The sequence below is a fragment of the Eulemur rufifrons genome, chromosome 21 (assembly GCF_041146395.1).
Source record: "Eulemur rufifrons isolate Redbay chromosome 21, OSU_ERuf_1, whole genome shotgun sequence".
Taxonomy (NCBI): Eukaryota; Metazoa; Chordata; class Mammalia; order Primates; family Lemuridae; genus Eulemur; species Eulemur rufifrons.
Genome location: NC_091003.1, coordinates 12,306,888 through 12,595,245, shown reverse-complemented (window position 1 = coordinate 12,595,245; position 288,358 = coordinate 12,306,888). Strand labels below are relative to the sequence as shown.

The 288,358-nt window shown below is 45.7% G+C and overlaps 2 protein-coding genes across 2 annotated transcripts; both read right to left on the bottom strand.

Moving 5' to 3' along the window:
• Positions 1-21,845: 21,845 nt before the first annotated feature.
• Positions 21,846-34,765, bottom strand: HSPB8 (heat shock protein family B (small) member 8). The gene is made up of 3 exons (XM_069496947.1): positions 33,906-34,765; positions 27,149-27,212; positions 21,846-22,874 (listed from the first exon to the last, which is right to left on the bottom strand). Exons 1-3 carry the CDS (start codon positions 34,270-34,272, stop codon positions 22,715-22,717), a joined length of 591 nt encoding a protein of 196 aa, XP_069353048.1. The 5' UTR covers positions 34,273-34,765; the 3' UTR covers positions 21,846-22,714.
• An 18,415-nt stretch (positions 34,766-53,180) lies between these two features.
• SRRM4 (serine/arginine repetitive matrix 4) lies at positions 53,181-197,921 on the bottom strand. The gene is made up of 13 exons (XM_069497417.1): positions 197,791-197,921; positions 93,774-93,920; positions 90,137-90,223; positions 88,014-88,085; positions 84,927-84,953; positions 83,018-83,068; positions 79,721-79,819; positions 76,543-76,699; positions 63,106-63,410; positions 58,648-58,851; positions 55,908-56,018; positions 55,186-55,326; positions 53,181-53,466 (listed from the first exon to the last, which is right to left on the bottom strand). Exons 1-13 carry the CDS (start codon positions 197,919-197,921, stop codon positions 53,181-53,183), a joined length of 1,818 nt encoding a protein of 605 aa, XP_069353518.1.
• Positions 197,922-288,358: the final 90,437 nt, after the last annotated feature.

Below are 288,358 nucleotides of genomic sequence, written 5' to 3'. Positions count from 1 at the left end.
GTGTGGAGCTCTGCAGGATGGACTTGGTATGATGTCGAGAGGACTAGAGTTTGGGGCAGGCTTGCAGGGAGAGGACTTGATCCTGACATGACTGCAACAGCTTTATTGACAAACCTCATCCTGGCAAAAAGCCAGATCTCATCCTGCCTCCAGGTCCTCTCAGCCTTTACTCCTTGGAATCCCTGCAGCTGAAGTCTGCACAGACAGCCAGTCCAGGGCTCAGACACTGCGGCCAGGGCAGACTCTTCCTCCTTTCCCAGCGAGGTACAGCCGGCAGCCTGAGGGGCCTCCCTGGGCACCTTCTCACTTGTGTGGGAAATAAAACAAACATAAGGCGCTGCATGATTGCCCGTGAGCCTAGCTGGGGTTCCAGTGTTGGTCGGGGTGCAGAAAGGAGGGCATGCATGCTTTCTGCGGGTGGCAGAAAATCAACCACCATTTTGGAGAAAAATTTGGACATTTTTATGGAATCCCTTAAGAAGATGCATGTCCTTGTTGAGGATACTCTCATTAAATTAAATATACACACATTTGCATGGAAATAAGACTAGAATTTTAACCACTGAACAGTGGTTGTTTCTGTGTGGCGGGTTTTTAACGATATATATTCATATATATGTTTAATTAATAGACAATTTTGAGCAGTTTTAGATGTGCATAAAAACTGAGGAGAAAATGCAGAGCTCCCACATCCCACTATCTCACACACATACAGTTTTTCCCTTGCATTAACGTGGTACATTTATTACGATTGATGAATTAATATTGGTACCTAGTTTACATTTGGATTCACTCTGTGTATTGTACATTACATGAGTTTTGACAAATGTATCATGATATGTATTCACCAGTACAGTATCACACAGAGTAGTTTCACTGCCCTGAAAATCCTCCGGGCTCTGCCCATTCTATAACTCCCTCCCCCTGCAGCCCCTGGCAACCTCTGATCTTTTTGCTGTCTCCATAGTTTTGCCTTTTCCAGAATGTTATATAGTTGGAACCATGTCGCCTTTTCATATTGGCTCCTTTCTGTTAGTAATCTGAATTTAAGTTTCCTTTATATCTTGTCATTTACAATGAAATAATAACTCATTTCTTTTTAGTGCTGAATAGTATTCCATTGTCTGGATGTATCACAGCTTATTTAGCCATTCATCTATTCAAGAACATCTCGATTGCTTCTAAGTTTTGGCAATGATACATTGTGTCTCACTAAGTCTTCCTCTGAAGTTAAAATAGATGGCTGTTTCCTGGGTTTGTGTTTAGGGATCATGTTGAGTTATACCTATTTCTCCTTCTCATCTCTCTATCTAAATAATTCTATGTAGCTGTATCTTTAAGCTCTGGAGCCACCCTCAGTGTGGCAAAGAAGCTCTCTCTTTGAGAGGCAGGTGGGAAGTGACACCAGCTTGGAGTTGAGCAGACCTGTGTGTCCTGTCTCATGCCGATTCAGGAGCACACACTTAGTGGAATGAGGGAGCACGATTACCAGCATCCTTGTGTTGATATTCCTCTCTTTTTTGTCTTAATTTTTAAAGTTCCTCCTGATCATATTCCAGTGATTTTAAGATGCACAGTTTTTCTAATTTTAACATCCCTGAAATTGAGATGTATTTTACAGTTTGCCATCAGCCAGCCAGCAGACATGATAGAGTTTTATTCCCTGTGCCCAAGCAAACTTGGTCATAGCTGCTCATAGTGTCATCCCCTTGACTGAGTTATGCACATTGCCAGTACTTCGCATGTTGATTTTAATTGCCACTCAAAATGTCTTCACAAAGATTACACTATGATATGATTTGGCATTGAAATGGAAAATCTCTGTGTGTACAGAAAGGCCCCCAAACAGAGCTGTGGTGTGGAAATTTGATATTAGTGAAGCAAATTCTTGTCCTTGGGGAAATGGCTCTAGTTTCATATTTTCCTGCAAAGCAAAAATCGAATCTTTGCTGAACCCCTAAAAGTGAAGAATCCACAAGTAGATGAAGCTATGTTGCATTTTGTCACTGAGATACGTGCAAAAGGATTTCTTGTTATACACCAAGCCAGGCAACAAGAGGCAAGGGAAATGACCACATCCCTTGGAATAAATGAAAGGAATTTCAGATTAGGAATGGTGTGACCAGTCGAGGTGTTATACAGGACTATTAGCATCATTGGAGCTTTTATTTTTTTCTTTCTTAATTTTACTTAAAATAATGGTGCATCATAAAGTCAATGATGTTTTACATTTAATGAAAGACAGTTGAGTTCAAATTAGTTAAATACATGCAATGCAACTCTAATGATCAAATAACTCTCACAGTATAATGTGGATGTGTTATTATGTTCTTAAAAACAGCTGACTTTTCCCTGTCTTTCCAGGGATGTTTCCCAACAAGGGAAAAGAAAAGAAAGCTCTCCATTCTGATAGTGAATTATATACGTATGTAATCATAACAGTACCAGGAAAACTATGTATATATTTTTTTTTTTTTTTGGAAATACTACTTATAGGAATCTATCCTCACAAAGAAAGTGCATGAATGAGTGCGAATATTTAGCTACCAGAATGCTCATCTCAGCTTGGTTTAAAGCATGAAAAATTAGAAACAACCTAAAGCTGCATCAATAGGAGTGTGCTTAAATAAATTATAAGACATCCGTTTAACAGAATCGCATAGTAGGCAGACAGTAAAAATGAGCTCAATCTATATTTATCTGCATGAAAAGATACTCCTGATATGCAACAATAAAGAGAATAATAAAGAGTTTGATGTCATTTTTGTAAAATAATATTAATAATAACAATAATAATGTCTATATGTTTGTGTACATGAAAGTTGGTGGGAAAGAAACAAACAAAAATATAATAGTTAGCTCCGTCTCTGAATGGGGGAAATGTGAGTGATTTTTGTTTTCTTCTGAATTTTCTGATTTTCCTGCAATAAAATGTTTTCTGTAGTTAAAAAAATAACAAGATTATGGGAGAAAAAAAGGAATCGATGTAAGTCCCGTTGGAGAAATGAGGGGAAAGATGGCAGCTTGGGCCTCCTCTGTGGTATCTCTTTAGATGTCCACAGGCTCCTACTCCAGTAATGACTTTGTCTGCTGAGGAAAAAAAAATAATCCTAATCATACCACTAATAAAAGCATTGCAGTGGCAAATATTTTTGGTTCAATAAACCCTGACGGCAGTAGTGGAAACCTCTGGTGTCTGTTTGCATTTGTGTGGGAAGTCAGGGAGGGCTTTGCCAAATTTGTAAATATTTGCTGCTTGGGTGAACACTTTTTTCTTTTACTCTCTCTCCCCTTTAGGAGTAAGGAAGCTTTTATTTTTGCCACTAGCTGTTTCTTTCTCAGTGGGGGGTGGATAGTAGATTGCAGAGCAGGGAGACGAGGGTCACTGGAAAGGCATCATACCTTGATCTTGGACTTCCAGCTCCAAAACCGTGAGAAAATACATTTCTGTTGTTTCAGACACACGGTTTGTGGTGTTTTGTTACGGCAGCCCAAGCTGACTAATACAGGCTTTGTGGTAAGCGGCTGAGTTTCCCACCTGCTACGTGACAACATAAACCGCCCTTATGCATCTGACCTGAGGAAGGGAGTCCAGCGAACCTGAGTTCACTTGATCTTAGCCAAAAGGCTGAGAAGCAGCTGGACTTGGGTTCAAGTCCACTGCTTGACTGTGTGACCTTGGAAAGCCCCTTCCCATCTCTGAACTTCAGTTTTCTCATCTTTCCAACAGTGGTAACAGCTGCCTGTTTGCCCGCTGAGGATGCAGTGAGAATTACATGAGGTGATGCATCTGCACCCAACCTGACCCCATCATTCTCCTGCTTAAAAATCTCTTTGGATGAGGCCGCATTACGTAGATGAAATAATAATGCCTGTAAAGTGCCTGGCACTCAGTAGGGACTCGTAATAGATCAGTTCCCTCCTTTCTAAGGATTCTTCATTCATTCATTTATTCGATATTCAACAAAGAATTTTCTTTCAGTGCCTCACTTTTCTCATCTGTCAAATGAAAGCATCAAAAGTAGAAATTTGGTTGAAACATATGAAATTGCTGATATTTGACCTACAAAAAAGTGGCAGTTTGGTATGGTGTGACCTAATGCTTTTTGGGACTATGGTAAGGATTAATAGAGTTAAGATATGTAAAATGTTTAGCACGTGGTGACAGTTAAAAAATATGAACCCAAATGATGGCCATGATAGTGGTGATGGCCATGATGATGATGATGATGATGCTTATTATATAAGGTTCTGAGCTATGCCCTGGAGTTACCATGGGGACAAAACACCATTGCATTCCTCAAGAAGCTTACATATTTTACAGATGAGGAAACTAAGGGCTAGAGACGTGAAGGGACCTGCCCCAAAGTAGATGCGAATTTCTCAGATAGCAGTAATAATAATAATAAAAGCTATCATGGATTGAACTCTTACTATGTGCCAGGCACTGTGTTTAGCACTTTATGCGGTTATCTCATGGACTCTTTGACACAACTCCTCTAGAGTTGGAACTATTTTGACCTTTGTTTACAGAAGAAACTAAAGCTCAGAGAGGTTATATCTGTTGCCCAAGATCACACAGCAGGTCAGTGGCAGAAATGGCCTTCAAACCCAGAGTGATGTGTTTGAGTTTTGGTGCTTAGTCTGTTATTCACAGTCCTGGAGCATAAATATATGCCTGTGTGTTGAAAAGAAGTAAGAGAACAATCTCCTTTTTAAAATGTGGATGGCCGGTCAGGGTCCAGAGAAAGTGGAGGGATGAGCCAGAGGGTTGGGGACAGAACTGAATGGTTAGGGTACTGGCCAGAGGTGGAGGTGAAGGAGGTTGGAGGTGGATCTTGGTGTACATTCCCCCAGATCTCCTAGAGGGTGCTCTGAATGTCTGCCCCTGCAACCTCCCAGCGAATTTGGCCAATCTACCAAAAATCAGTTCCATGATAAGCAGTCCTCTAAAAAAAAAAAAAAAAAAAAAAAATCAAGACGGTAATGACTAACTGATCAAATTGGTCAAATTTGCCAGCTTTCCAAAACCTCATTTTAAGGAAAATTCTTCCAAATATAGTTACTGAATATGAATATATTCGTCTTGAATATAGTAGATGACTACATTCTTATAATATGCTATTTTAATATGTTCAATGATAATACTCAATGAATTTATGCTTCTTGAATACTCTTTGCCAAAAATTTATCCAAATTATTTTAATTATATTCAAGACTCTGTTTAAGATATTCAAGAATATATTCTCCATTAGAAGACAGTCTTAAGAAAGCTAAACAGCCCCCATGGTATTTAGCTTTAGACAAATTGAGCTTAAATTGCTGCAGTGAAGGATATATTCACTGAATATGTTCAAGACTAACTTATTAAGAAGATCACATTAGCATTCATTGAATATATTCAAGAAGGCTAGTCTTCAAGAACATTTTTTGGCACATTCAGAGAATTGGCGTATTGGTGGTCTGGCTTTCAGCCAGGTATCGGTCTGAAGGCTCTTGCATCAGTCTGGGGCCAGGCACCCTGCAATTAGCATGGAAGTCACGGCATTGTCAATCCTCTTAGAAGACTGGGAGTTGCATTTGGAGCCTCAGAGGATAAGAAAACATTGTTGTGTCCCTGAATACTTTTTGACCTTTTGGTCACATTCAGGAGAGGGAAAAAGCAGAAGAGAAAAGGGAGAGGAGGGCTCATGTTGCCTGCGACACACTGCCACGGCATGAGGACATCGTGAGTGTGTCCCCCTTGGTCAACCTGAGGAGCCGGTCGGGAGCTCAGACAGGTGAAGTGACTTGCTTAAGATCATCTAGTTTGTCAAGGGCAGAGTGGGGATTCTCAGTCAGGCAGAGTGGGGATTTGGACTCAGAGGGGGGATTTGGACTCAGGCAGAGTGGGGATTTGGTCTAAAGCACAATGGAGATTTGAACTCAAGCAATCAGAGCCCACCATCTTGGTTTTGGACTCTACTTTCTCCCACAAAGCTTCTATGAACTTCACTGAATCAATGGAAAAAGAAATGAAAGGTGAGGTGGGGCCCCTTAGTGGGGCTTGAATAGATGGGGACTTGGAATGAGGAAAGGAACTGTCAGAGGATTCGATGGGATTTCCATTTGGTTACTAGAGGAACCAGGCAAAGCAGGAGAAGGCAACCGTGAGTCAAAAGGACAGGCACCTTTCCTTCCTCTGTGCCATGTAGAAGCAAAAATAATAGAAAGTCTGATTATCTACCTGCCCATTTACTTGTTCCAAGGACATCTGATTGCTTAGAGCTCAGACCCAGTTATATTATCTTCCCTGAGACAAAAAAAAGTAAGCACAGAGATTCATGGAAGAACAATTCTGATGTAGATGCTCGCAGTGTTTCCCAGCAGCAACTTTATAGAAATGTCCCTGAGTATTCACTTCATTCTTTCTATCGAGGAAAAAACCTTTTTTATTCTGTTCTTTATTATTCTTTAAGACGCACACCACATGTACATTGCTGGTAACTTAGAAAATAACACATAAGCTAAAATAATAAAATAAAAATCACCAATAAATCTGCCCTCTCCTACTCCAAAAAAAATTAATGTTACTAATAGGTGTATTTCTTTCCAGGGCTTTTGTTATTATGCAATTTATGCCTATTGTACATGCTATTTTATAATCTGATCCTTTAAATTTATTATGATCATATTAATAAAGACAATTTCATTTCACAACATGATTTTTACAACTGCAGATTTCTGATTGTTGGTTATTTTATTTCCCGTTTCCAAAGAGGTGGGGAAGTGATTTGTGGCTCCCTGGGGCGTTGGCTGTAGGGCCGTGGGTCTTTCGACAGGACATAGAAGGGCTTGGAATAACTTGGACACTCTGATGGAAAACATTTTGGGAGACCTTACAGCAGTACTGATACTAAAACCACAAGGGGATTCTGACCTAAGTCTGCTTGCTCACCACACAGAAAGCCAATTGCTGAGACAAAGAGGATCACCAAGGAAGAAAGGAATTTTTAATGCAGATGAGGTCAGCTAGAAGAACTTGGGTAGGGGCTTTTATAAGGGGTTAAGGAATGTAATCAACTCAAAAGTCCAAAGTCTCATCTGAGACTCAAGGCAAATTCCTGCTACCTATGAGCCTGTATGATCAAAAACAAGGCATAAGCATTGGGCAACATTCCCATTCCAAAGGGGAGAAAGCAGCCAAAAGGAAGGGATACCACGTCCCATATCTTGGGTACACTGGTGCAAGGGGTGGACCCCAAAGCCTGGAAGCACTACCCCAAGGCTTTGCTAGGCACAGCCCACATGGCTGCTCTCACGAACTGGAGTCTGGTATAGTTTTCCAGGCTAGGAGTGCACGCTGCCTGTGGCTCCACCATCCTGGGGTCTGGAGGGCAGCAGCCCCCTTCCCACAGCTCCACTAGGCAGTGCCCTGGTGGGGACGCTGTATGAGGGCTCCAACACCGCATTTCCCCTTGGTACTGCCCTAGTAGAGTCTCTCTGCAGTCACTCCACATGTGTGGCAGGCTTCTGCCTGAGCACCCAGGCTTTTGCACTTGCAGACTTGTCGACGCCACCAAGGCTTATAGTTTGTGTCCTGCTGAGCAGTGTCCAGAGCCATACCTGGGGCCCTTTGAGCCACGGCTGGAGCTGGATCATCAGGGATACAGGAGCAGCCTCCCAAGGTGGTACAAGGTAGTGGCTCCCAGGGCTTGGCCCCCAAACCATTCAGTCCTCCTGGGCCTCTGGGCCTGCAATAGGAGGGACAGAATCATGCTAATCTCTCTAGCAAGGGGTTGCTCTGCAGCCCACTTGGATTCCTCCCCTGATAATGCTCTTTCCTTCTCTACCACATGGCCAAGCTGCAAATTTTCCACATTTTTACACTCTTCTTCCCTTTTTATTGTAAGCTCCGACTTTAAGTCATTCTTTTGTGCCCATATCTGGTTTTAGGCTGTTAGAAGCAGCCGTGCCACTTCTTGAATGCTTTGCTGTTTAGAAATTTTTATTTTATTTTATTATTTTTTTAAATTTCAGAATATCACGGGGGTACAGATGTTTAGGTTGTTTTGAGAATTGAATGAAATAAGGAAGCTAAACACCTTGATAGCATCTCCCCCTTCTCCTCCACCCCATTGATCTGACACAGACATCTCCACCAGGAGCATCTGCAGCCCCTCCCAAAGGTGATCGCTTTTAGTAGCGTTAGTTCTACCAAGACAATCACTTTTTGGCAGGGCACAGCAGAACTTGGCAGGGCAGCGTGACCGGGTTCCTCCGAATGGCAGGAACTTTGTTCCGAGGTCTCTGGGTTTCAGCATTATTTACCTCCCCAAGGGCTGGGCTTTTCCAGGTTTGTTCTCTTCTGCCTCCTACTTGATCTCCTTTCACGACCCTTCGTTGTCCTGTTTCTGGAGTCCAACCACGGAGAGGGGAGGCTTAGAGTGCTGGTTGTTACCGCTGCTTTTGATGGTGAGAAGTTGGGGAAGTTCTTGGGAAGTGACCTGTGACCTGGGACTGGACCACCTCTCTTAGACATTATTTAACGTTTGGGAATAACTGTAAAAAATGAACAATCTCAAAGAAGTCATTTTCCTGTGCAATAGAGACTCTTCAACAATAATTTATTTTTAGCCAGTTAGTGAGAAAATATATATTTTTATTTTTTTATTTCTATAATGTGCATTTTTAAAAACCACAATGCCTAGCACATAGTAAGCACCTGCTACTTATTATGATTATGATAATTTTAGACAGAATAGAAAGCTTCAGGCCCCTGCATCAGGGCAATCATGGGAAGTTTAAGACGAACACAGTTCTTGGAATGAGACCCCGTCCCTGTTCCTGCCTCCTCTGCCCTGGAATTAGCCCCAGGCAGAGTTCACACTGGGGAATATTTTCATACCCCCTCACAGCCTGAATACATCTGGCGTGTCGCCAGGCAGATAAATGTACTCATCTCCACCCCCTGAAATCCGCACGTCCAGCACGGAGCTTCGATGATTTATTTACCAGTGACAGTTCTGCTCTGGGGTGGAAGTGCCCTGGTTTGCTGAGTGGTTCATTCATTTATCTTGGCTGACAACACAGGCCCGTGGGATCCCCATCCCGGCTCCCACCAATGCCTGCTCCTTCTGCATCTGCCGCTCACGCTGAGGGCACTGGCACAAGGCTTGGTGCGGTGTTTACCTTCCCTCCTACAGAAGCACCGTCTTGGGTCTGCTTCGGGCCGGGAGGTCCCTGGGGATGGCCGTGGAGGTGGGGGACAGAGGTAGCATTAGAGAGGTCACTTCCCTATGATCCTCCCCTGTCAGGATGCCATGGGAATCAGACTGCTCTGGGCTCAAACGTGCCTCTGCCATTTATCAGCTGTGTGGCCTCAAGCCAATGGCTTCACCTCTCAGACCGTCGGGTTCCTCGTCTGTTTTGAGGGAATAATAGTACCTGCTCCCTGCTCTCTTGTGAAGGGAACATATGGAAAGCACCTGGCACACGGTAACGTGAGCCTGACATATGTAGGAAGCTCTTAATAAAAGACAGCTATTGCTCATATCTTCATCCTTATTGTTACTCCCCTGGGCTCAGAGCTGGTGCCTAGAGAAGGAGTTTTCGCTTAGGTTTATAAAATACCAGAGCTGGAAGCAACTTACAGAAAAAGCCAGACAGCTGGGTTGAAGCTCTGACTCCCTAACGGTTACATACCGTGTGATCTTGTGACAAGTTACTTCACATCTTTGGGCCTCGGTTTCTTCATCTGTAAAATGTGAATAATAAAATGAGACATCATGGAAAATTTTGGCCTCAGGGGCACTCAGTGAAGATGGGTTTTCTTCCATCCTCTCTTACTTGCATAATTAAAGCCTTATGATTTACAAAGGGTGGTGACAGTCATTATCTAACTGCGTGACACCCCCTGCTCGAGGGGCAGATCATAATCCTCAATTCACTGATAGGGAAACAGAGTCCCAGGGAGTGCAGCAACTCATGTCAACTCACAGCCATTCATCCAACAAGTATTTACTACTAACTGCCTTCTCCGTATTAGCTGCTGTTTTAGGTGTTTCAGATACATTGATGAATTAAACAGGGGAAAAAATCCCTGCCCTTGTAGAACTTACATTCTAGAGGTGCAGGCAGATAATAAACAATGGAAATAAAGAATAGACAAATTATATAATATGTTAGACAGTGACACGTGCTGTGGGAAAAATGAGATCTGACCAAGGGGCTCAGGAATGATGGATGAAATAGGGAGGCCATGGTTTTAACCTGAGCCTCAGAGAGAAGATGATATTCGAGCAAACACTCGAGGGAGATGACGGTGGTGCAGATGTCTGGGGGTAGAGCATTTGAGGCAGGAGAAACAGGGTGTGCAAAGGCCCTGGGGTGGCAATGTGCCCGGGGCAATCACAGCACAGCAGGAGTGGAGTGAAGAAAGGGGGAGGGGTGAGGTTGGAGGGGCACAAAGGTACGTGTGTGTGTGTGTGTGTGTGTGTGTGTGCAGGCAGAATCCTTTAGGGGTTTGTAGCCATTGTAAGGACTATGGCTTTTGCTCTGAATGAATTGAGGAGCCTTAAGGATTTTTTTAAAAATTTGTTTCGAGACAGAGTCTTGCTCTGTCACCCAGGCTGGAGTACAGTGGTGCAATCATAGCTCACTGCAGCCTCAAACTCCTGGGCTCAAGCAATCCTTCTGCCTTGGCCTCCTGAGTAGCTGTGACTACAGGTGTGCACTACAATACTCAGCTAATTTTTAAAATTTTTTGTAGACATGGGGTCTCGCTATGTTGCCCAGGCTAGTCTCAAACTCCTGGCCTCTCCCGTGATCCTTCTGCCTTGGCTTCCCAAAGTGCTGGGATGACAGGCATGAGCCATGTGCCCAGCCCTTAAGAGGATTTTAGGAAAGACACATCTTGAGCTAAGTAATATTTTACCAGGGTCACTCTGACTGTTACATTTAATAAACAAAATGTGGCGAATCTATGCAATGTGGAATATTATTCAGCATAAAAAGGAATGAAGCTTCACTAAAACCTGGAGGAAACCTGAAACCGTTAAGCTAGGCAAAAAAGGACAAATATTGCACAATTCCACATGTATGTAACATAGAGAGTAGGCACGTTTAGAGACAGAGATAGATTAGATGTTCCCAGGGGCTGGGTGGAAGGAGGAATGAGGAGTTGTTGCTTAATGTTTACAGAGCTTTTGTTTGGGGCGATGAAAAGTTTTGAACATAGTTCTTTGTGCCTATGGTTGCACAACATTGTGAGTTCAATGCTACTGAGCTATACACTTGTAAAAGTGGTTAAAATGGCAAATTATATTATATATTTTATCACAATTAACATTTTAAAAAATTGACTGTAGGGTCAGGATGGAAACAGCTTATGCTGCCACGTAGGCTGGGATCAAGGTGGAGGCAGGGGAGGCGATGAAAGGTGATGGGAGACTGGATACACTTGGTGGTTAAAGATTTCCTGATGAATAGTTTGTAGAGTTACTAATTCTCAGGGCTGGACAGGGAAGCTGGGTCTCTGGAACCATCCCCAGTACCCCAGGACACTCAGCCGGTGTTTTGGGATCACTGCAGTCACCAGCCTCTCAGTGCTTCCAGCTCCTGGTGGCCCTGCCAGGACTGGGTGTTGGATTCCTCTGGCCCATCGGGGGCACATGGTGCTAACTCCGCAGAGAGGAGGCTCTGGGCTGGAGCCCTTGTGGACGTCAGCCACCGTCCCGGGCTTGCACCACCAGTCCTGCCTGGGCAGCTCAGCTCCAAGTTGGCGGCTTCGCCTCTGTTTATTGCATCATTCTAGTTTCCTGGGAGATGAGTTCCCAGGTCACAAGCCCAGATTAGGAACTGAGTGGCGCAAGGTGGAGCAGATGAGCTCATGAACAACACTGTTGCTGTTTGCACTGTGGACCTTAGTAACCGGCCAGGGAGAGACAGGCTCAAATCTTGCTCCTCTTGCATTCAGGCACCATGGACAGAGGAGGTCCTGGAGGACCCAGCATGGACTTTGGGCTCAGACAATTCTAGGTCCAAACCCCAGCTCTGCTTTCTACTTCCTGTGTGACCTTGGGCAGATGGCTCTCCTTCTCTGATCCCCCATTTCCTCCAATTGAGATAATCCCACCGACCTCCTAGGTTTATTGTAAAGGTGAAGTGACAAGTGGATGAATGGATGTTGTAAAGGGACAATTGCCAGACAATAGGAGGACTGATGACAGAGGATGATATCAATAGGTACAGATCACAGAGTCTGGACAGCACCTGGTGACAGGCTGACAAGGAGAGAAGCCTAGTGGAGTTCTGGGGTTTCTGTGGGAAGGTGTTGATGCCAAGTACAAACCTGGGGGAAGGAGTGGAAGGGTGGCGTCTGCAGAGAGACGTTGGATTCTATTTTGGACACATGGAGTTTGAGAAGCCTGTGGGTGGAGATGTCTAGGAAGTATCTGAAGCTCCAGAGAGCTGATCTGGGCTGGAAATAGGGATTTGGGTGTGTTAGCTTAGGAGTGGTTATGGAATGTGTGTGATGCTCCCAGGGAGAAGCACAGGGGCCATAGGAGAGGACCCCAGCACCACTGCGTTTGTGGGATGGGTCCAGGAAGAGGACCCTGCAAAGGAGAATGGGGGGGAAAGGGGAGAGAAGTGGGAGGACTTGGCCAAAGTCACAGAAGGAGTTAATGGTTGAGCTGGATTAGAACTCAGGCGTCACCTTGTAGGTAGCATGGGGCTGGTGCCCAGCCCACATCTCTCTCTCTCTCTCTGCTAGTGTACTATAGCAGCTGGTATTCTTTATTTTTAAGCTAAAGAAACAGGCTGTACCTAATTTAGGTGGAAAGGGACGTGGGATAGCTCATATAATTGAAAGAGAAGCTGAGCACTGGATCTCAGAAAGGGTAGGACGGGCCACTCCGGGGATCTGGAGCAAGAACAGTGGGCATCTTGGGCACCACCTCTGGGACCCATCAGCTTCAACTATTTCCCATGCTCAAGCCTCTCTACATAAGGCTCAGGTTCCCAGGAGAGAGGCCCTGCTTGGCTTAGCTCGGGCTGTATGCCCACTCCTGGTGAGGGAAGGATGGGGCCCTTGGATGGGAATTCCCAGTGAAACTGCACAAAGTGGAGAGAGGACAGTCCCAGAGAGGTGCTGAGGGTCTGTGGCCAGAGGAAAGGGATGCAGATGCTACCAGGCAGAAGCCACAGGTGTCCACTCCCCCAGGCCTGCGCAAGGCTCTTTGGAGCTTCCGAAACTGGGTTAGAGGCCATTCCCTGGAGGAGGTAAGCCTTGAGGCCAACCTGATTAATTCATCACTACCCACTTATACCTGGTGAGATCCCCAAGGAATGCAACAGAAGGTGGAACAGGGTAGCTTTAATGAGAGGGAAGAGAGAAGAAAAAAAAGACCTTCGCCATTTAGACTAATTAGAGATGAGGGGGAGGGGGGAGGAAGGTCTATGCTGCTGAAGTGCTTTTTATTTGCCAGGAATTTTTGTAAGCATTTTACATAACTTAACTCATTTATTCCTGCCCGCAACTCTACAAGGTACTTTTTCATCACCTCGATGTTATTGCCAAGGAGGCTGAGGCACAAAGAAGTTAAGAAATTCGCCCAGGGTCACCCAGCTAATAAATGATAGAACAGAATTCAAACCAGGGCTGCCCTGCTCTAGCGTGCGTGTGTGTAAACATCTACGGCTACGCCAACGCCGGGCTCTAAGGGGGGAAATAAAATTTGCATCTGGTAATATATTAAATCAAGGATTTTCCTTATGAGAATCTCTTAGACCGAAAAGCAAGGTTTACTTTTCTTGTTTTAAATGCAGTGCATTCTCTATGAAGAACATTTGAAAAGCACAGAAAAGCACTGTCTTAGTCGGGGCTGCTATAACAAAATAGTCTGGACTGGTGGTTTATAAATAACAGAAATTTATTTCTCACAGTTCCGGAGGCTGGAAGTCTGAGCTCAGGGTGCCAGCGCGGGTGGGCGCTGGTGAGAGCCCTCCTCTGGTTGCAGCCTGCTGACTTCTCACTGTATCTTCACGTGGTAGCAAGGGGGTGAAGGAGCTCTCTGGGGTCCCTTTTTTAAGGGCACTGATCCACTCAGAAGGGCTCCATTCTCATGACCCAATCACCTCCCAAAGACCCCACCTCCTAACGCCATCCCCCTGGGAGTCAGGACTTCAACACGTGAATGTTGAGGGGACACAAACATTCAATCCATAACAAGCACAAAGGAAAAAAAAAATAACGTGAATACCCATCTTCTTTAAAGAGATAGCGGTATTTTAAAGCAAATAAAATATAAATGCAAATTCGTATTTATTTCTTTCAAATGGGGTATCTTATATGGTGATTATTTGAGGCTGGCTTGTCCCCTGGGTCATTTCTGTGACAATAAATTATCTTCAGGAGCATGATTCAGTGGCAGCCTCCGGCTTCAGACGCTTGTCCAGCTCATCCCGTGCAGTCGGACCATTTCCTGGTTTCCAGTCGTTGGTGAATATAAATGCAGCAGACGCTGCTGGTTGTTTGCTCAGATGCCCGCAGATCTTTTGCTCTGTTTCTGCATGTGCCTCCCCCGGCTTCTGGGTGCTTTTGTTCTGTGGGTTTGCGCCGTGAGTCTTCTGTGAAACACCGCTCTGGGGCTGCCAGAGTCCCTTTATGCACAAGGTCAAAAAGCTTGATGTTTATGTGCTCACGGGGGAGTTAACAGGCCCCACTCCCATCTCTAGGGAAGACATTAGCCAATGGGTGTTGGGTGCAGGAGTTTGAAAGCCCAGCTCCCTTGCCTGAGGTCAGAGCAAATTCAGATCCACTCTAGGGTTCCTCATGGTGCACTGCCCAATAGCATACAGCAGAAGGGATGCCATTTTCAAGGGTAGATCACAAGAGACACATTGGGCCTCTGCCTCATGCTGTCTCTTGGGTCACTGGCTGCCATGTCATGAGGACACTCAAGCAGGCCAAGGCAGGCCCATGTGAGGAACTGAGGCCTCCAGCCAGTAGCCATAGAGTGATCTTAGAAGCCGACCCCCCAGGCCCAGTCAAGCCTTCAGATGACTGCAGTCACCGCTGACATCTAGACTGCAATCTCCCATGAGACCCAGAGCCAGGCCCACCCAAATGACCCTCAGAACTGTAAAAATAACTGTTTATTGTTTTAAACCACTATAAGTCTTAGGGTAATTTCTTACACAATAACACCGACCAGCTGTATCTTCCCCTTGGAAGTTCACAACACACATTACCAGGCTAAAGGAGTCTTTAACCTTAACCCTGCCCTTTCCAAACTTATATGACCGTAGATCCCATCCTACCCACCCCCACACTTTTTTTAAATGGCATTCTGGGAACTGCTGATCTCGCATGAAATCTTGGACACACTCAGAAAGTTTCCATTTCTGTCACTTCTGCAAAGACATTTCTTTGTCCTCCAGCAACCGTGTCTGTGCTGGCTTAGATCTGAGGTGTGCACGGGTGCGTGTATGTGCGTGTGTGTGCGTGTATGTGCGTGTGTGTGCGTGTGTGTGTGTGTGTGTGTGTATGTGCACATGCCTGTCGGCAGTAAGCTCTGTCATCGTGTCTGCTGTGGATTTTGTAAGCTGTCACTGTCAGATCCAGAACAAGCCAGTGTGTCAGGCAGCTCTGATGGAGCAAAAACAGGCGCAGGAAAATGGAATTGTCCTGTGATATCAGGTCACTAGGCAACATTTCCAAGACAGCTGGTCCTTGTCATTCCTCTGCTCTCTCTGCTTTCCTGAGCTGCTGGGAGGGTGATAATAACTAAGCAATAGTCCTGTTTAGTTTACAAACTCTTTTGCCGATCTCAGCAATTCTCTGGGGGTTGGAGGTGGTAATAAGGGTGGTTATAATTTATACCCATTTCACAGATGAAAAAACTGAGGCTCTGAGTGAGAATTAAAAGTCGTGTTTGTTTAAAACATACACACGCACACACCCATGCTAAATTCACGTATTATTCCATCTGCCAGAAACCCTTAAGCCTTCTTTCCACCCTTCCTGCTCCCTGGTGTAGCTAACACAGTGATCTGGAACCAGCCTGTCTGAGTTTGAAACTGACTCACCGCTTCAGGCTGTGGGACCCTGGACACATTTCTGCATCACGGCGCCACCTTGCAGGGTTAACTAGATTAAATGGAAAAATGGATGAGAAGAGCATAGACAGTGCCTTGCGGCTAATAAACATCCAATAATGTCATTATTATTAATACTCTCCCTTCAGGTTTCAACTTGACATCATTTCTTTCATTTCTTCCTAGAAGCCTCCAGTAACTACCCCACCCAGGCTCCTCTCAGGCAGCCACCATCCCAGCGCCCAATTGTCTAGCGATTTTTGGACTCTGGCTACAAGTTAGAATCTTTCAGGGAGGCTTTGAAAAATGTCCATGCCCAGGATGCATCCCAGACCCACCGTATCAGGATCTCTGGAAGTGTTTTTCCAGAGCATGAGCTTCCTGAAGGCAGAGATTTTATCTGACTTGTTTTGTAGGGGGCCAGAGAGGGAAGCTGGTGGCTGGATGTCTGGGCTCCTCCATTCATGGTGTGGTCACTGCCGGACAGTGACAGGGATGAACCCAACCAAACAGCACTGTCCAGCTGTGCCTCCTCGTCTTCCAGGGAGGAAGATGCAGCGTTTTGCTGCCAGCCTGTTCTCTGGTCCTTTCCTTTCCACTGTGACCTCCTTTAATAAAGCCAGCTGAATTTTTGTGCCTCCCACCCTCCATCCCTGAATTCATATGTTGAAACTTAATCCCCAAGGTAAGGGTATTAGAAGGTGGGGCTTTGGGGAAATGACTAGTTGTGAGGGTGGATGGAGCACTCACGAATGGGATTTGTGCCCTTATGATAGACACCCCAGAGAGCTTCCTTGTCCCCTTCTGCCATGCGAGGACACAGCAAGAATTTGGACGTCTGTCAACCAGGAAGTGGGCCCGCACCAGACACCAAATCTACCAGCACCTTGATCTGGAACTTCCCAGCCTCCAGAACTGTGAGAATTACATTCCTTTTGTTTATACACCACCCAGTCCACGGCATTTTGTTATACTAGCTTGCACGGATCAACACCAGCCTCTTCAAGGATAGCCATTGCAGGGTAGCCGAAAATAACAACAGCAATAGTGATAGCTGATATTCTGAGCACTTGCTGTATTCTAAGAGCTATGGGGACTGCTGAGGGGCTGAAGTCATCTTCCTCTTTCATGAAAAATACGTAATTCAGATCTCAAGTAGAATTTGCAGGTTTCTCCTAATTTACCACAACGGGTCCATTCTTGGGCACCAGGTTAGGGATTGGCAACTAAGATTATCAGATATGGTGTTAGGGTTAATTCTAGACCTCTGACAATGGAAACTGAGAAATTCCCTAAATGTTCCTAATTTCCATTCTTCTTCCAAACAAGACAGCAGGAATCGGGAGGCAGGTGCTGGGAGGGCATCAGCTCCAGGTACAGACTCCGGGGGGCGCTGGCTCAGTAGCGGATCATAAGTTCCCAGAAGATCCTGGGCTCAGCTTTTCACGGGGGCAGGGCTGGGTCCAGCGGACGCTGAGACTGAGGAGATGCCCTCCGTCATTGCTCCCTGCTTTAGCAGCTGTAGGCCAAGCACTTTTCATGCACACACAATTGCAGTCCTCACTGTTGCCCTGCGGCACAGCCACCCACTTTTGTGGCTGAGGAAATGCATGTTTGCAGAGGTAAAGTGACAAAGTCACACATAGCAGCAAGCAGCCATGCTGGGGTCAGAACTCAGATCCCTAATGGCCCTGTTGCCTCTGTGATCTCAGAGCCCACACTTAGTCCTGCCCTGGGCCCCTCTATTTTCTTGGCTTACTTGCTTCTTGCCCGAGACCCTCCTTACACCCAGGAAGGCAGAAACCCACAAGGGCAGAGACCCATGTCTGTGTTTCCCTGGGCCCAGTGCTGTGCCTGGTACATAATTAGGCCAGTGAGTGCGTGTGTGTGTGTGTGTGTGTGTGTGTGATTCAAAATCTTTAACAACAGGTAGGACCATGGCACTAACCATTCAGAACCTGCCACAGGTCCAAAGGCCTCATGCCGAGGAGACATTAACCCTTTAGCTGCTGGTTCCTAGAGGGAGTTGGGGAAGGGGGCTGGTGGCTATGTTTAAAGTTGTAGGTTTTATTATTATTTGGGCATGGCAAGGCCAACAGAAAAGGAGTAGATTGCCATTGAAAAGCTAGCTTGTTATATTCACAGCTCTCAAGAAGAAGGGGCACACCACACCCCGGGGTGAGGGGGACAAGCACCAATGTCACCAGAAGGTAGAGGGGGCGAAGGGAAAACATGGGCAAGAGTTTTAATTGTGGTTTCCATAGGAAAGAAAGAGTGAGGCAGGGTAAGCAGGTTTAGGATTGGCTCCCTTGAATAATTCTGGCAGGCTCTGGGGTGTAGGAGCCATCCTGATTTCTCTGGTCCTTGGCCCTGGGGTGATCAGGGGAGGTGGTTAGTGGTCTCAGAGCTTAAAAGCACAGTAAAGGAGGTGGTTGGGAGTCTGGGCTCTGGGTTGCCTGGTTTACATGTGAAAGGTGTGCTCCCCTCCCAGAGAGTCCTTTACTACCTGTAGGAATTGGCTGGCCCTGGAACAGGTCTCTCCAGGGGCAGGGAGGCCTTAAATGGTCAAAGCATCAAAATAAAAAGACATGCTTAATGTGGGCTGGGACATTGGTGGGGAGCCTCAGAGGCTCAGGCAGTGCTGTTTACCAAGTGGCACTGGGGTATTCCAATATTAGGACGTGTGGCATATGGTACCTGGGAATGCCAGGTGAATTTAGTGCTGAGCACAAACGCTCAGTAAATACACACTGAATTGCTGAACAAGGGGGCTGGGCTTGGAGTCTCCTCCTCTTTCCCCGTATCTAAGTCATCCTTGGAGAATGGCAATGGCAATGCCGTTCCACGTGGCTGTCCTTCCTCTTTTCCACGAGAACCACCAGGTAACCCACATCTGTTTGCACTTGGGAGGTCTTTGAGCTAGGGGACAGGTGGGTTGACTTAGCCAGCCCTCTGCCGCCAGAGAGCTGAGCCCACAGCAGGCCTTGAGACTCTCACACCCTCTGACAACTCCTGGGACCAGGACATGGGAGGGGAGGGGACCTCCAGGCAGCCCCGCATCCTGCCAGCTCCAGGTGTTGGCTCATTTAAGAGACACAGTATTGATTTTCACATTATGATGCACTACCCGTGAGGCACCAAAGGGAGGGGGTGGAGGAGAAGCCAGCTACTGATTCCCGGAATTTATTTCAAGACACATTAATTTGTTTCTTCCCTTCAAGGTCAAATCAAGTCATCTCCATATATCACCACTGGCAGCTGGCTGGCTGGAAGGCAGTTGGGAGGGGGTGGAGGTGCGCTGTGGATAAAACTCTTTGGGAGCTGGGTGAAGCGGGGGTGTGAGTAGGTTCTGGGCACCCCCTGCCCCAGTATCATCAAAGCGAGGACTCGGGAACAATATTCCTTTGTCATTCGGTTGAATATCTCTGGAGAAGGGTCAAGTCATTTATTTTGATACCCAGTCTTATGTCTTTGAGCTGGAAGCTCTCAGAACTGAAATGAGCCAGGTTTCCGGGGTTTGACTTCATGCCTTCAGCCTAATTGCCCAGGGTGACTCACACTCTCCTTTCATTCATTCATCCATTCACTCAATAAATATTTATTTGCTCTGATGTGCCAAAAAGGCACTTAGCAAAATAGACAGTAGTGGATAAGGCAGTCAAAGAAAATCCCTACTCTTTTGGAGTTGACATTCTAAGATGTGTCTATGTAAGTGATGTGTGTTGAGGGTAGCTTACATTTTAACATGCATGTGTGTTTGCAGTTTGCAGAAGTGCTCTGAAGTAAACAAAGCAGTGTGATGTATTTAACAGTCAGTGACCAAATGTGGCTATTGTGGGGCCTCTCAAAATATTGTAGGATTTGAGCAAGCAGGGGTAGGGGTTGGGAGGTGGGATTTGAGGGGAGATCTGAGGAAACAGTGATAGGAAGGAGGCAACCGGCAAAGAGCTGGGAGCAGAATTTTTGCAACCAAAGGAATGGAACGTGCAAAGGCCCTGGGGTGAGAATGAGCATATTGTGTTTGAGGGACAGAAAGGAGGCCTGTGCATAGGGAACAAGAGACAGAGTTGTAGGAGATGAAATGAAGGTGAAGGGCTTGAGGTCAGGCTGCCTGGGCCAGTCGTATGATCTGGGGCAGGGCACTTAACCCTTCCATGCCTCAATGTCCTTATCTGTAAAATGGAGATAAAAGTTGGACATACCTCATAGAATTGCAGTGCAATTAAATGTATTGATATACACAAGACACTCAGCACAATGTCTGGCACACACTAAGGATCCTTTCATTTTCCTACCTCTGTGACTGGACTGTGAGCTCCTGGGGGCAGGGATCGTGTCATTGTTTGCTACACCCTTGGCTCCCAGCACCAGCCAGAGCAGAGTGGGTGTTGAGGAAATAGTCACTGATTCTGCTGTCTTTGGGGGGCTTGGAGGTGCCTTTGAGAAGCAGGCCAGCAGCTCCACATGAACTATTCCAAAGCACATACATGGGTTCGAGTTCTGCCATCACCATGTGACTTACCCAAGCCACTTCTCTCTTAGCCTCAGCTTCATCATTGTAAAATTAATATTTACTTCCTAGGGTATTGTGGGAACTAAATGGGATTGGCTCCAGGGATGGAGCATGTGGCCCAGGCCTGGCCAATCAAAGCACCAATGTCTTGACCTGTGCTTAGCTCAGGGACGGTCATGTGATCCAAGCTGGTCCAATAAGAATGACTTTCTGGAATATGGCAGAAGTTATGGGTAAAGACTGGCTTTTTTTCCCCCGCCTCAGGACTGGAATGTGGGAGGAGCTGGAGCTGTAGTGACTGCAGCCACCTTGTGACCACAGTGGGAGGACATGGGGCACGGAGGGCAGGGAGCAGGGAAGGCGGGGGACAAACGAGAGACTGGGAAGGAAGCCGACACTGCAGGGCCCCGTCAGATGGAGGGAAACTGAGTTCTGTTGATACCATTAGAGCCCTGAATCCAGATGTACCTAAAAGTAGCTCTTGTCCTGGACTTCTCAGCTACGTGCACTAATAAATATCCCTTTTTGCTTAAATCAGTTTGAGCTGGGTTTCTGCACACTTACTATGGAAAGAGTGCCACCCGATGCACTGTGCCAGCAGCCCTGATGCCTACCACCCTGCGGTCAGGGTTCTATGCACCTGGCAGCATCCGAATCTACGGCAGCCAGAGCACCATTGATTGCTCTCACAGCTGTGCCCTTTCTTCTTCCTAACAGAACCTCGCTTTGCTCAGGCAGCAACGTACCTGGCCTCAGGGGACATTGATCTAAGCCTGTCATGACCATCCCTTTCTCTTGTACCTGGAATCAGTCTCAGGTTAGACATGATCCAGTTTTGTCCAGTGAGATAAAAGCTGGAAGGTTCTGGAAAATACTTCGCTCCCTGATAAAAGAAGCCAGATGGGAAGACCTTTTTATTCCTGCCTTCTGTTTCCATACATGTCATAGGAGGATGAGATGCTTGGAGCTGCTGCAGCCATCTTGCAACTATGAGGATAGACGGTGATGATGTAGACTTGTCAGAAACGGCAGAGGAAAAAGATGGAAATACTCTGGGTTATTGGTGGCATAATAATTGAAAAAAACAACTCTGAATTCACTTACCTCTAAACTGTTGGTGAAATTAGACAATAGCTATTTATATTATTTAAGACACTATTCATTAGGCACTATGACGTTAGGCATTCCTAACTGATGCTGCATATCTAGGTGGTACTGCAGTCAGTTTCTCATCAAAAGAAGAACACAAGGCTAAGAACATCAGCTCCTTTATTATTATTGTTATTAATTATTTACTGTTATTTTCCTCTAACCAACAACACAACTCAAATAACAATGACACACATGTCCCACTCATATACAGAATTCCACTAGCCTGTCTGCCAGGCTACCTGGCCTTTGCTTGGTTCCTGATGGAACTGTCTGGCGACAGCCCCCTCGGTAAAATCCCAACTTGGACATAAGGGACACAAGAAAGGGAGGACCTTGGCCAGAGAATAAACTGAAAGAATCCAAGAGTCCTTAGGGAGTGCCAGCTTGGGAACCTTGGGAACGTGCTGGGAACATCTGGGCAGAGAGCAGAAGGCACTGTTTGTTTTCATGTGGTTAATGGATAAATCCCATAAGGGAATATAAGACCTGTCTACCACCCTTTTCAGGCCAGGGATGTAGAAGCACAAGGGGGTGAGCTAATGGGTTTTATCAACCAAACCATGTGGCAGGCATGGAAACTGGGAGCCCAGAGCAGGAACCCGGGTGATAGGGAGGTCCCCAGAGAAAAGTAACCCTTGCATTAGCTGCAAGGTAAGATACAATGTGAAATGTTAAGTCCCCTTTTATTTGTTTTGCAACTATAGAATGTGCAACATTTTCATCGAGATAGAAAAGGTAAAGAAAGAAAAACTAGTATTTTGGCCTAACGCAACCAAGCATGATTTGCCAATTGCGCCATCTTGTTGAGAAATCTACTACTACACTATCCAGGGAATCTGTGGTCAGTCCCCTGCTCCCCCAACCCCCAACATTTTAGTGGCATTCAATCTGAGTTCTAAAGTAGTATACCCTGGAATCAGAGGAGCACTAGGGTTGGGGACAGAACAAGAATGGGCCAAGACTGGGGTCTCAAGTGCAGGTGACTTCTTGGCTGTCTTGGGGAAGCTCGTTGTTGAAACTGCTCTCTCCAAATGGTGAGTAAGGGGGGACCTGGGGAGCTTCGATGATCAGCAGACCCTCTGGGGAAAGTGAGGCAAATACTGTCACAGGATCCACCTCCGCAGGAAGCCTAGGAGAAGCACAAGATTTTATTCATTTATTACTTTCAATAGAGCTCAAACATTCTTTATTCATTTGAAAGGAAATGTTTTTTGGTTAACAGGTTAAGCTTTGGGGATGTACCATGCTAGGTTTGAATCCTGGCTCTACCCCTTTCTAGTTATGTGCTCTTGGGAAGATCACTCAACTGCTCTGAGCTTGTTTCCTCATCTGCAAAAATGGGGATAATAATATTGAACTTGTAGAGTATTTGAAGTTCTAGATTGAGACAGCATTTGAACATGCTTTGCAAATAGTAAAATGCTTAAAAGAGAGCTGTCACCCAAGTATTTGGCCCCAGGTTGAGGTCTTCGCCTTAGCACCCACCGCTGACCACAACTGCTTACAGAAATGGAACCACTGGCATGTGCCTGCTGGAGAGTGCTTTACTACAAAATGCATCAGTGGTGGGACTGGCACCTTAGCAGGTAGAAGAGGTCAGGCTGGCCCCGTGTAGACTGCAGATGGCAACACACTCTATCATGTGGAGAATAAGCCTTGAAGTCATAGTTGTTTCGTTCTTAAAACTCAATTATGGGCATCACCTGGTTGGAGCTTTATAAGCATCTAGGATGAGTAACAGGTAAGTATTAATACGCTCATTTCGCAGATCGTGAAACAGAGACTTGGGGGAAATCAAATGACAAGCTCAATAAGTTAGAAAGCATCAAAGATGGGATTTCTTAACCCAAATCGGGTTCCAGTTCTGATGAGGTATTTTTATGATTTTGGTTTGTTTTGGGTGAATGATGCTATCTGGGATATAGTTTCTTCAAAATACTATTGAAATTGTGAAGACATGTTAGTGGTCTCATTGGGGTGCCATTATTATTAAAAATAATGAAAACTATGACCTTCTGAGCACTTTCTATGTGCCAGGTACTTTACATGAATCATCTCATTTAGGTGTTAACAATAATCCCACCAGGCAGATTCTTTTATTATCCTCAACTTACAGATGAGAAAATTGAGGCTCAGAGAGGTGAACTGATTTGCCCAAGATCGCCCAGCTGGTAAGTGGCAGATGGGAACTGGAATTAGAATCCTGGACTCCAAACTCAGAGTAGCTGATCATGATATCTACTGCCTTCCCTGGCACCAGACTTTTGGAAAAAGGACCATCGGGGGAAGGCCAGGAGGTTCAATCCCCCTAGATCTTTCACTGGTCCAGGCTGGCTCTGTCTGTTGTAAATGCCAGGGTCTTGATGAAAGAACCAAGACAGGAGGGAAGCCCATTCCTGGTCATGGGCAGGCCTCTTCCAGGAGGGGCTGGGGAGTTTTGATTTGTTTTGTTTTCGACTTTGTACCGCAACCTGTGGCTATATACACCCAGGAGACTCCTTGCCAAATTGGAACCACGGAGATTAACAAGGGTGCTGCTGAATGGATGAAAGAGAAACAAGGAAGCCTGGACTCCCCTCCCACTGCTGGCGATGGGCTGACTGTCTAACCATTCACACGCCAACCCAATGCACACCTGGGACACTGTGACCAGGAGCTCTGGTCCAAAGCATGTGCTCTGCAGGCAAGCGGACCTGCATTCAAATTCTGCCTCTTCCCGACTGTACAACCTTGGGCTAGTGATCTGGCCTCTCTGAACCTATTTCTCTGTAGGAAAAAGAGGGTAACAACAGTGTCTGTCTCTTTGATGGCGTGAGAATTACACTGTGGTCTTTGGTCTTGTACATAGGCATCTTGACAGCTGTGAATATTTTAACACAAATTGCAATATCATTGAACCACAGAGTATCAGAGTCCCCAAAGAGATCTTCCTGCTTGTCCAGGACAATGTTCTCATGTTACACATGGGGAAACTGAGGCCCAGAGAGAGAGGAATAGACTTGCCCAAACTCTCTTGAACCCACATACTGGGAAAGTTATTCCTCTTTAATTTTCTTTTAATCCTTCCATTTGTGTCTAAAAGAATGTCTCAGGTAAATGTGAACTGCCTTAACACCTTTAGCCTCTAACACATGCTACTTTCTCTTTTTAACAAAGTAAGAGCTGATTTAAAGCTTAGGCCCTTAGGCAAAGCAACATTATCTAGTTAGAATTTAACCACATTTTGCTTTCATTGGATTTATTTCCTGATTGCCTTCTTCAGTGAACATTGCAGTGATGAGAATTTAAATTTATCAAAAGCGAGTTGATCTAAAAGTGTCTTAAGCAAATAATGGTATAGAAAGGCAACCATATAAGGCCAAAAATAGTGAAGGTGATAATGTGAGTGAATGTACTGCAAATGTCTGTAATCTGGTCTCCTCTAACCAACTAAGATAGTCACGGGCTTTGAAAGTTGGGAGACATGTATTCAAATCCCAGATCTGCTCCCTTTAAAAAAAAAAACAGTTTTATTGAGATATCATTGACATATACAATTGTGTGTGTAGATATGCATATGGTGTACAACTTGATGTTTTGATATGTGTATGTATTGTGAAATAATCACCCTGATCAAGCGAAGTAACATATCTAAGTCACTGCTATACAGTCACCATTGTGTGTGTGTACGCGAAGATTAAAATTTAAGATCTACCCTTTTAGCAAATTTCAAATATGCAATATTTGTTAGCTGTTATCACCATGAACATTATTAACTCTCCAGAGCTTATACATCCCGCCTAACTGAAAATTTGTACCCTTTGGCCAACATCTCCCCATTTCCCCCTCCCCCAGCCCCTGACAACTGCTGTCCTCTCTGCTTCCATGAGTTCGACTACTGTAGATTCAGTGAGATCAGGCTGTATTTTTCTTTCTGTATCTTGCTTATTTCCTTAGCATAACGTCCTCCAGCTCCACCCATGCTGTTGCAAATGGCAGGATTTCCTTCTTTGTTAAGGCTGAATAATATTCCAGGTCTGCTCTCTCCTGGCCGTGTGGCCTTTTGAGTTTTGTCACCCACCCCTCTGAGCTTCAGTTTCTTCATCCACACAATGGGCTTAATAATACCTACTCAATAGGATTCCTTTAAAGATTAAATAAAATTAAACCCATAAGCCTCTTAATATGGCCCTTGGTGCATCATTAGGTGTCATAAGTGGCAGAACAGAATACCTGGGAAGATGTGGAACAAGGGGAAAGTTTGCTCTGGCTCTGGGCATCCTCTGCTTCCTGTTCTCCCTCCAAGCTGGGTGCAGGAAAGAGCTCAGCTGCTCTGCCTGCAACCTGATAGGCAAATTGCAAGACCTCTCCCTCCCCCTCATCCAGTCAAGACCGGGCCTTTCCCCAGAGACAGATGTGTTGGGATTGATTTCCTAGCCGTGGCTAAGGAAAATAGCCGCAGCATCCTCCCTGGGTGGAAACCCCCAAGGATCCCAGCCTGCTTGTGACTCTATCCCGTGACCTTGTCGGAGCCTCTGAAAAGAAACATCAGCTTCCTGCCTCTCCCTTCTCCCATTCTCTCCCCTCTGCAATGTTTGATCTGGTTGCTGTACCAGGGAGAGGTGGGGGTCATGGAGCCAGCGGGCGTGAAGCACAAACAGTTTGGCGTTTGCCTTATCAGGAAGTGTCCATGGGCTTCCAAGAACCGCGGAGGCTCTGGGAGGCTCAGGAATGGACACAGGAGGGGAGAGACAGGAATGCAGAATCCCGAATACAAAAGCAGCCTTGGAACTCAGCTAGTGCAATCCGTGCAGATGCAGGACATCTTTGCCAGGGCTAGGAGCGGAGTTCAGATTCAACAACAGCAATAACAGGAGTAGTAATAACAAAATGCCACTTATGAGGACCTACTACGTGCCATGCTCTCATTTCATTTTCAGCTGGTAACTCCGTGAAGCCGGAATCAGCACCCCGTTTTATAGATGAGGAAACAGTAGTCCTTGCTCAAGGACTGAACATGGAACTCAGAGGTCAGGGATCTGCTTTGGGCTGTCCTAAAAGGACTTCGGCTCTGTCCTTTCACCTTTGGGAGACTTAATTTCTCCATAATACAAGGAGAATCTTGTCTCTTCTAATTGTGAATAGGTCAAGTTGCCTCCCTACTCTCAGACTCTTCATCTGTAAAATGGGCTTGTTCATACACACCTCACAGGGCACAGTCCATGTGCTCCCCCCTTCTGGGACCCCATTGCAGGTTTGCTGGGACACTTTCTCCCCGGTTATCTGTGAGGGTTCAATGCCCTGCCCTGGGGGTGGGACGTCTCAAAAGAGAGATGTCCAAGAGGGAGAGACCCCAGATCTTGGGTCCCAGGTGTGCCCCCTCCTCCACTCCCACCCTGAGCGCCACTCTGTGAGGTTACTTACTGGATTTTCTTGGTGAAATTCTTAGAAACGATGCCGCCTTCTTGCTGTTTTTCTTCGTGTTTGCCTGGAAGGAAGAGAAATGTCGTGTGTCAGCATATACATCCCTTGCGCATCATTTCGGTTAGGGCTTGGGTTCCAACGCCAGCTCTACCCCTGTCTTGCTGTGTGGCTTGAGGTTGGTCTAGAGATTCCAGTTGTCTGAGCCTGGGGCCCTCGTCTGCTACAAGGACCCCCCCAAGCCCACCTCCCAGGCTGGCTATGAGGATGAAACAAGATAATGGACAAGAAAGGAGGCTTGGACTGTGGTTTGTAGATAATTAAATGTTAGCCTTAGGAAATCACAGAAAGTGGGCCACAGGTTATACCAAATCTCCCCGTCTTCTACCTAACCCACCAGTAGAACCCTGGGGCTAACATCCCAGACAGGGCCGTAGGTGCAAAGTGGGGTCACGTGCTAATGGCTACTTTGCCACCTGCTTGCTGTGTCACTCACAGAGCCCTTTCCTCACTCTAAGGATGGGCTTCTTTCTCCTTTGTGTCTGACGTGGAAACTGAGGCCCAGTGACAGGTCCCAGGTCACCCAGCAGGTGCGTGGTGGCTCTGGGCTTTGGATCAGCTCTTTCTAGATCTAGGCCAAGTTCTGGGGCCTGACACCCTCTGCCCTTGGATTTCTGTCCGTTCCAGCTCCCGATTAGCTATCTGAGCCACATTTCTCTGTACCCAGTAGTGAAAAAACAGCCCAGAAATAGTGCTTCAATCTGCCAAAAACTCTGCCAGCTTCTCCCACGGGAGCTCTCCTTAGGAAAGGACAGGCGAGGTGCCACGGATGTGAAATTCCACCAGCCCCACCCCCTACCAGGTAGCAGGGGACGGCTTTCCTTTTGTTTTTCCCCCCTTAGGGAGGAAAAAGGTGAAATTACAAAAAGGCTTTAGCCTAAACAGGCTTTTTTTTTTTTTTTTTTTTTACAAGTTCTGAAAGATAAATGATTAACAAATAGTAAACCCAATTTTATCTTTCAGATTCTTCTTTTTTTATAATTTCAGCTTATCTTGCAATTTATACAGCAAATTCCAATCCTTTGGGCCCCTCCTCCTTCTTTTCCCTCCCTTCATTTCTCCCTTCCTTCCTTCCTCCCTTCCTTCCTTACTCTCTCTCTTTCTCTCCTTTCTCTCTCTCTTTCTGATGAAGAAATTGTCTCCAATTTCTCCCTAAACAAGCCGTATTAGTGCACGGGGAGCTATTCGACTGTCACTTTTCACTCCCACATTCCAGAGCCAAGAGCCCTCATTTAACCAGGGAGGCCCTTCTGAGGGGCTTTGGAATCTGCACTCTAAATAACCCTGTGGGATATAGCATCTTTTTGCAGTCCAGATTTCTTTTTAAACTGACAATTTATAGGTGATTATTAACCATTCCTTTTTTTTTTTTTTTTTTTTTTTTGAGACAGAGTCTCACTCTGTCACCCCAGAGGGAGTGCAGTGGCATGATCATAGCTCACTGCAGCCTCCAACTCCTGGGCTCAAGCCATCCTCCTGCCTCAGCCTCCCGAATAGCTGGGACTGCAGGCACATGCCATGATGCCTGGCTAATTTTTCTAGTTTTTGTAGAGATGGGGTCTCGCTCTTGCTCATGCTGGTCTCGAACTCCTGACTTCAAGTGATCCTCCTGCCTCGGCCTCCCAGAGTGCTAGGATTACAGGCGTGAGCCACCACACCCGCCTAACTATTCCTTTGTTAATAACTTTTTTCTGGTTACAAGATAATACATGTATATGTTAGAAAAAAGGGAAAAAAAAAAACCACCAAAACTACCCAGAATCCCATTATCCTGAGGAAGCCACTAATCACATTTTTTATATGTTCCAGACTTTTCTATGTTTCTTAGAGATTATAAATGTTATATGGTATAGATGTATGTCAATATTTTATCACATAGGATCATTGTATACACTATGCTTGAACGCTGCTATTTTCTCCTGCCAACACATTATAATTACTTTTCCATATGACCAAATCTTCTTTAACAACATGCTTTTCAATGGCTGCGCAGTGTTCCACTGAGGAACATACAATAGCAATAGTTCACTTGGCCAGTCCCCTACTTTCGGGCATTGAGGACGTTTCCAGCATTGGAAGGAAGCTCATGGCACTAAACATTCTTGCAGCTAGATCTTTGCATGACGCCTAATGAGTTCTGTAGGATTAAATTCCAAGTTCTAGAATTTCTAAGGCTTAAATCTATATTGCTAAATTGCCCTCAGGAAAGCCCGTACCAATTTATTCTCCCAGTAGCAGGGCAGAGAGAGGTATGTTCGGAGGAACTCATTCCTAAACTCGAGTGTCTGGCTAACCAGAACATGCTGCGAATGTGCGGCTGCCCAGAGAGTTTATTCTGTGCTGCCAACTCCGTGACCACCGACTGCCTGGCTCTCGCACAGGCCTGCGGCCAGAAGGGCACTGTCTGTTCTTTGGTATCCTCCCCAAAGCCTGGGCTCCGGAGGCCTGCTTCCCCTGGGGACAGGCCAGTGCCTCTGACTCAGCCCTTTTGCATCCCGGAATCCTTCTGCACGCTTGATGTCTTGGGAACAATAACCGATGACGATGTTGGGAATAATAATGGCAAACTTGGATAGTACTTACTTGGTGTCAGCCACTGTTCTAAGCACCTTACCTACTTACCTCCTTTATTTTTTGCAACAACCCTAACTAATAATAATAAAATAATCATAAAAGAAGGGACTTCTATTGTTGCCATTTTATGAATGGGAAAACTGAAGTTCAGAGAGGTTAAGGGCTGTGCCCAAGGTCACATAGCCTGGAAGTGATTGGAGCAAAGATTCAAAAGCAGGCAGACGGGTTTCAGAATGCTGGGTTTGGGATTTAAGTCCCTGCTCTGACATTTCCTAACACATCTCTGCCCTTCTCCGAGCCTTGGTTTATTCTTCTCTAAAATGGGGATGACACCACTTACTGGGTTACCATGGGGAGCAAATGAAAGCGAGTCACAGAATTGCTTGGTAAATTGTGAAAATACTCTGTGAAGGTGAATGCTTGTAGCTTATTTGGATGTTTGCAGAAACTAGGTGTCTGTGTCGATGCTCTGAAAATAGGGTACCGGTGTTAGGGAAGGGAGAATCTCTGAACAGGGGTAGCTCCAAGATTTCCATGAGTAGGGCCTGGGCAGGGGTTAATCTGGTTGAAAGAGGGTATTGTCAGCACTTTGGGAGGCCGAGGCAGGAGGATCACTTGAGCTCAGGAGTTCGAGACCAGCCTGAGCAAGAGCGAGACCCCGTCTCTACTAAAAAAATAGAAAGAAATTAGACAAACAACTAAAAATAGAAAAAAAAAAAAAATTAGCCGGGCATGGTGGCACATGCCTGTAGTCCCAGCTACCCAGGAGGCTGAGGCAGGAGGATCGCTTGACCCAGGAATTTGAGGTTGCTGTGAGCTAGGCTGATACCATGGCACTCTAGCCCAGGCAAGAAAGTGAGACTCTGTCTCAAAAAAAAAAAAAAAAAAAAAGAGGGTATTGTCAGAAGGATCCTCTTTAGGCTTAATTTGCATACTTAGATTGATTATTGGGGCAGTTTAAGGATCTTGGGTGATTCTTAACTTTTTATTTTGCTTTCTTACTTGCATTTTCTACCATGAAAATATTATTTCTGTAAACAGAAAGAAGTAATTATCATGATTTAAAACAAAAAACTCATCTGGAGGCCAGGGGAAGCCAGACACTCGTTGCAGCCACCATGGTTTTCAACATGCGTCAGACAAACGCAGGTGCCAAGAAGCAGACACCAGCACTCCAGGGAAGGCTATTGGCCCGGCTAAAGAAAGAAGGTGCTGTTTCCAGGGAAGGCAGGGGCCCCGGGATTAAGGAGAAAGGGTGGGAATAAAGCCTTGGGGCTTTCCAGTCCCTTCCTTAGCCAGAGCCTGGCCCAGTGGCCCATGAAGGGAACATCTCTTGGCTGGTGGCTGCACAATGGGGGTAGGGAAATGGGAGGCTTGATGGAAATTGTCTAGTCTAACATTTTCCAAACATTTCCCTGGAACAAGACACTCATACATGGTCAGATAAGACAGGCCTGCCTCTCAGAGATTCATAAACGACATTAGTGAATTAAAGGTTCTGATAAGTCCTGCGGTGAGGAGACCTGGTTATAATTTTGTTTCATCTGGCCCTTATAAAACTTTGAATTCCCCTCTCCCCATTTCTCAGATGCCTAGTAATACCTTGAAGTGCACCATTTGGCAAATACTAATCTAGTATATCTCTTCATAAAACCAACAGTAAAGCTGAGACCCCAGAGGTCGTGGGATTTGCCCAGGGCCATGTAGTCAGAAGCAGATCCAGCCATCCTGACTCAGAACCAGCCAGGGAGGCCTGGCATTGAATCTCAGACCCTGCCACAGAGAAACAGGTGATCCCAGGTGAGTTACTTTCTCCAGGCCTCAGTTTCCTTATCTGTAAAACAAGGGTAACAAACCTACCCACACTTCCTAGGAGGTCCTTGTGGGGAACCAGTGAGCCAACATAGGCAGGCATTTAGCACAGGGCCTAGCACAAAGTGCTTGTGGAAGAAGAAATCTGTCATTATGTGGTATAGGATGGGAACCTGGATCTGACTTCTGACTTCCCTTTAAATTTGCTTTTTAAATAGAGCTGATCTCAATTTTATTTTTTAAACACCTTTTATGAAAGCCCTTGTATGTACTGTCAGGGGATTTGGATTTTTGTCTAGCTGAGATCACTACCTGCACATCTAAAAGGCTTCGTGTTTGTTTTATTTAAGCTGCCAATGAACCCATTTTACAGACATGGAAATTGAGGCTCTGTGACTCACCCAAAGCCTCTGGATCAGTAAGGGCAGTAAGGCCGGGGGCTGCCAGACCCCACCTGTTAAGAAGCATCTACAAACGGGGCTGGAGAAAAAGGTGGACAGAGGGTCTCCTACCGGGGCCACAAAGCATGGTAGTCCCCTGGGCTGGAAATCTCCAGATCTCTCATTAAAAGAAGGACCGGAAGGGTGTTAATAATCATCCTGTTTACAGAGTGCCAGGCAGGCACTACCATTAGCTCCATTTTACAGGCACTCCGCATAGATTATCATATGTTGTCTGCACATATTCAATCTTCCCTGCAGTCTGGCAGGATAGATATTATCATGATGCCCATTCTGCAGATGGGAGAACTGAGGCTCAGAGCGGTGAGATGACTTTCTTGTCCATATCCACACAGCGAGTGAACAGCAGTGCTGGGATCCGCACCCAGGTCTCAAAGAGCACCAATCATTTATTATTTACTGGGGCCTTCCTACATGCCCAGCACTGTAACAACAACAAAAACAACAATAATACCGACTCCACGTGTTCCAGATACTGTGTCTGTACACAGTTCACAGCCTCACCCCATGGAATACAACAATCCTTATGGTGCAGCCATTTCAGCCCCAATTTCCAGATAAGGGAACAGAAGCACAAAGAAGTTAAATATTAATAACATGAACATCCCGACGGTTAGTGGTGGAGCCAGTTTTGGAACGGGTGCCTGGCTCGCCAGCCAATGCAGAGGGCCGGGCTGACCCCCACCCGCAGCAGCACGTGGCTCCAGTGTGTCTCCCGGCCCACCACACCCCACCGCACCGGCTGCCACCGGAGCCTCTGATGTCTATAATTCTGCCATGAGTGGCCTTGAAACACTCCCTGAGTGTTGTTGGGGCTTGTCCCTGCCCAGCCTGCGTCTACAAGGGCTTTTATTCATTCTGCAGAGGGCAGGCCTCTGCTGGGAACCCACTCTTTCTAATGGAGTGTTAATTGGGAAGAAAGGAAATGAAAGCTTTTTCTGCCACCCAGCTTAACAGAAGCTGAGCTTCCTGTCTTCCCTCTGTTCCTTCTCCCGGGCTAGGATGTGGCAGCAAGAGCCCCAGGCCTAAAATCAGGGACAGGCCCAGCCTCTCCTGGGTCCTGCTGCTGACTCATGGCATGACTGTGAACCAGTCCTGCCTGGGCCTCAGCCTCCTCAGCTGCAAAATGGGACTAGCCAGCCCTGCTACTCAGGCTGGGTCTGAGGATTATTTTGGAGAAAAAAAAATTAGCATTTTAGTCCAGCCCTTGACACCTAGTAAGTGCTCAATAAATCACCCATTCTCTCTGGCCTCCCAGTTCCCAGACAGCCTGCATGCGTCTGAATCCTTGGTGGCCTTGGGCAAGTTAGTTTAGCAAGGTGCCCAGCAGACAGCAAACAATCAAGGTTACCAGTTAGTTTCACGATCATTACTAGCAAGCCTCAGTTTCCTTATCTGGGATAAGGGGAAGTGTTTCACTGGAAACCTGCTGTGTTTTTTAACACCATCTGCTCAGCCTTAAACATGCTCTTCCAGCCCCTGGGTGGTGACACCGGAAGGCAATAAATACCATTTCTCCTTTGTTTTTGTATTCCCTCTGTATCTGTATAAGCTAGTCTGTATGTTAAATTCTTTCTGCAAAAATACCCAATGTGGTTTCTCTTTCCCTGCCTGTCACTGACTGATAACAGCACCCAAAGGCCCCAACAGCCGGGTCAGGTTAAGGTTTCTCTTGGAAGTGGGAGAGGAGAGCTGTTCCATACAGATAACTTTGTGGGCCGCATTCCTGAGCCCTGAGTCACCTGTGTCATGTTGTCACAGATTCCCCTCTGAGGAAACTTTCTCCTGGCCTTTCCCAGGTCTCAGGCCTACCCTCCTCCCCGGGGTCTCTCTCCCTCCTGCCCCTGACTCACCAGACACCTCCACGTAGCCATCCTTGGTCTTCACCATCAGCTCCTCTGGCTTGAAGCTGTGCACGTTGACACACACTTTCCAGGGCTCGCCAGGGAAGGGTGGGGGACTCCTGCCCTCTGCAGGTACCCCAAACCTGGCCGTGGCAGTGGGGCCCCGGGGCACCATGCCCGACCTCAGGGTCCCCGGCCAGGCGGAGGAGAGCCGCGGCAGAGCCCAGTCAGGCCAAGGGGCCGACAAGTCGTCAGGGAAGGGGTCCATGCCAAAGCCATCATCCAGCAGACGGGAGGACAGGGGAGAGTCCCTGAAGGGGTCTCGGCGCAGGCGGCTTGGGTAGTGGCAGGAGAAGGGCATCTGACCATCCGCCATGGTGGCAGCCTAGCTCAGAGGGGAAACAGAGGCACGGAGAGAAGGAGCCACCTGCCCAAGGTCACACAACAAGGTGATGAGGGTGGGCTGGCCTTCAAAGCTTATTCTTCAGCCTCAGAAAATGCTGATCTTCTGCGGGGGACAACCATCCACTGCCAAGGATGGTGGCGCACGCTAGGCTGGGGTTCCAGCCCCCAAAGGTGACCCCCGGTTGGCCCAGCAGAATCCCAGAGGGCCCCTCTCCGCACTGCCTCACCAGAGATCAGCAAGCCACTGTCCTCCCAGGCCGTGCCCAGGCTCGCAGCCAGAGCCGCTGCGGTCCACAGTGCAGCCGGCAGCTTAATAAAGCCCAGGCAAGCGCGCCTAGAAACTTCTTCTGGCTTCTTCTGGGCTGGGAGCCTTCTATTTATTTGTTGCTGGGGGCTGGAGGCGGGTTCTGCAATCTGCAAGCGCCTCCTGTCACTGGAGTATTCGGAGGTGATGAACCAGCCCCTGAGAATCCGCGAGGGGCAGCTGGGCCGTGGCGGGGGAGGGGCTGGGAGGGGCCGCGGCGCCCAAGTTCAGCCGCCTCTGCGGAGGGACTGACGGAGGGACAGAGGGACGCCGGGACGCGCTCCGCTCCCCGCCCGGCCCCGCCCGTGCGCCGGAGCCTGCCCTCCCTGAGCGGGCACTGGGGCCCGGCTATTAATAACCCTGCGCCTGGCTGAGGGCTCAGGTCACCCTCTGGAAATACCTTCTCCGGAGCGTGTTGTATCCTGCCTTCCCCCGGGAACCCCCAGAAGGGGAAGAGAGAGACAGGAGCCCAGGGGATTGGAAGGTGGTTGGGTATGGGTTGGAATCCCACTGACAATGGACCAAGCTCCCAGAGCCTCCCTGTACTCCTAGGAGAATGGCTAAAACTATATATAAAGACACACACACACACACACACACACACGCACACTCTAAAATGACATTTGTTAATGCACAGGAAGGAATACTTTATTAGGTAGGGGGGCTATCTCCATGGTGTAGGGGCCACTGCAATGGCATTTTGCAGTGGAGGAGAAAGATTAGACTCAACTCCCAATCCAGCGTGTGCGTGGGAATTTATAGCCAAGGGACAGAGAGGGGGTGTCAGTCAATGGAAAATTACTAAGAGGAAACATCAGGGATGAGGGGCATTCTGGCTAAACCCACTTAACGGCATTCTTGCTGAAGACAGGCCAGGGTGGTCAGTTCAGACATTACCCAGGGGCGGGTGGAGGATGAGGAACCCGACCAGATATGGGGAGTGATCAGATATTGAGGGTGATCAGATATTGAAGGTGGGTGGTGGTTGCTAAACTGACTCAGCAGGGCTCTTGCTAGAAGTGAATTTTACAAGGGACTGCGCAGGTGGGCCTGGGAGAAGATTCGGGGGCCTGATTACAGTTTGGTCAAGCAAAGAATCTTTGTCAGCAGTAACATTATTCCCAGGCACCTCTGAGTTTTCAGTTTCCCTGCCTGTAAAATGGACATAATTGTAGCCTACTCTTGGAGGTGTGATGAGGAATACATGAGATGTTTCTTGTTAGGCACTTAGCAGACTGATTAGCTTTTATATTTTCCATTTTGAGTTATCAATTACATAGTGCTTGCTGTATGCCAGGCCCTGTTCTAAGTGCTTTATAAATATTATTTCTCACCAACAGTCCTGTGAGAAAACGGTACTAGTATTATTCTATTATCCTCATTTGACTGATGAGAAAACTGCCATCGTGTTAACAAATGATAACTTCTATTATTATTACTATGACTGTTCATAATGATAATTATTAAAAAATGCTATACTCAGGTGAGATGTCTGTTCTGAAATTCAAACCTCAAAATCTAAACTTTCCTGTTCCTCCCACGCAGCTCAAAGAATGAATTTACAAATCTTCCTTTGGCCTAAAGGTCCCTTGGGCTTGAGTTCCAATCTTTGATCTGTTCGCAACAGGTGGACAACTTTGAGTGTGCCATTTTCCCCTCTGTGAGCTTTAGGGTCTCAGCCCTGCCTTCTTCATGGGGTCAGGGTAGGTTGGGGGTGCTGAGGAATTCAGTGAGTCATAGGTTGAGAAATTGTTTTGATATTAAACAGTGCTTGCATGAGGCAGTTTGCTAAAAATAATAATATGGAAAACAACAACAATTGCCACAGTTTATTGCCTCCTCTATGTCTGTGTGTGTGTGTGTATCTGCTCCTGAAGTTAGCACGCTGCAGACAGTATTATGTTAAACCCTCACAACAATGTCAGTGTTATCATCGTCCCCATTTTATGGATGAGAAAACAGAGGCACAGAGCCTTGGCCCTTGCATACATATATGGGATGGCAAGGCCTAGGTGGGAACCTGGGTTGTTCTGAATCCCAGATCGGTGCAGAGCTGACAGATCAAGACCCCTGCCCTCCTCCCCAGCTGAGAGAGGGAGGCTGAGGCCCCACGGCATGGCACCTCCTGAGTGACTGGGCCCTCACTTGATGTAGGATGAGCTCACCGGGCTGGAAGCTTCGGGCTGATGTCATGGCTGGGCACAGAAGCCTCGGCTCTCTCTGTAATTACAGCTGGGCGGAGCCGGCTTGAGTTTGAAGCTGATTAAGGGCAGAATCACTGCATGACACACGGGAGAAATCTGGCCCTACCTGGGACCTGGCCGGGGCTTGGGGTGAGGTTTCTGAGTGGGTGAGACGGAGCAGGGGTGGCTTGTGTGTGGATTCGAGTGGGTGCAGGGGTGCGCTGTGTTTATATGCAGATGGGCCTGTGTTTATTTATGGGCGAGTCTGCTGGTGGGTGTGTTCTGCAAGAACCTCCTTTCCTCCTTCCCTGCTGGCCTTCCACAACCCCACCCTGAAACCTCCAGGAGAGCCCTCTGCCTGGAACAAGGCTAACTTGGGGCCAGGGGACCAGGAAGGAGGGGAAGCCTGGCGAGGGAGCAGGGAACTGAACTCGATCACCTAACCTACCTTCTCGTTTCAAGAATGAGGGGGAAGAAAGGGAGGCTGTGCAGCTAGAAAACAGGAATAGCAATATTAGCATTTACGGGGCACTTGACATGTGCCAGCTTCTGTTCTAAGCACTTTAAATTTATGTGTCCTAACTCATGTAATCCTCCCTACAGTCTGAGGAAGGGAGTGTTAGTATCCCCATTTTGCAGATGAGGAAACTAAGATACAGGTAAATTACATAATTTACTTGTATCTATTATAGATACTCAGTTAAATGGCAGAGCTGGGATTGGAAACTGGGCAGGTTGGCTCTTAACCCACCTGCTACACTGCCTCTGAAATGAAAGTCATGGCTCACATTTATTGAGCACTGACTGTGTACCAGGCCCTGTGGTCAACAGTTTTATTCATGACCTCATGGAATCCTCGTGGTTCAGAGAGGTGAAGCCACCTGCCTGGAGCCACACAGCTGAAGGAGGACTCAAGCCCAAGCCAATATGACGTGGGAACACAAAGTAATAACAGAATGGGGAATCCTTCCATACTGCCTGGTGTCCTGTCCCTTCTGGACTCTTGCTGCGTTTCTGGGTCAGGCCAGCATTCTGTTTTGGGAAGCTGAGGAGGGAGGCAGCTGTTCATGCTGCTGACCCAGGCACCTGGTGAGGAGTCAGCTAACACATGAGGAAAGTGGTCAGTGCACCCCACGGGCTGTCACCAGCCAGGCGAAAGAAGAGGCCAGAAGGGGGAAGGAGCCTCCAGGCTGGTTCTACCAGGAAAAGACAGACCCTGGAGGGTATATGTGTGTAGGGAGTGGGAAAGATGCTAGATCCCAGGAACCAGAATAAGGATTCCCTTGGCTGCTATCCTCTTGGAGCTTTCACATGGGGTGTATCACGACTAATCCTGAAAACAGCCCAGAAGGAGGGTTACATCACCCTGAATTTGCGAAACTGGGGCCCAGGCTGGAGAAACAGCAGCCTGAAGTCACACAGGTAGCGTCACGACAAAGTAGGAGAGAGACACAGCTGCTGAATTCTGTGCTTTTTTCTTTCCACTTTGGTAAGAAACAGAAGTTCCCACACTCCCCCCCCCCCCCAGAGGATTTCCAGCCTCCACCGCCTCCCCAGGATCTATAGACCCATCTTGGAGTTACTTTGCTTAGATACCCCTAGAGCCTGACACCTCTTTCCTCCAGCAACCCCTTTCCTTTCTCAGACCCCCTGCAATGACACTAATAGAATTTCCAGCACACTTGGCTCCATGACAGCAGAACCCTTGGGTGTCTTGTTTACAGCAGTGTCTCCAGCACCTACAGGGTGCCAGGTGCATGGCAGGAATGCCGCAGATCTTGGCTGAGTAGAGGATGTTGTATCAGCAACTCTGTCTGAATTGCCGGGTTCCCGTGGATTACACACAGTTATAGCACTGGGATATTAACTAAAATCTCTGGAGTACATAGAAGGTGCCAGCCACCAAGCTGGAGGCTTTCCAAGCATGCTCTTATTTAATCTTCACCACAACCTCCTAGAGGTTTTATACTATCATGATCCCCATTTTACAGATGAGGAAACTGAGGCACAAGACATGAAGTGACTTGCCCAAGGCCACCAGCTTGTGGGTTCTGAACCCAGGTCTGTCTTGAACTTCAAGTCCAGGTTTCTTTCCTCTGCCCACACTCCTACTGAAACGAATGGATAAATAAACACAGCAAGATAAACAACCCACACAGTCCCGCCCTAAACAAGTCTGTGCCCTCCCAATCCTATGACGCCAATGCTTATTTAATGAGTCCTAGCTTCCTCCTATTATTGTCTGCAAAATTCTGTCCTGAGATCTCTTCCCCTGACCACCTCTACAAATAAAAATAATGACAGTAGTAATACTAATAATAACAAACAATTATCTAACATTTTGTACCAGTTGTAAGTGCTCTGCATATATTAATATTAACTTATTTAATCTTCACCCGCATTGCTCCAAGGTAGGCATTATTAGCCCCATTCACAGATGACAACATCGAGGCACAGAACAGTTAAATAACTTGCCCAAGATCACACAGCTACGAAGTGGCAGAGCTGGGATTCAAGTCCAGGGAGTCCGGCTCCAGAGTCTGTATTCTTTTTTTTTTTTCAGTTATTAGAAAACTTGTAGTTATGTTTTGAACAGCTTAGATATGCAAATTGATGTTTTGAACTGCAAATTTTATGAAGTCCTAATGTATTTCAAATATTTCTTTCTTTTAATTTCAGAATATTACAGGGGTGCAAATGTTTTGGTTATATAAATTGCTTTTGTACCATTTGATTTGGTGTTCTTAACCAGTGTGTGATTCTATGAATTACAACAACAAAATGAGAGTAATGATACCCACCATTATTTGGGAACTATTATGTGCCAAGCTCTGCTAAATGCCCTACGTGTGTTACTTCCTTTAATCCTCATAACAACCCTTTGAGGCAGTAGTATTAATACCATTGCTAACTACATTTTAGAGTTGAATGATCTAAGGCACAGAGTCAGATCTGGGCTGACTGGCTCCAAAGCCTATACCCTCAGCTGCCCACGGAGGCTGTGCCACCTGGCCCCGAGTGCATGCCCGGCCAGAGCACTGGCCCTCCAAACCCAGACCAGCCCAGCAGACCACAGCTCACTCTCAGGGCTCTAGCTCACCTCTTTCCCCAACTTTTCACTGGGCCTCCTTCTCTGGAACCTTTTCCCAGACCTTCTCAGGTTCTCCCAGCAGAACCAATGACACTAGGAATGCATTGACATTTGGGGGCTTGGAGGCTGCCTGGGAGGAGCCATTACTGTGTCAACTGGAGGGATCCTACATGTTACTAACGTGAAAGCCGTGCAGAGCTGGGGCGGGGGCTGGGGGCTCAGCAGGCTGGATGGGAGCTTCTCTCTGCAGCAGGTGCCCCCAGCAGAAATAAGTCAGGGGTCAGCTGTGGAGGGGGAAGATCATCTTGCCTTCTCTCCACCCATCCTCAAGGATGGACACCCCCAGCCAGGGCCGCTCAGGGGCTCTACTCCTTATTCCTGAGCCTTGTCAGGGCCTTTGAGATTCCCTTTCATGGCCCAAATAGTTATTCTGCATCCAGGGAATTAATATCTGGACCAACCGGAGTTTTCAGAAAGTGAGAGGGTTGCCATTTCCTGCTTAAGAGAGACAGTAAAACATGGTGGGTGAGAACTCGAACAGATCTGGATTTGAATCCTCTTCACTCTGGGCAAGAGACTTAGCCTCTCCGAACCTCTGTCTTGCCATCTGTAAAATGGGGATGGTTTTCACACCTTTCACGGTGGGCATGGCAGTGCAGTTGGTGAACGAGTGAGGAGAAGCAGATGCAGGGAGTGGGGAGACAGTCTGTTCATTTCCTCATTTATTCATTCATTCCGTATTTGTTAAGTTCTTGTATGCAAAGCACCAGCCTAGGGGCTAGAGGTGAAGTAGTGAATGAACCATAAGCCCCTGCGTTCATGTGTATCGTAACCAAATAAGTAAATAAACAATGGAAATGTTAATAATTTCAGATACTGTAAAAGTTGTATGAAGAAAATAAAGGCTCCAGGCTGCCTTTGTCGTCCGATTCCCTGCTACTGTTCCCCTCTTGCTCAGGGTGCTCCAGCCCCAGGGGCCGACTTTCTGTCTGTCAAACAGAAGAGGCAAGCAGGTTCCTGCCTGGGGGCCTTCCCACCTGCCATTCCCACTGCCTGGAACACTCCTGCCCCAGGTCTCTGTAGCGTCAGTCACTTCATTCATTTGTGTCTCATCTATAAATTTCACCCACTCACAGAAATCTCCTCTAACCTCACGCTCTCTCACATCAGCTGGTTTCTTTTTCTTCATAGCCCTTGCCACTAACTTATAGTTCTATTTTATGTCTCTAATTATGTGTTTATCTGCCTCCTCTGTTAGAATGCAAGCTCCATGAGGGCAGAGGGGAGGGACTTCTGTCTGATTGCTTAGGTGGTGTCATTGGCACCTGGAGCCATACCTGGTTCGTAGTTGGGGTTCAATACAATCTGTGCTTTGAGGTTGTCGTTGGTGTTGTTGGCCAAGCATTCCAGTTTTTCCTCTTCCTTCCCCTGCTTCCTGGGAACATGGGAGGTGGGAGTGCACTCCCTAATGCCTTCTGTGGTTGGGAGGAACCATGTCACTAGTTGTGGCTAATGAGTGTGAGCAGCAGTGATGTCTGCCACTTAATGGCCCCCGGGAGACCCTTGGCTCCATGCCGGCAGGACCCTTGGCCAATTTCTCTTTCTCCTTGCCTTATGATAACCAACATCACAGCCACCAACATCACCCATGTGTGGACTGTCCCTGCTGGCCCATAGTGGACATGGACGAGAAATAAATCTTTGTTCTTTCAAGGCACTGAAACTTTGGACTTATTTGTTATTGTGGCATAACCTAGCCTATTCCGATGGGTACGTTAATTCTGTCCTATTATGGTTGTTGGTATTGTTTTAAAAGAACTTTTCTAATACTAATAACATACTGAAGGATGATAAGGAAATCATTCAGTTCCCTTCTCTGCCAAGAGCCTGGCTGGGACAGTGGTACGTCGTGTTCCTCTGAGTTTGGGACTGAAGAGTGCTGTCATGAGCTCCTCATGCAGAGCGTGGCTCTGAGATCTTTGGGAGAGGGAGAGCTGGAAGGTCTGTGATTTTGAGGGCCCCTCTCCCAGATGCCTCTGAGGTTAGAGCAGCAGCTGGTTTGACTGGTTGGCGACCTTGATGCCAGGCAACTGCTTTGGAAACAGTTTTTTCTAGGTCTGGGAGTGACGGCTCTTAGGAGCGTTCAGCCTGAGAGCATTCTCAAGGTTTGTTCTGGAGGAGGAGAGGGAGGCAGAAGGAGCTGTGGAGTATGTATAGAGATGGAGAGAGATGTTGACAAGACATCTCCCTTTGGGGACTGTCTTAGCTCCACCCTGAATATGAGTTAGGATTAGTGTTAGCTGTGGAAAACAGGCAGTCAAAATAACAGTGGCTGAAGTAAGAGTCAGATTTATTTCTTCCCAATGCTGAAGTCCAGAGGTATCCTGTTCACTGCTGGGATGGAGCCCCTGTTCCCTGGGGTCCTCGGGACTAAGATCCTGGCTGTCTTATTGTTCCATTTATACGGGGTCCATTCCCAACGCCACCTCATGAATCAGGGGGTCACTTGAATTCTAGCCATTGTGCCCGCATTCCAGCTAGCAAGAAGAAGGAAAGGATGCAGAAGAAGGAAAAATCACATGACAAATCTCTTTTATAGAAATTTCTGGAAGCTGCCACGCAAAAATTCTGTCTACATCTCATTGGCCAAAATCAGTCACATGGCCACCCCTGGCCACAAAGAAGGCTGGGAAATGCAGTCTTTATTCTGGGTGGCAGTGAACCCAACTAAACATCAGGGGGTTTTATTACTATGGATGGAGGGGGGATGGCTATTGTGTGGCAACTGCAGTCTCTGCCACATCCTGAGAGAGTGAAGACAGATTTTGCGGAAGCATCCTAAAGGGTTAAGTTGAATCCCTTTGGAAAACTGGTGGGAAATAGGTACTTCTCTGAACCAAAATGCTGATAGTTTAATACATCAAACTTTGCTTGGGATTTCAGATGATTCATGGACTCTAGGAAGCCCAAGCACAGGAAGCCATGGATTCCTTTAGGTTAAGATAACTTCATGTAGAAGTCTCGTTGGAGGTGTGGAAGAATGAGGGGAAAAAACTGTGTGTGTGTGTGTGTGTGTGTGTGTGTACCTATTCCAACCTCCTTCCATTTGGCAATATGGCTCTATTTGATGTGGTTGGCGGTGCTTATTTTGTTTTTCAATTTGAGAGGAGATCATCAAAGGGATCCAATGTTATACTTTCAGAAAACATTTGACAAGTTTCCAAGGCAAAGGAAAAAAAAAGACAAAAAGAAAAACTTCAATGTGTCACCTGGCTATAGTCTGGCCATAGCCACGCCATGACTGAGCACCAGCATTCTGAGGGCGTGGTGAACCCACATTGTAAACCCAAAGTCTTTCCACTGACGGATTGATGCTGGAACTACTCAGGGAAAAAATGTTAATGCAACATTAATATCAGGGTGGAGATATACGTGGGGAGATTGCCAAGTTCTCAGGAGACTCTCGATTCTTCTGAGTGGAGGAGATGCTTTTGGAAGGTGGCAGGTGGGAATGACTCTCTTGAGAATTTGGTGTTCGAGGTGATGAAAGGTGAGATGAGAGACTGTTCGACCTTTTTGCCAGTGTGACTTAGAATCCTCCCAGAAACTTGTCATGAGCTTATGTAAACAGCTGAACCTCTCCCACTTCTCTCTTTTTTTTTTTTGTTTGTTTTTTTAGTGTCAGGAACAATGGTACCAACTCAATCAGGCACTTTGCTAAGTGCTTTCCATGTATCACCTCAACTAACCTTCACAGTGACCTTATGAGATGGATACTTTTATTATCCCCGTTGGAAAGATGAGGAACCTGAAGCTCAGAGAGGTTAAGTCAGTGACACAAAGACACACAGCTGAAAAGTAGCAGAGTCAGACTCAAACCCAGGTCTGTCTGACTTCCACATCCTTGCTTCCAGCCATGTCTTTTAAAAAATTATGCCATTTTCTAATCCTAGACCGTATACCCCAGTGCCTTGAACAATGTTGTACAGATAGTTGGTGCTCATTCTCTTACTCCTAGGGTGGGAAGAGTGTGTGCATGAGAGATCCTTAGAGTCCCCGTGTGGGACATGTTACTGCCTTGCCACAGTCCTCCTAGTCACACTCCCCACCCCCTACATAAGCTAAAAATTAACCAGCTGAGGAATGAATGGGCATTGGGAAGGAGCTGGGCTGGCAACCCCAGGCAGATTCAGTCATTTGACAGCTGGCCACGTGCTGCTGGGTGTACAGGGATGAATGAAGCAGACCAGAAAGGCTCCTGTCCCATGGAGATGGGCAGTAAACAAGTAAACAAGTAAGCACTCGGATTAGTACTATTGCATATGGTAACAGGGCTATGGAAGGAGTACTCTGGGGAGGCGGGTGATGGAGGGCTTGCTTTAGGTAGGTGGGTGTCACCTTGGCCCTGTGCACACACGATTGATTGCCCCTCTCTGAAATTGTCTCCCCTCCCTCCTTTATCCTAGGCCCCCTTTCTTTGTTTGGCCCACTCCTATTCACTTCCTGGCATCAGCCTGGAGTCGATGTTTTCTGTGATGCTCTCCCTGACCCTCTGAGGCTGTTGTAGGGGCCTCTGTGGACTCACCCTCCTCCTAGCATCCAGCTGTGCCACTTACTAGCTGTGTGTGCAACCGGTCCGTGCCTCAGTTTCTGCATCTGTAAAATTGGCATTTAAAAGAGTATCTCCCTTATAAGGATGTTGCAAGGGTGATTATGTAATTTACATTAATCTATGGAAGCATTTAGAGGCCTTCCGGGTACATTGTGGGCTTTGTATAAGGGTTGGGTGCTCTTGCTGCTGGTTTTATCATCACCATTACTGTGGCGAATAGCACACTATGCGACATCAAATCTGGCCAGCATTTTAGGTACGATCTAATTCAGTGGTTCTCAGTCCTGGCTTCATAGTATTATAGAATGACCTGGGAAGCATTTAAGAAACACTGATATCTGTCACACACCCTCCGACAGTCTTATTATTTGGGTGGGACTCGAGCATGGGTGGCTTTGTAAAGTTCACAGGTGATTTAAATGTATAGCTATGGTTGAGGACCCCTAGCCTAATCTAGCCCCTTTTAATAGGTAGCATAACTAGGCCCTGGGGGTGGGGAGGCTAATTTGCTTAGGGCCATGAAGCAAGTCTTGGCCTCTGCCCCTTAGGAGGGTTTATTTTCCTATGTTTTTCCCATCTCTCTGCTTATCCCTTGGCTTTCACTCCAGAGAGGGGCTGTATGTATCCCTAGGACTGCCAAGGTGGGGGTGTGGCACGAATGCCACCTCTGCTCCATCGTTGGGCAGCTGCCAGTCTCCGGAAGCAGGTCTCTGTCTTCTGTAGCAGGGACAGCAGGGGCTGGAAGGGGCCCGGCGCCTGTTCAGATGCTGGACTAACAAACATGTGGATTCTGGTAACTGGGGGCCAGAGCAGGAGATAGAAAGGTGAAGGCCTCCTCCAGTGCGTCATGGGGACAGCTTCCTGGCAACCACATTTCCTGGAAAAAAGTCATCAGCGGCCCTAAAAGAGGGCTAGCTCTGCGTCAAGGGGGCTCAAACCCTTGTGGGTAAAGAGGTATAGCAGAAATGGCCCAGGAGCCCACAGACCTGCTTTCAAATACCCACCAGCTATGTGGTCTTCCCTCCATGAGCCTAAACTATGTCCTCTGCCAAATGGGACTAAATGGTGTTGTTATAGAAATAACATAAGCTACTGCATGCAAAGGGCCCAGCACATGACAATATCTCCATAAAAGGTTATTATTATTATTTATTTTGAAGCCTCAGAACAGGACACTGGTTGTTGCTTTACCCAAACCTATTTGGAAAGAAAGAAATCAGTGTGTGAGGTGCTAGGGGTGGGGTGGTGGATAGCCCCGGATTTACCCAAGGAAGGTTACCCCAGACGAGTGATTCCCAAGTGAGACCCATGTTGGGCAGAATGCAAGAGGAGCAATGGTGGTGACCTACTTTGTTTGCTTTTTCTCCCCTAGTTGACAACCAACTCAGTTGTGGACTGTGTGTATATAACTTTTTGACCCACATAGTGTTAGTGTTTGAAGAAATAAGGAGGTATGAACATTTTAAAAGTCAGGAGATTTTTATCTAAAAATTCAGGTTCTCTTAAAAAAATGGGAGATTTGGCAACACTGAACTGAGATTTCTACCTGGCATCTGTAGGGTGGGCTCTCCCGTTCCCCAGGGTCCTAACTTCATCCGTGTCTCTCACTTTCTTGTCCCTGTGAGTGTGTTTGGCACCCACTCTGGAGGGTAAGAAACATTTTATTTCTACACCGAGGACATTTCCAGAGGGCTCCAGAGGGCCTTGCAGGCCCCTGTCCATTCCAAGCTGGCTGCTTTGGACTGTCCACATGAACCTCACTACCATAGCTCCGTCTCGGTTTAAGAAATAGTCATACTAGCCACTAACATTGAGTGCTTTTGTGCACCATTGTTTTAAAGCCACCATTTCACTTAGTTCCCACAGCAGCCCACGAGGTAGCTGTTGCTCTCCCATTTTACAGATGAGCAAACCAAGCACCAGTAGGGCGTGGTCCTTGCCCAATGCCACCCAGCTGGTAAAGGCAGGGTCTAGATTTGAATCTAAGTCTGGACTACAAAACCTGTGCCCTACACTGAACATCCTCTGAGTCATCAAGGTCTCAGAGGAAAACAATTCTACGAAAGAACACTGGTTACTTACTGCACAAACTGAAGTGTTACAGAGCAGAGCCTGGGGCTTGTCATCAGCCTGAGTGGATTTTGTCATTGATTTTGGATTCTGTGGCCCTTGGGCTAGTGACTTTGCATTTTCTAGGTCTTAGTTTCCTCCTTTGTAAGAAGGAGATTCTAATACCCCATAGGGTTGTGTGTGATGAAGACTAAGATAATGCATATAAAATGCTTCAGAAAATATCTCCTAAGGCACTCCATAGATGCTACTATAACGTATATATATATGTATGAACATATAAAACCAAAATACTTATAGGTTTGTTTGCAGCATTAGAGAAATTAGCTGGGCGATGTGAACATGTATGGTATGCAGCAGGTACTGCTTAAGTGTTCTCTACCTCCCTGTCTCCTTCCCTCCTCTCCGCTTCTGGGCACCCCGTGTAGACAGAGGACACTGGGCCATATATGAGAACACCATACCATGGGACCTTTAATTAGAACAGAGACATGTTTCGTACAGGCTGAAAAACCAGAAACCCCAGGAAGATTATGCTTAGCTGTGGAGACCAGACATCAAGCGAGCCATGGCCGCTGTGTCACTGGGCAGAGGACAGGGTCCCAGGATGCTGGAGGACACAGCAGCTTCTCTCTCTCTCTGATGTGGACACTCCAGGCAGAGGCCGGCTGGTCAGGCTGAGCTGGGCTGGTGGTGGATCCTCAGGTTTGGAATTTTCCAGATAGGAGTCCCAGACCCCAAAGTAGAGAAAGGGCCTTGGGGTGCACCAAGTCCCCTGAGCCAATGTGGTGGATTCTGCTAGGTCCTTGGCCAATTATCACTTGAGGAAATAGCTGAGAATTGGGAGAGAAAAGTCGCAGGGCAGAGAGAAGTCCTCACGGCATAGACCCCCGGAGAGAGCTGCCGAGGGAACATGGGACCTGGAGTCAAGCTGGTCTGATATGACCCATATCACTGGCTTAATTGAATGATTGTACAAAATAGGGCCTGACAATGAACAGGGGTTAATCCAGGGCAGGGTAAAGCCATCTTGGTCTCTCCTGTGATGACTCTGGATCATTGGGCTTGGAGAGAAGTTCGAGCTAAATACAGAGGGCTTTAACCCAGTCTAAAAGAGTCATCAAGGTGACAGGAGGTCTCCCATATCTGACTGCAGGACTCAGATTCTGTGACCTCACCCTGCGAATGAAGTCCAGACCATACCTTTTTGTTTCCTTATTTGATTGACACCCTTTGGCCCATAGTCAGCAGAAAAGACAAGGGACAATATATCCAACGGGATGGAGTCCACAGTATCAGAGCTAGAAAACCCCTTCTCCATCCTGCCAAGAATACATAGGTCAAGCCCCATTTTACACATGACAAGACTGAGGCCTGAGACCTATTTGATTTCATTCAGGCAGATACACAGGCAGGAGAACCACACAGGAACACCATTCTAGTCTCTGGCTCGGCTCATTAGAAGATGAAGCATATGTATTCTTGGTCAGAGAAAAGGGTTTACAATTTCTTTCTCTCTCTTTTTTTTTCTTTTTTTTTTTTTAAGGAGTTGTGACTTTTTAATAGAAGTTGGTTCGTGCACAGACATTTTATTCCTCAATTAATTTCCATCTAAATGAGGTTTTCCTGGAGATAACCAGTGTTTTACTTCCATTTGAGCTTAATTTGTATGACTGAAGCCTCCGTTTCTGCCAATTCCAATTTGCTCGGTGAATCTAGCACTCATTACCTGGGCAGTAGTGCCCCTGCTGCAGACAGCAGCACCTGGGGCTGGGAGACGGACCAATTTCCAGTAGCAATTCAGGGGAAGAGGCGGTCCCTCTCCTTTCCCAATACCACTCAATAAATAGCAAATAAATTATTAAATAAGCCATGTTCTGATGAGGGACGCCCCCATCAGGGTATTTACAATGCAAAACAACAATCACTAAAAATCCACCCCCCCTGCAAAAAAAAAAAAAAAAAAAAAACCAAAAAACCAAACAAAACAAAAACAAAAGCCGACAGCCACAGACAGAGGAGAGACGACAACTGTGTCCGTATCATTGGCTCATTGCTGCAGAATTGAGAAGGAAGAGGTTTCGATAAAGCATTGCTCAACGACTTGGTATCTGGCCTAAGAGTCTCAGCTGGCCAATGGAGGAAGAGGCGTGTTTCGACGAAGCCTGGTTTCGATTTTGTTTAGTTATAAGACAACCTTTTCTACCCAGCTAAAGGGGAAAGCAAGGCAAGGCACATGCACATGAGCCTACTTTGAATATTTGTGGAAAAGAAGAGGTGAAAAGCAGACAGCAGAAGAAAAGATGGAAGTCAGACTTGAGAAGGAAAGGAATTGGCTTTGCTCATCTCCCGGAGTGCCCTGAATTTTGGCCTCTTCAAGCAAACCTCTTTGAGGAAAGAGGCTGGGTCTGAACAGATACAGTGATAAGGTTCTCTGAGATGGAGCTCTGTCTGTCTTTCTAACATCTTAATTTTATTCTGCTTCTGAAAGACTGACTTTCCTTCAAAGGAGGGAAGAAATAGAGATAGGAATGTGGCCAAACCTCAATGAACCAGAACATTCCCAGATGGAAGCTTTGAATGAGTTACTTTTTTCACTAAAAGGGCTTCAAATCTTGCTTTTGGTTTTCACTTTTTACTCTCAGGATTGAGAACCTCCTAAAAATGTTTGAGGCTCTTTTCCTATTCCTTCTAAGTCTCAGTGAAGCTGAAGCTCTCTCTCTTTGGTGACTCTCCCAGGCCTCAGCTCAACATTTTGGATTGTATCTCAAAGACTCCTCCACTTCACAGAGGTGGGCACTTTGGCCCAGAGAAAGTGGGCAATTGGCCCAGTGTCACTCATCCAGGGCACATCCATGGCGGGAAGGTCAAAGGGCTTGGGAGGCATGTTGCTTGACCGCAAGCCACATCTCCATCCCCTTTTGGATGCTGGTTTATGAGCAAAGTCCTCACCATGAGCAGATTTCAGGTGCTCTGTCTTACCCCCTGTAAGCAGAGGTGATGAGAGTGAAGTGGACATAGGAACAGCCCTACAAGGAATTGAGGGTTCTGGTTAATCAAGGTTACCCGTGCCCCAGCAAGAGTTTTATTTTTGGATGGGAAAAGGAAGTATAAAGGAAATGAGAGAAACATACCAAGTGAGAGAGAGATGGAGACAGAAACAGATTTCCCCCTCAGGAGGCATTTAAGCAGGCTTCTTATAAACTTTCCCTGGGATAGGACCACTCCCTTGCTTGGGTTAGGACAAGGTGGTCACATTGCCAGGGAAACAACCAGGGATTTTGCAAAAGTCTCACCAAACCCAAAGTTGGATCAGGTAAGCTGGCAATTGCAAGCAGTGGATAGTGACTTTGGAAAAGGTAAGGGCCCTCTCTGGCCAGCAGCCAGAAGACACTTGCAGTTGGTCAAACAGGCAGGACTGATAAAGGCCTCTGGATCCTGGACACTCCCAGGATGGGTTTGGAAATGTTCCTCCCTTTTTCGGGGGAACATCAGGCTGTTCCTTTCATCTTGGGTTTTTTTTTTTTTTCCCCTAATTTCAAAAATAGTTTTTTGTTCTTCCCTGATGGAACAGCAAGAGATCACATAAAAAGACTTTTGCTTTGGGTTTGTGAGTCTCTCCCAGGATGGCTAATACCTCTTCACAAGGTGGCATGTGTCCACTGCAAAAGGAACAGGGCAAATCCCAACCAAATCTCCAGAGATGGAGCGAAATTAGGTAAGGTGGAGTGGGAGCATGTGTAACTTACGTGAAACCAACAAGCTGTGCTCAGGGAGTGATCCTGCCCAATAACATGTGCCTTGGAGTGAGCGCAAGATCCTCAAGTGCCTATTTCCCCAATCGATTCAATTCCTGCTTTACTCTCACCGTGTGAGCTCCTTGTCAACTCCAAGTGCAATCCCAATACTAAACCAGACGTCATCCCCACCCACAATGGCCCTCAAAACACAAGGCAACTACTTCGGTAAGTACTGAACTGAAGCTGCTGGGAGATGGCAGCACATCTGTCTCCAGTCGGCGACTCCCTAAGTTACCTTCACAAGGGATTTCAACTTTGTGCGGCTCAGCCTCACATGCCAGCTCAACTCTTCTGTGTCCATCCAGCACCTTCGCTCATCAGCCTCTGGGCTGTTTTCATCTTTTTGATACCTCAGTGAGGAAGGTGGGGGGCAGGGGGCTGGAGGCACAGGTCTGAACCTCCTTGACATTGGACTGAATAATAAACCTTGGGCCAAGGATGTTCCTGGCTTAGAGCCTGCAGGGAAAAGGCCAATAGCCGACCCACCTCCAGCCTCTCAAATCCCATCCATAGAGGCAGGAAAAAAAAAAAAAAAAGAGAGATGCACAAAAAATAATTTAGAAGTTTCCCCCACCCCCAGACACATACATACACACACACACACACACACACACACATACAAAACCTCTTTGTATAAATAAATAAATAATTAAATACTGCTAAGGGAGAGAGAGAGAATGAGAGAAAGTCATCACATAAATAAATAAATAAATAAACAGAGCAATAAATAAAATAAATAAAAGACTTGCTAGGAGCCCCAGGCAACATGGTCCCCTAGAGTTGTCTGAATGAAGGCAGTCTCGAACGGGAGGCTCGAAGGCCTCTCACAGCTGTCCTGTTGAGGAGGTCTGGTGGCTCCGGAAGCCTCTGTCTCCAGGAAGGGAGACTGGAGTCCAGTCTGGGTTCCTGGGCGGGGAAGAGGGTTATTTACAGTTGTGATACATGCCCTCTCGGGGCACTGGCCCCTGTCCCAGGCACCTGCCATCTGGCCTTCTGCGGTGACAGCATTGGCATCCATGAGTCTTGGTGGGTGGGGCTTAGGCTGGGGCCAGAGGGCCCCGTGGGGAGGCCAGGTCATCCACTGCTGCCCGGGGCTGCCTCGCTGCTCTCTCCCGAGGGAGAAAGGGCTTTCTAGAGGGCTGCATGGCAGTCTCTGGCCCCACGCGCTGATAGGATGGGAAAGACTCGGTGGGGTAGAGGTCACTGCTTCCAACACAAGTATTTTTTCCAAATGTTTTCCCCGGGGTGGGAGGGATATAGAACGTTTGGTCCCGCTTCCCCATAATCCATAGTATCTGGGAACTGTCCTCTCTCCCTGTCTCCCTCCGTGTCCTGTCCTGCTGCTGTTGCCACCACAAACTCGAAACTCACCCCCAGGGCTCCGGAAAGCCAGTCAGCTGGTGAGGGGGATGCCCGAGAGTTTATTTTAAGGATCTTATTCCTCACCTCCCTGTTCTCAGCGCCTTCTGTGGATGAAGCAGCTGGTGGTATTTGTGTATCTCAGAGATCAGCTTACCCTCTCTGCCCAGCCCTGGGCAGGGGGAAGGTGGGGCGAGGGCAGAAATGAAGGTGGGTCTTTCCCAAGCTGACGAGAAACCTCAGGAGCCAGCAGGAGCCCGAGATGTGGGACATCCAAGCCCCTCTCCCCTGGGCTCTGGATTTGGGTCTTTCCCCCCAAACCTGAGCTGCTGTGCCCCATCTTGGCAAAATTCCTGAGAGGCAAGGGGAGTAGTTTAGGCTGCAGGGTGGGTGGGTAGATGCCAGGCTGCCTGGGTAGGATCCAGGGTGTGGCAGTCTGGGGAGTGGGGAGGGGGCCGGCAGGCGCCAACCAGAGGGTAAGGCCAGACTGGCTGGCGCTGGCACCTGGCAGCTGGCCATGGCACTGGGGAATGTTCAGCAGATGGTCCCGTGGAATGAAGTTGGTGCCAGCAAGTGGGGCCGAGGCAAATTTGGGAAGTGGGGGCTGTAGACCAAGCTGTCCTGACTGGTCCACTGTCTCCTTTCTCGTGGGGTTGCAGGGCCCCTGTGAACAGCCAAAAGGCATTTTGTGTGAGCCATGCAGTGGCCTCTCCATAACGGGGACCTGCTGGGCTCCTCTCCCTGACCATGCAGAGCTACTGGGAGCAGCAGACTGACCCCTTCCTTTTTGCTCCTATACCTATCACCAGAGAACCCATGTCCTATCTCCTGACACCCACCTCCAACTCAAATGTCCATATCCCCTACTCAGGTATGTCCCCTCTTCTGGGACCCAAGAGTCTTTTAGCCTTTGCTCGGGCCTGTTTGAGGATGTTAAAGGCCTGAACCCTTATCTTGGACCAGAACTGCCCTTGGTCTCCTCTCTCATCTCTCCCCCATTGGGGGTCCATCCATGTGCAGCCATGAGATTGGACAAGGGGAGGATGAGGGAGGTGAGGGGGTTACCACTGGCCTCCTGTGATGTGTGCACCCTGCAAGCAGTGGGTGAGAACTGTCTCCCCATTTTCCTGGCCAGGCCCCAACTTTTCAGTCATGGACCCAATGCTTCTTACAAAACCTTGAGGGTTTGTCTTGTGTGCCACAAGAGGATGGTTCTCTCTGCTCGCCCAGTCCTGAGTTGAGCCCCAGAATGGTGCTGGTACAGAGGCTCCTAGCAGCTTGACAAAGGTGGTGAAGCCCCCAGCACCCTCTTTTCCTCCTCCCCAGGAAGGCAGGAAGGACGGGGTCCAGGAGCCCTCAATATCTGTCACTAAAGAGAAGGCAGGGAGGGCAGGTGATGAGAGAGGCTGGCAGAGCGAGAGGGACCCCCACGGGCAGCTGGTTCAAGGGAAGGCCCTTGCTTAGCGCCTCGTGCTGGAGTAGCTGTCTGCCGAGCTGTAGCTCCGGCTCCGGCTCCTACTCCGGCTCCGGGAACCCAGGCTGGGGCTGCGGGAACTAGAGCTGCTGCTACTGCGGGTCCTGCTCCGGCTCCGGCTCCGGCTCCGGCTGCGGCTCGGGCTCCGGCTCCGGGAGTAGCTGCGGCTGGCCGAGCGGCTGCTGCTGCTGCTGTACCACGAGGAGGCGCTGCTGAGGCTGTCGGACGAAGAGGGGCTGGGCCGGTAGTAGGGGATGGGGCGTTTCCGGGCACTGCAGAGAGCAGAGGGAGGATGCATCAGCCCGGGGAGCCCCAGTCTTGTCCCAGGGGAAGGCACTATCCTTCCATTTCCCAGTCCCTTAGGAAGAAATACTCCCTTTCCACTTCCCTTGCAGTCCTGAGAACATCAAAGAGAAAATCTCAGCTTAGTCCTAACATGCCTTGAAAAGTGATCATCTTACTTTTTTTTTTTTTTAATTTTTTAAACGAATCAAGCCTGGGGCTTAGAGCCTCCAGCTAGCAACAGAATCTACATCTAAACTTTAACCGTAGTTTTGTTTTGCTATTTTTACTTTTACTAGAACTATCTATTTATGGCAAAAGAGGCTGATTTTCCATTTATTGTACTGGATCAAGTTTCCTTTTGAAATAAACGTATGGCCTCTAAAAAGGGCAGATCTGTTTAAGGAAAATTAAGTGAAAAATAGTACAGTTAATAAGCAGACAAGGCCAAAGTGGTAAAGGTGTTGGTGGATGATGAAGTTTGGGAAACACGGAATGGGTCAATCAAGATGGATTATTTGAGGCTGACCAAGGAAACCAGATAGCCTTTTGGAAATGCCACTCTGTATTTTGGCCTTTCTCCAAGTTGGCCCCAAGGACACCTCTGCTCAAGGCAGTGGGTTTAGGAATTCCCTACAAGCTGAGGCAGGCGCTCTGTGGGATATTTGAGAAATGGACTTCTCCGGGGCACAATCTTGGGGTACAGGTTCTTTTTCCTCGTCTAGGTCATCTCTAGGGAGGATGCACTGGGCAGTCAGCATCCCTGCTCCCAGGTGAGTGTCTGGATTGAGCAGCTGATGCTTGGAGGTCCAGGAGGAGAACCCAACTCAATCTTAGGGCATCGTTCAGCCATTCTTCCAGTATTCAAGGCCCGAGAAATTGGTTTCCACTTGGGCCTCTCCGCTAGAGCTTCGTTCTGTTGAGACCTTACCTATTACAGGAAACTTTCTCCACCTGCTCTACTCAATCAATTACAATGGCACACAGTGAGGGTCTGCATTTCAGTTCACAAAGCACGCTCGCATCTTTTTGCCCCCTTTCATTTCATCCTCATGTTACCACTGGGAGTTATCCGCTCCGTAATTTCATGGGCGAGAAAACTGAGGATCGGGGACATAAGAGCCTTTCCGAGGTCACTTGGAAAGCGGCACAGCCACGTTTCCACTCCACATCTAGGGCTCTCCCCCTTCTCCCCCACGGCTCCCTCTAGGGCCTTTTGGCACCTAAGTAATCCCGTTCGCCCTCTTCACGCTTGGTTAAGGTGTAATTATACACAGGTCTATTTAAGCCTAGCATGGGAGAGTCTGGACCGGTCTGGGGGCGAAGGTCTGTCCACACCACCAGGCCAAGGCCTCCACCCTGCGCTGTGGCCTCCTTTCCCAGAGCGGACCCCTCTCTCCCCCCAGCCCCGCCCCCGGCTCAGCTCCACCCCCGCACTCCGGCCACACCCACGGCCCCTCCCGACTCCCCAGGCTGGCCCCGCCCACTTCTCGCAGGCCCCCGCAGGTTGGGCCGGGAAGTCGACTCAGGCCTGAGGCTTTGGACTGAAGCTTAATTTCAGTGCTTGGAGGTGGGAAGGTTGTCCCCGAGCTCCCACAGTCCTGAAATCCCAGCCCCAAGGAGGCCTAGGGCGACCCTGAGGCCCGGACGGGTAGGAACGGGAGTGCGGACGAGGGTGAAGGCGGGTCCCCACACCCCTCTGGCCGCACCTTGTTATCCTCCGCGCCTCCAGGTGGCTTGGGGAGTCTCTCCGACGCTTCCTCATGGGCGAGTAGGACCGACGTCTCCGACGCGCTCGCTCGCGCTCCCGCTGCTGCGAGTCCTTCTCGGTGTACTTGGGGTCCCGCTCCCTGAGGGGCGTGCGGGGTTACTGGGGAGCTGGGGCGGGGCCGGGTTTTCTGTGCGAACCTGTGAGGTGGGGGCACTCGCTTCCTCTAATTACCGCGCCGCTAAGGCATGGGATGTGCAGGCGGCCCGCAGGGAGGACGAGAGGGAGGACAGCCGGGCTGTGGGACCAGTCGCGGGGTGAGTGCGGTGGGGTGGGCGCGGGCGCGTGCAGGGGTGTCAGCCTTTGCGGGTGGGCATCACAGCGCTGCAGGTGCTGCAGGGGCGAGGATGCGAATGTTACGCGGGCCCTGGTGCGTGGGTAAGAATTGCGGGCTCTGCGTATGGGGATGCGGGGTAGAGGCTGAGAGCGGAGGATGTGACTTCTGGGGTGTGGCTGTCGGGGTGCTTGGGCTGGGGACGTGAGGACACAGGGGTATGTTTGGTGCTTCGCTGTCACTCCTCATTGGACTAGGGGATTTGCAAGAATGCTGAGGCAGAGCGCGACTTAAGGGGAAGGCTAGCCAAAGGGCGGGACAGGGAGGCGGGGACAGAAAGGAGGATCAGAACAAAGGGGCGGGGCCTAGACTGGGGGCGGGGCCGGTACCTGCTGGGGCTGTAGCGGGAGTAGCTGGGGCTGCGGCGTGATCGAGAGCTTCTGCTGGGGGGGCTCCTCTTGCCAGACTTGGAGGAGTAGCTGGGAGAGCGGGAGTAGGACCTGAGGGAGAGGTAACAGCCTCTGAGGAGCCCGCAGAGTGTCCTCCTGGGTTGTCAGGGACTTCTACAGCTATATTCAGCTAGTCCCCAGGCGGCGTCCTTTTTCTTTTCTGGAGGCCAGTCGTATGAACCGGGCCCTTACTAGAGAATGAAATCTCCTCCCTTCTGGGTGGTTAATATTAGCAGTAATACTGACAGCTTCCTCTTACTGAGTGCTTATTATCCCGGCCACTTACTAGCTGTGCGACCTTGGGCAGTTGATTTCACTTCTCTGGGCCTCTGTTTTCTTATTTGTAAGGAGCGTGTAATAATAGTACTCACCCTATACAGCTGCAAAGTAAATGAGTAAATTAGGGTAAGTCACTTAGCATGTTGGCACGTATGCTAAGTGCCAATTAGCCCGCACATGGGAATTGTTAGCTGTCACTATTATGTGTTTTATTATGTGCCAGACATTGAATTAATAGTCTGTGTGCATTATCTCATTTAATCCTCAACCTATCCTAGGGTTAGGTACTATTATCAATCCCATTTTACAGTTAGGGAAATAGAGGTACAGAGATGGTAGAGGATATGAACTCACATCTGTTTGCCTCTACAGCAACTTAAACTCAGTTATGTTTGGCTCCAAAGCGCTCTTGACTTCTATAGATTATATTGTTATGAATCCAAATGACTAATCCCTGTGCGACTTCCAGTCTCCTTCCCTCTCTGCTAATGCCGTTCACTTTTAGAGAGTATTGTGGGGAAGGAATAGCTTTTCCAACCTCAGTGCCCCAGGCCAGTGTCCAGCTATAGCCCCTGGAAAATTTGCTTTTGCCAACTTCTCTTTGGCTGTTCATTGAGAGATATTATAAGAAACAGTGCAGATGAAACATACTTTTGGACACGTTGAAAGGAGCTGTCAGGCATTTCCATCAACTATACCATATAGCATCCCTTTTCTGTGGATCCCTCTAAATTATTTTTCATAGACTTAAAAAAATCAGAAATAGTTGCTTTTCAATCAACTGGTTCAATTCCTTTTTGTTAATAATGTAACAATTAATGGAGCAATATTCCTCTTTGCTTGCTAGGGAGCTCAGAGTCACATTTGCCACCCAGCTTGGTAGCAACTATATAGAATGATAGGATATACCTTGTGGGACTTAACCTTTTTCCTGACTTAATTTTCTATTTCTCTCCTTAATTTTACTATTAGCCTAATTTGCTCTTCTATTTATGTCACTCTGTCATGTTGAATATTTTTGTCGGTGGCCTTGCCTCCTTTTTTGGAATGGACTGGTCTTGAAATAACCAACTAAGTAAGCAACTGTTTTTTTATTATATAGTTACAGAAGAGGAATGGTCAGTCTGCCACTGGGAATTTCTCTTTGTGGAGGGAAGCTGGACTCCATGAAAGCATGGGTTGATTAGTTTGGATGGAATCTTCCAATTCCTGAGATCTCATTTGTACACTCTATTGTATCATTATTCCACATGAGAAATAAATCAAGCAATTACCAGTGGTTATTGAAATTGGATGGAAGAATGCAAAATGGTCATAATTCTTCTTCTCCCTGTGTCCTCATCTCCTGCAATGTGACTTTGCAGTTCCACCCACTAAGAGGAGCATCCTGGCCAGGTGCGGTGGCTCATGCCTATAATGCTAGCACTCTGGGAGACTGAGGCGGGAGAACTGCTTGAGCTCGGGATTTCAAGACCAGCCTGAGCCAAAAGCAAGACCGTGTCTCCACTTAAAATAGAAAAATTAGCTGGGCTGCACCCTGTAGTCCCTTACTGGGAAGCTGAGGTAGGAGGATCACTTGAGCCCAGGAGTTTGAGGTTGTAGTGAGCTATGATGATGCCACTGCACTCTGCCTCCAGTGACAGAATGAAGCTCTGTCAAAAAAAAAAAAAAAAAAAAAAAAGCATCCTTGCATCTAGACTAGCCTTGTGACTTGCTATGGCTAATTACAATAGCAGAAGGGATGTCATGTCACTTCCAAGCCTAGGACTCAGGAAGCCCTGCACATTACTACTCTCTCTTTCTCAGAACCCTGCCATCACCATGTAAACAAGCCCAGACAGGCCTATTGGAGGATGAGAGACCACATGGAGCAGAGATCAGTCATCTGGGGTCATTCACAACAGTCAGCCCCTGGCCAACAACACACCACCTGACCAAGGGCATTTGAAGGAACTCAGAGAGATCAGAAGAACCACCCAGCTGAGCCCAGCCCAATTACTGATGCACAGAATCAGAAACTAAGTAAGTACTTATTGTTTTAAGGATGCTAAGTTTGGGGATACATTTTTTTTATGCATCATAAGTTAACTGATACACATTAGCTCATTCTTGTAACAATAGTAGCAAAAATAACTAATATTCATTGTGTTCCTAGTACTTCTCTGTGTGCTGTTTATTCTCCAGAACAATCCTTTTGGGTAAGTATTGTTTTAATTTTTCAGAAGAAGAAACTGAGGCTCAGAGAGGTTAATTGACTTTCCCAAGGCCACTGGCTAGTAAAGGGTATTCAGACTTAAGTCTGTCTGACTCCTCTCCCTATGAATCAAAGGATGTCTCCAGTTACCTTAGCTAACTCCTTAAGGGGGAAGGTGCAGCAGAGCAAAGTCAAAATCACACTCACCTTTTTTCAGAGGAGGTGGATCGGCTCCGGGTGTACCTGGGAGAGGTCCTGGGGTTTGGAGATCCAGAGGAATGACTGGAGGATCGGGTGCTGGCATAGGAGGAGCTACGGGAGCACTCTTTCATGGGGGAGCTCTGGGCTGTGGGTGGGACCAAACTGGACTTCTTCACTTCAGCACATTCCAGACACAGCGACTGGGCTCCTCTGCAGGAGACAGAATGTCTGTTAGCATCGGACTGCCTGCTACTCTGGCATCTTGAGCTAATACTCACCTCCCTATCTTTGCCTAGGCTGTGGTGTTCTCACAGAACCCTCCTTCCACCGTTTCACATCCTACTACCTCTGGAAAGACATCCCGGGCCACATATGTTAGAGGAGTAGAGATAGAAGAGACCTTAAAAGTAAATGATGCAGTTCAGCATTTCCCCAAGTATGGGACACATATCATAGGGGCCCCTTCAGAGTATTTTAGGAGGTCACTGGGCATGGGCATGATGCTAAATAACATCAAATCACATGGTGGGAGATGTATTGCCTTTCTAATCTTTTCCCATCCTTCTGATTACATTAATGAGAAAGCCTCTGTTGGGTGCTAGTGTGTTTTTAACACTTCTCTAACACTTCATGATCTCCCCAACAGAGAGAAGACCTCAGACTCAGAGCCTTGGGCATGAAACTGTAACTAACTAGAATTAAATACTTTGTTGCATTTTTATAGGTACCTTCTATTTAGGACAAGTAATACTCATTTGCCATTTCAGAGAGCACCTTTAAGTTTACATTTATCTCTCTATCATAAGTTTATTAAAGTAAATGAGAGTACCAGTAGTACGTAGATATGGTAAAAGTCAAGAAGATAACCTGTCGTTGGTTTAAGCTTGGGGAACTTTGGTGTAGCCCATTTTGCAGATGGAGGAATTGAGACCCACACAAGGGTGGAGGCTTATTCAGAATCACTCAAAGGACTAGGTCCTGTCTTCTGTATTTTCACCCTGCCTAGGGCCATGCTGGACTTCTGTTAGGTTCTCAGTAAAGACATGTTCATTTGGATTGGGCCAAGAGTCAAGTTCAAATCACATTAATATGGCTTTCAAGGGTCATCAAGACCGACCCCTGCTCACCCCTTCAATCTCAGCTCCTGACATTTTCCTCTCTTGATTCCAGGCATAATAGACTACTTGTTCCTCCTGGCACATCCCTATTCTCTCCCTTGTCTTCAGGCCTTAGAATGTTCTGGCTCTCTGCAACCCTCTCCTCTCCTTTCTTCATCTGGCAACTCCTACTCATGGAAGTGGCTTTAGTTTGACCTGACCTTTTCTGGAAAGCCTTCCTTTACACCTGCCCTTCAAACTCTGGAGTCTGGGTTGGGTGATCTCCAATGTGTACCATAGACCCTGGCCCCTATATGGATCAGTCTTATAATTGTAGATTGTCTCTTCCTGACCCAGACATTGAGCTCCTTGGGGACAGAATGCATGTCTCTGTGGACACTGTATTCTAGCACCTAGCACAGGGCTTGTACATATATCTTAGGTAATCAATAAGTAGCTGTGGTTTGAACATTTCAAACCTCTTCAGTGTCCTGGGCACTTCACAAGCATCATTTCATTTAGTCTCCGCAAGAACCTTATGAGGCAGGCACTGTCATTATCCCCAATTTACAGAGAAGACTCAGAAGGTTACTAACTTGCTGAAGGCCACCCAGAGTCCCAAAACCTGATCTGTCCAGCTCCAAAGCCCACACTCCTGCCACCTCGCCAGCTCTCTACCTTTAGTGTCTGTGGTTCCCCTGATTTAGAGATGATGTCTCTTCTGCTCAGCCCATATTTATTGAGCTCTGTCCTCATAACTGGCATGACACAAATAGCTATGGATTTAACCATCATTTATATTTCAAAGTGAAAGGCTGAGTCTAAATTATTTAATTTGGCTGTCCATGTAGATCAAATTAAGCAGGTAACTGTTAGATGTCTCTCAGGTTTTACCTCCAGTTCTGGAGACAAATCTGTATTTGAATCCCGGTGCTGTCACTTATTAACTGAGTTTGTCAATTACTCTGAGCCTTAGTTTCCCCATCAGTTACTGAAGGGTTGTAAGAGTACCCATCCCATATAGACTTTATGAGGAACCAAGGAAGATTATTTATGGAAAGCATTTGCCATAGTACCTAGTCTGTGGTTAGGGCTCAATGAATATTAGCTGCTGTTATTATTGTAGTTGTTATTATAACTATTCTCGATTTTCCCTGCATGATAGCATTGCAGTGTATCAGTAGACATGTGACCTCCTTCTCCCTTCTGGGAACTTCACTGTCTGTTCTTGGAGACATTGACATTTGTTCTGGCCCAGCTCTGGCTCCCAGCCAAGCTTGGGTGTGAGCTGAGGCCAGGGATGTCCTGGGGAAGGACAGAGGCCAGATCTGTGCATGGATGCCAAGCTGTTTGTCCAGGACTGAAGTGGGTACTGTGTTAGGGACAGAGAGTGCTCTGTCCTTGAAGAAGCTGTTAACTGCTTCAGTGCTGAAGCTTTGGTCATTTTTTGAAAATTTCGGCCACTCTGAACAAAGGCAGACTCCCACCTCCAGAAAGAGGAAAACCCCAGTGTTAGCATGGTGGAATGCACCAGCAAAGCTTTCCAGTCCCCCCGCATCTGTGCCTCTGTGCCATCAATTATAACCTCCTGGGGGAAAAGACCATTCCGTTTTTATATCCCCAGCACCAAGCTGAGTGCCTGGCATATAGGAAGCACCTGATAACAAGCTGAGGGATAAATAACTAAATGAATGGTACAGATGAAGTGATCAGTAAATTTTAGTAGCTATTATGGTGACAGTACCCTTAGTGATTAGCATTTTGTTGTGATTTCTTGAGCGAGAAAGTAAAGGGGTGATGAAGTAGGAGAATTACAACTGGCTCATAAGCTACTGTATGGAAGTGTTTTCTGCAGGAAAACTACATCTAGCAAATGTGTTAAGATGGGGAAAAAAATTGAGAAGTCTCCATGTTCTACGATAGGTTGATCTCCCTTTCCCTGAAATTGTACAATGGGGTGTGTGTGTGTGTTTCTGTGTGTGTACACACACAGAGATATAAAACAAAGTTCATTTTTGGAGCCATGTATATATGTTTCACGGCACAACTAAATGGAAAGTACGGGCAGTGTCCATACACATCCTGCCCCCAAGCACAACCTCCTCCCCTACCAACAACATCCCCCAGCAGAGTGGTACATATGTCACAGTCGATGAACCTACACTGACGCATCATTCTCACCAAAAGTCCATAAAGTTTACATTAGAATTCACTCTTACTGTTGTACATTCTATGAGTTTGGACAAATGCATAATGACAATTATCCACCCTGTTGTATCATACAAAGTAGTTTCGCTGCCCTAAAAATCCTCTGTGTTCTTCCTGTTCAACCCTCCCTCCCACCAACCCCTGGCAACCACTAATCTTTGTACTTGCTCCATAGTTTTGCCTTTTCTAGGATGTCCAACAATTGGAATCATATAGCGTTTTCAAATGGGCTTCTTGCGCTTAGAAATATGCATTTAAGTTTCCTTTACATCTTTACATGGCTTGATAGCTCCTTTCTTTTTAGCCCTGAATAATCTTCCATTGTCTGAACACACCACAGTTGATTTATCCACTCACCTGCTAAAGAGCATCCTGGCTGCTTCCAAGTTTTGGCAATTATGAAGAAGGCTGCTATAAACATCCATATGCAGGGTTTTGTGTGGATATCAGTTTTCAATTTATTTGGATAAATACTGTAGTATGTTTTTAAATGACAGTGACTTAAAATGAATTTAATGTTAGACTTTCTCCTATGATTATTGGTAAAACTGACATTTGTTTTTGCCTGCCCAACCTCCGTCCCTCCCGATATCAATAACCAGGCTTTTCCTGCAGAGGAAGGTGAGAAGGTTCTCATTCCTTCCCAATGGTGGCATGTGACACATGCTGGCCAAGAGCACAGCATTCCCTGGGTCGGAGTAATCAGTCCATGGCTGGGGAAATGACCTAAGCTGAGCCAAGCGGAACCAATGAGCGCCTGCCCTGGGATTTTGCTGAAATATTGGAGAAAGAAGCATTATTCTTCCGTTGTCTGGCTCAGCTGATAGATTGTTAGCTGCTTGTCATATTTGTCAATGCTCTGGGAGATTCTGTTTAAGAATAAGGCCAGTAGAGCAGGGAAACTGACTAAGCCATATAATGGGAAAGACATATTCCCACTGACATATTTTTGAGCCCCTGGATCCAGCTATACCTGAAGCTAGTATCCCTGGATTAAAAACAAACAAACAAACAAACAAACAAAAGCATTAAGCTGGTTTGAGTTGAGTTTCCTCTCTTTTGCAAATAAAAGACTCCTGGGAGGTGGGGTGTTGAGATAAGAGAGTGAGAAGGTGGAACTAAGGTGGGAATCCCCCTGACCCCCCCCAGGTGCACTGACCTTGGCTCTCTGCCCCTGCTGGTGGGGGAGAGATTCTCCAAAATGGCCCCCTTGTTCTGGGGTGAGGAGGTGGTGAAGGAGTTCCCTGAATCGGAGGTGTTGCCACTGTTGAGCTCCTGGCTCTTGCTTAGGCCTCCACTGGGGCTCCCCTTCTCCTGGCCCTGAGACCTGGCTGAGCTGGTTTGCATGGAGGGTGGCGAGGACGTGTCATTGCCTGAGTCGTACTCCTGGGAGCGTCCTCGGGAGGTGGTGAGCGGGCTGGCTGTTTTGGTAAAGAGGTCAGCAGCAGACCCCGACCCAGTGATCTGAAAGCAAAAAGACCCGTTGGACACTGCTGAGAGCTGGGCCCGTGGGCTGTGTCTAAATAACCAAGAAATGTTTACCGTCATGATGCACTGTAACGAAAGGAAAGAGAGAGAGAGGAGAAGAAAGAAGAGACGCCAAAAAACAAAAGCACAAATTCCTGAAAGAATACCACAGAAAGGAGATATTTTTTTTTTTTACCCCCTGCTAGGATAACTGGAAGATTTAGGTATCATGCAGAGAAAAAGCATGCGATCCAGATTAAACAAAAGAAAAGGGAAATTATACAAAATTTAATTTCTAATGAATTAAACAAAAGAGTCAACTCAATAGGAAGGGGGGTGTGTAAACACCCTTAACTCAACCTAAAAACAATAATAAAAATAAAGGAAGGGGAAGGGGGAAAAGAAATGGGTCTATGGACCTGGAAAAAATATATCTTGGAAATTAAAAAAAAAAAAAAAAGGAGATAAAGCCAAAATTGTAAATGTCAACCAAATCCTCAATTATTTGAACAATTTTTTTTTTTAAAAAAAGAAAAAGTTGCCTGAATAGAACCCTAAACAAATATCACATGGGGAAAAGAAATGAAATAAAGATGAGAGTTTTGGTTTTTCTGTTTTTTTCTTTTAAATATAAAGTCAAGGTCGCAAACTGACATTTTAGCAGTTTTCAACTAAAGGGGAAAAGAAAGAGGGGAGGACAAAAAAAAAAAAAAAAAAAAAAAGGAAGTCAAAGTCTGACCGAAAACAAACGAAAAAAAAGGTCTCTACAGATATTTGTGTGTGTCCTTTTCCCCTTGTAGAAGGTAGCTAAGGCTCTTGAGTGGCTTCTAATAAATTCTCTCATGTCTTTGCGGATTATATCCACTTACCAAGCAAGAACTCCTCCTTTAGTAGGTAGGTAAGGTGTAAGAGAAAGGGAAGAGCGGGCAACGTGAGTCCATCGTTAGAGTCGCAAATGACAAGAAAAAACACACACCTTTCTGCACATCCTCAAACTTGGCCCTGAACTTTGAGTTTTGTTTTTGTTTTTTTTTGTTTTTTTTTTTTTTTTGGTGCTCTCGACAGGTGGGGCATCAATTTGGTTTGGTTTTCTCATTAAGGGGACCTACCCTGATCAACCTAGTCAATCCCTTCATGCCCAAGTCGGAGCAGGAAACCCTCGCTGAATATGCAGTGGGACCTCTAGTATTGCATCTACCGAGGGGACACGCGGGAGAGAGGATGTGCTTGCAACATAGGGTTTTGGAAAGGGGTTGGAGGTTTGGCTTTGGGGTGATTGGGCATATAAAGGGGCTCCCAGAACCCTGTGTGGGGCTGATCTAGGACAGATGAAGGAGTGAGGGAGGTGATAGATGGCCAGTACTCAGGAAGGTAATTGCGTCGTAGTTAAAAGCATGATGGGTGGTTTTCTTTAAACGTTCAGACCAGTATCATGGCTGGGATGACACAGTGGGCGTGGTTCTGGCCCCAGCCAACAATACCGTGGGCAAGAGGGATCCCTGCCCTGGGTCTCCTCCAGCTATAACCAGCTCTGCAGGGGGAGAAATCTGTGGGGCCAAGAGAGCACCCCCTGCAAACTACTCCCATGCCCAGACTACTCTCTGGGTACCTGAGATCCCAGAATCCTCTGTTTAAATGGTCCCTGAGCCCCCTTTTAAGGTCTCTGTAGGCCTCATCCATGGATCGGTTCTCCTATAGGTAGACCATGCTTCAAGTATGCACACTGCTAGGTCCAAGGGTGGCTGTTTGGACAGAACTTGGATGTTCAGGCTGAGGTGTTCACGTGCATGTATGTGTGATGCCCATCAAAGTACTGGTTGGTGACAGAGGCAGGAAGAAAAAGGGATGGTCCCTGGGCCAGACTGTCCCCATACTGCCGTGTCATGGCCTGGCACTCTGAAGGATCCAAGATTCTAAATTTAAAATTGACATTCAGATCATTTCGAAGGTATGTTTGCCAAGATAGGAGAACATATTTTATTTAAGTTTGCTGACATATTTATAAACACCTAGACATCTAGTATGTGGACCTTCTTGCATGCTCTTGCCCCAGATCCTGCAAATATTAGGGTAGACTTCACCACCAAGAGCCTGCTTTTCTCCCCACTTTATCCTGTGCACTTTGGGCCTAACGGAAGGGGATTTCTGTGCTTTCCTAAGGAGCCATTTCTACCTTCTCAGCAATTGGTCATGAGGGTGAGACACAGAGACACGGGAACTGTAAGAATAGCAGAGATCACTCCAGCAGCTCAGGATGTCAGCTCCTGGGACTGGGAGGCAGGACTTCCTCTGCGGATACTCCCAGGAGACTGTGCACACAGGCAAGGTGATGGTCCAGACCAAGTGCCAACCAGTGCAGCTGGCACTTCACCTGCTTGGCAATCTGCCTAGCTTTGCTTGCGGAGAAGGGACCTCAAAATAAGGTTGCCCAAGTGGAGTTTTCTAGAGTGAGACTTCTTTTAAAATAATGTAAAGCCCTGTTCTCATTCAGGTCCTCCCATTGTCTTCCCCTTTGCAGTCTGGATGCCACGGCTTTCTCGCCTCTGGACTTCAGTGGTCACACGTGTATTTCCACCATCTGTGTCAGGAATGAGAAAGCATCGTGCCAGGCAGCCAGACCCTGGGACCAGGCTGGGGCTTGGTGTGTGGAATCTTTGCCCCAGAGGTGGTAAATGGTTGCCGGCCAGTGCATTACAGGTGAATCAGGCAAGCTCATCTTGGAGGGGACTAGGCTGGAAGATAACTCAAGGGCAGGGGCCTGTGGGTGCAATGGTTTCCATTATTGTGTGGCTTGCTACCTGGGGGCATCCAGGCTGGGCCTGTCTCTCCCAGGTACTTGTTCCCAGTCTTGACTACCAGTTTCTAAAGCATTTCTCCTAGTATGTCATGGCTCCCCATGGGCAAGGATTTCTCCAGTGTGAGGCCCCTCAGGGCTAGGGGATAAAGAAGGGGACCTTGTTTTGTTCACCTTCTCAACCTGACACCCTGAGCTCATGGGAATAATTTCAGAGTGTCTCCACATGGCTGTGACTTATCCATATGTAACTTGTGTGGTTAGAACTGAAGAAATCTACAAGGCATCATGCTTTTCCATCAACAACATAAAACCAAAATAAAGGCACTGTTGAAATGTTCTCATTGGGTTGACCTTGATACTTGAAAATACCAATCTCTCTTGTGTGTTTAAAAGTCCCCCCCCCCACCTTTTTTTTGGATGAATCTGAATGCTTTGACGTGGATTACAATGCCCTTTACAACCCAGCTCTTTATACTTTACAAGTAGCGTCTCTTCCATTCTCTTCCACACCATCCCACCCTGGCCCCAACACCCTGAGCTGATCAATTTGAGTTTTCTTGGTTCTGGCATCCCATCTTGTTCTTCTAACCCCAGGCCATTTGCACATGCCATTTCCTCTGCCCAGAACACTCCACCTCTTCCCCACTTGGCATGGCTAAATTTATTCATCCTCCAGGTTTCCTACCACCTCCTCTAGAAAACCCTCTCTGATCTTCCAGATCAGGGTAGCACAATACTCTGCACTTCATTCATTCAATCTTTTACTCATTCACTCATTCAAAAATGAGCACCATCTGTGCACCATAGCATTGTTACTCAGCAGGGTAGTTGCTTATCTTATTGATTCTCTCTCCGGTCTGTGTGGGGACCTTGCTGAGGAAAGGGCCATGACTGGTTCAATGTTGCAGCCCAGGACCCACCAGCACCTGCCACAGAGTAGGTACCCAGTAAATCTTGTCCAGTGAACAGAGCTGCTCCATGGTCCCTTGGGAGCCTCTGTGTGCCCACCCTAACTTCATTTGTTGGTGGAGATGGCTGGGTGACCAGGCCCTGGTGGAGTCCAGCTGAGTGATTGACAGCTTTGGGAATTCAGTGTCTTTTTGGGAAGGAACTTGCCTCCGTCCTACTCAGAAAAGTTCTAGAAAACTAGGTGGACCCTTGGCTAAAGGTTGGGGTCTCGAGACCAGCTCAGGGCTGGGTATGTGAGCTTGAGAGAACCTCTAGAATCAAGTTTTTATTTTTATTCATATATAACAGATGTACATATTTTTGGAGCACATGTGATATTTGGGTACATTTATATAATGTGTAATGATCGAATCAGGGTAATTGAGATAATCCATCATTATATCCACCACCTTAAACATTTATCTTTCCTTTATGCTGGGAACATTCAAATTATTCTCTTCTGGCTATTTTGAAATATACAATAGATTATGGTTGACCATAGTCACCCTGCTCTGCTGTTGAATACTAGGTCTTAGAATCAAGTTTAAGGTCCAGACTCATGGCAGAGAGAAGGAGTGGCCTCTGCTCTTTTTCTCCTTCCTCCCTTCCTCCTGATGCTCCTCAGACCCAGGGCCCGGAGAGAAAGCACATTGTCTGCAGATTCTCAACAGCGTAAGCTCCAGGCCTCAGGTGAGACGTTCCAGATCTGCAAAGCCTTTCAGATGGCACAAGCTGGGCTGGGATTCCTTACTTTCTTTTCCACTCTCTGCTTCTCTGGGTGGTCAAGTTAAAAGACGGACTGAGTGTGCCCATTTGCATGCAGCAAGGCTGCGAGACCACACAGTGACCTTGTTCAGGTTAGGAAAAGCTGCTCCTTAAGGGTCAGGAATTAAACAATGGCACCCCTTCTGGCCCGGACAAATTAGAAAAGAGACAGCATCAGTATCCAGGGCATGGTGCATGGAGGATAGGTGGGGTTTGATCTCTCACTCTCTCTCCAGGCTGCTCACCCTTGGACAGGGCACAGCCAGCATCACGTAATGTCCCTGGAAGGTACGGATCACAAAAAATCTTCTCTATTTGGCCTGCTTAGAGGATTACTCTGATGGGGAGGAGGTGGTAACCTGAAAACATTCGTTCCTGCTTCTTTGCAGCTAAACTCTGTTTGCTTTCATCTTTACAAGTCTTGATGGGCTCTGTTTATCCTTCCAGGTGGTAGGAGCCTTTTCATAAACCCATCATTAGAGATGTCTGGACAGCTTAACCGCCTCCTAAACCCCAGACACCACTTTCTCCAGAGCTCTCCACTCACTCCACACACACAAGAGGGGAGTCGCCATTGAGGGGAACAAAGGCAGAATGGCTGTGTATCGGGAGGTGATGGCTGTGATCGTGCAAAGGAGACTTCCGAGTCAGGAAGGTAGTGATGGGTCCACAGTGGAGGCCTCTGCCCTCCCATCCCTGGACACCTCCTTCCCAGCCAGACACCCTCTCTGGCAGAAGATGCAAACAGCTGCCCACTCGACATTGACGTGACAGGACGGCTCTCCATTGCTCCTGTCTGTCTCCTTATTTAGATAATAGGGCTCTTGAAATTCATCTTTGAAGAGCTCTTCTTCACGCCCTGGGAATTTCCCTCTAGCACACAACTGCTCTCTGCCCTTGTACTATTTATTGGCTGAGAAATCGTCCCCAAGACATTCACCAACAAGAGCCACCCCAGACCCTCCATCATCTGGTAATAATGCCCTCCCGGTACCCAGGACCCAGTTTTAATACCTGGGACCCCCACACCAGGGTTCTGTTTTTCAGTCCAATCTTACTCCTTCCTCCATCTCCCTCTCACCCTCCCTGCCATGTCTTCACAAAGGCCAAACTTTGGGGCCCGGCATGAAAATTCAACCTCTGTAAGATCTATTTAGTTGCCAGGTGAAATAACACCCGTCTAATCTGGATTCCCAGAAATTGAGACAGGAATTTGAGTGCTAATAGTTTCTTTGAGAGGAGAAGGTACCCCTGTAGGACTGTGGGGAAATGAGATGGGGGAGAGAGGAAGATGAGGCAGGATGCATGATCAAACCAGCTACCACAGTGGGCAGCTGGTGCTTCATTCCACTGGGGACACCCTGGGAACCAGAGGAGAACCTGTACCCCTGAGTTAATCCCAACCAAGGGGTGAGGGAGCTGGGGTATTTATACACCAGTTTCCCTTCACTCGTGGGTTGAAGACAAAGTGAGCTTTGGCAGCCAGGGAATCCCATCTGGGAGCTAGAAGTCAGCTGTGTAGCCCTGGAGTGGGGAGGGTGAGGAAATACACATGGACAGTATCTGCTTCAACGTCTCAAATCAACATTGGAAAACCGGCAAACCAAGCCACGCTTTGTTTCAGACATGCTTTCTTTAGCCCACGTCATATGTTTGAAACTGAATTTGAATTAACAGCCAACACTGGTAGAATGGAGAGGTTTCACGTAACGACCTCATTTCCAGCTTCTGTTGAAAAATAAGATCTGGCAACATCAGGCCCACATTCCTGCCGGCAGTCAGCAGCCTGAGGGCTACTGCAGCTGCCCCTTTCAAATGGGGCATGAGCACTCGGCCCCAAACCCCGTGGGGTCACTGTTACCCATACCTTTTAGCTGCCTGGCTCCTGAGACATTGAGGTTTGGGACTCTCTATTCTAAAAGTTTGTTGCTGCTCTGAGCCCTCTGTAAGAAACAGAAATACAGTACGCCTTGTATGTTTCATCTCTTCCTTCCAGAACTAGGGAGTAGACTGCTCCCTCTTCCCCATCTACGCCCTTTAAATCCCTGTTGGACTTTTGTCAGTAAAAGGAACCAGAAGACCAGATCCATTAAATCCTGTCCAGACCCCAGAGCTATTACAAGCTCTTCCCTTCTGAGTCGGGACTGCCAATCTCAGATTTTTTTTTTTTTAAAGACAAACTGCTTTTCACACACTCGTGGCTATTGAGGGAAAGTGAACAAATATTTCTCCTTTATTCCCTCATCCCCCTCCAACGCCAAGCTCCAGCGTGTGTGTGTTTTCTTTGAACCTCCAAAGCTTGCCTTATTTCCTTGTTCCTTAATATACTCAGCGTTACCACTTGGGTTTTTCTAATAAGTAATTAAATCCCCCCACCACGAACTCCAGTTCCCTGGCATTTCACTGGGAGTGTCTCTCAACCCTCCGGGGAAGCCGGCACTGTTATTTATTGTTTTTGTTTCAAATCATTATTTAATCAAGAACGGGGGAAAAAAGGCAACCTCTCACACTTCAAAATTTAATTTCAGCTGAATTCCGAGATCAAGAGGCAGCACGGCCTAATAGGTTACAAAAATACAATCAAGAAGAGAATTCCAATTAAACTGAACAAGTCCATTTACTGAGCTTCAAATGGCCCCATGGAGAGCGATGGCTATAAATTTTTTTTTTTTCCTTCCCTGCCATATGGGGGCCTGAAAATTCTCATGTGAGTGTAGAGCTGTATGGCAGAGTTTTTAGCCAGAGGGTTCTGGTTATTCCTTCTAAAAAAAAATCCTTTTGTTTCACAAAGACACTGAATTTATTTTCCTTGCTGTTGTTCAGGAAGGCAGCAAAAGAATGGATTCATTGACCTGTTGGGAGTTCATTTGGGAGGGAGGGAGGTAGAGAAAGAGAGGGGGGTCTCCTGGGGATTGTGGGAGGGTGACAAAGTCCTCTGGGGCTGGGGTGATCCCACAGGGCTGGGTGCTGTGTCAAACCTAAGGCAGGGAGAGGGGCTCCATCTTCCCTGTTCCTTCCCCCCAGCAGGAGCCAAAAAGGGGATGACGGCTTCCAGCTCACCCTGTCTTTGAAGCCTATCTTGAGGGTCCTCTGCCCGCTGCTCCCGGAAATCTCCACACAGACCCAGGAAGACCAATTTTTTCACCAGCCCACATTGAAATGAGAACAATAAGTTCAATGTAATGAGTTTTTCATCCTGCTAAATGCATTCGATTTAAAGACTCATCCTTTCTTCCAAGGTCACGTCCTTCCTACCTCTTCTGGCTGGTAAAATGTCCCTTTAGTGGTAGAAAATAGTGGTTTTCTTTTTTCTGTCCTTCCTCGGCAGAAGTAAAAGTTGACTATGCTATGTCACCTCCCATTAAAAACAAAACTGGCCCTGAAAATTCCCAGGTCTCATCCCACACTCCTGCACTTTGGTTCCATTTTTCTCTCAACTGCAATAAATGGCGTTGGACGTTGGATGTTGGATGTTGAGTTTCCCAGCTGGGCAAGAGCTCGAAGGCTTTGCAGAATGTGCAAGAGCCTGAATTGGGGTCTGAAGGCCTGAGCCGTCTACGGACTGTCTCTCAGCTTCATTTTCCCCATCTACAAAATGGGAAGCCTATTCCCATCCTGCCTTTCTCCTGGGGTTGTTGTGAAATCCACCTGAGATCTTGGATATGGTGAAGACTTTTGAGGCCAGAGATACTCTGAAAACAACATATCTGGGTTTATTTGGAGTAAGTTTAGTAAACCCGCTACGATGACAATTAATAGCAACTTTGTGTATATTGAATGTTGTGTCCCAAGCATTGGGATACATTTTTCACACAGAACAGAAGCTGTGCGAAGGCAGGGGCCCTGTCTGTCTTGTTCACTGCTGCGTTCTGGTGCCTGGAACTGTGCCTGGCAGATAGTGGGTGCTTAGGGCATATTTTTGAAATGAATGGATACCTTATCTCACAGAAGTAGGTATGATTATTAGCCCAAGGTACAGATGAGGATACTGAGGCCCTGAGAAATGAAATGACACAGGGAAGGTCATGGGATTAAACATGAGGACTCTGAGGTCAGACTTTCTGGGTTCAAATTCTAGCTTCTCCATTGAATAGCTGATCTTTACTTAATTTGTCTAGGCTGGAGTTTCCTCATCATAAGATGGAGATATTAGTGGAAGCTCCCTTGAAAGGCTATTATAAAAGCATGTAAAGAATTTAGCCTAGCACCTGGCGCATAGTAGGTGCTCAGTAAACATTAGCTATTGCTGTTACCCAAGGTCTCATGGGGAGACAAGAGAAAAAACTCCAGAGTACTCAGATCTATGCCAAAACTCATGTCTTAATCACTTCTATTGCTTCCTCCAGTTTACAAGTTTTAGGAGGTCCTCTTTTATGGACTACAAATTTTTCTTTTATTATTATCATTTGGGGGGGTATGTCTTGGATCTGTGCAGGTTTTTGTTGACGAGGGGTATGTGGTGACTATTGAGCCAGGCTAGAGGCCAGAGGAGGAAAAAAGAAGCCTGCCCTTCTCCTCTGCCCAGCTTCATTCTTGATCGGCCCCCTCCTACATTCCCTCTTTGGTTGTGGCAAACTTGATAGAGAACCCCATACCACAGGGAAATGGCTTGGCCAAAACTTGGAGCTACCAGCCTCTCCATTGTCCAATCCACCCTTCCCATCACCCAGTTCACCCTCTGTGCTGGCTATCAGAGTGAGCTTCCAAGGCACAAGCCACAGTTCATACCAGCTCCCATTTCTCCCAACTGGGTTACTTTCCTAGGTCACTTTGCTTCTCAAAGCCTCAGTTTTCCCATCTGAAAAATGGTGATAATAATTGCACCTACTTCAAAGAACTGCTTTGTATATCAAATGAGGAAACAATTGTGTAAAACATGTGACAGTGCCTGCCACGTAGTGGTATTTCGCTCTCCCTCTATGGATCAACCATCTCTACCTGACAAACTCCTACCAATCCTTCAAAGCCCAACTCAAATGATCCCTTATTTGTGAAGCCCTCTCAGACATTAAGACAACATTGTTTGGCCCTTCCTCTGTGTTCCCACTATGCATTGTACTTGCTTCCATCACTGCTGGGGTGACATTTAAAATATTCAACAACTAGTTGGGTATGGGTACTGCTCATCAAAAGGGAAGTTGGCTTGACACTGAAGGGGATTAGGTGTCACTTTTCAGTTGCTGGATTGTGAGAAGATCCAGAAGGTTCCAGGGGAGGGAGGGGAGGGATGGCTGGGTTGACTGAGGTGGGGTGAGGTGGGGACAGGGCCTATTTATCAACTGGTGTGCAAGTATTTGAATATTTTAACAACCAGAGAAGGTACTCTTGCTCACAGACTCAATCTTTACAGCATTCTGTTGACTACTAGACTGTGAGCTCCTGGAGTTTAGCAAGAGAGTTTTTTCATCTCTCTTCCCCGCCCCCCCCCCCCCCCCCCCCCGTTGCCTTGAACAGAGATGGTACAATGAAAATAAGGTTCATGTGTGGAGGCTGTGAGGTGCCCCTAAACCATCTCCTTGGGAACCTCCAGTTGGATTTAGGCTCTGACTGAGCAAAAAAGCCTCAGGCTACCTTTAGCTCACCAACTAGGATTGCAGTTAAGAGTCCAAATTTGCATATTCATAAATGCAAATAAGTCCCTTGATATAATGCACCTGTCCTTGATTTTTTTAAAGAGCTGTGCATATGAAATGCCTGCAACTGAGTGTGGCAGGAGCCATGGCATAGAAGATCCTCATGTTTGGGCTCCTGTTTACCTGCAGAGCCCCATATCTTGCCTTTTAATTTTATCTCATTTCCTGACTCCAATATTCATTTCCTCTTTTCATTGGCTAACTCTTAGTTTTTCAGGTAATTGTTACCTTCTCTGCCTAACCCTAGCTCTAATCCCCTTCCTTGCCTGCTAACTTTCCACCCCATCTAAGTATCCAGCATCAACTGTTGTGCATTGTCTTTTACTGTTTTTCACTTATCTGTTTCTCTCCACTAGAAAGCACAACCTGTTTCTTTCTTATTCATTGGCTCCAGAGAGCCAACTCTGAGCTGGACCCTGTATACATGCTTAATAGATGTTGGTAGACTTGAATGAATGATTAGATGGGTGTTTCAATGAAAGTGACTCTGATGTGAGCTCTAACAGAGAGAAAAACTTGGGTCCAGGACTCTTGGAAACCTTTGGTCCAACATGGAACCTTCTTCTATCTCTGCCTTTGTAAGAGAGAAGATGAAAAAAGGCCAGGTATGGGAGGGGTACTAAAAGGACCAGATTTGGGGAATTGGATACTCCCAAAAGTCAGGCAACCTTGAGATTTTGAAGAAATCCTTATCTTGCAGATTTTGAAGAAACTGGGACACAGAGAGTTTACGTAACTCTCTAAGGATCCACAGCTGGTGAGCACAGAGTCAGGATCTGGAATGTTGTCATCCTGACACTACTAGTATCTGCTGAGTTTTGCCCTTGTGCCAAGTAGGCTCAACAGTTCCTTTTGAAGAAGAGACTGTTATTATCTACATTTTTTAATAGATGAGGAAACTACAGCTCAGAAAAGTTTAAGTAACTATCTCAGAGCCCGAATTTGACCACAAAATAATAATTCCATGTTTTTAACAACTCTGCCTTGCTACAGTCCATGTAAGTCATTTCTCTTCTGTGGATCTCAATTTCCCTTTTGATAATCAGGGCATTGGGCTAGATGAGCTCTTAAGGCCTCTTTCTTCTAGGTACAGATGAGCCCCGGCTTTCAGCTCTTCTTATAGTGGTTGGGCCCATGGGAAGTATCAAATCATAATACCTCAAATCCATTAAGAATCCATGTGTTTTAGGAAAGCAAACTACCAATAGCCTATCTGGTAACCTCCCCAGCTGGTGTGGGAGGACAGACCCAGGTTTTTGGCATATTTTGACAGATATGACCTTGTTAGAAAACCATCCCAGGCAGGTAAGAAAATATAAGCCAGTTGTTACCAATGGCACATTTTAGCTGGGGCCCCAGTTGGAGCCTCCAGATGAGCTGCCACAAATATTATGACCAGGGAGATTAGGCAGCCTTTACTAACTTAAAAATATTCCTCTACCTCTTATTGATCATATTTCAAATTTATCTTTACCTTTGCCACAATCTCTTTGGGAGACAAATGGGATAATCCTGCCCATTTCTCAGTTGAGAAAGCTGAGGCTGAGAGGTATAAAATGATTAGTCCAGTGAAGCCAAGACTTGAACCCAGGCCTATGGACTTTCTGCCATACTCAGAAGATCCCTTCTTAGGACATTTGGGGAGGAGAGAATGCAGTTGGGCATTTGCCATCTGCAAGTACTCAGTAACCACAGGCATCTCTGCAAAGCAAGGGCCTGGGGTGAGTTGTGGATGTTCTTAGGTAGGCATAGGATTTGGGCAAAATTAGACCTTGGTGATGCTGGGTGACTTGGCTGGTGAAGAAGGGTTTTACAGAATGCACTTCAATAACTACTGTGCCAACCAGGCCTGACTGTTGTTTGTCATGCCTTTCCATTCTTGACCTCCCTGCAAGCACCCCTAAGCTTTTCCTTGCATCCACCTCATCCTTTCTTTCTTAAGAATCAGCTACCTGAAATTTTCAAGTTCACATGTAGCTAGAGAAGACAGATCCGTTCACCACTGTCTGCTGCAATTGTTGGCTACGTTAACATTGACTCTCTTACGGTTTTTCTGTACATCCCTTTAGAACCCACAAAAGGCCTTCCCATACTTTATCTTATTGCATATTCCAAACAATCCCACAGGGAAGTGGTATTACTTCAAGTTTTCCAATGAGAAGACTGAGGTTAACTAACTTGCCTAAAGCCACATAGCTACCAAGTGGCCAAGGTAAGACTTGAATTCAGATCCATCTCTAAATCTCTTGCTCATGGTGTCAAACTGTCCAAAGTCAAATTCTAGCTCCTCCTTGACTTGGGGGAGGATTGCCTACTTTATTCAACCGTAGGTTGATAAATTGGATTTTGCTCTTGTCTTGCTCTGTGGCTTTACCCCAGACCTTAACCTTTCTGAGCCTTGATTTTTCTGCCCCATCTGTAGAAGGAAGTGAGAGCACCTGTGCCCTCAACTCCCAAGACCTGTGTGGACACTTGAGAGGATACAGGTCAAGCACTATGAGCTCTATGGAAGAAAATTCTCATATAAATTCAAGGTCATGTTTATAGGTGGAACCAAATCCCAGCTGCCAACCAATGCTGCCAGCCAGCTGGGATAAAAGATGCAGACTTCATGTAAAACCTGGAGTGCCTCTGTTATGTCAAAGACCCCCTCTTTGCCTTTCTGCCCAAAGAAACCTCCTGTGGTGTCTCACGCATGTATTCCTGCAGGTGTCACTCTAGAGACCAGTACTTATTTTTCAACACTCCCCTGATAAAAAGCCTGGGTATTTGAGTTTTCCTCCCTCTGTCCCCCAAATCCCCAAGCCAAGTGCTGCCAAAGGCTGGTGAATGACCATTTGTTTCATTGATAATGAGGTCTGGAGCCAGTGGGATATTTTGCCCGAAACTGAATTAAAATGTGTCATATGCTGCCCTGAACTTGTGCCTCCACCTCCCGCAAGTGTCGTGGCCAAGGCTGGCAGAGGAGGCTGTGTGGAATACTTACTACACCCCTGGTCGACAGGAAGCTGGGCATCTGGAGGGGCTGGCTGGGCGGGTGGCTGGGCCGGGCCTCGGGGCTGTCCTTGCAGAGGGTCTTGGAGCAGCGGCGGGAGTGCCTCCGGCGGGACTTCCGCCCTTCCTCGGGGGACCGGCCGCGGTGCCTGAGGGCAGAGGACAGAAGCCTGAGGGTCTTTTGAAGGGAAGCATGGCAGGGAGAGGCTTCAGGGACCAACAGGATCTGAGGACCATAGAGTGTGCTAGGCGGTCTTTGTATATGTTCACATGTGATTCTGTTCCTGGGTATGTTTGCATGTGTGTACGTAAAAGTTGCACCGTGTGCATAGCCATCCAACCATCATCCATCTCCTCATTCATTTATTCGTTCATTCTCTCATTTGTTGATTGACAAATGCTTCTTCATGGACCTGGTGCTGTTTGGGGGGCCGGGGAGGCAGCTGTAAAAACAGAAAATTCTGCTTCGATTTAACGTTTTTAGCGTGCCCGTATGATTGTCACGTGACTATGTGCATGTCTGGGCGTGTCCATCTGTGTTTCCATGTGTTTGCCTATAAATGTAACTGCGTGTATCTGCGTGCCTTTGTGTATGTGACTTCGCCATCTGTGAAATAGATCATATTGACTGTCACCCAAAACTTTGGTGGAAAAATGGCTGACAAGAATGAAAGAGATACTTTCTGCAAGTGTGTCGGGTCTAGATCTGACTGCCTGTCTGCAACGGAAACCAAAGGCACGTCTGACTTCTTAGAAAGGGTATGTTTGGACTCCGCATATCCCATTGGCCCTCTGCGCTATAGGAGTAATAAAAATAACATTTATGGATTTGCACAGCACTTATAAATTCCTCCTAAGGTGCTTTCACAGTCCTCTCTACAACTTGAAAACACAGACAGGGCAGGTATTGCTTTTCCATTTTACAGATGAGGGAGCTGAGGCCAAGAGACTTTTAGGGAACTGCCCGAGGTCACATAGCTTGAACGTGGCGGAGCCAGGGCCAGGGCAGTTTTTTGCCACAGCGGTCCCCAACCTTTTTGTTACCAGGGACCATTTTCATGGTAGATAATTTTTCCATGGTCTGGGGAAGGAGTAGGGGATGGTTTTGGGATGATTCAAGGGCATTACATTTATTATGCACTTTATTCTATTATGATTACATTGTGATATGTAATGAAATAGGTTGGCGACTCCTGCTTTAGAGGAAATGGTGTCTCTTGTTCCTACTCTGGGGTGTCCCTCTCTGCTCTGGGGCTTCCAGATCATTTTTCTACTGGGTGTGCGGCCTCGGTGCCAGTTCTGTTTGCTCCCCCATCTGCTGGAGAGGGCCTCAGCCCAGCAGACACTGGGGAACTCAGAGGGCAACACCAAGAAACAGCACCGCGGGAGACCTGGGGCTGGAGTCTGTGATGTGAGCCATTTTTCCAACAGGCAGCTTGCTGGAGCCCCAGACAAGTAGGGCTTAGCGCTGAGAGCCGATTCAGCCTGGAGCGGTGGTGCAGGGCTCGGGCTGAGTCACACAGACCTGTCGCTGTTCCAGCCACTTCCTAGCTATGTGACCTCGCTCAGAGCCCTTTGCACACCAACGGGTCAGTGATGTGGTTTAACTCGGTGGGCCAGTGTTCTTCAGAGAAAGGCCACCAGGGGTCCACCGGCGGTTGGACAAGTGTGCTGGGGCTCCTTGCAGCCCTAGGGCGCGTCACATGTCTGTGCGAGACAGTCTTACAAAGAGCCTATTACAGGATTTGTGCTTGTGGTAGGTGGTTTGGGGGAGCGTTCACAGAACTGGGGCTTTGTTCTGGATTGTGCGCTGTCTGAAAGCAAGGGCAATTCTGATTGGATGTCTTCATCAATCTTACCTAGAAACAGGGAGGACTAGACTGAGGTTAAGGCTATAATTGCTGAAGCAGCAGCAGTCACTCGTATCAGCCAGGACAGAGAGCTGGAACACCAAGGCCCACGAGTGACAGTGGATGTCAGGGGCCTCTTTCTCAAACGCTTCCTACACTCGGCCTCGCTCTCACATCACCTGGAGAGATTTAAAAACCTCACTGCCCTGGACCCACCACATCTAAATTAGATTAGACTGTCTAGAGGGTGAGATCCAGGCATTGGTATCTTTTTAAACTTCCCAGGTCATTGAAAAGTGTAGCCAAAGTGGAGAAGCCCTGGTCTAGCACATGGTGCCACTGGGATGATGGAGGGAGAGGATGTCTTTGAAATCTTAGCACAGGGTCTGGCACAGGATTTGGGTCAATATTCCTCCTCTTCCTTTTCTCCACCACTCGCCCTTCCTAGAGATACTCTGCTTTATTTCTGGGATGAAGTGGGGCCAAGACAATGAGATTTTTACATCTCTCCAGGCGGTGTGAACATAGAGTCAAGTGTGAGAAGCACTTGGGGGAAGAGGAGAGTAGCCCCTGACATCTGAGAGCTGGCCTGGTCCTATCAGGTAGGCCTCAGCATTCCCAATGGACATCAACAATGCCAAATGTCAACATCAACAGAGCTCCAGTTCTTGTTCTTGTTCTTTTCCTTCTCCTCCTTCTTCTCATCAATGAGACCCCTTGTCCCCCTTCTCAGGCTGGAACAACCAGTGTATTAGCATAGAGAGGATCCATGTGAGTAGAAAACTGACTTGGAAGGGCCTTAGAACGAACTTGGCACTTTGTGCTGTGTGGCCTTTCATAGGTTGCTTAGCTTCTCTGTGCTTAGAGTGGTCCCTTAGTGAGAGTGCAAAGTCCAGAGCCAAACTCCCTGGTTTCAACTTAGTTGCTAAGGAGCTAGCAGGTTTCTTAACTGCCATATGCCTCAGTTGCCTCATCTTTAAAATGGGAATAACAATAGTACCTATTTCGCAGGGTTGTAGAGGGGAATCTGTGAGTGGATATACAAAGCGCAGTGCCATGAGCACTTAGAAAGAACATGCGTCAGCTAGGAGTGTTGTCGTTCCTAAAAGTGGTGGCAGCAAGTCTCTTTTGTCTCCAGCCCTTACTCTCCAGGGAAGTGGTAGCAGCTGCTAAGTGTAATGCAGGGGGCCAGCCTGTGCTGGGAGAGTGGCCCCGACAGTGACAGTGACGACGGCAAAGCTGATGACACCTGTGTAAGCATCTCAGCCTGGGCTCGGGGTGCAGACTCGGGCAAAGGGGCTTCGTGGGGGGACAGGTTACCTGCTCTCACAGCTCGAGGAGCGGGACTCTGAGCTCTGGGACCGGGAGGGGCAGCGGTGGTGGCGATGGCGGTGAGACTTTCGGGGCCGGCTTCGAGATCTTGGGGGGGGGATGAGAAGGAACGAGTCAGAGGGGACGGGGAAAGAGAAAGAGAGAAAGAGAGAGAGTTGATCTTGTGACACCCATTTTTCTCCTGAACCCGAGTCACCATCCCTCCCAAAGTTATACGTCTCTCCCGACCCCCTGCCTGGGGGTCCAGGGGTCTCTAGGCAGCTGTACCGAACACAGGTCAGCAGGAAGAGGTGCTCCAGTGACTCAGGGCCCTCCCCGGCCATCCCATGGCAGAAGCAGGCCCAATGCAGACCACGCCTTGGGCAGAAAGTCACCTCCCGTGTCCCCTCTCCCTTTCCTAAGGCAGGAGCCTCAATTCCCCAGAGCTTCAGGGGTCGGAGACCACAAACGTGCGAATCATCCAGGCACCAAAACAACATCACCTGAAGGCCTGGGCTTAAGCAGACGGAGCTGCTTTGCCTGCAGAATGTTAACTTGGTGCTGGGTCTCTAATTTTACAAGTGAAGGTGGAAATACAGATTTTTATGTAAAATGCCTCTATTTTAAATGGAAACTCATTTTTTTTTTTTCTAAAAAGTCACCTTTTGGGGCAAACAAAACCCATTTGCACAGTAAATTAGACCTTTGGGCTGCCAATCTGTAACCTCAGACCTGGAAAATGAAGTCCAGATTCTTAGCATGGAGTCAAAAGCTTTTCAGAATGAGGTACAAACCTCATCAACAGCAAAAAATTAGGACAACAACAATTACTGCTGCTACCATTAATAACAGTGTTACTACAGGTTACTTCAGCTACTTCTAAGTGATGATAACAACCCAGAAGTGGTAGTAGCAGGGGCAGTGGTGATTACGGATGTATAAAGAATGTTAATGGTTTGGGCCAAGCAAGGAAGCCAGTGGGAGTTAGAGATGATTCTATCAGGAGGTCACTTGGTTATCCTAACAAAGGACTCAGGGATTCTTCTAATGTAATCATCAGACCACATCCCTTCCCTGCTTAAAATGTTCCCTTTGCCCTCGTGTCAAGACTAAACTCTGATCTCGAACCCCAGGCACCGTCAGGAGCTAGCCCCTGCCTCACTCTCTGCTTCGCTGCTTGACATCTTCTGCCCTGACACTCTGGCCTGGCAGGCTCCAGCAACTCTGAGCTGCTTATATTCTGGCTCCCCCATTTCCCAGCTCATGATGTCCTCGTGATGAGGACAATGGTGTGATGACGATGACAGGTAACCCGCATCTAACACAGACTTCGTGCCAGGCTCTGTACCCTAAGCATTTTCCTCAAAGGGATTCAGCTATTCTTCACAACAACCTATGAAGTAGGTTCTTTTATTATTCCCATCTTACAGATGAAGAAACTGAGGCACAGAGAGTTTAAACCACTTGTCTAACCTGCAGCCTAGATGGTCTGAGGATGGTCACCTCCCATCCTCACGCCCAGCCTAGACACTGCCTCCTGCAGGAAGCCGGCCTTGCCACCAAGCCCCCTTCCCAGCACCTGCACCCCCACAGTGCCCAGGCTTCCGTCTGCTGAGCTGGGACTGCCCCATGTCTGCCTGGCTGCTCTGTGAGCTCCTTGACGCCAGGACAATGTCTGGCTCATCTCTGTCCTCTGTCCAGCACAGGGCCAGCCACATATTAGAGCCTCACTAATGCCAGTGGTCACTTGCTTGGAAGCAGCTTTGACCTTTGGACTTGGCAAGCATAAGCCATCGCTTATCTTCAGGATGCCTTGTTCTTCGTGCTTTTCTCTCTCCTGCCTCTTGCCTTTTGGCTTGCATGAGCCTTCTGATGCCCTGTCAACGATTTCTGGGACTCATTCAGCTCTCGGCACCAGGGAGGGTGGCCGCCCTGCTGCCCGTTGGCAGGCAGTCCTTGGCTCAGTGATGATCTTCCCATAGCTCTTGAGGTCTGGGCCCAGCTCCTGATCACGTGGCTGCCTGTCCCGCAGCTCCTGGACACGTGATGCTGGGCTGTCTAAGAGCATGCGCACTATCTGTGCTTAGCATGAACGCACATTCGATACACAGGGCGGATAATTATCTTTTGGCTTGAACTGAACAAGTTTGATGATAAGGAAGTTCTTCCCTGAATGAATTCAGGACCCTACTGCTCTATTCTGGAGTGTTCCACAGGCCCCCTGTGGTGGTGCTGAAATACCCTCCTTCACGCTGACCTTGGTTGAAGAGACCCTTTGGGGCAGCAAAGCCGGGCACCCTCCCTCCGCGCCCCTGCCTCCTGTTTCCCCTCCCCTGCAGTCAGCTACCTTTCATCTTACTGTCTTTGATCCTTTCTCTAGAAGCTTCTTGGCGGGAGATAAAATATTAGTTGGTTGGAAAACACAAGCACTAACATTCCCAGGATATAAAGTAGGTGGGTTGTAACCGAATTTACTTTTAATTTGGCTGGAAACTGAAGTCCGCAGGCAGCGGTAGCTGATTTGAATTTCTACTACCAGCTATAAACTGCGAAACAGCTGGGGCCCCGAGTCTGAGGGTGGGAACCTCACTGACGTCTCCACACTGGAAATCCAGCAGCCAGGACACAGCCTCACACATATGCTCACACGTGATCATGCCCCCATGACCACCCGTGCACACACAGCACACACATGTGCATAGGTAAACACCACTACACAACCCGTGTACACAGAATGCACACAGGTATGTACACAGTGCACAGACACAGTGCTTAGAATGCACACACGTTGCCACACAATGTGCGTCGATGCACACGGTTCACGTTCATGCTCACACAAGCACAGACACACACATGCATTCAGGTCAACACAAATACACTGCATACACATGGTATACATTTGTGTACAGCGTACACAAATGTTTGGGTGATGTGAAAATGTACAGACTTTTCCAAACAATGTGCACACCACACGTATACACACTACATATGAACATATACACTGTGTACACACGAGGTACACTCACAGTGGGCACACCAGGCACACACATGCACACTGTACACTTTCATGCATACGTAGACACACATGCACACACATACACATCATATAGACATGACCTGGTGCACTCGTGCATACCTAAACCCACAACGACAAGTACATATGCAGTTTTCTCTCTCTATCTTTTCCTCCCTCTCTTCTTCCCTCCCCCCTTCCCTGTTTATTTGGCAACTCTAACACGCTGGCCGCTAAGAGGCCAGATCCCCCAACTCCCCAAGACAGAGAGTATGCTGTTGGTGTCTACTTACTGTTTTTTGTGCCTCTTCTCGTCCCTTCTTTTGCTTTTTGGGCTAGAGGAGCTAAACAAGAAATGGCCAATTAATTGAAAGAGGCAGCAACATTCCAGTGAAAGATAAAAGTAAACAAGTAGTTAAAATGCTTAACACAAAGCGTTCGATCCAGGCAGTTTTGGAATGGACACCGATCACGGCCCCAGCTTGGAAAAGTTGCTGCCAACATTTCCCTGCAGCGGGCTCAGCTAGAAATACCAACCCATTCACATCTGCCGAGAAGGGGATGCAGGTGATGCCAAGTTCAAGTTCAGCGTGGGTAGGTTAATAATAACAGCAGTAATGTAGATAATAATAACAATGCCTGCCACTTTTGAGGCTTTATTATAGGCTAGGACTTCTGCTAAATACTTTATGTCAATAATCTCATTTTATTCTAACCACAACCTAGGGGTGGAGGCACAATGTAATAAGTGCTCATTTTACAGATGTGGAAACTGGACCACAGGTGGGCTAAGAAACTTGCCTACGAACACACAGGTGAGCTGGGACGCAACCCCAGACCACAGGCTCCCAGGGTCCATGCTCCTGACTGTTGTTCAATCAGTTTATGAGAAGAGAATGGAATAACCAGAAAGATATTTGAACCCTCATGAAGCTGGGTAGATGCTGAAATGTTTTGCCCATGCATATTTAAGTATCTGGGTTTTAATTGTTTTTTTTTTTTTTTTTTTTTTTTTTTGAGTCAGAGTAGCATAGACAAGGATGACGCAGGGTCCCAGTGTAATTGAATAGAGGTCAGGGAGAGTGAACTCTGTCTGATAGTTCAAGCCAGACTGGATTCAGAGGGCCACCAAGAACCCATTACTGGCCTAGGTCTTGGGAAGGGGAAAATTTCTTTCATCCAACTGAATCACACCTTGAAGTTAACCACAGGAGCTATCTCCGTGTTGAAACTCCGCCCAGGCAGTGGAAGAGCCCAGGACCTCACTGAAAGATTCAAGTTCAGCTGGATCCAAGATCCAGCTTTGCTTCTTGGTTGCTGTGTGACATTAGGCAAGTTAGCTGTCCTGTCTAAAACTCGGTCTCCTCAACCATCAAATGGGGCCACTACTGGGGCTGTGGAGCTGAATGGACAGTGACATTGGGAACCAAAGTCTACTCACTGAAAGAATAAATGAAAGGGTTTTGCATTTTGCAAACTGCTCTAGATGTGGCTATTGTTATTTAAGGAGCCACTGTCACCTGTCCTGATCCTCTGTCTGACAGATTTGGGTTAGAATCTTGCCTCTGATACGTTCTGGCTCTGTCTGTGGACATGCCTGTTACATCTCCTATCTTAGACTCAGTTTCTTCATCTATAAAATGGGAACAAGAAACATATCCACTACACACATTTGTGATATGGATTAATGAGAGTCAAATACATCCACACATGGAACGGGCTTAGCTCAAGGGGCTGAGCTCAGTTTCGAGTGAGTACCCGCTTGGTGATAGCTTTATTTGTGGTCACCCAATGTTTCCAGTACACCAGGACTTGGCTTCTGTTCCTTGGCCAGTTCTGGGAAGGTTTTGGTGGGGTGATGGGGCCGATGTTTCCCTTCATGCTCCAATTCAAGGTTTCAACCAGTGGGAAAACAAACAGAATCTGGAAGGGGCAATGACACATTCCGGGGGTGGGAGGGCATCGGTAGGGGCTGGCCCAGGGGCAGCCCTCCGGCCTGATGGAAGTTGAAAACTGGCTGGCTTGGAATGTTCAGGGGAATCAGCCCGGGCCCTCATTTTGGAGGAAACTGAGGCCCAGGCAGCTGGACGGGGCATGACCAAGCACACAGAGATGCCGCTTGGGAGCTGACCCAGAAGCTGCCCAAAGCCGGCTGGGAGAGCAGAAAGCTGAACAAGTGGCCGGAGGCAGCAAGAGTCTTACCTGTGCCTTCTCTTCTTGGAGAATGACCTGATTAAAGGGGGAAAAAAAAAAGCAAAGAGAGAGGGAAAAAGGAAAGAGAGGGAGGGAGGGAAAGAGAGAAAGGAGGAAGGAAGAAAAGGAGGGAGGGAGGGAAGGGAGAAAATAAATACTTGTGAGTTTGAAGTTTCTTTTCCCAGGATGAACGTATCAGTGTGCTTGTGATCATGCTACATGGGGGTCAGGACCTAGCTAATCCTCCTCCTCGCTTAGATTTCAAAGAATATGAAAATCGTACGGGAGACGTTGGTTTGCATTCTGAATTTCCAGATCAAAGCCTACCGGGGTAGGCTTCCATCTTCCCCCTAAATTGTCAGTAATCCTATCCTGGATGAGGGGGACATGAGAGTCCTCTGCCTTTTCCCCTCCCCCCAGTCTCCCTCTCATCTTCTCTCTCCCTAGTTATGGATTTCTCCTCTTCCTCCTCCTCCTCCTCCTCATCATCATCATGATCACGAGAACCAGCTTCCAAATGTTGAACTCTTACTGCATGACAGGTTCTGTGCTAAGCCCCAGTCACACACAATCTCATTCAGTCTTCCCCCAAACCCTGTGGAGTACTACCAACCACTACTCTACAGATGAAGACCCTGAAGATCAGAGAAGTTAGTTAAGTTGCCCAGGGTCACACAGCTTGAGCTCCACTCAGACGTCATCTTCTCTTTGTTGCATTTTCTGAGCCCCTGCAGGCTGGTCAGGTGCCTCCTCTCTGCTCCCCCAAGCTCTGGTTGAGCTTCTGAGCTTGTTGCTATTAGAGTACAGACCTCTCTATATTGCAATTACCCATTTTTCCCACTAGAATGTAAGTGATTCGAGGGCAGGGGCTGGGTTTCGGTCACCGTTCTGTTTCTGGGACTCGGAATCCTTATTCGTGATACTTAATGGGTGTTCAGTAAACAGATGTGAAAAATGAGAATGTCTTAAGAAACCTCTGAAGCCTTGTTAATTGAGAGGAGACAAAAAGAATCTCAGTGCTTCCCCTACCCCTGGGTCCCAGCTTCCAAGACAATGACCATCATTAACCAAACATTCCGGCAACTTGGAGAAGCTGGACCAGGAGGATGCTCAGGAGGTCAGGGCTTGGGAAGACCAGTAACAGAATCTCCTTCTTCACATCTCCCTGGTAGGATCTCCACCACCCTGCTAAAGCGCCAAGTCCTGAGCTGGCTATAGATGGCAGGGAAAAAAAAAAAAAAACCAAAAAACGAAAACCTGTTTCTAATATTCTGGCACAGTCTCTTTCTCATGAGAAGAAACCCTTGAATAAGAAGCCAGCTGGTTTCCAGGATTCAGATCTGGGAAAGTTCCTCCCTCTTCCCCCACACTAGGAGTTGCTCAGCAGCAGAAGGTGACAAGGTGGCAGTCTAGAGTCACGGGCAGGCCATCGCCTCTACAAAGAACTCCAGGCTGGGAAGGATTTCTAACACCACATTAACGACATTTCACAAATTGGTTTGCCCACGTCTTGAACCAAACACAAACTCAGCATCAGCTGGGAAGTCTGGGCAGGTGGTAGATGTCACCAGCGAGAGGAAACTGAGTCTGAGACCATTCTAACAACAAGGGCTGAGATGTGGACAAACCCTTGGATTGGGAAAAGCCACACCAGAGCAACTTTGTTTGTTTATTTATTTTATGTTTTTATTTATATATTTTTAGAGATAAGGTTTCGCTCTATTGCCCGGGCTGGAGTGCAGTGGTGTCATCATAGCTCACTGCAACCTTGAACTCCTGAGCTTAAGCAATCCTCCTGCCTCAGCCTCCCGAGTAGCTGGGATTACAGGCATGTAATGCCATGTCCAGCTAATTCTTAAAATTTTTTGTAGAGAAGGGGTCTCACTATGTCACCCAGGTCAGTCTCAAACTCTTGGTGATCTTAAGTGATCCTCCCGCCTTGGCCTCCCAAAGTTCTGGGATTACAGGCACGAGCCACTGCGTTGGGCCTCAACATTGGAGCAACTTTGAACCGGGCTTAAGATGCAAAGGAAAACCCAAATGACCACTTACCTTTGGTTCTGTTGTTAATTGCATAAGTAATCCACAATGGATGTAGGAAAGTTGAAAAATACAGATAAGCAAAAATAAAATATAAACCACTCTCTCCCTATTACCCACAGCCAACGGCAGCAAATAACTTATACAGGGAGCTTCAAACTCTCTGCCTCCAGGGGCCAAGCAGGCTTTGTAAATGGGTGTAGACGGGTGTAACTGGAGCACCCACTCTGTCTAAATGCACAGCAGCACCTCAGTGCTAGCTGACGGCTGCCTGTGGGAAAACTGACCCAACAGGGACAGGCCTTCTGACCTTACCGAGGAACTGGACTATTGCAAAATCTTCTGATTATAAATGCCTGCTTGGCCCATGAATCACAAATCTGGGCCCTCTGCTTTATATCCTTCCGCGCTTTTTTTTCCCTGCCATGAACTGACATGTGCATGTGAATATTCATGTGTGTGCCTGTGTGTGTGTGTGTATGGCGGACACTTCTGGAACACGTGTCCAGTTCATAATGCCTTTTAACTCCTGTCCCAGCCTCCCCACCCAGGGGGGTGGGCAATCCCAGCACAGCCATGTTTTTCAACACGATCCCACCCTCTAGGGCACAACTGGACCAACAAGAGAGGCCTTTCCTTGGTAATTTGGAATAAGGAACAAGACAGGGAGATTCGGTGTCTCCTTATAGCTTGGCCTACAACATGGAGGGATGGGGCAGGGTGCAGCCACGTCCCCACCCCGGGGACCAGGAAACAGAGGGATCCGAGGGTCCTGCTTGGGTTCTATCAGCTCTCCACTGCTTATTCAGCCCCTCCGGCTCAGGCCTGGCTGGGTCCTTAGACACTCCTGCTTTCTTCCAATCTGACTTAGCGTTAGCGGACCTCTGGCCCTCACAGCCAGAGTCCCAACTTAGACAAGTCACACCACCTAACAAGTCATACATACATGTTTTATATAGACGGCATGACGTGCTTCCAAATGACCTTTTGGTGCCATCCACTCTTTCCCTCCCCCCACCTGGGGTGTCCCTATTTGCAGAGGAGGAAGGACAATACCTGCGTCGCTTATGTTTCTTGGAACTTTTCTTCTTCTTTTTCTTGACAGGCGATGGGCTATAGGACGGGGACCTGCCAGGGGAGGGGAGGCAGACTTCAGAGGGAGGCTCTTAAAGATCAGGGTTGGTTTCAAAGGGGCCCTTCCCTAGCCCCTAGACAGGGTCGTGACTCTTATAGGAACACACAAGACTGATATTAGTTTGCATTTGTTTTAACCATTTCTTTGTGTTTACAAGTGTTATCTCATTTAATCCTTCTACACACTTCTTAGGTAGGTACAATTACTACCCTCCCTTTTCAGAGAAAGAAAATGAGGTTCAGAGAGATGAAGTGACCTGCCCAAAGATGCACAGCTAGGATGTGGATGAGCTGGGATTCAAATGGAGACCTCTCTGGTCCCAGGGGTTTTGCTCTCAATCAGCACATCGCCCCACAGCTGTCTTCTTGGTCAGGCTGCAGAGGCTTCTTTCTGTCTGCTGTTCTCCCTGTGAGCTACACCCCACTTCTCATAGCCTTTGGGTCTCTCCTTTGTCCCTGGTAAGACTAAGCCCCTGGCGGAGATCTCACCAGGCTGTAGCAGCATGGGTAGTGCCATCAAAGAGTCACCTGAGAAACGGAGCTACCCTGAGTCCACCATGATGCTTCGAGTCTGAGGCTTGGGTGACCTGATTCCAATCTTGACTCTACAGCCTACATTCAGAGTCACCTTGGGCATGTCAAAGCTCAACTCTGGGTCTCTTATCGCCCCATTAACAAAAGACTAGGGTTGAAACAGAGCAGAGGTTGCAAACTCAATGCCAACAGGCCCCTCTCAGATAACATGAATGAATGAAGCAGGCTGGGTGGAAGACAGTAGGGACTGGTGCGGACTGTGGTGAGCCAGAGAGCACCTGACCGGAGACAGGGTGGCTGCTTCTCAGATGAGCCCAGGGTCCTGTGTGGAAATGTAGGCCTGGGCTTCCAAGCTCCTGTCTTTTCAACAGAAGCTTCCAGAAATCCGTATTTACATAGGAAATCTCCTGACCACCAATTAAAAACAAAAACAAGAACACTTTGCAGGTCAAAAAAAAAAAAAAAAAAAAAAAAAACAAGTCTGCAGAGGGAAGTGACTGAGGAACCATTAGGGAATCATAATATTTGTTCCCACACGTGTGCAGTGGACATTTATTGGATGATCTAATGAATTGGTTAGCGAATCCTAATGCCAGCAGTTTTCTTCTTTGAAGTGTTCTCTGGCCCACCCCTCAAATAAGGAAACTCAAGCCACTGGCCCCAATTCCATCTCCTACTCTACAATGGCTGGAACTCAGTCTTCATCCACATTTCTCTCTGGGTCCTCTTTGGGCCTGTCCTTTTAGAATGAGGCTAAAGGGGTGTCTGCGAAACAAGCTTCCAGAAAGCCCAAGTCATCAGATGCTGCTCTCTATTGCCCCCTGCAGGCTTCTATGAATACTGCCTCGGAGGTTTGGGGGGTGGGTTCAGCTTGCAGCCCACCCCTCAGGCATGCTTTTAATCTAGTTAGTGACAGCCTACAAGCAAATCTGGAAATCTTTTTAAATACAAAAAGAATTTAAAAGGAATTGGACATAGAAAAAATACATAGGTACAAAAGAGTCAATTGTAGGCAAAAAATATAAAGTCTATTATCCTGGGCATTTATTCTGGATGGGGAGGGGGTGGCCTCTCTAAGCCTTTCTTTTCTCATTTTTGAAATGGGGCTAATAATGTTTGCCTTGTGGTCAGGGGTAAAAGAAATAATGGAGATCACAGTGTGTCTCATAGCCCTTTGCATTGTGTTAGCTCTCCAAACTAATTCAATATTCATGCTAAAGGCTATGCTTCCTGTTAATTGATCATTTACTCTGTGCCAGCTACTGTGACAGCTGCTTCCACACCTGTTTCTCATCTAAGTTTCACAAAACTTTAAGAGGCAGATATCATCCCCATTTTGTAGAAGTGAAAACAGGCACAGAGAGGTGAAGTGACTCGCCCAAGGTCACACAGCTAGTTAAGTGGCAGAGAGGGGATTTAAACCCAAGAGGGAGTCGCTGTTTGACTTCAAAACCCATTATCTTGTCCCTTCCTCCATCTTCAAGGTTTTATCTCCCCCTTGGTGCCCTCACCTCCTTCTCTTCTTCCTAGCAGATTTCTTCTTTTTCTTCTTCCCCCTGGAGGAAGGCGGTGGTGTCAACTCTTTGTCACAGGAGGCACTGCGAGAAACAAAGGGCGGGGTGTTAGAGAACCCAGGGTTCCCCAAACCCACAGCCAGGGCTGGTGCAGCCGGGGAAGGACCCAGTTCCTTGGAGGATGAAGGACTCATAGCCAACGTCTAATTACCGCCTTGTGGCTGATTTGGTCACACTTCAGATTAAGTGCCTCCCATAGGGACTTAATGCCGACCTAATGAGACAGGCGCTGCGTGTTACCCCAACACCAATTGATTATTTAGAACGGAGTTATAGAGGTTAACTACTCCTTAATAGATTTATTATTGAATTTGCAAATGGCTCACCTTGGTAAATAAATCACTTTTTAAATAATTAATAGACAGTTCTACCCTCTCCCTCCCCAGTACAGCATGTCTGTAGCTCATGCTGGAAATTTAATAGGAGGTGGAAGATATGTTAGGTAGCAGCTGATTATTAAAAGTATATTTGCCAAGGTCTAATGTAACGAGATACATATCTTATATTGCCTCCCAGAACCTCAAAAACCTCTGCTCTTCAAGAATAATTATTTCCCTTTCAATTAAATTCAAATGCTCAGGCTGCAGTTAAATGAAGTCAAGTTATCTCCTTTTATAATTGGGGCAGGCTCCAGGGATTTTTTAAACACTATCCCATGGCAAAGGGAGATGGTTTTAGATGAAAAACTGCTTGGGAATTGGAGCATGTCAACTCAGTTGAACCTCACTGGGAAAATATAATATTAATAATAATATTATTATGATCATTTTAGTAGTAACAGAATTAGCATTGATGTACTTATTATGTGCCAAATGTTTTATATATTTTGATACTCACAAAACACTTTGAGAGTGGTGTAGTTTTTATTGTCTTATTTTACAGGGGAAGAAACTGAGGCTCTGAAAGTTTCATTAACTTACCTATAGCCACACAATTAGAAAGCGTCCAAGCCAGGATTTGAATCAAGGCCGGTGTGAGCTTTCCCACAAAGCCAGCTGCCTTCTCGAACTTGTCCGTGTGGCCAATCATCTGGAAATGACCCAGCTCTTTATAGAACATCACAAAATCCTGCCATGTTTAATTCCATTTTAAGTATCTGGGTCATTATGATTAGTAGCAAGAATGAAAAAGTGATTAGAACATATGTTAAGGTCCCTTCGTCTCCAATAAATAAAAAGCCTGTATCTATAATGTTTTCAAGAGAGTCACTTTTAGCAGGCTAAAAATAAATGTAATAGGAATTAAGTACCTCCCTACTTAACTATACTTACATGTTATAAAGCACAAAGCACAGTATATGTGTCCAGGAAGTCAATAGGGTACTTATATAAACACAGTGGGCCACTTCCAAATTTTTTCTCCAAAGAGTGCTTGACACAGAGCAAAAGCCTATGAAATACTTGTTGAGTGACCAAATGATGGGTGAATGAATGAGATAACTTAGCTACTTGTTAAATCATCTTGTTTCATATAAACACTTCCAAGCACAACAGCTGCCAGGAATTTGAAGGTACAAATACTCAAGAAAATAACCTTTTAAAAGTGTGTCTTATAAAATGACAAAATGCAGTGGTTACATGTGTAGCAATCAAGTTCGTAGTGGTTAAATATGCCATGGTTAAGTACACATTGGTGAAGTATGCAGAGGTTAAGTGCTCAGTGGTTACGTATACAGTGGCTAAACATGCAGTGATTAAGTGTGCAGAGGTTACGTATATGGCAGTAAGGATTGCTGGTGCGGAACAGGCAAACCTGGACTTAAAGTCTGGCTCTCTTACTTCCTAGCTCAGAGATCTCTCCAGGTCTCCTTTTCATCATCTATTAATACGAGCTGGGAATAAACATGAGGCCTGTGTGCCAAGTTTGTTGCCATGAATAAAGGACCTACTTCAGCAATGTGCCCTAGTCTAGTACAGAATACATGTGCAGTAAAAGGGGCTTCTGTTATAATTATTATGACTTTTATTATCACTATTATTATCATCATCACTGTTGTGATTTTGTCATGTCAGAGGGCCAGTCACAGAAGGCAGCAAGAGACCCAGACGCTATATGATCAAGTTGGCAATAGAGCATCCTTTTTCAGATTTTCTCACCCAGAACTTTCTCTTCTGGCTCTTCTGAGACTCTAACAGTTTTTGAGGACCTCCTATGTTCTAGGCCTCCTATGTTCTCCCATGTTCAGGATCTGTACATGCCTGGTCTAATTTAGTCCTCACCCCGACCTTGAGCATTAGATCTCAATATTCCCATTTTATAGTTGTGAACACTGAGGCCCCGGGAGGAAAAGGAACTTGCCCAAGATCGCTCAGTTAGTAAGTGGCAGGATCCAGACTTGAACACACAGACTTCCCTTTGGTCGTCTAGGAGATAATGTTTTAAAAGTAGGGGAATTCTGTTTCTCTTCCCTTCTCTTTCCATCTTCCTGCACCTCTCATGGAAACAACTGTCTTCCTGCTTCCTGGAGAGAACTCTCTAGATCTGAAGTCGAACTTCACTTCCCTAAGCTGGTAGAAGTTAATTGTTTCTCTGTCTTTGAAATCACGGCCCAGCTAAAGTCTGCAGCCCAGATGGCAGCGTGGGTGGCGGGGCAGACTTCATCCATGAAAGCTACCCTGGCTTCCCAAGCCACTTCTCCAACTTTAAGTAACCGCATTGCCTAAAACCAGATTCTTCAGAGGCCAAAGAAGGGACAAGCTTTATATGTGTATGGTACAAAATTGAATAATAGAAGGCAGTGGATAAATAGACTTTTTCATTAGCACCAGTAGGATAATACAGTAGGCTTTAGTCTAGGATTTTTAAGATCAGAGAGACTGGAGTTCAAAACTTCACTCCGCCACTTACTGGCTGCCATATTTTGGGCAAGTCATTTTATCTCTCCAAGCTCAGTAAAACGCTGAGTATAGAGTATTTTATACAGGAAACACATATGCAGTGCTAGCTGTATACATTATGCTAGCATGGTGCCTATCACACAGTGGGTACTCAAAAGGTACTGGTTGAATAACTGAATTAAGGAATAAATACAAAGATCTTGGGAGACAGGTCTGTGCTGAAATCATGATTTGGGAGTAAGTGGCTCACAGAGTTACTAAAATGGAGTGAAACTTGCTGAGTGCGGTGGCTCCCACCGGTAGTCCCAGCTGAGGCAGAAGGATTGCTCCAGCACAGGAGTTTGAGGCTGCAGTGAGTTATGATCGCACCACTGCACTCCAGCCTGGGTGACAGAGTGAGCTCCTGTCTCTTAAGAAATTCTATCACTTAAGGTAGGGGTCAACAAACTTTGCCAGTAGGCCAAATCTAGCCTGACTCTTGTTTATATAAAGTTTTATTGGAACACAGACGTGCTTTCTTGTTTGCATAATGTCTATGGCTATTTTGGTGCTACAATGACGGAATCAAGTAGTTGTGACAGAAACCCACTGGGTCCACAAACCTGAAATATTTTACTATTTTGTCCTCTACAGAAAACATTTACCGACCCCTGTTTGAACGTTCTGAAAGAGGAAGAGGCCAGAGAGGCAAACCTCATTTCTGTATCCTCAGCTTGGACTTCCCTGTCGGATCTCACCTGCGTGCTCTGGTGGGACACAGCTCCCGAAAGGCCTTGTCTCTCTCCCAGCTGTTGGTGCCCAAGGCCTCTGTGGCCAGACGCTGGCCCAGCTTTTCTGAGGGCCCATCCTGAGCTGAGACCACGGGGCTGCTCTGGGGCTCTGCCCTACAGGGGAAGAAATAAGGAGGCAAAAGTGTTAGGATATACAGAGACACTCAATGTTCATGAACTATGCATAGACCTCCTGAGATTTCCCAGCTTCCCTTGCAGTTAGGTGGAGTCCATGAGATTATCTTTGACCAATAGTCTGACTGGGAGTGAACAGATGTTATTTCCAGGTCAGTGTAATCGAGATCCGTGCCTTCTCCAGCTCTGTCTTCCTCTGTCACAGTGACTTTGGAGGTCACGTATTCTGAAAGGTAATCCAACTTCGACGGAAGAAAGGTGCCTGAACCACATCAGACTTTGCAAGAGAGAAATAAACCTTAATTAGGTTACATCACTCAGATTTAGGTTTGCTTGTTACTGCAGCATAGCCTATCTCATTCTGACTAAATCATGGGGAGATGCTGGAAATCAGCATTTCACTTCCTTTCTCAAGATAAAATGGGAGGCCAAAGCATGGCAGGATTAGTGTAAACTCTTTTTTGCTATTTAAATTCCATTTTTCTGCCTTATCTGTGTATGGACCACGTATACCTGGATTCAAACACTGTCTTTACCATTTAGTAGCTATAGAACCCGGGACCAGTCATTTAACGTCTCTGAGTCACAGTTTCCTCAGTTATAAAAAAGGGAATAATATTAGTCTGTGTATTGTTAAGTTGTTGTGAAGATAAAATGAGATAATGTAGGTAAACAGAAAGGCCCAAAAAGTGTCAGTTTTCTTTGCTTTTACTTCCTTGTGAACCAAACCTCCAGTGTGGTGTGGTTAACAGGTAGGAGGCCACCTACTTGGGACAGTGGTTCCCACGAAGGCCTGAAGTTCCCTTCTCTGCCATTGACATAGACTCCAAATAATACCGTAGAGTCACTTATGAGTCCCACGTCTTTAGTGGAGTCCCCAATAGGGAAAAGAACTTGCCTAGTTACTCAGCCTTTGAAGAGACTGTGTCACTCAGATTCCTGGCTGCTAACCAGGAAGAGTCAAGAGTGTGAGAGTCACAGGTGTATTTGGTGCCATCCTGTGAGCACCTGCTCCCCCCACTCCCCCACCCCCCGCCTTCAGACCCCAGGTCAAGCATTGATCAAAGGCATTAGCATTTCTCACACACCAGGCTCCTGCATCAGCACATCAAGATTGGCTTTAGGACTCAGGATTAATGCGTCTGATAAGCCCCCTGCTCCTCAGGGCTTCTAGGAGAGCAAGCCAAGCCCAGTCAATGCTGAAGGAAGGGCAGCAAAACACATCCATCTCTGCCAGCCACTTGTTAGTGCATCCTTAGAAGCAGAGCTGGGAGATACTGCGAGCCCAGGAGGGATAGAGATTCTAATTAGGACTTCCTAGCCCTCCTTGCTGCCAACTCCATGCTTCCAGAACTCCCATCCTGCTCAGCCTCAGTTTTTTCCATAAACCTCCCTGCCCCAGATCTCCTACTATGAGGGTTCCATTACCAAGCCTTTGCTCCTGTCCATCTAGCCACGTGGAATGCAGTCCTGGCTCTTGTAAGACAACTCAAAGCTTGCAATTTCTGCCCACCCTCCAGCAAGGCTTGCCTCTTCCCATACTTATCCTAGGCTAACCTCATTCCCTAACTCTAATTCCCTGAGAGCCTACACTCAGTCTTAAGTGTGGGGATACAGTGAAGAAGACAGAGATCCTGTGATCATGGATTTTACATTCTAGGTGGAGGCGCAGATCATAAACACATAGCAAGTAAAGATGTGGCTTGCTGAATGGTAGTAAGTTATGGTGAGACTAAAGGAACATACAGGGCTAGGAAATGGAAGGGATGGCTGCTGTTTTGTATACAGTAATCAGGGAAGGCTTTCTTGAGGAGTAACAAGGGAGTGGAGACTTGAAAAATTTGAGACTAACCTTAAAGTTTGGGTGGTTTAGAAATGTGCTCATAGATTCTTTGACACTTTGCCATCAAAAGATCAAAAGATGGAACTTCATTCTCACCCCTTGAATATTGGATGGACATAGTGACTCACTTTTAATGAATAGAATGTGGTAGAAGTGATAATACATGACTCTTGACTTTTGGATTGATCTTTCTGAGGGAAGTCAGCTGCCATGTTGTGAGGACACTCAAGTAGCCCCACAGAGAGGCCCATGTGGAGAAGAACTGAGGCCTCCTGCCAACAGCCAACACTACTTTACCCACCATGTAAGTAAGATGCCTTGGAAGTGGATTCCCCAGCTCCAGCCAAGCCTTCAGATGAGATGCATCCCTGGCTGATCAGTCATCCATCTGACTACAACCTCATGAGAGGTGGTGAGCAAGAACCACCCAGCCACATTCCTACCTTACAGAAACTATGAAATAGAATAACTGTTGTTATTGTTTTCAGCCACAAAGATTGGGGATAATTTGTTGCATAGTAATATGTAACTCTGCACAGGTATCTGTGGGAAAAAGTGTTCTCTGGGCAGAAGGAATAGCAAGTTCAAAGACCCTTAGCATCTACAAGGAAGAGCAAGCAGGGTTGGAGTGGTGAGAGGTGAGATCAGAGAGCAGGTCTTTTAAGGTCATGGGAAGACCTTTGAGTTCTCTGTAGCCGAGCTGTGAAGCCTTTGGAACAGGAGTGATAGGGTTTGGCTTACATTTTTGAAGGATCACTATAGTGTTTGAGGGACACTAGACTGAAGAGAGGAAAGGGCAGAGACAGGGAGATTGCTGCAAACACTCCATGCTCAGATCAGTGTAGCAGCAATGGAGGTGGTGAGGTGTGCTTGGATTCTAACAGATTTTGAAAGTAGTGCTAACCTCATTTGCTGCTGGTGACATGCAGGAAGCAAGAGAGTAAGAGAAGAGGAAGAGGCCAGGATGACTCCAAGGTTTTGAGCTCAAGCAACTGGAAGGATGGAGTCACCACCGAGAAGTTGGAGGAAGTGGTGTAGGGAGCAAACTTTTGGGGAGATTTAATCCGTTTTCTGGGACATGATAGTCCCTTTGCTGCCCTAACAGCAGGTCTTAATAATATATGTTGTCATTTAATTGTCTTCTTTCACCCTGAGAGTAGAACTATCTCTTACTGCCCCAGAGCCTGCTGCTTGGTAAACACTCAGCAATGAATCAATAAAGGAGCTAATGGATTGGCTAGAGAAAATATTTGTTTCAAAAACTTAGAAAGGGCTTTTGAGGTGCTTTGGACTAATCCCTTCATGTTACACTTGGTGGGAATGGAAGCCCACAGAGAGTAAATAACCCAGCCAATGCCTCAGTCTACTCAGACTGCTCAATCAATGTCTTCTCTATTCTACCTTGTATTTCTTTTAGAAAAGTGATCAGTGAGCTTATTAATTTATGTGTTGTCTAGCAAAGCCTTGACACATAAGACATTCCCCTCCACTCCAACGTGGCTCACTCATATGACCGGCACGATGGTCCTGGCTGTTGGCAGGAGGTCTCGATTGTTCTTCACATAGGCTTCTCCATAGGGCTACTTGAGTGTCCTCATAACATGGTGGCTGGCTTCCCCAGAATGAGCAATCTAAGAGAGCAAGGCAGAAGCTGCCTCTTGTGACCACACTGAAAGTCACACATTATCGTTGTGTCAAGATGGAGACACACAACAATGGAATTTTGAACTCTCTGGGGTATTATAGGAAACCAAGAAAGAAATCTATACCAGAAGCAATCCCATGATAGGCAAAAACTGCAAGCTGATGCAAGGCATTTGGCAGGTGATAAATACATGGTGAGTAGCGTTGGCCTTGGGTGGAAGGTCTAGGGAGCAGAGGTGTCAGTTATCTAAAGTGTGGTGGTGGAAGTTGGTGGATGTTACTGCTGGAGCACTGGGACCCAAGAAGTAGGGTTGAGACAATGCCTCATTTATCATTGCCAGCCGTGGGGGTCAGAATCAAAGATGGGGAAATCCTGACGATGATATGGTGAGGGAGGGAACAATGGAGTTGCAGAAATTTATGCACTCTGATGTGGAAGATTGTTCCTTTTCTCCAGTAGTACTGGTTTCACTTTCCTGGGGTTTTTGGTACTTGGGATTTTGCAATAAAACAAAGAGAAATACAATTAATTTTACCAGCCAGACAGGAAATGCTGATGGGAGGAAGAAGGGACTTCTCTGTAATATAACATTTAAAATCATTTTTCAGGATGTTCCAACATTTTGCTTCTCAACTTTCTTCAGAGACACAGAACATGTGGTCAAGGGTTTTCTAAGCCTGGCGCTGATCACAGGCCTCCAAGGAGCTTTGAAAAATACAGATTCCTAGGTCCCATCCTTAATGTAACAAATGAGAGTCTCAAAGAGACAACATTCAGGAATCTGCAACTTAAAGAAAGATCCCTGGTAATTCATCCTCCTATTGGATCAAGAATAAAATCCAAATTAGTCCTGATTGCCAGGGCTAAAAGATTCTGCGTGATGTAGCAGCTAGATTCCAGCTTCTACTCTTTCAACGCTGTCTCCTACTCCTCTTTCTGTCCCTTACGCTGCTCTAGCCACATGGCCTCTTTGCTGTTCCTCAAATAGGTCAAACGTTTTCCTGCCTCAGGGCCTTTGCTCTTGCTGTTCCCTCCACCTGGCATGCTTGTATCATTGCATGGTCATTTTGCATGGTCAGCTCCTTTTCCTTCTCCAAATGTCACCTTCTCAGAGAGTCCCTCCCTGACCCCGTTAACTCATCTTGTTCGCCTCTTCCCCTGTGATGGGAGTCACAGTAGCCTGCTGTCTTTCTCATAGCATTTGTCACTATTTGAAATGACTGTTTTGTATGTTCATTGCCAACCTATTGTCTTCTGGACCAGAACGTAAACTTCATGAGAAGGGAAAATAGTATCTTTTCTCACCCCTGAGTCCCCAGAGATATAGTGTCAGACATAGTGTAACTTTTTGCTCAGTGAACATTTGTTGAATGAATGAATGGGCAAATGAACACATGAATTCTGATTACCAATCTCATGTGGGAACCGCAGATGAGATTCAAGCTCTCCTTGCAAATAAAGAAGGAGAGGTCCAGGGAGGAGGACCAGCCCGAGGTCACTCGGCACTTCTGTGGAATCAGACCTCAGCCAGGGTCCCCACCTCTCCACAGCCCCACCCAACTTCCTTCCCTGCCTCCAGCTTTGCATCCTTGCAGGGCCTTAGGAAAAATTCCGTGTTCCACCTTTGCTGAGGGGTACTCACAGCGGCCTCATGTTTCTTCGATGTTGCATAAAAAAAATTACTTAAAAGAAGGCAAGCTCTTCAGGAGACAGCTAAAACAGTGGAGTCAAGGGCCGGCACACTCCACTTCACAGAGGAAGGGAGGGAGCCAGAGTGCCGAATTCCCCAAGGCCTTGCAGCACCGTTCCTGCTAATCAGCGACCTGGAGCTCAGATGCTGCTCCTCGTAGTCATGGCAACCAGCAGATTCCGAGCCTCTGATAAGAGTCAGGGCTGAACTTTCTGCAAAACTCTTCTAAGACGTTTGGTTCCCCAGCCGCTTCCCTGAATCCACATCAAAGCATCCTCTCACAGAACTGATCTGCCAGCTGCTCCCAACAAAGTGCTCATTTGGCCTGGGCTTGGGTGCGGATTCTCATGCCCCAAGCACTGGATTGAATTAAACACTGTTTTGGGAATCAGAGACCATGTTGGGGTGGGAAGGGCCCCAGATCCAGCCCACCTTTGTGCAGAGTGAGGAAACTGAGGCCCCCAAGAGGCAAGGGGACCTACTGTAGCCAAGCAGTAAGTGACTCACATCATAGCTCTGGCTAGAGTTGTGGCCTTTTGACTCTCACTCCAGTGCTCTTTCTCACTTGATCATAACAGCAGCTGGCATTTATCAACACCTGCATGCCAGACACTGGGCCCAGCACTTCTCACTCATCTGCTTACTGAAGCTTCCAAAGAAGCACGAGAGCAGGTGTTTTCGTCCCCACCGTGATGGAGAAACTGAGACCCTGAGATACGAAGTGGCAGCGACAGCAGCTGCCCTGCCTGTTTATGAGAATCCACTGAGAGAAAAGGAGAGGAATCTGGAAAACACTTCGAAAATAAAAGGAAGGGCCAAGTGGGGACAGAGGGTGCATCTTGGTCATCTGGCATTCCCCTCATTATGTCATTCATCATTCAAGACCGGGACTGGCCTTGGGTGTTTGCAGAGGATCTGTAGCTCAAAGTTTGACCTGAATCTTATATTCCACAAACCGAAATGGCATTTGGCCATTAGACTGGGAACATCCCTGACACTTACTGCCTCCATCCTACTGGTAGCTCCTCCTGTGTGTAGAGAACTTTCTAGTCCAGCACCTCAATCGATGCTAGAACCCTCTCTAGGGTATGCAGCGTGGTGAGCCTGACTCCCTTGCACGGCTGAAGGCACCGACACCTGGAGACGCAAAGGGACTTGCTTTCCTCCAGGGCTCATGCCCCAGCTACTTGTTCTACACTTGCATCCGGGCCGTGAATGATCCATCCTGTCCCCACACTTGTCAGACACCCACAGTCTGCCCATGTCAATAGAGATTGAAGGCCTAGACTCTCACAAGCCCACCAGAAAGCCCAAGACTCATCACGGGGCTGACCTTGCCCAGGAACGAGATGGATTTGGCCAATTTGTGCCTTGGCTCCTGGGACTTCAGTCTGGGCTGTGTCAATATCCCGGCCTGAGGTCTTGGCACGCCAGGTCCTTTTCAAGGTTAATCTAGTTAATTAAGCCTGGTTGGGGGTAATCTACAGGAGCTGTGACTCTTTGAGATTCACTGTTGCAGCTGGAAAAAGTGTCGGAGCTTTGGGAAAAGCTCGGGATTCCACAGAACCACTGTGGGAGACGTCATTTGGATGCAGGGGCAGTAATGCTTGTATTAGTAGAAACTGAATGAAAAATCAGAAGTTTTGTGAGGCAGGCATTTCCCTCATTATGTCATTCATTACTCAACGGTTGTTTACTGAACACCTACTTAGTATCGGAATTCAAGGACCCCAAAGTAACCAAGTTGTGCTCTCTTCCCTCAAGGGCTTCTCACTCTGGAAGGCGAGACAGATTCCTAAACTGGGAATTACAATGTGGAACATAGTAAGTCCTCTGAGAGAAGCTTAGGGGGCCAGGGGACCCCAGGAAGAGAACCTCCCCCAGCCTGGGGGATGTGGGCAGATGGCCGTGCATGGAAGGTTTCCTAAAAGATGAATGGAAATTGATCAGGAAAGTGGAGCAAAGAGAAACAACAAAAGCCCAGCACCAAGACAGAGCAGTGAACCGTCACGTAGCTGCAGAGGATGTAGCAAGTTAGAACCCACAGTTGGGGAGGAGGGTGGAGAGCGAGAGTTGATGCTAGGAAGAAAGGCAGGGGCTGGAGCTTTCAAGGCCACGTGGACAGGTGTTTTCCAAGCCTTAACCTGCATGGGAGTCACCTGGGGGTCTTGTTAGACTGTAGATGCTGATTCAGCAGGTCTGGGTGAGGGCCCGAGTGTCCACATTTCTAAGTACGCTCCATGAACCACATGTTGAGTGGCCAGACTGTAGATTCTGTAAAGGGTCAGGACTTGGTCCTGAAGGCTGAGCTACCGACAGACACAGCCCTCTGTCACGCTCTGTCCTCAGGCAACTGATGAGAAAGAATGGTGTATTTCAGTTCTCAGGGCTGAGCACAAGTGACTATGTCTGTGGGCGTGTGTATGAGTGTGCAGTAAACACGCTCGTATATCAATAATTGTCTAGTTTTTAAGTTCAGGTCAAAGGAGGAAAGAACCATATGGAGAAAAATCAACTCAGCATTTTTGGCCCAGCTCAGCCAAGCAGGTCAGGCTCCCAACCTGCCTGGGTTTCGAACTCTCATCACAGAACACATCCATCCGCTGCCCTCCGATCAACCCCACATCTACCCAGGCATCTCTCCCTCCGCAGGCTGGCCTGTCACGTGCCGGAGTGCTGAGAAGAGGATTTGATCTGATTGTTGGGAATGCCTGACGTGCGGGCTGCCCCCAACTTGGGAGTGGGCTGAATTCCAAAATGTCACGGTTTTCCACTTGAACAGGTTGCATGGAAGATAATTAGGTGGTGCCAGGAAAGTGCGCAGGGCCCGGAGTCCCACTGACGTGGGTTCAAGCCCTGATTCTGCCAAGCTGCGTCACTACGGGCAAGAATAACATCTCTTGCTCCAGCCCAGGAGGTTTTAAAGGATCCCTCTGGCATCTTGCTGAGCATACATGGGCAAGGAGCTGGAGCAGATGCAGGAAGGCCGGTGACAAGGGACTACATAACCCACGTGAGAGAAGATGGTGGCTGGGGTCGGTGTTTCGCTGCAGTAGTGGTGAGAAACGATCCGACTCTGGACATGTGCTGAAGGTAGAATCAGCAGAATTTTTGCATGACTTGGCTATGGAGGGCAAAAGAGAGGGGATGAGGCTGATTCCAAGGTTTTTAGTCTGAGCAAGTGGGAGGATATTACTGCCAATTACTGAGCCGGGGAAACTGCAGGTAGAGAAGGGTGTTCTGGAAGGGTCTTCTGGAGCTCAGTTTTGGACACGCTAGTTTTGAGATGCCAATTAGACATTCACATGGACGTGGCAGGTGGGCACTCCAGGTACACAAGCCTGGAGTTCAGAGAAGAGATCAGAGCTGGGGAAAGATATTCGAGAGCTGTTAGCGTTTAGGCAGTATGTAAAGCCAGGAGACTGGATCTTCTGGGAGCCAAGAGGGAGCACCTGGCTAGGTAAGGGGAAAGCTGGGGAAGCAGGCGAGCTCTGATGGCAAAGTACCAGTGGGGTTTTGGAATAACAAGATGGCTCAATAGAGGCGTCCCAGCCCGGGGGACTGGCTCTTAAAATATACTCACAAAGTGGCTCACAGCTGCAAGTCATTTATTTAGATGTGGCGATTCATTTATTGTCTGTGCTTCCATTCATTCCTCAGCGATTCCTTCACTCATTCACCTGCCAAGCATCATTGTACTTCTGGTGGAGGGGTCGCTTCAAGAGGACCCAGACATGAGTCCCTCCCTCGAGTTCACAGTCCAGAGGAAGAGATGCAGCAGGTGGGTACATTAGAAGCTCTTGTACAGGAGTGACAGTGGCCTGAGTAAGGAGATGTCCTGAGTGGCGAGAAGGCACATCCATTAGCAGGAAACAGGCAGGCTGCACAGAGGCGGCTGAGTTACGGGTCTGGGAGAGTTGCTAGAGCGTAATGATTAGACCCATGCAGTAGACTCTGCCCAGCTACTCGCTAGCTGGGTGACCTTGGGCAAGTCCCTTCACCTCTCTGGTTAAACCACAAGTCGTATTGCCCTCCTAGGGCTGTCGTGAGGATGAAATGAGAGCATGCATGTGCAGGGCTTAGACAGTATCCGGCACATGGTGGCACTTTAAATATCAGCCAGACTTCCCAGGGACAGACCATGCTGGGCTCCAGCCTCACTTGCAAAACTTGCCTCTGGGGACCCACTCGCTGCTGATTCTGATGGCCTTTCCCCAAACAGCCCACGGCAGGGGATTCTGGGAAGGGGCGGGGCGGGGAGGTTGGAGTGCCCTTGAGGGTCCCAGGAGATCCTCCTATACTGGGGCCCTGGCTTCCCTCCACCAAGCTGAGCGGCTGCATCAGAACCCAGCAATTGCCCTTCCCCATTCCCTGCTGCATCCGGCTTCTCCTTTCTCAATAGCCCCAGGATGAATTTGTCTCTCCCTCCCCTGCAGAGTCACCCAGGACCCGTTCATCAGCTAGACCTGCAGACAGTGGCTTCTGAGAGGATGGCTCAGGTAGGACTCTGTGCTCCTGCAGACACACACGTGTAGCAGAGGCTGAGGTCTGGGAGAAAATTCCTAACAAGCAGAGAGTAAGCTGCCGCTGAAATCTGCAGAGAGAACAGACCAGACAAGCCACAAATCTCCATGGCAGGCGCTGAGCTCCTGAGGTCTGGGCTCGTTAGTTTTAAAATAACACAGCCAGAAGCGAGATAAAGGGCTTCAGTGGGAGAAGCTGTCAGACACCTCGGCTCACACTGTTGGAGCCACCAGAGGGGCCCCTTTGTCTCTCCTCCCTGTTACGGAAACTGAGATCGCCAGCTTGGCTTGGTCGGTGGCTGTGTTGCCAGATCAGAGTCAGAACTTGTCAGAGCGAGGCCAGCCCTTGGAGGACACTGAGTCCAAGCCTGGGGCAACTGAGGTCCAGAGGGGACAAGGGCTACTACACTCAATGGCACTTGGTGAGTTAGGGACCGAGCATGGGCCGTCACTCTGTGCTTCGGCAGCTGTTGTGGGTGCTGGGGGGGAGGACAGCCCACGGCCAGTGACTGGCTGACACAGGAGTACAAGAGACCTGCCCCGTTGCCTCTAGGTAGGACCAGTTCTACGCTGGAATTCACAATCCAGGGCTCCCCCAAGAGCAGGCTGAGGCTTGACTCCAGTTGAAACTACATCTTTCCTTAGCTTTCTCTCCCTACCCTATCCTACGCCTCACTCCCTTTCTCCTTCCTCGATAAGTCATGTGCACCCAAATCCCCATCTCAGGCTCTTTCTCGTTAATTCCATCTAAGACGTAGTCCCAGACCATGTTTTTCTCTATCAAACTACTAAATGCAAAACAATGGTTAAGCATGGTATTATCTGGTGTCAGATGTGGGTTTGAATCTCTGCTTTGCTCCTTCCTGGCTGAATATTAAAGGAAGTTCTTTAATATCATCAAGGCATCCCATCTGAGGATGGAAAATGTTCATGGAGATGTTAATATTACCTGCCTTATAAGGTGGTTGTGAAATGCTTAGTGCATTTTCCAGATGCATACATAATAAATGCTTAATATATGTTATTTGATGATGATGAGGAGGAGGAGGAAGATGGCAGGATGAACGGAGAAGGCATGCCATACCAACTCCACCAATCAGCAGAAAGCTCTCAGAAGACTCTGCAGCCCGAGCACCAATCATCAGTGAGCTCTCAAACCCACCCTTTCCGTTCACCCTCCTGTAGGCTTATCCCAGAGGCTCCATCCCTGGCCATTGTCATTCTTCTCTGACAAAGGATTCCCCAGTGGGAGAGAGGGGGCTCTGGAGAGAAGAGACTTCTGTCTGGCTTTACACAGAAGTGGCCATTTCTCAGTGCCAGCCCGGGCCCCCCAGCTGTCCCACCTGTAGGAAATGCCTCCTCCACAGTGATTCTGCACGAGCAGTGGATGGGAAAGGTCTGTCCCTCCGTTGGGACTTTTATCTGCCTTTTAAAAGTCAAACCCATTACCTCAGGATTGTGGGTTTATTAGGGAGCTTTATCTTTATTAGGCAGTCGGCTTCGCGATTATCTCCCACCGATTTTGATGGGTTCCTCTCGCCTCCAGGAGGACTTGGGTTGGGCAGGGTGGGCTGTGGCGGGAACGGACCAGGATGTCTCAGGGCAGCTCCCTCCCCGCCACGTGGGCAGAGGTCTCTTTAAACTGCATGGTTTCTTTGTGGACAAGGGGTGGGAACTGAACATCCGGGAGCCACCAGGAGCTTTGGAATCAGGCAGATTCAAGAAAGCCAGTTCTGCCGTGTTCAAGCTGTGATCTTGGATGAGTCACTTCATCTCTCTTCTGCAAAACGGGCATGATAGTGTCCAGCTCGTAGAGATGATACGCGGCAAAGCGCTTAACACCATCCCTGGCGCAGAGTAAGCACTTGATCAATGTTAGCTGTCATTGCAATTGTAATTATTCATTGTAAGGAGCCTTTGGGACAGAGTCTCCCAACCTCTCTGTCTTTGCTGGAGCTGGTCCCTCTGCCTGGGGTGCTTCCTCTCCCCTTCTCCGCTGGGGGAAGCCTTACTCATCCTTCAAGGCTCAGCTCAACTATCGCACCTTCCTTTGCTGGCCCCCTGTTGCCCTTCCCCCCACAGGAATAGATTCCTCACTGCAAAGTGCTCCAGCACCGCTTTGTAAATCCCTCCACGATTCGCTGCATGACCTTGGGCAAGGTCCCTCATCTATGTAAGCCTTGGTTTTCTCATTTTAAAAATGGGGATATGGCCGGGCACGGTGGCTCACGCCTGTAATCCTAGCACTCTGGAAGGCCGAGGCGGGTGGATTGTTTGAGCTCAGGAGTTCGAGATCAGCCTGAGCAAGAGCGAGACCCTGTCTCTACTAAAAATAGAAAGAAATTATATGGACAGCTAAAAATATATATATATAGAAAAATGAGCCAGGCATGGTGGCACATGCCTGTAGTCCCAGCTACTCAGGAGGCTGAGGCAGAAGGATTGCTTGAGCCCAGGAGTTTGAGGTTGCTGTGAGCTTGACGCCATGGCACTCTAGCCCGGGCAACTGAGCGAGACTCTGTCTCAGAAAAAAAAAAATGTAGATAATGATTTTATCTTTATACATTGGGGGTGATTGTGGGAAATAGATATGATGCTAAGTACGATGTCTTATTCCTGTACTTATAATTGCAATTATTATTGAAAGAGGCTTAATAGCTCCACTATAAGAAAGAATTTCTGCTTGGTGAGGAGCCCTGGGGCTTACCCTTTCCCAATCATCTTTGGGCAGTGCATAACATCCAATTTGCCTGTAATAGTTTGGGGAATCCTGAAATTGGGGGACAAGTTCCAGTGACCTCTGATGAACAGGTCCAATTCTAAGGACTATGTGAGTCAGATTGTTCTCTGGGTCTAAGTCATTCCCATCCTTTTACCTGTTTCTGAATACATTAGGAGGTGGCACAGTAGGGCTTGGAACCTGCCAATATGACCCACTGTCCCCCAATTTAAGGATGAGAGTTGTTGCCTCCAAACACCATGACTAAGTTTGTAGGCTGAAGCATGGGCATGCCAACTTCTCCAACTTACTGCATTAGCGTAAAGGGACCTCACATTTATTGAGCACCTACTGTGTATCAAGCACCTCATCAGACATTTAAAACCCATTATTTCATTTATGTCCCATAGTAAGCTCTTGTAATGGTTGCTTTTAGATGAAAAAGAAAAAAAAAAACAGGCTCAGAGAGGTGCGTTGACTTTCCTAAAGACACACAGTAAGCAAGTGAAGGGGCCCGGCATTCTCAAGGAGCTGTGGCTGGCTGTACCTGGCCTCCAGACTGAGCATGGCTCCGCAGTCCACACAGACTGTGTCTACACACCCTTTGGTGTAATTATGTCCCTTTCCACTCCTGACAATGGCTCTGCCTCCCTCGTGCTGACTGTTGTTCCATCTCCTCCCTCTTCCCTCGCCTGCACCCAGTTCCCTGGCTGCTATCTGCAGTCTGTTGCAAGACACTCAATCAATCAGCCAGCTCGCTCCGACAGCTAAAAAACACCCCGTCGACCAATTTTCCCTCCAGCGCCTTTCCCAGGACCATGAAACCTCACTAATTTGGAATTTGCAATGATTTCTGACACAGAACCTGCATTTCTCATTCTGGTAAAAAAAAAAAAAAAAAAAAAAAAAAATGTCTGAATGAAATGTCATTACATAGACCCCTGGGAGCTTCTGAACCAGGCTGTAGCAAGCCAAAAGGCCTTGTTTCTATTCTTTTCCTCCTTGTTCCTTCTCCTCCCTTCTTTTACCTGCATCCATCTCTATGTCGGATTATAACTGACAGCCCTGTTATCAACGCTAATACTGCTAATGATATCAGTGAGTATTTATGCAGCACCAGCTATGTGCGGGGCACTGTTCTAAGCACTTTGCTTGTGTTTGGTCTTGTAATCCTCACCGTAGTTATTAGAGGCTGGTACAGTGATCAACCCCATCTTACCAAGGAAGAAGCTGAGGTCAGAGGGCATCCCGCTAATAGGTGGTCCACATGGAATTCGAATGCAGGCAGTCTGGCCCCAGACTCCACGGCTTTAACCCTTACACCATGGTCCTCTTGGGCTGGGTACCATGGGGACCGCTTGTGGATCCTCCAAGCCCCAGTGTTGCCTCCCATGTTGGGCCTCTGAGAGCATCATGCAATGGGGCAAGAAAGCTTGTGTCCTTCTGTAGCTGCGAGATTGGCGTATAGAGTCGGGGATTGGAACTCAGTAGAAAAGCTACCTCCGGACTGCAGTCATGATATGGATGGTGCTCAGAGAGAGGCACAGAGCCTCCGAAAGAATCCAGTGGCAAGGAGGTTGAGAAGGCCTTTTCCTAGGTTCAAAATCTTGTTTTAGGAAGCCTTCAGGAACCAACCATCTAGCCAAAGCCCTGGTTTCTGCCTACAGCTATTTTGCTCCATGCTGGTGGTAGAGATGAGAAACACATAACCCGAAGCTACGCCCTGTCCCAGCCTCCCTTTTCTGCAAAGAGGCCCTGTGGCCTCCTATTCATAAGCCTAGAGTGGACTTGCTTTTGTGGGTGTGTAGTAGGGCATCCTCCTTTTCAGGGAGGGAAATATTGGCCACTTGGGTTGCTTTGGGGTGTGATTTGAGTAGAAAGGAAAGGCCGTACCATTCAGAAAAATTCATGGATATGGCCTGATTCCCTCAATTACCTCTCTGGCTGGTGGGGTATAGACAGGGTCTTGATTTCCTGTACAAATATTTCTCAGCCCCTGGTGGTGGGACTTGAGGCCTTAGACAGGGGTTGGGAGCAGGGTGGAAGCAAAGGCCTTTAGACCGACCAGACATCCTTCGACCGTAGCGAAACTGCCTCCCTGGGAGCTGCTACTCATGGCCATATTTTTACTTGTGTTCAGCTCAGAATGTCCAAATGAGTATAAAGGATGTATCCAGATGTGTGTGTATAAGGGAGGTGGAGCTTGGACCCAGATGTTTTCAATATCCAGATGTGTCACAGAGGCAGGTTAGGGTGACTGTATAATCCATTGTCCAAACCGGGACACTCTGGGGAACAAAAGGGGCACCGACAGTAAGTAGCCATCTTGGTCATCTCCCTCTCCTGACACTGAGACTCGCGTGTCCAGCTGGCCCCTCTGCCACTCCTCATGGAAGTCTCACGGGCACCCCAAACTTAACATGTCCAAACCTCAATGTGTCACCTCCCCGTCCACCTGTTCTCTAGCTCTACCTGCTACCTACTCATCCAAGCAGGAACCTGGCCGCCAGCCTTGTTCCTATTTCTCTGACTGTCACATCCCCCTGCTCAGCACATCTCGACCTTTCCGACCCCAAAGTGTCTCAGCCTCCGTCTCTTTCTCTCCATCTCTACTGCTGCCTCCTGATCCAAGCCGCCAGCCTCTGTCACCAAGACAACTGCAGCAGCCTCCGGAGCAGTGTCTTGCTTTCACCTTGACCCTGCCCAGCCCGCTCTCCACACACAACAATGCAGGGTTGTCTCTCCAAGCTGAGGATCGGACCATCTCATTCCCCCCTGCAGAGCCCTGAGAAGCAAGTCTGAACTTCTCGACATGGATATTCAAGTTATGGCCCCAGCTGACCTCTCGAGGTTTGTCATTCTTGGCTGCTTCTCGCTCACCGTGCTCAAACCATCCGAAGGCCTCACAGTGCCCTGCGCAGACCCTGGGTCTTGGCTCACTTTGTTCTCCCTGCTAGACGCAGCACAGCGTGGGACACAAGGGCATGGCTGGGGGCCAGACTGCCAGGTTCAAAACCCTGGTGCTGCCACTCTGTGACCACAGCTCTCTGAGCTTCCGTTCTTCATCTGTAAGATGAGGATAACAATAGTACCTACCTCATAGGGTTACTTCGAGGATTAATAGTGAATATACTTGAAGCTGTTAGAACAGTGCCTAGCACGTAGTAAGTGCTCTGTGTTTGCTAATTAAGAAATAGCATCACTCACCTTGCCTCCTTCAACTGGATCACTTCCTGTCCATTTTTCAGATTTCAGTTTAGATGTCACTTCCTCCAGGAAGGCTTCCGTGACTACTAGGCCTGTTATCTCTCTTCTCTATGCTCACAATACCCCTCTGGTGCAATTAATTGCCTGTTTAATTCTCTGTGTTCTCCCAACCAGGCTGTGAGTGCTTTGAGGCAGAGCCTGAGACTTTGGCTCCACTGTATCCTCAGCACCTAAGAAAGTGCCAGGTCCACAATGTGTCTTTAGTAAATATCGGTTGAATGAGAGAACTGACCAGAGAAATAGCCCAATCAGGCCAGCAAGGGAGAGGTTAACTGAGGGGGCAGGCAGACAGCAGTATGCCTCATTGTCAACAGGGCTACACACAGCCCCCTCGGGACAGTTCGCAAATCCCAGGACGCTGGCATCTGTGGTAGATGTTTCTCCAGGATGGTTGGGTACCGAAGGGCACACGGGTTTCCCCTGAGGATGCTGCACACAGAAACGGCGTGTGCCTTTCCTCCTGGTTCCCTGCTGCAATGACCAGCCATTGGCCGGCCTCTCCTCCCATCTTCCAGAAGCCATAGCTTCTCAGTTGTAGGGTGCAGAGGACAAACAGAATCCCTCTGTCTGGTGTTCAGGTGCATCCCCCATCCCCCACTGACACCCCTCTCCTCTCCTCCAAATATTCCCTCCCCCACCAGTCAGACTCTGAACTCAGAGGGCTGGGTTCAAATCCCAGCCTTGCCATATTCTCCTTATGTGGCCTCGTGCGAACGAGTTCACTTCTCTGTCCTGTTTCTGTACTTGTAAAACAGAAAGCATTGTGGTGGGGATTCAGTGAGGCATTTTGTGCTGTGCATGGTACATGGCAAGAGCTCAGGGATACTTATCAAGACTTTCTAAAAATAATGATTCCAAATTCCCCGTCTTGTTCGTGCTGTTCTGCCCACTCCCGCGGCCTTCCCCCACGTCTCTGCATGGCCAGGTCCTGCTGGTTGGATTTCCTCTGTGTAGCCAGTTGCTCCAGCTGCTGTTATGTCCTCTAGCACAGACCCAAGCTCGCTGTAGGCACCCTGGAATGTTCTGGGCAGCTGCAGTGTCAGCTCAGCCCTGAGCACACTAAGTCTGAGTCCCTTTTCTGAAGCGTCAGCTGACCAGCAAATGTCCCTGGCAATCTTGGGAATGGGGCCATTTCCCTGTATCCAGCCTTGGAGATGAGGGTTCAGGGGCAAGTCATTTATCTGTGACATGATCCTAGGATGGCCTGGTAGGGAAGTGGAGGAAGGAAACAGGGAAGGAAGACAGTTACCACTGTGGGCAGCTGGGGCTCAATATTGCTGGGGAACCCTGGCAACCTGTGTAGACCACACGCTTCAGGGTTATTCTACCTGAGCATGAGGGAGCTGGGATATTTATCCAACAACTCCCATAAGTCATTGGTTGAACACTGCTCAAAAAGGGACATTAATTCCTGCTGTGTATGTGACAGGAATCAGGGAAGGCTTCCTGGAAGAGGTGACATCTAAGTTGAAATCTAAAAAAATGGACAAGAGGTGATCAATCAAGGTGGAAAAGGCAAAGAGAAAACATCTGATGACCAGAGAAGACCCTCAGGTGAAGAGTTACAGGTCCTATCCGTTGGAAGTCAAGCTGGCATGCTCAGAAATGGTGAGTGCTGGGGACATACAGGCAGGTCGGTGACAACATTGACTGTGTGGCTTGTGCCTACACACTGAGCAGGATCTGGGGGCTGCAGTACATGGCTGTGCCCCAGAAAAAGGCCAACTGCCCAACTTCCCTGGATCTTTCACAAGGGTGTCCTGAATTCCGGGAAACACCAGACTTCATTCCCCTTGTCATTCTTTTCCTTCCTCACTTTCCTTCCTTCCTTCCTTCTTTTCTTCCTTCCTTCCTTCCTTCCTTCCTTCCTTCCTTCCTTCCTTCCTTCTCTCCTTCCTCAGATCTTTCTTGAACTTCTGCTCTGCTAAGCACTTTTGGGGTATACAGATCGGCAGCGTGCTAAGGTCCTGGAGCCCAAACCCTTCTTCCTGTGATGCTCAGAGAAGGGACCTGCCCTGCCCCGGATCACGCAGCCACTGGGTGGCGGAGCAGTAAGCAGAACCCCTGGAACCCCGACATCTTGTGCTTCAGGCTACTCCGGGGAGAGCCCTTCTGGAAACTCCAGCTCTGCCCACTCGGCTACTACAGCCGCTTCCTCTGGCCGGAGGCCCAGGCGGGGGGCTGGCTCCAGGATGAGGAGTTCAAACGAGGCTGCTGGGTGCAGGGCTGGCAGCGAGCGAAACCTTCATCCCACCACAGCCCCTGGGGCTGAATCACCAACTAGGCTGGCTCGGCTCAACATTGCAAACGCATCCTCCTGTGCACCCACAGTCTCCGGGAGAAAATGGGATTTTGCCTTTGGTTGCGATTTAAAAGGGACTGGGGGTGAGAATCACAAACACATTCTCCTTCTCGCCAGAGAGCGGCCCGTTTGAGAAGATCAATCAAATGTTTTCAGCCAAAGCTCCTACAGGTCCACATTTTCCCAAATTACATCAGCTGTAGGAAGATGGGATAGACTGAGAAAGAAGCCACGAGGCCAGTGTGGTGGTGGGGGGTGGGGGACTCTACTGTCTGGCTTCGTGCCTAACAGGAGGAGAAGGAGGAGGAAGAGGAGAGGGAGGAGAACGAGGAGGAGGGGGAGAAGGGAACAGAGGCTGGACTCTTGGTGGAGGGTCTGGGCTCGTGTCCAAAGGAGCCAAGAGAGCCCTTTCGAGACCCCTCTTGGGAGTTCAGCCCACTCTCAAAAATCTCCTGCAGAATAATGAGTCTGATCCCGAAACCCACAAGCCGGAGCCAGGGATGCTACAAACTCTGGGCACAATCTCTCCCTGCAGAACGACTCAGTGGTTGTCAGCCACCGCATGACACGCTGATCTGTCACCATCAATTGTAAGCTCTGTCATGGGTTTGTTACTAATGATTATTAAAGACTAAGATTTGGGAATGGTTTGCAATTAAAATAAACCCATAAATACATGAATCTTCATCATCGCAGTTAATGGCAGCTCCTTTCAGCTATTCTGGTGGTAACCTTGGAGTTGTCCTTGACTTCTCTCTCCCTCTCAAACTCCGGGTCTGACCTATCAGCAAATCTAGATGCTACCTTCCAGATAGATCCAGAATCTGATCACTTCTGTCCTGCTAGGTGACCACCGCTTGGGTCCAAGCCCTCGTCATCTCTCACCGGCATTATTGCAAGAGCCTCCGAACCGTTCTTCCTGCTTCCACTCTTGCCCTCCTGCAGCCTGTTCCCCAGGAGTCAGCCGGAGGGATCCCACTAAAATTAAGCTCCATCATGGGGTTCCTGTCTTCAAAGCCCTCCAATAGCTTCCTTAAAGCCAAACTAATTACAAGGCCCACACAGTCTGGCTCTCATTACCACTCTGATCTCACTTCCTACTCCTTTTTCTTTGTTCTGTCCACTCTGGCCCCACTGGCCTCCTCACTATTCCTCTGACATGCCAATCATACTCCTGCCTCAGGACCTTTGCACATGCTGTTCCCGCTACCTGAAACACTCTTTCTTCAGCTACCCCTAAGGAACCTTTTCTCTTATTTTCTGCAAGTCTTTGCTCCAATGTCACCTTCTCAGTGACATTTCTTCCCTGACAACCCTATATAAACTGTATATAAAATTGCAAACCCTTCCCATTTTACACTTTTCTCCTCCTGCTTTATTTCTCCTTCTGGAGAAATAAACACAGTCATTTACATATTTATGTTGTTTATTGCATAAGCCCCTCTGTTCCCACTGGAATCTAAGTTTCTTGAGGGCAAGGGATTTTGGTCTGTTTGTTCAAAATTGTCTTCCCCAGACCTTTGAATAATGCCTGGGATACAGTAAGGGCTCAATTAGTATTTGTTAAATGAGTACGTGAATGGATTCGAGATTCCTTCTATGTTACAGCTCCTCACCCTCAGCTGCATTCTGTTATGCCTTCTTGAACAGGAAAGAGAGGTGTGAAATTAAGCTCGTGTGCTGAGAATGTCAACACCATGTGATCTGGGTCTACACTGTGCATACGAATATCATCCGTTATACATCTGGACTCTTGGGGAAAAAAAGATTGAGACTCACAGGATGAGTGAGCAGACGTAGGGTCTTGCATAGCTCTTCACTGCTGTGTGGCTTTGAAGTAGTTGCCTGCCCTCTCTGAGTGACAGCTGAAGACCAATGCAAAGACCAAATGTCTTTGCACTCAGAGTGACTTTGGCTAAGGTCCTGGTTCTGCCACCACTAGCTGAGTGACCTTGACTAAGGAACTTCATTTCTGAAGGTTTAGTTTTCTCATGTGTCACATAGGAAGAAGGAGCCGTGGGTTAGGAGAGACCACGCACATGAGCACGAGCTTTGGAGTTAAGATCAGGACTTGAATCCCGGCTCAGCCACTCACGAACTGTGACCTTCCGTTTCGTCACCTTAAGTGGGAAGAACCTAATCCCACACGGATGTAGTGAGGATTGGTTGGGTTACTGGATTGACAATGGTATGAAAGTAACAGCAGGTAATGCTTTTAGGACTTATATTCTAGTCATCATTCTAAGTGTCATATACATGCGTATAAGTAAGTGTGTGCGTATATGCATTTAGTCCTCACCACAATGCTATGAGGACATTGTTTTTCCTGTTTCAAAGCTGAGGAAACTGAGGCACAGAGTGGTTAAATAATTCACACAAGGTCACACAGAAGAGCCAGGCCTTCCTTGTTCCTGCCTCTCTAGCCCTAAAGAGAAGCCCCAGGCTCCCGGATATCCTGACACCTCTCATGCCAGCTAACGAAGGGTGGGGCTTAGGATGGGCCGACCCCCCGCATGTCCTAGGCGCGGCCCTACATCCTTAATAGTGAGTTCTCCCGAGTATCCAAGTGGAGAAGGGAACCAGGTAGCTGAATTCGGGTTGATTGAATCAAGGAGAAAATCAATTAAATTTAATAAAGAGAAAAGATTGGAAATCAAGCACAATGCCTTCTTAATTATAGCACGTAATCACTGGCTGGGAAAAAAAAAATAACTCCAGAACATTTCATTTCAAATATGGCCTTGTATATCTGAAATGAGAGGCTCCTAATGAAATGCACATTACCCCACTTGACTAGTAATTGACTAGGCGATCCCGACAGCTTCATGGGTGGAAATGATCGGGCATAATAGCCAGAGCCTTTTAAGGATGTGACAACACGGGCTGCTTTGGGGGTTTATTGAGAGGCAGCTGACCCCCAAGGTCCCCTTTCCTTTGCAGTACGACTCACAATTCTCCCGACAAAGAATGCGACCGTTGGGCAGGGCTGTGTGCACTGCAGCAGGCGAGCCTGATTAAATGGCTTTTCTCCGCACAGTTCGGAGTCATCACAAACACACGAGGCCGGGGAAGATCGCCGGCAATCAGCGACCAAATGCCTCAAAGAAATGACTCTGACAAGTATCCCTGCTATTCAGATCTTGAATTATAGGCTTCTAATTGGTCTCGCTGTCTCCCATCTCTGCCGTTCCAATCTTTCTCATCCACTGCAGCTAGGACCATCTCTATGAAGCACACCTCATCAAGCCACTTCCTTGATTAAAACCTTTTGGGTTCCTCGTGAGATTAGAGTGGTCCAGACTCCTGACCGTGGCTCAGGAGACCAGAGGCAATGTGGTCTCAGCACATCATCTCTCCAGTTCCTGCTTCTCCCTTCTGCACTTCTGCGTCCTTTGTTCCAGCCATGCCAACCTAAGGGAGCTGCCCCAGCCAGGGGTGGGGAGCCTGCAGCCTTAAGGCCACATGTGGCCTTCTAGGTCCCTAAGTGCAGGCTTTTGAATGAATCCAAATTTTGCAGAACAAATCCTTTTATTAAAAGGGTTGCGGCAGAGGAAGATGAAGCTTTTCTTGCCTCTGTTGGTGCTTAAGAAAGAACAATCTTGAAATTAGAAGAGACTCCAGGGTCCCCACCACTGCTCAGGTGGCGTTTCTTGCTCTCATTAGTTCCTGTCTTTGCATATGCAGTTCCCTCTACCTGGAACACCCTTCCCCACCTCACTAACTCCTGCACCATCCTCCTGCACCCCTCCCTCACCTGGCCAGGTTTGCACCCCCTCTTCTGCATTTATGAAGTATCTGTGTTTTCTCCTATCATGGCAAGTCTTACCTGGAACCATAATTGTCTGTGAGCTCAATGAAGGCAGGGACTTAGGTCTGTTGATTCATTTTGTTCACAGAACCTAGCACAGTGTCCAGCCCAGAGCACATGCTTCTAGACTTTGTTGAATGAGTGCGGGTAGAATGGCCAATGGTGCTTGCGATAATCCGGGTGACAGGCAGCCTCTTCTTGCAAGATGATGCATCAGCAACGCCATCTCTCTTGGGATGCTTTCTGGCCTTTTCGACTCTGATTAAGTGTGATTCGGCTTGTTGTCTTCTTATTCGTCTGGCCCTTTAAGGATATGTGCGGCAGTGACCAGAGCTCTTGGAAGTGAACATCACTGATTCAACTGTTGATCATTCAGCCACCCAGTCCCCCGTATTGTACACCTGCAACTGCCCAGCATTGAACTGGGCACCTGAACGTCAGAAAGCTGACTAAGGTGAGATCTCTGCCCCACAATGACCTATGGCTCAGTGCCCAACTCAGGTGAGCAAATGGATACTCACAGTACCAGGGCATCACGGATGAGTAGCTTCCCGCAATGCTTCCTTTTACAGAGGAGGGGACCGAGGAACAGAGATGTGCTATGGCTTTTCCAAAGTCACAAAGACGATACCCAGTAGACATGTAAATAACTTACATCCCATCTGCCACCCCTTCAGATGCGTATGTCACCTTTGGGTAGGGGAGGATCTTCAGAGCCACCAAATACGCCAGACACAGTGTAGTCATTCCTCATGTGGATAAGCTTGGGTGCTTTTGGGTGAAGTTTAGAGTAACGTTAGAATTACAGTTAGTGAGAGGGAAAATGACTCCACAAAGTGAAAATCCCTAGACCTAGAACCCTATCCACTGGGCCTCTGGTAAAGTTCCCCTTATAGTGTCGGACAGAGAGAAAGTTCTCCTAAAATCACTCTATGTTCTGCAGCTGGTAGAAGGCACGTGTTGAACCACTCATCAAATTCATTCATTCCCTGAATAAATATTGGTGCGATATCTACCATGTGCCAGGCACTATACTAATACTTTATAGATATTTTCTGTACTATATACTTTATAGATATTTTCTCATTTAATATACAACCCTTGAATTAAAGCTGATTTTAAGGTATTATTATAATTATTCCCTTGTGGCAGATACAAAACCGGGAGTCAGAAAAGAAAATAACTTGCCCGGCTAGCTGTAATGAACCATAATGATAATAGTTGCCATTTGTGGGTCATTTATTATATGGCTGGCACGGTGCTAAGCCACTATGTCAAATTTAATCCTCACAGTGAAGTTATGGGGGAGGCACTATTAATATCTCTTTTTGCAGATGAGATGATTGATGTTCAAAAAGGTGAAGTAACGTGCCCAGGGTCAATAGCTGGTGTGCAACGGAGCCAGAATCTCATCCTGGGTCTGCATAATTCCCAGCTCCAGTATTTTTCAATATGGTCCGTGGATTACCTATGTCAGAGTCACCTGGGGCATTTGTGTGCAAGGCAAATTGCTGGGCCCACAGTGGACCCCAAGGACTGAGGGAAACACCCAGGAATCTGCATTTTACACCAAGTTCCCAGGTGAGTCTTACATTAACTAAAGTTTGAGAATTTTATTGCCTTTCTTCAGGGAGGGACCCAGCAGCTTCCAACATAAAAGAAACGTCCCGCTTGACTTTCTCAGCTGATTTGGGAAAACATAAGGAAAGCAAGAAAATCAGTGAAACTCTCCCTTGGTCCCAGGAGGGCTTCAAGAGATATAAAACGAAGACAGCGAAGACATTTTGATGCCAGTACTCCAGCAGATGTGTTTACGCAACTCGGTTTGATTATAAGGTGCTAAAAATACCCGCTTTTAAATTTAGGAGCCCAGAACATTTCCCAGTGCTTTACCAAAAAGCAGCTTTAAAATTTTTTTAATTCATTCCTCACCCCCACCTCCTACAAGTTATTAGTATTGATGTTGAAACCTCAGAGTTTGTTATCGAGAATTATAATGGCAAATCACGGAGACATTTTCTCTGATTACGCAGATTCTCAGCATGTTTGGCTCCCATCTCCCAGCTAGCCGTTGCTCTGAATCAGCAGAGCACCAGCTGTACTCTCCAACTTCCTTGGGGTGGTTGAATACCAGACCTCGACAACTTCCCCAGAGAAATCTTCCATCTGGTGTAACCTGCCCCTACTTCTTTCCCCTCAACCACTTTTATTATGTTTTTTTTTTTTTTTACTTTACATCTTTGATATAATTTTAAGATCTGAGAACGTCAAAGATTTAATTCACAGATGAGGAAACTGAGGCATGGAGAGAAGTGACCAAGCACGTGAGTGGCACAGGCATTCTGCCTCCGAATGCAGGGTTCTTTCAGTCATACTAGGGTGCCTGTCCTGGAATTCTGATTCACACCACCTGTTAGCTTGTAACCTTAGGCAAATTACCAAACCTTTCAAAGCCAGTTTTTTCACCTGTAAAATGGGGATAATAATACTGCCCACTTCAAAGGGCTACTGTGGGGATTAAATGAGATGATACGTGCAAAATGCTAAGTGCAGTGACTGGTACATAGTAAATCTTCAATAAATGGCAGCTGTCATTGTCATCATCATCATCACCATCATCAACATCATCACCATTACCATCGTTACCATTACTATGACCATCATCATCTTCCTCCTCCTCACCATCATCCCCACCATCACCATCATCACTGTCATCACCATCACCACCATCACCATCACCATCATCACCATCATCACTATTACCATCGTTACCATTACCATGACCATCATCATCTTCCTCGTCATCATCATCATCACCATCACCATCACCATCCTCACCACCATCACCATCATCACCACCATCACCACCATCACCATCATCACCATCATCACCACCATCACCATCACCATCATCGTCAGGTAGTTCAGATCCCATGATAATGCATTAAGTAGGTATTAACATCAGAAAATTTTGATCATTTTTTTAACCCTGCTTATTTTTTCTTAATCAGAAGAAACAATGTCTGGCACATTGTAAGTGCTCAATAAATATCTGTTAGATGTTTTGTGAATGAAGAAGAAAGATCCAAAATGACTAACCTCATTCAGGGTTTTGACCCACTTGACATTTATTTCAGTTGGAGCTAAGGGTTGGTGACCACTGGTCTTTTTAAACTTCGTATGACCCATCCACCCCTACAGAAGGGGCGCTGGCTTCTATCACTGCTCCCCTGTCAGAGCTCATTCAAATGCCCCCTCTCCTGAAGTCCTCAGTCCCACCTTCTCTGAGCTTCTCCCACATTTCTTGGCATTAGAGAAAATGTTCTCTTCCATTTCATATAGGAGTTCATTATTTTCACTCTCCTTGCGTCTAATACACCACGAGGGCAAGAATCACAACTTGCCTTGTGGTTGGTGTGCTCCATGTATTTGATGGGGTGAATTATTTGGCTTGTTTGCAGAATTATTTAAATTATCTGCTAAGGCTCTAGACCAGTGTCATCATATAAAAATCACCAGGGTTTTTTTAAAAAAATTTCATTGTCTAGGCCTATCTCAGATCAACGAAACAGACTCTCAAAGGCAAGGGCTCAGCTATTGGTACTTTTTAAAAGCACCTCCCAGCAATATGTTCTAATATAGAGCCAGAGATGGTAACTACTGCTTGAGAACATTTTAAATAAGTTATATAGAGGATTTTCTAGCCTACCTGACTGGAAGCCCGTTGGGCGCACCCTATCCATCTTTGCATCTGCAGCTTAACACATGGCTTATAGGCACTTAATAAATGTTTACTGAATTGGGCAGTCCTCTTTTACACTAAACATCATGACCCTTGTTGGCTCATGAAGATGGTGTTTCTGATCCATTTAACCTCTCAGAGTCTTAGTTATTCTATCTCTACATTGGGAGTGAAAATAGCATCTATTATTTGGAGCTATTTATGGTAAGCATGAAATGAGACAATGTGTGTAAAGGGGCCTAGATGAAGTCGGGAACATCAGAAATGCCCAGTAAATGTGATTTTTTCCTCCTCCCTTTTCCCCCTCTCCTAAGTCCGTTGGCAAGCAGTCAGAGGAAGATCAGAAGCAGTTTTTAACCCAAGCGGGAGGTTTTCACAATACCTAAAACTGCCACGCCCTCACCATCATCACCACCAACCCTTGGCAGCGGCGTTGAAAATAATGAACCCAAACGCTGTGCCAGGCTCTTTGTAAAACATTTCACGTATATTATCTTCTTTAAGCCAATGGCAATCCTATCATGTAGGTATCATGAATGCAGATTTCACATGAGAAAATGGAGGCTCTGAGAGGTTATGTAGCTTGTCCAAGGTCGCAGGCCAGGGTCAAACTCACTATGTTTAACCACCTCCTTCATAGACATCACTACACTTCCCTGTTTTTCCGAGACAGGCAATTCATTTTGCAAACTAGCTCCTGGGCTCAATTCTTTCCCTGGAGTGTCATAGTCTCTCCTTTTTCACGTGTCCAGCTGAGATGACACACGTGCTTCTTGTCTTGCCTGTTCACTCAGGTCACCAGAAAACAGACAACTTGGCTGTCAGCTGTTGGCCCCATCTCCTCTCTTTGTTCTCTTTCGGAGGCAGTGATGACAGTGAGCACTTTTGTATCCACCTGAGCTAGGTTCACATCTGAGCTCTGAAAGACTCTGTGACCTTGGGGCAAACATCTTGAAAGAGCCGAGCCCCAGTGATTCCGTCTGTACAATGGGAGTAGGAACCATGGCCAACTCACAGGGCAATGGTGAGGGTGAATGTATGTAAAGTGCCTTGAACTTAAAGGGCGCTCAAAACAAGCAAAACAAGCTAGTTAGTGGTTGTAACAATAGTTGTTTTTATTTGGAGAAGACAGCCGATCTGCCCAGAGGCCGGCCACCTGCCTGTAACCGGAGCAGACTGGCTGTCTGGCTGGGACCTGGTGCTGTCCGACGTCTCTGTTCAATTACCTCCGTCTGTGGGTAAAACAGCCCCTGCGTAATGGACTGATTAATCTCCTTATCGCACAGAGCACACAGTGTAATTACATCAGAGAATTCAGATCCCCAAGCGCAGCATCAATCAACTCGGAGAGAGCGGCTTCACCCGCCCTCCCCTAACAGCCTGGGGGGAAAATATATCTTCCCTCCCTGCCCCGCTGCTCATCCTTCCTTCAAACGAGAGATCAGATCGGGACTCATCATGGCCGGGCAAACGGCTGCCTGGGGAGCAGGTAGGGAAGGAAGGTGAGAGAAGGGGTCTATTTTTAGGTCAGCTACCTCTCAGGTGCTGTGACAGCTGCTACTCCCCCGGCTTATATGTCTGGTGGCTGCTTGAGTTTGGATTAAATAAGTAGGAGAAAAGGCATCCCGCTTTTTTTAAAGGATGGCCAAACAGAACAGTAGTAACAAATACTGTGTCTGCAAAGGCACTATCTCCTTTTGTCCTCACAACCACCCTACGAGGAAGGTAGTGTTATTAGTACCCATTACGCAGGTGGAGAAACTGAGGCTTGGAGAAGTTGATGACTTCATATCGGTAAGTGGCAGAGGCAGGGATCCAATGCTGCCAAGTTTCACTCGAAACACTGAGCTTTCAGACTCTGCGCCTCTTTCCAGCCAGAAGTGAGGAGTTTGTACGGGAGGATGTCTAGCTCCTCGCTGCTCTCACTTGAGAGCCTGCCCCAGGCACCCTTATTCTCTTCTCACCTAAGACTCAGCCATCCACTCATCGAATAATTCATGAGCATCTACGCTGTGCCAGGTACTGGCAAGGTGCCAGGAAGGCTAAGCCCCAAACACATGGGGCCCACCCTCACGAAGCTCTAAGTCTGTTGGAGGGGATGCGTGCCAAGGCCTTCGCTGACAAGGAACAATGGTGCAACAGCCTGGATGGATCTCACAGCTGCCACGCCGTGCACAAGAAGCCAGACATAAAAGATGGGATTCTGTTTTTATGAAGTTCTGGAACAGGCAAATCTAACCTATCATGGGAAATCCTCAGGCCAGTCATTATCTCTGGAGATTAGGGGCTGATTAAGGAGAGACCCGAGGGAATTTTCTGAGGTGATGGACATGTTTTACATCTTGACGGAGTGTGGCTACCAGGGGCTTGTGCAATTTGTGAGCACACATTGAATTGCACACTTTGATTTGTCCATTTCATTATATGTAAATACCGCAAACAAATATTGGGAAATTAATGGAAATCACGATGGTGGCAGCTTAGTGTGTGCTGAGTCTTTATAAGCATTGGTAAATTTAATTCTCATGACAGCGTTATTGAGGCTCAGAGAGGGTAAGCAACTTGCCCAGGATCACAAGGCTAGGAAAGGCCAGAGCCAGGATTCCCAACCAGACCTGCGTCTGACGCAAAAACCTATGCTCCCAACCACTGCTCTTTCCTGCCTCCCTTTGTCATTGTTCATGCCACCCTGGGAGAGGTGACACCCAAGCTTCCCGCTTCATCAGTTCACAGCCCATTCTGGTACCGCTCCCCTCTGTTTAATCTCAGGTTCTGAGGGACAGATGGAGTAGAGAGAGGGAGACTCTGGCAACACTGAAATCACACCCCAAGACCCTCACCAGCAATTCATTTGTCAGCTGGATCTCACTCCATAGCGTCGGGAGACACGGCACAGCCGACTCCAGGGGGGATAGTGGGAGGATGGGTTTTGTGCCGTAAGATGGGACAGGCTGCATAGAATGAAAGCAGCAATTTCTCCATCTGTTCTATCTCTCATGAAGCCAGACAAAGTGGTTTCTTATGCTGGTTTAGTGACCAACAACAGGAGGGTGATCTAGAACATACCACGTCACCTTCTTGGTCCTTAGTTTTCCCATTTTTAGACTTGGTCACTGCCTCAAACCTCCTCACATCAAACAGCTGAATACAGAGCTCTTCTGTTCGAAGCAGGGGGCGGTAATTTGGAGCTCTGGGCACTCAACCGTCTCCTCGCTCCTCAGAGCAAGGGCTGACATAGCTCCACAGAATATAGTTTGCAAACTGCAGACACAGGTGGACCCTAAGACTCCTCAACTCTAAAATCTGAGGAATCTCTGACACTGGAGGGCTGTGGTCTGTCTTGTTCACAACTGAATCTCTCACGCTTAGCACAGTGCTTGGCCCTACATATACAGTAAGTATATGTTGAGTGAACATGTGCTTAGATAAGCCTTTTCAGGGTTCCAAGGTAGAAACCAACCAGAACTTTTTTTTTTTTTTTTTCTCTTCTGTTGAGGAAACTCTTGGAAGCATGGTGTCCACAGACACATTATGCTTATGCTGTAGAGTACTTTTCAAAAATTCAAATTCATTGCCAACATTTCAAAATCAGGCGCTTCCTGTACACGTTTTAGTTTTAAGAAGGATCAAGATTGGAAACGGGGGACCTGCGTTCCTCTCCCGAGGCAGACGTCAGCTGGGTCCGGGTGGGAGTGGTCACCCTCACTCACCTGAGTCCCCACCTGCCTCACTCCGTCCGTTTGTGATACCCTACACAATCCTGGTATGTATTTAATTTTGTGATTCCCCGGTTCAGGGGGCTAGTTTCTCCTGTTATCCTCAAAAGCGTTGGGAATGCCACGCCTGGACGCAGCCTGGCGGTGAGCCATGACCTTAGGGACAGTGGGAAGCCTGGTGGTGGTTCTCTGATTCCAGGCACCATTTAAGAAATCAACCCGCCTCTGTGAGGCTGCCCATAAAACTGAGATCCTTTTCTCATACTTGCAGCTAGGAAGCAAGAGGGCGGATTTACATCTCACTGGGGAGGGGTGTTCCAGGGATGGCCCCCAGGGGTCAGCACCCACGTCCTCTTGTCCCTAGTACGGGGAAGGCACCCAGCCACCCACCTCCTCCTTTCCTACACAGGGCTCTTTGTTCCCAGGTCCTAAGATGTTGGCTGAGCCCCAATCACGTTTAGAGAGTCAGCTGGGATTATGTTTTAATCATCCAAATCCGAGGCTTCCCGAGGTGTGTCCACACCCCGTGCTGATCGAGCTGCTTCGGAATCACCGAAGACGCTTCCTGTAAATACGGATTCCTCGGTCCCACCCGTAGGGACTCTGCTCTAATCGGTCACGGTCACGGTGGAGGAGGGGCGGCCCCGCACCTGTAGGAAGCTGTCCCCAGGCAGTTCCAGCGCCCAGCCAGGGGTGGGAACCGGAGATAACGCGCCAAACCGCTCATTTTGTTCCACTGCTTGCCTTCCACTCCCTCAATGTTGCCTTTACAACTCGGGGCTCTCCTGTTTGTGTTTTTTTCTCACCTTGAACTTCCCTCAAAGGATATCTCCCTTAGCCTGGTGGCTTTTTTCCTAGTGTTCTAACTCAGCCACCTTGAATTATATCCTTGGGCTTGCCACAGACCCCAAATTCCCAGTTCCCCAGTGCTACGCAAGCAGCACGGTATCTTTGGGGAAAGGGTTTAAAATGAGAACCAGAGAAACCCCAAATCATCTCACTCGTGGTCCTCCCCCCGCCTGGCACCGGGATTTCTCCCAGACTCCAGGCTTTCCTGTCTCTTTCTCCTTGCCATTCCCCCCCTCTCCGTTTCTAAGCCTTGCCCTCCTTTTAGGATCAATTAAGAGGAAGAAGTGCCGTTTTATCTCTTAGCTTTGGAAACCCATCAGCTGTTCCCGACACTTCCGGAACGGGCGCGGGTGCGTGGGGAGGGGTGGTCCTGAGTTGCAGCGATTGAAGCTCATGGCAGGCCGGCGTGGATTACCGCGCCCGGGGTCCGCTGCTGGGGAGATAAATATCGAAAACTCCCAAAGCCATGGAAACGGCGACTCTTCAAGGTGATTTTGCACGTGCACAAAAGGAAAAGCAAGTGGAATTCGGAGGAGGCCGGTGCTCGCTGCGGCTGCCCAGCCCTTCTCTGTGCTTGCTGGAGGAGCCAGGTTAGAAAGGGGGAGAGGGGAGAGAGATTTGGCTGTGGGAGAAGCAGGCTGCACAAGGCCGGCATTGGCTCCCTTTTTGTCCTCCAGCTTCCAGTCTGGGTCACAATAGTGATGATGATGGTTATGAGGACGATGACGGCTAACAGGTGTTCAACGCTCGCGGCGTTCTGGCTCAAGCCAGACACGGTTCTACATGCTCTACCAGCATTTGGTCCTCCCAACAGCTATGACGCAGGTCCTGTGCTACCATTGATGGATGACAGATGAGAAAACCGGGGCATGGGGAAAGTCAGAAACTTGCCCAAACTCATGTCACCAAGAGGTGAAGGAGCCAGACATTTCCCCACCTGAATCTGGAGCCTGGTACTTAAACACCAGGTTATGCTGCCGTGGTCCTGGGCTCTGTCCCACTTGGACGTCCCTGATGGATTTCCATTCTGTGAACATCTGCTAGGTCAGGTGTGTGCAGTGTCAAAAAAATTGCAGTACAGCTGGGGAGGCCGGTTTTAATATAATGGAGTCATTGGCCCTCATATGCCAGGCACAGTGCTAAGAGCTTTATGTACCTTATCCTGTGTAATCTCCACCTTCTCTATTACCCCCATTTTGCAGATAAGGAAACTGAGGTTCAGGGAGACTAAATAACATGTCCCAGGCCACAGAGTTTGTGGGGGGAGGAGCTGGGATTCAAATCTAGGCCTGTTGGCTTCTAGAGCCTAAACTCTGACTTGATAGACTCACGAAAATGTAACAAAGCATACACACTAGGGTGGTTACAATACAAAATATGACCAAAAGTACTGGGCTCCCAGGTCTTGTTGGCGTAACTGTTTATTGAGCACTTGCTATGTGTCGGGCATGGTGCTAGGCACTGGGGATAGGATGTTGAGAAAAACAGATATGGTTTCTACCCTCCTGGAAGTTACAGCCTGGTGGGAGATGCACAACGTATGTAATTATACAAAAGAACTATGAAGGGAAGTGGAGGGTACTGGGTGGACATGCAGTAGCAGGGGCTGGAGCAGCAAGAGTGACAGGATTGTGATATGAGAGTGGAAGGGCAGGCAGGAGCTGACTGGAGAGGCTGGAGGCCATGCACAGGTGTTTGGACTTTATCCTGAGAGAAGTGGGGAGCCATTGATGGTCATTAGCCAGGAGAGTGGCATGCTCAGGTCCACTCTTTGGAAAGACCCCTCTGGCTTTAGTGTATGTATGGATAGCATGAATGTGTGTGTGGGTGCATGGGAATAATGTAGTGTGGGGGAAGGCAGGGAGGGGCCTCTTACAGGGATTCTGATAAGAGAGAGGGTGGATTAAGGAAGAAGAGACTATGCAACTTGTTCCTTCCTTAACTCCTGTCCATGCTGCAGGTCACAAGCAACATCAGGTGGAGGAGTGTGGATGATTTAGTATAAATACATCCCTGCAACCTGAGAATGGAATATTTCTAGACTAGAGCAGCGGGGCTCAAACTGGAGTGTGCGTTGGAAACACCTGGAAGGCTTGTTGTAGCAAAGACTGCCAGGCTCCACTCTTGCAGTTTCTGATTTGGTCTGTCTGGGCTGGAAACCAAGGATTTGTATTTCTAACAAGTTCCCAGATGATGTGGATTCTGCTGACACGGGGACCACATTTTCAGACCCAGCGTTGTAGAGTACAATGCACCCAATTTGCAGCCACATTTGCTTCGAGCTGAATCCAGTTTCTGTCCCTATTTAACCTGGGGTAGAATTGGATTACCTCTCCAATACTCAGAGGTTTTGTTGTTGTTGTTGTTGTTGTTGTTCATCTGTAAAATGGGACGGGTGATATTGACATTCTGAGCTTGTGTATTTACACTAAATCAAGTATAAAGCTTATTACAGTAGTTGGCACATAAAGGAAACTAAATAAATCATGGCCATTGTTATTATTACCCAGAGAAAAAGCTTAAAGCAGCACTTGGCCAATGACACATTAGGATTGAGACTAATAATGGTATTTTCAATGAGCACCCAAAGCCTGGAACCAGTAAAGTGACAAGTAGCTAATATTGGTGAATAATAACAAAAATTTGGTAATGCATATTAAGGGATTATTCTTTGTCAAGCAGAACTTCAAAGGCAGACAGGAATTGGAAGCTATTTTTTCATGGCTGCTAAATCAGCTTATTTAACCACCTATTAAGTGGAAAATCCCTTCGTTAATATAGCCATCCACCATTTTTCCATCCATCTATCCACCCATCCAACCACTTATCCATCTGTGCATTCATCCATCCATCCACCCACCTACCCATGGGTTTTTCTAAACTCCTACTCTGTGCTATAAACTGTCTCAGGTACTATGAAATTCAGCCGAAAAAACCCTCAGGTGCATCTGGCATTTGTGCCCTTCTGGCTTTAAATTGGCTGACATTTCCGTGTTTCAGTCAGGGGATCTGGCTCACTCAGAGCTGTCTACACCCTTGGTGGAGGTGGGCAGGGGCCAACTGAGAACATTGTGTTCTCAACCAACATGAGAACCAGAGGAGACAGGTATGTTCCAGCTGAGGCTCTAGAACCAGACAGATCCTTGGTTGATTCCTGATTGCTGGTCTTTCCCCTTATTAGCTGAGTGGTCTTGGACAAGTAACCTGCTTCTGCAAGACTTAATTTTCTTCTCTAGAAAATGGGAATGTATTACCTCACATCCATCTTACCAGGTTGAGGTAATACATAATATATACATAAAGTGGTTGGCATGATTCTTGGTATTAATACATGTTAGTTAAATGCTAAACAAAGCATAACTATTATTTTTATCAGTAGAAGGCGGCACTTAAGAGTTGACGGGGCAATTTGCTCAGATCAATGTCTTTATTATCACCTGAAGCCAAACTTTGCGTGAGATTTTTTCCTAAGAACACACACCCAAAAGAAAGATACTAGAGAAAAGTTTTTATTTTCTTTTCCACAAATTTTCTACCGAGTAAATTGGTGTTTGGTTTGAGGAGCAAGAGGGAGAAGCATTTATCAATATAATACTTACATTTATAAAGCACTTTCTACATTCCAAAGCATATTTATATCTTTTCTCCCGTTTTATCCTGACACAACCCTAAGCTTTAAATAAACACGGTTTTCTTAGCCTCATTTTGAAAAGGAGGAAACAGGACCAGGGAGGTTACGTGGCTAGCCTGAGGTCACAGAGCAAGTTAATAACAGGGTAATGGCTGGTTTTCTTAAATGGTTTTTCCATTATGCCACATGACAACCCAAGTTCAAGTTTTTGGTTTTTCTCCTCTTAATAAATAGGAAACCAAAGGACTTTGGCTGGCTTCTCTGGCTTTTTATACTCTAATGCCATCACCTAAAAAAAAAAAAGTAAGTGTATGTGTGCATTTTTGGCCACTGTGAATTATTAATGACAATCTCTTTAGTGTATCAATTTCATTCCTTTGTTTGAAACATTCCTTTTGGCTTTGGCAAAGCAGTGAAATAAATAGTTTATTTGCCAATAACATAGCTTGTTAAATTTTAATCAAATAGAGCATTGTAAGCACATAGTTACTAGGATATACCCCTTGGGAATGAGAGAGATCACTTTGGAAATGAATTAGTAATGGGGCTTTTGGAAGCCAAAATGAAATGGCCAATGGAGCCTCCATGTGGGTTATTCCTATCTGAGTTGTAAATCAATGGAGTTGGTCTCACCCTGCTTTCATTAAAATTTTCTTGTTAATTATTTTTGGAAGATGATAAGATCAGCCAGATGTGGGGGTATTATTTTGCTTCTTGTTTTCTTTTGAAAGCACGAGCTCTTCGTATGATATTTTAAGCATGTAGCCCAATATTATAGCATGTTGAAGCCTAGGGGGTCTTGGATGGGCTTAGGAAGGGAGAGGGGAGGTGAGACTCATGGCTTCCATTAATCTCAATCTCTCAATTCTTCTCTGCTTCTCTGTCTCTGACTCTCATCTTCACTCTCAAGAGAATACGATATATTTTTTATATGATGATGCTCTTTACTCATCACCAGAGAATAAAACTATTGAGTTGTTTCTGCTAGTGGGAAGGGTTTTAGGTAAAACCTTTCATTCTTACTCACAATATTCCCCACTGATCAATGGCTAGCACATGTGAAATGGTTGTGTGGTAGTTATTAAGGCTGCAAATTAATATTTTGGTTCTTCTTTGAGGCACATAGTAGGATTTCACTTACTCTCCCCCTGGAATTTAGGCATGGTGCCATGACCTTCTTTGACTAATGAAGTGTGGATGTGATTGATGTGTGGAAATCCCAGATAAGCTTTAAAGGCAAGTATGCGATTCACCATTTTCTTTTTCCCCTGCCCTGGTGACTACAGACATTCCAGATGGTAGAGGTTCATTCAGTCTGGTCCCTTGGAAGGGAACAACATGGAGCAGAGCCTCTGGTCAACCCGTGATGAACATGTAGTGTAAGTATGAAAAGAAATCTTTGTTGTTTTAAGCCCTTTACATTTGGGGATGGTTGTTATGGAGCACAGTCAAGCCTGTCCTTACTGATACATGCAGGATAAAGTCTCATTCACACGTTACCATGGGAGTCACATGCCTTTATGACCACGAAATCAAATCTGAAATGAAGTCCAAACTTCTAGTTCTTTGGGGAAAGAGACTATGGCTTGTCCATCTTTGAACATCTATTGCCTAGCAGAAGGCCAAGTGTTTGGTAGATACCAGTAATGTCATATAAATGAATTATTTAGAAATATGACAGCTTAACTTTTGGAGTTAGATGGCTGAGATGATGATGATGATCATGATGATGACAACAACCACCTTATTGATGACAGAAGCATCTACTGAAGCCTTACTGTGTGACCAGCACTATGCTAAATAAGTTGATGAGCACTATATTATTCAGTCCTCATAGTAATCCCATCAGGTAATATTAATGTTGTCCTCATTTTGCATACGAGAAAGCAGAGCCATGGATTAGCTAGGCCAATTGTCCAGGACCATTAATAAGTGGCAGAGCCATGATTCAAATTCAGAGAGAGTAGTGCACTGCATAACAATTCTTTGGTCAATGGTGAACTGCGTGTATCATGGTGACCCCATAAGATTATAATGGAGCTGAAAAATTCCTATTGCCTAGTGACACCTGGGTGATTCTAACCCTGTGTAGGCCTAGACTAATGTGTGTGTTTGTGTCTTCATTTTTTAACAAAAAGTTTTAAAAGTAAAAAAAAAGAATTAGAAAAAATCTTTTTTTTTTTTTTTTGAGACAGAGTCTTGCTCTGTTGCCCAGGCTAGAGTGAGTGCCGTGGCGTCAGCCTAGCTCACAGCAACCTCAAACTCCTGAGCTCAAGCGATCCCCTGTCTCAGCCTCCCGAGTAGCTGGGACTACAGGCATGCGCCACCATGCCCGGCTAATTTTTTCTATATATTTTTAGCTGTCCATATAATTTCTTTCTATTTTTAGTAGAGGTGGGGTCTCGCTCTTGCTCAGGCTGGTCTCGAACTCCTGAGCTCAAAGGATCCGCCCACCTCGGCCTCCCAGAGTGCTAGGATTACAGGCGTGAGCCACCGCGCCCGGCCGAAAAAATCTTATAGACTAAAAATCTAAAGAAAATACTTTTGTACAGCTGAACTATGTGTGTGTGTCTTAAGCTAAGCGGTATTACAAAAGAGTCAACAAGTTAAAAAATTAAAAAGTTTATAAAGTAAAACCATTACAGTAAGCTAAGATTAATTTATTATTGAAGAAAGAAAGTTTCTATATAAAGTTAGCCTAAGTGTACAGTGTTTATAAGGTCTGCAATAGTGCACAGTAATGTCCTAGACCCTCACGTTCACTCACCACTCACTCACTCGCTCGCCCAGAGCAACTTCCAGTCCTCTAAGCTCCATTCATGGTGAGTGCCCTGTACAGGGGACCCATTTTAAAAATATTTTATACTGTATTTTTACTGTACCATTTCTATGTTTACATATGCTTAAATACACAAATCCTTACCATTGTGTTACAATTGCCTACAGTATTTAGTACAGTAAAATGCTATACAGGTTTGCAACCTAGGAGCAATTGGCTATACCACACAGCATAGATATTAGTGGGCTATACCATCTAGGTTTGAGTAAGTTTACACTATGATGTTTGCACAGTGATGAAAGCACCTAAAGACGAATTTCTTAGAACAACACATCCCTATCTAAAAGTGACACCTGACTGAACGTCTATTCCATAGTTTCTCAATGGGGGCGGTAAGTTTTTCCCCCCAGGGGTGCATTTTGCAATGCCCAGAGACACTTTGGGTTGTCCTAACTGGAGAATTACAACAAGCGTCTAGTGGGCAGAGGGCAGGGTTGCTGCAGATGTCCTGCAATGCTCAGGGCAGTCACCCAAATAAAGAACTATCTGCCCTCAAATGCCAGTAATGCTAAGAAACCCTGGTGTATCTTATAATGGTCTTCACCACTAAGTTATACTGTCTCTGGGCACATCTATCTTTTCAGAAATCAGAGAGACAAAAGCTTCAAGATTCCCTCCTTAAAACCCTGGAAGACTTATTGGAAATACATAATGTGCTCTAGATGGAACACATTATGAAATATAGATTTACATAAAACTTTTCAGGAACACACAAATTCCATAAGGTGAGGGACACTTGAAAGGTGATGTGACTAGGTAGGGACAGCAGGAATCGCAGCCCGTAGCGCTTTCACGGCTGGATTCACCGTGGTCTAAGCAATTCGATCAGCAGCCACTGTCCTAGGTGCTGAACCGCCATCAGGCTCTCAGAGACACGAATCAGCAAAGCCCCTGGATTCGAGGGGAAGTTCTGCCCACACACCCAAGTGCACACGCAGGGCTACACCTTTTTTCTTTTCTAACTGCATCTCAAGGACACTCTGCCCCCACCCTCGGAACAAGTTAATTAACATGCAGGAAACACTGCTATTTTTGAGTCCATCTTGAAGAATTTTCGGTCTGGGGCTTGACAAGGTGGCAATTGTTTTCCTTCCATTATTCATTCCTTCAACCTTCAAGGACTTTTCTGCCTCTGAGTACACAGGCCTGCCACACATGCTGGTGCATGTGCGTGCGTGAGCTCACACACACACACACACACACACACTCCATTCTGAGATGTGCAGAGAAGTGGGCATGCTCAGATGAAACCAGGAAATAAGGTACCCAAAGGAGGAGGCAGGGGAGTGAAGTGGTGGAGCACAGTGCTTGATTTTTAAAGCCAACTAGTCAGTGACCAGGATTTGATTGGCAAGTGGGGATTATGTCCCTTCCTTCCATCTCACACTATGAGTTAGGTTGGTAAGATGTTTGATAAGAACAGGTGTGAGCTGATCTCATCCCAAAAGCCTGTCGTCAGCGGTCATTGTGTCCTTCAGGAAGCTGGAAAACTTGGAATGTAAAATGCAGAGGATCTAGCCTACGGAAGTAATTCTCCAAGGCTACATATAGAACGGGAAGCTTAGTGTTACACAGCTGAAGTCCCTGTCCTTGTTCTTAGGCACCTTTGGACCCTACTTAGGAGGAGAGGGTCTTGTCAAAGAAGTTACAGATGATACGTGAGGTCTACTAATTCCTGCAGAACACCTACAGACATCTGAGCCCTGTAAAGAACACTTGTGATACAGAAAGACCCTAAGAGCTTTTGGGTAAATGGATGAGGGTATATATGAGTGTGCTTGTGTGTGCATGTATGTGAATGTACACATATGTATTATCTGTGTCATGTGAATGTGTGGGGATGCTTGCATGGATACATGTGAAAATGCCCGTGAGTGTTCAGCAGTGTGGGGTCGGAGTGGCATATCGGCAGCCGTTTCTCCTTTGGACCCACAGTTCTTCTGGGCAGTTTCTTCCCTCTTCCTCTGCTCTGTTCGTCTGTCTACCAAAGTGGGTAATTCCAAGGGGAAGGGGTTTTACATCATGAACTGACGTGCAGGTGGTTTCAGGCCCTAGTTTTCCTCTGATACCATTCTGCTATCTTTCGATACCCATTATGCTTGTGAAATATCAAAGCTGAAAGAGCCTTTAATCAGTTCATTTTCTAGATGGGGAAACTGAGGTCTAGAAAAGTGAGTTAAATCCGCACAAAGCCAACGGGTAGTGCCTCGACCAGGCCTTGTGACTCCTGCTGCAGGGCTACACCCACTCTACTCATCTTGGTTCCTCAGCAGCTAGGGGATTGGGTTGGCGTGGAGAAGAGAACTGGCTTACGAACCAGTGAGCACCAATCTCCCTCTGACCCTCAACACGAAGGGACCCTGCACCCTCTCTCCTTTTCCCAGGGATCTGGATACTTTAGTCTTGGGATAGGCTGGTCCTGGGCTACCAGGATGTGATACGGTAGTGGCTAAAGATCTCCTGGTAGAAAGAGAGTGGTCAAGAGCCAGATTAGCATTGACATGAGACATGGAGAAGATGTAACTGCCTAGAACCTTCTGTGGCTCCCTATTGCCTTTAAGATAAGATCAAGTCCCTGATGCACAGCAGAATCGGATCTCTTTCTACACCCCCAGTCCCCCAGCTCCCTCTCTTTCAGTTCCCAACTTCCATGCCACACTCTGTCTAGCCAGGGTGTCATTTCCCTAGGTGGGCCAGACCCTCTCTCACACCAGTCTTTGCACGTATTAGGGACACCTTCCACCACTCCTCTCTTCTTTCCTGACCAACTCCTGCTTATACCGCAAGTTTTATCCCAATCAGAACTTCCTCTGAAAGCTTTCCCCAGCCCCCCGCGTCCTTAATAAGTATGCCTCTTCTGTCACCCCATCATGTAGGGAGAGACAAACAGGCATCCTCTTAACTGGTATTTGTATCTGGCTGGCTCAGTGCCTGTCTGAAAAAGTGAACGAATGAACGAAAAACCATCACTATGACCCTTTTCAATAGAGTTGGCAAGGGGTTAAATGTAAGGTAGAGGAGGGGAGGGTGGGTAGGTAAGGGGACACTTAATTGGGAGAATCCACGTTTCTTAGGCCAATTCCCAAACAGAAGTGGTTCCAGGGCTGGGGACTGCCCGAGAGACCCTGCACTTCACCCTGCTGTTCACAGGCCTTGAGCGTGCTGGGCACGGAGGAGGGCCGGGCGGAGGTGTCTCCTGCTAAATAGCTGCAATCTAGGGAGAGGTAATCGCAGGATTTGAAGGCAGCTTTTTTCCGGGTCTGGCTCTGCTGGGGGCGGGGTGGCGATCCCAGACCTTTCCACTGCAAACTTGCGGAGTGTCAGAGACAGCTGCGGGTGGCGGGGTAGGGAGTGGGGGTGATTGGTACCAAATACGGCTGCTGTGGGCAGGGATAACCTTAGAGAGATGGTGAAAAGTGTTAAGGGAAAATGTCTCTGGAAGAAAAAGGTAGATAGGAAGGAGGGAGGGACAGGGAAATGGGGCTGGAGGGTGTGCTTAGGGAGAAGAGACAGTGGCTGGCTGGTCTCCAACTCCAGGGAGCATCAGAAGAAGTGGAGGAGGGGGAAGATTTCTGATAGTAGCTCATACTTCTAATGGATGCTCATGTTATTTTCCCTAGAAATCTTTTACAGAGCTATAGAAAGGGCAAGGCGGCCAACAGGTCATGGCCTTGGACTTTTGAGGGGATTCCAATGACAGCTTTGCCACCTGTGGGCTGAGTGACCTGAGAAAGTTATCTGACCTCTTTAAGCCTCAGTCTACCCCTCTCTACAATAGGGACAACTCCCTTCTGTCTCATTGTTATGAGGGTTAAAAATGAGATGGTCCATATAAGGCACTTAATACAGTGTCTAAGACACAACAAGGACTCAGTATAGATCAACTAATTATAATTTTTATTGTTTATTAATAACTAATCCTTACTTAATAACGGCATTAATAATTAGTATTAATGTGTTAAATGTTATCACTTGTTATTATTTGCCTGTGTATTTATAGTGTCCACTAAAAAAGGACTGGAGCATTGTAGATATCAAATAAATATGAACAAATGAGTTAATCAAGGAAACATTTATTATATGCCTAGTGCTTGCAATGAGGCAGTTACATGCTTTGCATCTGCTGTTCCTTCTGCTTGGAACACCCTTCCCCATTTTCTTCCCTAAGCAAGTGATTGTTTATCCTTAGGTCAGGAATCAGCCCAGAAAGGCTATATTCCAGGAGATGTCCTTGCTGGCATTACTCAGGGGAGATCGTGGTTTTGTGCCTTTGTTCTAAAAGCAGCTCTGAGGAATAGAAAGAACCCTAGACTGAGAGTCCGGGGATGTGGGTTTTCATTTCTGTTATGTTCGTAGCCTTGAGAGAGTGACTTTGGAGAATCCTTTGATACTTTGTGCCTGTATCTGATCACCTGTTGAATGGGAGAGATGATGCTTACCCTATAACATTGCTGAGAACACGTCTCTCTTTCCTTCAAAAATATTTATTGATGGCTAGAAAGATTGCAAAGAAAAAATATATTTATTGAACTTCCCTTGTGAGTCAGGCACCATAGTGGGCTCTGGAGAAACGTTAGTGAACAAGACAAAAAGCTCTTTACTATAATGGAGCTCACAATTTAACATGGGAGACAATCATTAAAGAAATAAGTGTTCTGAAAAATGTATGTCTGCATGATTTGGGATATGTACAACAAAGGAAGGAAGTGTGGGCAAGTAGGAGAGATTTGCTTGAAATTTGAATGGCAATAAGGAACTAGCTATTCAAAAGAGGGCTAGGTCAGAGTATCCAAGGCAGAGAGGACAGCATGTGCAAAGGCCCTGTGCAGAGGAGAGAGCTTAGTGGGTTCAAAGAACTGAAAAGAGGTGAGCAATACTTGAGTTAAATGGGAAAGGAGAAGAGAGGAAGAAAATAAGGTCAGAGAGGTAGGCAGACGCCGGGTCTTGAAAACCTTGCGGGCCATGGCAAAGAGATTATAAGTGAGACAGGAATGTGAGCTGTCTTAGTAAATGGTACAGCTCCTCAGGAATGTTACATAAGGCCATTATATGAACCTGTCACTAGCCTTTTGGTTTCTCCCATCAGCAAGGTAAGATAACATCATCTTTCCTGCTACCCCCTACCCAGGTATAATGATGGGGTGATATCTGCTTGCAAGTGACATCAAATGACATCTCTACATGACAGCATAGCATACCTAAGCCTCACGGCGGCTGCACCGGGCCCCATGGCCCTGTGATGCCAGCACTTAGACAAAGCTGAGCTATTATCAAAGGGGAGGGAGCATCCTGCGGGCTGTTGGAGCCATGATGTATGTGGCTATTCTGGGCCTGGTGGGAGGGAGGAGGAGCGGGGTGGAGGGGGGCTGGCCGGAAGAGCAGAGTTATTTCAGGACATTGCAGCAGGCAATTTGTAGCTTGGGTGTACAGAGCAAATCCGGATAGACTGGAGGGGCCCAGAGACCCTGCAGCTGCCGGAAGCTAAAGGACATCCCTAGCTGGCCCCAGAAGGGACACGGTTCTGTCGTAAGGCAGTACGAAGCCATTTGACTTTTCACACGTGAGAAGGACACATCCCCGTTATGAGTGGAGCCACCGTGGTGTGGTTTATGTCCCTCTTCAATAAAGGACTCCTAACTGATACAGTCACCCTCCTTATCAATAAGAAAACTTTGCTGTGGGTCCACAACACGTAGGAACTTCCGGTACCTGAGAATGGTTAAGGGCAGGGGTCCTGGAGGCAGGCAGGGCAGGCAGGCGTCTATGCCTGCTGGGTGACCTTGGGAAGGTGCCCACCAGGTGCCAGGCACGTTGCCAAGCACCTTACATGCACCAGCTCCCCATGTCCTGCCAACGACTTGATGCCATAGCTTCTGTCTTGGTCCTATTTTGCAAGTGAGGAAACCAAAGCTCAAATAGGTTAAGTGACTTGCCATGATCCTGCTGCTGTTAGAGGCAGAATCAGGATTTGAACTCAGTTCTCCAGATCCCAAGCGGCTTGTCCCGTCTTGTTCGCCCTCCCTCATTACCCACAATAAAACACGGTCATCTGGTAACTGAATGAGACGGTACATACGGGACACTCAGCACAGCCCTTGGCACCTAGTCTGTCCTCTTTAAAACCGTTGTGGAGTCCATACCAAATGTGTGGCCCTTTATTTTTGCTGGGAGAGTGTTGGAGATAAAGGCAGGTCTTAGAAATCCACCAGGGACTGCCAAAATTGGGATTTTTGAGAGTGGTACTTGCCACTTGGAAAAAACCCCTGGACTAAAATGTTTTTTATAGAAACCCTGGAGGGGAAGGAAAAAGCCACAATGTTAATTAGATTTATAAATAACACTATTGCATGTGCTCTTTAGAAAAGTCTTGCGAGGCATGTAGGGAAGGAGTTACTCTCCTCATACAGCAACTGAAGGCGCTGAGACCCCCCAGGGCTTTCGGGGTTGTCCGAGCAATCCAGTGGGAGGGAAGGGATGGAAACTCGGTCTGTTCCTTTCTGATGTAGACCTCTAGCCCGTGAATCTTCTCAATGAAGATGATAAGCAAGATGTCACAGAGAGCATCATTTTCCCTGCTAAGCATTCCACCTCCCCTGTTAAGACGGGCAGCAGATTCTTCTCTGAGGGACCATTCCCCCCACCTGCTTTCGGTCCGTCTGATTCAGGCAGAGGGGGCTCCCCCTCTGGGGATGAGCACGTGATCCATCCCTGGTCATTCCAAGCATCACATGCCCCTGGCCACAGTGATTGGTTCAGAGACGGGAACCTGTCCAAACCAGGCCAATCAGAGCCAGTGAGACTCAATTCGGGAACTTTTATCGTCATCGTTAAGAAGAAACCCTCTCTTGCTAGGGGTAGCTAAAAAGCATTAAAAAATGTGGAGTTCTGGCGGTCTTCTTGTCACCCCAAGAGGGAAGGTTGCCTAAGGCTGGAATCAACGCCAGCCATGCAGAATAGTGTTGAGAAATGAATAGAGCGGTGGCATTGCTTAAGCTCCTGGATCCATCTGGACCTGAAGCCATTTGACTTTTCACATCTGAGAACGGATGCGTCCCCTTTATAACCGGAGCTGCCACCTAGATGTGATTTATGTTCCTTGTCTATAAAAGGACTCCTCACTAACGCAATCACCCTCCTCATCCATAACAAAACTTTCCTGTGAGTCTACAAAGTGTAGGAGCTTCTGGTACCTGAGAATGGTTAAGAGAATCAGGCTGCCTGAATTTGAGGCCTGCCTTTTCCGCTTTCTAGCTGTGTGACTTTGGTCAGTTACTTAACCTCTCTGGGAAGTGGGATAATATTCCCTACCTTACTGAGTCACTGGGGATGTTCAATGAGATAATACATGCCTAAAGTTCATAACAGTGTTTGAGTGCTCAATTAATGTTACTGTTCAGATGTTAATAAGAAAAAAGATTTTTTTTTTAACCCCAAACCCGAGACTCTTAGAGGCATGAGGTGTATACATTGATATGTTAGGCACAAAATAAGCACAGTGAGTGTTGCGACTTACTGAGTTTCTATGTGCCTTGTATAATTATTTTACATCCACCATGGAAGATAGGACGTTTATTATCCTCATTGAATTGACTGCAAGACTGAGACTCAGAGAGTCAGAAAGCCTTGCTCGAGACAACACAGGACGTGACAGAGCTGGCTCTGGACACAGGTTTGCTTCGTCCTAAGCCACGTCTGCCCCAGAACACGTTTCCTAAACCTCAGATGCTCACACAAGACCGAGAATGATTCTTGTCCACTTATGCACGTGTTTCCTACATTATTATGTGTTTATTATTCTTCTTGAAATTCACTTACTGTTAAACTTAATACGCTTAATTAAAAAGGAAATCTCATAACACAATTGTAAATGGAAAATGAGTGTCCTGTTTATAAATAGAAGATAGCAGCCTTAAAATAGAGCTGATGAAAACAAAAGAACATTATTAAATTCCAGCTCTACACTGCTACCTGCCCCAGGGTGTGAGCCTGACTCCTGCTCCCTGTTTTGTTAAGAAGGGAAGATTAGCAAGTGTTGAGAGGTGTTAAAAATACAGTAGCCCCAAACTGAGACGACTCTTTGACAACGGGAAGGAGAGAAAGCGAATTGGAAGAGCAATCTCTTTCTCACTATGTGGTTCCATGATATTTCATTCTGTGCCCGGCAGCAGTAACCTCTCAGACAAATAGTCATTTGGGTCCAGAACTTTGGAAAACACAGCTCCCAAAACTCCAATTTATTTATTATCTAGAGACCCTCCCTGTCTCTACCACATCATGCCGTCTTTCTCCTCTTTCTCAGCGGTTGAACATCCTAGGTAATCTTATGTTGATATTTGGTTGGAATTAAGCTCAGCTATATTAAAAAAGAGTCTTTAATTCACAGGTGTCTTTCCCAGGTGAGTCTTGAAAACACCAAACCACACATTGACATATACACTCACCCGATTATCACTGGACAGACACACACGAAAGCTAATAGTCCCTTACAGTTAAAACTCACTGCCACGTGCCTCCTTTTGGATGCGCCAGCACCCACCCACTGCTACATGGGAGTCATCTGCAGCCACACAACAGGGACAGCCACAGTTGCCACGGTGATTATTCTAAACAAGGCAGGTGATGCAATTTTCCTTGGGAGTGTGGCACCAAGCAGATGACTCGTCTACAATGTGTCTGATTCAGGCTCTTGAGGAGAAAGACTTCACATTGATCCATGCAGATTCCCAAGAGGCAGAAAGAGGAAAATGATAAACAAATGTCAGCCAGGCTCTAAAATGGTACACTGTAGCCGTGTGGTCAGGAAAAGTCATTTAGCCCAAATCCAAATGCTCGAAATGCCTTTCCCCAAACACCAGGACTTGGCCATGGTCACCTAGATGGTAATAGAAGTGCAGACAGACCAGGTGGACAGAGAGATTGTTTGATACTCCATTCCGTGTCTGACAATGCTGTAAAGCATCATTTACCAAAATGTGCTCCATCAAACGCTGGTTCTACCATACGTTAATAGTTGCTTGCTCTTCTACCATGGAGTGGGAATGGGATTGTGTACTCAAACAGGATTGCGAAACACTAGGTTAAACAAAAAGAGCCAGGTTTTGTTACTGCAGCACTTATCAGAGCCTTTAATATGTTCAGTGCAATGTGAAGGCCCAGGAAGGGAATGTGTTGTGTAGCCTTTCTCAAAATTTTTGGCTATAAACAGAATTTGTCGTCTAGTGGTATAATACCCCATGGAGCACTTTGGGAAACACAGCCCCATGGAGTAATCTCAGTTAGAATGCCTCCAATGAAAGAAAACTGAAAACTTACTCCCTCCATTTTCAGGAAATTCTGATGGTTAGAAAATTCTTCTTTAACTCAGAAAAAACAGCTTCCCTATAACTTGCACACTTGAGTTCCATTTCTGCTCCCTCTGAGACACATCTTTGAGCTTTGCTTTCTTTCTTCCAGGAACGTAGGAGTGGTTCTGGCCCTAATTATCTCCCAGACCTGGGAGGATTACATAAGATAACTCAGTGTTGCAAACTGTCGAGTGCTGTAGATGCGTGAGTTGTCACCCATAATGTAACTTCACAATCTCGTGTAAATACAAATTGCTTCCGGTAGAAACCCTTGGGGCCAGCCCTGCTAGAGACAGATAATCTAGACCAGGGTTTTTCAACCTTGGCATGGTTGTTTTGGGGGTCTGTCTTGGGCACTGTATGATGTTCAGTAGCATCCCTGCCCTCTGTCCACCAGATACCAGTAGCAAACCCCCAGTACTAATATGAAAACCATCTCCAAACACTGCCGAATGCCATTGGGGGATAAAATTGCTCCCATATGAGAACCACAGTTCTAGCCCTGCAGCCTTTCTGTGGGGATGAAGATGTTCTGTATCTGGTATCTATGCTGTCCGATATGGTAGTCACACACGGCCCTTGAGCACTTGAAAATGTAGCTAGGGTGATGGAGGAAACTAATTTTTAATATTAATAAGAAAGCTGATATTAAATAAATAATACATTTAATAATACAAATTTAATTTTATGCAATTTTAAATTTAAATATAAATAGCCACAGGTGGCTGGTGGCTATCATCTTAAACAGCACAGTTCTGGATAATGTAGTTTGAGATCCAGCTATTCATTCCACAGATATTTGTTGAGCACCTACTATGTGCTAACCAAGATTCCACATACTAGAGACATAGTGGAAAATGAGAGATACGGCCCTTGTTCTCGCCAAACTAGGATACAGGACAATGTGTGCTTTGAGCTTTCGTGCCCAGAGATACCTCCCCTACAGGACCTGTCACTCTGCCTGAAGTTCTGCCCTATGCACTCCATTGAATTGCAAGGTCTCCAGAAGACACATACGTTGCCTCGAGAGGAAAATTTATTAACACCCACTGATGGAGCCGGATGAGTTTGTTTACGTGATTGGCTACACGGAACAAAATCTCCGAGAGCTCCTTGAAAGCAGAGCCCTGTCTTACTCATCAATATCATCGCCAGAGCCCAGCACAGGTGGGTGATCACAACTTCTTCTTGAAAGGAGATCCAGAATAAATCCAGAACACCGTTCAATATGGAAAGATGCTGAAGGTGCTGACACCATGTCATGCCAAGGACAAGTGAATGTCCTGACTATACTTGCTCCATGCATGTTAGGCACAGAGTAGGTGCTTAATAAATGCATGTCGACTAAAGAGTGTGGGGGAGGGAAGGGCAAAGGGTCAAAGCACATGCTGTCACCCTCGGGGAGGTCTCGCTCAGGTGTGACGAGTGCCTGATTGGCCTAATGAGAGAGCTCCTAGATGGAGCACAAGGATAATAATAATAATTATTATTATATTACTACTTGTTTGGGGCTGAATTGCATCCCTCCAAAATTTATATATAGAAGTCCTAACCCCTCACAATGGGACTGTATTTGCAGACCCTTAAAGAGGTAATTAAGGTATAATGAGGTTATATGGGTGGGCCCTAGTCCAATATGACTGGTGTCCTTATAAGAAGAGGAGATGAGGACACAGATGTGCACAGAGGGAAGACAATGTGATCATTAGCACGATAAGGAAGACACAGAGAGAAGGCAGCCATCTGTAAGCCAAGGAGAGAGGCCGCAGAAGACATCAAACCTGCTGACACCTTGATCTTGGACTTCCAGCCTCCCAAACTGTGAGATAATAAATCTCTCCTGTTTAAGCCACCCAGCCTGTGGCATTTTGTTACGATAGCCCCAGCAAATGAATGCACTACTGATCATTTAAAACATACCGGGCTCTGTACGAAGTGCTCCGCATGCATGATCTTGTTATATCCTTACCCTGGTGCCCTTATATCCATTCTCCACCCCACAGCCAGAGTGAGCCTTTCAAATGGACGTCTGATCATGTCACTCCTCTTCTCAAACCGGCTTCCCATCTCACTCAAAGCATAAAGCCAAGTCCTTATAATCACCAAAAAAATCACTGTACAAATTGGTTCCCTGTTATCTCTCTAATTTCATTTTATCACTTTCCTCTCCTCTCAAATTGCTCCAACCATGCTGGCCAAGTATGTTCCCACCTCTGGGCTTTTGCACTTGCTGTACCCCCTGCCTGGGATACTTTTCTCCCAGATGTCCCCTGGACTGTTTCCAGACTTCCTTCGAATCTTTGCTCAAATGTCACTTCATCAGTGAGCTTCTTTTCAAATGCCCAGACGTAAAGAGTAATCGGGGACCCCCCACTCAATGCCAAGCTTTCCCTAGACCCTTACCAGGCTTCACTTTTCTCCTTAACATGCATCGTATTGTGCATTTACTTGTATATCTCTCTATAGCCTCTCTCCTTCCACTAAAATTTAAACTCCATAAGGGCAAAGACTTTCTTGTATGTATTGCTACATCTCTAGCACCTGCAACAGTGTCTGGCACACAGTAGGCACTCAATAAACATTTCTTGAATGAATACATCTGCCCTCATGACCTCTTGGTGCAATATTATTATTATTATCCTCATTTTACAGGTAAGGAAACCAGAGCTCAAAGAAATTAATTCCCATGTCCAAGTTCAAATAACAAAATGAGAGCTGGTGGTGGGGTCTGAGCCCAGTTCTCTTTTCCTTGTGTTCCCATGCTCTTCAACACTCGAAGGGACTTGGAGAACTCCACTGTGGGAAGGTAGCTAGGATAGCGTCCCGAGCTCACAATTTATGTTTGTTCTCATTGTTCTGTCTAGCTTCTTCACCCCCCCATCACATGGGCTGTCTAAATATGTCTTGATGATTGGATTGTAGTAATAAGAAAGGTCAAGGCCACTGGGAATCATCTTCCTCCATCTGGGGTCATGGACTCAGTACTGAGTTGGGGCTGGGCTAGGGACACCCAGGGCAGGGTCCTGGCTTTACCACTCTCTCTAGCTGTGATTTGGGGAAAGCTTCATTACTTCCCTGAGACTCAGTTTTCCAAACTGTAAAATGGGGGTTCTAATTCTTGCTTCATAAGGTTGTGGTGAGGGCAACATAAGAGAACATTTGGGAAAGGGAAACTTTGAAAACTATAAAGTGCGATGCACACATAAGGCAAATTATTTCTCAAACTCCGGAGTTCCAACATTTGTCTCTTATAAGAACTCCTAGCATTTATTGTATATTGTGGCAGATTGTATCATGGTTGTCTGTTCTTCCTCCTTCCTTGTATCCATGCTCTTTGTCATGTAACTTAGTAGTTCCTCACACTAGGGGAAGGTTATTTCTCCACCTACTGGTGTTGGGGTTGACCATGTGGCTTGCTTTGGCTAATAGAGTATGGGAAGAATGGCAGTGTGCCAGTTCCAAGCTTAGGCCTTAAGACATGTTGTGTATTTCCACTTGTTTCTCTTGCAGTTCTACCACCAAATCAGAACTTGCCCTGGGTTGGTCACCACTGGTCCAAAGAAACAAGTGCATGTGAAGTAGATCTAAACCCAAGCCCCGCCAGGCTCAAACTAGATAAGCTGACTCCCAATAAAACTGCAGTGGCATGAGTGACAATACATGATTAATTTTTTAAGACATTATGTTCTGGTGTGGTTTGTTACACAGCATCATTGTAACAATGGCTGACTGATGCATTCACTTGCTAAGTGTCACTTTGTGATCATCGCATGGAATATATGGCAGATTAAATTATTATCCCCATTTTAAAGATAAGAGAAACTGAGAATAGACACTTTCAGAGATGTTTCTAAGGTTGTCCAGCAAGGAAACAGTGAAGCCAAGCCATGAAACACTGAACTGTGTGAAGACAGACTCCACACATTCTTCTATGCCAGCCTGGGCTGCTTCCTGGCACCTGTGAAACAGAAGACCAAATCTTACCCAGATAGTATCATCAGTGTTCTAGATATTTCAAGAGAGATGGGATATCAGAGAGTTCGAGTGCCATGGTGATTATAAAAAACACACATGCAAACAAAAAAACAGTAACACACAGGCCCAACAGAGACCTGGGTTCTGGTCCCAGTTTTGCTACAAACTGACTGTGTGTTCTTGGTTAAGTTCTCTGCCTTCTCTGGGCCTTAACTGCACAGTGATGAGGCCCAGCTCTGAATCATTTATAAAAATCATTTATGAGATGTCCATTGAGCTCTCGATGTTTCACAGATGGTCTCATTTAATCCATACGGTGATCCTTCCAGGGTCTGCTGACAACCTGAGACTCAAGAGACGTTGAGTGGCTTGCTTAAGGTCAGATAGTTGGAATCCAAACACAGACTTCCAGACTGATTCCAGGATTCCAGGGTCCCTTCCAGCTCCCAGATTCCCTGGGTGAGCTTCAATGTGGATAGAGGCCAAGTCTGGGATTCCAACTACATCATAGGTGGTTGGTCAGACGGAAAGACCACTGACCTGGGAGTCGGGAGACTTGAGCGCTCCTGTTTGGTTCTGTCACTAATTGGCTGTATGTTTTGGTGAGAGACTTGGAGTCTTTCTGAGACTCTTGTCATCTGTCAAATGAAGGCATTGGATGGGTGATTTCCAAGGCCATTCTTGACTTCTGAGGTCAGTTCCATGACCTCAGATGACATTAAAGATTCCAAGAGTTTGAGGGTCCTGGAGAGACAATTTGTCCTTCCTTCCTGCCTTAAAGCAAGATCCCCGGTAGAGCCAGGTGACACTGAGCATATAGAGCTCAACTTGCTACTGGTGGACATCGTTCACTCCTTCCCTTTCACTGAGAATGCTCTTCACTCTTGGGCCACCATCTGGAGCATCTTCCCACCTCTGTCCCATCATTCCCATTCTACAGATGGGAGTCTCAACACTAGATGATTTTCAATCAAGAATCAAATGAGTGGCTGGCTGCAGTGGCTCATGCCTGGAATCCTAGCACCCTGGGAGGCCAAGGTGGGAGGATAGCTTGAGCTCAGGAGTTCAAGATCAGCCTGAGCAAGAGTGATACCCCATCTCTACAAAAAATAAATAAATACAAAAATTAGCTGGGCATCGTGGTGCACGCCTGTAGTCCCAGCTATGTGGGAGGCTGAGGCAGGAGGATCACTTGAACCCAGGAGTCTGAGGTTGCAGTGAGCTATGAGGACGCCACTGCACTCTAGCCTGAGTGACAGAGTGAGACTCTGTCTCCAAAAAAAAAAAAAAAGAATCAGGCATCGGTTGGACTCCATTTGTACCCATTCCACCTTGGATCTTCCAAAACCACAAAAACATCATATAAAAGCCAAAGAAATTTGAGGTCTTGGTCTGGAGATGTTAACCTTATTCTGCTTGTCGATAAAGAGTGCAAATTTGAAATGTCCACAGGCTCCATGTCACAGAGCTGTCATTTGAGCCTGTATCACTTGTTGTTTTATTCTTGAAATTGAAATGCCACTGATGTGATATAAGTTCCATAAAAAATAATTTATACAAGTAAGATACGAAAAGTCTTTCCATATCCACCATTTTGCTGGCTCTTCCTAATACCACTGTATGATTAACCAGGACATATCATCCTCACTAGATGGATGAGGAAACTGAGGCACAGACAAGTTAAGGAGCTCAACATAGACGACAATGTCCACGGTGCCTTCCTGGTGCGCTGTGCAGTGTGTCAACCGGACCACAACATCACTGATCTTGTTTTGCCATCTTTTCTCCTATGAGAGCACGGGAAAGCTCTAAAGGCAGAACACGGAGTGTTAGTGCTGCTCTTTGGTGATGGGAATTTATTTGATTCAACTCTTAGAGTGTCCCAAAAAGTAAGGGCTGAGATGATGCTTCTTGTAGTTGAGCCCAGTGCCACGCCTGGTTTCCTTTATTTCTTCAGCTTCGTGTCCAGGACACTTGCATTTAGAGTGCTGGGATGTGGAACTTCAGTGGACGAGATCTGCTGTCTGTGGGTGGTGTTAACACACCAAGGGAACAGCTGAACCTCATTCACGCCCTCTCAGCTCCCATCCTAACGGTGTGTGTTTGGAGGGTGAGGGAGGACCGTGATGGTTTTCTACAAATTGTGATAATACGTTGGGTCTAACTGAGCAGCAGGAATGTCACTAGCAAATTCCTGGGGACACCACCCCCTCATAGCATCCCCTGAAGACATGAAAAGGAAGAGGAAAACAAAGAAACAAGGAGCACAAATCCAGAACCCTCGATATGGTCTAATAAGCATCTAAAAGAGCACACAGACACGATGAAGAAAACTTTGCTCAGTTGACAACAACTTCCTGTCAGCAAATCAAACAGACTTAGCAAGTTCTAGGAACAAGTAATGAAAAAAGACAAACACCTAGAAGTCTTGGTAGAAGTTTTGAATTTCAAGGATAAAGACATAAGGGTATTAGCACAGTGTCAGAGAAAATCACTCACCTGTTCTACCACTGAACTGTTGGCACAAGAAAGACAGTGACGATGTCTACTTGGCCTTTGCCTACGAAAGGGCATGGCTCCTAGAGGTTGCTCAATAAAATGTTTGTCGGATGAATAAATAAACAGATATTATAGTATAATGAAGTCCTACCCAACTTAGTGATTTTATAGTATTTCAGCCACAATCCTACCTCATTGATCTGGGAATAAATATCACTACCCTCATTTTACAGTTGAGGAAACTGAAATTCAGCAAGGTGATGCTGTTGCTAAAATTTAAATATTCAGCAATTCATGGAGCTAGAATGAGAATCCAGGTGTTTCAACTCCCAGATCCGGGCTCCAGCCCTGAGTGCTTAAAAGCAGCCCTGATACATTTCCATGCCTTCCTTCCCCTTCTCTTTAGCGAATGTGTTACAGGGGTTTTACCACATTCGCAGCATCACATCTATAAGCCAGCTGTCCCCACGGTGATCACAGTCTGGGAGGCCTAATCGACACCCACAGGGTACACATATAAATAAATCAGCCATGTTGACCCATAAAGAAATTCCATGTGATAACTTGGCCCTTAGCAATGAAATCTTGATTCACGCAGATCTATTTTCCTTGGTGGGCCCGGGATAATTTTTCACCCAGACTATAATGTGATGGGGAAGAACACAGACATCCATAAAAAATTCAACAGAAATCCAGTCCTCGTTCTGAAGGGCCAGTGGCGCCCTGTCTCTCCTCCTGCCTCCCAGCCTCTCCTCCAGCCCCACCCACAAGCCCCCACTATCTGTTTTGTGTTATGAACAGGAAAATCTATTTTCTGCTAATGGTCCTTAACTCCTGGGGCATTTTCCTGCTTGCATGGTATGGTATTTTGCCGTCTGGGTGGCATTCATTCTGATCTCTCTTTCTCTCTCCCTCCCTCCCTTCCTCTCTCTCCCCCACTGCTTCCCCATCACGCACTCCCCATCTCTGTTAGCAAGACAGACCAAACCTGCAACCCACCCACCCAAGCATGGGGGGAAAACCCACAGGAAAAGAGGTGGAGTTACTTCCTGTTTTCACCAGCAGGGGGCGTGGGTCTCCGCTTTGCCTTGATATCTCCTGTTGTCCCCATCACAGTCCATTTCCAAGACCTTTCAGAAATGAGACAAAAAAATTTTCTTTGGGTGCCCACTTTCCCCAGAAGAGTGAGCGGCTAAAGCGAAGAGGACAGGCAAGGAGCTCACCCAAAACAACACCCTTGACATCATCATAACCCTTGAGTGCAACCAGAGGCTGTGGGGCTGTCATAGAAACCCCGGACACAGTTGGCTAGAGCGGTGGGTGCCATCCTCAGGTACATGCGAACATCACAGACCGTCCAGCAGGACCAGTCTCCTTTCTGTCCTGTGTCTTCTTTATTTCCTTGTCTTTCCCGCTTGCAACTGCTGCTTTTCTCCTTTTTCCTTAGACCTGGACAATTATTTCCTTGGGCATCACTCACAATCGAACTGATAATCAAGAACTTTCCAAGTTGTCACCCATCTCCTCCCTTTGTGGTCCCCAACCTGATACTGAGATGACCAACAGAATATATTCATAGAGGGAAAACGGTATTGTTTCTTTATTCAACCGCAAGATGCTCTGTTTCTGCTAGAAGCTGGGGAAGAGCAACTGTCCCAAGCCAGAGATGCGTTGGAGAATGCCAGCAGGATGATTGACAGGGTGAGCGTGGAAAACAGCCCAAGCTCAGCTACAAGCCTCTGTGTGCTAAGAACAAGGAGCCTGGGTGGAAATGGAAGAGACCCTGGCTGAACCTTACAAACACCTGGCTGGAAGCCAGGGTGGGCTACAAAGTCATCACGATACAATTTGGCAACCCTCCAGTATCTTTGGAAAACAAAGTGGAGCCAGTGGCCATTGAATCTGTGGCACGGATTCATGGAGTAGTTGGAGGGTGAAAATCGTGGGGACCCTTCTGGGATCTTGCTGACCAAAGATTGAGGCCATTTCTGGCTTCCCCACAAACAAAAGAAAGAAACTCTTTCCATGCAGGAAAAACTCCTTGCCAAGGATACCTTTGGCTCTGTTTACCTCTCTTATCTCTCTAAGCAGATGCATCTCTGAGAAGGAAAAGGAAAATCACAATGAAAGTTTCCCTTTTCCCTTCATATGTTCTGAAATATCCAATCGAAGATCAACAAAATCCCTCTTAGAACCCATACAGGCTTCCAATATTTGGCCGTATGAAAAGACTCAAAGTACAGAAGAAGACTCGACCACGCAGAGTTACTACAGGCGGAAAGGTTTAGAAATTTTCTTGAAAAGATGAAAGATCACTTCCATGTAACTAGAGACAATCAGAGAGGCGTACCTGTGAAACCTGGAAAATGCCATGGAAATGAAAAACATGTTAGCCAAATTAAAAATAAAATTTCAATAGAAGCATTAAACAGCAGATTGCATAGTATGAAGGATCAAATTATTTTTTAAAAAATGAAAATAAGCCTAAGAAAATCTCTCCTAATTCATAAAGATGAAAAGGAAAAATATAAGACACAGAAGAATAGATCTGCAACACCCAAAACTGTAGAATGGGAAGGAGAGGTAAGAGTACCAAGAAATCATAAAGAAAACTTTGCTGAGCTGAATAATTACTTCTATCTGAAAACCAAACAGACCTCGCCAGTTCCAGGAAAAATTAATGAGAAAGGACGAACATTTAGATATATTAGTGAAACTTTTTCAGTTTCAGTGACAAAGAAGCAATTCTCCCAGCAAAGCAGGGAAGAAAGGCTCCTACTAAGAAACAAACAAACAAAAAAAAACAAAACAGGCAATCCTCAAATTTCTCCTCTACAATGTGAACAGTGCAGTTTTGAGGGGAAAAAATTGTGACTCAAGAATTATATATTTAAGAAAGCTAATATTTCTGTTGAAGAGGGAAAAAAGGCCACATTTTAAAAATGTGAGGGTTAAGTTTTTAAAAATTTATGCACTCTGAAGGAATTATTCAAAAATATGCTGTGGCCAAGTAAGAAATTAATCAAAATAATTATGTAGTTCACATAGCAAAAGACAGAAAATGAAGTAAGTATCAAATAAGCATGAAAATTGTTCCTCATAAAACAAGATGTTATATTGGTTATGACTGTAATTGTAAAAGGATTAAATTTCACTACTAAAACAACAATATCCTCAGCCGTGGGTCAAAAATAAAAATCCAAATCTACTATATGCTTTTTGTAAAGGATGCACCTTGGAAATGAAAAAAATGATTAAAAATAAAGGTATGGCCAAAGATCTATCAGGCAAACCAAAGGAAACTAGGGGTGAAAATATCAATAAACATTGCATTTGAGGCGAGAGGAAACAATATTCAAAGAGGGGGTTTTGCATGGGCAGGAGATTCAAGCCATAATGAAGATACAATACTGTGGATATTTACGTATTGAATGGCACAGCTTCAAAAGGCATAAAGCAAGAACTATAAAAAATAAAAACACACGGAGAAATGGCCGAGTCATGATTTTATTAGAATACTTTAATTTTCTTCAGTAAACCAAATAGGTGAAAATTAGTATGTTGAATAATATGTTATGTATTAGATTTTTAGTTTTCTGAAGAATAAACATGATTCTTGAATACCAATGGATTATTTACTTAAAAAAGAATACAAATCCCCAAACTTAGAAATTCTCCAGCTGTGGTGGAGGCTGGAATCCCCCCCAGATTCACCTTCTAGAAGGAAGGGTGCATTCTCCTAGCTGCTGGGAGTCCTTCCAGCAGACAGCACTGAGCTGTCAGCCCCCTTCAGGGACTGTCCCCACTGCAGAGTCCAGAGCCATGTCCCTTCCCGAGGCAGCCTGCATTCAGTGATTGATGTGAGGAGTAAAGGCCCATCCTCTTACCCCCCAACTCCAGGCAACTCTGACAGGTCCTTCAGAGCTCTCTGGGGGAGGAGGGGTGGCTGAGACTTCATTGCAGCTCAACTTCTCCTTCTGCCCAGTCCTCCCTTTCCTTCCCTTCCACAGTGTTCCTTGACCCTGAGGTCACTTGCTCATATGTCCCCTGCATGCTAATCTCCATCCCAGATCCTGCTGCCTGAGCAACCCAACATGTGAAACATACCATGTTGCAATAACGTTAGAACCGTTTCTAAAATAATTATACAGAAAAACCAGAAGGGTATATGGGAATGTACATATTTATTCTATATAGTTATTAGATGAAGACTAAAAACTTGGTAGCTGACTTTGAACATATGGACCCTGGGAAAATTACATATCAAATTTATTAATATGTGCTGCTAATTCTATACTCAGAAGCAAATTCATAGTGTTAAGTGCTTTTTTATTATATAAGAAAGAGTGAAAAATCAATAAACTAAAAAAAAAAATCCAATAAGGTAGAGAAGGAACCTCAAAACACATCTGAAGAGATAAGAAAAAGATTTTTTAGAGATGCCTTCTGAGGTATGTATGGGTGAGATGATGTGATTTCTTGCGCTTTCTTTAAAATACTTAAATAATATGAAGAAAAGAGAAAGATGAAGCAGATGTGGCAAAATGTGGTTAATCTTTGTTAATCAATAGGTGATGGATATGTGAAGATACATTATGTTATTTGCCCTAATTTTGACTATGTTTGAATATTTTCATAATAAAAAATTAGAACAGAAAAGAGAGAGGAGTAATAAAAATAAGAGAAGATATTAATGAATTTGGAAAAATAAAAGCTAATAGAATTGCTATACAAATATAAATACTGGATCTTGAAAAAAATCAACAATGAAATAGGTGATTCACCATATCTAACCAGGGATAAGGAAAGGACAAATTAATACATATAATTAGGAATATAATTACAGATCAAAAGTTAGATTTAGACATAATAGGACTATTATTATAACTTATAGCTGACAAATTTTAAACTCTTAACAAAATGGCCAACTTGCAGGGGAAATATAAATTACCATATTAACACAAGAGGCAGAAAAATTGACAAGACAATATATTGATGGCAAAGAATCTGAACGGTTGTTCCATGTTTAACTCTGTTAAAAGGCTTGGGTCTTGGCCACTCTAGACTAAGATCTTTCAAACTTCCAAAAGCAAGCAATATACCATACCTTATAAATTATAACAAGACATAGAGAAAGGAGAAAGCTTCCCAAAGCATTTGAGATTAGCATAACCCTAATATCAATAAATAAGCAATCCATCTCACTTTACACATAAACACCCAAATCATTAATAAAATATTAGCAAATGGAAACCAGAAGTTTTAAAAAAGATAAATGTGCCATGACCCCAGTGAAATTTATTCCAATAAGTCAAACAAGAAAAAAATAGTGGGATCATTTAAATGAATGCTTCTCTCCCCAAAGTCAACACTCATTACAGATCTATTTGAAATGTTTCTGCATGAGGAATAAATTTGATGAAGAATATATATTTTAAATCAACAAAGAACATCATGCATAATGGCGAAACACGGGGAACATTCCTGACAAAGACACTCACTGCTCTCTCTTTTATTTTATAATTTTCCTCCAAAGTTCTAATCAGGCCTTTATGCAAGAAATTGAAATACCAGGACCAGTATTTCCACCCTCATCCTTCCCCTCCTCACCAACAAGAGAGATTCTAATACCCCTTCTGGGCAGAGGCCTCACTCCCAGTCAAGAATATATACTAGTGAGATGTTACCACATCACTGCCCATCACGCAGGTGAGATGGGCGAGGAAAAGATGAACCACGCGCTGAAGAGTTAAAGATAAATAATAAAACCATAAAATAACTATTAAAAAAAGAAGCACTTTAGATGATAACCTATCTGATTTTGGGGGGAGGAGCTTTTTAGAAATAAAAGCAAAAGAATAAATTGTAAAGTATTGTTAAATTTGACTATTTTAAAAATCAGATATGTTTGTCGATTTTGTAGCCAAGATTTTAAAGCAAATGATAAAACCAGGGGGGAAAAAAAATCTGAAACGTACATGACAGACAAATGGTGAACAGAACCCTTATTCTATTAAAACAGTGAGTAGTTTTCTTTTTTTTCTTAACGGGCAAAATAAAACAAAAAAAGAATTAGCAATTTACAAAAGAAGAAATAAATTCACTCTCAAAGAAATGCAAATAAAAACAGGATGCCATGTTTTCTCTATCAAATTTTAAAGACTTTAAAAAAATGCCAGTAGGTAGCGTGGGTGAGACTCAGGCAGGTAGGCTTTCTCGTTTCCTGTTAGTGGGAAGACAGACACGTGACTATTTCAGGGGTCAATTCATCAGTACATCCCAAAACCCGAAAAATAGCTCCTATCATTTTGCCTAGCAATTTCACCTGTAGAATGTGGCAGACATACTCTACAATAATCCCTAAGGATCCCCTCCTCCTGGTACCCACATTCCTGCGTGATCTCCTCTCCTTGAGTGTGGGCAAGACCTGGGCCTTGCTGCTAACCTATAGAATGTGGCGAAGGGGATGGGCTGTCACATCTGTGATTAAGTTCCGTAGGATCACAACACCCGTCTTGCTAGCTGGTGTTTTCCCTTGCCGGCTTTAACGAAGACAGCTGCCGTGCTGTGAGCTGATCTCTGGGGAAACCCACACGGCAAGGAACGGTGGGGAGTCTCAGAGCAACAGCCAACAAGAAACTAAATTCTGCCAACAACCATCTAAATGCACTTACAAGCAGATCCTTCCCCAGTCGAGTCTTTGATGAGACCTCAGCCCTCGTCTACACCTAGACTGAAGCCTTAAGAGAGACCCTGATGCAGAGGAACCGCCTAAACCTGATCCATGGAAACTGTGAAATAAAAACGTGTGTGGTTGAAGCTGCTAAATTTTCGATAATTTGTCACACAGCAATACATAACCAGTGCATAAGGATTTACCAGAAGGAAAAAATCATGGATGTGTGCTAAGATCTGGACACAAAGAAGTTCGCTGCAAAATTTTTATAATCGAGAACATTTTGAAACAGCTTAAATGCCAATGAAGATAAAGCTGGAGAAATTAATTATAATATAGGTGAACCATATGAAACTGTCATTTTTGTAGGTTAAAAAAGGTCGTTATGAAATGTCTTTCAATCAAGTGCATTCATACAATATAGCCTAAAATAGTATTCATGAAAAGTACTTTACAATATGGGGGGAACGTCATGGAAATTGCCTGATATAAGTGAGAAAAATAATTTATAAAACTATAAGAATATGATTTTAATTTTGCAAGAGAGGCATACAGGTATGTATAGAAAAGACTGCAGGTATACCAATAAAAATTTAATAGTATTTATCTTCAAATTATAGGATTTGGGGTGATTTTTATTTGGTTGGGGTTTTTTTGTTTGTTTTTTTTTTTTACTTTGCACCATGGACATACATTATTTTTTGTAATCAGAAGGCAAGGTTAATTAGTGCAAGTCCACAATGGAATAAATTCCTAAGCCAAAACTAAACTTTCTTTTTAGAACATGGTCCCTTGTCTCTCACAAATCATTCTGCCTGATTTTCGGGGCTTGCAGAATCACTGAGAGTGTGTTGAGAAGTGTCCTATGATATCATCAACAGCTCTGTAGGATTAGCTCTCTGCTTTCCAGCAATCTGTCATCCTCCCCTGCGGACAGGTTCTTCTCATCTGCAGCATACCCTTGGCTCTTTGAGTCGCTGTCTCCAAATCCCTTGGTTTCTGACGTTTCATGATGCTGGGCAGTAGGGGAAATTTTGAGGAAAACGTGTGTCCTGAAAGGATGTAGAAAATGACTACGTATTTTTCTCTTGTGTTTCGGATACCTCTGCCCTTCTGTTGCTGTTCCGTTTCATCTGTTACCCAGCTAATGACCCTATTAGAAAGCCGAAATGCTCCCCAGCTGAGTCAAGAATGGCTGATGGATTTTCTCTCTTAGACTCCAGGAATGCCTTGGGACAGCTGCGTGGGTCCCCAGGGATGGGTCATTAGCTGGAAGGTCGTCCTTACTGAGAAACATCTTCCCCTGCGTCAGTATTTGCTCCTACCATATTCACCTGGTGCCGTCTGCTTACTGTGTCTCTGACCACGTCATGTCTGCATTTAGTCCAAGCCCCCACTCCCTAGAGGAGAAGGTGCTCTAAGGGGTGTGATTTTGGCATATTCAGCAAGTCTCTATTACAATCAAATCATGTATTGTCGCTGCAGAAAGGACGAAGGGTATAGCATTGGTTAGTTGGTGACTATCCACATTTTCTTTCACTGAGAAAGCTCTTAAAATACTTGAACTTCAAAACTAAGTCTAGGTTTTAACAAGACGAATCGAGGCCAACCATCGAGACAAGAACCACTTCTGTTTGACTCACAGAGCACCTATGACCGTCCCTGACACACAGAGGGCTCCTAATAAATGGTTGTTGAATGACTCAACAACTGGAGCAACGGATGACATGAAGAATTACTAGCACATTCTTTATTAGTTTGGGATTTTCACCAGCTGGTCCAACTTCTTATCTTGGCCGCCACACAGAATAAACCTCTCCTTTGCCCATAGAAATGTTTGCTCACAATGCTCGTGTCTTCGTGTCTTCATTGAGGCTTAACATTCCCAGTGCCTTCTTCAATCACTCTTAGAATAGTATCATTTTCCACTCACTGACAAAGGAGAAATCACTGTCATTGTCCTTTGCTTTGATTAAGGAAATTAAAATGGGACTCTGGGAGTAGGTTCTGGTGGGAGTGCATGCAAGCCATGTTTCTCATTCTTACCGGTGGGAATGGGCATGGTGGAATGCCTACCCATCCCCTCTCATGAAAAAAGATACTGTAAGTTGTTCCTCCCCTTTGCACATGGCGCATGGTATTTTCCCAACTGTATATACATTTTCCAGTGGTGATCTTCTTAATCGTCCCTTTCTGCCTCTGAGATCCTTGCTATTTTCCTATTCTAGGGTATATATTCTGTCCAGTCTTCCCTTTTATGGAGCAATCCTGTTTGTCTTCTCCACAATCCCTCCCACTGTGTAGAAACCCAAGGCAGGTGTGTTTGAACAGCGGTAACTTGGCAAGTCCAATGTTTCTCTCATCATACCTATAGCCTGGCATGGCTGATTCAAATTAATTTTCCTTCAAGGTCTCTTCTTCTAAGAAGCCTTCCCTGCACATGCCAGCCTGCTGTCTTCTCTCCTCTTGAATTTGTGGTGTATTTATATCTGGGGGCAGCATGGTACAATAAACACAGCATAGACTTTAGAGCCAGGCTGAACCAGGTTCAAGTCTTGGCTCTGCTTACCCATTGTAAGGTGTGGGCAGATGAGTTGACCACCCTAAGTCAGTTTCCACATCTGTTACATGGGGGTAGTAATCCTTCCTTTACAGAGTTATTCTAAGGCAGTGGCTTTCCAAGTATCGTCCCCAGATGTTCAGATCATCTGAGAACTTGTTCAAAATGCAAATCCTGAGACCACCACCCCAAGTCTGCTGGAAACTCTGGGGGCCACCCCAGCAATCTGTACCTTGAACGAGTCATCCAGATGATGACAATTCATGCTCAAGTTTGAGAACCACTAAGAATTGGCAATAACACATGCAATACCCTGCAGGTATATATTTAAGGGTCTTTTCTATAATTATCCCGTACATACGGCATTTGGCTGGATGCTATCTTGCATTAATGTGTCTCTGTCGGGGGATGCAGTATAGCTTGTGGATATGAGAGTACGGACACTGGAGTCAGACTCAGACTTCCCTGAGTTCCATTTACACCAGCTTTGTGATCTTGGGTTGGTTAGTATCCTTTTAGTCTCTCTGTATCGGTAACATGCAGAAATGACAGTAATAATAAATATTCTGTTGTTTATTCTTGGGAATAAACCCCGATAAGACATGTAGCATACTTATCCCACTGTCTAGTGTATAATAAGTGCCCCCCCCATTATCTATTATCACAGCCTCCAATCGTGTTCAGTTTGCTTCAGTTATCTCATAAACTCTTCACACGCAGGGCTGGTATCTAGGTCATTTATGTCCTCCACCATGATTTGATCATGCAGGGTATACAGCAAGGGCACAATGAATGCTTGTCACTCTGACTCTCATTGCCCCGTATATTAATATCCTACAAGATAAGATCTCAAGCTTTCTCATGATCAGGTGACTTGATGGACATCAAAAAAGAAAACTGCCACTGACAGAGGGATGTGATCCTGTGGGAAGACCCGGGATTGTGTCCTTTTTCTGCCATGTCCTCTGACCTTAAGATTCCATTTCTTTATCTCTAAAACAGGGGCGATACTTTGCATAAGTTTAGAAACAGAAAACTCTGACTTGCCCTGGTGCAAACTATAAAGAAATATGTGGTTTCAATTCCCAGAAGTCCAATGGGGCTTCCGGTGTTGGTTTATTTGGTGTTCCATGATGTCATCAGGGCTCAGGCTTTGCACATTGGTGGTGGTGGTGGTGGTGGTGGTGGTGTTGTTGTTGTTTTGCTCTCCCATCCTTGATGGGAGGGCTGTGTTCTTGGGCTGCCCCTCTCAGGATTTCAAGACAGCAGACAGTCCCAGACATACCCTAACTCCAGAGTGTCCAGAAGAAGAAAGGGACCGTCTAAATATGACTCTTTCTTGAGAAAGAGAAATCTTTTCTAAAAACCTGCTAGAAGACTTCTCCCATTCCTAAAACAACTGCGGGTGTGAAAATGGGATTGCCATTGTTGGCTTAGGCCAATCACCTGGGGTTTTGTGGATAGGCTGGGGCTTCACCCATGCCATGCTTAGAACCAAATTTACATCTAATCATTGTGGCGCTGAGATGAGATCATTGTACCACACACTATGTCGAGCACACAAATGACACTTATAGTTGCTGTCCCCATCCTCTGTCTCTTCCTCTTTGAGTCCTCTCTCTCGCCTCTCATATACAGGCACCGAGTTCTGAGCATTCTTCCTCCTTAGTACAACTCCGATTGGTCCATTTCTCCATGTGACCCTATCGCCCTCCAGGTCAAGGTCATCAGCATCTCTCTTCCGAACCCCTGCAACAGCTCCACCCCACAATTTCTTTTTTAATTTTATTATTGATCTCTTCCTGCCCATCCTTTCCACAGCTGCCAGAGTGAGTTTTTCTGTAATATAAATTGCTTAAAACCTTCTGTGGCTTCCCATTCTCTCTAGAATAAAATCAAGCCCAGGTGTGTGGTGGTCATGAGAATGTATCTCCCAGGTCTTCGAGCACAGGCAGCACAGCCGACCATGGGCTTCCAACGCTGAGCCCGGACTTTGTGGAAGGTCACACTTCCCACAGGTGCCTTCCAGCCGATGGCTGGGTGGCCGTGATATCAAGGCAGGGACACGTGGGACTCCTCTGATGGCTGATTTTGGTTTAAGGGCTCCCCAAGAGCCTTGCTGAAGCTTTCTCGGGCTGCACGGAAGGCTAGAATGCTTCCAGCCTTTCCCTGCAAGGTCTTGTCACTTGCCTGGAGGTCTGACGCTTTCTCAGCCTCCCTTCTGATTTCTCCCTTGGGCAGTTCCCCCAGTAAAATCCTTATATGAGCTGTCCTATCTCGGCACCTGCGACTAAACTAACACACCACCATCATCTGGACTCTGCCTGCCTGTCTAGCCTCGTGCCCCACTGCTTACCCCGGACACTCAGTACTCCAGCCCCGCTGAAATGCAGGTAGTTTCTTACTGGTCTTTGCACTTGCCGTTCCTCTGCCCCGACACCACTCCCCCCTGCACCCCATGTTTGGCTGAAATCTCAGTGTAAGTGTTGTTTCTCCTGGAATTCTTTATTCTTCCTGCCCTACATTCTCTCTCTCTCTCTCTCTCTCTCTCTCTCTCTCTGTTTCACTCACATACGAGGCTTATGTGTCTCTTCCCTGGGTGCCCAGGACACTCTTCCAGACCCCCAGCAAAGCACTTGCCAGTTGCTGTCGCAATTCCTGACTCAGGGCCTCCTCACGTAGAAGGAAGCTCCGTGTAGGGCAGCAGCATGTCCTCTCCTGCTCCCTGTTCGTCCGGTACCCAGAACAGGACCTGGCACACAGTAAGTGCCTATGGCCTCATGCACCCTTTCTCCTTATCTTATCCTTGTACATGGCTGGGGAGACACAGAGAATCTCCGACAGGGTCCTGAGAAACATGCATGTCATGCTCCGCCAACCCCAACACCGGCCTGGTTTCAATGTAAAGGGATTGGAAAAGATCCTACGGCCCCAAGAGGAAGCTTAGAGGCTGGGCCAGCTTGTCCATCCCTGGGTTTAGACAGGAGCAGGTCTCGGCCCCAGGGAGGCTCAGTTGAAATGCACGTCAATCATGCTCTGGCGAATCCTGGATTAAAAGATCAAAGCTGACAAGCTTGCCTGTTAGGGGAGGGGGCGGCCGGGACACACAAGGAGACGTTTGGAGTAGAATACGCACAAAGCAGGGGCTTATGAAAAGCAGGGCTTCCATGTGTGTGCGCGGTTGACGAGTTACACAAAGGCGCCCAGCCTAGGGGGCTTGTCAGGGCTGAAACCCAGCCCACATTCCCCCCATCACCCTGCATGCCCTGCTGCGAGGCTGCGTTGGCCAGAATCCAACCACCCAAAGAGGGCACCTTTGGTGACAGCAGAGAGATGTACCATGAGCCAGCAGTGACCTTGGGTGAGGAGGGGCCAGACTCTGGGGAAAGAACTTGGGGCTGGGGGCCCTTGTCAGCCCCCAACATCCTGGCTGATGCCGGGCAGGGCACCGCCTTCCTGGGTACTATTTTTAAGCCCCCCGATGGGTCAGGAGCTGGGCTTAGACACTGGGGAGACAGCTGAGGACAAGAAAGAAAGACAAACAGTCCTCTTGAAATGCACAAATAGATGGGGAAAATAGGCATTAAACAAATATCCACATAAATAAATCAAAACAACTGTGATAAGTACCATGCAGGAAAGTCAAGAGTTCTGTGAGAGAGATTAGTAGAAAGGATCTCATTTGCAAGAAGAAAAGGACAGGTTAAGTAAGAGTATGAGTAGGAGTTAATTAAAATGTGGGGCGGTAAGATATTTGGCTGGGGAACAATATGTATCCATTCAACAGATATTTTATTGAGCACCTATTATGTGGCAAGGTCTGGAACAATGAAGAAAGGGAAAGAGTCCATTTAGGTAGGAGCAAAGGGAAGAGAGGGAAAATGGGATGAGTCTGTGTGGAAGGTGGAGGCGGTCGCCAGATCATTCAGGACCGTGGAGGGCAAGGTAAGGCGGTGAAGTTTTCTCCTGGGAATAAGGGAACGCTGTTGGAAGGTTTTAAGCAGGGGTGCGACATAATCTGATCGGCATCTTTGGAAGATCACACTGGCTGCTTTCAGACCAGAGTGGGGTGTACACTAAGGACCCAGTGCCTGTCGGCTACTGCTCTGCTCGCCCAAGACACAACCAGCAGCCCTTAGCCATGTGACCTGAGATCCAGGACCTCTTTCTTTTTTTTCTTTTTTTTTTTTTTTTTTATTTCAGCTTATTATGGGGGTACAAAAGTTCAGGTTATGTATATTGCCCATGCCCCCCATCCCCCCGAGTCAGAGCTTCAAGCATGTCCATTCCCCAGACAGTGCGCATTGCACTCATTATGTAGGTATACACCCATCCCCTCCCCCCATCCCCCACATCTGTCCAACACCCAATGGTGTTATTCCCAAATGTGCACTTAGGTGATGATCAGGGAAACCAATTTGCTGGTGAGTACATGTGGTGCTTATTTTTCCATTCTTGGGATACCTCCCAACCTCTTTCTTTATCATTTGGCCCTCAGTAGGAACCAGAGGAGTTGCTGTTGTCTTTTGGGATCTCAGCTTCCGTAGTTCCCTGCCCCCAGGGGAAACAATGGTCTAGGATGAGTAAAGGATAAATAGAGATAGCCCCACCACTCAAATACTAGGCTGTTCCAAGTGCTCAACCTTGTGCAAAGTCACCCAGTTTACTACCCATTTTGTGTCCTAAAGATTAGTCCATGATCTCTCATTTGTCATTGAGATGGCCACGTCATTATCCACCCAGCAGACACTCCCTTCTGCAAGGGGAGCGAGAACATGCTAACCAGAATCCTGCTTCTGTTCAATCATTTGGGTTGCGGGAAGGACAGTGTACCTCATCAGAGGAGGCTGAGCCCTCCCTCTGCTCTAGGAAATGAATCTTGATTGATCTAAGCCAATCATGGAAGGTCCATTCTCCTTGCCAATGTCTGGTTTAGGTATAAGCATGTTGTATAATTCTGGAGGACTTCAAGAGAAAGCTTTCTTTGTTCTCAAAAAAGGATTAAAAAAAGGTGCTCTGTCTGATTGTGTCTACATGCAATGGCTGGAGACGCTGCAGCCCTGTTGCAGTGGTGAGGGAAACATCATTAACACCCTGAGAATGGCAGAGCCAAACCTGAGGTCTAGGTAAATTACTGGATTAACCAACTGTCCCTTGGGACTTCTGTTAAGTGGCAGAATATATTTCCCTTATTATTTAAGCCATTTTCCATTGTGCTTCCTGGGACCTGCAGCTGAAAACCATCTTAATTGGTAACAGGTTCTCTTGGCCCCTGTTAGAGACATATGTGACGATCCTTTAGAAACGTCACAATCCCACTACCAATATTAGGTGGGCTATGGCAGGCAACTCAGCTCCAGGATGTCTGAAATCTATGTCCAGCAAAGCTTCCTGCCTTCGCATCGAGTAGACATTCAACTAATGCTGTAGTCGGGAAGTTCTGCTTGATATCTGGCTTGCATTTCTGCTGCTGCTTTGGGGACTACCTCCCTGCGAAGGAAGTCCTGTGGAGATCATCTCTTTGCCTTCAACCACCGCCTAGAATTTTGGCCCCACTGGGTGATAACCACGGTTGTCACTGGATCCTTAGCTTCTAGACCAGTGCTCAGCACACAGTGGATCTTGATAAAGGGTTTTGCTTTTTTAGGTAAGCACATAAACATGAAATCTTCATCAGAGAGTCAAGTGGAGGCTTTTGTATCAGCGAAAGAAAACAAGCATTCTCCTTTTTTGACAGTCACTAACGTATCCCTTTCTACTAACTTCAGTTCAGGCATGGGGGTCCTCCGTGGGAGGGGACAAAGGCTGGAATTCTCAGCCGCTATGAGAAAGAGACTCCTCAAACTGCACATCTGGCAATTAAGACCACTGGGGCGGGGGTGGGGGTGGGCTCAACTAGGGCTCAGAAAGAGACTCACGGGCAGGGTCGCCCCGACGACCACCCGCTCCTCGGCACCGGCTGGGCGGGGCCCGTCCCGCTGCCACCACAGCGCCCCCTATGGGCGAACCGGCATCTCCTTTTCCTGTCCACCCACAGGGCCAGTTTTTCTCTTGGGAAGAGACCACCCATCCTTTTTATTTTATTTTATTTTTTTAAAGCCCTTCCTCATTCTTGGCTCCAAAATAAAATTTGGCCTTTATTTCCTCAGCTCTTTCCTTTCTGTGATCTCGGTATAAAACCTTTTCCCATCTTCACTTCCAATTACCACGGAGAGAAATATCTATTTCGGGAGATTCATTTGCGCTTTCACACCAGGGCCTGTCTCTAACACACCTGAATGACCCTCTTTGGGACAGCCTGCCCCCTCGGAGCTGTATCTTTTCAATGCCACCGGCTCCGACTCCCTCCCCCCTCCTCCAGGACTCGTCCTTTTCATGATTTCATCCCTTGCACTGTTGGAAATGGATCATTCAACCCAGACGGTGCTGATAAGACGAATCGCTCTCTTCCCCACCCAGGGCCGCTGGGTTTACCAGCACTTCAGTGCGAGCATCTAATACAAGGATTTAATTTAGATATTTAGACAACAGATTTTTATCTGCCACACCGGTCTCACTGCCGCTTAGCAGAGTGAATATAATCAATGGGGTATTTAAGCAGGAGGTAGGTGAGCAGATCTGTGTCTGTGGGGTATGAAGGAGAAAATAGCAAGGACAGGTAGCTGACTCACTGTGTGACCTTGAGAATGTCACTTCGCCACTCTGGGCTTCAGGGTCCCATCGGTAAATAAGGGGATGTGAACTCAATCAGAGAGGGGGGACCTAGTGGGGAGTCCCTGCAGGGCCACCACCCCCAATGGTGCAAGGTGCAACCTACACGAGGATTCCCTGTTGGGGGGGGGTAAGTGGGGGCCATTCCATTTACCAAGCTGCGTCACCAGGGAAAGGGGCTCCCTTTCCTAAGTCACACAAAGGTGCTGTACGTTTAAGCAGCGGCCCGGGTGCTGTTGCATGTGCCTGATTTTTCTGGGAAAAGTGTCCAGGGCTTTCCAGCTTCTCAAAGCATCCGAGTCGCCCCGAAGGATTCAAAGCCATTAGTTTACGCAATCTCTCAGCCCCCTGGCTTCGCTATCCTTCTGTAAGTTGGTTGGTATTTCCTTTCCCCTTCAAGCTCTGAAATGATCGATAACCACAGAGCCCTACTCCTCAACTAAAATAGCAGGTAAGGGGATGTCTGCCTGGGCAGTGATTTCATTTCTCAGAGAAGCAGTTTGATCCCCGGGAGACTGAGGCAGAACGTTCATGGGCGAAGAAAGGAGCTCTCATGAAGGGTGGGGCAAAAAGTCGATCAAATGTGTTATTTTGGGAGGTGACAGGGTGCAAAGGCAGCTGCCGACAAAGGAGGCAAGAAGCTGCTGTTTTGGGTTTTTTTGGGGTGAGCGCAAGAAATTAAAACAAATGCAGATGGGGTGGAAATGCGGGGGGTAATTCAAACTCTGGGAGACTTCAGGGACTAACTGAAGCCCCTTTTTCACCCATGTTGACTAGAGGAGAGGAGACAGCAGGCTGAGAGTTGCAGGCAGCCCCCACCTGCAGAACATCCATTAATCCAACCCGTGGATGGTCTGCGTGTCTTTGATTAAGATTTGATCGCTCACATTGCACGAAGGATTTTGTGCTCAACTTTTTCTAAGCCTCCATTAAATATTTAAGTAGCTGGCCCCTAGAGCATTTGAATTAGGATTTGATTTATGTCAAATTGATTTACACATCACCTTTGCCGATCAACTCCTCTCTGCAGGGAATGTGGAATTGGGGCGAGGAGATTCAGTCTGCCCGCTGCAGAGAGCAGACCTGGAAGATTCTGGGGAGTTGGGGACTGTATCCGTCATTTTGGAGGAGTTGAGTTCTGGGAGATTGCCCTGTGATAAAACTCTTTCTTTCTACTTGAGCTTCATGGGGTTAAGTTTTTGGATTCTCACAACCAAACCATCCTGAAGGAGACATCCAAACTCCAGCCACCTCTGGAGTGAGTGATGGCAGATTGAGGTCCCTAGAATCTTCAGTGGGTTCTTGAGAGTAGGTACTCCCCGTTTTGAATAAATCCAGGATATGAAATTTCTAATTCACATCAAAGAAAACTGAAACTATAGAGTCATTCTTTCCATTACTGTATAGTATTGGCTATGGGGTTCTTTCTCAGTTCTAGTGGCGACGTAGCATTTTCAATTAAACCGATTCATCCCTGTTCTTATGCTTCAGGTGTCTGAACAAATGCCTTTCTCTCTCCCCTCCTTCTCTTTTTCCCATGATAATTATAATGGTTGGGAAGTTTTGAGCTCCTACTATGTCCTGACACTGTGCTAAGCCTTTTATTGGTATTGTTTTATTTGATATTCACAACAGCCCTCCTAAGTTATTCTCCCCTGTTTTAATAATGAAAGTTCAGAGGGGTTAAGTTACCTGCCCCAGGTCATGTGACCAGTAAGAGGCAGTGCCAGGGTCTGAACCCAGTCTGAGTCCAGAGAATAGGACAGTGGAGCCACCAGTCTGCAGGTGGGTGGGGAAAGACAACCGGAAAGATAGGAGGCAGAACAGGCTCACTGCAACTTCACTCAGCCTGTTGGGCACGAAGAAATGGGGATTGAGGGAGGATCTCCGCTAGAGCAAAGATGAGATAAACCCCTACCCAGAAGATGCCAGAAACCTTTACTCCTGACTCTCCCCTCAATGGACTCAACTCCTTGCCTGTTGTGGCCAGGAATCGTCAAGTTCCCAGAATGCTAGTCTCCTTGTTCTTATTTGCATGGCCACACCCATAGCTCCTCCCCTGCTTCCACTCCTGCCCCCCCCCCCCAGCCTGAACTGCCCCCCAACCTCCTCCTGCTTCTCATCACCTGCCCACCTGGCATATGCTGAATCCTCAGCCCAGACACATAAGTCCACGGTCTTGAGGGGGCTTAGACAAAGCTCCAGAAAAAATACCCAGAAAGAGGGAAATACCTAACCCAAGGAAATGAGTTGTTAATGTGCCTTTTTAGGCAGATAGTCGGGTAACTTTAGAACTGGATGAAACCTTAAAGTATGGTATGGTTTCAAGATGGGGACAGTGAAGTCCAAAAAGGGAGAGTGACTTTTCCACCACCATGCACTTGATGGGTGGAAGAACTAGGTTTCATTCATTCATTCAACCAATATTTACCAATCAGCTACCATCAGTCGTAGCAGGTGGAGATAAAAAATGAAATAAAAACAACTCAAGGGGCTTGGAGTCTAGGCTGTGGATGGTATGGCTCCCACCGTATGGAATTTTTTAATCCATGAGGACATTAAAGTTGGCTACTTGTTTAACAATCATATCAGTAGTTACCATGTTTCAGACACCATAGTATTTACCAATATGATTTCACTTAATCCTCACAACAAGCCTATAAGGTAGGTAGTATTTTATCCGCATTTTACAGATGAAAAAGTTGAGGCACAGAGAGGTGAAGTAACTTGACTAAGGGCACACAGCCAGTCCATGGCAGAGCTGGGATTCAGACCCAGCCTGCCTGTCTGCAGTGTGCTACCTCGCCTTTCTCAAGCTCTTCCATAGCGTGATATTGTAAAGGAAAAAAAAAAAAGAAAAAAGAAAACTACCAATAAGCTCCTCAAAACATAGTAAAATAGATAAAAATGCAGATGAAGAATGCAAAATCAGAATTAAGACAAATAAATGACACTCAGAGGCCAAGTTAATGGAGGGGAAGATAGGACAAAGCCCTGTGAAGCCCGTCCTTTCCCGAGGCTGCGAGTGCCGAACCATAAATTTGGGTGTGAGTCTCCTGGCAGGCAAAGAGAAAAATAAAAAGTCTGAGTTATATTGTTTTCATAATTCTTGATTAGACAATGGTTCTCCTGGGGAAGTGCAACAGTCTGTTTAATTTTTTTTCTTAAAAAAAAAATCTCATATTACTGAATCCAGAACTCTGGAGGGCAAAAACCACATCTTATTCATTTCCAGGGAGAGTCCTCTGACGGAGAGGGATGTGAACGTGGTCACTGTCTGGGGCATTGGGGGGAGTGTATTAGTTTCCTCGGGCTGCCATAGCAAAGTGCCATGTATCGGGTGGCTTAAAATGACAGACCTTCTGTGTCTCAGTTCCAGAGGCTAGAAATCAGACATCAAGGTGTTGTTAGAGCCTTGCCCACTCCCAAGACTCTAAGGGAGGATCCTGTTTTGCCTCTTCCAGCTGCTGGTGGCCCTGGCGTTCCTTGGCTTTGAGCAGCATCATCCCAACCTCTGTCTTCACACGGAGGGTTGCTTTCCCTCCGTATCTGTGTCTCTTCTCCTCTTACAAGGACACCAATCATATGGGATTAAGGGACCATCCTACTATAGGGTGACCTCATCTTAGGTTATGCCAGCAATCACCCTATTTCTAAATAAGGTCACATTCAGAGGTTGTCAATGGATGTGATTGGGGGGGGATGCTATTCAACCCGCTATAGGTGGTCAGAGAAGACCCCTGAGATATGAGGACTAAGGAAGACCTTGCCATGCACAAATGGGGGGGGGGGAAGGGCTGTCCAAGATGAAGTGTGAAGACCTTAAGTCTGGTATGAGGAGGGCATTTCAGGGCACAGCAAGGGGACCCCTGTGGCTAGAGAAGCAGCTAGAGGGGCGAGTGCAGGAAAGGAGGGAGGAAGAGAGGTAGAGGGGGCAATGGGGCATAGCGAGGAGCTTGGGATTTTATTCAGAGCACAGCAGTGCAGGTTTTGAGCAGAGCAGTGGTGTGAACTGGTTTGGTTTCTAACTGATCACTCGGGCTACCGCATGCTGCAGAGCTTAGCGGGGAGTAAACAGTGTCCACGGCAGTAGGGTATTTGGGAGGAGGTTCCTGTAAGTCCAGATGAGAGGTGATGGCAGCCCGGACCAGTTCAGTAGCAGTGGAGTTGAAGAAGAAGGGATTCCGGCTGTATTTATAACTGATCGACTTGCTGATGGATTATATATTGGGGAGGCAGAGGATGATCCTGTAGTCCTAAGCATTACACTCTCTATACTAGATATTTATCTACCTGCAGCTGCCATCTTTTGCACTCAACAAACACTTTAGTTTTCTTCCGATGTCCACATTTATAGTTCAGCCTCATTCATCATAATTGCTTCCTTGCCTTTCAGACTGTGGGTAGATCACAATTTGGTATTTATAAATTCCCCCGTTGCTGGACACTTAGGCTGTTTCTAATTTCTCACAGTTACAGCAGCGTTGCCATCAACATGAATCCAAACGTTAATCCAGTGGTTCATTTCTTCAACACATTTCTTGAACAGAATTTGGGCACCTGTCTGAGGGTGTCTCCGGGCGAGAAGGGGTGTAGCTGGCTTGCAGAACTTTCATTCTAACGGGATTGTATGTAGCCATAATACACTCCCATGGTGTCAATGGCCACAGACGTGCCGGTCTCTCACTAAGCAGAAAAAGCCCATCCCTTCCCCGCCCTCTGAAGCTGAACAGTCCAAGAGGAACCCTCCCTACCTCCCTACCTCCCTACCTCCCTTCCTACCTCCTCACTTCCTGCGCCTTCCTAAATTTAAAAATCACAGGGTTCCTGTGGGCCATATGCTACCTTGTGTCTGGTCTTTAAAAACATGGAGTGGCATTTTGGGAATGGGGACCAGGCTGCCAAAGGCGGCTTGGATCTGGGCAATAGCCCAATTCTCCTTGCAGACAGCTTCCTTTCCTCTAATACCTGCCTGCCTTTGAACCTGGGTCCCGCAGGAAGAGAAGAGATGAGAGAATCATACCTGTTGTGACTCATAGCTCCCCATCTGTTACAGCAAGTCATCCTTGGTAGAGAGAGAGAAAGGAAGAGAAGGCTGGGGAGGGAGACAGAATCTCATTTTCCTTCCTGTCCCTTCTCCCAAAGCTACCCGTGATGTGTTTTTGTCAGCTCTAAATCTCTATCCTCATCAGAAACAAATTTTAAAACATTTGAGGCAATACACATGACAGGTAGAAGAATAATGTCCTTAATATGCAAAGTGTTCTTACAAATTAAAAAAAAAATAATTGAATTCTATTCGATGGATGAAGAATGTGAAGAGGTAATCAACAAACCTGCAAAGATGTGTGTGTCACTCGTTATGAAAGAAAGGGAAATTAAAGCAAGTGTATAGTATTGATACTTTCTATCCCTCAGAATGAGACAGATTAGAGATCTTGATAATCCCCTATCTTGTAATTGTCAAGGAAAAGAATTCTTATACCCTGGGGGAGGGGTGGGGTGTGGTGTGTGTGCAAACGTTGGGAAGGACAATTAGACAATATTATTCTCCAGGAATTTCTAACAATTCTATTTCTAGGAATCTACAGTATAGGTATACACCCCCCCCCACACACAAAGTGGGCAAATATAAATGTACCAAAATGCATATTGTAGTATTGTTTGTTATAGCAAAAATCCTGAAAACAACCTGATTGTGAATCAAGAGGATAGTGACTAAACAAATGATACATCTGTGTGACAGAATACAATGCAGCCATTCAAAAAGAACAGGGAAGTTCTCAATGTGGTCATGTCTTTAAAAATCCAAGAGACAAAGTTAAGAGGAAAAGATGAGTTTTCTCAGCATAACGTATTTTCATATAAAACATTTCTGGAAGGATGTGTAAGAAAGGGAAATCCACTTTTTTTAATCATTCTGCAGTACTTTTTATAAACAATGATCATGTGTTACTTTTATGATTTAAAACTTGTTTAACAAAATATTTGGAAACAGGGAAATCGGGTCATTTGAGCTCTAACTCCAGTTCATGTTCTATCTCTAGCTATGTTACACTGGGCTAAGTACTCAACCTCTCTGGGCCTGATTTCCTCATCACTGAACTGGAAATGCTACAGGTTTGTTGTTGATGATGTTCTTTATGCTACTGGAGGGGTGAATTGTTACAGAAAATAAGCAGTCTGATTGTTTAGCTCCCAAATTTGGTTTGTTTATTACTCACATGCAAATGTTGATCTGGTATTCTTAAAGATCATGTCACTTAGTTAAGGAATTATTTAACACTAATAATGTTTCCCCACTGCGAAGGCCTACCTGGAGATGCTAGAGGGCGATTCGCTTTTTACCTTTCCTTCTGTCAATTCTACCTGTGGTCTAGTGCAGGCTGGAAGTCATGGCATCACCTCCCAGGTTGATGTAAAGCACGTGGTGAGGTTTTTCTCTGGCGCCTTCCCATACCCTACAATTCCAAAGTGGGAAAAGACTGCGTATGGGAGCAGGGAATGTGGGCAGGAGAGGAGTCCACAGAAAGCTTGGTCTCCGGGGAATGTTGCGAATCAGGGGATATCCTCCTGGAGTTATGGCATGGGAACCCCGACGAAAACGACAGCCTGGCGAGTCCCAGCTCAGATGCCAGGTTACGATGGAGCGTCTGGGGCTCCCCACTGATGGGACTCGGATTCAGTTCTGTCTTAAGCAATGGCCCGTAGTCAGCAAATAGTAAACGCTTGCTGCACAGCTGAATGAATGGTGCCTGTTCACTTTAGGGCAGACATCTGAATTCCCAGACTGAGGGAGGTGCAAAAGGAAAGCTCTGGCCCTCTTCCCCCATGTAAATACTATTGGCTTATATCGGGACATTGGCTAACGTACAGTGCCACCAAAAACGCATGATAGCTGCCGTTTACTGAGCACTTAACTAGGTATCAGGACAGTGCTAAATGCTTGCAGGCATTAGCTTATTTAATCCTCAAATCCAACCTACAAGGTGGGCACTGTCATCATCTCCGCTTTACAGATGAGCTCAGAGCTTAGAAAGGTGAAGCGGCCTGACCGAGGTTGCCCAGCTGGGACTGGAAACCAGGTCTGCCAATTCCAAGGCCCGAGCCATGTGCGCCAAGATGCCCACAGCTGACAGTGGCCCCGGTGCGGGAGGCCCTGGTCTCCCTATTTGTAGATGAGAAGGTGAAACTCAGGGAATCGAAGCTCAGACTTAGCTCTGCCAGTCTCCAATCGCCTGCGTTTTCTACTGTGCAACTCTGCCCTCCCCAGCCCCGCGGGAAGGCACGAGACATGTTTCAATGTGGCCTTTATGTTATTCTTTAATTTTCAAAGCCTTAGACCATCTCTTGATTGGCAAAAGTTGTCTAAATGGTCCTGATTTTTTTTTCAACATTTTGGATTTACAGGAAGGTACCCCTAGATCAGCGGTTCTCAACTACTAGCAATTTTGCTCCGCAAGGAACACAAGAAAGAACATTTTTGATTGTCACGCCCCCCAGGAAGGGTGGTGCTAATGACATCTAGTGGGTAGAAGTCAGGGACACTGCTAAACATCCTACAGCGCTCAGGACAGCTCCCCACAAGGAAGTATTATCTGGACGCCCCCGAAGTCAGTAGTGCCAAGTTTAAAACACCTGACTATGGAAATCTAAGCTTCTTCATAAGACTTTGCTTAGGTATTATATATTTGTTTTGGGCCACTTATGTGCCTTCGACCTGCTCTTTGTTTTTCAAATTAATGCTTATATACAAAACTGATACAGGGGGAAACTTGTGAATTATGTAAACATTCTCATTAAATATTGTCAACGGAAAAGAAGGCAAACTCTGTAAAATAATTTTAAAGAGATTTATTCTGAGCCAAATTTGAGGACCATGACCCGGAGCCACACCCAAGAGGCCTTGACTGGGTGTGGCTGGGTTCCACTTTGGTTTTATACATTTCAGGGACACAGGGGTTACAGGTAAAGTCGTAAATCAATACGTGGGAGGCATACATTGGTTTGGCCTGAAAAGGTGGGCCATCTCAAAGGGGGTGGGGCTTACAGGTTATAGGTGGGTTTAAAGATTCTTTGACTTGTAATTGGATAAAGACATGAAGCTTTGTCCAAAGGCTTGGAATGTTTTAAGCTAAGGTCTGTTAATCAGAGACTAGCCACTGGACATATATTCATTGTGTAAATTGAGGACCTGCAGGTTTGTCTTGAATACCCTTAGGCCTATTAATGAATTACAAAGGTTATCTCCAAGAAGGGAGGGGGACAGGATGAGGCCTGTCTGACCTCCCTCCCCAGTGGCAGGCGATTTAGTTTTAGGATATCCCCTTGGCCAAGAGGAAGTCCATTCAGTCAGCTGGGGGGTGGGGAGAGCCTTAAGATTTTATTTTAGTTCACAATATGTAAGCCATAGAGATAAAACTAAAATATTCCCCCCTTCTTCTTAAGTGATGCTATTATCAGCAGTTTGGAGTGTATCCTTTGAGACATTTTCTAAACATACATATTTATACATAGTATAGGATGTTCTTTTGTATCTGTATATAGGTAGCCAGAGTGTTTTTTGTATGCACATTGTATAAAACAGTATTATAATTTGCGTGTCCTCCTGCAACTTGCTTTTTCCTCTCACAATCTCTTAGAGATCTACGTCAATACGCATGAATCTACCACATTCAGCTGTTTCATTGTATTCCATAGTTATGCATATCCCATGGTTTATTTAGCCATTGTCCTAAATGAAGAGCATCTGGGCTGTTGGAGGTTTTTCATTGCTAACAAACAGGGCTGCAATGAATCCTCTTGAACACACCTCCTTTTTCCTCTAGAACTGACGTCGAGAGCTAGTCATAGAGCAGGAAAATTTTTTTTAAAAGTTGGTAAATGCTGAAATATCATACTGCCCCAAAGGTTGCACTAGTTTATACTCCTACCAGCAATCTAGGGTGTACCTGTTTCTTACATCTTCGTCAAAATATGATGTTATCACCCTTTTTAGTTTTAGCCAATCTGGAGAGTAAAAAATACCTAATTTTAAACACTGAAAGAACAAAGAGAATCTTTAGAACAGACAAGCCCCTTCTTGGCCTCCTATGTAAGGGCTGGTCCTTTTCATCCAACCACTTAATATACATAGGGCTTCTGAGCGCTTTGTCTCAGAAAACATTTTCTGAGCACCTACTATGTGCAAGGCACTGAGCTGGAAGCCGTTTCCTAGAGAAAATATGCTCCTACTGGCAAATGCTCATAGAATATTAAAGCATCTACTTATGGCAGTGACGAACACCGTCTTAGGAATTAAGAAAGGGGGAAAATTGTTCTGCCACGAGTAGAAGGGGAGGCATCTGGAAAAGCTGCTTGGTACAGTCGGTATTTGGGCCCTGTTCATCATTTCTTTTATCTTTTATTAGTTGGTTTCCTTATTTATTGTCTGCACCCTCCCCACTTCTCTTCCTGTGCTCTTTTGTATCTCTGACTCCTAGCACAGTGCCTGGTATACAGTAGGCACTCGGTAAACATTTGCTGTTTGAATGAATGATCTTATCTAATTCAGCGACCCTGTGAGTAGGTATTACTGTTCTCTCCATTTTGCACAGAAGAACACCAAGGCTCAGAGAGGGGAAGGAGTTGGCCCAAGGTCACACAGCCAGCAAGCAGCTAAGCCCAATCAGAACCCAGGTGTGCAGAACTCAAAGCCTTGCTCTTAACACCCCAGGCTTTACAAAGGTAGCCCCTGATGGCTGATAAAGAGAAAGTTACGCAGGGCAACCAGAGTCAGGAAAGGAGAAAGTGGTGACTTTTCCAAATCTTTTTTCAGCCCCTGGATGTGAGAGGTCTGGCTCTTTGAGGGTGGGGTGGGTGCGTCTCTGCCATTCTGCTCCCATCCACTTGTGCACTCACCCCTTTCTTGCCCTGGATTCCCCAGTTTAATTGTCTTTCTCTCCCCCTGCTCACCTCCCTGTCCCCCACCTCGTCCAGTCCCTGGCATGTGCCAAAGATGCCATTCGGTCCGATAATTAAAGTTCCCCGTCCTGTTAGCGTCTCGCTCCTGAGCCCTCCCAGCAGCTGTTGAGCCGGAGCAGGCCTGGGAGGGCTGCACAAAAGCTTTGCTAATAATTGTGTCTACAGGCTGCGCGTGTGTGTGCCCGCGCGTGTGTGTGTGTGTGTGTGTGTGTGTGTGTAGACGACCAGCGTGCACCCGGTCTCACCCCACCCCTTTGGGCGGGGGCCACGGATTCATTACAGACTTCTCTTGGTGCTGCAGAGAGGAGGGAGGGGAAGGGGGCCAGATGGCAGACAGGCGGGTGGCGGTCGGCCCTGCCTCCTCCTCCCCTCACCAAGCAGATGCCCTAGGAACAAGGGCCCCGAGGCAGAGGCAGGATTAGAGGGGGAAACTCCGTATCAATTAGTGTCAAAGGCCTGGGAGCTGGTGGGGGGAGGGGTGCCTGCTGGCTCTGGCTAGTGGGGGAGGGGAAGAGGGCACTGGTGGAGGAGGGGGGTCCAAGACCAGGCTGAAGGGGTTAACAGGCATCCTCACGGGGAGCTGGGAGTGAGGAATAGTGTCACCCTCAGATACGATCAAGGACAGCAACCTGCTTTCACAGGTGGGTAAACTGAGGCCCAGAGAGAAGAGACTTGCTTGAGGTCTTACAGCCCTTGGAGCTAATACTACCATTAGTACTCTAATATTACTAGATGCTAGACAATGCTAATAGATATTAGATAACATTAATATAATCATTAATATTCTCATAACTACTAATATCAAAAAATTCTAGCAGCAAAGGAAAGGTATTAGCCTCACAGCTCAGCACCTACTACGTGCCACATACTTTGACAATTCTTATCTAATCTAATCCCCTGGATGGCCTGGTAAATTAGATCTTAAAAGCCCTGTTTTTATGGATGAAGAAACTGAGGCTCAGAGAGGGGAGTCAGGCTGCTCAAAGTCACACAGCCAACAAAGATGGGACTGACACACCAACCCAGAACTGAGCCAACCAAACAACCAAAAACTAAGACTCGTCTGAACCCCCCCACCCCTTGGCATGAGATTGGGTCCATATTTGTTTAGAGGAGCAGAGCTGCTAAACCCTCACCCTTCCTACCCTAAAAAAGAGAATGGAATTTCAAGTCCCAAGACCAAAATTCAAGTTCAGGCTATATCCAAGCTGTGTGACCTTGGGCAGGTCACTGAACCTCTCTGAGTTTGTTTCCTCTCTGTCTTATGATGTCCTCCAACAATGGCAAATGGGTAAATTTCTTTTGATAGATGCCTATAATAGAAAAACTCCATGCAGGTATTAAAAATGATGAGACAGATGGATATTTACATGGGAAGAGACTATATTGTTAAATTTTTTAAAAAGTTTGGAATAAAACAGTATGCCCAGTATTATATCATATTGGAGGGGGGAGAGAGAGAGAGAAAATATGAGTGAGTTAGTGAGTCTAGAAGGATAAACACCCAAATATTCATGGTAGTTATCCTGTGCAGTGATATTTTCTTTTATTGCATATCAGTGTTTACAAAACTTAGTATTAATAACAGTGACGAGTATCCAAAGGGTGTTCTCTCATCAGTCTTGCCCAGCTCTGAGTCTTGAGCGGACCCAGAGTCTGGCTCTGCACACTCTAAAGTGCCCCGAATACGCAAGGGATGGTTTATGTCTTTGGGGTGGGCTGGGGAGTGGTAAGACGTGGGCCAAGGTCTAGTCTACAGCTCAGTTAGAGACGCGGCAACTTCCGCGGGTCAGGCCAAAGTCAAAAAGAACCAGCGGCTCAGGGGCTGCTGGGGAGGAAAGGGTTAATGCACAAATCCATAAAGCTGACCCTGGGGTGGCCCACTTAGGAGACCATCTGCCAGCAGGCTCGCAGCTGCCAATCCCAGGCAGGCCCTGCCTTATCCCGGGCTCCTCCCAGCCCACACAGCTCGGAGCAGCCCAGATGCCTCTGCCCTGGCCTCTGTCTCCGGCCAGGGGACCTGGCCTGGCAGACTCACACCATCTCCATGCCCATCCCCGGCAGCAGCGTTGGCATCTGAGGCAATGGAGGCTACGAACTCTTTCTTGCTTCTGGTCTCACGTGACCAATAGAAGAGGTGGTGGTTTTCCCACAGTACAGCAGAAGAAACCGAGTCTCGGAGAAGCTAAATGACTTGGCCAAGGCCTCAAATGCTCCTTGGAAGAGAGCCCAGGCTCCCCAGGGACGCAGCAAACCCCCATGCCTTGATACTCTCCCCCTGGCAGTAACTCCTCCAAGAGCAGTTGAGGAGACAGAAGGAGGCCCACGTTCCAGAGCCCATCCCCAAGAGCCCAGGGCAGTGGGGCGGACTGGAGCGACGCGGGCAGTCCAAGAAGCTGGATTCGAATCGTGGCTCTACTTTCCACACAGACGATTCTCACCTGCTAGTCTAACTGGAAGGTCTCAAAGGGACCTTCCAACTCTCCATTCTGGGGAATCCAAGATCCCTGACCCCAGCAAAAGCACACGTCGTGACTGCCTAGTGTCTCTTCTTGCGCACTATGACCTCACACCCTGGCATCAGGTCCTGCTAGACCCGAAGAAGGGAGAGAAAAGAGTTAAGTTGAGGGGCAGATGGAAGAGGGACAGAATCCTCCCTGGAAGCTGCCCAAATGTCAGACTGGGCAGTTCAGGACTGGCGGCCAAAGGAGGCAGAGAGAGAACTGAAAGCTTCCAGAACAGATGGGCCGGCCAGGGCACAAGGGGGATGAAATGGCCGTCATAATCATAATATCTCAAATTCCTCTGGTGCCTTCCCGTTTTCAAAGCTCATTCAAATCCATGATCTTATTGGACTCTCCCAACTCCCCTGGACAATAGATGGCCAGGAGTTGTGAGACCCATCTGGCAAGATGAAGCAACTAAACTCAGAGAGGTTAAGAGCTTTGCCCAAGCTCACACAGCCTGGTGGTTGTCAGAACAGTCAAAAAGAGAATCAAGTCTCTTGAATCCTAATTCAACCACCAAGGGACTGGGGATTTTATCTCCCCATTTCCCATGCTGAGGCCTTGGAATAATGATAATAAAACCAATAAGTATTGATCACTCACTCTGTGATAGGCACTGCGTTAAGCACTTAATGTATACCATCTCATTTAATTTCCACTTTGACCCTGTATGAGGTAAGTATCAACAGTGGCTCTAATTTACAGATGAAGGAAACTGAGGCTCACATGGTTGCTGAAGGTCACAGTTAGAAAACGGTATCACCAAGATCTCCCTGTCCCTCACCGCCACAGGAATAGTTCCCAATAGTGGTGTGCATGAGGCTGACCTTGGAAGTGCTGAAAAATCCCCATGCCCAGGTCTCTCCTCAAATCAATTAAATAAGAATGTCTGGAGCTGGGGCCCAGGTATCAGTATTTTTTAAAGCTCTTCGGTTGATTCCAATGAATGGCCAAGTTTGGGAACCACCACCCTACACTCTCCACGAAGACGGTTCCATTTATCGTCTCAGAAGAGCTGTAGGACAGCTGAGTCTCTCTCGAGGTCCCCTTCTGTAAAACTGGGCCCCTTCAGTTTTGACAGACCAGGGTCCGTCCTGTCCAGGTTCGGGCAGGAAAGTGTTAATCCCAAGAGCTTGGAGCTGAGCACTCCGGTCTGCTCCAGCCTGTCCTGCTCCAGCCTGTCCCCCTCTCCACCTCTCCCCTGGAGTCGGCCAGGGTTTGGAGAACCTATAGTGAGCCTGTTGTAAAACTTTTATTGTGTTTATTTCAAATAGGCTTTTGTGCATCCACAAATACTGGAATCCGAAGCCACAGGGGCTGCGGTGCTGTTAGCAGCCCGTTTTCATCTCCTCTGGGTGAGCCAGCTGGGTGCCCCTGAAATACAGTGACATAATAACAGAGCAGGGAGCCCAGGGTGCTGCCAAGGGAACAAAGGAAAATGGATCCTGGAAGAAGCGTCCTGTGGTTTGGTGGGAATGAGGCGATTTTTTATTTTCCAGACATTGGGCATCCCTGGACTCCACTTCTACCTTTGAGATCACCCTGACTCCTTCCTCAGCAAGAAGCAAAGTGCCTTCTCTGGACTCGTCTTCCTTTCTGAGTCGGGGGCAGTGTGGGGGGACCGGGGGGGGGGGGGGGGAGGCAGAGAGGAGAGCTAAGGGAGTCCTAGCGGTCACGTGGGCTGACTTGTTAAAGGGGCTCATTTCAGCTGCTGCCACACTCTGGTCAATTTCCTTGTGCGCGAAATAACAGGGTTGGAGCCCTTTCTGGCTCCGGCTCCGACCTACCTTTTGCTAACAGGAGGCTGGTTCTCTCATTGCATCCGTGAACCTGAGCCGCCGGGTGGAAAACAGAGACATCCAAATGAATGTAGCAATCCAAGGAAAACCAGGCCTCCCCTGAAGCTCTCTGCTGCGGGCTCCCCTGCGCCTTTCAGGAACAGCTGCCCTCAGATGCCACTGTGCTTTGCTAAACCCCTGGGAACTTGCAGTCCTGACCCACAAATGTTCTGGGCCCAAAGGTGGGGCTTCCAGGATTGTGATGTCTGGGAATCCAATGTCCTAATGAACAATGTCCTCCAGCAGAATGGTTGGGAGTGTCCCCAGTGGGCTCAGCTGATGACAAACCTTGGATCCATAGAACATAAAAACCAGATGCTTACGGTCTCAGAATCTTAGAACCAGGGACATGACTGGCACGTGGGCCCTAAAGCTTACATAATCTCAGAGGCCCTTTTTAAGAAAAAGAATATACAATTTGAAAAACTAACGTTAGGTACAAGAGGGACTATTTTAGAATTTTAGAATGAGAGGGTAAATAACACATGGCACATTTTAAGAAGCGGAGAAAAACCACCACCATTCCCAATCCAGAACGTAACAGGGTTTTTATTAATTAACAGCCCGAAACATCTCTAGCAAGCCTTATTCCCCAGACTTCCCGCCTGCATATTCTGACTGCCTCTTCACATGACAATTTTATAATATCACCATCTTTAGAGAGAAGAGAAAGATAATTCAGCATTTTCACGGTGATGGTTTGCTTAAGAGGGTTTTGAGGAGCAAGGGGGCCTGGAGCTGGGAGGTCCAGAGGTTCTCCTGAGATGTGCAAATGAGGGAGACACATGAAAACGACTGACCTCAAGACAGTGCAGCCAGCCCCTCAGGAATCTGGGGGGACAAGACCTCCCGTGTTCTTCCGATCTTTCTACAGCCAGTTAAGAGGGCTTCCTTTCGAAGCTGATCTGGGTGTGGTGTCTTAGTCACAAGTAGTCACCCCCTATATGGCAGGTACCTTGCTTTCAGCTGGTGGACTCCCCTCGTAACCTCTCCCTGCTTAACAATCTCAAACCTTTGGGGGACAGCAAGTAGGAAAAATAAGAACAAATGACACATATAAAATTACCCTCCTTTTTGAAAGCCGGGGATCTACGCAATTGCTGACTTCAATCTTTGCAGCGTGTCCCGGAGGGAATGAGGAGTGAAGGATGTCACGGAGCCCCGGGGGCTGGGGCTGAGGACACGCCGGCAACTATGAAGGCTTAGAACGGTTCAGTTTGGGGCTTTGATTGGGTGATGCTGGTGGCAGGGGGGTGAGGGCAGGCAGCGGGGTACAGTCCAGGTGGATGGGTTCAGTCTACTTGCCCCTGGCCCTTGAGCACAGGTTGTGTAGCCCAAACCCAGCCATCTTCTCATCTGCCCTTTCCCCCCCGGGACCCAGAGGTGGCTACACAGAGACAACGGGCAGCTGTGCGGTGTCATGATTATGAGCACAGGTCCTGGGCGTCAGATCCCTGCTGGATTCCTTCCAAGCTGTGTGACTTTGAATGAGTGCTGTCACCTCCCTGAGCTCCGGGTTTCTCAACTATAAAATAAGGATGACGAAAATGTACCCACCTTACAGGGTGGTTGTGAGGATGAAGCATTATAATTCAAATGTAAACACTGACATTGGCGTCAACACTCAATGAATGCTGAGTGTTACTATGACTACCGGTTTGGCCTTTCTCATCTGAGAGCCCAGTGAGAGTCACTGTCCCTTGGATTTGATCTCAGGGAAGGGCTGAGATTGGCTCTCCTGGTATCATGTGCTACCCCGCACCAATCATGGTATATGGAGTAACTGGTAACTATAATTGTGTCTATTGTGGCCCTAAATGGGATGGGGGTATGAGCCTGTGTCATTAGAAAGGAAAGGAAAAACTTTCTGGAGAGATCTAAGTAAAAATATTGCCATTCTTTACAAACTACATGCTGACTTGATGTGCCCCGTGAATGGGAAACAAGCCCTTCTAATGAAATGGATTTTCACTTGTCCCAACTAGCCAATCGGACCCCAAGTTCCTGTTAATCCTCGTGCCTTTTCTCAGACTCTCCACCAATTTTAGGAGAGTTAATCCATTCCATGCCCTAACTTTGCTCCCTGAGGGCAGAGATCGTGTCCGGCACATTTTCACACCCCAGGTCCCTGGCACTGTGATCAGCACACAGAGCACACTCAATTCGGTGTCACCTGAATGTCAAGTGAACACAGGGGTCACCAGTTTGCCAAGGAAAAAACAATCCGAATATATAACCCCTCAAAGATCAAAGAAACTTTCCAACAGTTGAATTTTATTTTGCATGTTTTCTTTTTGTAATTAACATTTGATGACCTGCCAGGCAGCTGGGTTTAACACTTTGTCTGGCAACTTGTTTAATCCCCAACACCACTTTGCAAGTTGTATTTGGCATAGGCAGGGTGGGCTCATGGTTAAGAGCACAGGCTTTAGAATCAAACCTACATTCAGATCCTGGCTCTAGCATTTTCTAGCTGTGTAATCTCGATCAAGTTACTTCTTCTCTTTGAGGCTTTTCTTCTCTATAAAATGGGAATAATCATAAATACTTGACAAAGTTCACATATTAAACATAATAAGGCTTGGGGAGAGTTTAACACAGTTTCTGACTTATAGTAAATGCTCAGTAAAATGGTAACTTATTTTTTTCTCCCCTTTTCCGTTCAAATGGAGATAGAAGTTATCAGAGAGGCCTGAGATGCTCATCCTGGTATATGTGATTCCTCAGATGAAAGACAATTCCTCTCTGTGAAAGAGGTTGTTACCAAGCCCCCTTCCCTTTCCACCCAGCTATGCTACTAAACTACACTTTCCAGTTCTCTGAGCAGCTGGGTGGGACTTTGTGACAACCTCACCAATGGAATGTGAGTAGGAGTGTTGGGTCACTTCCAGGCTGAGGCAGTTAAGAGTGAGTGGGACCCTCCACTTTGGTTTGCTGTCCTCGTCTTCCAGCTGGATCATGTCACATAACCTTGGAGCCAGGTTATGGAAGTGGGCCCATGCATGCCACATGAAGCAAAGCCATCCTTCAACCCACACTGAACTAAGACATGAGCAAGAAATGAATGTATCAAATTAAGCCACTGAGATCCCAGGGCACATCTGTTAGAGCTGCTAATCCTGCCCACCCTAACTATACTATTTTCATTTAAGAGCCTTCTTAACAGCCAAGATAGCATCTATTCTGCTTATTTTTTTGAGTCCAAATGGTGTATGCAGCCAGCAGACACTCCCTCATGGTCAGAGATGGTGTTCCTCGGCAGAAAACAGGGTGCTGGTCTGAGAGATTCACAGGAAAGAGGATGGACAATGAAAGGAAGTCCTCATCTCCCCAGTGGTTCCCCCATTGGCCAGAAGATGCCATGACTATGAACAGCGCTAAGCCTCACTTAGGTTAGGCTCTGGCAAAATGCCTTCCTCCCTAGCTGTTTCTTGAGAAAACTCAGAACAAGTATAATTACAGCCCAAGGATAGGGCTGCGCATGGCTAGATGAATCGTAATCACAAAGTCTACGTTCCAGTGGTGAATATATCTGCTCTGTCCTTCTCGTTGCCTCTATTTTCCCAGGGATGCCTCTTGCACTTAGAAACCATTTGGCCCCATCTTGGCTAAAGCTCTGGTCTGGCCTTGCCCAGGTGGAGGCCAACAACACTGAGGTCTTTAGTATCAGGCCAGTTGCTGAAAACACAGGGTCCACTGGGGCCAAATGTAGTGGAGATTTCATGGCTCCTGGGTCCGAGTTCCTTCCTTTCCAGTGACTAGTTATGTAGAGGGTGAGAAAGGGATGCTAAGAATATGCTTGTGCCACTCCTCTGCTCCAGATGACAAAGCTTATTCTAGCCAGTCCCCTCATTCTCTCCAGCAAGATAAATATTTGCTCGCTCCTGTAAAATGACTCCGAGGTGTGTAGGTGGGTACACACCTTCTTCTGACGTGTGAGATGTGCTAGGCTCTTTCCCAATTTATCGTCTCTAATTCTCACAGTAGCCTTGGGAGAAAGTGATTATACCCATTTTATAGATGATAAAATTGAGGCTTGGCGAAGTGAAATATAATAGAGTACGGGGGTTACTTTGCTTTACTGTGCAAAGTATCATATTCCATACATTCTGTGTAAAATACAAAGTATTAATATCATGTGTCATAATACTGTACAAAGCACATTACATAACAAAAAGTACCTTCCCAACTCTAGGCATTATATTTGATGTATCAAAAGATATGAAGAAAAAATAATACCTGTTCCACTTATAGCATCAGAGCACAGTTCTAAGGCACAAATATATGTAAAGTATTTGGAAAATATAAAAAATATGCAAATGTAAAAAACTATAAATGCAAATTATTAATAGGTTTATTAGTTGATTGACAAGGAGGTGTATAGCATAGTGGTTAAGAGCATGGACTCTGGAATCAGATGGGACTCGGTTTGATAAAGTTTTGACCTCTCTGAACTTTGGTTTCCTCATCTGCAAAATAGAGATAAGAATATTCCCTATCTTGTTGGGTACTGTGAAGCTTTAATACATTAGTATATACCAAATGCTTAGCATTTAATATAATGTCTAACATACACTGCTGCTGTTTTTGTAATTATACTCTGTTAGTCTCTGTTTTTCCTTCTATGAAATGGAAAAACAAAATTCTTCCCAATTCACTGTGATTTCATAATTTGAGACTCTTTAAAATGCTATATTCCAACTCTGCAGATAAGATAAATCACCCCCAAACTTAACTAACAGAGGCAGAAAAGATGTGGTGGAATAAGATTGGGCTCCCCGAGGCCACCCCTCCCTGCTGCCTTCCCCCTCCTGCCAAGACGGTCAGGTGCTCCGGGCAAGACGGAGCTGGCATTGCCCTGCCTCTGAGCTCCAGAACCCCAGCAGCGGATCCGGCTCCCGCGGTCTCCCGGCACAGACTGGCAGCACACACAGCCAGAAATAGCTCCCTAGGTGCAGGACACTCCCTCTCTGACTCGCCCGAGGGCATCGTGAAATATGTCAGCTCAGCCTGGCATCCTAGGAACCGGCAGTGTGGAGGCCGAGCGTGGGCCCCTCACAACCCTCCAGGTAGCATAAAGAATGCCCTTGCCCCCCCCAATCTCACCAAGATCATCTCTGTTTTGTCTTCCTAATTCCACCCAGTAGCCAATTCCTCTAGCACTCATTGTTTCAACAAATATTTATTGTGTACTTAGTTTGTACCAAACCTTGAACTAGACGCTTTCCTAATACACGTATAACCAAATCTCCTAGCTCCCTAAACTGCCCCTCCAGGATGTCTTGAACACTGGCTGTTCACAGTTCTAAGTAAATCTGTGTTGGGTATCAGTTGTGTCCTGAGTCCCAGTCACTGGGAGTATGGAGATAAATAAGACAAAGCCCTCCGGCCAAATGTATACATTCATACACTAATTAACAGGTTCCAGGAGTGTTCTTTTATTGACATTTCTCTTCATCAACTTAATGGTTTATGTATTTAACAGTAATTATCATAGCTGGTTAGCCAGCGACTAGCTTCTTTAGCCTTGGGCAAGCGATGTCACCTTTCTGAAGTTGTCTTTTCTCATGTGCGAAATGTGTGGGGTTGGGGAGAGGGGATCCATAATGAACACGAAATGAAATAAAGGATGCAGAGACCATGGCACCAACAGCCTAGTAAGCGTTCAGTGGTTAGTACTGGATCTGATTCTTCCACAAGCTGTAACATTCTCTTCCCCAGGGAAAAGATAAAATACATAGCATGCATACTACAACCTTCCTTTCCTGCACCAATGACAGACATTACTAATCGATCAAAGCACTCTTCGCTATTGATCTTGGATATAGCCCCAGAAGCCATCTCAACACAGTGCTCCAGGCAACCACTCCTAATTGATTACGGCTGTTGACACTCTCTATGGAACTTTTTTTGCCATCCTTCCCTTACCCATTCAGTTGCATAGTTCTGTAGCTTGGCTGGCACTCTAAGGAATATCTCTTTTCTTTCTGAACATTTTTCTTAGATATTGAATGTAACCTCCTCAGAGACTGAGCCACGAACCCTTAGGCCCAAATGGATGCAGGTGGTGCCCATTAAATATATATACTGATTGATGTGCCTCTGATCAGCAAACTTGGCTCCCATTCTGCTGACTTGCTGAACAATCTTGGGCAAGTCAATTTTCCTTTCTGGACAGTTTTGATATATATCTTTTTCTGCACAGGTAGTGTGTCAGTAGGACATGGTTAAAAGCTTGACTATTGGTGTCTTGTAAGCTTGAATTTGAACCTTGGATCCACTGCCTAACTATGTTACCTTGAGGAAATCACATAAGGCCCCTACACACCAGCTTCCTCATCTGCAAACTGGAGATAATAGTACCCATCTCAAAAGCTTAAGTGTCTTAAAGGAGATGTTGTACGCACAATGGGATAATATTTTGCGATATTGATCTATGTGCATTTTTTCCCTCCCCATATTTTCCCATCTTTTTTCACCATTTAAGCAGGTCATGAGTTCTATTCTCCTTGCCTCAGGGAGGCATGTTTCAGAGCTGCAAATAGGAAGAATGCGAGAGTGTTTTCAATTTTGATTTTTGGAAAAGTCAAAGCCCTTAGGGAAAGAGAATTTATGGATTTAGGAAAGGATCTTGAAGAAACACAAAGAAAGAAAGATTTCTCCAGAGTGAAAAGAGATGGCCTCCAGGCTGGGGAGATAGGAGAGAGAGACCCATAAGACCAGAAAGGTGCCATGTGGGCAGGGATGATGGGCATCTCTATGGTAACAGGTATAGACTGATGGCCAATAACCAGAGATCTGCCAAGCTGGGCAATCTTGGGCAAATAAAATAACCTCACTGGGCCTGTGTTCTCACTTGATATTATAAGGCTCTTTTCTATCACCCAATGAGTGTAAGGAGGTAGAAATGGCTGGAAAATCCTAGTGCTTAACAAATATCTACCCCGCTCTCCCCACACCTTCCTCAACACCAGTGATTCGGTTCATGCCTTCTGGGCTGCGGTCTTTGAGTTTACTCTGGTTAAGGACACATGTGGTTGACTACTAATATCTCCTGTCTCCTTGTCTTGAAGGGTTTTTCCTCTTCATCGATAGTTCGATAGCCCTCTTGACGGTTGACACTCTTCCCAGCTGATTGATTCTCTTTCTGATTGCTCAGTGCAGGAGGGAACCCTCAATACCCTCCCAATGCCTGACTCAGCCCCATGAGGTCAGCCTCACCTCTACACAGACCCTTCCTCCTTCACCTGAATCCAGTCTTGGGATCCACTATGGCGATCACCTAGAAAGCTCAAAGCAGGAGAACAGCTGGGCCTCACAAGTGACATTTTGTGCTCCATATCTTGGCTCTAGGAAAAGTTTAGGGTGAGGGTGAAACTGTGAAAGCAAGCACACCTGGACTATAATTCTATCCCTGACCCTTACACAAGGTGAAAACTTTGGCCAAGTTATTTAAACTCTCTGAGTCTTACATCTACCATCTATAAAATGGAGACAATGATGCCTACTTCATAGAGTTGGGGGTGAGGATTCAGTGAAGTTTGTCTATCAATTGCCTAGCATAAAGCTTAGTTTAGGAACAGGAGATATTTAAAATTGCATGGCAGTACTATTGACTTGTATGACTTTGGGCAAGTCACTTTACCTGCCTTAGCCTTTAATTCTCTTTTTGACAATACTAACTCCTGCCCTAATTGCTAGTTATTTATAAATATGTTTTCCCATACTTCCCACACTCAACTTGATGATAGAAAAAACTTTATTCATTATGCTTTGCATGTGTGAAATCTCTTTGCACAAGTTAAAAAGAAAAGGGTCATGGCAATTGTGGTGATTCTTTATTTCTGATTGAAATGAATATGTATTATTATATAAATCTCCCTAGCTAAAGACCTCAGAGAAGAAAAGCACACTTAAGATGCCTGAATTCTTTGAAGCCATAATGTTTGAGGTGTTTCGGAAAGAATTAGGATTGGGAGTTCAAGTTCAGCCAGGCTTTATGCCTGTATGGTTTTGAAAAAGAAATGGTCTGAGCTAGTAATTCTTACCAACAGCTAAATAAAATGAAAAAAAAAAAAAATTTACTTTACCATAAATGTAGGGAAATGATGAAGAAAGACAAAGTAGATGTCCAATAAATGTTAGTTGAATGCGTGGGTAGATGGATGGATGAATGGGAAAAGAAAATGGTTGTAGAATGGATGAATGAATAAATAGTTGGAGAATGGATGAATGGTTCCTTGATTGCTGGATGGATGAAGGGTGGATGGATGGATGGATGGATGGGTAGAAGAATAGATGATAAGTGAAGATATGATAAATGGATGGATGGGTGGATGTATGAATTAAGTTCTCAGCAAGCACGAAGTATTAGGAATGTGAGGAATGATCACAATTGCACAAGGGCTGCACCTAACTGGGTCAGCTTGGGGTAGGTGTTGCAATTAGAAGTCCTACATTCCTCATTCGGGAAAGACTGATTTTCCTTGTCTCTTTCTCTTTCCTAGGAAAACCTGGTTCCAGGTAGAGTGCTATATGAATGTAGCATCGAACCTGCAAGTCCCAAAATAGAACCACAGGGAACTGCCAGTGGACAGACATCTCAAGCTGCGTTGTCGCTGATGCACCACTGGGGCACTGGGATGGAACAGGATGGAGCCACATATTGGAAGGTATAAACAGCTTGTCAAGAGCATCCCTGTTTCCATATGGTGCTCCTGATTTTTCCGGTCTCTTCTTATTATCGCAGGAGACTGGCAGAGCAGGTGTTCCCGATAGGAGTTAGTGTGAGTTACCAGCACAGGACTCACATTCTAGCTCGGACATTACCTAGCTGTGTGAATTAGACAAATTACTTACCTCTCTGATCTTTAATCTTCTTATCTACTAAATGGAAATTGTCATAGCACCTAACTACCTCAAAGTGTAATTGAGTGGATTAAATAATATATCGCAGATAAAGCATTTTGCTTAGTGCTGGGCATATAGTAAGTACTCAGAAACTATTATTAGTAACTGTTAAAAAACCTGTTGACAGATGAAGAAGTTGGAAAATTAACACTTGAGGTCACTGAGGCAGAGAAGTGAACTCTAGGAGTCAGGAGACCAGGGCTCTCATTCACTATGTGACTTTGGGAAAATACCTTTCTCCATCTGAATTATAGAGAATAGAACCCATGAACTCTGAGGTTTAGGGTTCTTGATCAGAGGCACAATTCAGTGTTTTATACTCTACCACCACCACCCACCATCAAACTGACTCTCTTTTGAACATGAGCTTGAATAGTCAAGGGCAACCATTCAAAATACTTAGTCGTACCAGGAATCAGCATCCACTCCAGCTAAGAATTTTTGTCCATATTATAGATGAGGACACTGAGGCTCAGGGTAGTGATGTGACTTGCCCAAGGCCACACAGCGAATAGAGGATGGAATAGAATTCAAGTCTAAGTACCTTAACTCCAGGGCCAGAACTCTCCTAACTACACAACACCCCTCCCTTGGTATGTGTCATAGCTAACATTTGCTTAGGTTGGAGGATCAGAGGGTTGGGGACACAGAGCACAAAATTTTCCAGGGAGACGGAAGGCAACAGGCTTTTTAGAACCAGAGTGGGGGGTAGTAAACATCAGGGTGGCTTTAATGGCACCTTGCCCAAGCCACAAGATGAGAGTCCCTGTGGCAGCAACCGCAGCCTGAGTTCCCTTGGAAAACATTAGAAGCATCTAGGAGACTTAGACTACAGTCTCTAGCTCCTGCATTTTTTTTATTTCAGAATATTATGGGGATACAAATGTTTAGGTTATATACATTGTCTTTGCCTCGCCTGAGTCAGAGCTACAAGCATGTCCATCCCCCAGACGGTGCGCACCGCACCCATTAGGTGTGAATATACCCATCCCTTCCTCCCCCCTCCCACCTGCCCAACGCCCAGCGAATGTTACTTCCATATGTGCACACAAGTGTTGATCAATTAGTATCAACTTGATGGTGAGTACATGTGGTGCTTGTTTTTCCATTCTAGCTCCTGCATTTAAGCCACCACATACGGACAGTTGGAGAGTCGATTTTTTAAAAGGACAGGTTGGAACCGCCAATGTTATGGGGTGTGGATGGTGGACAGTAATCACATTAGTTCTTTTTCTCTTTTCTAAAACATACAGGTGCTCTGCAGTGAACCCATTGTCAATGGTATTAATTGCTTGTGAGACCTTAGGCAAATGACTTAACAACTCTGGGCCAGATTCCTTCTGCAAAGTGAAGAGTTAGGGAGGGTGGGACTAGCATATTCGTGAGGCCACCCCTAACCCTTCTGGTTGTCAAGATGTGTTTTCTTTGGGGGTTGTACATAACCAGGAGCCCCCAGTGGAAAATGGTTTCCACCCACACCTTTGGGGCCTGCTCCCCTTCAGTCTGGTACCTGCCATGATGGGGCACACGCTGCTTCTTCCTAAGGCTCCTGACCTCTGGGTCCCCCTTTTGCTTTGGGGGACCCACTTCAATCCCTCTATCTCCCAAGGCTATTAAAAGGGCTGTCACTCTAAGAGACTCTCCACTCAGGAAAAGGTGCAACATACGTGAAGCAGTTGAAAGAGTATAATTCGGGTATGCTCTGTGGGCACAGGGAAAGGAGGGGATTGAATGGGGGTCTCTGACAGCACAGCCTGGGGCAGGGACCAGAGTTGGTCACGCCATTCCCGCCCTTGCCTGGTACATGCATGCTCAGTGCCCAGCCCCTTGGGGTCAGAAATTTTGCCCCACAGTGGGATGTGGACACTGACCTTGGAGTCAAGGGATCTGGGGCTTATTCCAGTCTTTATAAGACCTTGAGCCTCAGTTTCTTCATCTTTAAAATGGACATAAAACTGGTACTGACTGTTGCGAGGACTGCATGAGATAGCTAGTCATTGTTTAACAGCGACAATATTAACGATAATAATGATATACCATCGTTTCATGCTGTGATTTCAGGCAAATCATTTCACATCTCTGAGCCTCATTTGTCCACGTGCAGAATGGGAATGAATCGGTTTTTCTGTTTTCTTCCGCAAGGAACTCTGAGCCGTGGGGTGTGTTGGGACTGGGTGTCAGGTGGTCCATATTTTAACGACAGCTCTGACATTGGCTTTCCGATGCAGCGTGGAATGCCCTGTGCTCTTTCTGTGCCCAGGTCCCCCCATCTATACAGTGAAGAGGCTATTTGGGTTCTTTGGAGGTCCCCTCATGGTGCCCTTTCCTCTTGGCTGTACTAAATGTCACAGTGAGGTGACGATGGTTTATAAAGAGCTGACCACTGGAAGGTGCTAGAATGGTCAAGGCCTCTCATTCTTGCGGCAAACAACTACCCACGTGATAAATCCTGGGCCACTGCTCAGACACTTACCCCCTCTGGAAGTGGGCGGAGCCCCAGAATCACCTGCCACCTGGCTGTGGAAGGGATGCCAGGAGGCTGGCTGAACAAAAGCCCCTTATCAGCTGGAAGCTCTGAAATCTGACCCCAGAAACAGCCAGAGCTGTTCACCTGCTCTGCTGGGCACAGGCTGGGTGCAGATGGACAGCTCGCTGGAATCCCCAGACCAGTCAGCAGGCAGCACGTGCCATGGGAGGCCCTGATGGGGCAAGGTGGCATATCTCACGCTGGGGGGTCGGGTGGTGAGAGAGCCAGTGTCTGGTCACCTGATTGCAGCAGAGAAGTCCAAACAGGAACCATGACATTGGTCAAACACCACTTCACTGAACCCGGAGCTCACCTAGGCTGACTCAGGCTATAGACCTTGGGCAAATCTCTCCCCTATGTGAGTTTCACGGTCCCCATCTGCAAAAAGAGGTACTAGGTTAGATGAGTGGGCCCCGAAGTTTCTTGATCTCATGTCTCAGTGACAAACATTGAGAAGGAAACCCTGATATATGTGCATTTATTTATAAATTATATATGCACACTATTGCTCCAACATATTATGTACATCATAAAACATATCCCTCAGTCCTTCCCGTGTAAAATGAGGAGCCTGGATGATCTCTGGGGCCCTGTTAGCCCTACAGTTCCAATGCTGTACCCTGGAGGCCTCCGAGTTTCCTCATCTGTACAATGTGCTCATGGCTGTATTGTCCTCGTTAGTAATTTATTCAACAACTATTTAAAGATCACCAACTATGGGCCACTGTACTAGGTGCTGGGATATCGTAAGGAATGAGGCAGGCACAGTGGTTCAAATGGTTCTCCTGTGAATCAGAGGAAATAACATAGCTGTGTTTGAATATCGGCAATTCCATATGGTTCAGACTACTAAGCATGAAAGTGATTAGACGAGGGGAGAGTGCTACAATTCATGCATTCAACCAACATTTGTTTGGCCCCCTGCCACGTATCAGGGGAAAGAGACACAACAGTGAGCACACAGCCACAGTTCCTCTCCTCACGATGCTTAGTCTATTAGGAGAGGTATGCTTGAACCAACGATTGCACAAATCAATACAAAATTACAAATGCGTTGAGAACAGTGATAAGGGAGGAATGTCTGTAATGAAGAGTGTAATGCCTGTAGCATTGTGGAAAGAGTCCCTGAGGAAACAGCATGGGAGCTGAGACCTGAAAGTGGAGTAGGTATAAATTAGGTACTAGTCTATATAGAGAGAGCTTTTTTCCAGCCCATGCAAAGGCCCTGGGGCAGGAAGGAACATGGGAAATTTGAGTAACTAAAAGGAATAGGATGTAGCTAGAGCAGAAAGAGTGAAGGGTAGTGTTTTATAAATGATTTCAGGGAGGTTGTCAGAAACTGGACCATAAGGAGACTGACAGTCCTCTACAAGGAGTTGACTCTGTATCCTATTACAAAAAATCATGGGAAAGCAATGGAGGTCTTTAGGTGGGGGAGAGAGGATTTCCAAGGTCTGACTTGCTTTTCAAAGAGGTCCTCCTGGCTCTACGTGGAGAATGGATATGAAGAAGAGGAAAAGGAAGGTGGTATTGCTGTGAGGGGCATGAGATAGAGTTAAAACAATGGCGATCACCTAAGCTGATTGAACATAAAACAAGATGACCAAAACACAACCAAAACACCCAAGACTCCAGACGGTGTCAGGAAGTACAGCCGGTGGAGAAGAACATCCTTGCAATGGGGCAGACCTGAGTTCAGTTCCTGGTTTCATCTCTTACAAACTGTGTGACCTTGGACAAACCACATGTCACCTTCCTGATCTGTTTTCCTCCTCTGCAAAGCGTACTACACTACAAACACACCAGTTAAGAGCTCTGGGTTCTCAACCCAGTTCTGACTCTTACCAGCCATGTGCTCTTGAGCAGGTCCCTTCTACTCCCAGAGCCTCAGTTTCCCTATCTATAAAGTAGGGTCTTGAAGATACCTCTCTCCTGGAGTTATGTGGAGGGCAGAACTAGATAACACGTGAAAGGTGTTTAGCACGGGGCTAGGCACACAGTAACACAAGGAGCTCTGCACACACATTCCCACCACCAGTGAGTGCGCACACACACACCATGAAGATGCACACTTCAGGCCTCTCTTTCTGCAGAGTGATAACTGCCTTATAAAATTCCAGCTCGCCTGCTGGAGCTTAACTTTTAATGAAGCCAGAGAACGGCGATCCATTGGTGTCTCTGCTCAGCAAAGCTGTCAGCGGGATCTAAGCCCTGGGAATCCAGCAACTAGGGGATTCTCCGGATGAGAAACATTTGCGTCCAGAGGTTCTTAATATTTGTTTTGAACAGACACATGTAGACGTGAATTACTTAATGACTGTTTTAGGGCTCTGCATTGTTCCTGAATTTGGTTTGGCTTTGTCTCTATGACATCTTAATTCAGTGTTTTATTTCACGGAGCTTCGCACACAGGCTGTGGCATATGGGAGCTCCCTCAGCGAAATTTCAAACGGAGGGGGGAGAGGGGGGTGAGAGAGACAGAGACAGAGACAGAGAGACAGAGAGATCAAGAGCAGACTGTAGCTTCAAGGGTGCGCAGTGCAAGGGGCTGCCAGGTGCAAGCCCTAGGTTTACGTGTATGGATCTGAGAGAGAGAACAAACCCTCGCCACTGTGGGAACAAAATTTATCATTGCTATTTGAAAGTCTAAACAGTGTCGTTTTCAATTTCCTAATCTGATTGATCACAATCAGAGAGACTGTAAATTTCACGCTTGTCCATAACACATGGAAGGACACAGTTAAGCTTCTGGCACTGCTGTTCAAAGTCATTCCTGGCTGCAGCAGAGTCAGGGAAGAAGAAACAAGAGAAGCAGATCAGACCCGAGACCCTGTCTATGAAGGCACGAACCCCACCCCCCGGGACCACCTCCTGCCCCTAGCCTGTGAGCTGAGGGCCTAAGAAGTCCTTACTTGGCTTATGAGGCCCCATTTGATCAGTTTCCTGCCTGTATCTTGGGAGTCATCTCCTGCTACTTCTCCCCCTCACTCACTCTGATCCAGCCACACTGACATCCTTGCTATTCCTCAAATACACCAAGCGTATTTACACCTCAGGGCCTTTGCACGTGCTGCTCCCTCTGCCTCAAACACATTTCCCCCACTTAGCCTCACAGCTCGCTGCCTACCTTCATCCAGGTCCCTGGGCACTCCATCTGGCAAAGCAGCTCCTTCCCTCACCCTCTATTCCTTTATTCTGTACAGCACTTGTTGCCACCAGATCTTATATATTTGGTTCTTCATTTATCATCTTTCTCCTCCATAGGAACAGGGCCTTGTTGTTGGTTGTTTGCTGTTATATTGAGTAGTATCTCAACAAAAAACGTCAAAGGAGTGAATGAATGAATACATGAATGAAAGTAAAACTTATTTTTTTTAGCCATACATGGCTAAAAAATTCCATTTTGTGCATTCTGTCCCCCGTGATCGATTTTATTTTCAATATATGTGGGCCCACTACACTCCCCCCATCACCAGTAGTTGCTTGAGGAAGGCAAACCAGATTGCTTATGAGCCAGAGCTAGTCCGTGAAGGACAAGAAACCTAATGGCCCACGCCAAAGACTTCGTCCTTGAGCCAATGGCAGGGGAGTTGGGAATTTGATGTTATATGGGCAGTTCCCTTCCACAGCTCCCCTTCGTTAGCACGGACTGTTCCCCAGCAGGTAATGCTCCCTCCAGAGAGTTAAACTGCTTTTTCTCCTGGGAAAAGATATGGTCTTTGAGATCCTACTAGGGGTGAAAGACTTGTTTGTTCTGATCATTCCTTGTATTCATAGGTAAAATAGATGAAATAAAAGAATAATCCCCATTTTACAGATCAGATAACTAAGGGAAACTGTACGACCATAAGCAAGGGACTCCAGGCCTCACTGAGGGTCTCTTCTTCCTCTGTTTTTCCACACTCTCCTGTCTTTATTCCTACCCACTTTTTAGTACTTAAGACCGTCTGCCTCACATCGTACGTACTGGTATTGTGTCTCCCTCTGCCGCTAAACCCTGAGGTCTTCAAAGGGAGAGACTGCCTTTGATTCATCTTTTTCTCCCCGATGGATCTGGCATGTAGTAATAATAAAAACCATAATTTATTATTAATAGTAAGAGCCAATGTTGATGGGGCCCTTACTCTGTGCCAAATAGCACTTTTCATAAATTAGCTCATTCAGTCCTCATAACAGCTCTTGGAGGTGGCTGCTATTATTAGCCCCATTTTATGGATGAGGAAACCAAGATTAAGAGGGTCGAGTCACTCGCCAAAAGTCACATAGCCAGTGAGCATTTGCAAACAGTAAAAGAAAACGTTTCTTTTGATCAGTTTGCCCCTGGGGTCTGACAGATTTTTTTTTTAAACAGCTGTACAGATCTCCAGTGTCTCTTTAGGGAACCCAAAAACCACATCCAAAAATGAATACAGAGCATTGGAGTAGTCAAGAGGCAAATCCAAGGAAGCTGAGCATCACTGCTGAACAATCCCAGCCCAGGTGCTACGGGGTTTAGTGTCCCTTGCCCTCTGCGTCTCATCGGGGCAGCCCCTGGCATAATGACAACATCTACTTTATGGAGGTCTTGGTCTGGACCAGGCACTGTGCCACGCTCTCTGTATGAATTATCTCGTTCACGCCTCACTACAACCCGGTGATAGGAATATTCCACAGATGGGGAGGCCGAGGTACAAAGAAGTGAGGTGACTAGCAGATCCCACAGCTAGGAAGTGACAAAGCAGGATTTGAGCCTGGATGGATCTGACTTTGGAGCCCAGACTCTCTTCATCACTCTACTTCTTCCATCTCAGAAATATTTTCTCACACCTCGGAGAAAGTCTTAGTAACAAGCCAGTAAAGAGTTCCCGGTTTTGCTAAGCCCCTGCGAATTCTTCCACCTCAAAGCAAGGTAAATCCAGCCACTCTGGGAAAAAATAAAAATAAAAAGGATATTTTTAAAATGTATTGCACCCCTGTGGCATGCCTGAAGTGCTCACGGAGCAGAAGGCACGGGACCCCGACCCGGGCTTCCTTCCCCATTACAGGAGTTAGCATTTTAGGGATGTTCCTCCTTCTTGTTGGCCTGAAGCAGGGGTGGAGGTGACAGAGACTCACAGGCCTGGAAAGCACTTCCAGGTGGCATTTAGTTCAACCTCCTGCCCCCGTACTGGCTAACATGTCTCCTCGTTCAGCCAGACAGATGTCTCTATCTGGGAAGCCTCATTCTGACACTAGGGAGAGTCACATCTATTTGCAGTATGTGTGTGTGTCTTTCGGGTCGCGTTGATCAGAATTCCCAGGGTGTCAGAATTGGAGGTGGGGCTGGGAGAAAGCTAATCTGTTGCTGGGTTTGGACCACGTGCACCCATTCAATTAATGCATCTGAGGTTCATTGAGCATCTTCAGCCTCGTTTTCCAAGATAGCGCATTTGCAAAATGAACACGGCAGAATGTCAGAAATGACCCCTGTACTGACCCCTGTACCCCATTCAACAAATTTCACCTTTCACAAGGAGAACGGTTTGACCCAAACAATAACACTCCCTTCCAGAGAAAAGTGCTCATTCATCCCCAGGGCAGGCAGTCTCTGTGACCCTCAGCACATTGGCTCTTAACCACCATGGGCTGCCAGAAAATCTCCTCCCAACAGCCTCTCCCTCACCCAGCTCCCTAGGACCGAGTCAGCACAAATGTGCTAACTGATCTCTTGGCACTGAGGGGAGTCTTGAATTAAATGGTTCAAAAGCAGTTTTTTTTTTTTTTTTTCAATTTGGCTATCTTTTCCTTTATGCAGTAAAATCTTCAATAGTTTGGAATTTATGATCCTTTGGACAGGACTGGGCTGAAGTCTGCTTCTGGACTGTTCTGCATAGAGAGGATTTTTCGAAGAAAATTAATAGTTTGCTAAAAGAATTGTTAAGGGAATGTGTACTCTATTTAAGGAAACCTCTTTGCTAGCCCTGTACTAACACTCACGTATTTACACACCATTGATATGCTAATTTCAAATGATTTTTACATGTTCATTAAGTCCTTAGCTGTAAGTATTCATCCTGTGGTTTGAACTGGCCTCAAACACTAGGTTTTCCCTGCACGGAAACTTCTTAGGTGCAAACTTTCTAGACTGAGAAATTAACAAAGAGAATGAAGTTAATGCCAGGCGAAATGACTATATACCCTTCTTTGGTGAAGATAAAAGGAGGGGTCTCTGTACACTTCAGGTGCCTTATTAATTCATGTTTGCTCCCTCCCATGTTGATATAGGATGAGGATTGAATATGGCAACCCTGTAGCCTGGTTTGCCTGGGATAATTCCCGGTAGATTTTCCATCCTGGAATAATTACTAACAGCACCCTCTTTCATTCTCAAAGACCTCTTGATATGAACATAAATTATATAGTTGCTGTAGATTTGGTGAAACTTACACAATTACAATTGTGATGTTTTTCAAGGAGTTCAAGCTTTCTTTAGACTGGCAGTAAGTAGCCTTCCCTCTACAAACCAAAAGAATGCTCCGTAACAATATTATACCAATCAATTCTGAATCCAGATAATTCATTCCGATCAGAAAGCAGTTAACCTTCCCTCAGAGATAGGAATTATGGGACCACTCCCTACCCCACTTCGCGTGTGTTAATTTCATGTCAAGGTAGTTGCCCGTCAGGAGTTGAAATCCCACAGTTTTTATTGCCAGTACTGTTTCGGGGAGAGATGGGTAGGCACAGAGAACACAATACTAAGGAATTATTGACTTCCTTTTGGCCATTCTAGGCTTTATTATAGAGCTAATATGTAATAAACAAACACGGGGCACCATACACGGCAGGGTGTGCTCTACCTGACTCGATCCTCACAAGCCACTGTCTGAGGTCGCTACTGTTATTGTTTCTATTTGCAAGCTGACGAACAGGCTCGGTGAAGTATAGCCACCTGTTCAGGGTACACTGCTAGTCACGACAGAAGCAGGACAGGAATCCAGGTTGCCTTATGCTCAAGTCTGAGCTCTTAACCACTATGATATACGGCCTCCCACTCTACTATACTGCTCTGACATTTGAGTCAGACATCTGCTTGCAATTTGATACATTATAAAGCTATTGCCTCATCAAGTATGCCTCACGGTGGGGGGCCAGGAACTGAAGGGGGTTGCTCGGATTGCTGTATGATGTATGCCTACTGCTGTGAAATCAACGAATTGAATGCGTGCGTCTATCGTGGTACTAAATTATCTTCAGAGATACACTTAAAATATCCTGAGGAAGTTCATTCAGGGGGGCAGCCCTCATCTATAAACAAATATTGAGTGTGTAACCAACAGGACTGACGATTGGTTCACCCATTCCCTCCCCCATCTCCCTGCAGACAGACACTTGTGCTCATCTGCTGACTGTGATCTGGGTTTGACTCATGGAACTAAACAACATTTCTGATGAGACCCAGTCCCCAGATTGCCTCTAGAGGAAGCCACTGGAACCCAGCCGATGTGCCAATGTCTCTGCCCTTTTCCTCCTAAGAACTTGATTTGGAAACGTGACACTTTCACCCTTAAGTAAATACAGAACATTGACAAGGAAGTAGAAATCGACTATCACTGGATGTGTCTGGCTTGGGTGAGAATGGGAATGATTCAGGTTTTACAGCCAGTCTGCTCAAAGACAAGTCAAACCCAGCCTTCCCTGAAGACTTGGATATAAATGTTCTCTTCTCACTCTCTACCCAAACCAGGAGTAACAGCTATAAAACTGGAATCTATTCTACAGAGAAGCCACGCCTATTACAGAAGTATTAAACAGGATTCTCCTAGCATGACATGAATTGAGGGCTTATGGCTCAGAATTTCACCCCAGGGGCTGTTTCCAGGGGGGAAGGAGACACGTGACATTAAAAGGCACCGAGAGTGAAATGATACTGGGGTGGAGGGAGAGCTATTGTAAAAGTCTCAGACAGATTAAATTAGAATTAGCACAAAGCTGCAGAAAACATGAAGGTTGAGAGACCTTGTGGACATTTCATATAATTGAGAGTATGACCAAGAAAAGGGTATGACAGTAACAGACAGACAGACAAAGGGTGAAAGTCCCAAGCGAGGTGGACATCAGGCATGCTTTTCTGAATCAAAACACCACCAGGAATCTGCCTCTCTCTCCCTGTACCCCTAAAATAGGTGGAAGACTCTGGACCAAATGCCACACTTCCAGTTTCCAGCATTTCCTCTAGTTCTTTCCACAAGGGCATTTTCTTTGGCCAGTGCAGCACCTGATTTGGCAACAGTAGGGTGTACTCCAAAGGTGGAACAGAGAGCAGAAACCCAGGAAGAGAAAACCGCTGACGTCAAAACTCTCTACAAAGAACCTCCTTCCAAGCAGAGAAGCATCAGCTTTTAATGGCTTTGGTGTTATTGTTCCCCTTCTCCAGCCTGTGTCAGTGGGTGTCCCCTCCCTCCTATCCACAAATACTGGCTGTTGCTGCTGCTGTTTGCAGCCTGCTACACGCTAATGCCCCAGGATGTCCGCTTGTCCACCCATTCCCAACACGGGACGCACCTTTTTCTAAAGACCTGTATGATCCTCTAGCAGACTGTGTAGAGAAAAGTTCTGCAGTCTGGGTTTCATTCTTCAGCCATGATTCCCCATCAGTCTCCCAGCCCACACCCACTGGAAAGTTCAGATTCAGTTGTGCCAGAACAGGCAGTCATTCTGTCCGAAGCACTTTCGCAGACATGTTTTCAATCTGCTCCTGAATGCAGCCTGCCAGGACTAATAAATCCTCCAAGTGGTCCCCGTGTTCTACTTCTTTCGTTTCTCCCACCAAACCACTCATCCAACACCATCAAAAGATGAGTTTTCAGACTGCCTTGATTTTCCCTGACAGAGGGCACAGGCTTCTTGTTTTCATTCTCAAACTCCTCTAAATCGAATGATTTACAGAAAGAATTGGATTTTTTCTGTCTTGGAATGCTTCCATGCCCCCCAACCTCCTCTTCCTCCACATCCTTCCCCCCCCCTTCTGCCTTTCTTTCATTTCTTCTTCATTCTCCTCTCTGTCAACACTGTGTCTACCACCATCCAAAGATCTCTTCTCATCCCTGAGTTCAAAGCAATCAGTCTCTTTGGGAAAAACATCAAATAAAACTCTTCCAAGATCATCTTCGTGATCTTGGAAGGCTCCTCCCTGACTCTTGGGCTTAGAGTCCTGGTTTTGGATGCTGGAGAGGAGAGAATTCAGCAGCAGCAGCAGCAGTAGCAGCAGCCAGTAAGGTGTGGAGGAGGGTGCTGTTTTGGGTGTATTTGAGGGAACAGCATATGGGCTTTTGTCAAAAATGTTCGGAGCTTGCTAGTTTCTGAGCTGAGGATAGAAATGAATTGCTATCTCCGAACACTGCTTGAGTTGGTTCAATCTTCATCTTCTGTCTCTTTACAGCAGCCCCCCACCACCTCAAATCCACCATTCCTTTGACCCCTGCCCTCCGAGCTCTGTAATACCAAGAAAAGTTTCTCAGTCAAGTCGCACCCCACCTGCACCGCCCACCCCAAGAAAGCAAAACGTCTTGAATAGGAGCTATGGGTTCCACTGAGCGTTGCTCTCCCCCCAAATCCCTGTCCCCTCTCACCATCTTCCACCTCGCACAAGCAATTAGTTCCCATGTTCCAGCGGGAGATGCCGAGTAGTGACGAGGAAAGACAGGCCCCCTGGCCCAGCTGCCTGCATCCACCCCTCGGGGCGCTGGGACACAGACCAGAAAGGGGGGTTTTCAGGGTCTCCCCTTTTAAGAAAGGGGTCATTACCTTGGCAGCGGCTTGCGGGCCGTTATACTGGCGACAATGATGCTCTCGGGACGCGGGGTGGCCACCGCTTTGAAGGTTCCTCGCCAGAACTTCTCAAAAAGCTGCTTCTCGCCTTGCTGAACGCTCGCCATCGCCAACCCAAAGGGGCCGGGGCGCCCGGGCGCTGTCCGAAGTGCTGAAACGTGGACTCCAAACCGGGGCGCACCCGGCCCGGGCTCTGTCCGCGTGAGACCCAGAGGGGTGGGGTGGGAGAGATCGGAGTTCAGGGCGGGGGATGGGACGTCTCAGCCCGGGCAGGCGGCGGAGAAAGAAGGCTTGTGCGCCGGCTTCCTTCGCCCGCTGGGTGGGCTCCGGGCTGCGCTCCGAGCTTGCTGAGCCTCTGCGCCCCCGGCAGCGAAGGGAGGACCGGCTTTCTCGGCGGCGCCGGGAGAGAAGAGGCGACAGGGTCGTCTGTGTGTGCGTGCGCGTGTGAGCTCCGGCGCGCCCGGGTTTTGTCTCTCGCACAATGTGACGTTGGAAAAGGAGGCTGGTCGCGCGAGCTGCACTTTCCTCCCCCCACCCCTCCGTCTCTCCTCCCCACCAACCCCCTCCTCTTCGGGCTCAGCCTCCCGCCGCCATCTGCATAACAAAAGCCCGCAGGTCTTGGGAGGAGAAAGGGCGGGGCGTGCGCCTGTCACCAGGGCCCCGCGGCGACCGAGTTGCAGCGCTGACCCCACTGAGAAGCAATCCTGGCGCCCCGATCGGACCCAGGCAGGAGATCCCGCTGCCTGGCCCTCTCTCCTCTCCCATCGTCGCGGGCCTTCCCCCTCAACCCCTGTCTGGCGTGTCCTTGGGGCCTGGCCACATCCCCTCCCAGCCGCTTCACAGGTCTGGTGGCAGATCTACTGAGGGAGGAAGTAAAAAACTTAACCCATCCGCCCAAGCCGGCCGTCCCCGCCCCTCACTTCTGGGAGGGACTGCTCAGGCCAGCAAAGAGGGTCCCCTGCGTTCCTCCTAGCGCCTGGGGGCCGCGAGATCCCCACCACCCAGCAAGTGCCATTTGATGGACAATCCGTCACCAATTGGGCTTCTCGCCATCTGCCAGCCGAGACCCCGCCCGCGAAGGGGCGCAGCGTCACATCTGTGCATGCGGCGCGGTGGAGGATCTCTCTTTTGTGTCTCACAGCCAGCCTGCCCGACGTCCTCGCTGCCGAACCGTCCAAAGGAAAGGGTGCCCCTCCCACCCCACGCCACCCCTCCCCACTCCCGGGGAATTAGTCCACAGACACTTCTCCTAACGCAGCTTGTCTCGGGGAAAGGAGTACGTTTGGGAAAAGAAAGCGCTTAGGGGGAGGGTTTGAGGGGGAAATCTGAGCATTACAAGGGGATGGTTACTTTGGGGTCTCCCCTCCACTTCTACCCCCTCGCAGTTCAGCCGTAACCCCAGCAGGTGGAGGTTTAGGATGCCCAGTGACCCCCAGACAGAGGATCTGGGCAGAATCTCTCTTGTATTCCCCCAGGGTTTTCATTAAGGAAAAGAAAGCGTTGCGGGACCCCTGAGCCCATCGCTGTCGGAGCCCTTTAATCTCGGCAGAGTTGCTACTCCCTCCACCCCGACCCTCCTCCCTCCGCGTCCCAGCCTAGAGCTTCCTGGAAGGAGGCCTCCTCGCTGAGTCTTCAAGGCCTCCAAACACCTGGCACCGGGGCCCAGCCACCGCAGGAGTAAACCAGTGCTTCTTCCTGATGCTATGGCCGTGGGGACCCAATGATGGGGACGGGGATGGGGGCGGAGGGCAGGAGAATGGGGGTACCAATGTGAACTTCAGAAATTCTTTGACAGGTAACAGGAGTTAAATAGGAGGCGAAGGGGAAAAGGAGGATAGAGAGAACAAGATGGGGCAATAGAAGAAAGGACCCTGGAGTAAATGCGTATCCGTACGAAAAAGTACAAGATTGGGTTTGTGTGTGTTCCGTGATCCGGTGCCCGCTTGGGCGAACGCCTGAGAGTGCTGCTCGCTCTGCAGTGACCCCTTCTGGCCAACGGCTAGAGATGCACTTGCTGGCTGCTTAAGTGGGTTGCAGCAGCCGGGAGGTGGGGCCAGGGCTGCTGGGATGCTTGGAAATGGGGGGAAGTGGAGACCAGGAGAGCCCCTTCCCTCCCTCTCCCCCTCACTCTGCGCCAAATATCCCCTCTTCGCCCATTGCTGTAAGGCCTATTTCCCACTCTGAAGTTGCTGCCATTCTAAATGCAACCCAGAGCTGACTCCTTCAGTAGCCTGGGATATTTAAAACTATCCTTAGTCTTGACATTGGGGGTATGAACTGAGTCACTTGCAGGGGAGTGGTGGGAGGGATCCTACCCCCACAAGATCAATCAACATCTCCCAGCTGTGTTCCTGTTCGTAATTCCTAGAACGTTGATAAAGCACTCTTTGCACATCACTGCCTTTTTTGAATCCTACAGCAGCCCATCCCATAAACTAAGCCCTGTCAACATGCTGATTAGTGAATACAAATGTATGGCACAATTGCTGGTTACCCTCTGTATTATACTGATGGCAGATATCACTAGTCCATCACAACACTCTTTCTGGGACCGACCCTCAGAATCCTTCTCAACACAGCCTTCCAGATGGCCACTACTAATTGGTTGGAGGTGGCATTTCAGATAGAATGAATTTGACACCCATATCTAGAGGGTGCTTCTCTACTGATTGGTATTATTCTTTCATTTGGAAAAGGGAAGAGCAGGGAGAAGTGATTCCAGGGTTTGTCAACCCAGGCACTCTAGATTGGAGCTGAAGAGATTCTTATGGGAATTCCTAGGGATGGAAAGAGGCAGTACCTCCAGCCCAGAGAAATAGCTACCCCTCCTCCTGAGGCAGTTCAGATCCCATCTCAGTAAAATTACTGCGTTACCTTGGGTAAATCCCTTCATCTTTCTGTGTCCAATATTTCTCTGAGTACAAGGGGACTAATTATTATCCACCAGCATCAAGGGACATCAGGAAACTTAACAGTCTATAACCATTTCTGAAAGTCCAGTGAACAGTGAAAGATTCAAACAATTACTGAGATGATGGGAAATATGATAATGAGACCAATTCATCTGTCTTTTTGCCTTTAAACAAGATCTTGCTAAACCATTCAGATTATAAGATTCTGGATTTCTTCATACAGACATATGGGGGAAGAATACAATTATATTACTCAAGGTTTATCAATATTCACTTCTTGAAAGTTCTACCTTGTGTCTAATCTGAATCCCACCTCTGCTGTTTATTGTGCTTTCCGTCTTCTAGAACATAGATATACACTACTTCAAATATCCCTGGACTAACATGTATAAACCAGCAAGCATTATTCCCCGGTTGCATAGTTCCCAAGATTCTACAAGACAAATGTGTTCATTGCTGTCTCAGATAATAATAATACTAGCTACACTTATCAAGTATATGTTACTATGTTCTATGTTCTAGTCACCATGTGGGCTAAACCCTTGATAAACATTATCTCATTTAATCCTCATAAGAACCCTATGAGAAAGAAACGATCATTGTCTGAATTTTGCAGATTTGGAAACTGAGTCTCAGAGTGGTAGAATTACTTGCCCAGAATTGCATAGCTAGCAAGTAGTGGAGTCTGGTTTCAAACCCAGATATGGCTGCCTCTAAAGGCTAGGCTACATTGACTACTAGCCATAGGATATAGGTTGTGTTCATATCTACAACTGCCCATTAGTCTGTGTACCTATTTATGCTACCAAGGATGCTATTTGCAGAGCCTCCACCTTCTTCCTGGGGGAATGGCAAAAAGTAATTGTCTGATATTGCCCTGATATAGCATCCTGGTATTTTATATGTATTAATGTTATTATGTATTATCATGTATGTATATTATATGCAGTAGTATTATGTGTATTAATAGTTGGCAGGACAGGACATGAATCTCCAAGACTACCATATTGATTTTGTTGAAGGAAACCAAGCTGAAGAATCTCCATTGGGGGAGAAGGAGGGAGCTATTCAACATCAAGACCTGAATAAAGAGACCATTCCTCCCCAGTGCAATTGTACCAGCCACTGAATTGGCCTCCCTGCTGCAAGAATTAGACTTCTGCTTACCCATCCTCCATACTTACTCTTGCTAGGGAATTTTTTCCCTCAAATTTCAGGCCTATTCACAACTTTCTTCTGCTGAAAACCTTTTCCTGATTCCCCCAAATTAGTAGGATAACTGCCTAACTCCTCTGCATCACCCACAAGGCTCTTGTGATCTCGTGCTTCCTTTCTGCCTCTGTCCTTGAACTTCACACTGCAGTCATTCCAGATTGCTCATAGTACCTCCGCATACCCCATTCTATTTCATGACTCTCTCTGAATCATTGAAAACAATCTCCTCTGGCCTCTATAGTCTCCCGAAAAACTCTTATTCATTCCTCAACACTTCATAATCATATCATCTCAGAAATCTTATCTGATCCCTCTTACACTCATAATAAAATCTTGCCCTCTCTTGGGCCTCCTCTGATCCATGGGTATATTTTCTAATTTGTTTAGAGTTATTTTTCATAATATTGGTTGTGAGATTCTTGAAAGGACAGACTATGTCTATTTCTTATTTGGGTCATCAATATCTAGTATAAGATTGGCACATAGTAGGAGTTCCATAAATGCTGGTGTAATGAGTGGATTGCAGATACAATATATAGCTAGACTAATGTGCATATCACCCCAGCCTATAGGCAATAAGGCATGATTTTATGCCTACATATTGCACCTGGCAATGCAACATTCATTCACACTGTGCTTAATGGTATAGTATATATTCATTTAACTGTGAACTGATGAGAGAAAAGGACTACATTTTATGTATACTCTATGTATGTGATACATAACATTATACTATGTGTAATAGTAATAATAGGTAACTATAATAATATATGCTTGTATAGTACTTATAATAGTACTCAGTGCCAGGCATTGTTCTAAGTACAAATATTAACTCATTTAATGCTCACAATAACTATGGGTTAGATCCTGTTATTAACCACATTTCACATAAAAGGAAACTGAAACTGAGTTGAGGTGACTTGTCCAAGGACACACAACTAGTGAAAGGTGGAGCTGACATATAAACCCAGTCAATTTGATTTGCAGAGTCTGTGCTCTTAACATTTGTATATACTGCCTCTAAAATGATTTTTATATCCCCAAATGGCATTCATTTATGTGCAAGAATGTATCATACGTGGCACTTGGACAGGGACAAAAATGGGTCCTGTTTTCATGGAGCTTACAGTTCAGTTGGGGTGTTGGTGGTCATGTTAAACATCATAAAAAAAAATAACCATAACCTCAGAGGCGAAATGATGTGAAATTGGATAACTGGGAAATTTCCTAGTCTGAGTGTAAAGAGGTAAAATCTCTCTGAGACAGTTGCATTTAAGCTTAAACTAAGCATACGAGGCATTAGCCGAGTGGAGAAGGGAGATTGCATTTCAGGAAAAGAGTTCTGTATGCGCAAAGACCGCACATCGGAAAAGAGTTGGGTGCACTCAAGGAAGAGGCTGAACCCCAGAGAACACGGTGATAAAAGAATCGCGGCAGAATGGAGGAGATAGTGATGGAAGAATGTGCTCCATGTAATGAAATTAGACTCCCTGAGTCTCATTTTACTTTTAAATAAGGCTCATTTTCCTTTTAAATGCAAAATGAGAGAATCACCGTTATTACACTCAGTTTTAAAAGCCAATGATGTTATATCATTACTTCTCAAAGTGAGGTGCCTTGGAACTCTAGTGATATTCCCCACCCTAAGCAGTTTTTAGATGATAGCCAAGCCGATAGAAAACTAAATAACACTGGAACACAGTTACATCAGGTGAGAAATTTATTCCTTTTTCAATTATCTTCCTAGCTGTTGGGTTACTTCCAGAAGTAAGTCTCCACACTTTGATTTTCTTAAACTATCTTGAGCACATGTCGTAGTACTTGCTTTTCAACAATAAGAAAGCAACTTCAGATTTAGAGCCTTGGGCAACTAGAATGTAATAACATTGCTTTCCTTTCACTGAATTATATTTTTATAGTTACCTTCCATTATTGACATGTGATACTGTTTTTTTTTTATTTTTAAAACATCCTCTTTAAGTAAATTTGTTAAGTAAAGAAGAGAGTCACTTTTTAAAAAATTTTTTCATTATGTAAAATTTCAAACATATACAAAAGCCTTTACTGGAATAAAGAGTCCCTGTGTACTCATTGTTTAATTTCAACAATTATCAATACACAGTCGATTTTGTTTCATCTATACCCTGACCCACTTTCCACACTTCTAAACTATTTTGAAGCAAATCCAAGACACTGTGTTATTCCAGTTGTAAATACTGCAAGATGCATCTCTAAAAGATGAGAACTCCTTTTTTAAAAAAAGCATAACTGCAATATCATCACACTAGACAAAATTAACAATAATTTCTTAATATCATCAAATACTCAGTCCATGTCCACTTTTCCCAATTGTCTTTTGTTTGTTTACTGTTTCTTGGTTTGTTGATTTGAATTGGGATTCAAATAAGGCCATTTATTGTGGTTAGATGATATGTCTCCTTAAACATTCTTTAATCTATAGGTCCTTCCAGCCTCCGCCCACACACATGCAAGCGTTCCACCTCTGTCTTCTTTATTTTTCATAAGAAACTTGATCATTTGCCTAGTAGAGTTTCCCATAGTCTGTATTTTGCTGATTTTGCATGCCTGTGGCATTTATAACATGTTTTTGTGTACTTTCTATTTTCTGTTAAGTGGTGGTAAGAGCTGGAGGCTTAATCAGATTTAGGTTTCAAAAGAAATTCCATCAGGAGGTTAATAATGTATGGTTTTCTCTTTTCTTGTGATGCTAGCTGACACTGAAGATCATTGCCTCATTTACTAGTGGTTGCAGTATGGTGGTATTCTAATCTACCATTTATTTTTCATGTATTAGCTGCAATACTTCTATAAAGAAATATCTCTCATGAACTATTTGGGTAACTCAGAGAACCATTAGTGTAGAAAAGGCAGAATAAATACTTGATCCTTTCTCTCTATTTCCTAGTTTATAAAATAATGAACTGGGGTACCGCATCCTTATAGGGTACTACTGAATTGATTGGTTGGTTGTCGCTGTTTTTAATCCTCATGATTAATTCATAGATTTAACTAAATTTGATGTGCTTCAATTAATTGCTGTTTTTTTTTTTTTTTTTTTTTTGAGACAGAGTCTCACCCTGTTGCCCAGGCTAGAGTGAGTGCCGTGGCGTCAGCCTAGCTCACAGCAACCTCAAACTCCTGAGCTCAAGCGATCCTCCTGTCTCAGCCTCCCGAGTAGCTGGGACTACAGGCATGCGCCACCATGCCCGGCTAATTTTTTCTATATATATTTTTAGCTGTCCATATAATTTCTTTCTATTTTTAGTAGAGGTGGGGTCTCGCTCTTGCTCAGGCTGGTCTCGAACTCCTGAGCTCAAACGATCCGCCCACCTCGGCCTCCCAGAGTGCTAGGATTACAGGCGTGAGCCACCGCGCCCGGCCTAATTGCTGTTATTATCCTCACTGATGTTTGAATTGTCCCATCTTTAGCCAGGAGAGCCTATCTATTGGTTCCTGAGTCCTTTGATATTAACTAGAAGCCTTTTAATGGCTTTCTCACTTTCTAATATGTCAAGATGTTCCAAGCTCAACTTATAAATTTCCTGACCCAGATCTGGAATCAGCCTGTTCTCCAAAAATCAATGGTTCCTTTTAGCGGGTGCCAGAGTTTCTCATCACTGCTGGATTAGTTGTGGATTAGTTGGTCATTGTTCCTAGGACTCTGTATCCTGCAGACCTAGGAAATTTATTTCACCAGTTTTATATGCACTCATTTGTGTACTTCTGTTTTTAAGTTCTACAACATTTTAGCACATATGTACATTTGTGTGACCACTGCAACAGCCAAGATAAAGAACAGTTTCATCAAAGGGATCAGATATGGTACCCTTTAATAGCCACACCCACTGTCCTTCCTTCCCCAGTTTCTACCCCCTAGAAACTACTCATCTGTTCTCCATCTCTATAATTCTGTCATTTCAAGAATGTTATATCAATAAGAATCATATATTGTGTAATCATTTGAGGGTTTTTCCCCACATAGCATAATTCCCTTGAGGTGTTGCATGTGTAGGTAGTTCATTCCTTTTTGTAATACATAGTATTTGCACCTATTTATGGAGTGCATGTGACATTTTGATACATGCATACTCTTCAGCCATAATTAAGACTGAAATCCCGTCATCTGTAGCAACATAGATGGAACCGGAGGTCATTATGTTACGTTAAATAAACCAGGCACAGAAAGACAAATATTGTATGTTCTCACTCATATATGGGAACTAAAACAGTGGATCTCGTGGAGGTAGAGAGTAGAATGATAGTTACCAGAGGCTGGGAATGGTGTGTGGGGCGGGGGGATGAAGAGAGGTTGGTTAATGGATACAAACATACAGTTAGACAGAAGGAATGAGTTCTAATGTTCGATAACATAGCAGGGTGACTATAGTAAACAACACTATATTACATATTTCAAAAGAGCTGGAAGAGAAGATTTGAAATGTTCCCAACACAGAGAAATGATAAATGCTCAAGGTGATGGGAATTTTATTCTAAGACCAAAAATATATCATGAGTTTCTAATTGTATTTCTAGCTCAAATAAGGGCTACAGGTTTTCCTTACATTGTAAATGTAAATTTTACATTTGTGGCTCCTTTATGACATGCCAAAAATCCACATTTGGTGGAGTTAGTGACACCAACATAATTACTTATTTCTTTTCAGAACAACCATACTTATGCTAACACTTATATGTTGCTGAAGGCAGTTTAAGATTTCTTTTTGCCTCTCATGTGGATGTATATTCAAATTACTGTGTTTTAAAGCAAATGGAATGAAATCACACTGAAGTTTGTTTATTTACTTTTGCTTTTGATTCTTGGAATTACTTTTTTAATATAACTGAATTTCTTCAATTATGTAAACTATTTACACGGCTCTAAAGCCAAATTACCAAAAACGTGTATTTGGACAAGTTTGGACACCCTGTCCTGTTTATACTATTCTCTTTCTCTGCACAGGTAAATTTTTAAAACATTTTTATGGTTTATTCTCCTATTTAGAAATATTTCTCATTCAAAATTATTTCTTTTTTAAAAGTGCAAATAGTAAATAAGAGTACCAGTGGAACAAAGATGCTACAGAAATCCTAAAAGCAGTGTTCAAACCATTAACATTTGGATACATTGTATCACTTATGTGTGAGTAAGAGCTGAAACTGCCTTGTCCAAGGCTAGAGAGGATATTTCTGACATTTGACTCTATAGCCTTTTTGTGCAGAGGTGTGTAGCTTAGCTCCTTTACTTAACAAACAACCTGTATACAGCATATACACACAGCAGGCATCTCATCTGTTGTACTAAGCTGTTGTAATATTTAAATGAGATTGTACAAATCTATGTTCCTATAAACAGGAAGGTGGAAAGAGAGCTTGCCTGAGAGAATCCAGTTTTGTGTCTAAAAGCATCCTTCTATCTGTCATGGCTTGTCTTATTGTGCGTGTGTGTGTGTGTGTGTGTATGTGTTGTGATGTGTGTTTGTATTATATTAATATATTGTCTCTAATGCCTTCTACTTTTAAAGATAGGCTGCAACTTCTGAATGTGACTTGCTTTGTCTTGTCTGGTACTTCTTTCCTACTGAAAGGAGTACAGAATTCTCTCCTGGAATGCTTTCAAGTAGAATACAAAGGCAACTGATCTTTGGTTTGGAAAAAAAAGAGGAGAAGGAAGAGAAAACCAAGGCTGTTCATATGCCTCTGTACATGGCAGATTTGGAGGCAGAATCTGCAACTGCACATCTTCTGCAGCCAGAGGCAGCAGCACGCTCCCTTCCTTCTTGCCCCCGGATTGGATGTTGCAGAAGTAATTCCCAAACAAGTTGATAGTGTCATGATGTGACCACGATTGTCAAGGCATCATTTTCTTCCTGGAATCTTGGTTGGCCTTACACGCAGGCCACATTCTATGTGAGCTCCTGACAACCCCACAGCCCACAATAACTTCTGGAGCATTCCTCCCTGGACAAGAGCTCCATGTACGTATTCACATTTAATTCTCATGGTGGCCCTTTGAAGCAGGCTGGGTAAGAAGTAGAGGAACTTGTCTGAGGTCAGACAGCCAGAACATCTAGAGTGACTTTCCCTTTTATTTTTATTAGGCTGAGGAGTGGAGAGAGTAGTGGTGACTGTAATAAATGTGTCATAGAATTTTGTTTTTAGAAAAGTGATCATGGTACTTAAAAAAAATTCCCCTCAACTGGACTTAATGGTGAATTCTCTAGGTTTATTATTCAGGAATTTGAGCAACAAGCCCATGGCTTCCAGCCCCACCTCCTTTAAGAGGGGCTCTAGATGATATTGCGCAGTGCATTGAGGGCTTGAAGAGGCAGGATTCCTGTCCTCATGGAAATCGGGCAACTCTTGTTCCTAACTCTGGGCCTCAGTTTTGCCTTCCGTGAAATTAAAGGGTTGAGCCTTCAGAGGTCTCAGACTGGTGGCCCTCGGGATGAACTTGGCCTACAGATGTATTTATTTGATGGCCACAATGTATTTAAGAACAGAGAAGGTGAATGACTACCAGTAAGGTAAACGTTCTCCTTTTTGCCACAGCTCTGCCTTCAAAATATATCAAGCATCTAGAAAATAACCCAAAATTTCCACCAATAGGTCAATAGATAAACAAATTGTGATATCTCCATACAATAGAATATTACTCAGGAATACAAAAGAACAAGTGGCTAGTACATGCAACAACATGAATGAATCTCAAAATAATTACTCTGAGTGAGAGAAGCCAGACATGAAAGAGTATTGTATCATGCTGTTTATAGAAAATTTATACTGATCTATAGTGACAGAAAGCACATCGGTGGTTGCCTGGGGTTGGCCAGAGGCAGGTGGGATAACAAAGGGGCACAGGAGACTCTTTGGGGATGGGATTGTTCATTACCTTGATCGTGATGGTGGTTTTACAGGTGTATACCTATATAAAAGCTTATCGAGTTGTATTTTTAAGTAGGTACAGTTTATTGTATGCCAATTTTGTCTCACTATAAAGCTATTAAAAAACACATCCAGAATCTGGCCACTCCTCACCATCCCTACTCCTACACTTCATCCAAACCACCACCGTCTCTCACCTGGCTGATTGACATGGCCCCACGCATGCCCTTCTGGCACCTGCCTTTGCCTCCTCACACTTTCTTCTTAACACAGAGTACAGGGTGATGCTTTTACAAGCAAAGTGAGGTCACCCACTCCTCCATTCAGAACCACCCAGTGGCTTCCTGTGTCATCCCATCACGCTGATAGCACTTATCACCGTCTGCCTTACTGTGTACTTTGTGGGTTATTGCCTGTCCTCCCACCGTGGTGACAAAAGCTCCACGAGAGCTGGTTTATTTTTCTTCACTGCCGTATGCCCAATGTCTACAATAGCGTGTGTCACACACAAGGTGATCAAATAGATATTTATGAAATAGATCAGCGAATGCCGTAGCAAACTCAAAGAGCTCCCAGGCTAGTGAGGGAGACATACGCAAATACAGGTTAAAAATAGGGCAATGTTTTCTATGAGAAAGGGACTCCCAATGGAGACACCTAAACCGCCTTGGGCTGAAGTCAAGTGTGGCTTCCTGGAGGAAGTGGTATCTACACTGAGGCCTGAAAGATACCTAGGATGCCATGATGAATAAGACACAGTTCTCACCTTCATGGACTTAATGCAAATTCTACTGTACCAATATCCATCCAGCCCAGTCATTCTCCAGCCTGCCTGTGTATCAGAATCACTGGGGAACTCAAAAATAAAAATTAAAAAAATGCTTGGGTTCCATGTCAGACAAATCAAACCTAAATCTCTGGAGGAGTGGGCTCTATCACTTTGTTGGTCAAAGCACTTGTTTTGTAAATCTCTGGATGATATGTTTAAAAACTCACTGTGTAGCTAGCTACTAGCTGGCACTAGTAGCCTAAATGTGAGTATTTTTAAAAACTCACTGTACAACAAGTTTAAAACATTTTTTGTGCATCTGAGAACCACAGATGTGATTCAAGGGTCAGGGAGAGTTGTCTTACTTGGAGTCCCGTCATTCGTTAATTTTTTCATTTCATTCCTGCCTCGGGGCCTTTGCACCTAACCTTTCCCTCTGCCTAGAATGTTCTTCCTTTGGCTTTTTGCACATCTATTTGCTCCTCATTCTTTAAGTCTCAGTTTAAACGTAGAGGCCCTTCCTGACTATCTCCCTTCCACTCTTTCCAGCCTGGCTACTTTCTCCCTGTCATATCACCTGACTGTTTCCTTTATAGCACTTATCACAACTTGGAGTGATCTTACTTACTGCTCTGTCCCTAACACTAAAGAGACAAACCATTTCAGTAAAGAGTGAGAAGATTCAACATGCATGAAGCACTTGTCACCCTGCCCTGCACATGCTAAGGATTCAGAACGGTTGTGATAATTATGAACGGATGAATTAATGATCATTATGAATGGGGGAATATACAGGCCTATGATGAAAAGGATTAGCTCCCTGAGAGCACAGGAAACTGTGAGACACGGGGCACTACCTCAATGTTCATTATTTAGATGCTAAGCTCTCTGAAAGCAGGCGCTGTGTTTTTGTTCATATCCAGGGCTTAACGCAGTGCCCAGCACATAAGATACTCTGATTTAGAGACTATTTGGTTGCAAATAACAGAATCCCACTCAAGCTAGAATAAGCAGAAAAAATTAAATTAGTAGAAGGCTAAAAAGTTCTCAGAGAACCCAACAGTAGACAGGGGAATTGGGCTAACAAGGAATTGGAACCAGAAAAACGGAAAGTGACCAGAAACCTAGCAGTTTCTTTGTGTGTCTCTCCAAGGCTGCGTAACCTTTGTTTCTTTCTCTTTGCAAACTGGCCTTCTCTGCTTCATGGGCACACAGGTGTTCCCAGCCCAGGCTTTATAATGCTTTCTACTTCAAACGTCCTACAGAGATTGAATAATGTCTGCATTCTGAAGTCCCAGGGAAGAGAAAATCTGATTGGCTTTCATTCCTGTCAAGCATTCACCCCTGGGCCAATCAGCTGGAGCTGGAGGGTGGGGACAGAATGGGATCCCGTGGCCTGCTGCTTAAATAGCAGAGTTCAGGAGCATCTCATTGAAACCATGGAGATTAGCTCAGATTCTACCCTGAGAGCCGAGATTGAGAGAGGGGGCTTGCATGGAGATATTTTCATTGGGAAGAGTTGCCAGAGAACAGGAGAGGAGGTCTTGGAAGAGCAAGAGAAGAGGGAAAGCCAGTCCAAAGTATGTTATTGAGCTAATTACTGATGTGAGTTACGCGGGGTCATACCCAGTAGAGCCCCCTCTAAAAAACTGTGTAGAATGCACCTCAGAAATGGCTTCTTGAGAATGTGAGAAGGAAGAATTTATCCTTCAGCTCCTGTCCTCCATGGGCCAAGGGGTGTCTCAAGGGGTGTTACCTTCGTCACATTTCCAGTTTTGTACGTGCACCAGCATGGCTCTCGAATCAAGTCCTACAACAAAAGCAAGAGGTAGGTGTGTGGCGCAATTGAAGCAAGGTGCTATCAGAATACACCTGCACGCACGCAGGTGATTTGCTGCAGCAATGGCTAGAGACAGACAGGTGGGCCACGAGGATGTGAGATGGAGCACACAAATTGCCTAGCACGGGAGGGGTGAGCAGCAGCTTGTCTAAGAAGAGAGCATAAGGGTGAGTGGGAATAATTCATATCTCTACTGTCTGCTCGGGGAATGTTTTCTGAATGAACAGATGAATGAAAAACGATGGAAAGGTTCTTGGAGGAAGCAAGATTTTAAGGCTTCCTCCAGAGTATAGGAGGGCGTGAAGATAATGATAATTTGTTCTCGAGTATTTTTCTACAGAGGACTATTAATTTTATTGATAAGTCTGTGATGTAGTAAGGAAGGTAGATGATGTTACCCCCATTTGGGGGTGAAAAATAGATCTAGTGATGCTGAGCATTTAGTAGGTGCCCAAAGTCAGCATCAGGGCAAATTTTGAGTTTTCTGTCTGCTTTCCCCACCTGCGAGTTATTTATTGCTGCAGATAGACTACAAGCTTATCCAAAGTACCAACTTCACCTCCGTTTTCGTACTCGTTCCTCTGTGTATAATTCAGCACAGTGAATACAGAGGGTGTTAAGATCTAAAGCAGTTTCTAATTCTGTTTCATTATGAGTACGAATGCAACCCTCAGGACCCATCCCTACGGCCTTAACTAAACTCAGTTTTTTAAGCTATGAAGAGGGAAGATAAAGATCTGGATGGAGACTCCGCTTGGTGGAGGGCTGGGCTGACTCAGCCCTGATAAACCTGCAGTCAAGAAATCAATAGAACCTTTTCAGCATCGCCATTATCCAAGAAGGAAAAAATTTCAAAAATAAATTGCGGCATGGCATGAAATCAGATTAAGTAGATAACAGGTTTTGCTGACTGTGAGGGTCACGTTAGGGATGGCACAGGAGGGAGAGAATTAGTGATATAATGAGCTCAGTTCTCCCTCCTCTTGTGCTATGCAAGTGCTTACTCTCTGCTTGAAGAAGAGAATGTAGGCAAAGGTGAGAAAACAAGTTCCAGTTTCTGCTTGAATTTCACCCCAAAGATGACCCTTGCCCTGCAATCTAGGGTCAGCTCATCATTCTTGGGTGGTGGGCCTACAGAGTGGAACCCCAACTAGCCTTGAAGTCGTGGGTTTGAATCAAGCTTCACCACACTGTGTGACATCAGGCAAGTTATTTCACCCACCTGTGAGCCTCAGTTTCCTTGAGGTGTGCTGCCCATTGACTGAGGCTAGAGGAGAGTGATTCCACAAGGGAAATGGTTACTGGTTAGGTGAAGGAGGGATGGATGTTGGGTGAGAACAAGCCATAAGTGTACACCAGTTACAAATCCCACTCCACCTTCCTGTCTTGGCCCCAGCATTCTAGAACCCTTAAAAATGCCCGTTCTGAGAATCTCTGTGGTTAAAGTTAATATAAGCATACTCGGCACCCTCTTGCAAGGTGCTGATTGCAGGGTGCTGCTGAGCAGCAGGTGGCCTGATTGGGTCTAGAGAACAGGTGCGGGATAAAACCAGTGCTCAACTGCCTCTCTGCTCCTTTCCTGGTCTCAGAGCCAGATAGTTCTTCTACTTGTCTCAGGTGATCTCTTTGGACTTTATTTTTTGCCCACCTACATTACATTTACCTGCCAGGCCCACTTGTCCGTCTTCTCTTAACCCTGGTCCCTCCCTTCTGGTTAGCTCGATCTAGTTAATAATGATACTTTAAGTGTTGGCCCAAATCAACGCCAGATGCCCACTCTGGGCTGAGAGCCTGTTTTAAGATTTTCTCCCCCTTGTTACCAGCTAAAGCTCTCACAGGTAGATGTGTCTGGTTTTGGGGTAGGGCCACCCCAATGCCTGGCTCAAGGGGGCACCATTCATATCATAATTCATTTGAATGGAGTACCCTGGAATTGTGCAGTGCACAACCCCATTGACTGTATGAAGTAGCACTGCTTTCAGTGGCCAAGAAGGATGAAACTGCTTTTTACAATGTTGCAAGTCATCTGCAAGACGTTTCCACGTACATTTGGTCCTGAGGTCAAGTCTTGCCCAATTCTGATGTTTTATAATGCAGGAATACTTCACCTACTGCGATGAAGGCTTTAACAATTTTCAGTTTGGCCAGGCTGAACTACATTTCCCAGAATTACCTTTCCTGTGTGTCTCTGAAGCTACAAGAGGGATTTCTGCGAAAGATCTGAAGGGCAAGAGTGAAGCAGCAGTCACTTTGCTTTTTGTTCTGCAGGTCTGGAAAGGCACTTTGTGGCTCAGACGTGTTGTTTCCGGCTCCCCTCACCGGTGTGTGGCTACTTTCCTACGGGTCGTCCTCCGGCTTCTCCGACTCCTGGGCCGGGTGAGTGGTTGACCTCGTTATGCAGAGTGCCGACGTCTCCGTGAGGACACGCAAATCGTGCAGGTCAGAGGCAGCGAGAACCGGCATGGGTTCCAGTCTGTGTCCGTGTGGGTTCTAGTTTGTGCTCGTGAATTCCAGCTGTCCTTGTTCTTCCCACGTCACGTCTCTCCGGCCTTGGCCACGACCTACCTGCAGGTTTCAAACTTGAGCATCAGATGCAAAAACAACCCCCAACTGTGTAATCAGTGTCACAGTTGTACAAGGTCATACACCTGGAACAAATCCTTTAACATACCCGTCCTTTGCCCAGTGGGTCTGCTGCTTTGCTTGAACCCTGCTGGATTCAAGCACGTAACTACCACCGTGGTAGTTACGTGCCTGAAAAATACCATGTTTGGGATTTCATTTTGGATTCCCTCAAAGCAGAACATGACATAAGTACTCGAGGGCAGGTAGTTTATCTGGGAGCTGATCCCAGAAAGTGGAAGCAAAGGGGCAGAGAGGATAAAATCGGGAAATGATGAAAAGCCAGTAAGGAACTTATAATTTACAGGTTGCTGCTACAGGCAACGGGGCTCAACTCCACTAGGGTATCTGAGGAGTTTGCAGACTGCCTCCCAGAAGTCGCAAAGGAGGCAGGAAAGCCGAGGTATTTTTACACCGGCTCCAGCCCCCCGCACTGCTGGGCTTTACCTGGCTGAGGTTAAATAGACTCTTGCAGCTCTATTTTATTTTTTTATTTTAGAATATGATGGGGGCACAAACATTTTGGTTACATAAATTGTTTTGTACCATTTGAGTCAAAGTTATAAGTGTGCCCATCCCCCAGATAATGTGCTTTGTACCTGTCAGGTGTGAATTTACCCATCCCCTCCTCCCCTCTCCCACCTGTTTGATTTCCCATGAATGTTATTTGCATTGGTGTACATCAACGTTGATCGATTAGCTCCAATTTAATGGTGAGTACATGTAGTGTGTGTTTTTCCCTTCTTGTGATACTTCAGTTAGAAGAATGCTCTCCAATTCCATCCAGGTTAATACATCCAGGTTAAGCCATTTTTTGTGGCTGAGTAGTACTCCATGGTATACATATACATTTTCTTAATCTATTCATGCATTGATGGGCACTTGGGTTGTTTCTACATTTTTGCAGTTGTGAATTGTGCTGCTATAAACATTAGAGTGCAGATGTCTTTTTTATAGAATGTCTTTTTTTTTCCTTTGGGTAGATACCCAGTAGTGGGATTGATGGATCCAAATGGTAGTTCTAGTTCTTTGAGGTGTCTCCATACTACTTTCCATAGAGGTTGTACTAGTTTGCAGTCCCACCAGTGGTGTATGAGTGTTCCTATCTCTCCGTATCCACGCCAACTTTTGTTGTTTGGGGACTTTTTGATAAAAGCCATTCTCACTGGAGATAAGTGGTTTTGATTTGCATTTCTCTGATGTTTAGAGATATTGAGCATTTTTTCATGTTTATTGGCCATTATTCTATCTTCTTTTGAAAAGGTTCTGTTCATGTCTTCTGTCCACTGTTTAATGGGGTTGTTTGATTTTTCTTCTTGCTGATTTGCTTGGGTTCTTTATAGATTCTAGTTATCAGCCCTTTACTGGATGTATAGCACATACTGGCTGGGCATGATGGCTCATGCCTGTAATCCCCGCACTCTGGGAGGCCGAGGTGGGAGGATCGCTTGAGGTCAGGAGTTCGAGACCAGCCTGAGAAACATAGCAAGACCGTGTCTCTACAAACAATAATTTTAAATTAGCTGAGCATTGTGTGTGCCTGTAGTCCCAGCTACTTTGGAGGCTGAGGCAGGAGGATCTCTTGAACCCAAGAGTTCGAGGCTGTGGTGAGCTATGATCGTGCCACTGCACTCCAGCTTGGGTTACAGAGTGAGACCCTGTCTCTAAAACAAACAGATAAAGCGTTGAGGCAGAGAAACAGAGAGGTTCTGGGTTCTGAGCAGTTGCTTGAGGTGCGTTAGTGTCAGTGTACCCAGGCTGTGGAGGCCACAGTCGGGAGAAAGCTGAGGGGATATGACTTGTGCCCCAGAAGCACCTATTACCCTGGCAAATCTGTGTGCAAGGTTAAATCTCATATGTGTCCCTGTGTAAGGAGGAAACAATTAAAATGGCGTTGCAGGCATATTTAAAAGTCAAATAAGTTCTAGAACTTTCTAATATTAAAGACTCATTATGATAACACACGCACATGCTCACATGTGCAAATGTTTCCCTATCTCTCTCTCCACCCACCTCTTCACCACCTGAATTAGCTTCTTTCGTAGTTCAGAAAAGAAAAAGTTTCTGCAAGCCCCATACTCTGCTGAGATGGATGTTTCTCAAACTTTCTAAGCAGCCCTGACTGGCAACTCAAGAGAGGGGTATAAAATAAAAACAACACTTAATGTTAAAAAAAAAAACCAAACTGGTATACACATGTAAGAGCCTAGAACCTCAGTATCTTGGGGGCAAGAGTGTAATTAGCCAGGGGGTGTTGCATTCCCGTTCACAGGGGAGCGTGGGCAGCCTGATGGTTTAGGCCGCGCCTGCCTAACAGCTGCGTTTGATTATCCTCAGCTCATCCGCGTTTCCTCACTCCCATTTTCCCCACCTTGTGGCCTTCACATTTTGTTTCCTCTCCAGGATCAGTGACAAATCAAATGATCTCTTTTGGTCTCCGCTCAGAACCCTGATGCCTGTCGATTCTGGGGTTGTGCTACATACCAGACATGTAAGCGAAAGGAAGGACAGAGAGAGAAAGAGACGGCCTCTTAGGTGCATAGACCTCCCATATTCCAAATGCATATTTATTTGGAACCCAAATGGATCACAGTGGGCATTATTGGATACCCACAGTCTCCCTCCTAGATAAGAATATCAGTGATAACTCTCCATGTGACCAACGAGAAATAAAAAAAAGACTTGGCCCAAATCCCAACAAAGCATTCATGGCCAGGCACACAGTAGGCACTCAATAATTATTTGGTTATTGTGAGAGGCAGTTGAATATCATGGTCGGGAGCACAGGGTTTAGGGTGCGTTAGACTGGCGTCATGCCCCAACTCTTGCTTTTCAGTAGCTAAGTGCTATTGGGCAGGTGACTTAACCTCTCTGAACCTCGGTGTTCCTGACTATAAAATGGGAATAATAACCTTGCAGATTGTTGAGAGGACTCAGTAAGGTGAGCCGTGCACGGCGCTTGACGGGTAGAAGCAACATGATGATAAATTAGCCAGACCTGGGTACCTAAGGCTTAGGTCATTCCTCAGCCATCTCACCTCCGAGAGTTTGGACCTCCCCATCCACCAGCAGGTGGGCAGAGGCAGAGGGCTCCCAATGCTGTTTTTCTGGCCTGCCGATAATTGTTTCTCATACAGGCAGGTGTTTTATTGATTCACTATTGATCTCTGCATGGGGCCAGGGAAATTCTTGGTTCATGAAGACAAAGGCAGCACTTCGTAGCCCTGGGGTCCCCGCTGGGTGTCAGGGGCATGACTTGAATGACTGGCCTGTGCCTTGCTTGGGAGAGATTCTTAATCAGAGCCAGCCTTTCCCGACAGCCCCCTCTCTCTCGTGTCCCTTTATTGCTTCCATCAACCCTTCCTCCGCTGGCTCCGTTTGACCTTTACTAAGTGCCGCTTTTGTGCAGAGCTGCTGGTGAGCTATTGCCGCCTGAGCAGCTCCCCAGGGCAGGCCGCCTCCCCGGCCCCTGGCCTCTCCGCAGCTTGTAAGGGAAAATTACATTTTGATCTACATTCCCCATTTCCATTCTCTGTCGCCTGGCTTTGGAGACAAAGGGAAGAAAGGAAGGGCTCCTTGTCCCTTCTTTCTCTTCTCCTCCTGGGCTATGCCTGTGTGCTGTTTCCTGTCCCCTACCCCACCCTGCTCTGTCCTGCTGTTCAGTTGGGCAGCTCGAATGACCTACCTGGTCAGGGGTCTCCACCCCTGCATCATCTCCCCCGCCCCCTGCCCCGGACACTTGGATTATCGGAGCCCCGTGAATCAGGGCAAGATAACACCTGGAAGTCACCAGATGGACCCTGAATAAAAAAGCCATTCTTAGGTCTTCCGTGACTGCTCCAGACCAGGCAAGGATGTCCTATGAGATTGTCCTCACCGCATCCTCTACCTCTTCTTCCTCCTTCACTTATTTTTTATTGCGATAAATTTCTCATAACACGAATTCACCCTTTTAAGCATTTTAAAGTGCACGATTCAGGCGGATTTAGTATATTCACAATGTTGTGCAACCATCACCACTATCCAATTCCAGAACATCCACATCACCCCAAAAAGAGACCCCCGCTAAGCAGTCACTCCCCACTCCCCCAACCCCAACCTCTGACAATCACCTACGTTCTGTCTCTATGAATTTGTCTATTCTGGAATTTTTATATCAACAGAATCATACAATATATGACGTTTTGTGACTGGTGTATTTTTACTTAGCAAAATGTTTCCAAGGTTTATCCATGTTGTGAGATGTATCAGCACTTTATTCTTTCTTATGGTTGAATAATATTCCATTGTATGGAAATACCACATTTTATTTATCCACTCATCCACAGGTGGACATTTGGGTTGTTTCCGTCTTTCAGCTGTCATAAATAATATTGCTGTGACCATTTAGTACAAACTTCTGTTTGAGCATGTTTCCCATTCTCTTGGGTATATAGAGCTAGGAATGGAATTGCTGTGTTGTATCGTAGTTCTATGTTTAACTTCTCGAGGAACTGACAGACTGTCTTCCACAGTGGCTGCACCATTTTACAATTTCACCAGCAGTGTACAAGGGTTCCAGTTTTTCTACATGCTCACTGACACTTGAGAATTTCCAGGGTTTTTTGTTGTTTTTTTTTTTTTTTTTTATTATAGTTATCCTAGTGGGTATGAAGTGGTATCTCCTTTGGTTTTGATTTGCATTTTCCTAATGACTAATGATATTGAGCATCTTTCCATGTGCTGATTGGCCATTTTTATATTTTCTTTGAAGATATGTCTATTCAAGTCTTCTCCTCATTTTTTAATTGGGTTATTTGATTTTTGTTGGGTTGTAAGAGTCCTTTATATATTCTTCATACTAGATCCTTATCAAATATATGATTTGCAAATATTTTGTGCGATTTTACAAGTAGCCTTTTTATTGTTTTGATGTTCTTTGTTGCACACAAGATTTTGATGAAGTCCAATTTATCTATGTTTTCTTTTGCTGCTTGTGTTTTGATTTCATACTTAAAGTATTGCCTAATCCAAGGTCATGAGGACTTAGACCTATGGTTCCTTCTAAGAGTTTTATAGACTAACTCTTACATTTAGGTCTTTGATTATTTTAGAGTTAATTTTTGTGTTAAATAGGTGTTAGGCAGGATTCCAACTTTATTCTTCTGCATGTGGCTCTCCAGTTGTCTCAGCACGATTTGTTGAAAAGACTATTCTTTTCTCCAACGAATGGTCTTAGTACCCTTGTTGAAAATCAGTTGATCACAGACACACGGGTTTATTTTTAGACTCTGAATTCTGTTCCATAGATCTATGTGTCTATCCTTTTCAACACCATACTGTTTTGATTATTATAACTTTGTAGTACATTTTGAAATTGGGAAGTGAGGGTTTTCCAACTTTGTGCTTTTACAAAAGAACAAAGAACTTTGTTGGTTTTGGCTATTTGGAGTCTCTTGCAATTCCATATAAATTTTAGGATCAGCTTGTGCATTGTTGTAATAAAGGCAGTTGGAATTTTTATAGAGATTGCACCGAATCTGTAGATTAGTTTGGGAAGTATTGCCATCTTGACAATATTAAGTTTTCCAGTACATGAACATGGGGTATATTTCCATTTATTCAGGTCTTATTTAATTTCTTGTAACAACGTTTTATAGTTTTCAGTGTACAAGGAGGTATTTAAAAAAAATAATCACAGTAATTACTAAAATATTAGTTTTGTGATATTCAGGGTGTGTCTCCCTGTTCTACAAGCTTCCACAGGTCAGCAGCCATTTCTGTTTACCGTTGTGGCAGATCTGGAGATGCCCTGCTCAGCTCTTCCTTCAAAAAAGGACTCACTGCCTAGATTCAAAGGCTGAGGTCAGCTGACAAGTCCAGCTGTTTGCTTCATCAGGGTCTGCCTCAATTTTTAAGCCAAGGTTACACTATTCTCGAGAGAACCCCTGGCCAATGATTGAGCAGGGTGGTGCAAGCTTAGGGCATGCTAGTCTCACAACAGGCCCTGACCTATGCATCAGAAAGGCAGTGGCTGGTACAAGACCTGTTCATTTCCACCCCCATGGGGGCTCTTCTAAAAAGCCATTTCTATTCCAGGCCCCCGGTTGGGCTGGTAGAGATTTTGCCAGGTCTGCATTGAGGTCTGATGCCTCCTCCTGCTCATGCCAGCTACCTCCTTTTCCTTTTCACATGTGTAACACCCCAGTCATCCTTTTGAATTCCTAAGTCTGTCCTGACTTTTGCTTCCTGGGGGACCCGACTTGCACAAAACCTTCTTTCTCTCAGCGTCAGGCTCACATCTTTGAGGTTCTAGAGATGCTTCTGAACAGAAAGACGGACACCCTTGATGTGGACGCTTGAACACACAAAAAGACTCTAAACCTTTTGTTATCAAGGTACAATTTTTCATCATTCATACACATGGCAGGTGGCCAAGGATAGAAATTAATTAGGAGGCATCCCTCTTTTTATTAATAGAAGTTTTGGTTAAATGGAGCTTGTTGATAGTGGGGTCAATTAGAATGGTAAAGGGCTTAGAATTATGTCATTAGAGGAAAAGGAATGTCACGGGGAGAAGAGAAGTCCTCAGAGTAGACCAGTGTGGTCAGAGCACGGTGAGAGTATAAGACAGTGATAAAAAAAGGAAGTGAGAGAGTTGGGTTCAAATGTTTGAAAGATGGATATTTTTTTCTGTGCTGCCCTTCAAGGAAAAACTTGGATGCTAAAGTTCTTATCCTCGAGGTCTCAGACTAAATGTCATTTCCTCCAGGAAGCCTTCCCGGAACCTCCTCCCCTCCACCTCCAAGACTTATTAAGGTCATCACGCACTCCTGTCTTACTCTGCACTTCTCCTTTGAAACGTTTTGTGAAGGCAGGTCTAGGTCTGATTCATTTCCTGGTATTGTTTCTTCAGCATCAAGAACAGTTCCAGGCTCACACTTGGTGCCTGATAAGCCTTTGATGAATTAAAGAGGAAACAAATGAGCTACTAGGTGAAAGTTAAACAAGGAACAAATGTGGATTCCATGAAAACACTTCATAACGCCAGTCATGTCTAACAGCGAAAGGGGCTGCTTCCAGCTCCTGGCTGAAAGAGTAAGGGCATAAATCAGGCCGGGTGCGGTGGCTCACGCCTGTAATCCCAGCACTCTGGGAGGCCGAGGTGGGAGGATGGCTTGAGCTCAGGAGTTCAAGCCTGACCAAGAGTGCGACCCCATCTCTACTGAAAAATAGAAAAATTAGCTGGGTGTGGTGGCATGTGCCTGTAGTCCCAGCTACTTGGGAAGCTGAGGCAGGAGGATCACTGGAGCCCAGAAGTTTGAGGTTGCTATGAGCTAGGCCGACACCATGGCACTCTAGCCCCAGTAACAGAGCGAGACTGTCTCCAAAAAAAAAAAAAAAAAAAAGTAAGACCATAAATCCATCTCTTGTCCTCAGGTCCTATCAATTTCTATGACACCAAAGCTTCCTTGAACCTGTGGCTTCTATCCTACTGCATTCTTCTTGTTTCTCTCTGCATCTCCCTCCACTAAGGGCGACTTGAGTTGTTCTCTAAAAAGGAGTAGAACTGATTATCCATCTGCTAGGAAAAGACGCACAAGTCAGAATATTTCAGAGCTATGAAGAAGAGTAGATTCTGGGCTCCCCTCAAGTTCTCAGGCATTTACTTAGTAACACCGTGTATCGAGCACGTACTAAATGCAAGACACTGTATAATAAACATGACATGCAAATCACAACTCCTCCAATTCCTCTGCAAGGTGGGGATTGTTATTCCCAAATATGAAAACTGGTTTTTTCCCCCAACCACCTTGGGATTCAGAGCTAATGTAACTGCTTAAGGGAACCAATTGAGGCATACAACCAGCGCGGTGGAGGCATTCCCGTATGGAATCGGTAGATGGACCCGAGACAGTGGGTTGGGTATCTTCTTGCACCATTCAATGGGTCTCAGATGATTTTGATAAACAGCCTAAGAAACTAGATGTGACATTTATGTCTGGACTTAGTCCCACAGCCATGTAACACCCAGAAGGCTCTAACAAGCAAATGTAAGCCTCTAATTTTATTATCCAGATTTTTTTTTTACAGTCTTGAATAAAGGGGAGTGACATTCAGAAGTACCTCCTAAATCATCAGAGAGAGAGATTCAATTATGTTTGCTGTCACTTGTGTTATCTGTACTTTGAAGAATGCTAATTTTCTAAAAATTGGTTACCTGAGTATGATTTAAAAAAAAAAAAAAAAAAAAAAAGTCTCTCCCTAATCAAACAAACCTTAGTTCCCTGAAAAGCTCAGTGGTGGGAAAATTCAAGCCCTTGAAGCTTCGGATTTTCTCTGGGAAATTGGTTTACGTTGTATAAGGTCACCGTTGCAAATGTGAGAGCCTTGATAAGTTTTCTTTTACATTTATAAAATAAAGCAAAGGTGGCATCTAAATAAGGAAACCATTCAAGACAGTTTGTGCATGTAAAATTATTGATAAGGGGTCATGTATAATTAATCTTCATGCATCATCCTCAGCTTCCCAGAAAACATGAGTCTACCTTTGCAAACTTTCAGGTAATTGGTCAGAATGGTGGGCGTGAGTGTTTTTCTTGAGGAAACCCAGTCTTAGGTGAGGCCACATGCTTTAGTCAGCCTTCCTTTGATTGGAATTAACAGAAACCTACTCCAATTAGCTCAAGTACAATCAAGGCTTTGCTGTAAGATGCAGAAAGGTCTCTTGGGAATCCAGACAAGGCAGAACAGCAGGTCCCAGGGAGGGCAGGAAGAGTATCAGGAACCACCAGGATGGTGGTTGCCAACACAGGCTCCTCCAATTGCTTGCTGTGTGACCTCAGGTGATTTACTTTGCCTCTCTGTGCCTCAGTCTCAACAAAGGAGATGAGAGTGTGTATACTGGCGTTGTCAATAAGAAATGGGTTCATGATTGTGCTGTGCTTAGCACATACTATATGATCAATAAATGTTAGCTGCTGTTATTATAAATTTTTTCCTGTCAATTACCTTTGTGCAACTGTTCCATCTTCCTTTTGCTTTCTCATGGCTTTAATCTTCATAGTAAGTGGCTCTTCAGTCTGTCTTTCTAAGTTATAGTGCCTGTAAGTTCCTGGAAACTAACCTATCCTCTCTCAGTTGAAGTTGCTAATAGGAAAGATCTGATTGGCTCATCCCACTCACATCATAGGCCCCTGACAGCTCATGGCTGAGTTCCTTCTGGGACAGAGAACCTCCCTGTTCCTTGTGTCCAGATGGGGTCCACTCAGCAGGGCTGTAGGTGAAGAGTTTCCCACTAGGCAGTGCGGGTGAACAGCAGCGAACATCTGGACCACATCTAGAAGCACAGGTGGGATCACTTCTGGCTGGGAGGTAAGGGAAGGCCTGTCATGGGCTGCATGAACAGGCTTCTGTGTGCAGCGGTGGTCACCAGTATAAATTTGATGAAGCTTTTAGGGATAAACCATCATGGTAGTTGCAACTTACTTGCAAATGGAATTTATAAAAGTGTCTATGCAGTATGTGTTGCTTAACAATGGGGATATGTCTGAGAACTGTGTCATTAGGCAATTTTGTTGTCGTGTAAACATCATAGAGTATACTTACACAAACCTAGATGGTATAGCCTGCTGTATATTTAGGTTTTATGGGATAGCCTATTGCTCCTAGATTACAAACCTGTACAGCATGTTACTCTACTGAATACTGTAGGCAATTGGAACACAATGGGAAGTATTTGTGTAGCTAAACACATCTAAACATAGACAATGTACAGTAAAATATGGTATAAAAGACAAAAAATGGTAGACTTTATAGGGCACTTACATTAAATGGAGCTTGCAGGACTGGAAGTTGCTCTGGGTGAGTCAGTGAGTGGTGAGTGAATGTGAAGGCTAGGACATTACTGTACACTATAGACTTTATAAACACTGTACATTTAGGCTGCACTAAATTTAAAATTTTTTCTTCAATAAATCTTAGCTTACTATAAGTTTTATACTTTATAAACTTTTTAATTTTTTAAGCTTTTGACTCTTTTATAATAACATTGAGCTTAAAACACAAACACATTGTATAGCTGTACAAAAATGTATTCCTTCTTTATATCTTTATCCTATAAGATTCTTTTCTGGCCGGGCGCGGTGGCTCACGCCTGTAATCCTAGCACTCTGGGAGGCCGAGGCGGGTGGATCGCTCGAGGTCAAGAGTTCGAAACCAGCCTGAGCAAGAGCGAGACCCCGTCTCTACTAAAAATAGAAAGAAATTATATGGCCAACTAAAAATATATAGAGAAAAAATTAGCCGGGCATGGTGGTGCATGTCTGTAGTCCCAGCCACTCGGGAGGCTGAGGCAGTAGGATCGCTTAAGCCCAGGAGTTTGAGGTTGCTGTGAGCTAGGCTGACGCCACGGCACTCACTCTAGCCCGGGCAACAAAGTGAGACTCTGTCTCAAAAAAAAAAAAAAAAAAAAAAAGATTCTTTTCTATTTTAAAATTAGTTTTTTCTTTTTAAATGTTTTTGTTAAAAACTAAGACACAAGCACACACATTAGCCTAGGCCTGGGCAGGGTCAGGATCATCGATATCACTGTCTCCCACCCCCGCATCTTGTCCCACTGGAAGGTCTTTGGGGACAGTAACCCCATGTAGAGCCGTATGATAACGCAGCCTTCTGGAATACTTCCTGAAGGACCTGCCTGAGGCTGTTTTACAGTTACCTGCTTTTTAAAATATTATAGAAGGAGTAGGCTGTAAAACGATGATAAAAACTATAGTATGGTAAATACAGACACCAGTAACACAGTAGTTTATTATCATCATCTAGTATTATGTACTGTACGTAATTGTGTATGTAGAGTTTTATACGACTGGCAGTGTAATAGGTTTGTTTACACCAGCATCACCGCAAACACGTGAGTAATGTGCTACACTACAGCGTTACAATGGCTACATTGCTAGGCAATAGGAATTTTTCAGCTCCATTATAATCTTATGGGACCACTGTCGTGCACGCCGTGTGTAGTTGGCTGAAACATCGTTACGCGGTGCGTGACTGTGTGTGTGTGTGTGTGTGTGTGTGAGTGTGTGTGTGTGTTTTCCTTCTGAGAGAGAGGGCAAGAGAGAATTTGATGAATCTAATTGAAGGCTATATGCGTCTTTAGTAAACTATTCTTTTAACTTTACTGTAGGTTTGAAATTTTCCAAAATTTAAAAAATGGGAGATGTCACGGCTGAGATGTTTGCCAAATAAAGCAAACATTTTCATAATAAAAACATAAATAGACAAAATGAGTAGTAAGTAAGCAAGCAAGCTCAGAATTCAGCAAAGCCCATGTCTGCTTGCCTCCTTGGTAAGTGATATTTTTCTCTCTGAGCTTCCATTTCTGCATCTGTTAAATGGGCTCAGGTCACTGCCACCAAGCCCGCCGAGGGGTTTCATGAATGGGTAGATATGCCAGGCAGGACTGGTATCCCGCTGGTAGGCGTTGGTGTAGCTCTGCCACGTATTTGCAGCGAGCATTCACTGAGTGGTTGGGTTGTCCCAGTTGTCAAATATGTTTGAATATTGTTCTCAATAACTGGCACATAGTAGGACCCAAGTTCATGGACACTTGAACCATTGCCATTATTATAACTGTTTTCAGGGTCATCCATGAGCCCCGTGGGCCTTCCCACCATAGGGACTTGTAAAGAATGAGGCTTTGGGAATGAGGTTGAATTGGGTGGGGGAGGTGGCCTCAGCACTGGGTGTTTTAGGCACCTACAGGAACAGTGTCATTCCAGCATGAGGTTGGTAGGGATTTCAGCAGCATTTCGGGCTGGGGTGAAATGTGCCCCCCTCACCTGGAAGGGCTAAGCTCTATTTGCAAACTAAACACTGGTACAGGCCAAGAGAGGAAAGGAGGCCCCAGGCTGCAGAGAGATGGAGGGAGGGATGCTGAGGCCGTGGGCCTGTGTCCCTGCACCAGAAGGCATATGTATGGGAGATACGGGGCCAGTGGCACATTCTCAGGTGGGGCCCCAGGTAAGATTAGCCCCAGGTAAGGGCTGGATACGTCTGTGTGTTTAAGAGCTGGTGCTGTTTAAACCTCGTTCTTCTCTTCTTTCTGACTGTTGCCTCAAGATCCTTCAAAATAAGCTTAATGAATGTTTAAACCATAAATAGATGGATAGAGGGGTTCATGAGGGTGGATGGATTCAATATACAGACAGAAGCATGAACTGTGGAAGAATACGAGCATCATTGAAAAATGAACAAATAAGTGGATGGATATTTGAATGAATAAATGACTGAACCAATTAATGGGGAGAGAATGATTCAATGAATTAATTGATGAATAATAAGAAACAACTTTTATTGAGGGCTTCCTAAGTTTCAGATCCTCTGCATAGCAATTTGCACGTGTTATTTCATTTAGTCCTTCCTACAACCTTATAAAATAGCATTGTCATTCCTATTTTATAGAGGAGAAATTGAGGCATAGAGAGGTCAAATAATATGCCCAAGATCACACGACTGGGAAGCGATAGAGCCAACATCTCAGTGATGCATTGGTCTCTGTCCTTAACCCCTGTGGTACACCATTGTCTTAGTCTGTTCAGGCTGCTATAAAAAATAACAAACTGTGTAGCTTATATAATTTTATACATGAAATTTCTTTTATTTATATTTCCAGCAGTTATAAATGCTGGAAAGTCCAAGATCGGGGTGCCAGCATGGTTGGGTTCTTGTGAGGACCCTCTTCTAGGTTGCAGATTGCTGACTTTTTGCTGTTGAGATTCATTCAGTCATTGCACAGATACACAATGAGCACCTACTATATTCCAAGCACTGCGCTACGCACCAGGGATACATCATTGAATAAGCAGACGTGGCTCTTCCATACATAGCTTATGCTTTAGTAGGGAAGACTGACAGTAAACAAACACAAGTGTAATTTCAGATAGAAGCAAATGCTATCAAGAAAAAGCATGGAAGTGGTTCTAGGGCAATTGCATGGTGGTGATATGTAGGGGGAAGCTATTTTAGATAGAGTGGTTAGGGAAGACCTTACAAAAGAGGTACAAAGACCTAAATCATAACCAGTGTATTAGGCAACCAAAGTGAGGGGAGAGCATTCCAGGAAAAAGGAACAGAAAGTGCAAAGGTCCTGAGGTAGGAATGAGCATTGCAGGTTTGAGAAGGGCATGGTTAGACCGGTGTGGACAAAAGGGAGTGTGATAGAAAATGCAGTCAGAGAGGGATACAGGCGCTAGATCTTTATCCTGGACTTTGTAGGCCAGGATAAAGGAAATGGATTTTGTTTTAAAGCGTGTCTGAATTACATTTTAAAATATCACTCTTGCAGCTGTGGGTTATTCTATCCCTCCTGTCCTCAACCCAGTGAAACAATTTTATCAGTTCCCCTAAGGAGGAGGAACACTCATTTGTCCTCCATGGAATAATTTCTCACCTCTTCCTTCCTCTTTGGGAACCCATCTGTCATTGGCACTATCACCTGTTGGTACCAGTGCATTTACTGGAAGCCGTCTATTCTTCTTCTCTCTTTTCTCCTGGGGATCCTTGGCCTGGCTACTCGTCCCAAAGCCCCAGCTAACAGAAAAGCAAGTGACAACAAATACGTGTGTCCAATGATTGGAGACTGCTTAAGCAAATCCCTTCACTGTAACACTTTTGGCCATCAAAAATGATGTTAAGGAGAAATAGGTGCTGATGTTACTCCAATATTATATATTATATCAACAATAATGATATTAATAACTAATTGAGCATCTATTGTGCACCAGGCTCAGTGTTAGTCACTAACACATTTTACTTCACTTAATCTTCTCAACATAGATCAGTTTCATTTTTTGTCTCCAGTTTATAGATGAGGAAATGAAGGCTGAAGCATGTTGGCAAAAGTCGTTAAATTACCGTATGGTTGAGCAAGAGTAAGATGCAGGTCAGATTACAAAGTCCCCTCCACGAGTGCCGTCCTGCCTCCCTTTGGAAGATGACTGTGCTACACTGGTAGGTGGAGAAGGCTGGGGATCCAATAATACGTGCAGCCTTGAGCCTATCTTTCTCAGTACCAAAAGGGCATGCAGCTAAATGTTAAAAGTTGTTTTCTCTGGGTGGTTAATTATGGGAGATTTTTGTGTGTGTTTATGATTTTTGTAATTAGAATTCAACAAAAGCAATAAAAACCTCTGTGTATTTTTCTCCCCTACTCAGCCCCTCTCTCCTCCTCCCCTGTGGCCTCCGGACCGGCTCTGGTGTTCTCTACGAATATAAAGCTAGCATGGCCTCTTCCCCTTGGCCTCCCGGCTTTGCAATTTCAGCACAATTCTTTAGATTGCTCCAAATTTTGCTAGCATTCCGGATGCTGAGTTAGTTGCAAATTTTTCACCTCCAGAAACGGAAGTGCTGTGTCTTAGCCAGGGGCTTAAATGATGCATTTGCAAAAGAGCCAGGTCCCTAACATTTTTGCCATTTTGGGGTATGGGCTTGGTAATAGCCTCAGCTCCTGGAGCCAGGGCCAGGGGTCTCTGGTGATAAGGTAAAGACTTGATCTGCTCAGTTAGAGGCTGGACGTGGGGAATAACTGGGGGTGAGTCAGATTCTGTGGCCAACACTGAGACCCCAAATCTTCCTGTCCTCGAACAGAACAGCATCTCAGGGGATGGGGATCTGTGCTTGTCTTGTGTTTGAAGGTAATTTCAGGGGGGTGGATAACTCCCAGGCTCTGCTGTTTGTGCCTGCATTCACCCACAAAGGCAATGTTTACTGGGTGCTGACTCTCTGTAGCACGGTGCTAAGTGCTGGAATTCGGCAGTTCAGAAGGAAAGGCCCATCCCCACCTCTGTGGAGCTCGTGAAGTAGAATCCATGGGGAAGATAAGCACCGAACAAATATCCAAACGTAACAGAAGGTGGAAATGCGATCTGCGGAGGCATGGAAGAAGGCAAGCAGCCCCAGGAAGAGATGCTTACGCTGAGTGGAAGGATGCCTAGGAATTAACCAGGGGAAGCAGGAGGCAGAGGAGTGTTTCAGGTTGAGGAGGTGATCTGGTGGGGCCTGACAGCAGGAGACAGCAAGTGCTACCGTCTGGCTGAGAGAACGTATGATGCACAGACACAAGGCAGAGAGGGGCATGGGTTGGGCTGAAGGAGAAACCTCAGTGAGAACCAGAAGGCCCAATAAACCATGTTATTTCATTTGCAGGCTCTCCTAGGGATGATGAAAGGAATGCTGTTGGAAGATTTGACTAGGGGGAAAAAATGTTATATTTTTAAGTGACATCACCAAGCAAAGGCAATTAAAACTGAGAAAGAAGTTGCTTCTCTGGAATAGAGGATGCTTTTGTGCCCACACATTGTTCTTTCATTCAACAAGTATTTATGCAATGTCTACGACATGACAGGCAAGGCATGGTCCTGGATATTGGGGAAATGGAGGCTGGAACTAAGGTCTCTAATCATATGGAACTTACAGTCTAGTAGGAAGAGACAGGCACTAAACAAAAGAAATAAGTAGATAATATAATATTGGGTGTCACTAAGAGTCATCAAAATCGCAAGGGGGTTTTGGCATAGGTCTAGTCGTTCAGTGCACAAAGATCCAATTACTGAGACAATGAGGATTGCCAAGGAAGAAAGGAATTTTTAATACAACAGGTGTCTTGTTGGGAGAATAGGAGAAGCTGCCTCAAATCCATCTCTCAGGTTAATGGAGATCATGGGATTTTAAAGGAGGGGCCACATGCCTTGGGGCAGGTCGTGGAGTAACTAACGGGGGGCTCTAGGGATGGGTTGTGGGGGATGGTCAATCTTGGCACCAGGAAGTCTGTCTAGGAGCCTTCAGAATCTCAGCTCTTTTGTCTTTCAGAAAACTCAACATTTCTGGAAAGAACTCACAAGTTCAAGTAGCTAGTTAAGGGAGAAGATTATAAAAAACAAACAAACAAACATAGGGATCATTGAAATTTGTTCATTGGGGGAACAGTTATATTATGAAAAAAGGGAAGGGAGGGTAAGAAGATGTAAAATAACAGGGAAGTGGGATGAGTCATGCTATGCCTGGTAGGTGATCAAAGAAGTCCTTTGGAAGTTGACATTTGAGCAGGGAACTGAAGGATGCCGGGGAATAGAGCCAGACCTCTGTTTCACCAGATGTTATGGTGTGGTCTCCCCTCCATGAACTTTTTGGGTGGTCAGGTATTGTTGGGAGGCAGGTGGTGCCTGGAAACAGTAAGGAAGGCCGGTGCTCCCTTGGCCAACCAGACCCATGATCATGGAGCTTTGACCTTGAATGTTTTCCCCTTCCATGTCTAGCTGACCACACATGAAATGTCCAACCATAGAGTTTACGCCCAGTTCTGAGTCACCCCTGTGACTAATTTAATAGCCGATCCCTGGTTGCTCTATTTGGATGCATGTGCTTATTGACCTTTTTATTTAAAAACAGAGATGAACCTGATCCAACTCAAGGCAGAACCGACACTGCTGCCCCAGCACAGTATAGCAAGGTGTGGCCGAGATGGAAATCTCCTGGTGGTATAACAGGCATCTATTAGGGAGCCTGAGTTTTTGCTCATTAATCAGAGCCTCCTGATAAAGTCTGCCACAGCCACAGTGGTGTGTTGTTTCTTTGTTTTTAAAGATATAAAACAGTATCATTGTCTTTATCGATCTCTACTACTATTACTATCTAAATGTACTGTTTCAAAGTCATCACCTGCAGCTCCCCTTCCTACAGCCTGTCTCGTAGCCTTGTGTTCAGAGAGGCTAGTGGGGGATTGAATCACAGCTCTTTGACTTACAGGCTGGGTGACCTTGGGCAAATCACTTCACCTCCCTCAGCCTCTATGTAACTGCCATAAAATGGGGACAATAATGCCTACCTCCTGGAATACTTGAGAGGATTAAATTAAATGGTGAGCTTTGAGCTTTTCAGAAGTGATTCCCACAAATGGAGCACATAAGAATGACTTAGTCTTTTAGTATCCACATTTATGAGCCCTGTCAACAGAGATTCTGACTCAGTAGGCTAGGAATGGTTATTCCTAGGCAATTTTGTGCAAACTTTTTTTTTTTTAAGGTTACACTTGGAAAAACGATGCTCTATCCTTCTGTTTTGCTGAAAATTTTCTCCTATTATTTCCTTAGCCTGAATTGTGCAAGGTTCAACTTTGCCTTGACCTCCAGATCCACCTTAGATGACTCCTTTTCCATCATTTCTCATCTCCTTTCCCAGTTTCCCTAGGTTTGAAGGCATCTCTTTCTTCAGACTGCCCACACAAGTTTCTCTCTCCTGCATTATGGTACCTTTTATTATAGGTTGTAGACAAAGAATGATGGACTAGGTGCCATCTGGTAGAACCATGCAAATAATGCATATACACTAGACATACATTATTCATTATATACGAATAGTACTTTCATAGTAAAGCAGATAACATATCATAATAGGGATAGTATATTCTATAATATTTTTATTCATCCATTCAACTGTATTTTGAGCATCTACTATGTGCCAGGCACTCTGCTAGCTACTGTGGAAACAGTAGCTAGGTACCTCTAGGATCTAGGCACAGAGCTTAGAATCTATTTGTCTCTCCTTCCCTAGACTGAAAGCTCTTCATGAGTTCCTTGGCTCCTAAACCCTGCAATAATCCATTTGGCACTGAATAGAAAAACATCAAAGTTTTTGAAGCACACAGGCTGACGCAAAGACTACCCTCACCTTATCTGCGTGATCCAACTCATGCCTATGGCTGGTCAAACATCCTCTCCTTGAAATTGGGTTAAATCTCTTTTTGGATTTTCTTTTTTTCTCAGCCAAGCTATTATCCACTCCCCTGGGTTTGTGCATTTGTCACATTTGTAGCAGCTGGACTAACATCTTTGGGCTTTTGCCAGATATTCATCTTTTCTAGCTAATTTCCTTCAGATTTGATTGCTTTTTGAAAATTGGGGTTCCAAAAGAGGAAGCATTATGGATTCCTCAGTGACTTTACGATATACAGACTTCCATTCATCTATTCATTTATTAAGTCATCCATTCGTTCATTTAATAAGAATTTGTGGCACATTATTCCATGTGCCAGGCCCTGTGCTGGTATAAGCCTCACTCTTACAGGAGCTCGGTAGACGTTGGTGGAATTAATGTTACACTGGAAAACATTCTCCGTCTCTAGTTTTGGGAGATTTGCTATCTTGCTAGGTTGTGGGTGTGTGAGTGTCATTGACCCAGTCGTTTCTGTCATCCAAGCGGATGGTGCATTGACCAGCTTTGACGCAGAGGCATCAAGGACATTAGAGTCTATTATCTTCCATGCACTAGGACGTGTTGTGCAAGACCAAAACACTGATGTGCCTACAAGGGAAGAAAAGAATGCAGATTTTTACATTTGCAATAAAACTCCCATCAATCATACCAGCAAGACTCAGAGCAACTGAACTAATATCTGAGCTGTAAGATTGCACTTTCTCTGACTTTCCTGTCAAAAGGAAATGTTTGTGCATACCAAATCACCAGCTGATGGAAACACTCAAAGACAAGGGAGACAGGAACATAAACAAGGAAACAGAAACATCCTGTCAACCTGCCCAAAGTGTGCTAATTACGTTTAAGCCTATATTGGGTGCCAGATATATATTGGGCTTATATCTATGCCTTATCCTGCTTCAAGTATTTCCCAGCCAATCAACACAGATCAAGGATAGAACAGGTGTAGCATCATTGATGATGTCCTAATTAATGTCATGATTATCATTGTTACCATAGCAAACACTCATACAGGTGTACCATGTGCCTGAAAGATACACACACATTATTTTTAATTTTTTGCAACCACTCCGTAAGAGACGTATGATTATTATCCTCATGTGGCAGATGAAGAACTGAGACACAGAGGATAAGTGACTTTTCTGAGTAACTGTCAATGCTGGGATTTGATCCCAGTTCTGTTTTTTGGATACCCAAGATAAGTGAGCTTTTAGCTGGATTGCCTAATCGTCAGAAAATTATAATCAGATAGATTGGGGGGCCATTCTCTTCAGCCAATTAGTTGGTGAGACCAAAGCTGATAATTGCTTGATTTTGGGACCTTGGTCTGAACCAAACTCATGGTCAGATCCTCTCATGAGTGTGGGCCTGAATCATAGGTTACATTCCCATGAGTTCTGAGAACTGTCCAACGCCATTGTGAACAAAACACAGTCCATGCCATGAAGATGCTCACAGTCCAGTGGTGAGTGAGTGGATGGAAACTGACTATGAGAGGCAGAACAGCAGGTCGGTGGGGGATGGAGGAGGGACCCCAAACCTATTTATGCAGGATTAGCAAAAATTCTATTTTGGTGGTAATCTTACTCAAAGAGCAAGTTTGTCTTGCCAGTTATGTGTTCATTATTTCTTTTTATAAAGCAGTCAAGGAAAGGTTCAGGACTCCAGGGGACAGAAATCAATTGGTATAGACTTTTATTCTGAACAAACCCCTTTGTTCATGGAGAATAATCAGTTATTACCCCATTGGTTTTTCAACTCTTTGTTCATGATACTCTCTCCTTAAATAATTCCAAAGGTCTAACTGAACTAAAAACACCCCATCTCCCTTGTCTTGCCTAGATCTTGAGAAAATAGGGCAAAACAAGCCTTATCCAGGTCAAGCAAGCTCCTTGACCACAACCTGGTCATTACTTCCCTGCTCCTTCCCTAGAAGGGGCAACCTGACCTCTACTTTGTACCCAGGATGATTGACAGTGATGGCATCCACTTATAATTTTGTATTTCTGTTTGGGTGTGTTTCTTCTATACTACGATAGAAGTAACTAGCAAGCATGCAAAAAATTGTCCAACCTAAAACAAAATGAATTTAAAGAATGGCTCGTGACTTTGTTTCTTCTCTTGTTGTAACCTAGAAATTGTCTCATGGGCATGAAATGGCCCACACCTTATGGTGCTATAATCCTCAAGTGACAATTTGTATCTGTATCTAACTCTATAGCTACAGTGGAATGAAACGATGTATCCAGCTTGATGTCTAATGGGAAAGAAGCAATGCCACATAGAAAATACCTAGCAGTAACCACCTGCTGAGACAGGACTATACAGGGGTCCCCTGACCCTAATTCTTGGAAGAGGGGACGTATAAACTGAGACATGAAGGATTAAGTAGGGACAGAGAAGGGGCTAGAATGCCCTAGATAGAGACAATGTATCTATAAAAATCTGGAGGGAGCAGTTAATCCAGTGCCCCCCAAGAAGTAACAATAGCTGGAAGGTAAAATGCAAGAAAGGAAGTACAAGGAAATGAGGTTGGTGGAGGTAAGCAAAGGCCGCAAGATAGTGAAATTACCCTGTATTAAGAACCCTGATAATGTTAAGAGTTGCTGAATGGAGATGGATTGGGGGAGGAAGATTTCTGGAATCTTTTGGAAAAGATTTCTGTTTAGGGGGAAACTTGAAGTATTTCTTATATGTTCACATTCCCATTTCATGATCAGTTTACGATTGATACTTTCACATCCAAGAGATGCTTATCTCAGATACTCTGGTTACATCCTAATGCTTCCACAGCAATACTAAAAGATGCAATTTAATGTACAACCCCAAGTCTTTTACATCACTGATGCCCCTATTTTCCATTTCCATTGTCCTCATCTTCAGCATCAGCATCTAAAGTAACCCAGCGTGCCTGCAGTTCTCTTCCTCCTTTATCCATCCATCTGCAGAATCCCAGTCACCTTTGACCTCTAGGAGAGGCATTTCCCGAACAGGTCTTTGAGTTGGAGTGGGTGTGCAAAGAGAACCATCAGGAACATACACACCATCAAGAGAACACGTGAATCCTGCTCTCAAATATTATTTTTCACTTCAGGTTCTGGGCATCGTGTGGATAACTTCCTTTGCCTAGGTTAGACAAACAGAGCCTTTCCTCTGGGCCTCACTGTAGTTCTACTTTAGAGGAGGGTGGGGAAAATGCCCCTTCTTCCCAAGAGGGAGGAGGTAGTCTCATGAATAACAGAGAGAGGGAGGAAGGAGGGGGGTAAGGGAGAGGAGGAGCAGCAGGAGGAGGAGCAGGAGAAAAAGAGGAGAAATTGATTGCTAACTCTGATACTTAGTGAAACCTTTGCCCCAATAACATGTCCAGATCAACTGTCCCCTTCTTTGGTGATTGAATGAGGGAAGAAAAAGCTCTGTGCATGTGACTAAAGAAATTTACTTCTACTTTTGGGTCTTTCTCCTAGTTACCAAAATTTCTTATCAACCAAGTATCCAAAGAAGAAACCAGTGCAGGAAGTTGTGGCTGGAGAAGGATAGTGGGAGCCCTGTGTGTCTTCAGTAGGGCAAGGGATGTCTCTCTATTGGCCCTTGAGTGACTGAACACTGGTCTCTTCAAGAGGAAGTTGCTCTGGTCCAAGTTCTTAGGGAGGGCTTATCATGTTAACCAAGGATCTTACTAGATTCTATATTGCTGGGGGGAAAAAAACAAACAAACACCGATTCAATTGGGGGCATAATTGGTTAAAGTTATTTGCAGGGGTGGGGCACATGTTAGGAAGATGTGGCTGTGGTAAATCACACCACACATGGACTTTGTATCAGGTAGTTTCATGGCATAAAAAACCACCTCAAGGCCGGGCGCGGTGGCTCACGCCTGTAATCCTAGCACTCTGGGAGGCCGAGGTGGGCGGATCGTTTGAGCTCAGGAGTTCGAGACCAGCCTGAGCAAGAGCGAGACCCCATCTCTACTAAAAATAGAAAGAAATTATATAGATAGCTAAAAATATATAGAAAAAATTAGCCGGGCATGGTGGTGCATGGGCCTGTAGTCCCAGCTACTCAGGAGGCTGAGACAGGAGGATCGCTTGAGCCCAGGAGTTTGAGGTTGCTGTGAGCTGGGCTGACGCCACAGCACTCACTCTAGCCTGGGCAACAGAGTGAGATTCTGTCTCAAAAAAAAAAAAAAAAAAAAAACCACCTCAAAGATAAGCGACTTGCAAACACCATTTATTGTTGCTTACTAGTCTGTAGGTCAGCTGGGCTATTCTTCTGGTGTAGGAAAGAATGGGCTGATATCAGCTGGGTCTTTTCATGAATCTGTCGTCAGGTTGTGGTTGGCTGGAGGCTTGTTAGTTTAGAAGTTAGCTGGCTGTTGGGTGGGGTGACAGTTGGTAACTGGGGTGTGTATCTCTCATCATTCTATAGAGCACACAAGCTTATTTCCAAGAGAGTAGAGTATGCCAGCCCTCACTCTAACATTGGAACTGGTACACATTCACTGCTGCATTCTGTTTAGCCAAAACAAGTCATAAGACCAGCCCATACCAAGGACTGGGAAAGAGTCTCTGCCTCTCGATAAGAGGGGATTCCAGGTCATACTGCAAGAGGTATAGATACAGGGAGGAGTGAAGAATTGTGGATAATTTTGCAATTGATCTACCCTAGACCTTAAAGCAAAAGGTTTCTGAGAGATGCAAAAGCTGTGAAGTGAGTTTCATAACCTATGTAACTGACTTCATGGATTTTTGACAGATCTATCACATTTCTGAAATTTATAAGAGATGTTTCCCCCTCTGGGAAGGCAGAGTAGGAGGGTAGAACACATCCTCCTACCTTCCCAGTGCTGTGGTGGTGCCCACCTCTCCTGCCCCAGATACCAGTAATACGTGTTTCATAGAGTCAATGGGATGAAGTCAACCAGACAGAAGAAAGATACCAGGGAATAAAGCAGCAGAGGAAAAAGCCCAGACTCTTACTCTGCTTCCGGACTCTTCCAGCTGCTCAGACGCTTCCAGATGGATGAATCAGAGCCTTTCAGAGAGCTCAGCTCAGGCCTGCTGTGGCCGCGCAGGTATTTAATATGGGAAAATTTTAATCACGTTTGTTTTCCCATGTTTTGTTCTAACGACAAATCATTTTTAATGGGAGACTAGGGGGTAGGAAAAAAGATGTAACAAATCTTGGCTGACGGTTTTATCACTAGTCTCAGATCTCTGGTCCCAGGGCTGGATTTGCCACCAACTGCAAATCATCCTGAGTGAATGAGAAGCGCAGGAGATGGGAAGAGGGACCAATCCAAGGTTCTCCGGAAGGACCCGTGGTGCCTCCACCTTCCATTCGTCCACCACTTCCCAATAAGAATTTGGAGGCGACTACTATGTTCCAGGTGTTGCCACATTTTAATCCTTTTCCATAATCCTTCAGGGTGAGCGATTGCTCTCCCCTTTTGGCATTATGGAAACTGACACTGATGCCCCCAGGGACTTGCCCAAGTTCACCTGGCTAGTCATGGCCTAGGGGCTTAAATCCAAGTCTGTCTCCCTTGAGAGCTGTGTTCTTCCCCATGGCACCCTGGTGCCTCTCTTTACAAATCAGAATACATTTTCAACTTTCTTGACAGTTATAATTTCCCTTAGAAAGGTCTATTTTTCTGAAGTATGTTTATGTATGTGGAAAGGCTCACCTTGTCATGGATAAATACACCTAGGTATGGATCCTGGCAGGACCAAGCTCAGAACATGGTCTCCTGACAACATGTCCACGTTCCCTCTATTGTATCATAGACTACATGGTTCCTTATTTTCCATAAATAAGGCGCAGAACCCTGTCAACCCTGACTCTTACTAAACCCTCACCTGGATCACCTGAACTATGTTCATGTTTGTGGTAGAAAGCCCGTTGGTTCTGGTACTCCAAAGTGTATAAACAATCATGGTGGTGAGTCATGTAAACTTTTTCTATTTTATTTTTTGATGACACTCACCTTTTTATTAAATAATACTTGACTACATCTGAAATATTTTAAAGCGATTCCAATATATCATATCATGTCCCTCAAAAATACTTTAGTGAATATCTTCAACAGATTTTGAAGGAAACATATTCGCAATCGTGTAGCTTATTGGATGCTTACTGTGTTCATCTGTAAAATGGCATAAAATAGAAAGTTCATTAAAGAGTAATCAATGACAAATTGCAGTCAAAGATGGAAGTGAAGAGCCAGGATATATTACCACATAAATCAAGGGATGGGAGAATTTCAAGCAGAAGGCAGATGTTCAACAGCATCTGATGTTACTGAGAAGTCGAGTTAAAGGAAACCTGAAAAGAAACCATTGCATTGAGTGTTGGGAGGTCCCCAGGGAGCTATTTTGGTGAAACTGTGCAAATGGAAGCCAGATGGGAAAGGAAGTGAGGGAAAAGGATGTAGAAATAGTGAGTATAGACTATATTTTCCAGAAGTTTGACTGAACAGCAGAGGGTCGGGGGAAGCTTCGACTCTTGGGGAAGTGAGGAGTGAGTGGTGATGCTCTTTAGGATGGGGAAACCTGAATTTCTTGTCAAAAGGGATATAGTCACAATGGTGAGCTCAAATACGTAAGAGAGAGAAGAGACAATTGATGAAACAAAGTCTTGCTTGAAATAGGGAGAATTGGCACAAGGGGAGGAGTTGTCATTAGAAAGAAGGAAGTGCTCCTCAATCATCTGGCACATGGCACGTATTTATTAAGCTCTTTCTGTATGCACTGCACCAGACACCGTAGAGGGCACTGAAGGATAATGGAAAACAACGTGTGGCCTTCTCTTCGAGGTTTTCACAGTCTACTGGTTGCCAAGACCTAACGAAACAGGCAGTCATGGGGGGTGTGATATATGGTATCTAAGCCAGTTGTGCAAGAGATGATCAGAGAAGAATTCCCAGAAAACCAGCTGTGAGACTGGGAAGCTGTATACAAGCAGGTGAGTGAGAGGGATGAGGAAAGAGAGCTCCTGGCAGGAGAGCAATGAGTACAAGGTCTGGAGGCCAAAGCAAACGTGGTCCATCTTTTCCCCTCAGGAGGAACAGATGTAAGTAAGGATGGGTTAAAGACACAGGTAAGCTTGGAGGGTGAAGACAAAGTTGCCAAAGTCCATATTTGATGGCTTAGGTTTTCTTGGAGAGTTTGGGGCTAGGAGAGCCAATGGGGGTCATGGAGACACGAGTAACGTTCATGAAAATAGACACGAGATGAGCCAGTTTATTGTGTGTTTGATGGGCAGGCACTGACCTTCACCCTGGAGCAAGTTTGTCTACTTCTCACCTCCGCTGCCATCAACTAGTCCAAGTTATCCTCCCCACCCCCCTGGACCACAGGGTCCTTATTGGCATCTGCCCATCCACTCTTGCCGCCTCCTTTTCCTTCCCTATGCAGCAGCCTTTTGAACAGATCGCATAACAGCATTGTTTAAAACCCTCTGATAGCTTCCCATTGCACTTGGGGCAAAAACAACCCTTCTTGTCCCCAAATCTCCCACACTTGCTCTTGCCTCCTGGCCTCTGCACACATGGCCTCCTGGGGCTGGATCACTCTTGTGCCTGTTTCCTCTTTAGACCTTAGCTCAGTCATCGCCAACTCCAGGAAGCTCTTCCTAACTTCATGGACTAGGTCACGTCTCCCTCTTTACTAACAGGATTCTATACCTCTTCATGGTGAGCACTTAATTAAGGGAAAGTTTTACATATCATTGCCCAATTGTTTGATTGGCATCCCTCTGATCCATTACCGTAAGCTCTATGAGAGGGGAAATGGCATCTGTTTTTTTCCCTCTCACCTTAATGACCCTAGAACCCCAGGGTCTGATATACAGTAGGCACTCAATGAATACTTTATGATTGAATGAATACATAGATATTAGTACTTCCTGAAAAACCATTGTACCCTTAGCAAATCCTTGCAGAGTTATTGATTCAATTTGGTTTCATCTGAGCATGAGCAACTTTTTTCCTTCCAAACATGCACCCATGACGATTTTCATCTTTTCGTACAAATATATCAACTCCCCACATGCCTGTGCACGTAGGTCCGTGTGCACAACCCCAGCCCCTGTAAACACATCATTTAGGCGAGAGAGAGCAGACACGCTCTCATCAAATCCATGCCTGCGACCCGGAGGTAAAGCAGCTCTTACTGCTTTAGCACACATGCTTATTGATGATGCAGATTAAAGTTTAATCATATTGCACAGTTTCAATTTCCAATTGAAATTGAAAGTCTGAGCCACGTACTGGTTTTTATTACCTTCCACTTACACTGCTGATGGAAGCCATCGGAGGGGAGCCATCTTCCCTGGGCCTCAGGTGGGGCGGCTGGACCATAAATCAAATTACAGCTGCAATGTGGCGGGGGCGGTTATGCACAATAGGAGATGAGAAGGGTTAGGAGCAGTTTAGCGTGCGTGGGGCCCTGTCGTCAGGACAGGATGGCTCATCATGTGCCGGAGCTTCAAAGTGGAGAGAGGGCCTGCTGCCTCCAGGCCAGTCTCTGGCACGTGCCAGTGGCAGGCGTTTGTATAAGCAAAGAAAAATGCTATTTCAACGTGCTTTCAGAAACAGTTTTGCAATGGCAAAAGTTCCTCCTGAGAAAGAGATTGGCTTTTGCTTGTGAGTGTTTTAACATGTGAATCCCTAAAGGGCAGCAGAAGCTGCTAAAAGGGATTATAGTTAGTATTAGACAGGGTGAAATATTTGCAAAATTACTTAGTATTAATGTAATAACACCTGTTGCTAAAAATGTGGGCATCCATTTCCCCACAAATGCAGAACACCGATGCCCTTGATTTTTAGCTGAGCTTTTATTCTTTACTGGAAAGGTTATGCATGTATTTGAAGGGGGATGGCAGTATCCATGAAGTTGTCTTAGGTAACAGGCTGGTATCAGACCAAGAAGTAGAAGTTAAGCCCTCATGCCCCAAAGGGAGAAGAATAACAGCAATAAGTAGCATTTATTGAGCACTTACTATGTGCCGCACTCTGTGTTGAGCACTTGCCTGGTCTGTATAACAACCATATGAGGTAGGTCCCATTAATAACATGTGTAAAGCGGTAGTCCCCAACCTTTTCGGCCCCAGGGACCAGTTTCATGGAAGACAATTTTTCCACAGACAGGGGGAGAGGGATGGTTTCAGACAAATTCTCCTAAGTGTGTAACCTCGATCCCTCACGTGTGCAGTTTACAGTAGGGTTCATGCTCCTATGAGAATCTAATGCCACTGCTGATCTGACAGGAGGCGGAGCTCAGGTGGTGATGCGAGCGATGGGGAGCGGCTGTACATACAGATGAAGCTTTGCTTATTCACCTGCCACTCACCTCCTGCTGTATGGCCTGGTTCCTAACAGGTCATGGACTGGACCAGTCCGTGGCCCAGGGGTTGGGGACTGCAGGTATAAAGCACTCATTCAGCACTTGCTACGTGATAAGTACCCAATAAGTACTAGTAACTAAGTGCCAATAAGTACCAGTAAGTGCTAGACTCTTGATATTTATTGCTGCTGCTGTTCCATTGTACATTTGGAGGAATGAAGAGCCAGAGAGGCTAAGTGACTTGGCCAAGATCACATAGCTAGGAGGTGGCAGGGCTGTGATTGTCATTGAAATGTCTGATGGCAGTGGCTGGATCTTTAATCTCTATGCATCGCTGCCTCCTCATGTACAAACCCCGCTCTGAAGAACAGATCTGTGCAAACGTTCCCCTGTGTTGGGAGGGGCATGGTTGAGTTGCTAACTGGTGAATTAGGTGGGGGTGAACCGGTTGAAAAATTTCAGGGCTCATGACAACTTGGAGGGCCGGGTGAATGGCCGCCTGGATGGATCAAAGACTGGATAATCATTTAGAAGATGCCACTTTGTTTAGACTTTTGGGATGCAAAGATGAGAAGACACAGCCTTGTCCTCAGGAGCCCTGGTTTACAGGGAAATCCACTGTTTCTCACGGGTTTTGCCCAGCACCTCTGTGTATTTCCCTGCAAGCTCTTGGTTTGCTCATCCCCCTTTCCCAACATGAGAACTTACAGGGGATGGCAGCCCAGACTCTTGCCACAAGCCTTGTTTTGCTCAGCTCCCTCAAAAACTCCATGGGAGAAGCTGCTCGAATTCCATCTTGTACACCGTTAAAGACTCTGGCTGTCGTCTTTCACCTAAGACAAATGCTTAACAAGGCAGCCGAAGAAAATCTCCATGTCACTGACAGGTAGAGGAGGAAAATGAGGAGAAAAAAATCTGAGCTAAATTGTCTAAAATCCCAGCAGGATAACGAAAGAGAATAGTCCCATTGGCCTGCGTTGTAGGATCATAATCCCCACCGTGTACTGCTAATTCACTGGGTATACTGTGTATCGTATCTTGTTTAATTCTTGCAACAAACTCTTCAAGGAAGGTGGAATAATTCCCATTTTACAGAATAAGAAACAGGCTCTGAGAGGTTAAGACACCCGCCCAGAGTCACACAGCTAGAATCTCAGGGCACAGATATGCATGTCTGATTCCAAAGTGCATATGCTTTTTCAACTCTGCAACATTGCCTCTTTTTTTTTATTATTTATTTTAATTTCTCTTACCTTTTCAAATAAGTAATATCTGCAAATGTTGCCAAATCCAAAGGTAAGAACAGTGTATAGAACAAAGTCTCCTTCCCACAGCTCTCCCCTATCCCCTGAATTCAACTGTGAACATCCAGAACAGAAAGAGGTGAGAAGTCCAGCGACTTAATCCTCCAGGACTTCCCAGGTCAGCTGAGTAGCCAGGAAAAGAATCTCAGAGGCAAACTTACTGGGAAAAAAAAGGATAGTGTGGCAGGTGCCTTCAAAACTGATACAAATGCTTTGGAAGAACAGCTATAATATTTCCAGATACTAAAGAGGGAAAATGATGAATACCTGCATGGACAAGGTGATATTTGACTTGTCATTTGAAGTGTGGAATGAGCATAAGAGACTGGGAGAAAGATGTAAGGAGAATGTCATGAAGTTTATGCCTTTTCTGCCCTGGGGTCTTCCAGAGGCTGTTCTCATTTCTTGGAACAGATTTTCTCTCTTGCCAGACCAGTTCCTGTTACCCTTATAATCCCAGCTGGACTCTCCCATCCTTAAGAAGCCATGCTAGGTCAGAGACCCCTCTTACCTGAATTTTGCTGTGCTTTCTTGGCACATGATGGGTTTTTATTTGTAACACTTACCATGCTCTCAATTATTTGGGTAATTTTCTATGTCTGTCCCTCTCTCCTAGACTGGAAGTCCCATGCTGCCAGGGATGGTGTCTGTCTTGTTCCCTGCTGTGTCCCTAAGCACACAGCTGAGAATCAGTGAACATAACCTGGATTCACTTCTCGCTCTGGCTCTCACTAGCTGAATGACCTTGGGCAAGTGAATTAAGAGCTCACATCTCAGAGCTTCATGTTGTTATATGTTTTTTTAAAATTATAGCAAACACTTTTATAATATTTTCTATAATGCCAGGGCCCAGTCTAAGTGCTTATATATATATATGAACTCATTTACTATATAAAACAACCTTGTGAAGTAGGCACCAGTGTCCCCATTTTACAGATAAGAAGACTGAGACCCAGCATGGAAGGCAGACTTCTGAGATGTTCTCCAGTGATTCCCGTCTCCTAAAATCCATGCCCTTTTGTTATCCCTTCCTCTTGGGTGTAACTGGACTGGTGACTGACTTCTATCCAATAGAATATGGCAAAGATTATGGGATGTCACTTGCATGATTAGGTTACAAAAGATTGGGACTTTTGTCTTGCTAGCAGACTCTTTCAATTGCCTTCTCGGCGTGGAGGTTTTGATGCAACAAGCTGCTATGGGAAGAGATCCGTGTGGCAAGAACCTCAGGGTGGCTTCCAGTAGCCACGTAAGCCCTGAGGCCCACAGTCCCCCAACCCTTGAGGAACTGAATGATGCCAAACTGGAGTGAGTTGGAGGCAGATCCTCTCCCAGTAAACCATTAATAGGACTGAATTCCTGGATGACACTATAAGCCTGAAAAAGAGGACCCAGCTAAGCCATGCTCATGTTCGTGACCTGCAGGAACTATGCAGTTACAGATATGTTGTTTTAAGCCACTTAGTTGTGGAGTTATTTGTTACTCAGCAGTAGATGACTATTACAACAGGAAAGAGTAAGTCCTTTGCCCCAAATTACACAGTCAGTAGAGAACCTGGATTTGAACTCGGTGAGTTAAGCTCAGGAAAAGTTTGTGCCATTGAGCACCATGTGATATTGCCTTATTGTAATACAGTAAGGGGTACTTCTGATACATACTTCAAACGTTGTTCTGGGGGTTAAATGACACCATGGATGTAAAATGTTTAGCAGAGTCCATGACACATAGTAAGTGCTTAATACATGTCAGCTATAATTATCACTATCTTCATTGCTATTTGGCATCTTCAAGACACGGGCAAAGAAAAGGGAAAGCCTCGTAAACACGAAGGTGAAAACACGCTTATAGTAGCCTTCAGAGAGTAGCTGTTTTCCTTCATTAAGAACCATTCCAAGAAGAGTATGTAATAAAACATTCATGAGCCACCACTACCTGGGAGGCTGAAATGGCAGCCCCCAGGTGACCCACAACTGCAGGCAGACGCACTTCTTTGGCCTCTCCCTCTCCTTTCTGGCCTCTCCAAGGAAGCCCCTGAGAGCACAGAGGGAAGGAGTTGTCTGAAACTAATTAGACATTATGGTTGGACAGCAATAGGTTGGAGAATTCTAAACAACACTCGCAGGATGCAGTTTTCCTCCAGAGCCAAAGCGTCAGGAACAGAACCTGTCTGGGCTGTTTTAAGCTACTTCCTTCCTATTTTGGGGGGGCTGGGGGGTGGTAGCACCAGGACAGAGGATACTTCTGGAGGCTGTACCCTGGGGAAAAGAGTCAACCTTACTCTGTACCCTTCAACCCTTCCCAGAGACCAGGACCAGAGAATTCCCTGGGCTGTTGTAGGGGGTGAGGATACCATGTACTGATAATTAATGACTTGGGGACCCAGCAGAAGGGAGGAGGACATGTACCCACACTCAGAGGTTTGTCATCTCCCTAATCACAGCAGGCTCTGATGATAGAAAAGTCATGACATTATTAACAGGAAGACCTAATACCCAAACAGAATTGGAATGTATCCTTCCCAAGAGCAGAAAAATGTGTAATATATTCCGGCTCCCTCTTTATCTGCCCCACTAGGAATTTGAATGAAGCTGAATTGCCCATGTTTTTACATAATGTCCTTTATTAGCTTTTCTCAGTTAAATTTTTAGTATATCATCTCTGATTCTACTTTTATGCCTCTCATGATAGAGACCTAGTTTTCTCTTTGGTAAGTGTATATATACACTAAATAATTTAAGGTTCTTTATATATGACTGCTGGCCTTTAGGAAAACACAAATGCATTTACAACAGTTTAAGAATCCAGGAGATTCTCCTCAGTTTGAAGACACTGATGACTGGTTTGTTAGTAGCATACCTTGAAATGTCAAAACTTACATCCAGAGAAGTCGATGCTTGAATTCTTTCCTTATTTATTGTTGCTTCTACTTTTTCATTATATAGTGTGGGTTGTTATGTTGATGGGCAGCTAGAATATTGGGAAGCTCTCAGAGAAAATACATTACTTATGTGAAATGATCCATATCTAACTCAGGTTGGGGATGGCAAATATTCTCCTATGGCCCAATCGCTCAAGAATCATCAGGTTAATAAAATATCTGAATGTTACTTAATGTATACAATTTGTCATCCTTACGGTATTTGAGACCCCATGGTTGTGGGAGGCGGGAAGGGTCCTTCAAAGATTGAGTAGGAGTTGGCAAACTATGACCCACAGGGCAAATCTAGCCAGCCACTTTTTTGGTAAATAAAGGTTTCTTAGAACACAGCCACACTTGCTTGTTTACATAGTATCTAAGATTGCTTTTATGCTAGAACAGCAGAGTTGAATAGTCATGACAGAGACCATATGGCCTGCAAAGTTTAAAATATTTGCTATCTTAAATAAAAGTTTGCTATCTATTTACTATCTTAAATAAAAGCTCCTTAAATAAAAGTTTGCCAACCCTTGATGGGGTCATAACCACCAGAGAAGCAGAGTCCTGTTGTGGTGCAAGTCTAGAAAGATGAGTTCAGGAGACCTGAGCTAATAGCTCATCTCTTTGATAACGAGCTGGGTGAACTTGAACTCACCTATGCCCTACCTTGACCTATTTGTAAGATGCAGACATGTCTATCCACAAGCCGACATCGTCCTTTAGGGCAGGGGCCAGGATTCTCTAACCTTTCTTCCATTCCCTCCTTCATTCTCAAAAGAATGTTGCTGATCTAAACAGCGGGAGCAGAACAAAAGCTTGTTGAATGGATGTTGTCCAACATTATTATCTCAGAGTTGTCCTTAGGCCCCGTGGTACAATAGTGCGCACAGTCTGGGATGCATAACACACTCCAGGCACGAGAGGCTAGTTTAGATCCATTTTGGCTTGAAAGCTAAAGCCAGAGAAAACAGGAATTGGTTCACATGTTCTTCACCTCGGTCTTTGTGTGGTGGATTCCCTTTGTTTCAGTGTAGCTCTTTCACTTGCAAAAAATAGACTCCTTCAAGTTACCTCAAAAAACAGAGGTTTATTATTAGGAACCGTGAACCGTAATTAGAATTGGAAAGTTGTCAGCACCTACGGCTGTCTTAGGAACCAGAGTCTGTCTCTCTCTCTTTCTCTCTTTCATCCTCTCTCTTGTTCTCTTTAATTACTTGTTCAAGTCTCCTTTCTCTCTATTGGCTAGTTTCCTCCCATTCTTCATCTTTTCTGCTCACATAGAAATTAAGTTTATTCATGGTTGTGTCTGCCATGTGTCAAGGTGTCTTCACATCCTCAGCTCTTGTGCTATCTCAGTTTCCCAGCTTTATAATTCTCAGTACCCCGGAGGCATCTGATTGGCCAAATCTATCTTTTCATCCCAGACGAGACGGGTCATAAGTCATTGGCCGCATGTTGGATCCATCACACTTGGGTCACATGGTCCCCAATTAATTAGCCATCAGGGTGGGAGGAGGATGCCGAAGCCATAGGGAATCTGGGGCAGGCAGCTTCCTTAGATGGGTGTGTGGGAGCAAGCACTGACTGACGTCCCTGATGTGATTTTCTCTTTGCTCCTTCTTGTTCCTTTTATAGACTCTGCCTAATATCGGAGTCAGAAAAAGAACTTATTACCTTTGTGGCATGTGAGTGTTGTCAATTCACGGTAGAAGACCGATTTCACAAACCTCCAATTCGTTTTCTGATTTGGGGGCCAGTGGAAAGCCATGGGATTTTCAGACGTGAGATCCCCACAATGTCTTCGAGGCTCCCCCTCTTTGCAGCCTGGGATGTCGGACGCTTCTGCAGAGATAAGGCCGGATCCACAGCTGAGCACCTGGGCCCTCTGGAAAACGAGACAGAGAAACGGGGCTCAAGGAGGACTTGTGTCAGTAAGGCCTCTGAGTCCTGTTAATCATGCAGAATCCATTCCTCACTACCTAAGGCTAAATTGAATAGGAATTTTTAATTTACCCGAGGAGGAATCCAAGCAAAATAGGCGAGGAATTGGTTTCCTTTGGCAGAGCTCTAGAGCTGGCCATCCTCATGATTCTACTCCAGCTTTTCTCCTCCTCGTTTTTCTCACTAGGTATTCAATTCATCCGGGTTCTTTTCCTTGGAAGAGACAAACTAATAAACGTGATAAATTGCCTGTCACGGGGAGAGAGCTGGGATACCCAGGTGATGCCTCAACCTCTTGCCTTACCTCTTGCTCTCCAACTCAACACACCCATTAGAGATCTTGTAAGCTAATCAAGAAACAGATTCGGGCTAATTTAAGTGGAAAATGAATTTATCAGAAGGATATGGGATCATAGGATCAATGAGAAGGCTGGAGAATCCAGCTCAGAAGAGGGAAGGAATGCTCCGGCATTAGGAGTGTGAAGTGGACGACGTTCTTGAAAGGGTGTCGCTCTGGAAGAAGTAGCGTCAACCACTTTTGCCTCCTTGTGATACTCCACTCAAGACCCATGAAAGTCACAGCAGGAAAGGGCTGATCTGCCACACTTGGCTCATAAAGTCTTGGGTGAGGGAGGTAAATTGCCCAGACTTTTGGTATCATTAAGACTAAACCCATTGAAGGAGAGATTTTCGCAAAAGAAATTTAAAAACTATTATTAAAGCTAGAGTTAGTGGATGCTGGGCTACCAAAAGCCAAGAAATGTTCTCTGGTCCAGAGTGGGTACTATAACAGCAGAGATCTAAGACAACAGAGGAGACGATGACCCTGTGGGCAGGAGGCTGCCCCGGTCAGATCAAATCTTATCAAAATCAGATCACATTTGTCAGACACTTCACACGTTGTAAGAATTGAGTGGTGTTCTTTGCTCCTAAGACAGTTTCTGTTTACTGAAGCCAGACCAGCATGTAATCAGAGCAGATAGACATCTACAATCTGTGATTTGGTGAGTCCTTAGAAACCTCCCCTCCCAACGCTATCCTTTTTGCCCCTGGCCACTTCTTGATGCCTGGAATGATACCATGTTGGAGTCAGCTCTTTGGAGTCAGTATTGCTGTCTCCAGTCTCCATATTCAAATGGAAAATGCCTCTAGAAAGAGCAGCATCTTGGGGCCTTAGCATCTGAGATGGAACACATTTTTTAGCTTACTTGCATTAATCAGTTCAAGAGAACAAATGTTGATCACCTACTGTATACCAGGCACTGTGCTGTGGGCTGGCATATAATGGGGCAAACAACATAGAAGCAGTTCCTGAAGTCATAGACCTTATAGACCAGCAGGAAGGACAGATATGTAAAAATGCAATGATAAAGTGGTAAGAACCTTGAGAGCCTAGGCTTCAGGGGCAAGAAGAGGTGATAGGCACAGAACAGAGGGGAGCAGGAGAAGAAAAGGTGAGCTCTGTGACGTTTTTGGAGCGAGGTGCAATTCTTCCATGCCCCACCTTCTGCTAAGCATTGTCCAGGGTGCTGAAACACCTCAGCTGGGCTGCTCTGTACCTTCTCCTGCTATCAGAGCCCAGCGTAAGGATCCCAGTAGAGGGTGTAGGACCTGAGAACTGCAATTAGCACTTCTGGCAGGTGCATGTGTTTGAAGATGAGTAAGAAAACCCTTGGTTATTCCAGAGGCTGCCAAGCAGCACAGGATAAGATGATGCAGACTGCTTTACCCAGATGTTTGCTCTATAGCTTGCAATCAAATATTGCCAGAGTATCCTTTTTCTTTCTACCAGATCATCAATTCTCATTATTGGGGCATCTAAACATTTTTGCATGAACATCAGACAACTGGGTTTTGGAGTGAGTAGCTTCGAAGAATGAATCTGTCAAGTCTATGATATATGAGTTTAAATCTTTTCTTGTCTGTATTTTTTTTTGTTTGTTTTAAGGGGGTCTATTTCCCCCTTTTCATACTCCTCAAAGCATGAAGCTAATGTGTTACAATAACAAAATTAGCTCATCACTTACTAAGTGTTAATTTAATTTTTAGTTGTCCATTAAATCAGGCTCCGAGATGTTTGTATTTTAATTTTTAATGTCAGGGAGTTCAATTGCTTTCCAAATGAAGGTTAACAAGAGAGGGCTGTTTGTGACTCTGGAAACAAGGGAAATCATGTGAAATCACAAACATGATGCTGCTATTTGCCGGGGGACAGGGTGTGGAGTATGCAGAAAGCAGGAGGAATTAGGATAATCATAAGTATTTATCTAGTACTCACTCTGTGCTAATTTTTTAGGTGCATTATTTCATTGATTCCTAAAAAAATCCTATGAGGTAGCTTCTCTTCTTATTGGCATTTTATATATGGGAGACTGAGGCTTAGAGAGGGGAAGACAGTTGCTTAAGGCTCATAGCCAGTCATTGGATGAGCCAGGAAGGGCTCCTCCAATTCTAGCACTCGGAACTAAAATGCTACCCTACCTGTTTGAAGATGTTGCACTGAGGAAAGAATGGGAAAAGACAGGAGGATGGGAAGACACTGTAGTATAATGAGGCAGGTGAGATCTTGGAGGGACACGAATGGATTCCCCAAAGCCAACTCTTTGGCCCCAGATTAAGAATTATTTTAGACGCGATGGTCTTGGAGGTCCATTTGGGCTGTTGCATTCTCAAATTCTGTGACATTTCACCTATAGCTAAGTGCTATTCATAGCTGAACTTCTCATGGCCAGAGCAAAAGTTGAAGCTGTGGGCATCACTGCTGCCAGGAACAAAAAGAGAGGTCAAAGCGATGCCCCCCTTTTGGGTCTTTTCTCTGGGTTTTTTTTGTAGGACAAGAAAGAATACTGGAAGATAAGGTCCCATGGCTTAGATAGTTGGGCAAACAGTGTTGTGTAGGGCCGTGTGTGTGTGTGTGTGTGTGTGTGTGGTTGTTGTTGTTCAGCAGTAAGCAAGGGGTCTGGAAAGCTAAGAGAAAAATACTGTAGAAGAAAGAGCCAAAGGTTTTAAGAGCCAAAGGGGTCAAAAGCTACATCAGCTTCTAAAATTACTATTTTTTTTGAGAATATCTCTCAGGTAACCTTTTGAGAGTATCACTAAACATCCCTAAGAGGAGTGACACTTCGTCAGCTACCCCCTTACTGGGAATTAGATGATGGATAGCTGAGAACTCGACAGTTCCTCCCTCTCTCCCTCCTGCCCACCCTTCCTTTTCTCTTTCCTTTTGCTTTCTGCTAACAAATACTTGGCATTTTCTAATTCAGGCACTACATTAGGTGCTGTGGAGACAGTGGTACAAAGAGCGGCCCTGTTTCTGCATATTGGGAGTTTACAGTCTAAAAGTTTCCCAAGAACATGAAATATGGGAAAATGGTCATGTGTTCAGTCTCTACCTTAGGGGAGGGGGTCTTCACCCTCTCATCCTGAGGGGCGTCACCAGGGAAAGAGAAAGAACATTATTGCCAGAGAGAAGCCATCCGTGTCACAGCTATGCCAAAATCTGATTCTCCCATGACACCTTAGCAGCATCATAGCACAGAGGTAGAGTATGGCCTCTGGGAGCAGAGTACTGGGGGCCAATCCTGCCCTCTTCGTTTCCAGCTCTTAGACTTTGGGCAAGTTACCTAACCTCTCTGTGCTTCAGTTTCTTCATCTGTGAAATAGGGATAAGAACAATCTCAGAGGGTTGTTGTCAGCATCACGTAAGTCAATATTTACAAAGTGCTTAGAAAAGCGTCTGGTGTACATAGTAAATGCTAGACAAATGTTTGTTAAACAGATAACATGTATCTTGCATGTCCCTACATAGCCTCTGGATTAATAGCTGTGTCCACACTTAGCTGACTTCCCCTTGTGCCTTTTTGCACATGGCTCTGGGGAGCTAATAGGAAGGCAGTGGGGCATCCAAGCTAACTTCTGCTTTTCTCTCCTACCTCCTCACGAGCAGGCTCCAGCCACAGCCAGCCTTGCTCTGTACGACTATTGCCCAAGGACATTTGTTTTGCAGAATTCTTGGAAACATTACTGGACAGTTGGGTTGCCTGGGTGACATGGATCATTTCCTTATATGCTTGATACCCATGGCCCAGATTTTAGCTCCTGGGAATTACATGTTTATACTCTAAACTGTGCTCTAAATAAATAAGTTATATGGATGTAGGATGTATGCATGTTCAAGAATATTAGCCTGGTGGCAAGCCTTCCCGGGACCCCAGGTGTCCCTGGCTGTCTCTGTCCTAAGGAGAATATCAGAGAAGGTCTAAAAGAATAAAAGCACCAAATAAAGCCAATATTCTGATCCTGTTCCCCCGCCAGAGCACTTCCAGGCCCATCCAAGGGCTTCTGAAAAACAAGTGAGTCCTAAAAGGAAACAAGAGGAGCAGTCAATGGGGCTTGGAGGTGTTGGCTAAATTCCCACTGTGATTGAATTTTGTATTTTACCCTGGGCTGGGATGGTTTCCAGAGACCAGTTTGTGAAGACAGCTATATTGAGCCAACTCTGTTTTCCCAAATAACTGTGAAATTCAGAGCCCTCTTCTGACTTGGCAGGGGCTCAGAGAGGAAAAGGGCTTTCGGTGAATGACACACCAGCTTGGAGTCTAATACTACTCAGTTTCCCAGATTCATAAAGATGTGCAGAAAAAGATACTTGCCTAAACCACAGTGATCTAGTAGAATGACTATGGGTTTGGGGCTGAGACATCTTGAGTTGGGATCCTGGCTCTGCCACTTATTGGGTGAGTATCTCCGGGAAAGTCACTCATTTCTTTAGGTATTAGATTCCTCATCTGTAAAATGGGTGTGTTAGTCAGTTTAAGCTGTTTATGCTGCAGTAACAAACAGATCCCCTACCCCCAATCTTGGTGGCTTATAGCAACAAAGGTTTATTCCTCACTCATTATATTCTGGCTGTGGGAAAGCCTTCAGCTATGGTTCTGTGGCTCTTCTCCAAGTAGTTTCTTCCTTCTGGGGTCCAGGTTAAGGAAGCATCCACTTACTATTTTGGTTTTCAGCCTAGGGGATAAGATAAGAAGTGATGGCAGAGTCGTGCAATGTCTCTTAAGCTTTTGTTCAGATGTCCTCTGTAATCACCAGTGCTCACATTTCATTCGCCCTGGGGGCAGGGAGGCTATACTTCTTCCACAGAGAGGCAGTGCAAGTTACATGGCAGTAAGCAGGGTCATACATCCCACCCGCTTAAAGAGAGGGCAGCAAACATAATAATTTGGAACACTAATATAGCCTACCACAATAGAAATAATAATGCTTCCCTCTTCCCAGGGTAGTTATGAAGCCCAAATGAAATCATGCACATGAAAGTTTATTACAAACTATAAAGTGCTGTGTTCATGCTACTCATTCTCTTTAATGCCAAGGTCTCCACGGGTCTCATAAATGTTGAATGGAGACATATTTTGTGCATATCTCTATTTGTTTTCCAATATACTGCCCATGTATTTTGAGGTGATAATTTCAGGGTCAGTTTTACTTCACACAGCCCCTTTTTATGGGATCCCAGAATCCAAAGAGTTCAGTTAGTTTTGCATGCAGATGAATGTCCAGCCCAATATTTCAGAAATTCATGATAAAGAACTGTGGAATTGCCTGGCTTTGTCTCACTAAGAATGACAGATTCTCCTGAAAGGAATTGGGCTTTGTCAGTTGGGATATGACCCTTCATTGTCAACTATTCATTGATTAACTCTTTGTTCTTACTACTGGAAAAGACGTTTACAGAATCACATCAGGGACTGGCAAAAGTTCCCGTGAACAATTGATTAGGAAACTGGAGACCTGTAAACTTGAGAAAGGAATGGAGAAATACAACACGAGGAAAAAACTCATTTAGACATATCATAAGATTTCATTAGTTGATTAATGTACTCAAATTATATGCAGTGCCTGCTATGTGCTAGGTGGTCGGTATTCAAATAATGTGTTTATTGATTTGTTCATTTATTTATTTGGCAAATATTTATTGGACATCTACTCTGTGACAGGCACTGTTTCAGGCACTGGAAATGTATCAGTGAACAAAACATCCAAAGTCTTGCCATTAGGGAGTGGATCCTCGGAGGATAAGAGGACTCAGGAGATCTACAATAAATAAAACAAATAAGCAAGGGAAATATGTGGTGAAATGCCACAAAAGTAAGAAAATAAGAGGATAGAAATTGTTGAAGAAGGGAATGAAACTTTAAATAGGGTATCTGGAAAGGGCTGGCTGAAAGAGTGACATTTGAGAAGAAACCCTGGGGAGAAGGTGAGGAAGTGAGCCTTGTGTAGGAACAGTCCCGGGCGAGGAAATAGTAAACGTGGGCTCCGTGAGGCAGGAGGATGCCTGGGTGCCCGAGGAACCGCAAGGAAGCCACAGGGCTGGTCTGGCATGAGCTGGAGGAGAGTCATAGAAAAGGATGTCAGGAAGGAACAGGGGCTCGGATCGTATAGGTCCTTCAAGGTTGTTGCAGGGATTTCAATCCTTTGCCCAGTAAATGAGAAGGCAAAATTAAGTTTTTAACCAGAGGACCAACAAGAACTGAATTATGGCTGGGCGTGGTGGCTCACGCCTGTAATCCCAGCACTCTGGGAGGCCGAGGCAGGAGGATTGCTCGAGGTCAGGAGTTCGAGACCAGCCTGAGCAAGAGGGAGACCCCGACTCTACTAAAAAAAAAAAAATAGAAATCATATGGACAACTAAAAATATATATGGAAAAAATTAGCTGGGCATGGTGGCACATGGCTGTAGTCCCAGCTACTCGGAAGGCTGAGGCAGGAGGATCGCTTGAGCCCAGGAGTTTGAGGTTGCTGTGAGCTAGGCTGATGCCATGGCACTCTAGCCTGAGCAACAGAGTGAGACTCTGTCTCAAAAAAAAAAAAAAAAAAAACTGGATTATGTTTTTCAAAGGTTGATTCTGGCTGCTACTTTGGCAGTGGATGGAAGGGTGATCAGGACAGAATCAAGGGAGACTTTTTACAAGGCTCATGCAACCATGTAAGTGAGGAATGGTGGTGGCTCAGACCAAAGGGTGGTGGTCATAGGTGGTTAGATCTGGAGTGTATTTTAAAGGTAGAGCTGCCAAGATTTGCACATGAATTAGATGTGAGAGGTGTGAGAGAAAGAGGAAGACAGGGCTTTTCCCTCTTGGGGCAATAGACACCCTCACACGCAATCCTAAACAGAAGAGTAGTGACAGGTCCACACCAGTCCTTCTGGGCTCCCTAGCATACAAGTAATGCAGATAGCTTAGCTGAGTTTTGATGGGTAAATGGGATTTTTTTCCCAAGAGGAGAAGAGGCTCTGAAAATGGTGGTATGGTTTGAATGTGATTGGCTCAGCCTGGGTCGTGTAATAACCCCTGTGGACCTGGAGAGAGCGTCTCTTCTCAGAGAAAGGGGGACGAGGGAGCTTGCTGGGTAGACCCAAAACAATGGCATCCATAAGGTTTAAAGGAAGGTCTCAGGAAGGACGTTGGAGGAGAATAGATGACCTGTGAGTCAGGAGTTAGCACCAGCTCCAGGGTTCTTCAGCTCCATTTCCTGGCTGCCCGTGTAGTCTGCATCACAATCACACAATTACCATTCAATTCCAAATTAAGCAATGAGCTCTCAAACTGCAGAGGCTTTCTTAGGTAATTCTACACGCCAGAATAACCTGCCCTTCTCAAATTTGGCCTCGTCCCAGACTCAACCCAAATGTCCCTTCCTCTGTGAAATGTATCTGTCATCTCCAAGGCAGACTGATCCCATCTCTCCTCTTGTTCCTGTGGCAGTTCATTTATACCCCAGCTATGATACTTAGAATGTTGTGTTTTACTTAGCCGCTCACTGTCTGTCTACAAGCTTTGCCTCTTAGACTGTGAGCTTGTGGAAGATGATGACTGTGTCTCGTTTGTGTATTTGTGTCCAAATTCCATGAACAATAAAAGGCACATAATACACTAAAAAATGATAGCTCCAAATGGCGATTTCCTTTTCCTGTGTTGGGACTGGGTTTGCACAAAATCAGCATGACTTCCTGGGCAAGTAAGATGGAATACTAAATACTTGCAGTGCATAGATGGTTTTTGTTGTCATCAGCTATTTATTTGGAGAAATGCCTGTTCTTCTTTTCCCTGATTAATGTAGTTTCACCTGACTAATCAGATCATCCTATACCCCTGGCCACAGACATGAATCAGACATGAGTCCTTGATCCAAGACAGATAAATCGGGGGAAAATGTTTTTTTTTCTTTGTATCATAGATTGTAAGATTGAGACAGCTATGGGGCAATATTGCTGTCAAATGCAAAAACCTAGTAAGCTTGGACAGAAAAGGGATGTTCCAATAGAAAAGGAGAGAAGGAGGGAGGAAGAGGAAGGGGAGAAGGATGGAGGAATGAATGGAAGGGAGGGTAAGGGAAGGAGGAGATCAGATGGCATAATTTGAATCCCTGGATCCAGTTGACTTTAAGTATATAAAATCCTAGGACTTAGAGTTACCTGAACCAACAAATTCTCTTTTTGCTTAAGCTAAATCCATTTGGACTTCTGCCATTTGTGACTAACAATGTCATGATTAATACAATAATATAGCTGCCTTTTCAGGAGGCACAAATCCTACTGGAATATAAAAGGTTCTGACAAGTCCTGCAGGAAAGCAATCTATGTCACTCTGTGTTTGTTTAAGCAAGTATCTCTAAAACTTATTGGATCACTAATTCCTTTTTTCCAGTAACTAGTATTGATATCTGCAGGTCTACTATTTTTACATTTTGTGAAATACCAGCTAAAACACTTGTTATCTTAGGCTAGGAGAGCATACATTTGATAAAGCAAAATGAAGTTACGTAGTGTGTACAGGGTTTGGATCCATGACTCGGGTCAGCTTAATCAAGAGAGCTACTATCCTGAGTTAGGGGAATTCTGTGGCCCCAGAAGTCTTTGTGGCACTTGAGTTTATAATACTAGTAACAGAATAATAGTAATATTAGTAATTATTATTACCACTACTAGTAATTAAAGCAACTAATATTTGTCAAGCACTTACTATGTGCTAGGGACAGTCCTGAACACTTTATATAAATAATCTCATTTAATTCTCACCTGCAAGGCTGGCACTATTCTATTTCACAGCTGAAGCAAGAAGCAGCTCAGAAAAGTTGAATTACTTGCCCAAGGTCAAAAAGCCAGGATGTGGATGGACCAGTGTTTGAGCAAAGATCTGACTGATACTGGTACCCGTGCTCTTTGCCATTGCATATTAATGCTTGAGGGCTTGAAAGTAAATCATCTAGCTAGATGCATTAGACGTCTCTGATAACTATTGCTTAATTGGCACAGTTATATTTCCACCAAGGAACCCAATCAAAGAACCTTCTCACATTTTAACAAGCACATTTTCCACAACTTGAGCAAAGCAGCTCATGTGGATTATAAATATGGGCTATTACCATTATATTGTCATTTGTCTTGGTGCTATTTTAATAGACCCAGGATTTGCAGTTCCATAGAGGTACAGTACAAAATAGAAATTTTGAAAAAACAACAAACCCAGCTACCATCTGAAGATGGCCATTTGGAGGTGGGGGGTTGTAGTGTGAACATAGGAATGGACATAGCTGGATTCTTGTCTATCAATAGATGCTGACTGTCTAGCAATACTGCGCTACCTTCTGTGGCAGCCATGTCTTTTTTACTGCACAAGAATGTACTCAACCCTGACTCTGAGGAATGACCATCAGAGCTTAGTTTGGCTGCTTCCTGGCATGGGAAGCTCACTACCTGATACCATCGGTCACTACCGGCCACAGAGAAGAGTCAAGTGCACCTACCTAAGTAAAAGGGAGGCCTGGTGGGAATTAAGGATAAATACAGCATTTGGAGGGAATGATACAGCATGAGAATTCTAGGACTCTGAATCCTGGCTCTGTCACCTACAAGTTGAGTGACTTTCTTCAATAGTTACCTGATCTCTGTGGGCTGTAGTTTTCTCCTCTAGAAATGGGGAAATAGACCTTGCATTTGCCATCTGACAAGGTGCTTGTTGTGAGGGTGATAAAAAAAAAAAATCTGATACGTGAAAGCACTTTAAAAACTGTTACATGATTATAAAATGTAAGGTACTTATGCACTAGATTATTGATACTGGTTATCTGGGGGAAGAGCAGGGAGGAGTTGGGAGAGGTGTTAAGAATATTTTTTAAAAAGAGTAAGTAAAAAACAGTGATATTTTTAAAAGTCAGCTATAAAAACTGCATTACAGTGTGATGCCATTTTCATAAAATATATATTGTGGATCCATGTAGAAAAAATATACAAGAGGATGTTCTTCACAATACTAGCAGACTTAGGTGACTTTTACCTTTTTCCATTTACTTTGCTATGTTCAAATTTTTATGATGGACATGGATTATTTATATAGTCAGAAAAAAGAAGAAAGACACATGCCTCTTTCACTTGGAAGTTGTGGCAGCTACAGAGATACATCGCTCAGATCTCCCTTGAAGGAAGGACTCGCTGCCCCATTGTAGGGAGTGTGGTTGGCTGAGAGCCTCCCACTGTGAACTCCTCTAGCTTTTGAGCCAAGTGCATGTTCTTCGAGGGGCAGCTCTAGCCAGGGACTAAACATCAGAGGGGTAAGAGGACCTAGCCATTTTCACCCAGGGAAGACTTATCTTTCCTTAAAAAAGAAAACAACTTTATTGAGGTATAATTGATACACAGAAAAGCAAGCATATGTTTAACGTACAATTTGATGAATTTAAAACCCATGAAACCATCACTGCACTCAAGGTAATAGGCATATCTTATACCTCCAGAAGTTTTGTGTCCCTTTGATTATCTTCTTTCTTTTGCTTTCTTGAGACCTTGTCTATAAATCCATTATTAATAGAACATGCATCACATTGTGTTGGTTCTCTACTTTTGTGTTTCTCTCTCTTTCACCAAGCAGTGTATGAGCTTAAGGGCAAGGACGTGTTTTATTTGTATTTGTACACCCAGCCCCCATTCATGGCTCAAGATTCGGTGCATAATAGTTGCATAGTACATGTTTGCTAGATGATTCTGACCTCTTAAACCATACACATGCTTTAGTAGAAGTTAGGGTTTGTTTAATGACTGAAGCCCAGCTTGAGAGGATAAAAAGTATATTTGCTCATATAAATAAAAAAATCAGATATAAATAACTTAAGAAATGGCTGAATATACAGGCTCAAATGAAACCATCTGCAATGAGTCTTTCTGTCTTTCAGCCCTGTTTTACTCTCTGTTGTCTTCATTCTCGGTGGGCTGTCCATGGTGGCTGCTGTAGGTGTATAATCCCTCCAGCCAAGCAACCCCAAAGGAAAGAAAATGAATCTTTTCTGATGGTCCTGGTAGAATCCCAGAGTCGAATCTCCCTGGACCAGCCTGGGTCACGCGCTCATTTCAGAACCCATGACTGTGGCCAGAGGAAAAATGCTAACTGGTCGCACCCAGGTCTTGCACTCATCCTGAGAGCGCAGAGAGGTGTCAACCACAACACAATTATACAGCCTGAGGACTGGGAAGGGGGTGGATTACTGAAGGAAATTACCGCTGCTCCCATCAGAAGAGGGGGCATGAATGCAGGTCAGGCCATGGTGCATGTTAGGATTTCACCTTGGGGATGCTGGCAAAAAAAGAGGTGTGATGCATTGAGAAAAATGCTATAGGCAAACCCCAGATCCCAGAAGCCAGATACATGAGGGAGAGAATCTTCTATTTGCACAACTAATCAGAAAGTTTCAGCCCTCCTTCTCTTGCTCTATTACATTTGAATGTTTGCCTTCAAACTATCAAATGCACATCTGTACATGAAGCTACAGATGCCTGTGCCTTGGGAAAATAGGTAAGGAATTAAATGAAATTCCTTTTAAAATAGAGAAGCAGTTCTATCACTGCACCCATGTCCTTTGTTTCCTGTCTCGCTTACCTAATAGGAAGAAATTGGAACGATGCAAGCCCACCCCTTACCCCAGGGAGGGATAAGGGACTCCGTCACAACAGGATATGCACGAGATTACTCAAGAGAGGATTTTTATGATCAAAGTTTGGGACACTGAATTCAACGAAGTTCAATGCGTATCTTTCCCACAGGACTTCTCAGATCCTTTAATATGCTAATTATCTTTGAGAATTTTTTTTTTTAATGAGGGAGACTAGAGATAGTGGAATTTCCTGACCTTATTTTTTTTTTTTTTTTTTTATCCAACACCGAATGCTTTTTGGGAAGTGCATATCACAGGACTGGTATGACGAAGAGAACATTTAGGGTTGGCTCTACTATACTATCTTTCAAAAATTTTCAAAATTCTGATGATGGAATTTGGTTGTTACATAGAGCTGTCAAAAACTGAAAACAATTCATATTTTTATTCGGCAGACCATTCCACATAGGTACAGCTATTAAACAGCTTTTCTATTTTAAAAGAAATTTCACTGGGTTTATGTGGGCATAAACACACACTCGGAAAGTTCACAAATCCCTTCTTCTTGTCAAGTTCCTTATCCAGGAACGTGGCATTAAATTCTTTGGCAATGCTACCCCAGCCTTTTTAACTCCCAGTCTCCTCTTAATCCTCCTTCCCATCCCAGGCCACTGATGCTTCCATTTTTTGCACTTTCCCTGCCTATTCTCCAGGCCTTTGGTCCTCAGTTGCCCCTGCCTGAAGTGCCTTTCTCTGCAGCCCATTATATCCACAGTCCACCCCTCTCTCTCCTCCTGTCTGGATCCTGTAAGCCAGATTAGGGTTGTGTCTTAGGGGCAGACAGCTACTGGAGAGAGAGGAAGAGTGTCTGTGTGTGTGCATGTGTTGGGAGGGTTAGTGTTTGGGAATCAAATCCAGTTGCAGAAAGATCGGGGAGAGGATGACTTATGGGGCCCTCCTTCCTCTCACAGCCCTTTGTCTGGTGGGAGGGTAGACACCAAAACAGCCTGGGGAAGCAATGAGCTGTCAGGGGAATGAACAGAGGTCTGCAAAGCAGGAGAACTCAAGCCACTTCCTGCATGTGTGACTTTGGGTGAATTGCTTTTTTCTCTGTGCCTCAGTTTCTCCTTCAGTAAAATGATGGGATTGGGCTAGGCCAGTGATTGCTATACCTCACCGGTCACTGCGGTCATCTGGAAAACTGGTTTTAAATACAGTTTTCTGGGGCTCCAGTCCCCTGAGATGGGTTTGAAATGCTGGGCAATTACCGGGAATCTGAATTTGAATTTGAATGAGCTCCACGTGTGGGTAGCACTGGGTTAGATTATTTCTGAGATCTTTTTCCAAAACAAAGCATTGGTAAATATCCAATCTGTGTTAGGGTAGTGCATGTCTCTCTCTGCACCCTTCCTACTCCTGTGGTTCTGATGAAGCTGTCAAACTCAGAATTCTATACATGACCTAAACCTGTCCAATCCCAGGACTACTCTCCTCTGGTCACTGAGAACCACCAATGAGCGTCATGTGACCAAGCCAAGCCAATCAGAGCTTTCCCTGGGGCTTTTTACTTGGAGCTGGAGGAGAAATAGCCTATTCTCTAGGGTCATGGAATCCTGAGGCGGTTATCCAGAGTTTTCAGGTGCCAGATGCCCCACGACGCGGAGAAAGCCTGTCTGCAGCAGGGAAGCGTGAGGCTGGGTAAGGAAAAGCTGAAGTAAGATGGGTAGAGTTAGGCAATCCTGGTAGAGTTCAGTTTCTCACGTTCCAAGAACTTCCCTGATTGCTGCTGTCTATTCTGTGAGCTGCCCTCTGTTCTGTGAACCAGTAAAGCCCCTTTTTGCTTAAACCAGCTTAAGTCGGGTCTCTGTCACTTGCAGCTAAGGATCCTGTGACAAATTCAGGATTCAGACCTGGGTCTGGCTCCAAAGCCTGTACTTCTAACCCCATTGTTCCACCTTGTCGTCTTCGATGGGAGCAAACACAGCAGTTCTCATCGAAGTGTCTCTGTTCCTTGCAGAAAGTCCCTGCCCCCCACAACCAGCTCCAGTAATTTTTAAAGCCTTAACTCTCCTGTATGAATCTCATTGTGCTCTTTCTCTACTCCTTTCTGCTCTTGTAGTACTTCTTTTTGCACAACTCAGTTGTTAACGAACATTTACTGCTGTGGACCGTGATTTCTCCCATTAAACCTTTGCTGAAACTATATAATCTCCTGAGGGCAGAGAATATGAGTTATATTTTTAAAAACAGATTCCTCATTATTGTGGCCACAGGAATGCTCAAGAAGATGCTGGCTAAGACAGAAGGGCCTGGGTTCCAATCTCAGTTGTGCTGATTTGTAAGTGGGATTTGAACCCAAGAAGGGAGGCTCCAGCTTCTATGCCAGTGTGTACTATGTCACCCAGAGCCACAGATGTGATGGATTGGGGACTCCAAGGAGAGAACACTGAGAGAAACCTGCCTGTTCATTTGGGATAATGTGGAGGAAGGCGCTTCCCTCTGCAAAAGCAGCTGCGTCTTCCCAGCAGCAGGCAGGATCCCCAGAGGAAACAGAGCCCTCATTTATAAATCCGGCAGACAAGATGTAAGTGGAAGTAGTTAACCCTGATTCCCTCACCACGCTTCCCTGGAACACCGGGAGTGGCAGACGCTGCCCTCCCGAGTTCCAGAGCTCAGACCCCCAAATGGTGTGAGGCTCACAGCTCTCGGGCAGAACCACGCAGCCTGACTCCCTGCCCTAGTCACGGGTGAGCCCTCATCCTCAGGGGCTGCACCTCTCACCTGCAGAGTCAGAAACAGACACCCCCAGCAAACCAGGGACCTGTTCCCTGCCCTCAGCAAGTCTGGAATCTATTTGAGGACACAGTGCACATCTGCACATGAAAACCGGTTTGGAATATTTATGAGGCTGTCCAGTATCCTGTATAACCAAACGGTGCATGCTGGGTTACCCACAGAGACAACCAGTCTCAGGCAAGAAGGGATCTTACAGATTAGCTAGTCCGGGTTCCCTGGATGGCGGCCCATGGGCCGAATTTAACCCATAGATGTGTGTGTGTTTGACTCACACAGTGTTTTTTTGTTTTTTAAATTTTGATTTTCTGTAAACCAACTTTTCGACTCAGGGAGAATTCATATAAAATACAGGTTCCAGCCTTTCTTTAAAATGTAGGTGATCTGGCAGCCCTGTAGTCTTAGATTCTTGCATGGTAACATCTGGCTAGAGCTAAGCAAAAGATGCCCTCTCCAGAAAGGACATATTAATATGTTCTGCAATTTGCCAAAGTCCTCACCAGTCCCTATTGCTTCCTAGGCTCTGAGATCCAGGGTCATGTGCCATGTATTGTTGCATGTGTGTTATTCTTTTCCTTATAGCAAAAAAAAAAAAAAAATCTGTACTCATTTCTTAATCAAAAGATGAAAACCTCAAGTTTCTCCAAAGTACTGCACTTGATCTGCTTCTCTCACATAAATAAACTGCCTTGTGCATTAAGCTCCTGAACATCGGGGCCCTGGATTCTTCCAAACCCTACATTTGACAGAATTGGGGCTCAGAGAGAGGAAGAGACTGAAGCCTGGTGGCATGGAATGATCTCCAAGCTCAGTCCAAGTCAAGGGAAGGGACTGAGAGCCTGGGTCTGAAACCCATCAGTAGCACCTGATGGCTACATATTCCTGGGAAGGTTGCTTCTGCCCTCTGAGCCTCGGTTGGCCCATCCATAAAATGGACTCAAGAATAACCATCCCACAGGGGTTACTACGAGGATTAAAAGAGAAAATTCCATAGGTACTTTATGAAGTGCAGGGAGCCAGAATAGCATGTCTGTTTAACCAGTGCTCTGAATGTTCTAGTCTTTGTATCTTGTGTTTCATTTGGGCCTCACAGCCCCTGCCATTAACTTACCTAAGCCCTAGCAATTCTGCAAAGAACCTTTAGCCTCTTAGACTTTCGTTTGCTTCATCCCCTCTCTGTTTAGCGTGGGTAGTAGAAAAGTTGTGTTCTTGGACCTACATCATCTGTGCTATAAAAAGTTTGTTCTGGAGAATATTTTTGCAGACACACCCTCTTGAGTCCTTGAATCAGAGCAAAGAGCAAAGGATCTCTTTAAGGCCCAAAGTGGCAACTAGGTGATATTTCTTGAGCTGTTACTAGAAGCCAGGCACTAAACAAAGCAGACACTTCACATGCATTTGAATTTCACAGTGGCTGTATGAGGGATGTGTAACAGGTATTTATTGCTGAGTAACCAAGCCCTCAAAATTTAGCATCTTAAACATTGCAATGCATGTTTTCCACCTCGCACATAGTGTGTGTGGTGAGGAATCTGGGAGTGATTTAGCGGAGTGGTTCTAGATCAGGCTGTCTCATTAGGTTGGTGTCATATCTGAAGGTTTGACGGGGGCCAGAGGGTCCACTTCCAAGATGTTTCACTCATGTGGCTGTTGGCAGGAGGCCTCAGTTCTTTGCCACGTGGACCTCTCCACAGGGCTGCTTGAGTGTGCTCATGACAGGGTGGCTGACCTCCTCCAGATCCAAGAGAGAGCAAGACAGAGGCTTCAGTGTCCTTTATGGAAGGCTCAGAAGTCACATTCCGTCATTTCGGCAACATCCTGTTGGTTGTATAGGTCAGCCCTGTTCATTTTCGAGGGGACTACATAAGATCTCGGATGTCAGGAGCAAGGGTCCACAGGGGCCCTCTTTGAGGCTGGCTAGCACAGTCTAGTATTCCCATATTGAAGACGGAATAACTGAGGCTTAGAAGAATTACATAACCTGTCTAAGATCACACCGATAGTATTGTCAGAGCTGGAATTGAAATCCAGGTTTGTCCATTTGCAAATACGCAAATGTAAGCTCTGACCCACTCGGCTCTACTGTGTTCCAAGTATTTTCAAAACTGCAAAGCACTGTGCAAATAACTCTGTTATTTGATAGAACATTCCAGGAATAGGTATAATTTTATTGATAAGAGATCATTCACTCACTCATTTATCTGTTCGACGAATAATCCATGGAATGTTCATTTGTGCTGGGATCCGAGGTAAATGACTTGGCCAAAGTCACGTAGCTAACAAATGGCAGAGCAGGACACAAACCCGGGTCTGTATGGCTCCTCATATGATGCTCTTTTACCACCTATAAAGTTGTTTGGAGTTTATTGTATGTATCTTCAGCATCTTGGTGAAGTCCAGAGAAGTGAAGTGACTTCTCACAGTCTAAGGGAAAAGGCTAGAGCAAATACCTAGTTTCTCCCTTAAAATGCCTCCAAGGCCTGGCATAGACAAGCATTCAGACCTGCAAGGAAAACTCAGCTGGAGCCATGATTCAGCTCTTACGGTGTTTGTAATAATGGGCATTAGGTCCGAACCCCAACATGTTCCAGGCACTAAGCAAAAATATTGTCATGGATGGCCAAGAAGTACAAGAAATGATGCTCAACATCACTAATTATTGGGAAAATGCAAATCAAAACCACGATAAAATATGACCTCGCATCCATGCGGGTGGCTGCTGTCAAAAGAAAAGAAGGGAGAGAAAATAATAAGTGTTAGCAAGGATGTGGAGAAATGGGAACCTTTGTGTGCTATTGATGGGAATGTAAAATGATACAGCTGCTATGGAAAACAGAGGATTCCTTAAAAAATTAAAAATAGAACCACCACATTATCCAGAAATTTTATTTCTGGGCATTTATCCAAAACAATTGAAAGCAGGGTCTTGAAGAGACACTTGTACACCTATGTCCATAGCAGCTTGGTGCACAATAGCCAAATCACAGACGCAACCCAGGAGCCCGTCGAGGGATAAATGGATAAACAAGATGTGGCAAATACATAGAATATTGTTCGGCTCTAAAAAGGAAGACAATTCTGACACATGCTACAACAGGGATGAACCTTAAAGACATTATGCTAAGTGATATAAGCCACTCACAAATAATTACTGGATGATTCCACTTACATGAGGTACTCCGGGGACTTAGCTACGCTCCCAGCAAAGAATCGGGTCCCTCAGGCAGGGGTCATTGCAAAGGATGCAAAAATAATAGAAAATAGAAATAAAACAATACACAGAGGCCAAAATACAGTTTATAAAGAATAGATTTATGAATACAGAAAAAGCAAGGGTGATAGGGTGTCCCCAAAATACTCCCGTGAATTTTGAGGACAAGACTTGAAGTTTTACATCAGTATTTATAGGTACAGTGACCAGTTGCCCTGGGTAACAGATTTACATAATAACAGGTTTTTCGTTTTAGGTTCAAAGTCTCCCACAAGGCTTCTATAGATCCCTTAATTAATTCTATGGGAACAAACGGTTACAAAATCTTTCTAGGACAAACTTCTAAGTTCTCAGATAAAACTATCACTTCAGCAGAAAAGTTAAACAGAGACACAGTGGCTCCATATTTTATCTAGTTATTGTGGATTGAGACAGGTAGTCGGAAGTCAAGCAAGAGCTGTCCCTTGGGCTAATTGCTTTTAGCCACAGGTGTCTGTCTGGGTGGACACTCTCTCTGATCAGCTCCGTGGCTCCATGCAAACCTGCTTTGTCATTCAAAGCAGGGGAGAAGCACAGGCCAGAGACTGCAGCGTCACCTTGGAAAGCAGCTGCTACCGACCATTGAGACGCCCTCTCGGGGCGAGGCAGCTTTTGATATGCGAACTACCACGTTCCCATATTCCTTCAGGGCAAAGCCTTGCAAAACTCCTGAAATCATTTCTGTCCCTAATACAGTAATATTAATTTATTGGCCGACAAGGTACCTAGAATCATCAAATTCCCAGAGACAAAAAGTAGAATGGTGGTTGCCAGAGGCTGAGGGGAGGAGGGAAAGGAGAGTTAGTGTTTAATAGATACAGAGTTTCAGTTTTGCAAGATGAAAAGAATTCTGCAGGTGCACGCTGGTGACGGTTACACAGCAACGTGAGTGTAGTCGGTATCACTCAACGGTACACTTGAAAATGGTGGTAAATGTTATGTTGCATGAATTTTACTACAATTAACAAATATGTTGCTGTGTCATTTAATTACATCTTGAAGACCGCCCCAGATGACAATCTATGTTGTGGAGAAAGAAACAGACTCAGAGATGCTAAGTCACTTGCTCGGAATCATATAACCGGGGGATTTAAACCGAAATCCTTTGCAACAAAATACACAGCCTCATTTTCTCTGGCTCCTGGATTTGCAGCCAAAGGGAGGCTCCGTAACCATTTCGTCATCACTTGGGCAGCAATTCGTCAGGCGCTTGGCTTTTATGGTTTGTGCTCTGGCTGGGGAGAAGGAAGAGCTGGGGCTCTGGGCTTCTCACCTAGGGACAGGTGAAATCAGAGCAACAGTCTGCTGTGAGCTAGTTCTCTGGAGGACACCCCAGGTGGGCCTTGGCTGCGCAGCTGGGGTAATCGGCTAGCCTGGGAACACCAGGAAAGATATTCACAGATCCGACTGCTGTTGTCAAATATTTTCCTGCACCAGCTGGGCCAGATACCCTCAGCTTTTAAAAATCTCTGAGTTACCAGGCTTATTTTTGTGTCACTTGGGGGGTGGGACGGGGTGGTGAGGGGTAGTATCCTTGTGGGTCCAGGCAAGGAGCTTGGGAGTTGAGTCGAGGCTATCCCGGTCTTCCTCTCTTGCCTTCCAAGCTTTGTGTTGTCCTCTCCTCCTGTAGTCCGTGGCTGGGGAAAGTGACACTTTAATTCAGAACAAGTGAAAAGGAGGCTACACTGGGCTTAATGAGAAGTGACCAGGGAACACGCTGGATTAACCAAGCTACACTGGGCTTAATGAGAAGTGACCAGGGAACACGCTGGATTAACCAAGGGAGATTGTAAAGTGCTGTGTAAATATCAACTGGCGGACAGCTGGGGGTGGGAAGGCATTTGAGCCGGTCTGGAGGCCGCACCGGCTCCCCGAATTAGTGGCTTCTGCAACCTGCTGAAATGTGGGACTTGCCGGATGCTGTCTGACACAGACAGGCTGGTTCTGAAAAGAGCTTCCAGGCCTTGCTGGGCCCTGAAGGAGCTTCTTACTGGTTTACAGGGGTGGGAGCCCTGGTCAAAAAAGAGAAGAAGAAAATTTTGTTTGGAAAATCAGGAGCCAGGACTTGTGCTGAGTGTTTTCTTCCACATGCTAAGAGCTTTGGAGCTGCACGTGCCCACCTTTGAACCCTGCTGCTGGGCCTTGCCAGCTAACCTAAGTGAACTTGGACTTGGCACTCAACCTCTCTGAGCCTCTTGTTAATCACATATCAAAGGGGGGTAATAAATCTACCTGATGGATTTTTGGGGGGAACTAGAATTAGCTCCAGGCCTTGCACATAGTCAACACCCAGTGCGTGATGTTTGTCAGTTTCAGTGTTACTGTCGTCATCTCCTGGGGTCAACATCCCAGTGTTTATGAGGAATAATTAATCATCAATGAGAGAGACGCGTGGAGTGTGAGTCATTTTCCATATTGGTCATCTGTTCTCCTACAGCAAGAGTCAGCACACTTTTTCTGTAAGGGTCCTGTAGTAAACATTTTTTTGGCTTTATGGGCCAGATGGTCTCTGTAGCAACCATTCAACTGAAAAACAGCCAGAGAGGATCATACCCAAATGGGCGTGGCCGCATGCCAATCTAACTTCATTTACATAAATAGGCAGCCTGCTAGGTTTGTGGACCACGGTTTGCTGACTCCTGTCTTATAACAACTTACGTGACTCTTCTTTAATACCTGATCACTCTTCGTCTAGTGCCACAGCTGATGGCGAAAGTGCCAGCTCTTGCCGTTTGAACGTAAGCTCCTTGAAGTCACAATGCATCCGGAATTGCTCTCGTGTCTCCCCAATTTTCTCTAAATGGGGAACTCAGTAAATGTCTCCTCATTGGAAAACCATCCTGGGAGGCTTCAGGACAGTGAAGTGGCTGAGAGAACGGGATTCAAAGGCGTAAGTGCCTAGGTTCAAATTCTGATGACTTTGGTCACACGATTTCACTTCTCTGAATCTCGGTTTCCCAACTATAATAATGGAGATACACAGAGTATCCATTTCACTGGGTTCTTGGGAAGATGGGATGAGACGATGAATGTAACATTCTTAGCCAAGTGCCTGGCAGGCAGTAAACACTTCATAAGTATTAGCGGAAAGGACAGATCCCTCAACTAGAACCAAGATCTCCCAGACACTCGATAAGTATTTGTGGAATACAGTTAATGAAGCCCGAGGGAAAATCTCTTTCTCTGGGCCTCAGTAGCCTCATCTGTAAAATGGCAACAAGAAGATGTGTTGAGGGGCCGTCAGGAAGATTTAGAGCAGTTGAGAATGCTTGGCAAGTCATACAGGTTCTCTAATAACAGGGCTGCTTTTGTAAGAATCATTGGCAATGCTGTTTTTCGCCGCCTCCTTGTCTCCTTAGTAATTGCCTGGCCTTCAGCTCTCCCCTGCCCCACACACAAATTCTTTTTGACAAGGGTTCATCAATCTTGATACTCTTGACTGTGGGCTGGACATTTCTCTGCTGTGACTTGTTGGGCTGTGTCCTGTGCATTGTAGGATGTTGAGCAGCATCCCTGACTATCACCGCCTAGATGCCAGGACTACCCCTTACCCCACCAGCATGGCAACCAAAAATGTCTTCAGACATTGCCCAATGTCCCCAGCTCTGGGATGCAAAAAGTGTCCCTTGCTCTGGTTAAGAGTCATGACAATCGAACAAGCCTAATATATACAGTAAAGCAAAAATTCAAAGGAAGAAGAGGTGTCTGGGGCCTTCTGTGCTACAGAGATAATGAGAAATGGAGCAATGATGATCCTATCTGCAGAGACTCCCGTGTAACAAGGTGTGACCTTGAACAAGTGACTCAACCTCTGTGAGCCTTAGTTTCCTCATCTGTAAGTTGGGGTGAAAATTCCTACACTCCCAAGTTTCGTGTTGAGGACTCAGTGCAGTAGTATAACCAAATTGCTAAGCACACAGTGAATACTGAATAAATCATAACTATTCTTTTTACTTCTTTTTTTGTTTATTGAGAATATGATAAAGTTCCCTTATGCCTCTTGAATTTCAGATTTCGTTTCAACATTCATAGCACAGTTTGAAAACTGGAATGAATAAACTAGATTTGACCTTCAGACATGTTTTCTTTGGCCTTCAATGTGATTAAAAAGTATTTGAATTCATAGCTTGCATGTAAATGTTGGGAGATTTAGCCTAGAATTCCAGACATGGGGCTTTTCCTAGAAAATTGGGGAATTGGCCGATGCAAGAGCAGATGCACCTGGCAGCAAGTGACCAGCTGCAGCTGGTGGCTGCCACCCTTTGAGATGAGGTGTACACTCTCCTCTTCCCTCAAAGCTTCACCAGGCTCATGTAGACTTCACTTCATGGTCGTTTCCTCTTGGTTCCTGAAGGTGTTTGAGTTTGCGACTCCCGCAACTGGAATTCTTTTTCAAGACCCTCAGAGTTGAAGATTCTTATCCAGGTTTTTCAATTCCTTTCCTTAAAGCTGAGCCTCCTTTCCAGTCTGTGAGGGTGCAGCACTTTCGACTCCCCACGCCTAACCTCAATGTCTCTTTGACTTTCTCTTGCCAAGGAGCCAGGCAGCGCCATCTCCAGTCTGGGGTGCCGTGCAGGTCTGAGGCTCGGGCACCCCCATCCTGTTCTCTATTCCCATTCTCGTGACCCACGGCCTCCCCCAATCCAATCTTCCCCAGCAAAACCAGAACTGTCAGTTTCTCGATAACCGTTTATCAGATGCAAGGAAATAACAGCTTTTAACCACGGTTCTTATGCTTGAAGACTGTGATCAAATTCCGAACCATTTCCAGAAGTGCCCCTTGGGGCTCAGGGGGAGACGTGGTTTCCATGAAAACAACTCCTTGCTATCTCCCGTCTCCAGCCTCTCGGAAGGAAAGCAGCTCTTACCTCCCAATGGTGCTAGAGGAAATTTACAAAAACTGGCAGGGATGTCTCTGTAGGAGAGGACCACAGCATCTTGATGGAGACCTGTAATCAAATGTGCTGTCCATGACCGCAGGGACAGTGGAGAGCCTTGTGGCACTGTTCCCTCCGACATCTCTCCCAGGCTTGCCCGGGCCAGCGTGCAAGACAGAGAGATGAGAGAGCTCTGGAAAGAGACACGTTCCTTCCCGACAGGCTTACAGCCACCCCCTCGGACGATCTTGGGATTTAAGTACTTTCCTGAGAATTATAAGAAAACTAAGCAGACAAAAGAGAAAACAGCAAATTAAACTGGGAAAGGCTGGGGAGGTAGAGAAGATGCTTCCTAGATTAAAAAATAATACTATATGCAAATTGCTTAGAGGTCTCTGACATCCAGAAAGCACTCCATATTAGCGATAGTGTTTATCATCATCCGATTGGCTCTGCCTTGGGGGCTGCAGTGATAACCACGGTGAACATCTACTGAGTACTTAATTATGTTCGTGGTCGTATTTAATTCTCACCACAATTTTACCTGGGTATTGTTATGGCCATTCTAGACATAAACTGAGGCTCCGACTGGTTACATAGCTTATGCCAGGTCACACAGCCCATCGGGGGTAGATTTGGGATCCAAACCCAGGTCTGTCTGATTCCAAAGTCCATGACCCCAACGACCACACGACACCCCACCCTCTTGTTTGAGTCTGGTTAGAGATCAGTGTTAGGTCTATGGGGAAGAGTAGTGTATTCTTCTAAAGCAAATGGGTGTATTTATCTTCCCTCTCATTTTGTCCCCTGTGCCTAGTGTGGCACCAGAAACATTGTAGGTAATCAGTAAATATTTGTTGGATTAACAAGAGAGCAATGATTTGTTCAAATAGATGTTTTTCTATTGGTGGGTTTTCAGGCAAGTTAAAGAGACACATTTATATTGTAATTGTTCGATTTTCTTTCTCAGAATTGTCAACACCTGTTTCTGTAGTGGTGTCTGTATTCATTTGTTAGGGCTGCCATAGCAAAATACCACAAGCTGGGTGGCTTCAACAACAGAAATATATTTTTCTCACAGTTTGGGAGGCTGGAAAGATCAAGGTAGCCGTAGCTTTGGTTTCTTTTGAGGCCTTTCTCCTTGGCTTGAGATGGCCATCTTCTCACTGTGTGTTCGCATGGTTATCTCTCTGTGCTCGAATGTACCTGACGTCTCTGTGTCCTAATCTTCTCTTCTGGTAAGGACACCAGTCACTCGGGATTGAGGCCCACCCTAATAACTCGAATTTTAATTTAATTACTTCTTTGAAGGCCCCATCTCCAAACACAGTCACATGTTGAGGTACTGGGGATTAGGGCTTCCACGCATGGATTTGGGGGTGGGGGGAGTATACAACTGAGCCCATAACAATGTCTGTCTTTTGTTCACTTTTATATTCCCAGAACTTTACACGGGATTAAGCACACAGACGAGTAGATTTGATACACAAATGAAAGAAAGAAAGAAGACTGAAGGATGGGTGGGTGGGTAGGTGGATGGATGAATGGATGGGTAGTCATTTGAATGGATGACAGATGGGTGGATAGATGGATGGATGACAGGTAGATAGGTGGGTGGATGGATAGATGGATGGATAGGTTTGAAGTTTGATAATTCACCACAGGAGGAGGCTTCCCTCCAAGATCTCACCACTGGACAGGGACCCATGCTGATATAACATCATCTTACATCCAAGTTTCTACCAAAGGTCTCTTGTTTTTCTCCTCAGCACCTATCACCATGTTACAAGCTGAGTATTTCCATATATTTTGTTTATTACCTGTCTCTCCCAGCTAGATGCATGGGGACAGGATTTTACTCTGTCTTGCCTACTGTTCTATTCTCAGAGCCTAGAACAAAGTTGCCCCACGGTCGGTGTTCACTAACTATTTGGTAAATGAATACATGAAGGAGTTAACCTCCTCCTGTGGCCCCTGCCCCTGTTTGGATACTTCATGCTTCCCCAGAGGTGAGAGGTATGTTGGGCTGTTCTCACCACCTGCTAATTATCCATCCACAGCATTAGTGTGCCTTGATTGACCGATTCATGTAAGTAAAATAGCTTGTGTATCTGTGAAATGCAAATCCCCTGGCCCTACCCCAAAATGGACTGAATCCAGGTATCTGGGTGCAGGGCCCTGGATGTCCCTTCCCTGGCATATTGTAAATTACATGGTCCTTGAGTCAGCTTTGAGAGATTGTGCAAAGGTAAACATTGGGAACCTAAGGTCATAACTGCTTGAGAACTTAGTCAAGTCTTCTGCATTTCTTTATTTCTGGCAAATGGCCACCAGGTGACTAACTTTCCCTCTGTTTGTCTTAGAAGGCTTTGGTTTCCTCCGATAAACACATACAAACTATGGCACATGGAGACGTTTTCTGATTATTGGTACTGTACGTGGCAGAGGGACTTGGGCTTCAACAGGGTTTATGAAATCCAGACCTTTCTGTGCTTCTGGAGTCACACAAGGTCTCAAGTGCGCCCTAGAAGTAGGCAGGAGGATTGGCTCTCCGGGCAAAGGTCGCAGATCCCAGGGCAAAGATCTCGGGGACCAGCTGGTTTATTTCCTCACTTTTATTCACACATCTCTCAACCTCACTCCCTGCTCCTGCTCTTACAATGTGGGTGGTTGTGGTATTATGGTGGGAGGGGCTTAGGGAATCTTCCACTGGGGAAAGGATATTTTTTCTTCTATGCTGCCTTACATGTGTTTGGAAACTAAGAGCTTTTATGTCCCCCACATCCCTTCTTCCTCCTCTTCCTCCAATAGCTACTGTCTATTAAGCACTCAGCATGAGCCTGCATCTCTTTCAAGAGTTTTGCAAGTATTGTTCCATCAAATTCTGATGACAGCTTTCTGGAGTAAAAGGATCCACTTTACTTAGTAGGAAACTGGAGTTCTGAGAGGCGAAGTCACTTGCTCAGACTCACACGGCTTGTTACAAGGCAGAAATGAGGATGCAAACTCAGGTTGTCTGGTGCCAAACAAAGCCCATGCTTATAGCCAGGACACAAGGACAGACAAACGCAGATGCCTACGCGGGATGTTTAGACTACAGGGAGAGGTGGGGACTGTGGCAGACTGAAGAATTCCTGCCCTGTGGGAAGGAGACTGCTGTTTCCTGTCTCCATCTGAATATTGCCAGGTTATATGTGGGGGGACGGGGGTCGTCTGATTTTCAAGAGAAGCTAGAAATCTGAACCTTTTGGGCAAAGTCTCTTAATTTTTAAATGTCTGCAATGCGTTAATATTTTAATTGTGTAAGTCAAACATGCCTATGTATTGAGTCTAGCTTGAGGACCACCAGTCTGTGCCCTCTGCTTGAAACAGCCACCAGAATGTAGCTCCCACGGGCATGAAGCCACATCCACAACATACATCCAATGCCCACAGATTCTGTGAATCAGATGGATTTTTGTCGTCTTATATGTTATTCCTTAACTCACAAAGAACTATGGCTACTGCAAAAGGGGAAGACCCAGATATCTCCCAAGATAACATCTTGTAGAGCTACACGGTCCAGTGCAGTAGCCATTAGTCACATGTGGCTCTTTGTATTTAAATTAATTAAAATGAAATGAAATGTAACATTCGGCTCCCTTAGTCACACTAGCACATTTCATGTGGTTTGTGGCCACTGCATCAGCCAGGACAGAGCACATTTCCATCACCACTGAATGTCCTACTGGACATCCCTATTGAGAAACCTTGGACCTGCCTTTTTTTCTCTGCTGCCCCCATCCCCCCCCACCTCCCACCTTATCAGTCACCTCTGCACGCCCAGCTCTCCCAGGGAAATCTCTGCTAGTGACAAGCTAGCTCATCTGGAGAGAGAAGACAAAATCACCACCTACATGTTAATGGGAGGAAGCTAGTTGATCAGCTCACCTTCCTCTTTCAGAAAGTATGTATATCATTAATGCCCTTCAGGAGACCGTGGCCTACCTCTGATTAGCTCAGAGGAGTAATGCTTGGAAAGCATTTCAGACCAGACAGAGGAGCAGCAAGCCCTGGGGAAAGATGTTTGAGGGCTCACAGTGCCAGCTGTCTAGACCTGGGCTCCCTCACCCTAGTGCTGTGTCTGCTGCAAGGACATTTATTGGAGTAAGTTAGTCCTAGCTCAGCGATGGGAAAGAAAATTAAATAGGGGCTTTCAAATGTATCAAGGGGGAAAGAGTTCTCGGTGAGAATGTAGGACAGCTAATAAAAGAAGACAAGCTTGAAATTAATGATGATTCAAAAATGCCAGAGTTACCAAGGGTTTTTTTTAAAAAACATTCAATGAGAAAGACAAAGTGGAGAAATTGGAACATTTACCAGAAATGAAGAAATTACAAGAATAGTTATCAGCCAAGAGGTAATTAGAAAAGACCTGGAGGAGCTGGGGCATGCGCAGGGTTGGCAAAGGGTGAGGCACGGGTACAAAGCGAATCTGCCAAATTGCTCCGTGATTCAGAACCTGGGTGAGCGGGGAGCCAGAACGTTAGGGAGAAGAAAGCCAACGCAAGAGCTGTCTTTGCAGAAAGTTTGCTTAGGATGGCCATCTGGAATCGTAACAAGAAGACTTAATGAAGAATTGGAATGAGCAACATAAAGAGAGAGGAGTGAATCCTTCCAGGGTGGTACAAAATTAATTGCAAGAGACACGAAAGAGCTAGTCAGATGGAGATCAAAGTGTCAGCTTTATTACTGATAAAAAGCTCTTTTGGAGGACACAGCTTGCGAATACGCTTTTGAATTGACTTTACTCCCCACCCCGACTTGAGGCAAACCGATGGGACACAAGCCTGCCCTGCTAAGCCTGGAATGTATTGAACACCTTCTCTGCGGGCAGGCAGATCCGAAGGGGGGGTGGTGGAGGGAATGAGCCGAACACTGTCGGTTCCTTCTTCCAGATGCACCAAGCAGGTGGGATGAGAGGCCGGGAGTGTGCATCTCTCTGCTGGAAGCGCCCCTGCAGGGAAACATGAGGGAGGGGGAGTGAGTGTCCCCCTCCCCTGACGACATCAGATTGTCCCAAGAAAATGGTATATTGGTTTTAAGAGTATGAAAGAATCAGAACTGCAAAGTTATCAGAATTTGAGGAAAATGTAGGCAGCTGCCTGGGCGTCGGTCACTCTGTCAATCTGTCTCAGGTTTCTCATTACTAGATTCTTACATGAACAGACTTTATACTGAGGTCCTGACTTAATCCATGGAAAGCAGAAGCAGTGAGAAATTATCACATGGACTCTGTAATGTAGGTGCTGTTGTCATCTCTCCAGTATATTGATGGGGAAACTGAGGCTCAGAGACGGTAAATACCTCGCCCAAGGTCACGCAGCTAGTAGGTGGAGGAGGCAGGATTTGAACCCAGGCCTGTGTCCTTATCCACTCCACTCCTGCCCCGGGACAGACAGAGAACCTGACTGGTTCAGTGTCTTTTCTTTGTTTTCATAGCAGCCGGTGAGAGGAGTGGGTGGGTCCACAGGCATTTAGAGGCTTGTCCTATTGGGCAGAAACGGGAAGTCCCTCTCTTTCTGCATCGCCTATTACAGATGGAATACAGGCATTGGAAGGTTGAGAGAGAGAGCTCTAGAGTCAGATTAACACGCAAATCCCAGCACAGCCAGTGACTTGTTCTGTGACCTTGAGCAAGTCACTTCTACTCTCTGGACTTCCATTTCCTTGCCTATAAATGGGGATTTTCCATTTCATAGGCATGTTGTGAGAATTCCGTGAGGTACTGAGTGCTAAAACTTAACACAGTAAACACGGAATAGATGCATGTTGTTCTTTTTAAGGAGGAGTCAGAATAGGGAATGTTAAACTTTTTATTGTTTATCCAATTATGACAAGCCTCTCATGCCACTGTTTCCTGCCATGGTGTTCCTTTGCCTAGACCATTCCTCCCTTCCCACTTCCCACCTCCCTCAGCCTGCTGCCCTCCCACTTGTCCTCCAAGACCTAGCTCAACATTCACCTTTTTGGAGACTTCTTAGATTCTCCCAAGCAGCATGAGCTGCTGCCTGTATGTGTGTGTGTGTGTGTGTGTGTGTGTGTGTGTATATATATATATATATATAGTAGGTCCTTCTTCCTCTCCCTATGAGAGTTCTTAAAATATGCTATTTCAGTAATCTGATAACTTGTCCCTCTTCCCAACTAGGTTAGAGCTTTTTAAAATGAGAGAACCATGTCTGATGCATCAAAGTCTTCCCTCATTTGATACAGACACCATGGCAAATGCTCAAGTATTTTAGTAAATGAACGCTTCATGTATTCTTTGTCTATTGCTGGTTAACAAATCATCCTCTTACAACAAGACACTTATTATCTCATAGTTTCTGTGGGGCAGGAGTCCGGGCATGGTTTACCTGGGTCCTCAGGCTCCGGTTCTCTTACAAGGCTCAACCGGGAAGGATCCACTTCAGAGCTCACCCATGTGGTTGTTGGCAGGACCATTCCTTGTGGCTGTCAGACTGAGACTTCAGTTCTTCATGAGCTGTTGGCCAGATACTTTCCTGGATTCTCTGCCATAGGGGCTTTTCCATACAGCATTTCACAACACGGAAGCTGCCTTCAACACAGTGAGCAAAAGAAAGGGGCACGAAAGTGTGCCCGCAAGATAGTGCTAAACAAAAGGGAGTCGTGTCTCTCGTGGACGTGACGTACTGTTACCTTTGCTGTATTCTGTTCGTTAGAAGCAAGTCACTAGGTACAGCCTGCACCAAGGGGAGAGGATTACACAAGGCTGCAGGTGTCAGGAAGCAGGGATCTTTGGGAGTCATTTCAGCAGCTGCCCACCATGCTTAGCAAGGCAGAAAGGTGCAGAGGGGAGAAAAAAGAAGGGGGAGAACATACCAAAGGGGGAGAGTGAGTATGGGATGGAGAAGAAGAAAGAAGAGAAAGGAAGAGGAAAGAAAGAGGTTGGTTAGCAAACACCAATTGGGTTTTCACTATGTAACCCAGTACGGGGATAGGAGATGCAGGTACGGTGATATGGTCCCTTCCCGTGGATGTCTGTCCAGATGGGGAGTTGAAACACCCACGGAGGGATGATTATGTAGCTACTCAGGGTCACCTGTGGGAGGCACTGCATGGTTCCCTGCACCCCAGGTGTTATGAGATTGAGATACAGCTGAAGTCATTGGGTCTGGTGGGCTGAGAAAGTTGGAACTTGAGCTGGAGCTTGCCCGATGGGTAGATCTGGGATAGGAATACGGCCTGCTGAGGAATGAGGCCCAGAGGTGAAAGACTTCTTGAGGAACGAGGACACCTACCACAGAGGACATCCATGGGAGACAAGATGGTAGAGGCAAATGGAGACCAGGCTTTGAAAGGTCTTGAGACTCCACGAGACAATTTTGAATTCCATCTGGTGGGCAGCCGGGAGACTTTGAAGGTGGTGGGTGGGGGCAGTATAAATCAGGGTTAAGCACAGAAATTTGGAATCGGGACCACTGGCTTTCCAGTCCCCAGTTCTGCCACTTATCAGCTGGGAGAAGCTCTCCCGGCAAGTGATTTACGTTCGCTGAGCCTCTTCATCTGTAAAATGTCGGTATCTCCCCCTAGGGTTTTTTTGGTGAGGATTAAATGAAATAATGCATGTAAAGCACAGGGCCTGTCACATGGTGAGCTCTCAACAACACTGATAAAGTTATTATTATTACCATTATTCTGAGTTGGGGTTGGGAGACACGAGGAGAGAGATGGAGAGTATTTTAAATATCAATGTCTTCCTCTTGGTGGCAAAACATTCATCTGGCCCTTTCCCTTGTGTCTTCCTGGTTGTGGACTGTGACAGATGAGCAATGAGGACTTAAAAGTGACAGATGTGTCCATCTAGGATAGAACACACAGGGAGGGGCAGACCTCGCAATGGCTGGAATCGTGGTCCACGGCGCTGCAGGGGTTTAGGGAACTATCTCTACAGAAATGAAAGTCTGAGGCCCAGGCAAGGGAGAGTTCCCAGAACTGGCCTGGGGCGCTGGCTGGGCAGTGCTCATTCAGAGGGAGGGGCCCGACTTGGATTCCAAAGACAGGAGGGTCCTTAGAGCCCAATGAGATGGATCTTGTACTGTGGTGTTAGTCCTCAAAGGGGGTTGCTGACCTGGGGTAGGGACAATTGAGGGAGACTCTGATTCTAGGAAATTAAGATCCTGAGCTCCTAACTCAGGATCTAGGAAATTAAGATCCTGAGTTAGGACCTAGGATAAGTTGAGAAAGTTTGTTTGCTTTTTCTAATCTCTCATTTTGCTCCCTCAAATTCCTTTTGTTTTTGGCCAGCTGTAAAAAAAATGTATTAAAAAATAGACATATACATAAACATCTTTTACAGTCAAAGGCCTCATACCATGGCATATCAGGTCCATGCCTTAAATCTCTGCAGTGGGAGCACAGTAATCAGCTTAATTTACCTTTCAGTGAGCTATTAAGGCTATACAAAAATAAATAACCAGATTCTGCTAAGTTTACTAACACACACAGAAAATCGCAAATGTACAATAGATCACAGCAGAAAATAACTACGTGCAGTAACATTCAAACTTCTTTTTATTCATATAAAAGTGTACCTTCCCGGCCACATTTCATCATTGCCTGCCATAACTTCTTTCCTCTCCACTTCTCCCCACCAGAATTTCCCAATCCTGGATAACATTCCCTCAGAGTCTGCTTTTGTTGTACTCTGTTGTCTCATAAAGCAGTGACTCTTGGACTTTTGAATTTCAAGTACTGGTGCATTTTGCGTGTTGAGATTAGACAGAGGTGAAAACATGTCTCAACATGGAGGTTGCCAGCTCTCTATTTTTCCAAATCCTTTAAAAATTCCATAAATGTGTTTTTTAAAAAAACTTCAAACAAAGAAGAATACTCTCAAATAAAACGCAATCGTGTAAATGGAATAAGTTCAGATTTATAAGGAACTCCCTTACAGTGACCTTATGTTCTTTGCACCATGACTACCATTTGGAAACTGCAATCATAGATAATTTGTGCTGAGGTGTGTCAAGGGCTTGGTAACATGTTCATTGAGGAAATATCAAGCTCCTTCTATGTGTTAAACCCTGTGCCAAATACTGGGATTGTGGAGATGAAGACAAGTTGGTGTCTGGTTGGGAAAACATTTGTAAGCTACCAATGTAATACCTCAGAGTGATGTGGGATTTTCCAGCAATTTAGATAAAATTCTTTAAGTAGTCAGGAGGGAAATCTGGAGAAAGTTTCACAGGCAAGGGGGAGTCGAGGGAGGGCCGTCCAGGCAGAAGGGTGTGATGTGAAGAGCTGTCATTTATTCAGGACCTACAGGGTGCTAGGTGCTTTAACAGTGGATATTAAGATTCTCATTTTACCATAAAGAAGCTCAGAAAGGGAAGTCAGTTACTGGACTTGACATGGCTCTGAATCTAGCCCTGCCTGACATCAAAACCCACATACGGAACCACCCCAGTGACTTCCTCAAGAAGCCTTCGACGGCTCTCTGATCATACACCTATACAGCCCCATCTTGCTTACATATAAGGAAATGAGACAGGAAATGCAAGCTGGGATTAGATGGTAAATAGTTAAGGTTGCCAAACAAAATACAAGATGCCCAGTTAAGTTGGAATTTCAGATCAAAAATGAATATTTTTTGTTTTTGTTTTTGAGACAGAGTCTCGCTCTGTTGCCCAGGCTAGAGTGCCTTGGCATCAGCCTAGCTCACAGCAACCTCAAACTCCTGGGCTCGAGCAATCCTCTTGCCTCAGCCTCCCGCCTAGCTGGGACTACAGGCATGCGCCACCATGCCTGGCTAATTTTTTTTTTGTATATATTTTTAGTAGAGACAGGGTCTCGCTCTTGCTCAGGCTGGTCTCAAACTCCTGAGCTCAAAAGATCCACCCGCCTCGGCCTCCCAGAGTGCTAGGATTACAGGCCTGAGCCACCGCGCCCGGCCTGAATATTTTTTTAAATATAAGTATGCCCCAAACGTTACATGGGACATACTTATACTTTATTTGTCGTTCATCTGAAATTCAAGTTTAACTGGGTTTCTTGTATCTATATTTGCTACATTTCTTTGCCTTTTCAACAGGCCGACACTTTCACGTTGACTTTCCAACCCAAACTTTCAGAACCTAAATGTCTTGCCTCCCAAGTTCCCACATGGCCAAGCTGAAATGGAATTCCAGTGAAGCAAGATGGATTTAGGAAGCCCCCGTGAACCTCCCCAAAATCCTTCCGAGCAGTTATGGGGGTTGGTGCACAAGAGTCCTGGACCTTCCCAACTCGAGGAGTCCATAATCCTATGGGGACATTTCAGGGCCTCCCATAGTCTTCCCATTTTTTCCTCCTGTGCTAGGCAGTTGAAGTCTAACCTTACCTCCCATCTCGAGAATCCCTTTATGTGCACGGTCCGACTAACCTGTTGGGTGCACTTAACAGTGACAAGAGCTTCCCTTTCTTCTCTTCTCCCTGCTATTTGACAAACAAGAGGATTGTTTAATCACAGAAAGCAGACTGAAGTGGCGTTTTTATCTTGAGCCATTCACTAAAGGGATCAACTTTGGGTTGCCTTTGAAGAAAGGAGTGGCTTCTTTCCTTTCTTCTTTCATATTCCACCAGCTTAAAAAAAAAAAAAAAAAGCATCCATTTGAAGGGAAAATGCTTGCAGACATAGAAAATTCCCTGTTGGTTAAATATGCATAATCAAACCTTTGGGCTAATGAAATTGAGTACCATTCTACATGGTTTCTTTCTTTTTTGTTCTACTAATGTTCTGCAAACACTCGTGACTCAGGGCTTCACTGCTGGGTATTATGGGGCTTGGGCTGCCTGGAATTTGGGGTCCAACAGTTAGGTTAATCTAAAAGTTACATGGAAGTGTGGGTTAATGTACAGGGAGAAGGAAATACAGAGGAAGAAGCTTTGCATGCGTTATTTCGTGTAAATCCTCCCAGCAATCCTATCAGATAAATACTGTTCGCTCCACTTGACAGATTAGAAAACTGGGCTCACAGAGGTTCGGGCTAGATGAGGTAAGAGGCAGACTTTGAGGAGTGAGGGCTGTTGGGTGGGAGTTAGAATAAGGAGGTTGATGCTAATTTGACACCCACCAAAAGCTGTTGCTGACTCACCCCAGTTGCACTCTTTGCCTTCAGAATTACTCATTCTTACTGTATTAAACCCAAAGCTGCTACTGTTCATGTGGGTTTTTTTTTTTTCTCTTCTCTCTGCTTGGGATGATGTAGAACAAATGAAAGCCTTCCCACCTTTCTGACAGCTCAGGCAACATGCTCATTGGAAAATAGGCATCAGGGTCTTCAAAAAAAAAAAAAAAAACCAGGAGTGAATGACAGGCTGGTCAATGATGGGGTTTGCTGACTACTTTGGAAATGTTCCCAGGATTCTAGCACATAGACTGGATCTGCTCACTAGGTGATAAAAACGTTCCTATGCAGCCACTGGGGCAGGCTTTGGAAACCTGCTTGGTATGATCAATTCCCTCCTGAAACTCTTTGCCACCATACTCGGAGCAATGACCTACTGCAAGGGTCATAGCTTCAAACACAAAATGAGCAATTTAATGTGAGGTAGGGTCAGGAGTGTAGCAGGGAGAATTCGGGTGGTAAGAGCACCGACGGAGATCTGCTCATTCATTCAAATATTCATGTAATCACTCCATATTTATTGAGTCCCCACTATGTGCCTGAATCTGGTCAGGGTGTTTAGATGATAGCAACGAACAGAAAAGATGGTATCTGCCCCCAGGAGCAGTAGTAGGTGGGAGGTTTGCAGATAGCTTCGAATGACGAGTTACTTCATGTATTATGTAATTACAACAGGTGACAATTGTTTCCAAGGAGCTTGTGGGTATGTGTAAAGGGAGGGGGCTTATGTCGTGAGGGAAGTCAGGTTAGTCTTACCCTTGCGGGGGAGCAGATTTTGAGTTGAGATCTGAAGGGGGTGAGTAAGAATTAACTGGGTGAGATGTGGGTGAGAAAGATTGTCCCAGGCGAAGACAACCAATGTGCACAGATTCAAAGGGGAAGAAAATAGCACACCAGGTTCTTTCTTCTATCACAGAATGAGACCTGGTCTCTTAGAAAAAATATGCATCTTTTCGTAACTCCCTTGGGCTGGGCCAAGGGCGCTTTCCCTCATTAGAGTGATCACTCTGAACTCTGGATACTGCCTGTCTGGGGGTTTGTCCCCCTCCTACTGGATGGCCAGTTCGTTGGGAGCAGGGGCTGTGGCTACAGCTAGACCTCCAGCGCACCACTGCAGTAGCTGCTCAGTAAACATTTCCTGAAGAAATCGAGTGTCCTACCCTTGTCCCCAAATGTTCACTGCCTGTGCTTCCTGTGTGACCCAAATCCCCCTCGTGAGAACTGAGACTCCCGCTGACTCTCAGGCGAGGGACTCTAGTTCACGATTGTCATTATACTTCAATTTCCATCTCTCTGAGTAACAGAAGCTGCTGTGAAGAGTCACTCACAGCAACACTGCAGCCAACAGGCCCTTTGCCTGTTCTAGGAGACTTTGCTGATTCACTCCTACCACTGGCTCACTCCCCCTTACTCCCACACCCACCGAACATCCTTACTAACAGAAACTGACATTTGCCACACGCTTAATCTGGGTCTGACCAAGCCTGGGGGAGGCTTTTTAAAACCTTGCTCCTCAAAGTGTGGTTAGGGGACCAGCACCAAGGGCATCACCTGGGAGCTGGTTAGCAAGGCAGAATCTCTGGCCCCAGCTCAGAGCTACTGAATCAGAACTTTCATTTTAATAAGATCTGCAGTCGATTCTTGAAAAGCACTGGAGGACATTGTTTCTCAATTTTGGTTGCACACTGGAGTCATGTGGGGAATTAAAAAAAAAAGGAACTGAGTACCATCTCAGACCACTGGAATCTTGGGGGTGGGCACCAAGCATCAGTAATTTAAAAACCTAATGTACATCCAGGGTCCAGAATCCCTGGGATTAGATGATCCATTAGCATATCCATTCCCTATGAGGTATGTACAATTATTGCTCCATTTTACATATGTGTAAACTGAGGCTCAGAGAGAGGTTGTCTCTTATCAGAAGTCCCAAAGTTGGTAAGTAGAAGAGCCAGAAATTTACACCCAGGTCTGCAGGCTCCATCCCAAACCCACACGCTAGACAATACCTCTTGCTGTACTAATGCACAAGCTTGTCTCATGCGTGGGCATCTTCTTCCTCCAAATTTTGTTTTTCAATTTAGAAGCAAGTTTTTCTTTCCCAGGACTAGCCCAGAGTTCTAAAGGCAGGACAGTCCCATCAGTTAGCTTTGCTTCCTAGTATCTCCCAAGACGTAGATGCCTTTTCCCAAGTATTTGAGCAAAAGTGTTTTAATTTAATTCCTGTTCATTCCTGGACTTCCTTCTTCCATACTATTCGGCTCACCTAGCCTCTTAGGCTGATGGTTGTCAAGACTCAAATGTTTTGCCCTTGGCTTAGTGTTAGAAAAACTGTCTACAGAAGACTGGAGTCTTCTGCCCCGGGGATAGCCAGCCTTATGGCCCTCTGGGTTCTCCCCTCCATCCATTAACGTCCTCTGTCTGGGATTGGTAGAAATTCCGAGAGTATAGTTACCACTCTTCCACCTCCTAGAAGCTGTGTGACCTCAGGCAGGTCCTGAACTCACGCTGTGCTTCAGTGGAGGGGTCTGTACAATGAAGGATAGGTTCCTTTAAATACTATATATAGAATTACCCCGTGATCCGAAATCACACTCCTAAAAGAACTGAAAGCAGGAACTCAAACAGATATTTGTACACCAATGTTCATATTAGCATCATTGACAATAGCCAAAAGGTGGAAACAACTCAAGTGTCCATCAATGGCTAAATGGACAGACAAAGGTGGTATATTCATACAATGGAATATTATTCAGCCATAAAAAGGAATGATATGCTGATCTATGCTACCATGTGGATAAAACTCAAAAACACATGTACTCACCATCAAATTGGTTTTAACTGATCAACCACTAAGTGTACATACAGGAATAACATTCACTGGGCGTGGCAGATGGGAGGGGGGATGTGTGCATCCATACGTAATGATGCGATGCACACCATGTGGGGGATGGACACACTTGAGGCTCTGACTCGGGGGTTGGGGGGCAAGGGCAATATACGTAACCTAAACATTTGTACCCCCATAATATGCTGAAATTAAAAAAAAAAAAACTGTTAGGTGAAGTAAGCCCGACATGAAAGGACAAATGTAATATGATTCTATTTCTCTGAGATACCTAAAATAGAAAAATGTATAGAGACAAAGTAAAATACAGGCTACCAAAGATAGGGATGAAATGGAAAAGAGGGGTGTTATTTAATGGGTAGAGTTTGATATGATGAAAAAAATTCTAGAAGTAGGTACTGGTGATGGCTGTACAACATTATGAACATGCTTAATAACCTTGAATTTTACACTTAAAAATGATTGCAATGGTAAATTTTATGTTATATACATTTTCCCACAATAAAAATTGCAATTAAAAAAGCAGATGGGATGGATGGATGGATCTGTAGGGTTAGGGATACCGTGAATTTAACCCCAACCTTCCAGGCTGGGTAAGAAGGCACTGATTTGCCATTCATTTTAAATATACTCACGTATTCCCCACCCAGCCTCCTTTTGGGGTTGGATGTATCACAATTCAGGGCACTGTTCCAAATGCTTACTCTCCTGTCTAATGTGAGTCTTTTCCCCCCATCTGTGGCAAAATGGAAAAAATATGTATATAGAAACAATGCCTTGAGATTTTTTTTTTTTTTTTTAGCAAGTGAGGTTTAGTCCATTTAGGAATAGATTCTTTATTCTGACATAATATCTTTCCCTGAGATAATGTCTTTCCCTTGCCTATGTTTTGGTTTAAAATGTACTTCCTTTTGTGAAATGATCATGATAATTTCTGATAGTTGATGCTTGAAAAAACTGTCTACGCTTGACAGAAAAATTGACAGCCTCTATTTATTTCATTTACTTACCATTGAAAAAGTTATGCTTGTTTGTGGAAACCCAACATTCAGGAGCATTCATTTCTAAATTGGAAGGGGTCAGTATCTTGAGTGGGATGGATGGACAGAGAGTTCAATGGCACCTTGAGCAGTGGCCGAGGAGGAAGAGCTCATTTATGGTCTCTAAGTTAATGAGGATTCCCCCTTTCCCAGTCATATTTGCCTTCCTGCCCTCCCCCAGGACCTCGAACACCCAGCACGCTGCCTGGCACCTGGTGGGAGCTCAATGGATATTTGTTGAAGAAAGGATGAGGATGGAGAGAACACAAGGAAGTGTACATTCAGTTTTGGATGCTGGTAATTCAAATCATAAGTTTCAAGCCAAGCTACACACATTCTCTCCTTCTCACATCCCCTGCTCCCTCCTGAAGCACAGGCAGTCATAGAGAGACTCCTTGGGCACAAAGGAGGTAAAAGGCAGATTCAATTAGAGCAGGGTCCCTTGTTCTCAAATGGCCTCAGGTCTAGGAAGCATTGTTTTCTCCCCAGCATGGGGCTGAATGCACAACTGTCCTCTTTGGTTTCCGAACAATAAGCTTCCAAATTACTCACCGCCTGGCAGAACCACTTGAGATCTGTGAGCCCCTAAGACATCCCCTCCTCCTCCCTCATCTACCAAATGCTTCAACGTCAAGTGTGTCTGACACTTACTTCACCGGGGCTCGGCTCTAAGGTGAACTGTTATTAAAATGCACAGACACACCAAATTTTTTTAATGGCAAAAAGATAGGAAAAGGCAATACACAAATGAATAAACACAAAAAGCCAATAAATGCAAAGGAGGGAGGGTACCCAACTCACTCGTACTTGAATGACAATTTCTACACTCTTGGGAGAAGCTCTTTTTCCCGTCAAATTGGCATGATTAAAACAAATGCAAATAAGTTAACATTGGCAGGAGCCTGAGGACACAGACAGGAATGTACTTTGCCGGTGGAAGTACAATTAGTACAACCACTCTGGAGGAAGCTTAAAAGTGGCCATAGTCTGATTCCAAAATTCTACATGTAGGAATTTGTCTTGGGGAAATTGTTATGAATATCCAGCTCAATCATTACCTATGATAGAAAATGTTACTAACAACCTTAACATCTTGTGATGTCAGAGAAAACGAACTCTGTTTCTCTTACTTATACTCTAACAACATAATCAACATAATACTTCTACACCAGGTGTGTGTGTGGGTTTCTCCATATACCTTAAGCAATCAATCAATTGTGCAAGAAACCCCAGCTGGTGTCCTCTAATTCAGTTCGGACATGACCCGGAGCTAGCATCAGAGCCCAGAGGTTGAGGGTTCAGTCCCATGAAACTGCCTCCCTCCCTTGAGATGCCAATCACAACTGCTACGTTGCCACCTGTACTTCTGACCCATAAGGCTACAAATCAAGGTTTTCACAACCCCCTACCTTGGGTTCAATTAATTTGCTACGATGGCTCACAGAACTCAGGGAAACATTTACTTACGCTTACTGGTTCATTATTAAATATAAGGATATTACAAAGGCTACAGATGAACAACCATGTGGAAGAGATGCATAGGGCAAGGGGTGTATGAAGGGATACAGAGCTTCCATGCCCTCTCCAGGTGCTCTGTTTTCCAGAAACCTCCAGGTGTTCACCTATCTGGAAAGCTCGCCAAACCCTCTCCTGTTGGGTTTATATGGCAGCTTCTTTATGGAGGCACAATTGATGAAATCACTGGCCACTGGTGATCAACTTAATCTTCAGCCCCTCTCCCTCTCCAGAGGTTGTAGAGAGAGAAGCCCAACCCTCTAATCCTGCCTTAGTCTTTCCTGTGATCAGCCCCCATCCTGAAGTTACCGACGGGCTGCCAGCCACCAGTTGATCTGCTAGCATGCAAAAAGACACCTATCACACGTTGAACATGCACTATAAAATGCGCCAACACACCTGATCCCACTTTACAATCACAGCAACAATCCTACAAGAAAGGTCCAAGAGGATGACCTCTTGGCCTCAAAAAGGTGACATGGTTTTTTTTCAAGGTGGCAGAGCTGGAAAAGGCAGGGCCAAGACTGATAGCCAAACAGGTCACTTCTGTGTGCATGCCGTTAATCGCTACTGTATATCCCCTCTGTAACTACATCATTGGGGAGTTTAGAGAGGGGGCGGAAAGCAAGAGGGACATTAAAAGAATGAGGTAGCGATCATGGGATTTTTGAGATCACCTTATACACATAATCCCAACAAGCCTGTGAAATAGGTACCATTATCATTCCACTTTACAGATAAGGGCAGGGGGGCTCAGATGGTGGGGTGATGTCCTACTTGGCAGCCCCATCCGCGTGTAAACTTCCCACTGTCCTAGGTCCCCATTGCCCAGGTTCCTGACTTCTGGGCTCCAGAGTTTGGGAAACCCGTTTCCTCCCAGGCCTTTGCGGGGAAGGCTGCACGGCTGGTCTATCTGATGAGGCATCCCGTGTCTGCCTGGGAAATGTGGAGTCCATGCATCAGTAGCCCCGAGCCCTGGAGGAGAGGAGGCTCCTAATTAGATGACTCTGTCTGGTATCTCTGCCCAGACTCTAGCAGACAAATGGGGACAAGACGGGAATCCCAAATCACTCTGTCTTTTAGGGCCTCTGAGTGTGGTGCCTAAGATGGACTTTCTGAAAAATAGTGATGGGCCTGGTTCCGGGATGAGAGAACAAGGGAGGGCTGCAGGCAGGACAGAGAGCTGGCAGTTGGGCATGATGAAGAGTTGATTTCCCCACCTCTGGGGAAAAACATAGGGATGAGCATTCACTGTCCTGGTTTTAAGAATTGGCTTTGTAGAGTGGGAAGAGCCCAGAATGTGGGCAGAGAAGAGAGGCTTTGCCATCTTATTTCCTCTCCTAGCAGTTGTGTGTATCCTCCTCTGTAAAATGGATGTACAGATTGCCACACCTGACCCTGATAGAGGGTTCAGGATGTGCCAAGGTTTGTTCCAAAGTGCCACTTTTCGTAATTAACTAGTTTAATTCTCAAAACAATCCTATGAGGTAGATGTGTCCATCATCCCCATTTTACAGATGAGGAAACTGAGACTCAATAGCAACTCAGGTCATAAGTGGAAGAGACAGGGTTTGAACCCCAAATGGAGGCCCTTAACTACTATTTC

Excerpts from the sequence above, each read along its gene's own strand:
- HSPB8 (XM_069496947.1), bottom strand. The coding sequence starts at position 34,272 with ATGGCGGATGGTCAGATGCCCTTCTCCTGCCACTACCCAAGCCGCCTG. Across the intron at positions 27,213-33,905 it reads TGGCTACGTGGAGGTGTCTG|GCAAACACGAAGAAAAACAG; the intron begins GTGAGTCAGGGG and ends TCTTCCTTCCAG. Across the intron at positions 22,875-27,148 it reads AATTTCACCAAGAAAATCCA|GCTTCCTGCGGAGGTGGATC; the intron begins GTAAGTAACCTC and ends TGCTTCTCCTAG.
- SRRM4 (XM_069497417.1), bottom strand. The coding sequence starts at position 197,921 with ATGGCGAGCGTTCAGCAAGGCGAGAAGCAGCTTTTTGAGAAGTTCTGG. Across the intron at positions 76,700-79,720 it reads TCCTCGAGCTGTGAGAGCAG|GCACCGCGGCCGGTCCCCCG; the intron begins GTAACCTGTCCC and ends CTCTGCCCTCAG. Across the intron at positions 63,411-76,542 it reads TCCTGTCGACCAGGGGTGTA|ATCACTGGGTCGGGGTCTGC; the intron begins GTAAGTATTCCA and ends TTTTGCTTTCAG.